Raw genomic sequence first — 280,932 nt, forward strand, 5'->3', positions numbered from 1 at the left:
ATGTCAAAGTCTGAAAAATAGACCTAGGCAGAAAAATGAGTAATTTATATAATGCAAATGCATACAAAGCACTCAGCATGATGCCTGCACAGAGTAAATGGGCAATATATGCTGGTTTTTCTTATGAAATCTTTATTTACAGATATGAAATTTTATATATGTGTAACTAGAGGCCTGGTGCATGAAAATTCATGCACTTAGGTTGGGGGGGGGGGCGGTTCCTCAGCCCAGCCTGCCCCCTCTCACAGTCTGGGAGCCCTCAGGGGATGTCCTACTGATAGCTTAGGCCCGCTCCCCACCCTGGGAAGCTGCAGTCTGGCCTCCCTCTGCGGGAGGCGAATGGGAGGATCAGGGGAAGGTGCCATCCCCATCACCCTGCTGCTGCTGCCAAAGCTGGCTGCTGTGGCTGCTGGCGCTTGGCCCTCGCTTCTTTTATTTATTTATTTATTTATTTATTTATTTATTTATTTAAAATACTAGAGGCCCGGTGCACGAAATTCGTGCACGGAGGGGGGTTGTCCCTCAGCCCAGCCTGTACCCTCTCCAATCTGGGACCCCTCGAGGGATGTCCGACTGCCCGTTTAGGCCCGATTGCCCCTAACCGCTTCTGCCTGCCAGCCTGATCACCCCCTAACCACTCTGCTGCCAGCCTGTTTGCCCCCAACTTCCCTCCTATGCCGGCCTGGTTACCCCTAACTGCCCTCTCCTGCAGGGTTGATCACCTCCAACTGCCCTCCCTTGCAGGCCTGGTCCTTCTCAACTGCCCTCCCTTGCAAGCCAGGTGCCTCCCAACTGCCCTCTCCTGCTGGCCATCTTGTGGTGGCCATCTTGTGTCCACATGGGGGCAGGATCTTTTACCAAATGGGGGCAGCTATATTGTGTGTTGCAGTGATGATCAATCTGCACAGTACTCTTTTATTAGATAGGATAGATGCCTGGTACAGGGGTGGGGGCCAGCTGGTTTACCCTGAAGGGTGTCCCTGATCAGGGTGGGGTTCCCTTGGGGCATGGGGTGGCCTGAGCGAGGGGCCTGTGGTGGTTTGCAGGTGGGCCTCGCCCCCTGGCAATGCAAGTGGAGGCCCTGGTATCTGGAATTTATTTTCCTTCTACAATTGAAACTTTGTAGCCTGGAGCAGAGCCAAGCCTGGGGCTCCCTCCGAGGCCCACAGCCATTTGTGTTGGGGTTATAATTGAAACTTTGTTGTCTTAAGCGGGTGGGCCCGGCCAGGGTGTGTGGAAAGCTTTGCTTCCCCTGTTGCCGGCGGCAACCCTGGCCTGCTCTCTCAAGCTCCATTCTGCCGCCATTTGTTTGAATTTGTTAACCTTCTATAATTGAAACTTTGTAGCTTGAGTGGAGGCTTAGGCCTGCAACGGCTGGCAGAAAACTTGGCTTCCTCTGTTACCTAGGAAACTTTGCTCTCTGTGGCTGTAGCCATCTTGGTTTGGGTGAATTTGCATACTTGCTCTGATTGGATGGTGGGTGTGGCTTGTGGGCGTGGCTTGTGGGTGTGTCGGGGGTATGGTCAATTTGCATATTTGCCTATTATTAGATTAGATATTTTATTGATTTTTTACAGAGAGGAAAGGAGAGGGACAGAGAGCTAGAAACATCAATGAGAGAGAAACATCGACCAGCTGCCTCCTGCACACCCCCTACCGGGGATGTGCCCGCAACCAATGTACATGCCCTTGACCGGAATCGAACCCGGGACCTTTCAGTCCGCAGGCCGACGCTCTATCCACTGAGCCAAACCGGTTTCAGCAGGCGGCCCTCGCTTCTTAGCACTGCCCTCCCCGCACTTGTGGGGTGGGCGATCTGGGGCCAGGCCAGCTGGGGGAGGGGCTGTGGGAGGTTGAGGCACCGCGGTTGCACCCCATCCAGCCTCTGTGGAGGCTCTGGGACCGTGGAGCCGCCGCCTCTCCCAGCACCGTCTCTGTGGAAGGAGGGGCCGCTGCCTTTCCTGTGCCACCGGCCCTCGGCCCTCACAGCCGCGGCGGCTTTGTCCGGAAGGATGTCTGGAAGACGTCCAGTCTAATTAGCATATTACCCTTTTATTAGTATAGATATTTTATTAAAGTAAAAAGTCCATTATAAAATAGTATATTTAGAGTGATGTCATTTTTTTAAAAACATACTTGCAATGAAATAAATCTGAGAAGATATCTACAAATATTATTACTACCAAACTATACAGTTATAGGTACTCTTCAGTTGTGAATAATTTATCCCATTATATTTCTGCAATAAGCATACGTTACTTTTTAAAAAATGAATGATGAAGACAAACCACAAAAGAGCACCTTGAGGGGTCCAGGTTGAAGGAGAGAGGCAAGTCCCTCCATTTGGCCTTGGAAGGAGTGAAATCACTTATGTATGTATTGCAATGGGCCCTCGGCTTTTTCAGGCCTTTGGGCCCCAGAGCCTCTGACTAAGGCCTGAGTTACTGGCCTGGGCCCTTGAAAACATACCACCATAGGAACACTTCTAAGCTGTGTGTCTAAGTAGTTAAAAAAAAATCCTGGAAAAAATTTACTTAGGGTGTAAGCTAGTCTTAAATTTTATTTTTAAAATCATATTGTTATATTATGATTAACGAAGTATACCAAGGACTCAGGTACTTTATACCAGTGCCCTGCTTTATCCTCTGCACACAGGTGTGAGGAGAAGATACTCTCGCCATCTCACTACTCCCTGGTCCTGGCTGCTCCTCCTGCCGCTGGACCTTCCTGTGCGCTGGTTACAAAAGCGCAGCCACCAGCTGCTAACAGTTGTTACCACATCCCTCCACAGAGGGGGGCTGGCTGGTCCTGCCAGCTAGCTTCGCTCTCCCCAAGCACCGGCCTTGCTGAAGAAGGCACCTTTCCTCTCAGAGGAACATGCCCTCTGGTCAAAAGTAGAGCAATATCTCCACCACACGCAGGCAAACCATGCATCTGCCGAATGTCGTATGTTCTCTGCATGGGCCAGTTTAACAGTAAACAACTGTCAGTCAACTTGTTCTCTCTCCAGAGAACCTAACGATCAATTTAACTGGGGAAAAATGTTTAATCCTGTCTTATCTTCAGCTGTGAGAGACCAATGAAAGGAGAGGGCGCTGAGCTCACCACTGCCTGTGCTCCCTGAGCGCCTGCTTGTTTCTGGAAGGCCGGCGTCCACCGGAAGTGCTGCCTTTCTTAATAGCACTCCCTGAGCTCACTCTGTGGAAGGAGGGAAATCCAAATAGCAAGTCAGCTGCAATATGAAAGCCTGAAATACTGCTAATTCCCCACAAGGAGGCTCCATTGTCAAGTACAAGAAGTTTCAAAGAGGGAAAAGTATCAACCATTTTAAAAGCAGTACATCATGGTGCATTAAGCTTTCATAATCTTTAACCACTTTAACATTCCTGATTACAGTTTGGTTCTTATTATCATATAAAAAAAGTATTGTATTATCTTACTGGCACGCAAAGTAAGGCAAATGTATCATGTCTTAAATCCGTAACTTAAATTAAGCTGAGAATAGAGAACAAGAGAGAGGGTTTTTTTTGTTTTTTGTTTGTTTTGTTTTTTGGGGGGGGGTAGGGGTCAGGGGAGGCGAGGTTGATAATTATAATAAAATATATTCCCTCATGTTTTAGTTATTACATTTGATCCAAGAGTTGTCACATAGATTCAACTTTGGCTTTCAAAGTCAAAGAAAAAAAATGATTAACCTTTGGCTAAAATGTTTTCCCTTTATATATACGGCAAATCATTATTACCTGTTTAGTAACTTTGCTTAATCAATAACACATATGGCCATGGCATTATTTTAATATCTCTTTAAAATTAAAGCTGTGAATACTTCTAACCAGATGATGTAATACCTTAAAATATTGGTAATATCATTTCTAAATGGCCATACATTTATTAAAAGTATTTAAAAAGGAAATATAGTTTAAATACATAATAAATAATTTATACAATTAAGATCTTTTTTCAAAGTATGTTGTTAAAACTAGATATATGATGTAACACTGTATGGTGTTAAAACTTTCCTTTTGCATCCTCAATTCTCTGAAGAAAAAAACTTAGAATATGACCAGTGCCATAAGCGTTCAATTAACTTTATGTTTAAATCATTTATTGCATGCCATATGGTGTGTGTATAAAATATATCAGGGCAACTGAGAAGGCAAATTTCTTTACATGAAAAATATAATTAGATTTGTAATTTGTGAGTTTTAGTGCTCTGAGACTTCAGTCTTCTTTAGCGAGTGGGATTTGTGGCTGTAGCTAGTATTTACTGAGTGCCTCCATCAGGTGCTTTGCTTTTATTATTTCGAGCTATATCCGTGGGCTAGATATTACTATGTGCATTCTGCAGACGAAGAGACTGAGACTCAAAGAGATAACTTGTTCAAGATCCCATAGCCATCTAAACAGCTGGTACTGGAAGTACTGGTATTAGACTCACAGTAGGAGTGGATGGGGAGAGGAGTGGGGAGGAATGGAGGTATGAGAGCTAGAGAGTAAGGAGGAGGCAGGATGACATGAAGGTGGAGTCTTACCTGGGTGCGCACAAAGGAGAGATTTACACCCCTTAGCATGCCTACCGGTCCTCATCAGCCTCTCTGCGCCAGATGTGTCTCTATTTTTCCAGTGAGTTGAATTTAAGCATCAATATTATGTTTGAAATGTAAGAGTGAAATCAGCGTCCTATGATAACTTTTTAAATAATTACTGGGTAGCCAGGCACTAGCTTCTTAATGTCCGGTCACTCTCCCTAAAGGTCTGGACTGTGCCCTGCCAGCAGACGAGAGAAGTCCTGGTGGCTGTGTCTCAGGGCAGCCTGAGCCAAGTGGTCAGGAGCTCGCTGAGACTCCCCAAGGCCCCTGTGCACCTGGAGGAACCTGGTGGCCTTGGGGATGCTTAGCCTGCCAGAATAACGTCATATCAGAGTCAAGAGCGGATTTTGTCTTAAGTCAATGGTTGGGATAGATGCAGAGCAAAAATAATCTGAAATTAAACACAGAATGTTGGTTTTAGCATGAAGTATATAAACAGATAGCCTATCAAAAAATAAATAATCCTCTTGTGTACAAAAGCACTGAAGTCAGTAACACAGGTGAACTTGTCAAATAAGTTCTAAATAGATTCTAGATTGGTTCTTTGTCTTTGGTGCCATAAAGACTAATCAACTTACCTTTTAAAAAAATTAATAATGAACAAAGGTTCGTGAAGTATTGTTTCTAAATATTTAAGCATTTACAGAATTCAGTTTGGCAGTTTTATTTTAGAGCTCACATCCATATATTACTATAGAGAGACATCCATCCATTTATTTATTTATTTTTCCTTTATTCAAATCATTTTTTATTTTTTAATTACAGTTGACAAACAATATTATATTGGTTTCAGGTGTACACCCCAGTGATTAGACATTCTATATCTTACTAAGTGATCATCCCAATAAATCTCATATCCATCTGACTTACTGACTATATTCCCTATGTCTTACTTTATATCCCCTCTACAACTTACCTTTTAATGATCAAATTGCAGGTGTGATAAAATATTTATTAACCAGTATGGTATGGATACACTGGCTGTATACCTTAAATAGTTTTGTTTGCTTTTTTCTTTTTTAATGCATAATGGCAGAATAGTCACCCTACTTATGGGGAAACTGGTAGGTAGTTAGCATGCAATGACACTTCCCCCTTGGTCCATTAAAAAATCAAGCTACTCCTTTGGGGAAAAGGGAGAGGTCATTCCTCCTGAACAGATTCTCCACTTTTGGTGAACTCCTCAACATTTCTAAGATAATGTGTGGGCATTCTGGTTGTTGAAAATTTGTAGAGGATGCAATTTGAAAAGGAATGTCAGTTTGCTTATTATACATTAAAATATCAATAGTCACACCATGAGACACATAGAGAAAGAGGTCAAAGGGTAGAGACTCCTTCAGCGCTGGCTTCCCCAGATGGGAGGGCCTGGCGTGCTTTTGGACCACATTGCAAACAACCACAGGTTCTATAGGAGGCAGCCCTGCTGTTACACAATGGGGAAGGAAAGAACAGGTTTGGTTCCATGTGACCCCCTGGGCATCTTTTAGTATTCTCCTGCCTAATTTACAGTAAAGGAACAAGGACAGCCCCTGGTCCTTAGGAGGGCATAGTGAGCAAGGCTTCAGAGGGCACAGTAATGAGTGTCAGAGTCACCTGACCAGGGAAGCCATCTAGACTAGCCCAGGGTGAGGCGAATTTGGGTGGGTGATGGGGAAGGGAGATGTGGAATATCAGCAGCATCTCTGACATCAGCTGCAGGCAAGGGGATTGTACTTCATCCCACAAACATTTCTCCTGAGGAAAATGGACCAATCAGAATCCCGTGGGAGCTGTACCCAAATGGAATGAATGGTTTATATAAAGCAAGTGAATATAGGCAGTGCAAGGGGTGAACTGTGGTGGATGCTGTGACATCTTGTCCAGACACCCCCTTCGGGACCAAGGCATTCATCTCCCCAGCTGGCCGAAGTGTTAGCTATTGATGGCTCATGGCTAATCCCTCCTGAAGAATTACTCTCAGATGGAAGGAATTGCTTCTCCAAAGGTTATGCCCAATCCAGAGGGGAAGCCCATACCCAGTGATTGGCCAAGGTGGAGACACAAAAATCCAGTCCTTTGCCCTTAATTTGGGACAGCTCTGCAGGACCATCCCAGCCCCCAAGCTCTTAAGGGATGTACAGATGCCTTTCTGACAGTTTCATCACAGTTCGCCTTCTATTGCCCGCTCTTGCTTCTCTAGCTCCTCACCATTTTTATTCCTGAGACCACTCTACAATAAACTTCCTGTGTACAAATTTCTTTCCTGGAAAATATGGTGTAAGAGAGTTTCCTATTAACTATTTCAAATGCATGTGGAAAAGTTTATGTTTGTGACACATTTTATCAAAAATATGCCAGGAATATGCTATGCTTGAGTTTACGTTAACTAACTTAGCAATCCTCACTAAAACAAATGTAAGGCTTTAGCAACAGATTAATATTTGGTAATTAGTTCTAAATCACTGGACAGGCATTCTAAACATGCTATTTTAAGGCTATGCTTTATTTTTAAGTGAGTAATATATGTTCAGCCAAATCAAATAAACTACTTTAGTCCTTTTCATAACATTTGAAGTTAATAAAATAAATACCAATGATGATATGCTTTCACTTTTCCATGTTTTTAATTTATCACAAATTTTTAACTGAGCTTTGTCGTCATAAAAAGCATTTTCAAATCTAAGGTTTATTATTTTTCAGCCTCATGCTTTCAATAGTTTGGTTTCATTTGTCTACTATGATAAGTTTCAGAATGTATAAAATAAAAATTATTTTGTTGACATTTCATTTCTCTAAGTAGGAGATTCTACAGTAGGCACCTTGAAAAGTTCACTTCACAGCCACACTCATGCTAACGAGGCCTGAGAGATAGTAAACGATAAAGCAAAACTGTAAAAGCTTTCAGCATCTTTGTTTTTAATGGAAGCTTTATTGACATTATCATTCACATATATAATTCACCCTTAAATTGTAAATTCAGAGGGTTTTAGTGTGTTCAGACTTGTGCAACCGTTACCACGTGTGACTTCAGAACTTTTCATCACCCTAAAAACAATCCCCACACCCACCAGCAGTTGCTCCCATCCCCTTCTCCCTGTGGCCCCTGGCAACCACTAGTCTCCTTCCTGTCTCTATGGATTGGCCTATTATGGACATTCCCTATGAACGAAATCAGACAACACGTGTTGTGACTGGCTTCTTTCACTTAGTATATTAACAAACCTCGTTTTCGAGGTTTATCTGTGTTGTAGCGTCTATCCGTACTTCGTTCTTTTTATTGCTTTATTCTTTTCGTTGCTGAATAATATTCTATTGTATGGATATATCGCATTTTGTTTTTTTCATTTATCAGTCAATGAATGGGTTGTTTCCACTTTTTAGCTGCTGGGAGTAATACTGCTATGAACAGTTTAAGTTTTGTGTGGACATATGTTTTCATTTCTCTTGGGTATATGCCTTGTAGAGAAATGTTAGGTCATACGGTAAATTTATGTTTAATATTTTGAGGAACTGCCAAGCTTTCCCAAAGTTGGCTGCACCATTTTACATTTCCACGAGCAGTGTATGAGGGTTCCAATTTCTTTCACGTTTTCACCAACACTTATTATGGATTATGGTTTTGTTTTGTTTTTCACATTAGCTACACTAATAGGTGTGAAGTGGTACCTCATGGTGGTTTTGATTTGCATTTCCCTAATGACTAATAACCATCCTTTAAAAAATAGGGAAGAAAAACACGGACGTTTAACTTGGAAAATAAGGAAGACTTTGGCAGGAGGGCCTGAGAGCTGTCTTTAAGTGTTAAAATAGAGGGACGGATGAACCGAGAGTTGATGTTAAATAGAGGCAGAGCTTGGCTCTATGTAAATGAAATGTGCCATGGGTAGGTTGAACAGGGAGGGAGTAGGTTTCTATCCCCTAGGGATGTTCACGTAGATGATACAGAAGAACTCTTTTGGGCTGCTCTGATGATTTGTAAACTTGTGTGGCAAATTCACAAGGCATATCACGATTATATTTTAAGCCATACATACATAAGCTTGGTAAGAACACTGTTTTAATCAAGTTACTATGTGTTAATAGGTACTCTGGGAGACAGAGTGTTAGCACCAGTTGGAGCCAGTGGGATGCAGGGCATATTGGGATAACAGTACTAACCAGAAGCCCCTATGTTAGGCCAATGCTAACAATGCGCTTGGGTTAGTCATGCTAAACCACCAGAAGCCAATTTGCTGACCCTTGAGGTTCACAATATCTTTTCTAAATGCTCTCAAACCACTGATTAATAATATCCTAGAGAATCTTTCTAGATTAGAGCATGCTGTCATGTTTTGAGGTTCAACTTCTTGAAAATCAGAATCTTCACTGTTTTGACACATCTACTATAAATAAGAGGAATAACTGAATTCCTATTACATAGGTCTGCATATTTATATGTATATATATGTGTATATGTGTGTATACATATACATCTGAATAATTACTTATTGAATTAATAAATGAATGGTGATGATTTAATAGCAAAGGGAGTGATGCCAAAGAACATAAAGTTGCTTCCAAAATATAAAACAGAAAAATAGAGAAATGCATGGACAGCTGTAAATAATTTTGCTGTTTACTTGACTCCTAGTTTTCCAAAATGCAAATATAGAAAAGGAAGAATATTGAGCTCAACTCTTGCTGAGGCTAAGACAAATGATGGAAATGCTTGAATTTTTTTTTTAAAACAATTCCTAATATGGACTTGCTTACTTAGCAGAGTTCAAAAAAGATAATTATTAGATTCAATATCATCTATAGTTGTTGGCTGGGGTATTTTGGAAAGCATACAGTCTACATGCTGTTTATAAGAAGTAAATCTTGCCTTCAAAATAATATTTCAATAAAATAAACTGAAGAGAGAGGAAGCTCTTGCTTTATCTTATTTCTCTTCTTTTAATGCAACAGTTTTATGGTATACGTTTAATTTCCTGTTGCTGCTGTAACAAATTGCCACAAACGTAGTGGTTTAAGACAACACACATTTACTCTTCTTCTATAGTTTGGAGTTCAGAAATCTGAAATGAGTCTTACCAGGCTGAGATCAAGATGTCAGCCGGGCTGGCTCCTCCTAAAGGCTTCCCGAATTCCTTGGCTTAGGGCCGCATCCTCCCAATTGCTGCTTCCACCTTCACATTGCCTTCTCTCTCTGACCTCTTTCCTCCCTTTGGTAAAGACTCTTGTGATTACATTAGAGCCACTTGGATAATCCAGGATTTTCTCCCTTCTTAACCCTTTGCACTCGCTTGCTTTTTTCTCGATTCCTTTATTCTAATGCTAACCGTGTGGAGTCACACTCGACATCCGAGTGCAAAAGGCCATTAATCATAGCTGCAAAGTCCCTTTTGCCACATAAGGTAACATATTCATAGGTTCCAGGGATTAGGACATGAACCTCTTTAGGGGGCTATAATTGATCCTATATTTAAAGTATAGAATAACTTTTAAAATGCATCCTAAATTACTTTTGGAGTTAAGTAGGGTCATGCCACCAATTAATCAGACAACCAAACAGCTCTTTTTGATAATATTTATCTCTTGCTTACTTTCACTGCCTTATTACTTAAACTCCTACCCAAGTAAGCGAAGAAATAAGCTTAAAAAAAACACAGCAGGTTCATTTCCAGCATTGAATCCTGTGTTGATTCAAAAGCAGTACTCAAATAAGTGCTTTTGACCGAATTGGAAAGGAGGAAAGTTGAGCTTTACCTGGTGCCTGGCATTTGTCTGAGAGGGCATCCTGACCACCTCCAGATTGATAAACGGATCAGTTCTGGACAAGTTAAAACCATAGTCATGTGACATCCAAGTCATAGCCCTGTGGGGTTACTCAGAATCACAGACACAGTAGGTAGAGAGATCAACTTTTTTTTTTGTAGTAGATTCCATGCAGCTGTATGAAATAATAGAGAGATGTCATGTGCCTTTACCCAGTTTCTCCCCAGGGCAACACCTTGAAAAACTATAGAACAATATTACAACCAGGATATTGATGCTGATACAGACAAGAGACAGGACATTGTCATCACCACTGGAATCCTTCATGCTGCCCTTCCGTAGCCACATCCGTTCTCCTCCCACAACCTTCACCCCTGGCAACCACTAATCTGTTCCCCATTGCTATAATTCTGCCATTGTCATAATGTTACATGAATAGAATCATATAACCTTTAGGGATTGGCTTCCTTCATACAGCATGATTCTGTGGAGACTGATCCAATTCCATACATTAATACTTGGTTCTTGTTGCTGAGGACTAACATGAAGTGCTATTCTGAGTCCTATTTTACAATCACAATTTGGTTAACCATTCCCCTGTTGAAAGACATCTTGTCGTTTTATTGGGGGGCTATGACATATAGAGCACAAATGAACATTTGGGTATAGGCTTTCACATAAACCTGAATTGTCATTTATCCAGGATAAATGTCTGGGAGTTGAATCCTTGGGTTGTATAGTAGTCACGTGTTTAATTTTTTTTTTTATAGAAACTGCCATTATTTTGCAGAGTAGCTGCGCCATCTTATATTCCTGCTAGGAACACATGAGTGATTCTGTTTCTTCTTATCCTGGCCAGTATTAGTTGCTGTTCTGATAGGTGTGCATTGATATCTCACTGTAGTTTTAACTTGAATTTCCCTATTGGCTAGTAATGGTGAACACCTTTGCATGTGCTTAGTTGCTTATTTCAATTGCTGTGTCCCAAGGACCCTTGGTGTCTCTGTGAGGTGGACATGGCATCCAAGAGAGCTAGTTCCCTCTGCTTCTGCCAAAGCTGCCCATTATTATTATTATTATTATTAATTTCTTACCCACTTTACATATTGGGCTTCTAAGCAAAATTTCATTTAAACAAGGATTCCTTTGCTAAAGAAAAAAAAAGTGTGAAATCAACTTCATCTATTTTGCAGGTTATTTTGTAGGATATGACTTGACTTCCCAAAAATCCTAGACAAAAACTAAATTCTGAATTAGAAATGAATACACTCAAATATCTATATATATGAAAGCCTAAGTGACCGAACGACCGAATGACTGGTCGACTATCACACATACTGACTACCAGGGGGCAGATGCTCATTGCAGGAGAGCTGCCCCCTGGTGGTCAGAGCGCTCCCACAGGGGGAGCGCTGCTCAACTGACCGACGGGTGCCAGATGCCAGGCTCACGGCTGGCAAGCGCAGCTGTGGCAGTGCAAGCCTCTTCCACCTCCAGGGCAGTGCTACTGAGCAGTGGCAGGCGCAGCGGGCCAGGATGAGCGGGAGCAGCACAGCGCCATCCAGCCTGGGCTTGGGCTCCTCCCCAGGCACCTGCTGCTTCATGCACTACTACATCCCTTGGGGGATGTCAGCCTGTAGAGATTGGGCCAAAACTGGCAGTCTGACATCCCCCGAGGGGTCCTGGATTGCAAGAGGGCACAGGCCAGGCTGAGGGACCCCACCGGTACAGGAATCCGTGCACCGGGCCTCTAATCCTATATAACAAAAGGCCAATATGCAAATCGACCGAACAGTGGAATGACTGGTCGCTATGATGCACACTGACCACCAGGGGACAGACACTCAACTCAGGAGCTTTCGAGCCACATGAGGCTCTTTGGCCCCTTGAGTGTGGCTCTTCCACAAAATACCACGTGCGGGCGTGCACGTACAGTGCAATTGAAACTTCGTGGCCCATGCGCAGAAGTCGGTTTTCGGCTCTCAAAAGAAATTTCAATCATTGTACTGCTGATATTTGGCTCTGTTGACTAATGAGTTTGCTGACCACTGTCATAGACAAAAAAGGGGAAAAAAAGAAACCTTTTTATCTTTGGCCTTTTTAACCATCTCATACAAACCAACTACTTATAGTACAGCTAAGTACGTACACAAAAAGTTACTGGAATGCTCGGAATAAGATTTTTTGTTGTTGTTGTTTTGCTTTTTTTACAAGTTTTTTTTTCTCCTTTGAGATTATAATGAACATGGTCACACCACAAGTAAAGTCAGAAGTAGGACAGAGAATGCTCCGAAGGCTGGTTTGTGGTCATCCCAAGATCATTAAAAATGGCTGACCCTAACAATATGTACAAAAATATAAAATGTAAATAAAAATAAAAAATACAAATTTTCCTCTTTAAAGTATTTTTAAGATAAAAAGCAGGGCCTTGGAAGTTTTGCTTCTTTTTCCCTCCCCTGTTGCAAATTCACGTTGTGGATTTGGTTGTGTGGGTGGCGCTGCCCGAGGTGGGTGGGTGGGCAGGCGGGCGGGAGTCTCCACTCGAAGGTGACCACGTTTAGATTCTGAGACGGGAAGTGGAGGGTGAATAGGTCACGGAGGCCTTTAACTTTTCCTTTTCTTGCTGTCTAGTCATCCTCATCGGTCTTCTGCTTCTTGGTGTCAACACTGTCATCCTCATCATCTTCAGCTGCCTCAGCCTCCTCATCTTCATCTCCATCCTCTTCCTCACCATCGCCTTCCTCTTCCTCCTCCTCCTCTCCTCCTCCTTCTTCCTCTTCTTCATCTACCTCACTGTCAGCCTCCTGCTCCCCATTTTCCTCATGAGTGTTCCCATCCGCAGGTGCATCGCTTCCATTCTCTGCCTCCTCCACAACTTCCTTCTTCTCCTTGGAGTCCTTGGTGGTGATCTCGGAGCTGGTGTCCACGGCCGTGTCTGACATGGTGGGGCACGCCGGTGATCCTATGCAGCGGATTTTTTTTTTTTTTAAACACAAGAGTTGGAGGACTCGGGTGAAGAAGCTGCCCGAGTCCTGGCGGTGGAGGAGGCGCGCTGTGGAGGTGGTTGCCGCGAGCGGAGAGGGAGCCACAGGAACAACGCAAAGATGGCTTTTCAGAGCAGCCAGTCAGTGTGTACTCTTTTTTAACTTTGTTATTTCTTTACAAAGAATAACTACAAGGTAACTCTAGTTTTTAAAATGAAAATTGTATCTCTCACTAATTTTAAAAAGGCTAAAACATCTCTCATCAATGGTCTGCAGCAGTTTCCTCTCACGCGGGACCAGCACACCAATCACTCTTGGACAGGTCAGACAGGAGGGGCAATAGTATGGAAGAATAAAAAGTAAGTAAAGGTGCTCATGATTTGGTTGTAGTGCCTCAGATACAAATATGATATACTTGTAACATTTAACAGTGATGGTGAACCCATGCAAAGATGCTTGCATACAGTCTGGTTCTGTGATTCTCTAGTTCAGTCATTAGAAAATAAACCATTCCCACCTGGCCTGTGTGGCTCAGGGGTTGAGCGTCGAGCCGTGAACCATTAGGTCAGGGTTCAATTCCAGGTCAGGACACATGCCCAAGTTGTAGGCTCGATCCCCAGTAGAGGGTGTGCAGGAGGCAGCTGATCGGTGGTTCTCATCATTGATGGTTCTCTCTCTCTCTCTCTCTCTCTCTCTCTGTCTCTTCCACTCTCTAAAATAAATAAAAACATATTTAAAAAAAAAAAAACACACACACACACACACACACACAAACCATTCCCAGGGAGCACAATCATGCTGTGATCTTAAATTCCTTGGGGGAAAGGTACCCCCAGAGACATTAGTATTTTAGAACTTTCTTCCCATACTCAGGCCCTCTTGTTTTTTCATTAGGAGAGATGGTTTTTTGAGCAAAGCTAAAAAACTTGTCACTTAAACACACACACACACACACACACACACACACACACACACACACGATATCCCTACGGCACTTGTCCTAGTAATTCCCACAGCCCAGTGGTGGGAGTGGCAGAGCCAGCACTCCTGGAGGGGAGACACAGAAGGGCATCGCGCAGCCAAGCTGATGCTAACGTGCTAGTAACTCAGTCGGCCTCAGTGAGGCCGTCTGAGGTGACAGCCTGTGGCCGGACATGAGCTGCATCCTCCAGAGGACGAGAAGACAGAGGTCACTGCACCCCAGCTCCCAGGGAGCAGCGTGACCTCCCCACCCACTGCGCAAGCCAACAGGGGCTCTCAGCTGCCCATCCACATGCACACAAATGGCTCTCCCGAGAACACAAAGGACAGTGGGACATTTTTCTCCCATGTTATCATCCATTCTGATTCTTCCGCTGGGAAATCTGTGAAGAGTCAAGGCTAGGTCTGGCAAGAAGAAAATAAAAACAAAATCTATCTGTGTGTCTTCCTTCTGCTCATGCACCTTCCCGGAACCCTGCGATCCCCGGGGCTGAAGGCGAGGGCTTCATACATGGTGGTCAGAAGGCTCCCTAGAGAAGCTGCATGCTATTGGCCTGTGAGTGCTTTTCTTTCTTCTCCGTGTGTGGCAGAGTGAATTAGCAGGGGGTAATCTTTTTCGGAATAACATGTTTTACGATCCTATTGGACCTCGGGTCGAAAGCACAAGTAAAAGTTTAGAGGGAGAGTTGGCATCAAGGTAGGACAGAGGCCTGCTGGCTTGCTGGGCCCCGGGGAAGCGCCTGTGCTACCTCGGCTCGTGCTTCATTGGGTGCCTCTTCCCAGGCCCTGTCAGGACCCCAGCAAAACCGGAAGGCAGAATCAGGGTGCCGGCCAACTTCATCTTTCCCATAAGAAGTTAATGGCATTCCCACCAAACTCACTTTAACTCAGGCCATAGGGTGCAGGGCTGGCGGAACATTCACTCCTTTTCCTCGAGGAAGTAGAAGACCCTCGTGCCTAAGAAAATGTGAGACTTGAGCCCATCCCCAAATAATTATGGAATCAAGGCAATTATAGGATCCACCTGGTCCTGGCCCTTCCAGAATAAATGCGGTTGTGTTTCAGCAGGAGAATGTTTTCTAATGTGGGATACTCTCAGAATCACACGCATATCAACAGCCAGAGAAGTGAGAGCCTTCGAGAAGAATGATTAAACACTGGCGCTGGGCTTTTATAAATCTCTCATTTAATCTTCACACACCTGTTAGAAGATACTAGTGTAAGCCCCCTGTGGGAGCCGAGGGGTTGTAAGGTGAAATAACTTCCTCAAAGTCACACAGACAGCAAGGTGAAGCCCTGGGGCTTGCACACGACCCCAGAGCTCTCATGCCTAACCTCTCAGCAGTTCCACCAAGAAGACGCGCCACTGAGGATGATGGGGAGAGACACTCACAGACAGGGGACTGAGACAGACAGAATCCTCCAATCAGTCAGAACTTGTGCTCAGTCCTGAAGGTGAGAAAGAAGTTAGAAGGGAGAAGAAGGGTCAGAAATGAGAAATGGTAAGATTCGCTCAGAAAGGGATATGGGATGGACAAATATGCAGAGGCAAGGGGAACAGGGCAAGCGTGAGGAAAGCTGAGTGGTGCCCTGTGCTAAGATCATTGCATTTTGGTTGAACTGAGCAAGGGGTTCCAAGCAGAAGCAGACGTAAGAATTAAGGATTTCGCCTGGCTGGCATGGCTCAGCGGTTGAGTGTTGTCTTATGAACCTGGAAGTCACGGTTCGATTCCCAGTCAGGGCTCATGCCCAGGTTTCGGGCTCGATCCCCAGTATGGAGGGTGCAGGAGGCAGCCAATCAATGATTCTCTCTCATCATTGATGTTTCTATCTCGTTCTCCCTTTCCCTTCCTCTCTGAAATCAATAAAAAATATTTAAAAAAAAAGAATTAAGGCTTTTGCTAAGTCAGGCCAAAGAGAGTTTAATTTTGAAGGTTAAGGAAAGTCACTAAAGGATTTTGAGCAGAGATGAGGGTGACAAGATTTGCATTTCAGAAAGATCATGATCTGTATAGAAACCAGAGTGGCAAGATTTGCATTTCAAAAAAATCACTATTTACACAGGGATTCCTGGCAGGAAATCAGGGCCCAGGTGTGGCAGTAGTCACACGTGAGACAGTGAGGCTGTTGAGGAGACAATGCCTTTATCCAGTAAGAAATGACAAGGGTGTATGTAGCCTCAGAGAGTGGCAGTGGGGATGGAGAGGAGGGAATTGACTTGAAGTAAAAGGACTCTGAACCAGTTGAATGAGAATAGGGAACAGGGAGTGTCAATGATGAGATAACACTTATGCGTTTCATTCATACACGATAACGGTATTCATTCATTTGGGGAAAGCAGGGTCGATGAAGGGGACAGGGTTGGGAAGGACAAAGAAAAGGATAATGAGAACAATTTATTTTTATTTCTGTTAATCCTCACCCCAGGATATTTTTCCATTAATTTTAGGGAGAGTGGAAGGGAGGGGAAGAGACAGACAGAAACACCGATGTGAGAGAGACACATCGATTGGTTGCCTCCTGCACATGCCCAAACCACACCCAGGATCCAGCCTGCAACTGAGGCACATGTCCTTAACTGGAATCAAACCAGGACTCTTCAGTCTATAGGACCACACTCTATCCACTGAGCCACGCTGGCTAAGGCTAATGAGAACAATTTAAAACATTCTGAATTTGATGTAACTATGGGGCAACCAAGTAAATATTGGCTAAATGAATCGGGGGGTCAAGAGAGAGGCTTAAGCTGGGAAGATGGGCTTGTCAATCCTCTGGTGGGATGTAGGTTGTGGGGTTGGGCCAATTTTTATCTCTCGATCCAAATTCACTCTCTAATACTTTCAGATGCTGGAGCGGGGACTCCGAAAACCACGTCTCAGGCTCTGCCAGTAGAGCAGTGGTTCTCAACCTTCCTAAAGCCGCGACCCTTTAATACAGTTCCTCATGTTGTGGTGACCCCCAGCCATAAAATTATTTCCATTGCTACTTCACAACTGTAATTTTGCTACTGTTATGAATCATAATGTAAATACCTGTGTTTTCCGATGGTCTTAGGCGACCCTAAGCGGTTCTCAACTTGAGGGTCTCGACACAAGAGGCATCACATTCATGGCATTCCCACCAAACTCACTTCAAACCCACAGGTTGAGAACCGCTGCTGTAGAGCCTAAGACCATCGGAAAACACAGATATTTACATTACGATTCATTAACAGCAGCAAAATTACTCATGAAGTAGCAACGAAAATAATGTTATGGCTGGGGGTCACCACCACATGAGGAACTGTATTAAAGGGTCGCGGCATTAGGAAGGTTGAGAACCACTGCAGTAGAGGGAGGCTGCAGGGCTGGAGGAGAGAAGGCATGAGTCCCCACCAGCCTCGCTTCTTCACCCAGCAGCTGCAGTTGGTTCCAGGAGCAGCTGTGGGCTCCAGTGTGCATTTCCCTAAAACTCGCAGAACCAGCTTCCTCTTATCCCACGTAGAGACCCTGCAGTGCCCAGTTACCCCGCCTCCCCGAGGTCTGGGCCCCACGCAAGGCAACGCTCCTCTAAGTTCTAGTCTCACTAACTCCAGCCTCTTCCTTTGTCCCTTCAGCCCTGGAGGTGGTGTTGCTTCCTGTGGGTGCCACCTCCGCCAAACCTTCGAGTTCCTTTTTCACCCGTCCAGTTACCTAGCTAATAACTTCCCGCCTAGTTAACAATTCTCTACATGAATTTCTTCCTTTTAAAACGACTGGCGTGGCTGTGTCTCCTGACCGCCCCTGACTGTTGCAGGGTGAGTACAGCACCCAGGGGGAGTACAGAGCGGCGTGGGAGAAGAGAGCTTTGAAAGGAACCCAGGCCCACCGGTATTTAAGGGCTGTCAGCCCAAGGAGCGGGCCAGGGAGGTGCTGGGGAATCCAAACAGTCAACTGAGAAAGAAAGAGAAAACAGTCAGACCAGAGCGATAATTATGAATGAAGCAAGGCTCCTGAGGAGGTGGTAGAGTAAGCTTCATCCTTGAAGGGAAAGGAATGAAGGTGATCGAGCAGTAGGTAAGCTTTCCAGAGGGACGGTTATCCACTGGGGGGAAGTGAGGCAGTCTGAGGGAGGAGGAGGCGGGGCCGGGGATGGATGGATGGAATAGAGGCTGCCCTGGGCGGGAGGGCACAGTCAGAGAACTTGAATTTGAGGTGGCTCCAATCCATATAACTGGGTGTGCTCTTTGTTTTATACAGTTTGGGCATAGCAGCCCTTTGTGGGGCATTGAAGAGCCAGACAATGAGTTTAATCCAGGGAAGGAGCTTACCAGGTGCTCAGAAGACAAGTGGTTGGAGGCAGGAGAGGGGTTAACATGGAGGGCTGGGGCTGAGGTTGGCAAGAAAATGAAGTGAGGCTTATGGGGGGTGACGTGCAGAAACCGAACAACCCTGTGGGAGCTCCTGAGGGTGTGTGAGGGTTTAACTCTCTTCTTTAGCTAAAGCCATAAAAGGAAAACCTTTTCTATATCCTCTGGCCAGAGAAAAAAAAGTCCCCCACAGAGAATGGACACACGTTTTAATCTTAATAAAAACATGGTGGCTCATCCTTAGGTCTAACCTAATTTACAAGTTACCCTTGTTAAGTGGCTTATCAATCTGATATATAAGTCGTGTATTTATCCTAGGGAAGGTTTTTTTTTTTTTTTTTTTTTTGAGAAGCAGTGTGATAAAGAGCTTAGAAAACTTCAGAACTCCTCAAATATGAAGAATCAGGGATATTGTTGTAATGAGGTAGGTCTGCTTTAAATACTATTTTATTGCTTTAAATTTTCTTAGAGTGAGATCAAGTCTGATAAGCACTTCAACTTAGGCAAATAATGATGGTAATAAAATATGCCACTGCAAAATAAACTAAGTGCCCAGGTTTCCGAACTTTCCCAATTATTTCCCTGTAAATGTATTTCTATGGGGGCCCTGTCCCCCTAGGACAGAGCATAATTTTAAAAGCTTGTGTTCACTGCAGCCCTATAAATTACTGTTTCCCCTTAACGTTGGCAAGTAGTGATTTATCTCAGCAAAACTGCAGACTTCACTAGGCATGCTTTACTGTGTATGCACTTCCCTGGGGCACGCAAGACTTTTTTAGCATATCGTATAGGGGAAGCATGAAAGTCATTAAATTTATAAATTAATTTACACAGGAATTCTTAGTTTACTATGATTCATCATATATTTTGTTCAAAATGGCTGTTATACTTGCATTATCTATAAGCAACTAAATTATACAACTATCAGTAATTCTTACATGTGTAGAAGAGAGCTTTATTGCTGCTAAATATCTTTAAATATGTGTTTTCCACTTCTGCATTTCTGATCGTGAATTGTAACATTGATTAATGTTATATCTAAGACTCACCTTTCCACAGACATGGAATTTATTTAAACCCTTCTCACATCACGTCTAAGAAAGGCATAGGAAACATAGTTCAGCTGAAATAGGTGTAGTTTTCTTTCAATCACAGAGACATTTGAAAATAAAATTCATTCAGAAAAATATACAGTAGGTCCTCGGGTTATGTCGGAGACCCGTTCCTACAGTCCTGCGACATAACACGATTTTCTCTGTAAGTCGGAACCCACCTACATAAGCACCTACGTCACTCACATGAAGCACACACACAGCAGTAATGAAGTGAAACAGTAAAAAAAAATTAAAAGAAAGATAACAATTCCATATCTTTACTTGTGGTACATAAATAATAAAAAACATAAAGCACATATGTACATAGGTCGAGATGATGGAACTTTAAAAAAATAAATAAATGGGAGATGGCGACGTAACCATGAAACGATGTACCTCGAGTCCAACGTAACCTGAGGACTGCCTGTATGGAATAGGAAATGTTTCATACAATGGAAAAATGTTAAATGTTTTAAGGGGAAAAAAGGTCCAGTGCCATGAATTGCAGCTACTTTCAAAGTGTCAGAATTGTAGCATTGGGGACCGTGGTGGGGACACTGCAGGAATCTCCACAAATCCAACAAAAAGGAAGTTACTTAGTAGAAAAAAGGTCACTCGAGTCAGACAAGTCTAAGTCTAGCTCAGCCACTTACCAGATTTTGACCTTGGTCAACTTGAACTTTCCTTAGTCACCATTTCCTTGTCTGAAAATTGGAGATAAAGTCATTACCTCTCAAGGGCCTTGAGAGAAACATGTGGTCACAGGTGCTGAGTGCTGGCACCCGGGGAGCCGGGTGCACAGTGGCCTCCTGCCTCCGGGGCCCCTGGCTTCCTCTGGCCTCAGGTTCTGACCTCCCAAACGACCAACTGGGGACACATCAAGTAAGACTGTGCTCGAACTTAAAGGGCAGATGCCACCAACAGGCCATCGTCTGTTGACTGATTACAAACTTTAAAAATGTGGAACTGGTTATACTTTGAAGACCTGATGCAAAATGTGTGATGGAGAAAAGAAGTTTGTTCAGGAAGCTGTCTCTATCCAGAAGGGGACGATAATGGCACCATAATCCCTATTCCATTGCCTTGTCATAGAAGCCCCAGGCATCGTTCCTTAAGTTGGAAACATGGCTGAGAGTGCAGATTCCAAAAGCAGTTGGGATAAACAAGAAAGTTGGAAGGATCCACACAGTTATTTGAAGCACACAGGAGCAAATTCTCTTGTCAAGAGAGCCTGGCTTAATCACTCCTTTGCTATCCCATCCAGTGACCCAAACGTTAGCAGCGTATTTCATTTGACTGTTTATCAGATCTATCAAGAAATCAGAGTCGTACCGATGGTTCAGGAGACTCCCTGTGACCTTCTCCGCAGCAGCTGTTCATTCCTCTGTTTCTCATCAGCCTGTCTTCGCAGGACGTGACAGCTTGTGCAGGATTTTCCTATGGGTAAACTCGACAGGCACGCAGCACTGGAACCTCTCCCACTTCTTGTTTCTGTTCTTTATGGCAGTGCTGACTCTTGTCAAACTCTGTGTCACCCAGCCCCTCGCTTGCGCCAATTCTGCAGGTAGCTCCAGAATCTCAAGCTGGACTTCTCACCCATGCTCTAATGCCCGTTTCTATTTGTCTGCTGGACACCTTCACACTACTGTCTCTCAGGTACCTTGAACTCCTCAGAGCCAAAGCCAAACTCATCTTTCCTCTTAACTCATTTTCCCTGTTTAATGATATCACTATATTCCCTCAGAGACACAGTCTCAAAAGCTTTGGCTTCTCTTCTGCCTCTAAAATGTAAGCAGTTGCTGTGGTTTATATAGTCTGCCCTTTATAAAGCCTTTCAAATGGACTCCTCATTTACATTTCTATACTTTCTGCCTTATCTCAGGTCCTCATTACCCATCCCTAGGGCTTCTGCCATAGCCTTCTACAGAGTAGCCCAGTTTTGTCCCATTCTACATGCTCATGCCTCCGATGCTCTAATCATGCTGCTTCTCTACTCCAAAATCTCTGCAATGCTTTAATTGCTTGGGCGATCTAAGTTCCAACTTCTCATTCTACATCAAGGCTCTACACTGTGGATCCAACCTACTTCCTGCTCCCTTATATCTACCTGTATTTCAACCAAACCACTTGAAACCAACTTTGTATTGAGCACTTACTATGTTTTAGACACAGTGATGAACATTTTTAATATATTGTATCATTTAATTCTTATAGCATGATGGTATTATTTTGCCCATTTTACAAATGAAGAAACTGAAACCTTGAAAATTTCAGGTAAATTGTCCAAAGTATTATGGTTAGTAAGTAGCACTGAGAAAATTTAAATCTGAATTTCCTAAATAAATCCTTTTCTTTCTTGCTTATCTGCCTTTATGCATATATTTCCCTTCATGTGCAATTCTGCAATGTCTTCTCCACATATATTTGCATATCAAAATCGTATTCATCCTCCAAGATACCTCAAATGCCACTCCTTCTTTAAGGTTTTCCTGATGTCCCCAACTGGTGGTGCTTTGTCTTTCAACTGGATGGCCATGCACTACTATACACCTGGCTCTAGTGACTGGTGAACTGGTCGCCTCATCCTCATCACTGGGGCTGTGGTCTTTTAAGGCTGTGGCCATGTCTTAGTCATATTTTTACCTCCTGCACTGAACACAAATCCTGGCACATTCTAGGTATTCAATGTTAAAATTAATTGTCCCACAAATAAAAAATAGGCAACACTAGTGATGGCAAAATAATGGCAAGAAGTCCCTACGTTATAGTTTTTACATATCCCCTGGAAATCATGATGTTCAATCTAGCAACTAAGTAATTTAATATGACACCAAGGAGGACTTTGTGTCTTACTGAAAGGTTTATTTTTGACATTAAATCCTGTTAGAGAGTGGGAATTTTTTAGCATACTTATGCCCCAGATAGAGTTGTCAGTGCTGACATCAGGCCAGGCCTTGAGATACGGTCTCATGGCCCCTTCTCAGCACGTAGGCCTTCTTTCATAGAATACTGTCAGCTTTATGAAGAACAGGATGACCCTGTAAATAACATGGTCGTCAATGGCATGACCCTGATGTTGCTTGGGAAAACTGTTTTGTCTTGGGTTGCTTGCTCTGCAAAAACAGGATGTGGTTAATGTGCTTAAAAGTGGTCCTGCACAAAGGGTCGGGGCTGCTCTCTGGACTCCCTGTGTGGAGAAAGGCAGAGCAGTCATTGGCCGGCTAATAAAGGCTCCCTAAATTTTAATTTGGTCTGGACTCCAGTGGTCGTTCACTCGCGTTCGCTCCACAACAAATTCCTGGTTTGTGTGGTTTGTACACCTGAATAACATAGACACTATCTTAGATAGTCAGCAGATGTGGGGTGCGGCTACAGTGTTTGGACAGGTTCAAGCCTTGGGCTAATGAGAGGGCACAGTCCTCTCGTAGCCACGTGCAAGTCCCAGCTTGGAGGGCAGAGCCCTCCTAGCACAATTATAGCCAACAGCTATAGTTGTAAGCTTGAACCTATGGTTCAATCACATGACCCCAGGTGCCTAAGTGATATAGGCTGCAGGTAAACAAAGCTTGATCAGGTGCATGTAATTGAGTGGGACTGAAACCCACGGGAATGTTGTAAACACCTTGACCACACCCTTCCTTTGCCTCGTGGCATCGGCTATAAAATAAAGACACGGCTTGTGGGCGTTGGCACTGCTGGGTCCCCGTCAGGGAAGCAGCGTCCCACCGAGTCCCAGCTTTCCTTCTCTTGTCTGTCTTTCCTAATCCTTCACCGCCCCCACTCAGGGTCACTGAACCTGGCTGAGCTGGTGTGGCACATAAGGCACCCTAGGGCTGAGTATGCCTTGGCCGTGCCGGTGTGGCACAAGCAGACACAGTTGCTGACCAACTGATTCTCCCTCTGTAAGTTGAAGGTGAGTGGTTACCAATTCCTGTTTAGCACAAGAAGTCACGTAGGGATGTTGGCAACAAAATGGACTCTATTCTAAGTCCATGGGAGCAACACTGACCAGTTAATGTTGTCTGCCAGACACCTTCTCACTAGTGTCCCACCTTGAACTGTGTTTACCTGTTATGAAATCTGGGGTGTCCTCATTCAGTATGGAAAGACAGGCAAAATGATCTGACCTAATAATTCCACTCCACATGAAATATATGAAATAGATGAAAGCACATGCCAATACAAAAACATGCGCAGTATTATTCATAACAGCCAAAACATGAAGTCAACCCAATGTCCATCGACTGATGAGTGGATAAACCAAAGTGGTATATCCACACCTAAGTATCATTCAGCGATAAAAAGGAATGAGCCCAGCCAGTGTGCCTCAGAAGTTGAGCATCAACCTATGAACCAGGAAGTCATGGTTTGATTCCTGATCAGGGAACATGCCTGGGTTTTGGGCTCGATCCCCAGTGAGGGTCATGCAGGAGGCAGCCGATCAATGATTCTCTCTTATCGTTGATGTTTCTATCTCTCTCTCCCTCTATGAAATCAATAAAAATATATATTTTTAAAAAGGAATGAAATATGAATATGTAACTACAACATGGATGAACTAAGAAAACAATATGGTAAGTAAAGAAGCCAATCACAAAAGATAACATGTTGTATAATTCCATTTATATGAAATGTCTAGAATTAGGTAAATCTAAACACACAGAACGTGGTTTCCTAGGGGTGGAGAGTAAGGAAATGGAGGGAAAAGGGGTGTGCGGATTCTTTTTGGCGTGATGAAAATGTTTTCAAGTTGATTGTGGTAACAGTTGCACAGCTTGTGAATATTCTAAAAGACACTGAATTGTACATTTTGAGTGAGTAAATGTTATAATACATACATTATCCTATCTAATAATAGACAAATATGCAAATTGACCATACCTCCTACACACCCACAAGCCACGCCCACCATCCAATCAGAGTGAGTATGCAAATTAACCCAAACCAAGATGGCTACAGCCACAGAGAGCAAGGTTTCCTAGGTAACAGAGGAAGCCAAGCTTTCCGCCTGCCCTTGCCAGGCCTAAGCCTCCACTCAAGCTACAAAGTTTCAATTATAGAAGGTAAACAAATTCAAACAAATGGCAGCAGAATGGAGCTTGAGAGAGCAGGCCAGGGTTGCCGCCGGCAACAGGGGAAGCAAAGCTTTCCGCACACCCTGGCTGGGCCCACCCGCTTAAGGCAACAAAGTTTCAATTATAACCCCAACACAAATGGCTGCCGGCCTCGGAGGGAGCCCCAGGCTTGGCTCCGCTCCAGGCTACAAAGTTTCAATTGTAGAAGGAAAATAAATTCCAGATACCAGGGCCTCTGCTTGGGTTGCCAGGGGGCGTGGCCGGCCTGCAAACCACCACAGGCCCCTCGCTCAGGCCGCCCCAGGGAACCCCCACCTGATCCGGGACACCCTTCAGGGCAAACCAGCTGGCCCCCACCCCTGTGCCAGGCCTCTATCCTATCTAATAAAAGAGTACTATGCAGATTGATCATCACTGCAACACACAATATAGCTGCCCCCATGTGGTCAAAGATCCTGCCCCCATGTGGACACAAGATGGCCACCACAAGATGGCCAGCAGGAGAGGGCAGTTGGGAGGCACCTGGCCTGCAAGGGAAGGCAGTTGAGAGGGACCAAGCCTGCAAGGGAGGGCAGTTGGAGGTGATCAACCCTGCAGGAGAGGGCAGTTAGGGGTGACCAGGCCGGCAGAGGAGGGAAGTTGGGGGCAAACAGGCTGGCAGCAGAGTGGTTAGGGGGTGATCAGGCTGGCAGGCAGAAGCGGTTAGGGGCAATTAGGAAGGCAGGCAGGCAAGCAGTTGGGAGCCAGCAGTCCTGGATTGTGAGAGGGATGTCCGACTGCCCGTTTAGGCCCGATCCCAGTGGGATCGGGCCTAAACGGGCAGTCGGACATCCCTCAGGGGGTCCCATATTGGAGAGGGTACAGGCTGGGCTGAGGGACAACCCCCCTCCGTGCACGAATTTCGTGCACCGGGCCTCTAGTATCTCAATAAAGCTGTTATTTTAAAAAGCAGTCAACTGATATCAAGGATTATTATGGGATAAAGAGATATGGTAGTCAATAAGCTGCTAAACATTCTTTTTGAAAGATGAAATTCAACATTTGAATCGGCACCTTCCAAACTTTCTCTTTCTCAAAACAGAGAATAAGGAAGCAGAAGAAATAAAAAAGAAAAAGGTACTTGGTTCATTGCTCTGTCCCTGGGGCATTATACTTTAAATAGTAACTCTGCTTTTTCAAAAATAGCGTTTACTCTTCTATAATTCAACCAGGCAAAACTGGATATTTCACCGTTTGGATAATGGAGAACTATTATTTCTAGCTTTGATATTAATTTTGGAAAGCACTTAATACAAATGAACATTTTTACCCAGCTAGATATATGTGTTTTAACACACACAGGTTTAACCTTCTGTAAGCCCAGACTATGAAAAAAGCAGCTGCACTGGTAACGACTGTTATGCACACCTGGCCCGCTGGGACTTGACAGAACACTGGACCGCAGAAACCCTGTGAGTGAATAACACGGGAAATGGTCTATCAATAGGAAGAATACCAGTTATCTGCCAAAACACACAGCTTTGGGGTTGACCACACAGAGAGAGAGGAGTAGGAACACCATCAGCCTTTCTGACGAGCTGAGTGAACCTTGGACAAAGACAGTAATAAAGATATCATGTTCTCCTGAGCAGATGTTAGGGGCCAGCTTACACCACCTCTCTCGCTTTGGTTGGGTTCCAGCTCCCCAGAAGTGGAAAGTGGGCCTGGGAATACTGATTCCATGAGGCTGAGATGGACTTTGGCTCCTGTGCCGGACTCCCTGGGCTCTTAAAAGCCAACGCACAGGAATGGGGCTGGCTGGCTTTTGGTTGGCCGGGACCATCATTTGCTTCAGATGCTGCAAGAATCTGGGGAGCCCGGAGAACCCTCTTGACCAATGGGGGCTCGGCAGAGTGGCTTTGTCCTGCCCGGAGGATGGTGCGGGCGGCCCCCTGAGCTCCTCCTAACAACCTTGTACTCCAGCGCCACTGCGGTTCTCATCAGTTCCAAACACTTGAGAGGCCTATGTTGCGGGACGTACTGTTTCTTTTAGTCAGAATGTCTCTCTTCTTCATCTGCAAACCTCCTCCTCTTCCTTTCAAATGTACCTTTGCGGCAAAGCCTCCTCTCGTCTCTCAGGCAAATCAGTCACGTCCACCTCCCTCTTCCTCCTAAAGCTGTCACTGGCATGGCCCTCAAACTGTGCGTGGCTCTCGCTTCCCAGAGAGCGAGTGTCTCACATATAAGGGTTATATCTCTGTTTTTAACTCTGTATTACTTAGCGTGCCTGGCAGATAGTAAGTATTTAATAAATGTTTCTTGAATTCCACTAGATGGAGATCCTGATATGTGGCCTGAGAATATAGAGACAAAAAAGCCAGCTGCCTGGCCTAGAAGAAGCAACTAGAACGTGTGTGTGTGTTAACTGCCACGCGTCCAAAAAGGAAACCATCGCGTTTGCGTCTATACCAGTAGACGCTTATGGCGTACGAAGGGTTAAGTAAGAGAATGTTAAACTGAATAGCCAAAGCGAAAGGGATTTCAGGCACCGAGGGGAGAGAGACTTTTTCAAAAACATATGAAAATGGGTATATTACTGGTAGTTTGCTAGGGCTGCTGTAACAAAGAGCTACAGACTGGGTGGCTTATACCACAGGACATTTATTTTCTCCTGACTCTGGAGGTTAGGCGTCTGAGATCCAGGTGTCTCCACGGTGGGTTTCACCGTGAGGCCTCTTCTTGTCTTCTAGGCGGCTGCCTTCACACAAGGACACTAATCATATTGAATCAGGGCCCACCCTAGTGAGCTCATTTAAGTTACCTTATTCAATTCCCTCTTTAAAGAACCTATCTCCACCAGCCAAATTCTCAGGGTGAGGACTTTCACACATGAATTTTGAAGGGATGCAATTCAGTCCATAACAGTGGGTAACGACCTTCTTGGGTAACGACCTTCTTTGCCTGAGGTTGAGGCTTGCCTTGTACATCAGTTCTGCACATTCTTTTTACCTTCCTTGAACTTGATCTTCAGATCTAAGCAATGTTGACAGAGTCCCTTTAAGCTCACATGAGATGGTAATTGGAGCTGGCAAATGTGGAGCCTGGATGCTAACTCAGATAATCTTTCTCGCCCTTCTCAGTTCTACATGGGATGGGGAGACCTAGTCTGGGGACCCTTTCAGGGGGTGTCCAGGTACATGGTCCCTGACTCTGCACACTGCAGCCTGTATTTCACAGGCTGCTTTTATAACTCAAAGGAATGTGCCGTCAAAAGTCTATGCCAGCATTTGCTATCTTTGTTCTCCAGTTAGCACCACCCAGCACTAAACCAGGTTAGAGCCTGTGTGTGCATGAGGCTAGAGAGGGAAAGCTGACCGGCCAGGGTCTGTGTACCATCCTCACAAACTAGACCTGTGAGTAGCTGAAGTCACCCATCCTCAGTGCTGGCATGAAAGCCAGGCCAGTCATAGCAACCTCTGAGTGCAGCTGTCCATTTCAACATAGATCAAAAGAAAATCATGAGACTGTTCAGAGTGGACCCCTCTTGGAAAGAGTAATACTGGAGTAATTTCCTGAGATAAAATTGGGCTTAGGGTTGGCCCTCAGAAATGTTCTTCTCCTCCTTTACCATTTCTCCAGGTGAGGTCCTAGGCCCCCTCGGTTGGACTCACATGGAGTTCTTAATGAAAATGTAGATTCCCATGCCTACCCAAGGCTGACTGAGTCAGGATCTCTGGGTGGATCTCAGAATCTGAGTTTTAATCCTTGCCTTCATTCTCATCCAAGAGAACATGTGCAAACATTGATTTAATAATCCTGCCTGGAAATGTAGGAGGTACACTGCCAGGTGAGTGATTCTACCTGGACTGTGGCCTCCTGATCACTCACCTTCCCATGGGCGTGGTTCACTGGGACTCCGAGAGATGACAGAGCCACCAAGTCCAGGTACCCTGGATCCAGCTGCTGACTCCCACTCCAGGGCTCTGCCCACACTCCCTTTGTTTTTTGAAGCCACAGCTTGAATCATCTCTAAAAAAAAAAAAAAAAAGTGGTTAAAAAGTTTTCTAATCCTGGTATTACTCAATGTTGATGATGGCGTGTTAGTAGAAGGGAACTCTCACCCCAGCTGCCTGAGTGTAAACTGGTACGATGCTTTCCAGAGGGCTTTTTGGCAATCTGTAGTGAGAAGGTATGAATTCTACTTCCAGAAATGACCCACAAGGGGAACATGATTCTATCAAAGCTGTATTCAAAATATTTATCAGAGCCTTGTTTGTAATAAGTAATAAATAAATGTTCAACAGGGAACTTGTCAAATTCATAAAATTAAAATATTAGGTAGTTATTAAAATTTCTGTTGTCACAACATTCCTAACAGGTGCAAAAATACATTTTATTAAGTTTGTTAAAGAGTAATATTTTATTAGATAGGAAGTCTCTCTATATAATTCTAATCTCCCCCAAAACACGCGCACGCGCACACACACACACACACACACACATTGCTCTATATCTGAAGAGAAACACACCTACTTGTTAAAAATGATTGTCTTTAGGTGAGAGGTTTCCACAGGCAGAGGAAGGAGTAAGGACCCTGAACACCATCATCCAAATCTTCAGCAAACTCTCACTCATTTCCTGCCTTTCTCTTCACTCGAGCTCAGATCAGCCAGCTTGAGCAAACTAGAAGCTTGGATTTGGGGTGCAGGTGGAATTGGCAGCTAGAAACCAAAACATTTTGGCTCTCAACCCTCAGTGTGTAAAAGGATCCCCGGGGCACTTTGTTAAAATGCAGATTCCTTGGCCCCGCTTCTAGAAATGTCTATGTATGATGTGGGGTTAGTAATTGTGCTCAGGTGACCTGAGGGTAGCAGCTGGAGAGAGAACCGCAGGGAGACCTAGGGAAGCCAGAGGCCCCGGGAAGCTGGGCTGAGGGCCACAGAAAGGGGTGTCAAATTTTAACATTGTTCCTTTCTCTTCCATATCAACTTAGAACTGCTTGCTAGAACACTGGGACTGTGAGAACAGTCTGGAAGCCCTTTGTAGGCTAACCTTGAGGACACAGCTATCATTGTAAACACGATTTCCAGGGGAAAATATGTTTCAAGTTAAAAACTAATTCCCATCTGAACTTTTGGAATTCAGTTGGTTCCTATCCGGACTATCTGTTCTGACCGCCATGCCGTAAGCCTCCGACTAGATTTTGGAAAACCACCCCAACCCTGATGTAACTATTTAGATGCCTTTCCGTTTTTCACATTAGTTTAGCTCATTTAACAAGATAGAAAGAAAAAAGATGAACTTGTGTTTTAGGAAAAGGGATATTCACTGTTAAATATAAGATTACATTCACTCTCATGCCAAAAGCCACAAGTCAAATTTGAGCCTCTACTCACTCACCCCCCCACCCCCGCCCCGCAAAGATCTTTGGATTCTTGCCTTTTTGGAGAGGGATAGCATGAGGGCTAGGAATGCAGCTTAAAAGTTCTGGTCAGCTTCTTCAGATTTAGTTTTGAATTCGGAATGGTCCTTTAACATTTTATAAACTTCAAGTTCAGTAACTCTCAAAATAAACTATTGAACAGATTTCTTTTGACAGGTACGGAGTGAAAAATAATAAAAACTGCCAGTGCTGAAAATGCACGCACACAAATGTGCCATCGTACATTTGCACTTTGGTGATGATAAGACGCTGTGTAAAGGGAAGTTCAGATGCGATTTGGAACCAGGTTTGAAAAGTTGTCAGCGGGAGGCGAGCTGGGATGGCGGTTGTTTCCGCGTCTGTCTTGATTGGGTACAAGTAGCGGTGAGATGAAAGGGGGCTCGTAGGTGCCACCCCCTCCTCACACTTGAATTTATTTGCAAAATAAATGACTATAACAGCCAAAAAGCGAAAGTCCCCAGGGGCTGAGCGAGATGGTCACAATTTGAGCTACCGCGGACCGAGGGTGCTCAGACTAGATCCGAGCTGTTTCCAGCTCCAATAACCAAACCTTGTCAATAACCGACAGAGCCCTTTGGCCGAAGCAGACGCAGGGCAACTGGTGCCTACTTGTCTGCCCCGCAGGCCCCCGAAGACCCGATTAGACCTTTGTATCAGTTCGGAGTCTCCGGTTCCCACCCACAGAATCCGACGTGGGCCAGTGTTCAGAATTGCTGGGACAGCTGAAGAACTCAACTTCAGACCGGACCGGAGCCAGGGCGCTCCTGGGTTCTGGCTGTCCCTTCAGGGATTGCCGGGAACCAGGCTGCGCTCCTCAGTTCTGATCGCCTTGGTCAGGCCGCACGCCCGTTCCTTGAACTCGGGGGTGGGAACACTGACTGACCCTCTGGCGGGGGAGCGTGGTCAGCAGAAGAAGGGGGAGTCGATGGTAGGAAACTAAAGCATGTGTCCACTGCAGGCCTTCCAGGTCCCCTCCAGCCCCCTGATCCTGTGACTTCTGTTCCATTGTTAGAAAATCCCCACTTGCAACAGCAAACAAAATGGCCCCAGAGAGCCACAGGCTCTGTTCTACACTGGAGTTTTAATCTCAAAGATTAGCAGCATTCACATAAAAGAAAAAAAATTTAAAAATCAGATAATAATGGCAGTGTCTTTTGCAATTTTTTTTCTTTTTTTTTAAATCCTCACCCGAGGATATTTTTCCAGATTTTTTTTTTTTTTTTTAGAGAGAGTTGAAGAGAGAGGGAAGGACAGAGAGAAACATTGATGTGAGAGAAACACATTGATTTGTTGCCTTCTGCATGCACCCCAACCAGGGCTCGGGCCGGGGAGGAGCCTACAACGAAGGGATGTGCCCTTGGCCGTAATCGAACCTGAGACCCTTCAGTCCACAGGCCGACACTCTATCCACTGAGCCAAACTGGCTAGGGCTGCAATTTCTTTTTTATTAAATATTTGTGAAGGGTTCACACTCTTTGGTCAGGTTCTGGTTGAATTTTGTGTGACCTTCAGTAAATTTTTTAATTTTCCTCAGTTTCCTCATCTGTAAAATATGAGTCATTGGACTTTTACTGGGTTGTTTTATGGGAATTGCTTATTACAGTGTCTGGCCTTCATAATGGTAGTTATTATTCTAAAAGGAAATTTCCTCTCAAATGTTAACAATGGAAATTTATACAATCCTATTTTAATGAGGTCATTTTCATAAATTCATGAAAGCTTGGAGACCTGGTGAACAGCTAGATATTATTGTCAACAGCCAAGCCCAGGGGACGAACAGACCGAATGGTGGCAATTCACCCAAGCTGCAGGTTTGTGTTCCATGAACTCCAAGACCCTCGGAGCCACTGTGTCCGGGAGTATAGCCTGTGTTTATGCTTGACAGCAACTAGGGCAACACTGTAGGAAGAATATTACAAACGCTCCCTACGAACGTTTACCCTGGCTTCTCCTGAAAAGGTTTCCTCCGTACTGACTTCCACACAATGGCAGGGATAACATAGTTCTGTAGAATTCTGATACAGAATCCAAATCTGCACATCCTCTGTGCTTTGGCAACCTGGAGCAGTTGCGATGGCTCTTGGGTCCATCATCGTGTTGACTAAACTACAAATGAGTTTCAGGCCAACAGTGTGTCCTGGGAATTATGCAACCACACGCTTCCGGAAGAAACTCACTCACGCAGGATTTTAAAACAAAGAGGGACTGAAGTCTGGGGGGAGAGTTTCCATCACCTAGTTCATCACAAGCACCTTATTAGGGAATGGGAAATGGGGAGAGGAACTGTTTCTAGTGCCGACTTACAAATTATCCTGGTGTGACCAGAATGATGTCTGAGAGGAAGGGAGTCCTGTCCCTTTGCTAAACACACTTCCTTCCTCTGGACACTGTGAATTGGAAAGTGGAGCCTTTCCTTCCAGAAACAAATGCCAGCGCTTGAAAACTCAGCGTCCATCCTCCAGAATCCCCCAGCTTATTATTTCTAAAATCAATGACCCAGAAGCCTTTGTTGACCACCTACCTACCGCTTTAACAGTCACCAGGCTGCCCCCTTGAGCTCTCAGAAGAAAAGGGTGATTCATACTTCTAGACTCTGCTTGGGGGTGGGGGGGGGGCGGCATGGAAATACATGGAAATACTAAGACCAGGTGGAAATCAGTGTGACATGCAAACTCATTTCTGTGGCTCACAGGCTGGGTGGGGAGGGGCAGCTTTGTGAACTTGGCTACACACGCGGCAAAACCCCTTGCTCAGCTGGAGGAGGTTTCAATCAGCAAGCTTATCTGCGCCTGACGGAACAGTGTCACTAGGCCGCGTTGGAAGGCAATTTGTTGAAATCATTTCGCATGCAGGAAATCCTGTGTTTACTAACTGGGAAATACTACATAAAGATTTGGATTGGTTTCCCCTTGTAATGCTCTTCCAAGATGAAATTTGGCAACAGAGCCACTGCAGATAAGAAGAAGGTTGCTCAGGAAATGACAACACAATGACAGCTCGTTGTACATAATAGGCCTTATTTCTTTGTTCCCATCCCGGTTCTCAAAGCTGGTTGATAGAATCACTTCCTTCGGGGAGTCCAGTCACTCACTGGTTTGTGTCTCCAGTGCTGATGCCTTCAGGGAGCCATTGCCATCTCCCTGACAATGTCGGAGAGATGCCTTGAAAATATTGGACTCGTCGGTAAAGGTACTGGAGGGTAATGCGTAAGAGAAACGGGGAGATTCTCCAGGTTTCAGCTCATCGAACTGAATCAACGACTAAGTGAACAGAAAGTAGGCCCTTTCTGAAGTCATCAGCTTAAACAATAATGTCTATACTTGTAACTCAGGGGTTTCCTTTAATCAAAATATCAGCAGCTGTAGACAAGACCTGATGGACATTACATAGCATGAAAAAGATGTGTGGTAATATATTTATTTTTATTTTATTATTTTTTAAAATAATGCCACAATAAAAATAGCAGGTTTAACATGCACAAAGCCAAGAAAACCAATGATGCCAGATACTGAATTTATATTGCACTGTCCTTTGAATGCCCAGCAAGAATAAATTGAATGCAGAGACCATGCAGTGCATGTCTCATCAATAGAAGTATTGATGAGCACTTAGAAGGGCAAACAGATGTAGGGCATTGTTAGAATGTGTCCAGCACGGCCTCAGAACCAAAGCCCCCGGAGCAGTATAATCCCATTGGCAAGGCTGTAACTAGGGTGGGAAAGGGTTCTTCCTTGAAATTAACTTAGCTGTGAGGCATCCCTTTAGATTACGTATTTTGTTTTTCTTTGGTATTTTTGGTGGTTTTCTCATTTTTATTTTTTTCAAAAATATTTTTATTGATTTCAGAGAGGAAGGGAGAGGGAGAGAGAGATATAGAAACATCAATGATGAGAGAGAATCATTGATCGGCTGCTTCCTGCATACTCCACACTGGGGATCGAGCCCGCAACCCAAGCATGTGCTCTGACTGGGAATTGAACCATGACCTCCTGGTTCATAGGTTGACGCTCAACCACTGAGCCACGCTGGCCAGGCTAAGTTAAACATTTAGTTCATTTTTAATCGTATCTCTGCTTAAGAAATAAAGGAGTCAACAAACATACCTTTGCCTTTGAGTACAGTTCGGGATGTATTCTGTGTATAGTGGCTGTATTTTTATATGAAATTATGTTATATTCATTATTATATGAATAACAATAATAATGAGTTAACCATTAATAATAATAATTAATGAATAATGAGTTGCCAGATTTAGCAAATAAAAATATAAGATTCCCCAGTTAAATTTAAATTTCAGATAAATAAGAGATACATTTTTAGTGTATGTCCTAAATATTAGTTACACTAAAAAATGATTTATTATCTGAAATTATAATTTAACTGGGTATCCTATATTTTATCTGGCAACCCTATTAGCTTTGGTTAACTTTTGATCCAATATTTCTTGGAAGTATTTGCCCCAAATGGCTATTTTTTGTTTAAACTTTTATTGTTACATTTTGTTCTTTTTATGCATATACTAGAGGCCCGGTGCATGAAATTTGTGAACTAGAGGAGGTGTGTCCTTCAGCCCAGCTTGCACCCTCTCGAAATCCAGGACCTTTTGGGGGATGTCCGACTGCCGGTTTAGGACTGATCCCTGGCTTTTATCTGCTCGCCTGCCTGCCTGATCGCCCCTAACTGCCTCTGCCTGACTGCCTGATCACCCCTAACCACTCCCTGGGGGGCGGGGCCAGCTGGGGTGAGGGGCTGTGGTGTTCTGGTCTCTGGTTGTTCCACCATTTCAGTCGCTGGGCTTTTATTGTACAGGATGGCTCAATTTTAGGAGTGTAACCATTAGTGAGTGGGCCTCAACTGGGGGCAGTTTTACTCCCCAGGGGACATTGGAAATGTCTGGAGATAATTTTGGTTGTTACAACTTGGGGAGGTATGCCAATGGGTGGAGATCAGAGATGCTGCTAAACATCAATGACCACAACAGCTCCCACAACAAAGAGCTACTGGGCACAAAATGTAATAGTTGCTGTTGAGAAACACTATCACAAACATTTAAAAGAAGAGATTTTCTTTTCAAATATATCCTTGTTTAAAAATATCTATTAAATAAACCTCATCAATTGCATTATTCATGTCTCTACTTTTTTACATATTTGATCTATCAGAGAAGAGAGTGATATATTGAAGTCACTCATTTAAGTTAACAAACATTTATTGAGCACCTCCAGTAAGTCAGACTTTGTTCCAAATGCTAGAATACTCAGTGAACAAAACAAGCATCTCTAACGTCATGGAGCTTTTATTCTAATGAGGGGGGGGGGGGTTGAATCAAGAGACATAATAAACAAATGGTATGCAAAATATATGATGACAACTGTTATGAAGGAAATAGAGCAGAGAATAGAGATAGATGCCGGGATGGGCGTGGTTTATAATTATAAACTGAGTGGCAAGAAAGTCTTTACTGAGAAGGTTACATTAGGAGAAAGATCTGGAGGAGATGACAGAAGGCGAAGAAAGGGAAGAGTGTTTCAGGCAAAGGACACAGAAGTGCAAAGACTCTGATGTAGGTCGGTGCTTGGGATCAAGGAAGAGGGGGAGCAAAGGGAGGAAGAAGGCGAGTAGTGAGGACAAGGTCAGAAGGGCGATGGTGCTGAGCTGGTATCCAGATCATTTAGGGTCTAGAAGGCCATTGTGAGAACTGTCACTTTACTTCTTCTGGAAAGTTTCAGCGGAGTGATATTTGAAAGCATCACCTCAGCTGTGGTGAGGAGACTAGATAATGGCAGAAAAGACTGAACCAAAGAGACCAGTCAGGAGGCCATGGCCATAATCCAGAAAAGAGATGCTCAGTCCAGGATAATAACAGTGGAGGTAGTGAGAATTGATTGAACTCATTAGACACACTTACATATTGCTGGTGGGAATGCCAAGTGGTACAACCCCTAGTAGGGTTGTTTAGCAACCTTTAACAATAACCTAGGTGTCTATTCTTCGACTCAACAATCCCAATGCTAGAAATTTATATTGAAAACATATCTCCAACAATAACAAATACAGATGCACAAGGTTATTTGTTGCAATGCTATATGTAATTGGTAAATGTTGGAGATTGGTTGAATAAATTGTTACTGACACACAATGGAGTACTATGAAGCTATAAAAATTGATCTGAATGAATTGACACGGGGTGTTTTCCAGCAGATATTAAGTGGAAAAGGTTCACTGCAAAAGAGCATATGTAGTATGCTGCCTTTTGTGCAAAAAAAGAAGGAAAAACAAGTAAACATACACATCTCTATCATTACAAAAGAAACAAAGGGAAGATAAAGGAGAAAACAAATTTGAATACCTGCAAGATAGGGTGGGATGACAGGGATATAGGAAGGAGGGACACCTCTCTGCGTACCTTTTCAAATAGTTTTGACTTTGAAAGTATGTTAGTAGTCTACGTAGTCAAAAAATAAAATTAAATCAATATGAATGAGGAGACAAAACCTAACTAAAACTGAAAGAAAATGCAAACAAATGGATCTAAGTGTATTTCAAATGATTCTTATAACTGTAATGAGGGAGGAGGAAAAAAGAAGAAAGGACCAGTCCAAGTAATTTATGAGCACAGTTTTTGATTATGTACCACCATCTGTGGGATGTGGCAGGGGAGAGGCATACATTCTGTAGTTTCTTTGTAGTGTTACGTAAGAAGCAATTTTGAAACTCTCTTAGATTCAACATAGGATTGCACAAATGTGTAAATGTGTTATATGGTTGGGAGTTAGTGTCCTCGCTGTGGAAGAAGGATATACAAATATGGAAAAGGAGAAAGTTAGGGAGGACCTGTGGGGATGGATTAGACTTTGAGGCACTGGTATGAAGTCATGATTCCTAAAATATGTGCATGTATAGAAGCATGTCTATGTGCACATGCATATTTGTGTGTATGTATGTTATACATGGATATACACCTGTATACATTTCCTCACTGTCTGTGAAACAGGTCAAGAGGCAAAGTTAATCTCAGTCTCTAATGACATTTCCCACTAAAAGCATCAGAGTTCCTGGAAGAAATGGCTCACTCCAAGGCTGGGGCAGGGTAGGTACAAGATAAACCTGGAATCTTTTGCTATGCCAGAATTTAGGAAATTTTTTTTTTTAATGGGACATATTACAAGGACACAGGAACAAGCTTGAGGGGGCATTCTCAGGTCAGATCTGGAATAATTTGAGTATAAACATAATTAAGTCCAGTAATGAATTATAAACCACTGGAAAAAATAGGAATTCACAAGCCTATACTGATCAGAGATAAATTAACGATGGAGGAGTTGGGAGGGCTCTTGATTAGAGTAGAAAGCTGAGGTCAACTGGTAAATGTAGAGAAATTGTTGGAGCCGAGCTATATCATCATTTTCCAACCTTTATAGTAAAGATTATTTCAGCCAAGGATCTACAGTAGCTGCTAACTCTAGGGGGGAGGGGGGATTTTGAAGAGGAACAGACAGCTTATTAATTGCAAGAGAGAACAAAACCCTATAATTATACAGAGAAGAAACTGGGTCACACCTTGACTGGGTGATAAAACTTATGTTACCTATGAGGGAGAGATAAACATTGTGTGATTCCCTGATATCACCTATGCTGTCTTCCAGCCCAGAATGCATAACCTCAATCTAATAAAAAGAAACATCAGACAAATACGATACAAGGAAAATTACAGTTATATAAACAAATGGTACTACATCAAACTAAAGAGCTTTTGCACGGCAAAAGAAACCGTAAACAACCCACTGAATGGGAGAACACATTCTCCAATGATACATCTGACAAGGGGTTAATTTCCAAAATATATAAAGAATTTATACAACTTAAAAAAAGGAAGACAATCCAATTAAAAAATGGGCAAATGACTTGAATAGATACGTCTCCAAAGAGGACATACAGAAGGCCAACAGACATGTGAAAAAATGCTCAATGTCTCTAATCATCAGAGAGATGCAAATTAAAACCACAATGAGATAACACCTCACACCTGTCAGAATGGCTATCATCAATAAATCAACAAACAAGTGTTGGAGAGGGTGTGTCATGCACTGTTGGGAATGCAGACTGGGACATCCACTGTGGAAAACACTATGGTGTTTCCTCAAAAAATTAAAAGTGGAATTGTCTTTTGACCCAGTGATCCCACTTCTGGGAATTTATTCTAAGAATTCCAAAACACCAATTCGAAAGAATACATGCACCCCTATGTCCATACAGGTGTTATTTACAATAGCCATGATCTGGAAACAGCCCAAATGCCCAACAGTAGATGAGTGGATAAAAAAGCAGTGATATATTTACACAATGTAATACTACTTGGCTGTAAAAAAGAAGGAAATCTTACCTTTTGCAGCAGCATGGATAGACTTGGAGATTATTATGCTGAGTGAAATAAGCCAATCAGAGAAAGAAAAATATCCTACGATCTTAGATGTGGAATCTAATGAACAAAATGAACTACTGAACAAAATAGAAACAGAGGTATGGATACATGGAACAGACTGATAGCTGTCAGAGGGGAGGGGAGAGGGGGATCTGGATGAAAGAAGGGATTAGCCAAGAAACATCTAATCTAATAAAAGAGTAATATCCAAATTGACCATCACTCCAACACACAAGATGGCTGCCCCCATGTGGTCAAAGATGGCCACCCCCATGTGGACACAAGATGGCCAGCAGGGGAGGGCAGTTGTGGGTGATCAGGCAAGCAGGGGAGGGCAGTTGTGAGCGTTCAGGCCAGCAGGGGAGGACAGTTAGGAGGGACCAGGCCTGCAAGGGAGGGCAGTTGGGGGTGATCAGGCCTGCAGGGGAGGGCAGTTGTGGGGAACCAGGCCTGAAGGGGAGGACAGTTGGGGGGATCAGTCCTGCATGGGAGGGCAGTTGGGGGAAACTGGGCCAGCAGGGGAGAGCAATTAGGGGTGATCAGGCCTGCAGAGGAGGGCAGTTAGGGGCAATCAAGCTGGCAGGGGAGCAGTTAGGCATCAGTCTGGCTGGCAGTGGAGTGGTTAGGGAGTGATCAGCCTGGCAGGCAAGTGGTTAGGGGCAATCAGGGAGGCAGGCAGGCAATCAGTTGGGAGCCAGCACTCCTGGATTGTGAGAGGGATATCTGACTGCCCATTTAGGCCTGATCCCCTAACTGAGTCAAAGAGTAATATACAAATTGACCATCACTCCAACACACAAGATGGCTGCCCCCATGTGGTCAAAGATGGCCACCCCCATGTGGACACAAGATGGCCACCACAAGATGGCCGTCAGGGGAGGGCAGTTGTGGGTGATCAGGCCAGCAGGGGAGGGCAGTTGGGGGGAACCAGGCCTGCAGGGGATTGGGCCTAAATGGGCAGTTGGACATCCCTAGAGGGGTCCCAGATTGGAGAGGGTGCAGGCTGGGCTGAGGAACACACACACACACACACACACACACACACACACACACACACCCGTGCATGAATTTCATGCACCGGGCCTCTAGTCCTATATAATAAAAGCCTAATATGCTAAGTGTCTGGTCGTCCATTCAACCAATCAAAGCGTAATATGCTAATAATATGCTAAGGCTGCTCAGCTGCTTGCTATGGTGTGCTCTTACCACCAGGGGGCAGACGCTCCAACTGGTAGGTTAACTTGCTGCTGGGGTCTGGCCAATCAGGACTGAGGGAGATGGGCTGGGCACGCCCTGGAGCCCTCCCGCAGTCCTCCCCAGCTGGCCAACCTCCCGCGTCCCTCTCCAGCCCCAATAGTGCACCGGTGGGGTCCCTCAGCCCAACCCGTGCCCTCTCGCAATCCAGGATCCCTTGGGGGATGCTGGAGAGCCAGTTTTGGCCCAATCCCACAGGCCAGGCCGAGGGACCCCACTGGTGCACGAATTCGTGCACTGGGCCTCTAGTATATACATATCACATAACACAGACAACAGTGTGGTGATAGCCAGAGGGAAAGGGGGTGGGGGCAGGTGGAGATGGGTACAGAGGGGGAAAATGGGGATGAAAGAGACTTTTCTTGGGGCAATGGGTGCACAGTGCAGTGTGCAGATTAAGTTTTATTGTGCTGTACACTTAAAACCTGTAAGGTTTTGTGAACCAATGTCACCCCGATAAATTTTACAAAAGGTGGGTGGGGGGACTTGTGTTTCTTGGTTTGTGGCACCCTTCTGTCAAAGCCAGCAATCTCATTACTCCAGCCTGAGCTTTCTTTCTCACATCTCCTCTGACTGAGACCCTCCCGCCTCCCTCTGATAAGGACCCTGCGATAACAGGGCCCATGTGGACGATCCAAGTCAGTCTTCCTGTGTCAAGATCCTTCACTTAATCAAAGTCGTTTTTTGTCATGTGGAATGTAATGAACATAATAAACTGATGAATAAAATAGAAACAGAGGCAAAACAGAAACATTTACATACAAGTTTTGGGGGATTAGGATATGCACATTTTGGGGGGCCATTATTCTGCCTACCACAGGACGATTCAAAAATGTCAATGTCATAAAAGACAAAGGCTCAAGAGTGTAAGAGGCTAAAGAGATATGGCAATAAGTACAATATCTGATCTTGGACTAGACCCTTTTCTGGAGGCGGAAATGCTATAAAGGACATTCATTATTGGACAAAATTGGAACATGAATGGTTGATTAGGTAGAGGTATAAATATACATTTATGAAGTTGATAAATGTACTGAAGTTATATAACAGTATATCCTTATTCTTAGGAAATGCACACTGGAGTATGTAGGAATTAGGGCCATGATACAAACAACTTTTTAATGGTTCAGAGAAAAGGATTATGTGGCCTCATACACACACACACACACACACACAGAGAGAGAGAGAGAGAGAGAGAGAGAGAGAGAGAGAACAAGTGACAAAATAAATAGAGCAAAATGTTAACAATAAGAGAATCTGGGAAAGGGCACATAAGATGTTCCTTATGCAATTATAATTTTTGTACTTTTTTGTAAGTTTGAAATTATTTCCAAATGAAACGTTTTAAAAAGTCATCTATTCAACCTGCCACTTAATCCCAAACTTCTGACAACAGCCCCGATGTGATGAATAGTGTGGAGGTTTGAATGCCTCTGAGGACGGCGTACTCAGTGTCTCCTGCGGCACCTGTTCAACTGCTGGTTATCAAAGGAGTTTGAAAGTTCACTACGGGTTAAGAAAAATGAAATACATTTTTTGGGGGGTGACTTTTACCTGTTGGTTGCAGTCCTGTGTTCTGGTGAAATACAGAATAAGTCTTCCCCCTCTTCAAGGCTGGCTGTCATTATGAAACCAAAATGTGAGGTGTTTTGAGTCCGAGTTCGTGGCCTCGCAAAAGCGAAGATTGAAGTCACAGACAAAAATGGTTAGTGGAGCCGGAGTTCATTGAGAGAAGCCAGTCCTGGAAAAGGTACAGCTGGGGTTCCAGGAGCAGGCCGGAGTCCGGAGCTTCCTTTCCGTGTTTCAGTGGGGAGTAGTTTAGTGTCCACGCTAATTAAAGTCTAATAGACCACGTGTGGAGGCCCACGTGGCCATACCCACGTGGGCACAGGGATGTGCTCCCCTGCCACAGGAATGAACCCCAGGCACCCATTGCGCCAGGCCAGGGGAAAGGAGAAGCGCACGCCCCTTTTCATTTAGCGGGTGGAGACAGCGTTGCTAGCTCCTGATTGGTCTTGTCAAAGAATTTTGCCTTAGCAACATCCTTGGGATTGGTTTATATGCCTTACTGCCTTGTGATTGGTTATCTGCACCCGCCTGTCTTAGTATTTTAAAGTTCATGCCTCTCCTGTGTGTCCTTCCCTCCCCCTTCCAAGTTGGGGTGCCTTAGAACTCCATCTCGTTGGGTTCCCAATTTTATTCCTCCTCTGGTGAGCCCTCTGATGCAGTGGTCCAAATTCCTGACTAGCTAGCTTCCCTCTGTCTCCTCACTGTCTCCTTTGTAATTTGTCTTGCAGGCTACAAGTTTCTTGTCAGTGGATGCCGCTGAGTCAGCTTTTAAACCTGCTTACCAGGATGCATTTGGGTTTGTCAGTGTTGCTCTCAAAATGCACTGTCCCTGAGAACACAGCACTCCAGCTGTGGCCACTCCAGCCAAGAGCGCACTGGGCCCATCCATTTAGTTGGATTTGTTCCTGCCTTCTCTCCCAGCCACACTCTTCCTAAGTCGCCACAACCTCTACAGGGAAAAGCCATTTAATGACATACATTGCTAAATCAAGGGAGGTGGTTTGGATGCTCTGAGGATCCACGTTACCCCAGTTACCTGGTGAAACAAAAGGAAACCCTGGCATGAGCCTCGCTACTGCTGAGATGGAAGCTGCTCTCAGCACTTGCCCTCCCAGGCAGCCAGGGCAGAGGCGGGTTTCTAGTCTGTGGGTGATAAGCAGAGTGATCAGGAGAGTTTAATGTTAGTAAATTGGCTGCAGGACTGCTCGGCCCTGCAATGGGGGGTTTTACAGCTACTCTCCCAGCTCCCCAGAGGGAAGTGAAGGCATTTAGGAGATTTGCCGAAGGTCACAGCCCATGTCGAAGGCCATCCACCACTCTGAAACTCAGAGTTCTGGGTTTTACAGTGTTGCTTAGAAATCGGCACAAGGGAGCTTGGGAGCGTCTTCTGGGGCGAGTACCTTAATGACTAGTTGGCTTTAGGCTTCCTCGGGGTCCCCTTTGCCGCATTCTAAGAGGGAGTCCAGGCCAACTGACCTGGAAGCATCGTTTCTCCCAGCACGTGGAGCGGCTCCTCTCCCATTGCATTCATCCTTCAGCAGCGACCCAGTGCGACAGGGCTGCATGGCCCGCCGAGCAGTGCTCCTGCGGAAGGAAAGGCCAAGCTTTTTGTGGGAACTCACCCGCCATAAAAACATCAGGTCACTACACAGCTGCTGCATATCAGGGTCAAACAGCTCACATTTGAGGCAGTAGGAGAGGACTGTTTTTCTCAAAAGTCTTAAGAGAATGCCTAGTGAAGCCTTTAGATCAGTGGTTCTCAACCTTCCTAATGCCGCGACCCTTTAATACAGTTCCTCATGTTGTATGGATGGTCTTAGTCTCTACAGCAGCCGTTCTCAACCTGTGGGTCGCCTAAGACCATTGGAAAACACAGATATTTACATTATGATTCATAACAGTAGCAAAATTACAGTTATGAAGTAGCAACGAAAATAATTTTATGGCTGGGGGTCACCACAACATGAGGAACTGTATTAAAGGGTCGCGGCACTAGGAAGGTTGAGAACCACTGCTCTAGATGGTGGAATGATGGTGTGACGGAAAATAGGGAGGGAAGGACAGGCTCCTCTGGTGAGCCCTCTGATGCAGTCACCTTGCAGAAACTGTCTTAAACGGGAAGTCCTAATGATTTATAACTTGAACCGCCTGAGCATGCTTAGCTCACTAGCGATCAATCCCTCCTTTTATTTCTGCCGCCACCTCTAAAGTAGAGTTAAGGAATAGACAGCGGGGTCCTACTGGCCTAGGAGTTAATCATGAGGTGTTAGAGACGGGGCTGGTCTCAAAGGATGGTGGTCAGAAATGGAAGTTCAAGGAAGTGTGAGAAGCTACCCTGTTCTTTGGAGATATACCCAGATGTGGATAAACTGGGCAAGTCAAGGGGGCGATAAGTTAACCAAAGGGAGTTTAGCTGAGGGAGGGCATGTGCAAGGGAGTAGGGCAACTTAACTGGATTCGGTAGGGAAGTGTCCTGGCCATGCACGCAGGGGCTTTCTCTTTTTGAGCAGCTGGTAGAGGCACCTCCTTCTTTCTCTTCCCTGTGCCTGTTTATCCGAGTCATTGCTCAGCATCACAATCACCTCCCCTCTGAGCACCCCTTCCCATCTCAAGAGTCAGGTGGACCTCAAATCTCAGACATAGGAAAGTTTCTCTGCCCTGGAGGCCAGAGTGGGGGTAGGGGGTGAGGCTACTAACAGGAAACGTTCATCACCACACGGGGGACTGCAGATTCCTTTGCCACAGAAATGTCCCCATATGACTCTAATGGGTCTAAGTAAATAAAACGGGAAATGGTACCAAAGACCAGTATTGAACTGGTTCTTTTCTTCCTCCTCTCAGTGAAAGAAACCACAGGCAGAGAAGCAGAGAACAAATACTTTATTGGAATGACATGGCGACTTTATACCTCAATACCTCTCTCCCAAGAGAAATAAAAACATATCAAGGTTTGATAAAAAATAAGGATCTCCTTTGTCAAAAACCCCTAGTGTGCAATCCTGTGTTCATGTTGTTTGTTTGATACCATGGAAACACACAGTTGTTTGCAGTAGACAAAAGTGTGTCAGGGAAGAGACCAAAGGTTAGATTCGATGTTTTCCCCATAAGACTGAAGAAAAATAATTTTGATTGGTCTTCGCTATGGAAAACGCAAAAATCCTTCTAAAAAAGAAACTCTTTCCTCTAGGATTCCAAACTTTCGCTAAGGTAAGAATTTACAGATTTTAAGCCACCTTTTAATTATGAACTCAACAGGGTTTTAGACGTCAGTAGAGTTCATATTAATAGGGAAAACAGGCATAAAGAGACTCAGAAAATGGGCACCTAACTCAACATAATGACAGTCTATAAATGACCCCGGAGCAAGAAGCCCAGAACTTTGCTTCGGGGTCATTGTCCCATGGGTAGAAGGCTCTCTTCCATCTGAATGGGAACAAAGCGACAGAAAACCAAGTTCTCTACACACAGTCCAGTGGTGGTTCTCAAAGCTAGTGTTTATGGAACTGAATGGTATCAAGTAATTGTTAAGCCTTTGGGTTCTTAATTTAGGCTTTCCACTTGGAAACAAAATCTCACCAAACAGCTCTCTTTCAGAACAGTCTTTTGAATAATTGTGTCTAAACTAGTTTAATAAAGATGATCCTTTTGCCTCACATAAACCCATGTTTGGTTCGAAAAGGGGCAGAGTTCTGGAGGGATCAGATAGCTTCACCTCCTGACAGAAGTACATTTTCCCCAGTGATGATTTTTTTTGGGGGGTAGGGGGACCAAAGACATAAAAGTAAATGTAATGAGCTGAAAGTTTCATCTTTTCTCCTACTTCTATTAACACACCAAGGGCAACTGAAGGTCTAGGTGGTTCTCTATGTAGCTCCACACTCAAACATACAAACAGGCAATGGTAGGTACATTCAGTACATTTGTGGAATGGAAGAAACCTATGAGTAGAAGGCTCTCTTCCATCTGAATGAGAACAAAGCATCAGAGAACAAAGTAGCCTTTGTTGTTGTTTTTTAAATATAAAATATTAAATATCTGTGTTGTTTTTTTCTTTTTTCTTTATTGATTAAGGTATCACTGACTGGAGGAAAACAAGATGGTTAGTAATTATGAGGACATCATCAATCCATTCTGAAGATCGAAAGTGCCTGGGTCCTCTATCAGCCACTGGGACAATTTGTTTTCAGCTTGACTTCAAAATGGGTTGAGGATAGCCAGGCAGCCAAAGTGATGTGGGGCCAAGAGAAAGGCCCAATTTTCAGAGGATAAAATACACCTTCCTTGTTTGGTACAGGCAGCACTTCCCATATTAACCTAGATCATAAATTAATTTTTAAAAAGGAAATGCTTCAAAATGAAATAGATTTTGATTCTAGAGACTACAGCCTTTTCAATACCCCCAGATGAATAATTTTATCAGTAGCCCCACCATGAAACTGTATAACTCACACAGTTATACAAAGAGGTAGCAGATGGAAGGCTGTGACATGCTGAATGCTGCCATAGCAGAAAACTATACCCTTCTAGGTCTAGTATGTACAAGTTAAAAAATATGTATATGTTTCTGATCTAGTAGTAAATAACTTGCAATATTTAAATTTACTGGTGGAATGTGCCAAAAATTTGATAATGCTGTTTTAATAACTCATAGAAAGCATATACATACACCCAATGAATTCATCTCTTTATTGCATATTGCTATTTAAAAAAATGTACAATTTCATAACACATACAACATTTTCTTCTTGGTACTATAGCAACAATTTTGCACCTAAAGACTAAGTGGGTCCAACTACTAAGCTAATAAGATACAAGACATACAATTAAGTTTACAAATTATAATGCTTTTTCTTTTTGGCATTAATTTAAAAAAACACAAAATTTAAAATACACACCCAAGAGAGAAAAGTGGCTACTTACACCAGCACCAATCTAAAAAAGTAGATTTTTTTTTCCCAACATGGCACATGGAATTACCTGCACACAGCTTTTGGGGAAAGAAACCAAAAAATGGAAATGGCATAGGAGGCAAACCAGGATGGTCATCTCAAAATGAGGATGATGGGAAAGGGCAAGAGGGACATGACACACAGCTTGCTCCTTTAGTGACTCTCCAACCACTTGTCTAGTCCTTAAACTGTAAAACAAAGCCATTTTCAAAATACAGTCCCCAAATGGAGCCAGACCAAATTCTCCTGCTATAAATAGAAAAGAATATATATAGAGGCACTTTAGTTAAGGAATAGACAAATCCACCAGCATATCCCACTCCTCCTCATCTCCAGCCTTTTTGGAACAGTCTCTGCCTGCACCTTTAATGTGGTGTATTTGCAGACCTTGGTAACTAAAGGTTGGGGGAGCCCAACCTCTGCTGTGTATTTATGTTTTATTTGCTAGTCATTTACTTCTATTAATCGTAGAAAGTCACTAAGTTTGCAATGAAGGGGAAAATGAAAACCACAGCTCTTGACAACGCTTAGAGCATTATTTCACAGCTTCCACACAGCGCAGGGACCTTGCCGTCCACGCTAAGCATTATAGTTTATACAAACTATTTTTAAATAGCACGATTCCTGTACAGCGCACGCATTGGTATTTTATTCACCCCTAACATCCCCGTTAGAACATGAATTCCTTGGGGGCAGGGACTCTGTCTTGCTTACCATTGTAGCCCTACTATGCTTGACACATAGTAGGTGTTTAATAAATATTTGTTAATTGACTGAAAAACTCCATTTAGTGAGTAAATAACGTTCTAGTGCAACAAGACAAACTACTCTCTCCACAGGAAACCCAACCACAACAGGATAGATGGAAAGAAAAGAGAGACCCTTAGCCCTCCTCCCCCACTACAAATAAATAAAGCAAAGCCAAAAAAAAAAAAAAAAGTAACAGCCCCCTTTATATACCATATAATTTAAAGATATTAAGAGTTGGTAGGTTAATGGTAAGTATCTATATTTTATTTTCTAATGTTCATTGTTTTTATCCATTTCTCCCTGAGAGCTTTATCTTTTGGACTGAAGTTTTACAGGTAGCTTTACTGACACACAATTTAAAATGACAACATATAACAGGAAAGCACTTCAGACATACTTAGAGCTAAATAGATCTCGGCATCTCTGTTGGTGTTGTTGACATTTTGTGCATTTACTAAGTATTCTTTCGTCCAGACTTATATTTACAGAAGATGCAGCTTGTCCTAAAAAAACTGAAAATAGATAATACCAAAAAAAAAAAAAAAAAAAAAAAAGGGAAGGCACCCCATAAACAATTTTAAAAATAATTTTTAATCCTTCAGAGAATCCCTCCTTTTAGGTCTTGGGTGGGAGTTTTATTTTTAAAGTTTCTATATCTCGATTGTTAGAACAAGCACATTCTGGCAGTCTTTTTCTTTAACAAGAGCACAGATTGCATTTAGATAAACAGTGTTCTTCCCAAAAGCAATGTAAAGAAATCATTAGGATGCTTGGCAGAGAACTCAGTGAAATTAAGAATAAAAAATTGATGTCCAAGTTTTAAATAGATGAAAAGATTCTGACTGACATTCTACATAATTCAGATTGTGTGCAAGATGTCCTCCACGAACAGTTACAGACGCCTCCCTACACCCACGTCAGAAATCGGAGCTGGCCCTGCAGGTCCTGATGCGAGGCACCGGCATCACATGGGCAACCACCAAAACCACTTTAAATCTGTGTCTTTAGTAAGTCCGGTGTTTCACCATCAAATCTAAATCCCTCCAGCACTCAAGTTCAAGCTGAGCCAAATTTAACTTGCAGCTTCACCAATGAGAATAATTCCAGAGCGTACCAAGCTTGGAAACCATATAATATTTCAAGCTTTTTTTTTTTTTTTTTTTTTGTCTTTTTACTCTAGGGAATGTCTCTGTCATCTCTTTCAGGAGATAGTATTGTGCTTCTGAACAGGCGTGGTGTTCAGGGAAGAAGACGAGCCACACTCAATATGAATGCATACACCAAGGGCTTCTGGGCACAAACATCACGGTAGGTTTTTAAAAACCATACAGATAGGTCTCCAGACAACACTCAGACTTCTATATACATTTTTAATATACATATACACATACATTTACATACACACACACTCACACCTGTACTCACAGATGAAAGGAGAAATTGCCACTGTTCGGATTGCAAGGCAGTGTAATGAAAAGTTCTAGTCACTTCAAAGGGCTGCTAATGAGCTTTCTAAAAAAGTTTTCAAGGAAAATTAGAAATTAAGTTTTGTGACAGGTCTCTCTCGGCTGCTGTCCGTCATCTGGTTGGTAATGCGTTTGCGATTCCGTTTCAGTTTAGAGAGGTCTTTGTCAAACACTTCTCCTGAGCGCAGAGCTGAAACCAGGTCGTCGAACTCGCCGCCTTCCTCGCTATTCTCCTTAGCTTTTCTTATTTTACGTTCCCTTTCACGCTGTTCTTTGAGCTGCAATCAGAAAGCACCCTCTTAGAAATGTCAAAGTGCTGTATTTTGTTTATAGTGGCGATGAATTCTGTGAAATACGGCAATGCTACAGCCACGTTCATCTACAGCTGCCAACCCCTCTCAGAGTCACAAGAGAGGGGTCACTGGGACTTTGCTTATTGTGGAAGCAATAATCAATAGAGAAAAGTGACCACTACCCTCTGATTAGAATATCACCATCTAGAATCTAGGTAAACCTCATGACACTCCAGTTAAAGAGCAATTGAAGCAATTTCTATTTCTATAATTGAATGAGAACATCATCACTATTAAACTGACCCCAAATATTGGTTTCTTTGATGGTACAGAGAGACTAAAAGCAAATACTCATCGGGCCACTCTCCTTACATCAAAGGCTTAGCCGGTATCTATTGTGAATGCCTGGAACCTGCTATGCAACTTATTATTATTAAAAGCCAAATAATACACATACATTATAGAAAATTTGGATAATTCAGATACACAAAAAGGAAAAAATTCATCCTTAATTCTTTTATTTATTAGTTTGTTAAATTTATTGGGGTGACATTGGTCAACATGAACATATAAGTCAATGATGGGCAACCTTTTGAGCTTGGTGTGTCAAACTTCGCCAAAAAACTGAGCATAACTCGGGTAGTGTGTCACTTTGAGGAAAAAACATTATTTCGCAAATGTTTTATCCTCGGCATGCGGCCGCCTCAGCGGCCGCGTGTCATCAGAAATGGCTACGCGTGTCAGTGTTGACACGCATGTCATAGGTTCGCCATCACTGATATAGGTTTTAGGTGTGGGTTTCTATGTTAAAGATATGTATATTGCACTGTGTGCCCACCACCCAAAGTCAAATCTCCTGTCACCATACACTAGGTTAATTCTACTATCAAGAGATAATCTTTGTGAACTTTTTGGGGGAATATCGCACGACTATTATTTTCTGTATTTATACTTATTTTACATTAAAAAAAAGATTTCACGTAGAAATCATTTTGTAAGCTTTCTTGCATTATTAAATAGTCTTTGAAGACATGACTTTTAAGGGCTGCATAAATATTCCTTCATGTAGCTATTATTCATTTTAGAACTGATGCCTTTTTAGGTTGTCTGCAGTTGGGGCAATTATAAAGACTGCTGTTCTCATGCAAATTTATAATGATTTCTTTAGAATAATTTCTACGAGATGGAATTCCAGATAAAAAAATGTGGATATAATTTGGGGGGCTTTGGACATAGACTGCCAAATTGCCCCAGGGAAACTTTATGCCGATTTACACTCCAAGCAGCATTCTAGAGAGTGCTCTGACGCCCTCCTTCTTGCCAGCACACCAGAGTGCTATTGAAAAACCAAGAGTTGAAGCAACAGACCTTCTAGGAGGTGGGATTGGCCAACTAGCCACGTAACCCATCATTCTCTTACCTGAGCTTCCATGCGTGCTCGGCGCTCTTCCTCCTCCTTCCTCTTTCGCATGTTTTCATTCTCTTGTTTGGCTTCTGACACAGCTTGGAGAAACTGATCGAAAATGCCAAAGAACTCATCTGGCTGCATTTTGCCAGCCTCTTCCCCAAAGTGTTTCACTGCTTTAGTAAACTGGAAAAAAGGAGGTTTTAGTAAGTCCGGTGTTTCACCATCAAATCTAAATCCCTCCAGCACTCAAGCTCAAGCTGAGCCAAATTTAACTTGGGGATTTGAGTGAGCCTGCATTTATCTTTGGCTGCCACATGTGTCTATCAGTCATTTTTAAAGTAAAAGAATTAATACTCCTCGAGTTTTGAAACCATTTATTCTTGTCTGCCTCATTTCAGCTTAACATCTATGATTACCTCCTATGACTTTTTATTAACTAAACAGTAGTAAAAACAAGAAAGCAAAATATCATAAGGCAGAGCACTCAAGACATAAAACTAATAGCAAACTCAGCAGGGGTAGGGAAACTTGTACTTTTAACTTTTCTTTGAAGTAGTTTAATATCATTTATTGGTGCCATATGGTCAATATCAAAAACAAATGGGATCCAGTGCTTCTTAGATGCTCTTTCTAATAATAAATAATGCTAGTATTATCATATTTCCTGGGCCTCAATTAGAAAACAATAACTGATTATTAAGGGAGAATTTTAAAAAATATATTAAAATATGTGTACATGATAAAATAGTATTTTCAGTCTTTTTAGTTTTAACTGTTTCTAAGTTTAGTTCTTCTGGCAGTTATCTTCATAACTTGAAATCACATGCTTCTAGGAGTCAGCGTCATTACGATCATCCAAATATGTTCAATGCTGGTCAAATTGTTGGTTAGACTTTTTCTTTCTCTGTAATGGTCTAAAGCTGTTACTCCTAAGCTACTAAGAATGGTGTTTCTAGGTTCAAAGTGAAGTAAATGATCATTCCCTATGCCTAATTCACTACTTAAAAATTTCCAGAACTTTAATTTTTTCATATTTAGACCATAAAGTTTATGCAGTTCCATCACAAAAGTTTCTAACAACTTTTTTTTTTTTTGCATGACTTGCCTAATTACTACAGTTTTCTGATATTTCAGTGATACCATCTACCTAAAGGAAATGTTTTCAATATTTAGTCTCTTTTTATATTTTTATCCCACCCTCCAGTTTTATTGAGATATAATTGCATACAGCACTGGTATCCAGTGTAATGACTTGACTTACAGTATTTGTGAAATGATTACCATAATAAGTTTAGTTAAAATCCATCATGTCATATAGATACAAAAAAAGAAAAAAAGGAAAAATATATTTTTTCCCCTTGCAATGAGAACTCTTCAGTTTACTCTCTTAACACCTTTCAACCCCAGCACACAGCAGTGCTCACTACAGTCATTGTGTTCAGAACATCACATCCCAGGACTGACTTATCTGAGTGGATGTTTGTACCTTCTGACCACCTCCCTTCAATTTCCCTTCAATATTTATTCTTAAATAAACAGTTTTTAATTATGTTATACACTTAGTGGCCAGATTATTATGATCTCTGAACGCATAATAATCTGGCCACTCAGTGTGTGTGTGTGTGTGTATGTGTGTGTGTGTGTGAGGCCCAGTGCATGAAATTGTGCATGGGTGGGGTCCGGCCAGCCTGGCCAGGGGGAGGGGACATGGGCGGTTGGCTGGCCTGCCTGCTGGTCGAACTCCTGGTCGAGGGGACAATTTGCATATTAGCCTTTTATTATATAGGATATACACCGAGTGGCCAGATTATTATGTGTTCAGAGATCATAATAATCTGGCCACTCAGTGTATATGTGTATGTGTGTGTGTATACACATACACATATATATACATATATATATGATATTTTATAAATGTTATTTCATATCTTTAATTTATAATAAAATATTCCTTTACCACTTTTCCGTCACTGAGGAGTTGTTCTCAGTGTTTTACTTATTTGGAAATATTCTATTAGAAACCAGAGCTCTTTAGGAAAAAACACAACATTCTTCACACACCACATACAGCACTCCAGCTTGTTCCATGGTTTTATAAGCTCATTTCTAAAAGCTCTGGTATGAACAAAACGGCAATAGACAGCCTACAATTGTGTTTCTAAAACAGTCAAGTTCATGCACTCCAAGCCATCCTGAATGATCTTTTTATCTAGGAATTCTAGTGTTGATGAAGTCATATATATTTTTATCTTAGAAACATGAAGAAAACTAGTTCCAGACTAAAGTTCCCACGCTAAAATAAAGGGAAAAAAACACACTGTGTATGTGTGTGTTTAAATAAAAGATTAACTATCCAGTTGATTCCTATAAAAATGTTTGAGCCCTTGATGAAGTAGGTACTATATGCCCGGTTTGGGGAGGGAGGTCCCCTACCTTACCGAGTGTGTACTTCAAGTGGTGAGGCATACACAGACATGGAGGGGCTATCCCGGTGGAGGCTGCTGGCATAGTTGACCTATCGCATTCTTCAGAGGTTGGACCTCTAACAGCAGTCATTAAGATGTATTGTCTTTCCATTTATGTAATAATGTTGGAAATGGGGCTGAATGTTGAGACTACCTAATGTATCTCCTTCTTAATTTTAACCAGTATGTGTGCACACTTACAGAACAAGCATCCAGTTCTATAGCTGAACACGTGACCACAGAAAAATGACATCCATTACTCAAGTTTCAAAGGAAAGATTCAAGTTAAAGTGAAATTTGTGGTAATTGAGAGATGGGTGTATAAAAGTACTTAATAGGTCAGGGTAGAGGCTTAATATAATTTATAAACAACGAGAAAGAAAATGAGAGACTATATGCCTATATATGTATTATGAAGATGTATATATTTTGGAAGAGGAAATAATGAGAGAGAGAGAGAAAGAGAGAGAGAAGGGGCAGGAGAATTTAAAGGTCTTAATAATTAACCAACACAAATTTTTCCTTTATAAAAATACAAAATTTTAAAATAGCAAAAATTATAAAAAGAAATCTTATTAAAAAGTATTCATCTGGCAACAAAACTTAAGAGGATTAAGAGACACCTCATTTAATAAGTTCTTGTTTATTTATTCTGATTGTCTTTATTGTTTATCATTTGTCATGGAATTATCTATTATTGCACAGCGATTATAGTTTACAGACTCCTTCTTGAAAAAAAAAATCAATTCCTAAAAATAAAAACATATTTTTACGAACTTTTAGTAGAATAAATTACTCTAAATGTATACTCCACTGTGAATATTATATATGGGCCATCCTCTGCTCTGTTGAACTTGGCATAAGTTCTGCTAGAGATTCAAGAGGGAGTATCCTGTCCTCCCGAGCATCTCAGGAGAGCATACTGAGGCACGTGGTCTTGTCACACCTGATCTCACATTTCCTGACTTTAGCTTTCATAATCTCTTTTCTGGTTTCCAGCGATAAGTACTTTGACCCACTATTAATCAATAGAAAAGTGTCTTAGTTAATTTACTGGTTTTACTCCATTTGGATACTTCATAGTCTTGCTAAGTTAAAGGCAACAGAGGCTAGGCAGACAAAAAGGGTGTGTTTTAATTGATCACAGCCTGAGGGGGGTGGGGGAGAAAATATGCTTATAGTATAATATCAGAAAGTACCAGCCCTGTGCATGGGGAAACTTACCAGATCTTTAGCTTCTGCTAGAAGATCTTCAACATCAGAGAAGCTGAAGCTGGCCACTGTGATGAACTGGCTGACAACGGACACAAACTTGTCTCCAGGCTGGGGGGGCTGAGTCTTCTGATATTCCAGCTCCTTAAACCCAGGAAACGGATAATGTCAGTGTAGGCCTTGAATGCAGACACACCTTGTCTCATTCTCCATATGCTCACATTTAGTAAGTCAGAAACCTGCCCTCTGCCCACCGGGCTAGGCCATGCCCATGTGCACACATATTTGCAACAGCAATTTATTCAATCATCTGCATACTGTATCGGTGTAACTCCTTACAATGGCTTAAACATAAGCAGATTAGTATCTGGATAAAATTAATAGAAGTTAAACAAGAACTCTGCTTCCTTGATTTTTTTTTCTTCTTTCCCTCTCTGCCAAATCTACTTACTTCCCAAACCAGGATATCTGGGTAGGTAGGATTTCAACTGCAGCTACCATTTTCCTTCTTGTCCACCCAGTGATTCAGTTTTTGTGAACAGACAGGTGAGGAGTATCAGTGCCTTGTTAATTATCCATATTCTCCGTTACCATGGTGATGAACACACATTATTCAAATTTAATAATTAATTTCAACCATTACCAGATGCACTTGCTTACTTAATCCCACAACACCTCAATGAGTGAGGCATTGTAGAGGGTTTTAAATCCTTGTGCAAAGTCACATAACTGATGTATGACAGGGTCAGCATTTGGACTCAGGTCTGCCTGACTCCAGAGTCTCAGTAACAACAATGTTGTGTAACAATGGACGTAATCTGGATCTATTTCCTTCTTCACCTGCTTTGGCAGAGGTACCAACAAGCAGGTGTGTAGAGGTCACAGGCTATGGGCTCTGACTCAGCTCTACCACTGATTTGGTTCTGATCTGTGACGAGTGGCCTGGGCCTCAGTTTCTTCGATTGTAAAAGAAGGGCAGTATCTACATCACCATGAGAGTCAAATGAAATAACAGAAGTGGAAACTCATTAACTATGGAGCTTGCTCTGATGGACAAAATGGCTACAATCCTAGCACTTTGGAAACTGAGCATTGTTTGTGTGCGAGAGACGTGACGGCAGTTTTAAAGTGTTTCATTAGTGTATAGTTTCAAAAGAACAATATAATCACCTTTTGCCAATCAATTAGGACACATGAACATTTATATTTCCTTCCCATGCTGCCTCTTGACATTTAAGCTGCTGGGGGTGGGGAGGGGAGGCTTCTGGAGCCCCTTTCCTATGAAGAGTGTGTGACAGTGTACATGACCCAGGCCAGGAGAGATTTCAGCAAAACTACCTTTAATAAACCCCAAACACAAAACTTCCTTGCCCCGCCCTGCCCCGCCCCGCCCCACCCCGTGCCTTGCTGTGAAGTAGCTCTCAGCTCAGTTATGAGTGTCAGAACGCCCAAGGTCAGGCTGTAGGGCGGTCATGACTGCCATTCCAGCTCAAGAAAGCCTTCTCCCGGAAGGAAGTAAAACATCCTCGTCCCAAGTGGCCCTCCTCCGTTGGGCTCTGAAAGCCGAGGACGTCCCATGACTCCCCCAGTCTCGCCCACTGGGGCTGGGAGGAGAGTTCACTCCATCAGTTCATTGGCTTTTCTTTTTAAACAGCTCCCCCTCCTCCCCAGGGGAAAAGAAAACCTTCCATGCTTCTTAGTTTACTAAAAGCCAACGGAAAGATTAGACATTATAACTTCAATTTTTGTTGAGCTATGTCTTTAATGAAGTCAATTCCTTTCTATGGCATCGTTTTGAAAAGTATTTGAGAGAGGGGCACCTTTCCAAGCTGCCTGCGAATCGGCCTCCCTCACCGAGTGCCAGACCAGAGCTATGTCCATTCTCCTGAGCAAATCTCCTCACCCCTGACCTGCTCCTCACCGACGGGGACATCCATGCAGCAGCTGGTGGCACTGTGCCATCACAGCCATGGTCTCCCACCGCCTCTAGCGGTCTGACCTGCTTCCCTCCTGCTGAGGCCTGGGCCAGGTTGTCTGAAACCCTGGACATCCTCCCTCCCATGCGCATAGGTCTACCCTCCTTCTCAGCATAGCTCATGCAATCTCCTCCAGAAAGGAAGCTTCCTCTAACTAACACATGCCCGTCATTCCCAGCCTCAGCTAGCCTAAATTCCCCCTTCTTCCTGAAGCCACCTTGGCCATCACCATGCTTTTCTGGAGGTGGCCACAATGAGCAAACGTGATGCTCTCTGGACTGACTGCTTTTGGCCATTGCAACACCTAGACAGCAAAGACTCCAAATCGTCCCGACCCCTCGCCTTGAGAATGGACTGTACCCCCAGGTGTCTGCTCAATACACACTCCCCAAACACAACAGAGAAGTTCCATGACTCTACAGAGAGCACACATCATTTATTAACAGGACGGGAACACTGTGAGGATCCCTGAAGATTATCTAGTCCAGCCCACGTTAATGAGCCCTGCACCCCCCTTCTTGCCCCCAGGCAGGAAACCCTGCTCCCGGGCTGAACACAACCTGCCTTTGCTTCTTTAGTGTTGCTGTTTTGTTTTAAGTCAATAACTGTTTATGCGGGCACACCACATGCTGGATATCACCAGCACCAGACGTAGTTGACGAGACGGGGAATTAGAAAAGAAACACACACTCACCATCTCCACCGCTTTCAGGCCACTTCTCAAGGTGCTTATTTCCTTGTCCAGCTCCGTCATGCTGTTGCAAAGAGCAGCATTTAGTAACGAACATGTGACTTACATGTATTAAATATATGATGGCTTTAATATTTATGCTTCAATGTTCAGATTTCACAGAAAGACAACACCATTTTAAACTCATGGAATTATGTTTTCTTTCTTTTCCACAGTCAACAGATCTGTTTTAGTATAGGTTAAAAATAGCAGAATAAAAATATCTTTCCATATATACAAAAATATTCCATGTTTGAACCTCAAAGATATCACTTAAGCAAATCACGCTGTGCGAAAATGAATGTCTTGCCATGTGTGTCCCCCTTTGAACAAGTCAAAGAAGCGAGCTTGTCCACAGCCACAGCCACGCTGTGCTCTTTATAATTAGTGTGTTGCTTTTCACTAAAGCTCCAAGTGATGTGAAAATTTCAAGGTGATGGCTTAAATTTCAATCAACCATTATTTTTCTTAAGGTTGTACTAACTAGTTTTTATCTTTAAAAACAAAAACAGAGAAAACTCTCTGGACTTCTTCCATAACACTTTCTATTTAACGACCTTTAAATTAGAGAATATAACTGATAATTCACATGTAAACAAATTCACCAACACTTCATTTTTAACTTCATGTCTTACATGGTACATTTCTACCAAACTCTGCAAACAGAGAGAAAGCCTGCTTATCATGCTTTTCAAATTCACTACAAAAAGATACAGCTAAAAATTTATATATATATATTTTTAAAGGCCAAAAGAAGGAGGAGAGAGAACAGCAAGGGAAATCGCCTGCTCCTCAGTCTCTGAAAAGTGGTGTGAAGTTTGTGGTAAAAGTTTGGCTACCTTCCATTTTTTATTTTTAGTGCCTTCATTTGCATAAGGACTGCTTTCCATTAAAAGGTTGCCTTGGTTTCTGGGAGTGTGTGTGCACATGTGAAAGCTACCAGCTACGCCCTGACATTAGTCTTCTATTTGCTTACCCATCTATCCTCACGTACTACCTACATTTTAATATAACTGCCTTTGAAAAGTACTAGTGAAACCACATTCCTTAACTCATAATGCATACCCTGAATAAACCCATGATGAGGTCTTGTGGAAGTTAAGCACCACATGCGGGAGTACTCCAAAGGAGCCAGCACACACATGTATTCAAAACCATGTCACACATCTGAGTGATTTGGATAAGATTCAAACTTCACTTCATATACTAGTATTCAGGGTAAAGCAAGCAGAAGGACTCCTTTCAGGCAAAGCTAACTGAGTCTCTCAATGGCTAAGGCACAGTCCAAGTGATATGAAAACTAAAAATTTCACTGTACTTACTTTACTTTTGCTGCTTGAGGAATGTCCCGCAGTTCTTCATTGAGGTTGAGAACCTTGGGATATTTATTTTCCACAATAGTTATGAGATAGTGCAAAAGTGTAATGTTCCTACAATTAAAGAAGAATATTAATCATGATTAATATCTGCATATAATTTGCACATTCAAGCGGTTGAACCCACAAGAATGCTATATTCCTGCATTAATTTCAAATTTTGGAGGTTCCTATAAGGCAAGGCTTCTCAAAAGAAGGGGATATTGAGAGAACCTACATGAAATTTATATAAACATATGTCAAAAGGAAGCGTACATCTTCTACAAGGGAAGGGCAGGGGATAGGAATTACTTCTAAGGCCCAAAATGACAGCCTTCAAAATCTGGGTGATTGAAATGAAGCTGAACCATTACCATTGGGGGCATACCCTCACAGTGCATCCGCCCAAAGAGGTGTGCCCGGAGGGTGCATACCAGGCAGGGTGGGGACTGAGGGATGTTTAACCCGCTAATGAGGATAGCTATTTCAAGTCTAAAAGTACAGAGCAGCAACTCACTGATGACAATTACTGATAGTTCTCATTTACAGTTTCTTTGAACTCCATGAGAGCTGTTTTCCCCTCTAACTTATTTGCTTTGCTGTTGTGTCAAAGGGTGGTCAGAGAGTTAGAAAGCTCCCAATTTCAGGGCTGGGCCTGGATGTGGGCCAGGACTGTGCCATCATGGATATGATGTCCTGGCAGCCAAGAATCCACTTCCTAATTTTAGCAACACTTCAGCTCCTAACTGCATAACCCACTTCCCTCTTCAGTGGTGACAGGCCTGAACCCTCACTGACCTGGGTTGAAAAGGCAGGCGTCTCAGAACACTGTTAGATAAAGCTGTGGTAGTCTGGCCCTGTTGTCCCTGACTCCACTGCGTGCTATAATCACCTGGACTTGATACCTGGGCCCAACTAAGAGTCATTTAATTGGAATGAGGTGGGGCCAGGTGTGGGTATTAATTTTTTTTTTAAATTAACCCTCACCCAAGGATATTTTTTCCATTGATTTTCAGAGAGAGTGGAAAGGAGGGGAAAGGAGGAGGGAGAGAGAGAGGAGAGAAATATCAATGTGAGAGAGACACATCGATGGGTTGCCTCCTGTATGCGCCCCCACTGGGATCAAGGATCGAACCTGCAACCCAGGTACGTGCCCTTGACTGGGAATTGAACCTGCAACCCTTCAGTGTGTGGGCTGTTGCTCTAACCACCACGCCGCCAGGGCCAGGTATGGGTATTTTTTAAAAACTCTACAGTGATTCTAACAGCCAGGATCAAGAACTACTAGTCTATTGAAAGTTATCATAATCAGGACACAATGCATTTCTTTTAAAATATTTCCATAATTCTTAGATGGTTGCTAATTCACAATGCTGTCACAACAGCCCACTCACCTCTAGCTCAAGTAGCAGCTGCCACAGTTTTCTCTTCCACAACAGTGAAAACCACTCTAATTACCCTTGCAGCTTCAGAGTCAATGTAATACTGTTCCTCTGAGTCAACTGACTCACATGTAAAAAAAAATTCCCCTATTTTTTTTCTCTCAATAATTAGAGAACAATTGTTCAGCAAAGTAAAACAGTGGTTAAAAATTCCAGCTGTATCACTGCACGTCAACTTTGCAGTTCCCAGAATCTACGTGACTATCTGCCCATGTGGAGCAGCCAGAGGGAGCAAATTCCCAACCACTGTCAAAAAAAGGGAAAAGCCATTTTTCTTCATTATTTCAGAGAAATGCTTTGTTATTTAGAAAAAATTAAATTTAACTGACCACATATACCTTTCTTGGTATAGAAAGATTTAAAACCAGATCTGAGACCTAGCTGGTTTGGCTCAGTGGATAGAGTATCGGCTCACAGACTGAAGGGTCCTGGGTTTGATTCTGGTCAAGGGCATGTACCTCGTTTGCAGGCTTGATTCCCAGCCCTGGTTGGGGTGCGTGCAGGAGGCAACCAATCTATGTGTTTCTCTCTCTGTATTTCTCCCCCTCCCTCCCATTCTCTCTAAAAAAAAAAAAAAAAAAATCAATGGGAAAAATATCTTTAGGTGAGGATTAACAAAAAATAAAAATAAAACCAGATCTGAGCTTCCATATATGTTTGTTATCCAAATAACACCTCATTGGACTGAATATACATACTTACATACTTGGAGAATAAGAAAACAACTCAGGCGCACATTCAATCATCCTCTTGTCATGACCAGAAACAAGCCTTTAACATAGAGTGATTGCACCCTTCATGCTCACTGCCCCCACTCCCTGTGTAGTTTGATTAGATTCAATGAATATTTAAAGAGTGCTTATGGCAAGGCCCTCTGCTATGCACTGTAGGTTTATTAGACACTGTGCTACTTCAGGGGGCAAATATTCACAAGCAGAGAGAAGGGGAAAAAGAAAGAGATCAGAAATGCTTTCATTTTATTTGTTTTGAAAAGGCTTGTGGAGTAGATAAAATCTGTAACTTCAATAAGCAGTTCATCCCACAGTAAGGGTCAGGTTATCAGTAAGTTGGGGAGGGCAAAGGGTGTCAGAGGCTTGTGTGTGTGTGTGTGTGTGCGTGTGTGTGTGTGTGTGCGTGTGTGTGTGTGTGAGTGTGTGTGTGTGTGTGTGTGTGGTGGGGGGGGCAGAGGGGGAGAGGTAGAGAGACTGGGAGAACAGGACTGCCTGTGGTGAGGGTTTCTGTCCTACCCAACTTGCAAGCCCAGGTGAAGAGAACACCCTTCCGTAAAGAGGTGGCTGCTCCTGATATTGTAAGTACAATGCCACAGTTAGTTACTACAACCCCTAAATAAGACCTGTTTTTTGTAGTGTAGAGCTGCAGACAGAGCAATGACAGGTGTCAAATACCTGTAAGGCCAAATACCCTGCTTGCTGTGACCTTGGGCAAGTGGAATGAGTGCCCCAGTCTCTTTATCTGACAGCAGGTGATGCAGCACTTGGCCCGTGTCCTTCACAGGCTGTAGTGACAATCAATGTGGAAGTGCCTGAGAAAGGATCAAGTGCTTACAGTAAAAACAAGGGGCCGTGAGAAAACAACAGCTCTCCTCTGTTCATCCATCTCTGCACAGCGCAAGAATAAGGCTGGGCCCCGCAATTTAACGCATTATTTCCTATGGATTTAGAGTGGTCATAACGCTCTGCCTCAGTAAGCCTCACTAGTTAGGAATGATTAGGGTGAACAGCCCACATATTTTACAAAAGAATGAAGGTACAGAGAAGTTGATTTTAGAAACAGCTGTGCATGTTTCTTTGAAGTCAGTGAGAACCTTAGAGACACGTGGCTCTCAGGGAGAGGAGACTTAATGTGCTAATGACCATCCCTGCTAATGACACCAGAGCATTTCCACACCTCAGTGTCTCCAACAGTCTGTCCGCCTGAGACCCACTTTCTAGGAAGCACTTTAACGAGCCTTGGGATGAGCAGCTGAGCACCAACAGCCAAGAGACATTTACACCATACTTTTTTCACAAAGCTGCTAGCGTCAGTGTGAAAACCCAGCATGCTTCAGGTCTATCGCCAGATGTCAGGTTTTGAGCCTTTTCCCTGCAACACAGGTCTCTGTGGGGGTAGTGACTGGGAGTCATGCACAGACTAAGCCAACACTGGTCTCGGTCTCTTTCTTGATCTGGCACTAGTTACACAGATGTGTTCAATTTGTGAAAATTCAGCAAGATGTACATTTATAATTAGTGAATTTGTCTTTAGTCTAAATGAAAAGTTTACCTAAGAAAACCCAACAAACAAAAAACTTGGACTAGATGATATCCCTGTGGACTGAAAAATGGATGAAGGATAATGGCTCACTAGGAACTTGGGGGTACCCATGCTTGTGAGAGAGGAGAGAAGAGTGAGAGAGACAAGTGCACACTGGAGACTGCAGGATCAGTGTCCAGATTTAAGCCGTGGGTCCTCCAAGATCCCATACTTACTTGTCAATACTGGATTTTGTGTCAGCAATCTTGTTTAGGCTGGATATCTTGAATCCATATGCATTGCCTCTTTGGCCTTTATTCATGTAATTTCCAAATGCCAAAACCACTTCCAGCAACTGCTTCAGGGCACTGCTCCTAAACACCTCTTCTGAGCCAGAGCGGATCGCTTCAAAACAAAACATGCACAAACACAGCTATGACAACCGAGACTTTTCAGTGAAACCCATCCTAACTCCACACACCGAGTATGTATTGAAGATGCAAGATTGGGTTGTTAGATGGCCAGGGGCACTTTCAAAACACCTGAATTAGAAGCAAAGAGCAGGAGGACAGAGAGCTGGCTAACCCTGTTCAAGAGGCCCACAGGCAGTTGCACAATCCTATCCCTTTCCAGGGCTTTTCTTGGCTGACTTATCAACCAGAAGCAGTTAGAAATACACAGAACAGAAAGTGCACTTCCCACATTCCTTTGCAAACGCTTTCTTGCCTGGTGTGAGTCAGATCAACAGGCTTACTGATCAATTCCATTGATAAAAACATTGGTCAGTTGTGTTGCATGTTACAGCTTGCAGGTGGCATCAGGGATCAGGGCCCGAGCAGGGTCCCGGTTCCAGCCGGCCTTCTGGGGCTGTGCTCTCCAGCTGCCTCCACCACATTTCAAACATTTACAAATTTAATCGTCTCAAAATCAACCCACATTTATAGCTTCAAGTCTTCCCTTAGAAAAATCAAGTAAGGCCCTGTTGCAAGAAAGCTAATTAAAGGTTTGCTGCTAGCAACAGTCAAATATATTCCTCAGTAACACCATGGGGTCAAAACGCCAGTCCTGCAGAGGAGCCAGGAGGTGTGCTGTGAGCTCCAGAGCCCAGGCCAGGCCAGCGAGCCCGGTGCTGACAATAAGTAATCACCTGACAGAATCCCAAAAGATTTCGAGCAAAAACAACACCAAAGGAATCCTGTTTACTATATGCATTAGGATTGCGCTTGGACATGGGCACTTAAAATGAACATCATTTTCAATCTGGGCGGTTTGATTTTGACTTTACCTTCCACTTTAGGTTTAACTTCTGCGACACGCTCTGCAAACTTCTTTTTGAAGTACAGCGACTGCAATCTTTGCTGATAATGATTAATTCTGTAAGAGCAAGTATAGACTAATGAGCATTCACTTAATATGTCTATGTTCACTCAATGGACTTGGAGGGGAGGTACCTCAGAGCCCTCTCCCTAACCCCAGACTCTCTGTTTCTTTCTCTCTCTCCTGGAGAGGAGCATGGGCATGAGGCAACTTTGCCTTGAGGGCCCACTTTTCTGGGACCTACAGGGGAACTGGGCAATTGCACCAGGGTTCTCCTCTCTAATCAGATTAGACAATGGCTGGCTGCAGTTGACTAAAGACCCCTTCCCTTCCTCCAAGTCCCAGCAGTTCCTGAATAGAGAAGAGATAAAAAAAAAAAAGTAAATGATAAGACTCCCCATTCTGCTGCAAATAAAGGGCTGTTTCCTACACTTCTCTCCTGGATTCTTAACTTTCCACAAGTCTGCCTGTGGCAAAAGCACAGAGAAAAACTGCCTCCAGCACTTTCTCCTCATACCATCTTCTCCTCACTCACATCTCCAAATCTTCTTCTTCCTTGTAGCTCCCTATCTGCTCCCTCAGGGCTGGCAAGCTCTGCCTTCCAAGATAGCAACTGGCTACTCGAGATAACAAGGATAGATTTGGCCTCTGGTCACCACCAAGGTTAGAAGCTCTAAGCTGCTGAGAAGGAGAGAGTGGACATTTTGGTCCAGATTTTCTGGAATCACTGCCTATCTGGCTCTCTGGCAGAAATTTCAGTCCAGTAGGACCAGGGATCAGCCCCTCCTCCAAATCTATACTATCCAATCAGACAGACCTGGGTTTGCGGTCCAGGTTCTCCCTTTATTAGGTGACCTTGAACAGGTACCTTAACTACTCTGTTAAATGGAAGAGAACAGCTCTGGACCTCATAGCCCTCCAGGCAGGGCTGACAGGAGGACTAAGTGAGATGATACACATAAAGGTCTGGACAAAGACTACGTGGAGCTATTGCAGGTGGCCATCCGGTTTGTCTACACAGGTTGCTGGGCACCCCTGTCAAAATTTCAAAACCATCCTTCGTCCTCCTGCAGTAGGCAAGTTGAGACAGAACAACAACAAAAATAAGTCTGGATTGGGCAGCAACGTGGAGTAAGAGGCATGTCCACCTTGGATACACACGTTGGCCTCTGGCACTCAGAAGTGCTCTGCCCCGGGCTGACTGAGAGTTTCAGGACTGCTGGTTCTTCTCTAGTGCAGAATCAATTCGCTAGGCCTGGGAGGGCACCTACATTCAACTCACACGGCAGAGTCAACTAAGAACAGTGGCTGCTACAGGGACTTCTGGAGAAGGCTTGGAAAGCTTGCCAAGGCTCTGTGGGAAGAATGCCACCATCGATTAGTGATGTCTGCTTGTGTCATGATTCAACACCCAGACCTGGCTGTTCAGCTATGTGAGCTCCAGGTTGACATCAGAGTCTGTCCATCATTGAGATGTGGAAGTAGTAGGGAGAGTAAGAAACAATCCCCCAAAATCAGAGGTGAGGAGAAGGATGCTGAATGGAACCAGAAGGTTATGATCTGAATAGGTCTAAACTCATGAGTCAGAAAGCCCAGAAGTAGAGATAATTGTGAAGAAAACCTGACCCTGTCTCACCCATGGACAAGGACTCAAGCAAAACAAATTCCACAAAACTGTGACTTGAAAAGATTCTGCAATTCAAAAGGCTTCAACATGAAGCAAAAGTTTAACTTCCTTAGAGAGGTAAGGGACGTCTTCACTTTTTAAGCATTTTTAAACTCACCGGCTCATCTCAAAGAGGAACCTGTCAGCCTTGGCCATCCGATCCAGCTCATGTTTATGTTCCTCCAGAAGGTCAATGTCACTTTTTTCAGGAACGAATTTCAAGAGCTAAAAAGGACACACAATATTAAAAGTGAGGTGTGTAACTTAAATTTCTTCAGTAATTTTTCACCCTTTCAGTTAATTTGTCCCAAGATGAAAGTTTAACTTTTGATTAATTTATAAGCTCTGCTCACAAGTGATTGTTAAGATACACTAGAAATGACTAAATCTTTCCATTTTTACTTGAAAGTAGATAAATTGGTGTAAGATTCATTCCCGGCCCCTTTCTGTTCTGTCCTGCCTCTCAAACCAGAATGCGGCAGTTCTTCACCATGCCCTACTTCACATAGACCATCTGAGGGCCCTGGAGATCCCACCCTCTCATTAGAAGATGGTTTAAACCAGGTCCAGAGAGGTTAGAAAACTTCCCCCAGGATTACAAGGCAAGAGTGTGTCATCACCAGAAACAGAATCTGGGTCTCTTGACGCCCAGCTCTACCCTTTTTTTCTATTACATCATGCTGGGATGAGTTATTCTATGTGTATTTTCCATTCATTTTGCTTATCTAATTCTCTCTCTCTCTTTTCTCTATGTAGAACTGGATGAGAGGAATGAAGTGGGATTTGAAGCTTTTAAGTCCATACTTTATTTTGGAGGAAGAAATGACATGGAATGTGGAATACCATTTAAACAGAAATACCATTTAAAGTGGAAAAAGTACTTCTCGTGTGTCTGATTTCCTTTAAAGGAACAAATATGTGTACGTGTGCAGAGGCATGTGTGCTATTTTCTAGACCAAATGCCTGTGGGCATTTAAAAAAAATTACACTGACCCTGTAGGCCCCAAGGTCCTCCCTAGAACGTGATGCTGACATTGGGTGCTCCATTTAGCAGGGTTTCAAATGTTGGATTTAACCAGGCACCTCGAAAAAAGGCAGTCAGTATGTGTGTGACCAGCAGAGGAAGAGAAGTAGAACGACAGGGAAGAAGACGAAGGGTATGAGGGTGGAAGTGTATTCCAGGCAGTGTCTATCATGTGCCAGGGCCTGGCATGAGTGGCACAGCACTTATGCAGGTGGAAGAGCAGCTGGACCAGCAGTCAGGGAGGGCAGCAGTGGTCAAGGTTGGGGAGTAGCAAAGGCCTGTTAAGAAGTTCAGTCTTGCCCTGGCCAGGCAGTTCAATTGGTTAGAATATTGTCCTGATACTCTAAGGTTGCCAGTTCGATCCCCAGTCAGGGCACAAACAAGAATCAACCAATGAATATATAAATAAGTGGAACAGCAAATCGATATTTCTCTCCTCACCCCCCACCCTCTCTCTCTCTCTCTCTCTCTCTCTCTCTCTCTCTCTCTCTCTCTCTCAAATCAATTAAATTTAAAAGTTCAGTCTTTATTTTGAGGGTACTGGGATAAACTCAAAATCCTATGTGGGGGGATAAGTCTGCATTTTTAAAAAGATTACTGTGCCTGAAGAATGGAGGCAGAATTAGAAGGGATCGGAAGTATTAGGGGCTGGGATTAGATGGCTGAGGCAGTAATCCAGGTGAGAGGATGGTGGCCTGGACAGGGCAGTGGAGAGATCCTACAGCTATTTAGGGGGTTTGAGTAGAAGTGGCCTGGCTTGTTGATGGATGGATATGGTAGATGAGAGTCAAAAGGATGAGGCTTCCGATTGCGGCAATCTGTAACAGTGTGTACCAGGGAGCCCATGAAGAGAAGGCTCATGACGGGTGGGCGGGGAGAAGGTGAGTTTAGAGTTCCAAATATGGCAGGAGAAGCAAGTAGTGATTTCTAGTAGGCAAGAGGACAAGTGGGTATGAAATCCGAACCTGTTAGGAAGACGAAGCATTAGTTTTGGTTGTAATGTGCTTGGAAGTGAGGCAACCTGGACAGCCATCGAGAGAAAAAGAGCAGGGCTCCAGAGAAGCCAACATTTAAGGGAAGAGGACAAGAAGCACCTTCAAAGGAGGCCGTGGAGGGGCCACTGTGGAGTCCCAGGACCAAAGGAGGAAGGCGTTTCATCAGGGAGCAAGTGCCATCAGTGTCACACCGAGAAATCAAGGAAGAGAAGGCTGCCAAATGCCCTGGCTTTGGCAACAGGAATGTGTGTCCTTGGTGAGAACAGCTCTGGGAGGTGAGGAAGACGACTGCAGTGAGTAGAGGAAGAGTGAATAGGAGGTGAGTGGGGACAGACTTTCAAGAACTAGGGCTGTGCCAAAAAAGAGAGAGGACAACAGCAGATGGAGATGTGGGGTCTTAAGAGGCACGCGTTGAAAAGCTGAGACTCAAAAAACTTACATGTCCAGAGGCAGAGGTGAAAGATCTAGGAGAGGGCAGAGTCTCTAATCCGGCTGGTCCCTGAACCGGGGACACCCCTCTTTCCCGATGGTGTGGCAGGGGCGGGGAGAAGAAAGTGGATGCTGGAGAGTTCATAGGTCTGATGGCCTGGCAGCTTCTGGTCATTTATGTTCCGCTGTTCAAATAGTGACAGTGGACTCTTCCTCAGTGTAAGGAGGGAAGGCAGTGGCAAGGGCGATGAGAAGGAAGAGAGAAAAAAAGGCTTGCTTCCCCACCTGACTTTGGATTTTTACCTACTGGGCAAGGAAATTCAGTTCTAGTCTCAGGTATCACCCCGAATCATGATGCTGAGCCCACAACTCTGCCCAGGATAACACGGCCACTAGCTCTCTTTCATTACAAGAGACTAGTAAGAGGAACATGCTAAAGGTACAGAACTTCTCAAAGCACGGATAACAGACTGTGTGTGGAGAGTTTTAAGAGAAGAGTTAGACAAACACCTGGGGGTGGGAGAAAGGTATATAGTCCAGGAGAGTATACTGACCTCATCTGATTTCTGAGCTCAGGAGCTAAAAGCAGGAGAGGAGGAAATGAATGTGGCTCACATGCAAGTCGCAGAGGAGGAAAGAGAGGCTGGCTCCAGCGCCTATCTGGGAGGGGAGAGTGTGGTATGAAGGAAAAGGGAACAGGAGGAATAGCAGATCAGGGAGAAAAGAAAGAGCACGAGACAGAGTCACCGGAGAGACCAGGTCAGGGGTTCTCAGTGGCCAGATTCTGCTTCATAGACTGACTTTCTCACTTGTATTTATTTGAAGTACATTCTATTTGCACTGCAAGCCCTTTTGGCAAGATTTTGAAATCCTTTCCCTCAAGGAGGAATTGTGCTGGATGCAATTTCACAGTAAACAGATCTTGTGGAATTTAAACATATGACCTTGTCGATAGGGGCTGAAGGCCTCAAGACTAAGGCAGCTTTCTGTGGCTCTTCACTCTGGGCAAGTGACTGCTGAGGCAGACAGCTGCCGAAGGGGCCACCTGGGGGCGGGGATGGCAGAGGCGGGTCTGATGGTCTACAGTGAGGGAGGGAGGAGCTGCAAAATACTCTAAAAAATGAATCGGAGGCTTAGGAATCACTTTTAAACTATTTATACACAGAGCATCCCAATAGACTTGGAAACACAGTCACTATTTTGATAACTAAATCAAACCTATGCAAGGTTTCCTGTTGCAAAGCGTGAGCGTTTTCACCTCCGAACATTGCAGCTGCAGTGGCTTCAGGGAGGGCGAGTCCATTTGGGTGGTGATACCGCACTCATCACTCCTCCCTGCTTTGTGTCCCAGACCTTTCAGGACACCAGTGAGCACCACTGGAAATGCACACGCAGAGAGCACCTCATCGGGAGCAGCCTCGCCACCCAGGGTCACTGTTAGCAATGCAAAATATTCTTTTCCTCTGCTCTTGGGAGCTGAGCACCCCTACAGGTGAGCCCTCAAGTTCAGCCTGGATTCATGATTGCTTGTGTCCACAGTCATGGTGTACATGGCTCTTACAAACATGGGCCTTTTGACCAAAATCACTCATGGTCCCGAGGACAATGAGACAAGCAGTCAGAACAGTTTAGGCCCAGACCACGAGACAGGTAATAACTCTAGAACATCTGATAGCTACCGGCACTGTCACTTGGGGACACTGAACAAAGCTGCTGGACAGCACGCACAGAGTGCGTTGTAGAAACACTGCTCGAAGAGAGGCTAGGTCCCCACACCTTGACTTGCCCGCCAAGGATAATGCAAATCATTATTATCTGCCAAGGATAATAATATCCACCAAGGATAATAATAAATCATCTCCAAATACCACGAACAAGGATGTGTGCTGACTGCGGGTAAATCCATCCCAGGCTTGTCAGCTCTGGCAACTGAATGTACTGCCACATACGATGCAAGAAGCGTGCCATATGTCCTAGCCCCAAGGAATTGAAACCCCACCTTATGACATATGTGGATGTTTAGATGTAGATGGTAGTGCTGGGGGTTTAACAGTGGCTTCTGTGGTTGTAGGAATGGCAAGCCAAGACCAAGACACAAATTGTATTAAGAATCTAGCAAAGGTCAGTTTATGTAGATTCTTGATATTCCTATGAAACAGATTTTTCAGTAAATTTAATAGATATATATGACCTACAAAAGCATAATAACGTAATAGCAATGGGAGGGACATGTTTGCCACTGCTGGCATTGTGGATCCCAGGCACCTGACAAACATTATCACCTTGCTTCTCACCAATCATTTTGAGGAACATGGAGAGAATAAAGTCATAATAATTTCCTAATGGAAGCCTAAGGAACCTGCGCTCAACCCCCTCAGTTCAGAGATGAACACATTATCTATCAGCAATGACCACTTTCCTCAGTGTCTTACTCCCTGCTGAAAGCTCGCCATCACTTGTGCTCTGAGAGACGTCTGGCAGCTCACCTGTTCCAGCATGTCCTTGGGCAGATCTTCCTGCTCATCCATTGTTAGAATTGCTCGTTTGATTTCATCATTGGATAATCTCAACCTGGAGAAAGAATATTTTATTTTGTTAACAATACTGGTTTGAGTATTAAACTTTAATGGAAGATAATTCACTTTGCTACTCCAGCTGCTGATTTTCAAATAACGTTTTGCTCAAAAATCTCTCAGTGAAAGCTTATTTCCTGACAATATTGCACCTAAAAATAGTATTTTGAAACTGCTCTAACATTCTTTCAGAGCTTTGTAATGCTCTGCTGACATAGCGAACAAAGCTGTTATGTTCTGTCGCTTAGGGATTAGCAGATGAGAAGTAGGGGCAACACCCATACACACCATTCTCTTTAATATATTCATGAACTGCAGGTGACAGCAGAAAACCAGAATCTTAATGTGATTATATATCAGGAGTGTGTAAAGCTTGCTGTCATATTAAAATGCATTTAAATAAGTTTAGAATCTATGTTACTAGTATTGTTAAAGATTGAACAATAGTTAATGTAAGTAATAAAAAGTACAAACACTTCACAGTTGAGGAGTTTTCACATGTTATTTCATCTGAACTTCAAAATAACTCTAATGGTTCATTTTGTTTAATAGAGGAAGAAACTGAGGCTCAGAATAGTTAAGCAATTGCCCATGGTCAAACATATAGAAAAGTGTCAGTATCTCACACTAACCCAACATTCTTGATGCTAATCCCAAATTCTTTTTATAAATATTGCTTAGGGAAGGATTTAAGCAAAGACACAAATCTGTTTTCTATCTACAATAAATTTATATGATTTACTAATTTCATTAAGGATTTATGTCTTGATTATATCAGAACACCAAAGTGTTAGCTGTAAAGAGTCATGATATTAAAACATACTTTGCCCTAGCCAGTTTGGCTCAGTGGATAGAACATCGGCCTGTGGACAGAAGGGTCCCAGGTTCAATTCCAGTCAAGGGAACATGCCTGGCTTGCAGGCTTGATCCCCAGCAGGGGGTGTGCAGGAGGCAGCCTATCAATGATTCTTTCTCATCATTGATGTTTCTATCTCTCTCCCCTCTCCCTTTCTCTCTGAAATCAATAAAAATATATTTAAAAAAACCCCCACAAACTACAAAAAAACATACTTGCAGCCCTGGCCAGTGTGTTTAGTGGTTAGAGTGTGCCCTCACCCCAACCCCCACCCCCCACACACACACACACACTGGAAGGACACGGGTTCAATTCCTGGTCAAGGGCATGTACCTGGGCTATAGGTTCAATCTTTGGCCCCAGTTGGGGCATGTGCAGGAGGCAACCAATTGATGTGTCTCTCTCACATCGATGTTTTTCTCTCTCTCCACCCCTTCCAGTTTGTCTTAAAATCAGTGGGGGAAAAATATCCTCCAGTGAGGATAAAAAATAAATAAATAAAACCTCCTTCTAAAAATGTGTTTTTAGTAGACACAACCAATAGTCATAACCAGATTATTAGCTGTAACAATCTAGCCATTCTTTTGTTTTATTTGTAAACATCTGACCCAGACTTACTTTTTTAAATCTCACTTTCTTACAAGCTACCACTAATGTGGCATATTAACTTCATTTGATCTGTTCTTCTAGTCTAAGACCGTCAAGAAGAATAACATTTAGGACTAAAGAGAAAGACATAAACACAAATATGGAGCAAAACACACAGCCCTCACAGGAAACGTTTGAGGACAGGGGACTTGACATTGGAAAGGCTAGTCCCCAGTCTTGGCTGATACTTCTTGGCCAGTGAGACGGTGGAAAAAGTGTTTCTTTAGCCTTAGTTTCCTCATCTATAAAGTAGGGGTAATAATAACTACACTTAAATGAAGGAATGTGTGTAGAGGTGTATAAAGTAAAATAATACATGTAAACTGTTCAGCATAGCGCCTGGCCACAGAAGGGCTCAATACACTGTATGTATAGTCTACAAAGCAGACTTCTCTACACCAGAAAAAAGGGCAGCAATACTTACGCAACGTTAATAGTCATGTGCAGTTATCTGAGCATTATAAACAGCGCATAGTAGGGTTATTATGGACACTTCCCAAAGTACTCTCATACCCATTATTTCACCAGTTTCCTCTCTACACACACTACCCATTAGGCCTGGGAGTGTTAAAATAGAATTAGAAGACGTGGTGTCTATTTTAGAGGTGGGAGAATCAACCGATAAGCTGAGACACAGGCACACACATAGTACAGGTGTTTGCTGTGTTCTGACAGACAGACAGACAGACAGACAGAGGGCTGGAGAGAGCTAGGTGGACATGAAGGCCATCAGGGAGGAGCCCGCTCTGACACCTCTGGCTCATCCCCTCCTGTAGATTTTGACACAATCTCGTTAAAACCATACACCCCGCCATTTAAACAGAATGTTGTTTCATGTGCCAATAAGTAGGACAGGGAAGGAACACAAATTGGGGAATCCTAGTGTACTAATACCACTCTCTTCTATTTCATGTTTTCATATCCAAATAGAGCCTCTAGGCAACACACCCAGCCGTCCACATTCTAAAACAAGGCCCATTCTACCGCCTTGTCTGATTGTGGAAACATCAGAACTCCTGGGCTGTGGACGGCATGCTGGACCTGAGCAGACTTCTACAGATTGTTTTAGTCAGTGCCCCATAAACATGGTATTCAGTGGACCATCATGAGGGAAAAGCCCCAAACTTAAGTGGAACAATTAGGCAAACTGGGCTGGGTGAAACGAATGACGGGAAAAGGTATCCCAGCATCGAGGTCTCTACCGCACAGGCCCGGGCAGCCCTACATCCCAGGACACCGAAGGCTCTCCAGTCAGTTAAGGGCAAACACCACGGAGCGGGCCTGTGAGGCCGAGGAAGGGAACGTTAGGGAAGGTGGAAACTGCCACTAATGGAAACCAACTGGCTGTGGAAATGTCTATAGTCCTCAGGAGAAAAGCTCGGCTTATAAGAAAAAAATAAATTAGTCCCCTGTCCTTTTCACACGGCGTTGAAGAAACCATGTTAGGCTGCAGTTCTGCTGAGTTCCTTCTGTTTTGCATTTAAAAGAAAAGGAGTTGAAAATCAGAGAACAATACTTGAAGTATCAGACATGCATTTCATTAGCTCCCCATATGGAGTGCAGAACTCCTTGCTTTTGAAATTGTATATATTTATGCTCCTCAACCCCTTGAGAGGCTGTCTGGACTAAACACTAGCTCTACTTCGTAACAATTTTGGTTTCTCTTAATGTGGCCCACAAAGAGACTGGAGACTTTAATGGGTAGTACTTAAGAAAATCGACCTGTCAACATGCCGCCTAGCACGTGGCCTGTTGGAGCAGACAGAGAAACTCTACCTTGGGGAAAGAGGAGAAGGTATGCTGCCCTCCGGGATGGTTCCATAGGCTGCCGGGTTCTTAGTGTCATCTGTCATCACAGAATGAGCTGCTAATCTCTGTAATTTAAGGACCCTACCAGTTCTAGCCTTTTAATTGCTTTTAAAGCTCGGCAGCAGGGCTCTGGTGTGCTGGAGGGTGGCAACTTCTAAGACACCCACTTCAACTTTCTTTACAAGGCAGGAAACAAACTGGCCATTTAAAAACAGTATTTAAGTCTACCTTGCTCTACTCAAGTATTTAAAAAATGTGCCAAGAGAATTGGAACATCCAGGCGTAATTACAGTAAGTTAGGGATGGATGGCTACCTCAGCCTTAGCTGGGCCTCGGTGGATTTAAGCCAAATCCTCCTGCTTTAAAGTAGCGTTCTGTGGTTTACGACACCCTGGCTGCCGTGCTAGTGAGCATCTGGAAAAAAGAATGGCAGGACACTTCATAAACGTGTTTTTAGGTGGGTTCATTTTGCAATATAAGCCAGCTTCCCAGTTTCTTCCTGTCTTTTATTTTTTCCCCTTTTGGAAGGGAGAAGTGATGTGGGGAGTAAAGCGGAGTGAATTTTAGACGGCCACATATCACCTACAGACACGCAGCGGAAACGTTGCTGCTTACCCTGCCCAGGGCCCGAGGAATGGGTTCTCATTCCACCCGCTTCTCAGGGGCCCTCATGGCCTGGAGGTTCTGATTCAAAACCTACCTTCCAGGCACTCTCTTCCTAGGAGCCGCAGTGACACGGCCATGCATGCTGTGGGCACATAAAAAGGGCCTGTCTCCCCCCTTCCCGGCCCCTGGGATGGGAAGGGCTTCCTTTCTGTCTGTCTGCTCAGCTCCAGGCGAGACTGTGGCAGGTGCCTCTGACCAAAGAGTCCACTGACTTGCAGTGTGTGGGTAAGGAAGAGCTCTGAAGGAGAACAAGCACTGCAGACATACACTCATTAGATGGAATACACCCAGACTTCACTGGGGTGGAATCTGATGTAATGACTACCTTGCTAGGAATTAAATTCCTAGTCGGCGAGATAAGAAACAGAGAGGGTTGCCACCCTTTGGAAATGAAATAAGCAGAAAAGAAGAAAAATATTAAGTGTGGAAAGGTAAGAAATCTTGACATTAACTTGGAAATGTTCCTACTCATTGTCCCCATGTATAAAATCAGTCTCCAGGTCCTGTTCAGGGTTTCTTCATCTCTCTCAACTCTGTCCCTTGTCTTCCCTGGGCAACAGAAAGAGCCTCCTACCCTTCGGCTCCAGTCCTTGACCCATTCCAACCTGTCCTGCACACGGAGATCAAACGTGCAACCTTATTAAGACAAAGTGATCTCCTTCCGAACAAGCTGCGCCAATTTCCGATCTCATGGGGACGTGAACAAGCCACTGACTGAGCAGCCCCCACATGCAGGCATCCTGCCAGGTCCACTCTCAAAGGCCCACTGCAAGGCCACCACTCTCATTATCTCCGTCTTATAGACGAGGAGGGCATGGTCGATCCTGGGTGGACTCCTACCCTCACAAAGGCACTGGGCACTCCTGCCTGGTCTCATTCAATCCAAGTGACAACTGTCTGCTTCAGTTACAGGGCTCTCTTTATTAGCTGTTCATACCTCTCCGGTGCCTTTTCTCCGGCTGCACGCCTCCTTGGAACTGCCTCCGTGCCCCCTGCCCAGGTAACTGTTATCGCCCTTTGAGGCCCACCGTCCCTCTGACCTGGCTGAGCTGCTGTCTTTTTCTAGTCAGACCAGTCTGAGCCCTGAATTGTTCACAAGGTACCTCGCCGTGTCACCTTCCTTCTCCAGTCAGCATGAACTTCCCATGGCAGCAGTGCTACCTTAAGTGTGGGTACCTCCTATGGCACTCTGCAGGGTGCCGGGCAGATAGATGCTTCAAAGCGGTAACTCTCTAAGAAAAATATCAAACATGCTCTCCCAGTTCTCTTCCCTTCATTAAGCCCCTGGGTCCTTAGTGGATAGTAATGCATTGCTGACGAAATGGGAAGAATGAAAGCAGGAAAACTGCTGACTGGTTACAAAAACTAAATAAAAAACAAACTAAAATGAAACTTGCTTAATTTCTTTTACTTTTACCACAGCACATACAGCACATCAGCCCTGTACTTTACCAAGGAGGGAGTGGAAACTATTGACTACTGAGCAGGAAAGAAGTGCTGATGGATCCTCTGTGGGAGGGAAGGTTTGGAACCTGAGCAATAGGCTGAATTACCATAAGGTCAACTGAGACTCAAAATTGCTTTGTTACACACAATAACTTTTAATTATGCACACTGCAATAGCACTTATTCATTAAATTGTGTTTTAATAGATAATCTAACATATATGAAGCAAGCTCTTAAAGCTCTCTTCCAGAGTTCAGACACATTCAAGTTCTAAGTCATCTTAGGTTCTGACATTTTTGAGGTAACAAGGGAATTACATACCACAAATATGAAATGATTCCTTCAATTAAGGGATGGGAAATCTGCCAGCAAGATATGTAACCTTATCTATAACTAGTGTAATTACCCTGGTTGGCATCTAGTACCGAGAATAATCTCTCTATAAGGAACTGGGTCACAATTTATAGTCCTAAGAGCATTTAATTGCATGGAAATTCAAGAGTGACAGCTTCCTTAATCAAATTGTTTTAAAGTATTCCTCCTGAAAATATAGGAAAATTTTTTTAAAAATCAAAACATTTTCCCCAAATTTTCATTGTATTTTGCTGTTAAGAATGTTATTTGTAGTGTTGGCCTGTGGATGGAAGGGTCGTGGGTTTGATGCTGGTCAAGGGCACATACCTTGGTTGCAGGCTCCTCCCTGGCCCGGGCCCTGGTCAGGGCATGGGCAGAAGGCAACCAATCGATGTGTTTCTCTTACATCGATATTTCTCTCTGTCTTTCTCTCTCCCACTCTCTCTAAAAATCAATGAAAAAATATCCTCAGGTGAGTATTAAAAAAAAAAGTTATTTGTAAAAGAAATTGAAATAGCCCTGGCTGGATGGTTGGGCGTTGTCAAGTACACCAAAAAAGGTTGTGAGTTCTATTCCCAATCAGGGTAGATATGGGAGGCAATCGATTAATGTTCTTCTCCCACATTGATATTTCTCTTTCTCTCTCCCTCCCTCTAAAATCAATAAACATATCCTCAGGTGAGGATTAAAAAAATTGGAACAAAACAGATTGTGTACACCCAGAAGAAAAATAAGAGGCCTTCAATTGCTTTCAGCGGTGTCTTCCTGAGCATGTGATCGGGGAGCAAATGTGGGGATACACAGGACCTGGCCATTTACACAGCGTCCCTTCTTCCAGAGGCAGAAAGGAAATGCTAGCTAACAGGACGGTTCATGTTACCTCATCAGTTGTATTAAAATTCAGGGATCTAGTGGCTTCAATTTCTCTTTCACTAAAAGAAACATTTGGTCCCTGGAGTAATATATATCTGGCTAACAATCAAGCTGCTAGGCTGAAAACCAAACAGCAGCTTTCTGTGTTAAAAGAAACTTACTCTAAGACCCTCTAAAAACTCAGGACTACTACTTTCCCTTTCCCCTCTCCCTGAAAGAAAAGTCACCTGACACCAGCCTCAGTGCATATACAGCATTCTTTCTGGAATGTAACCAATGGGACTTACACTTAAAGCCTCAAAATTCAGGATTCTTTACATCTTCAATCACCTCATAAGCATTAGGTATCTTTGCCTGATGTGAAAGTCCCCTTTAGAGAAAAGAAGAAACTAGATCCAGACAAGGTTACTAGAAATGCCCTAGACAACCTGAAGCGACAATCAAATTCCAGGCTTCCAAATTTCCTTTTTTCTTTTCAAGTTCCAAGGTTGAGATGATTCACTAGTTATGAGAAAGATTTCTGAACAGGGCTGAATTAGTTACATTAGCATTTCATTGAGGTTTGAGATTTACATATTCTTTTAGTCATAAAAATGTTCAGAAAGAGCATGAAATCATATAACCTTGAAGTATAAAAAGATGACTACAGAAAGGAAAATTAAAAAAAAAAAGGAGAGGTTCATCATCAGTCCTGATTCTGTGACAGTGTTTACTCAACAGCCAAAATATCTCTGAAGCCAAGAAGTATAAAAAAAGTAACGTCCATTTTACAGGCTTACTGAGGGGAGAAGGGGGAAACACACAAACATGGACTTGGGAGGTTCTGCTTTTTAAACTTAGGAGTCTGGAAATTAAACTCTAAGACAGTAGGCAACCAGCTCTGACAGATTCCATTGCGGGAGTAAGCACCACAGTTGTCCTCACCTTAGCAGGGAGAGTTAGTCCGAAAAACAGTATCTCACAGAGTCGAGGCATAAGAACAAGTGAAAACACATATTTTGGAGCCACATGATAGAGAAGTTGGTCCTACCAGAAATGTCTATTCAACATCAACAATACCTCGATAGAAGGATGTTGCAATTCTGAGCTCTCCGACCATCAATCACCGAAAGCTCTTTGACTTTTAGTTTGGAACTCAGTGTGTCATCGATGGCATCTGCTTCTTTCTATAAAGAGCATGAGAGAAATCCATCACAGTCAAACAGGGACACTCCGGCTTCAGACACATACTTTTCCTGCACACACACACACACACGCAGACAAAGCTGAGATGGTGAGGGGGGAGTGTAGGAGGGTGACGGAATTGAAACAAAGACTAAAATCTAGTAGACAAAGGGGAAATAAGAAGCGCTGACCACCCACATTTGAAAAAGCATTGTTTGGAAGAACAAAGTGCTCCTAAGTTGAAGATGCTCCGTGTGCATACATTATCAGGGAGTGGTGCCCTTCTTTTGTCCCCCAAACCCCTTTGGACAGCAGACAGAACTGTCACTGTGAATCAAGCTCAGCTGAGGCCTGGCATTGCTGGTCCAACCATTTGTAGGACACGTTCACCCCACAACCATTTGCATCCTAAGCACTTAAAAGGCTGAACAATAAAGACCCCAAATGTCTTCATGTGTAACAGGAAGCTCCCAAGCCCAGATGGTACCTTTCGTTACCCTGGAGCCTGATGGACAGCTCAAGGCATTAGTCCAATTACTTGAGTTAACAACGAAACACTACTTGCAACCCTGCTGCTGTGCAGAAACCTGTAAGCAATGATGGCCAGTCATAGCTTATGGTGGGAGAAGCATAAAACAATTATATAAGATACTGTTTGAGTAAGCTGGACATCAAGGTGAAAACATAGACTAATTAGATAAATAGCAAGTTTAATCTTATCAGAGGACAGGATCCATTTATAAAATGTAAGGAGCTCTGGAATTGTGTAACAGCTTAGGAAACAAAGACGATGTGGAATTTATACTAAGACCACCATGTGAACAAACTTTGCAACTGTCTTTTGTCGTGATGAGATTCCAGCTAAGAGTTGAAACCCAACATGAAATTACCTAGGCTGTGTTACACTATCTGAACAAAACAAGATAACTGAGACTTTTCGAGCTTACAGTGAGCTGGTTTACACTAAGCAAGGTTCAGGTAGAAGCTCACTTACCTGCTTGGAGTTACTGCTCACAAAGAAGTCCTACAGCCACGGCAGAGGCATGGGAAAGGCAAATCAGATACATGCAGCTCAGAAACCACAGCAACAAAGGGGGGAAGTCCAGGAGATCAGGGAGGGGTGTAAGAGGTGACTATGCCCCCAGGAGCAGCAATGAGGGTGAATGAAAATGACAGAGCCTAGTGGAAAATACAAATAAGGGCATAGTACTGAGCATTTGGGGTAGAGAGAGATGGCATGGGCCGCACCTCATTTTCACTGGTGGAAAATCAAATTGAGAAAGGAATTCAGACACCCCAGGAAGACTCAAGTTGGGAAAGGAACCACATCCTGTTTGAAAGGACCACTGGGCTCCATTGATTCAACATGATTTTTACTTGAAGTGAAAAAAAAATCAATTGAATCAACTTAAGGAAATTATTCCCATTGTTATATACTACTATATATATATTTGGTGGAAGCAATCTTCTGTCTTCTTGTATCATAAGGAAGGATTATGAAAAGACAAAAGACTAGTTCAACAACATAGGTCAGTAGTATTAATGCTCACTGCCCGTAGGTGCGACAGGGAGAGAAAAGACAGAACTCACTAACTGGGAGACAATAAGGGATCTGTGTGGTTTGCAGCCATCAGTGGCCCTGTCCCAACTGCCTCAGGGCTGTTTCAAGCATACAAAAGTCAACATCCTCTTCTTGAAATAGTCCATAGAAAAGACTTGGATGAAGAAGAGGAAGAAGTAATTGACACATGATGAGGAAGTCACAAATTTCTTTATATATTTTTGCCATGATGGAATGAATACAGCTTCGGTGTGCAAAACACACCCCAGCTTTCGGACCAACCGCTAGCACAACCAGCATTTGCTTAGCAAATTCCTTAAGGCCTCACTGGTTCTGGCAGTGCCGCTAAGGCCAATTTTACGCAGATGAGCGGCTTCATAGATAGCATCTCTAGAGAAAAAAAAAATGTCCCCTCCCCTGGCTCCACCCTGACAAAGAGGGACTGCTTTTCTAGAATGGCATTAAAAAAATCATTTGATAACCACAAGAAAACTTGCTTCTCCTCTCATGTCACAGTTTTCTCTTGTCCTTGTTGTAATTGTCAATTTTTCTACTCTACCAGGTAAAACTCCTTAGACTCGTTCCCTGTAAAAGCAGTTTATCCTTTCCAGGGCAGAAAGAACTATGTTGACGTGAACTCCACGAGGCTTTACCCTACTTTTCTCTCTTAAAGAGACAAGCTGCTTAGTTGAATTTAGATCTGGCTCTCACTGTCTGGCCTTCAGAAAAGGAACTTCTAAAAAGTTCTCTGGCAACTCTCATAAATTCCCACCATCAGGAAATGGGGATTTCTGACCTCTACTGTCGTGGGCTATGCAATTAGGCAACTATCAATAACTAACTGGTACTGGTGCTCAGTCTGTCCGTAAAATGGGGTCAACAACCAGATTGCTAGTATGAGGATTAAATGTGATAACGCACGTAAAGAATTTTGTACAATGCCTGACACACAGTTATGAGCTCAGTACTTGGAAGCTATCATAAAATTATCTTTCAAGCTGATGATCAAGTCCTTATCTTCTCCTACTGTCCTGCTTTCAGCTGAGTTGAACAGTTGGTCCAGATCTCCCATTTGTAACCAGTGGCAGTAATAAGTGCAACAATTAATAGCTAAGTAATGTAGTTCATCTTTCCAGGGGAGGGGATGAGGAATGCCATGGGAGAGTTTGGTTAATTGTTAGCTTTACGATTCCCTTCCTTTAAAGAGTCCTTGAATCATCACATTTTAAATAAAATCACAAAGTTTATTAGATGGGGCATGACAAGAATAACAATGTTTCCAGGTCTATTTCAAATAAGTTAACATTCTTTTTGAAACCTTAAGTTCTTCACTAACGGGCTTGAACCAAACTTGACAGAATCATCTATCTTTGGCTCCACCTAACAGGATGCCTGATTTTTCCAGATGATTTTTTGGTGTAGAGCCTTGGGCTTGGAATATAAATAGGAAGTTGAGACTTGCATTCTCAGGAACTAGTGCTGATATATTCTTATAGATAGGGTTCCACAATGAAGTAATGACTCAACAGTTCTCAGATAATAATAACTCATACATGAATGGGTCTTAATCTTTTTGAGGTTGAGATTCCTTTGTAAATCTGATAAAAGCTGGGATCCTTCTCCAGAAAAATTGTATACACTGATATTTATATAAACCCTGCATTTGATTAACTCTTACCATGCAGTCCATTACAGAACCTCTACCCTATACTTTAGTCTTAAGAAAAATTATCACTTACAATTTTCTCTTCAGTGCTCAAGGACCAAGATTATTGAAATATATTCCTAAATCACATAATTTTTCAATGTGAAAACGAGATAAACAGAATAATGAAACATGTAAAAAGAATAAAAAGAAAAATTCTTTGACCATTTATAAATATCAGAAGATACCATTAAATGTTCCAAAGGGGACCCCAAAAATGATTTGTGCATTACATACTGGCAGGAGAGATCAGGTTGTGGAGCCTGAGACACAGTTACCCTTTGTTCCCTAAATCAAAGCAGAGAGGCTTTGAGATATTATTCTGTGGGGTGATAACAGGGCCTATAAAGAAGGGGTGTCCCCAGGCAAAAAGCAGGGGGAGGAATGAAGATAGTGAGCTGTTAATTTATTGCTACAAAGATATGACTCTCTCTAGGTAAATGCCAAGTTCATTTCCCTCTGTCCAACTGCATGGATAGAGAGAATGAATTTATAACATCTCAAGATAAAATTTCCCACAAAACCAAGATGAATATTGTTTAATTGCATGTGAGATAGTATTACTACGCAATGCACTACTTTATATAATAAAATAAGCCTTTTGTGGTTGGCCTGTGTAATATAGTTTTAATGAGGAAAAGAGCTTTTGAGATTCAAGAAATTGACTTTCAAATGAACTTCTGGAATGTGAGCAGGGGAATAACTGCACGCTATTAAATTCCATTTCATGTGGCACATAAGCTTATATAATCAACCCTACACACCTTTGATATCCACACTGAAAAAAGTCCTGAATAAGAATGGTCTGTTTCTTAAAACTGCAGTTAAAGAAAATCCTTTACAAAACCCAACCTACACAATGAATAAAACCATGGCATAAGAACAACGTGAAGCTAAGAATTATCCACTTGCACACTTGACTGTGCTACCTGTTTGGACACTGAATATACACTAAGCCATTTTGTTAATTATCTGTGAAATTGAAATAATACTCACTTCATAGAACTGGTGTGAGGATTAAATTTAAAAATAAGTATAAGAGCTCCTTGAGAACTAACTTTAGGGTTGATGAGACTGGTAACTCTGTACCAAAACTGATTATCATCTTTTAGCCTACCTTACTGCTATTTAAAGATTTCCCTTATTTCTGCTTTTATTCTACAAGTGGCATTATAGGCCTGTGCAACCATTTAATACATTTGCATCAATTGAAATACTTCATATATAAAACAGACAGTATAAATATTTGTCCTGTTTTTAATGATACAATATTTTTTAAGTCAATGGAGCATATCTTGTGCATGTGTATGCACAGAAAAATCTCTCCTAAATGTAATTAATCATTATTCACCTAACTTATACAGATCGGATATATATATAAATATTTTCCCTCCCCCCCAAATCTTCCTCTGTGCAATGTTCCTGTTGCATGCATACAGATAATGGCTTGCATGAGTTCCTTTCCTTTCTGAGAAATTTATTTGGCCAAACTGGCTGAAGTATAGGGAATTTGACCAAGGTCTGCTTTTTTTTAAACTCTGGAGGGAAGAAAGAGGAGATACCATAGAAAAAATAGGTTCCTAGCATTCGTTTGGGAGTGGAAAAGAAAGCAGTTCAAGTGTGATAATTATACAGTACTCTGAGACTAGCGGACAGTCAGTGACAGGAAGCCTGTTTCCTTTATTCTGCTACAACTTCTCACTAGAGTGCCTGCATCTTTCGATTTTCTATCTCTCAACATTCAGTAAATTCAATGAAATGGCTCAGATTTCCTTCATTTGGAAAATACTAGTATATTTATGGCTTTCAAGTTCTCATCTCAAATTCTTGCAGCAAGAGGAGAAACATGCTTGAACCAAGCTGAGCAGGTGTGTTGAAACTTTTCTCCAGGAAGTGCTACTGAAAATAGCACCAATGGTTCTACTTGCCAGTCTACTTAGTGGTAAGTACAACTGAAATGTGCTGGTCTATCCTGACTGCAATGACTACTGATGAGTTAAACAGTGACTGGTTGCTAGGAGACAATTGCCCAATACCAGGCTTTCTGCAACCCTGTCTCCCAGAGCTCTTGAGAACTGTCCACATATTTGTCCCAGAGCATTTTGGCAGCATCCTTCTGCACCTTCTGCTGAAAGCCAGTTAATTATGAGTCTTGTAAACTTGGGTCTTTCAACCACCTGCCTTCATAATAAATGCAAGCCACATGCTCAGGCTTGAATAGCATCATTTGGAATAACTGCTGTTTTCCCTTCCTTTAATTTACTTCCCAAATCCTCACCTTCAGCAACCAGAATGGACCAGTATTAGTAACTGAAACTAAAGAAGGAAATCAATGGGCCATGTAATGAGGTCAGAAAATTATTTGACTTTCCCAGGAAATCAGCTAAAATGTCAAGGCCCAGAGAACATCTTGCTGTGACAGCAGAGGGAGGAGACCCTTGCAGCCGGTCAGGGATGAGTCTGTGCCGAGCACCTGCTGTATGAGGGCTCTAAACACACCCTTTACTTGAAAGGTAAAGTGTCTCGCTTTCCGTCCTGTCTTCCTGTTCCTCATTTCCTTTAATGGTGTGCATGCTATTGCCCAAGCTTGCCTTCACACTTACGTCTGGTACCAGCTAGTCCTGTTTTAAGACTATGTAGCCACGCCAGGCAACCACGTGCATTTGCTCACTTCTAGAATAGCATTAGAATGCACTGCAGAGAGGCTGTCCCTCTCAGTGAAAATATTCTGGCTAAAGGACATACCTCCTTTTCTTTTCAATGGCAGATGTATTCAAGGCCATTTTAAAAATAATCCCCCTCATTTTTGTGTCTCCCCCAGCTGCAGGCATCTTCTCCCTCGGTGTAGGGCAGTTCTGCTTTGAGACACTCTTTCTTAGGCACCAGGCCAGGCCTAAGCAGACTAGGAAGTGTGCTGCTTGTCTGAGGATGCCCCACCCTGGCATGATTCATTCAGGAGCGAAGGGCCTCCCAGCAAAGCCTGAGGAATGCCCCTGGCAGATGCACGGCACCCGAGTGCTCCTTGTTTAAGCCACACTCCGCTTTCCTCATCATTTCCCTCCCAGTCATCCTTAAGAAGCTTCCTTCTCATACTCGGGGACTTCATTTTTCCCTTCCCAGGTCTCTGACTGCCCACTCCACCTCTTCCTTGTTCTTCTGAAACTCTGAACCTGGCCACCTTGCTGTGACCTCTTCCGGCCCACGTGAGAGGTATCACGCAGATGTGACCGGAGCTCACGGCGTCACAGGGACAGCCTGGCCATGTAAGCCAGCCTGGATCACACACTCTCACCACTATCACGAGGGCTCTGCTCACTTCCCGAAGCTTCTCTAATCCTAGTTGTATCACTGCCACCTGCACGCTTGCTCAGCCTCCCAGCCCCACTCTGAGTTGATCGTGTTCATGACACAGTAAAAACTTCTCTCTAGGCTCCAGCTAGCTGCCAAATTACAGCCATTCACCGACCCCCAAACTTCTAAAGGTTCCATCTATTTGAAAAAAGCAGTCTGCTTCTGATAATAACCATTTGATATGGTGTGTTTTTTTCCAAAGTCAGATAAACTAAAATGGCTTCAGAGAGAAACATTATTTTGGCTAAGCAAGTTGATATACAGAACTTCCACCAGTGGAGACAAGGTCTTGGACACACCCCAGGGTATGAAGCTCCCTAACAAGAAGCTTATATACCTTCAACATGTTCACACACACGCACTGACAGGCATACACGTGTGGACACATACACCATGCTGCTTTGCAGGAACATGCAGGGTAGACCAAACAGCCTAGAACTAAGATGCCTATCATGGCATGGGTATGGCAGGTGGCCCAGGGATCATGCATGAGGATGTGTTTTTCCTCTGTAGCATCTGGAAGGCATGTGCTGTTACCTGCTGTCTTTGGTAGGCAGAGAAAGTTCGTTCCAGGTCTTCAAGATCTAGAATTTTGAAGACTTTTGAATCATCAATTTCAGTCCATACTGTTCCTTCCAGCTTGTTCTGCAAACATTAAGTTAATAAGCACTAGGGTTTACAGCTATACACAAAAAGAACAGGCGTGGTTATATTTTAAAATGCTGCCATCCCCAATTTCTCATTCTACCAGATGCTCAAAGTGAGCTGGCTTCCAACAATGTGCCATTTATTTCAGAAGCTTTATCACTTAAATATCTAATCTGGTGAGAATCCCGAGTCTGTACTAGAAAATGAGATCACTTAACAGCCAGGGCTGTGTCCCCTTTCTGTGACAGCACCGTGAGTGGAACAAATGGCTTACCTCCGGCAGCTTGGACCAGTTGAAGGATTTCAGGGCATTGGTGGGCTGAGGAATGTTCTTCTTCTTTAGTGCCAGACCCAGCGGAGCACCAGGAGGTGGCATGATTCCCCCCAAGGGAGGAGGACCTGGGGGAGGCGGAGGCCCCCCAGGGGGGAGGGGAGGAGGAGGAGGAGGAAGCATTCCTCCTGGCAGAGGTGGGGGTGGTGGGGGAGGAAGGAGAGACCCTGGCACAGAGGAGGGAAAGGGCCCCCCTGGGGCCCCAGGCGAAGGTCCACCTGGGATTGAAGCACAGACGGCCCTCTGCAAAGATAAAAATAGGAAGAGATCAATGGAAGAAATAAATTCAGTCGATGCTTTTGCCTGAAATTATAGAGGAATTCTGAGAATGTGGGACTAAGGGGCAGTAAGGCCTTAGACCTTCCAGGCCTTAGTGGACTCTACTGGGTCGGTCCTTTGTATTTGGCGCTCTGATGCTTGTACGCAAAGTGTTCACACACCTCTCACTTTTGAACCATCGTCCAGTTTGGCTTTCTGGAAATCAGTTTTTATTTTAAAAGGCTAATGGGACTCCCCTTGCTCTTATTAGAGGATTTGTATTTAAAAATGCACACCCCAAATCACCTCTGCTGCCCAGTCTATATGAAAGCAGAGGGAGCGAGTCTCACAACCATGCAGTAAATCGGGAGCTGGTTCAGGTTTTCTCCCCGAGTCAGGAGCTGGCTACTTGGGATGAGGGGCTCAGGGACAGGATAAGGGAGGGCGGAGCTGCTGCCTGCGGTCCTCACCCTGCTGAGCTCATGCAGCTGGGCCGTCAGATCCGCCACCTGCTGCTTGACTTGCTTATGCTCAGTGGTCTCCTTTTCAAGCTTCTCTTTCATTTTATTTAAGGTCTGCATCATCTCCTCCTTCTCTTGGGTCTTGGCGTCACATTCTCTCTCTTTCTTTTCCAATTTCTGTTGTAGCTCATTGTGCTCTGCATAGGAAACAGCCAGACATGAAAACCAGGCTCTCTTCAAAGCCGAAGCGTCTTCTCTACAGAGAAAACTGAGGACTGGGAGGTTCTTTATTAGGTCAATATTATTCCTCTTCTCCATCAAGGGGAGCAGCTTGCGGGCTCAATGGTGTTCGTATTTAGAGGGGGCTTCAGATGAACAACTTTATTCACTACAATATTTTGTAAGAGACGGAGGAAGAGACCCTAGAGCCACAGTTCTTATGCAGAATGGTGCCTGTTTGGAACTTAATTCAGAATCCTGTCATAGACATGGCCCTTCACCTACACTCGGGAAAATGAGTATTAAAAGGGCCTCTTCACAAATTAGAAATGAAGAGAGGCGCCAGGGTTTATTAGCTAGGTTTTCTGGCTTGTGTCTGACTCACAGAGGGGCTGAGAGGGAGGATCTTGCACTGTGAGGAAATGCTGCTGCCAGACCAGTGTTTGTCCCAAAGCAGTCATTTCTTCCACGCCCCGCAGAAGGCTAGTTGGACTAGAAGAATTTTATGCTTCTGGCAAATAGTTCTTAAAACAAAGGTTATCATCTCAGCATTAAATATCTTTAGGGCAGTGGTACTGGCTGACCATGAGAATCACCGTCCTATGGGGAGAAAAGTAGCTGCTCTCATCTGCAGTTTTACTGACTCCCAAGCCTGCTGATTTGCATTGCCAATATGCCTGCCGCTCTAGCACTAATGGGAGTGACGGGCTTTGGAATAGAGGACTAAGGAAGTTTAGACTGTAGATCTTCATTTCCAATACTTGGCCCCAATTACAATCCCTGTTCTTTTTATATCAGTAAACCCACTAGAGAGATAATCCACTGGGGCAGAGCTATACAGAGTTGGTGTCTATGTCCAAATTTGATAACACATTGAAAATTTTGCTTTCTCTGTTTCTTACTTTTCCTCTTGAGTCCTCCAAAATCAGACTTTGCAGAGAAGGGTTCAAGACACTCAAGTCCTTGGCTTTTACCAGCTTTGGAGCGAAGGTAATGGTTAACCCACTTTTTACCACTTCTACCACTTTGGGAAGTTAGACACATCTGAAAACTCTCTCCCTGTCTCCCATTTTCCTTCTTCTATCTCCGTTTCATTCCTCCCTGACAGCTGTAAGACTTGACTCTCCATCACCAGTCATTAGCCTCTGACATCTGGCCTCACCCCAGAACTGCCTGAAGGAGGAACATCTCAGAAACCCAGACCCTATCCCAGAAAGTCTCTTCTGCAGGCTGGGGCAGGGCTTGGGGGTCTGTGGTTTTCAAATGCTCCCTAGATGATTCTGATGTAATGCCGGTTTGGTAAGCTCCAGACTAAAGGATTCTCTCCACAAATGGCGTCCATTTATCATCCATTTGCTAAGCATTTAACTCAGTGCTCACTGGGTATGCTGCACAAAAGAGAATTCTTCCCAGATATGCTCCACCTTTCAGGGCCATGGAACTTCCTATCTCCTCACAGCCTCCACCCTCTGACTAACTCATCAACACGTGCCCTCTTTAACACAACTTTGCTACTTGAAGCTTCCAGAACAGAATTTTATTCACTATGTCTCCTTTCACACCCTACCCTTGACCTTGGTTTAAAACATCCTGTTCCTCCCACTGACCATGGCCATTTTCTCTGTACCACCGCAGCCTACAAGAGTCCCTGTCATTTATTGTGCAACCGGCATGTGTCGGACACTATGCTACAGTCCTTACATTCCTTTTGTCATTTAATCTCCACAGCAACCCTGTGATTTAGGTTTACTCTTCATTTTTCAGAGGAGGAGACTGGAGGATAAGAGAACAGGGCTTAGCCTACCCACACTGTCAGGGGCTGAGCTGAGACTCAGACCTAGAGCCGGCACATGCCTGACACACACAGGCACTCAATGAGTAAATGACTGCAAAGCTATGTCCTCAGTTTTCTCATCAACTTGCACACCTGAGTCTCCATCCTCTAAGGATGTATCCCTAAAATATCACTCATTGACCATCTTCTCTTTGATATAATTTCTCTTTACTATTTTAGTCAATGTTCCTATTTTTTTCTATAGAAGTTTCTAGAACTTATTTCTAAAAATGGATGTGCAACTTTACTTTTTGGAGAGCAATCTGAATTCATGAGGATCTTGGAATATTACAGAACTTCACATTTGGCATTTTCCCCTATCAGTGTGGCCCTGCCCTTCTGTTCAATGGAAAAGGACAAATGTGACAAGAGGGAAGGAAATGCTTCTGCAGCTCTTGGACCTTCTTTTCAGCTCTCGGGTGAGTGCTCTTGTGTTTCACTGGCTGTGACTGAGTAACGTGGACAAGGAACAGGAAGTCAATTAATACTGGCTGGGAGTATGACTGCTTTCTCAAAGGGGCCAACTTTAACTTGCTAATATTTTGAAGGAGGAGAGAAAGTTATACCCATTCTGTGTGAGGCTGGCACAGCGATGGGCACAAATGACCCTCCTGTCATCCGATGCTTACTGTTACTATCAACGACATAGCCAAATACTTACCAGTAGCTGGCCTGTTAATGTTACATAACACATATATCTACAAAGGTCAGTGTTCCTCTGCAAGATTTCTCTCTTTATAACTGGTGCCAAAGTGAGGTCATGTGAAGAACTGGGCTGCCGAAACCAAGTGCCCGTGTTTCTCTTTTAAAATTCTGGGCAATCCTTAGTGTTCCTTAGTATATTTCTAACAACCCAGTGTGCTTTAAAGAGCAACTATGCAGTAGGGGATGGGCTAAGAAGACTAATAGCCAGGAAAATTTTAATTAAAGAACACTGAACAGCAAATGCTTCAAGCTTTTTCAAAAAACTTACATGGTTATAATAAAAGGATAAAATTTGGGAAGCAGCATGACAACTAAAATAGCTAAATTCAAGAGAAACCAGTATAAAATGCCCTTAAGACATGAAAAAAAAAAAAAAAGACTTATGCACTAAGGTCAATTAAGATGCATCAATGTAAATTTCTAAAATATACAGAAAGCAGGGTTAGTTGCCCAATAACAAATAACGTAGCCTCTTTTCTTGTCAGGGCCTCATCACTTACCTTTTCTCATTTTTTCTGCTTGTTCTTTCCACTGCTTAACTTCATTTTCATTAACCAACCTGTATAATAGTTAAAGTAGCATTCATTAGAAAACACACAAAAGGCCTACAGCTAAATGCATGCTCTCTAGGTACAAACAATCTAGTGCAGAGAACCCCTAAGCACGCTTGAACCCCTAAGCACCCCTAAGAACCCCTAGGCACACTTGGAAATCCAGAAGAGACTTAGATATAATACATGTGTATAGCAAGGAATTCCTATTTGACCTCTAATACATTTCAGTTCTCCCAGCTGCTATTTTAAAGTAGGATTAAAATAAATGTCTTACACTGTCACTATTATCTTACAGACAGCAAAGTAGGAAGAAACTTACATCCGTACGACATTCTTAATATTAAAGTTTTCCAAAGGCGTAGAGTCAGGGTCCTGTCCTTTGTCATTCTGGATAACTATTTGCTGTATAATTCTATCTAGTAGGAGCCAGTACTGAACGGTGTTGCCACTTCTCTTGTCTAAAAAAGAAAACAGTGGTGGAAAATACTTCAGGTTATTTCTCAGCTAGAATGAATATTTTTTCAACATGGTCACCCGAAGGCCCAGCCTCGGAACCAGAGAGATGTTTACATCTGTACCTATGCTTCCCAGAGTTTCTGGAATTCAGACCTGCGATGATCATTTACTTATTGGAGAGGAATTTTCTATCCCTATCTATATGTGTTGTAAGGTATATGTTTATTTTTAAAATCAAAGCAAGTTATAATTAATTTCATTTTGAGAACTTCACGACATCCCACAGGCTGTGTGGAGACACACTGGGCTGTCACAAAGCCAAGGTGTGAAATCCCTGGTGTGCACCCAACCTAATCAGCACGTCCGGACGACACAGCCCTTTGGATGATGCCCAAACACGGAAGAATACGTATCACAAACACTCACAAGGCATTTGGAGGCAGTGGTGCAGGATAGACATGAAGTGAGGGTAAGCTTCACTGTGGGTGAGCCTCTTCCTGGTCAGCTCAAACATCTGAGTCGCACTTTTTGTGTCTATGTGAACCTATTTCACATGAAAAAGAAATCTAAGTCAAACACTCAAGTTCTTCAGTTCCCACAATGCAAGGCAAACAGAAGCTCATCCTGCCACTTAGATAGCAGAGCAGAACTCTGATGTTGCTGTTAGGTCACACTGCTGCATGCTGGCTCTACAACACATGTTGCAACGGGGGACTCCGTGAGCTCACGAGTCAAGTCAGAATAATTGTAAGCCCACATACCAGTTCAAATCTTTTGGCAAATTCTAGTTCATCTTCATTTCGGAGCATTTCAAAGAAGTCTAAATGCCTGAAAGACAATTAAAGAGATGCTATTAAAACACCCTACAAACACAGGCACACAAGAATCAAGTCTAGGAAATGGATTCAGGGCTAGTGCCAAAACCTACACTAAGTGCTCCACACAATGTGCTCTTCTTTCATCAGGAAAGTCTTAACATAATAAACAGCATTAGCTGAGTTGACATTCTGGTGAAAGTACCTCGTGTCACGGACAGGTTACAAGTAGTTGATAGAGTGGCGCTACACACAAGGAAAAAGCATGAACTGTCTCAGACCGGACGGCTTGACTTACCTGTCTAACGTTGAATTTTCATGTTCCCTTAGTTTATCTATGACAGGTTGAATTCCTAACATCAGAAATTCATAGCGAAGATGAAGTCTAAAGTCCAAACTTTCCTGAAAGTAAAAGGGTAATAAAATTCATATTTACCTTTTTAGAATAGTCAGTAATCTTTCAAAAAATATTCTTTAATAATACATGTTTTGTACATAAGGTCCTTACCACGCCTGCACCTTGGCTCAGCACTGCATTGATGAAGGACATGATGGCAGTCTTGAGACTCACTTCATCCCGATACCGCCCTGTGCTTTTATCCAAGTCATTAATTAATGTCTACCAAGGATACAAATATAAAAACAAAGGACCGAATCATTACTAATCTTCCACTCATTTTATTAGAAGTTAATTTTCAAAATCATGTGCTTAGTCAGAATCACATTGATCCATAGAAAGCCACTTTTTAAAGATTAGGCCTAAAAACTCTTTTCAAAATTCTGAATATCATATATATTCAAATATACATGCATACAAAATATAAAAGACTGCTTCGTTAACTCTGCTTGCTTCTTCCATGTGAGTATAATTATGGTGACATAATCTCACTGTTTAGGCTGATCCTAAACTAAGAAGGGCAACCTATAAAATTTTCAGGGCACACCCCATTTAGTGGATTCAAAAGATGTGTGCTCTATCGTGTGTAGGAACCTGGGTCGAATTTTCAAGTTCAGTAAATCCAAAACCCCGGATTGATCAATTATAGAAAACATATTCTACTCACTGGTCCTAAAACCAGAGAGGAAAGAAATGCTTGATGTCATGGTGTAAGTAATCACCATCAAGGAAATCTCAAGTTATGTTCCCCGCTCAGTGCCAGGAGAGGACCTGATGGAAGGTGAAAGAAGAAGCGGAGAGGGAACACACCCACCTGAAAGCGGGTTCTCTCGCTGGCATACTTCTGGTAGTGCAGCATGGCCTGCAGAACCTTCTTGTGGCCCCCGGGAACCAGGCACACGGCGCCCAAGATTTCCAGCACAGCCACCTTTGTTTTAATGTTCTCTGTGCTCAGACTCTGAGCAATTACATTAATACTCTCAGAATGAGCCAGGACATGAGCCCGACCTTGAGAGTTGTTCATTAGCGCTTTTATACATCCAATGAGAGAGGTATGTATGCGAGACTCCGAGGTCTCGTAGTCCATGGTCTTTAGAAAGTTGAGAATACATGATAGGCCATCCAAGTCGATGAATCTGGTAACAAACCTGTCAGGAGGAGGTTAAAATGTGTCAGACTTAAGTCTCCCTGGAATTTTGTAATAGCCTTTAATGGAAAAGTTTAGGGGCTGGGGAGCAGGAGAAAGGAAGAAGATGCAGTTCCTAAAGTACCAAAAGGCTTACACCGATGAAGTCTTCTGAATTTCTGGCCTATTCCTCGACACAGACCCAATGGTCAGGTATAACCAGAAATGTGAAAAAAATCTCCATTTGAGGTAAACAGATCTCAAATGACACAAAGAACCAATTATCAGATCACATAACCACAGAAAATCAGGAGCAAGAAGGCACTCAGGACATTTGTCTTAGGTTAAGTCATCTGCTGATCCTGTGTTATTGTAACACCCAGTCACCATACACTTTTGTGTACTAACCACTGACTCAGGCAGGCCCCCTATCAATGAAAATCAAAGAGAATCCTTAAACTCCAGGATATTTGCTTGTCAAACGAATGGTAACCTGCATCCCTAAGGCTCCGAAGCAAAACCCTTCTTTTGTATTGCATGCTACTCAGAATCCAAGTACATAAAATAGTAAAAGCAACACTTTATCACTGTACATCAATTTTATTGATATTTATCGTACTTGTTTACTGTAAATTCAATCAAGAGTAATTCAGAATGTACATCTGCATGTTAAGCCTCTGTTCAGAAGTAACATAACCTGTTTATCTGACTACCCCAGAAATTTCCAAACTTATTTAGTTTTGGATACCCACTGACATCTGAGAACACAGAACACACACAGAGGGAAACACTGATCTAGGCTAGAAAACCTCTGTCATACAACTTCATAAGATTTTTGATGAGTCAGTAGGTTTTTTCTTAGTATTTTATAGTCAAATAAAGGAAATATATCTTTATTTTCCAGCCTTTTCACCCAAACACATGACCCAGATATAGCCAAGCTGGTTAAAGCAGTTGGCTTCATTCATGGCACTTGTGCTAATAAAATGTACTGGTGAGCCCAACACCTCAGCAAACCTTAGAGGCATTGATGGAAAATGAAGGTGTGGGAGGCACACAGTGGAAGATGATTGCCCATCCTCTTTTCAATAACAGTGTTTTTGAGATATAACTCAAATGCCATAAAATTTACACTTTCGAATGTACAATTTTGTGATTTTTAATTATATTCCCAGAGTTGTGAATCACTGCCACCCTGATTTTAGAACATTATCAATTCAATCATCCCCAAAAGACTATTTCCCCTTCTCCCCAAACCCAGGCAACCACTGAACCTTCTGTCTCTGTGGATTAGCCTCTTCTGGATAGTTCCTATAAATGGAATCATATAATACGTGGTCCTTTGTGGATGGCCTTTTTCACACTGCACCAATATTTTCAAGGCTCATCCATATTGTAGGGTGTATCAGTACTCCATTCTTTTTTATGGATGAATAATCCATTTTATGGATATATAATATTTTATTTATTTATTCATCAGTTGACAGAATCTGGGTTGTTTCCACTTTTTTGCTATTATGAATAATGCTGATATGAACATTTGTGTGTAAGTTTTTTGGAGGGTACTTTTTTCATTTCCCTTGGCTATTCATTATGGAGAAAAATTGTTGGGTCATGTGGCAACACTATGTTTAACATTCTGAGAAACTGCCCAGCTGTTTTTTAAAGTGGCCGCACTATTTTTCATTCTCACCAGCAATTAGTGAAGGTGGCAATTTCTCCACATTTAGACTAATACTTGTTAGTTTCTGTCTTTTTTTATTTTAGCCATTTTATTTTATTATTTTTTTTTTTTTAATTACTTTATTGATTAAGGTATCACATATTTGTCCTCAACCCCCTCCCCCCGTTCCCTTCCCAATCCCCCCCACACACAAGCCCCCCTCCCCCTGTTGTCCGTGATCATTGGTTAGGCTCATATGCAAGCACACAAGTCCTTTGGTTGATCTATCTCCCTTGTCCCCACCCTATTTTAGCCATTTTAATGGCTGCTTGCATATCTTTTAATTGAAGGAAATCAATTTATTGAATGTTCAGTGATTAAAGTATTTTATCCATGGTTCAATTGCATGCTTTTAACTTAAGACTTCCTCAAAAGTTTGGCTATTGCAGGGGAAAAAATAAAGAATTAGGAAAGAGAGGAAGAAGGGCTGGAGGAGAAGAGTAGAAGAAAAAAAGAAAAGAGACAAGTAGTATATACTACCCAGGAAAAAATTACCTCATTGGTTTTGTCCTTAGTGCCGTCTTCAAGCTCTCTATAGTTTTACTTCTCTCTTCTTCTTCTTCCTTCTCTAATGCGAGCAGAGATTTTCTCTATGCAAAGAAAATTGAGGTTACTTTATCCAATTGTATATTTAACCCTTTGCACTCACTTTTTTCTTGATTCCTTTATTCTAATGCTAACGGTGTTGAGTCACACTCGACATCCGAGTGCAAAAGGTTAAATTATGGTACAAGCAAGACAAACCACAGATTACATGCTACTAATACTTTTAACACAAACCTACACTAACAAAAGAGAAACATGCAAATTGACCATCCCTCTGCTACGCCCACCAGCCAATCAGGAGTGAGTATGCAAATTAACCCAACAAAGATGGTGGCAGCCACAGAGCTGGAACAAGCAGGAGGCTTGGGTTGCCCTCGGTGATGGAGGAGGCCAAGCTTCCTGCCCGCCCTGGCCGTGGCTGAAGGAGTGGCTGGGGGCCTGGGTCACCGGGGCGTGTGGCCAGCCTGAAAATGGCCCTCAGCCCCTCACCCAGGCTGGCCATGCCCCCATGTGGTGAGGATCCCTGCTGGGGGCCTTGGCCAGCCTGAAAACATCCATTAGCCCCTCACCCATGCTGGCCAGGCACCCCAGCAAGGACCCCCCATTCTGAAGAGGGTGTGGCCAGCTTGAAAACAGCCCTCAGCACTCCTCACCCAGGCTGGCCACACACCCCCAGTGGGGACCCTCACACCATGGGGGCGTGGCAGGCCTGCAAACCACCATAGGCCCCTCGCCCATGCTGCCCCATGCCCCAAGGGAACCCCCACCCTGATCTGGGACACCCTTCAGGGCAAACCAACTGGCCCCCACCCATACACCAGGTCTCTATCTATACTAATAAAAGGGTAATACGCTAATTAGACTGGGAGACCTTCCGGACGTTCTTCTGGACAAAGCTATGGTGGCGGGGCTGAGGTAGAGGTGGTTAGAGGCCAAGAGGGGAGGGCAGTTTTGGGTGATCAGGCCAGGATGGGACAGCAGTTGTGGGTGATCAGGCTGTTAGTGGAGTCAGTTGGGGGTGATCAGGACAGTTGCGGGGGGCAGTTTGGAGTGAGCAGACCAGCAGGGGGGCAGTTGGGGGCAAGCAGGCCAGTGGGGAGGGAAGGTGGGAGCGAGCAGGCCAGCGGGGGGGGGGGCAGTTGGGGGCGAGCAGGCCAGCAGGGGGGGCAGTTGGGGGCGAGCAGGCCGGCAGTAGGGGGGCAGTTGGGGGCAAGCAGGCTGGCAGGCAGAGTGGTTAGGGGCTATCAGGCATGTAGGTGAGCGGTTAGGAGCCAGCAGTCCCGGATTGTGAGAGGGATATCTGACTGCCGGTTTAAGCCTGATCCCTGTAAAGCGGCAGTAGGACATCCTTCGAGGGGTCCCAGTTTGGAGAGGGTGCAGGCCAGGCTGAGGGACACTCCCCCCACCCCCGTGCACAAATTTCATGCACTGGGCCACTAGTAAATAATAAATCTGTAACAAAGATTTACTATAAGCCAAAATGTGGAGCAAAAGCCCCAAGAATTCCACATATTTGTTATCTCTACTAAAAGTTAGTTATTTCCACTTTTAAATAAAGCTTTAAGAAATGTTTAGAAAACTTAAACATTAAGTTGTACAAATGTTTGTGTAACTATTCTATAATCACACTCTGATGAGATATTACTATTTATATTTGATAGAAAGAAGAGCGAACCTGTAGTTAATAATAACATTATCACACTATCAAGCTGAGGTGGGCAGCAATCCTCCCACCCTATGTTTCCCATTCCTCAGACGAAAAGTGTAGTCTTTTACACTTGTGGGTTCCATCAAATTATTTTTAAAAAGGAAGAATTAAATTGGACCTGATACTATGATGGACAATTCTTTCAGAGGAAATGCTTAAGTTTTAGAAACAACTCAACATCATTTGGAAATGAGAATATGGAGTGTATGTGTGCGCGCGCACTCTCCCTTCCCAGGGATCTGCTAGAGCACTGCTTCTCAAGCTTTAACGTGGATATGAATCATCTGGGGTCTGTTGAAATGCAGGTTCTGAGTTGTTTGGTCTGGGGCGAAGCCTAAGATGCTGCATTTCTGACTAGTTTCCATGCAATACGGATGCAGGTCTGTGGACCTCACTTGGAAGAACAAGGCCTAAGGAAGCAGATCTCAGTTGTTATTATAAAGTCATGAATGCTAATAAGCTTACAGACTTGTTAAAAAGTCTTTTCCTTTCCCTTCACCTCATGACCCCCTAGTTGTATTAGAAGAATCCCAGGTCTTCTGGGCCCAGGTGCCTCTACCCATGGAATCACTGGTCCCTTGCCTTCATCCTACTCTGTACATGGGCTTGGCTAGTCACCATCTTTTCACCTGTTACCAATTCTGATAAAATGCGTGGTTGGGGAACAGACTGGGGTATTGAAAAAAAAGTTTGCCTCTCATCCAATGTGTTGCAATGATACAGTCTCTTCCTTTCTTTCAGGAAAACAAATCATCAAGGGGGGACTTTACTTAATTATTTTCTAGTTAACAGTATCAGCATTAAATAACTAGATGTTAATTAAAGTCTAACTTTGACTTCACAATTAGGAGGATAAAGCCCAAAGAAAACATAAATACCAGTATCATTTATGGCAACTGAAATAAAAATCAGTAAAGTCTTGTTTGTAAGCTGTTATTGTTTCTGCTAAAGTTGTCCTCTTGCTGGTGATGCATCTGGACAGCTGTCACCAGAGGGTGGTCGGGAAGAAGCTGTGTGCAGAATAGTCAGTGAATTCCTTCACAGCTCTGTGAGACCCATCCTCTGGAAAATTCAGCACAAATCCAGCCAAGTACGTTTAATCTCCCAAGGCACAGCTGAACTCTACACTCTTAAGCAATCCTTTGTCTCTGCAGCTCAGAATCAAGCCTTTTATGAACATCACTCCTTGTTCCTAAGCTTAATCACACAAAACAGATCCCAAATTAAAGACTACTCACATTTTTTATTATGGTTCACTAATACTAAGAGAATTTGCACACATTTATCTTAACCTTGAAGAGGGTGGGACATATAAAAGCAGACTACATTAAGTCTCTTCCTAGTAGAGGTGGGAGATTTATGAAAAGTCAAGAAAATTAAATTGAAATTTCCCTTCCCAATATAAGGATACTTTCCTATCAAAACAAAACACAATATCCTATTTTTTGTATATGGAAACAGATTTAAATCTCAGATTGCTTATTGTATTGAGAAAGCAGAGGATGTAGATGAACCAATATACTAATGTGACTTTTCAAAATGAAATGATTTATGGAAAGTCTCACGTTTTCAATCTTCGCATTTAGGAAGAAGGCTCATTTGCAGCTTTTTATAGAAGAGGGGGAGATGCCTACATTTCTGAAGATGGCTGCTACACCAAACACCAGTATGCAGGATAGGCTGTGACCCTCTGTGGGTGCTCAATGCACCTAATAAGTCCCTGCTCACATGAGAAGTGGGCAAAGACAATGTGCAGCCTGGCGGAGGATCTGGTCAAAGCTGCTACAGTATACACTGGAGCATGCAGGTCTAAGAGAAAGGCACGGAGGCACAGAAACCCTTCCTGGCTGGGAGTCAGGAACCAAGCTCCGGTTTGGACATTTCATTGGTGTGCAATCAGTAAGCCGGCAGGCTAAGCACACTGAGTTCCACCTCACACCCTTTCACCCTAAAAGTGTACAAAGTCACACACAGAGAGTCCTTCTACAACCTATTGGGCTGCACTTTTCTTTTTCCATTTTTCACTCTTTAATGGATCATTCAGGGGTCCTCTAAAGAACAAAGCATCCTTGTTAGGAGGCTTACGTAAGTAGCTGAACTTGCTCCACAAACGGCTTCACAAACTAGTAAGTGCTGCAGTCCTTGACCTGGACTGTTTATCACTCTCAAGGCATTAAAGAAAACAGATGCCTGCCCCGCCTCAGAAAAGTTGGAAGTGGGGAATGGGGAGAGATTCCTAGGCCTCTTTTGTGGGTTTTTAACCCAAGTTAGTGAGAGGCAAATTGGAAAGGAATCTTTCCGCTCAGGCTAATGGGTTTAAATTCCAGTTCTATACTTCCTAATTAGATGACCATGGGCAAGATAACTTATAGACTCCTTATCTATAAATAGCACTTACAGCATAGGGTGCTTGTAAGCCTTTAAAACAACATGTAAAGTGCCTATATACTGCTTGTCAAAAGATGCACACTCAAAGGCTGAAGTTGCTACTGATGCTGAAAGCAAAGGATGATGACAATGGATAAATGCCTCTCAACAATTTCCTAGTAAAGAGCCAGAATCTGGCTGCCAGGCCATAAAAGGACTGAACAAACTGTGTGCCTTCCAGTCCCCGGGACAATGCCTCAGGATTCTGCTGTGTGTTGTAGGCATCCTCTAATACAGTTACCAGAGCGATTAGCCAGAACTATGGGAGGAGGTGGTGGCAACAAGTGGGCTGAAGAAAACAGAATATCCACCAGAGTTTCTGGTCTTATCAGGCCTCCTTACTCCTTTATGCATGCAGTCGTTCTCTGGTCTCACTAATTCTGTTAATGCCTTTTACATTTAACCCTGGAAAGATACTGGCTGGGTCCTTAACAGAGCATTAGAAAGCTTTGCTAGGTGTTTAACACAAAGAATAGCAAAGTGACTGCCAATTTAATAGCCTTGAGATTCTCTTGGAAAGAAAGCAAATGTAATTAAAATGTACACAATTCATGAATGCAGCAAAGGGTTGTCCAAGGACTGGATGAGGAGAAAGGAGGCCACACACTGGCACATCATGGACCCCCTAGAGCAGGAAGGGAGCCAGGGGGACACCAGACAGGCATGGATAAGTCACTAAAAGACCAATTAACCTAATGGTCCCAAAATGTGAAGAAAGGAAAAATCCATAGTGTTTAGTGCTTCTCCATTTATGGAAGTGAATTCATTAACAAAGAAGCAAGCGCCCCTGTTAGCTATCAAACAATGCTGACTCCATTAGAAAGAAAGACAGCCTGCCCAGCAGGTCCCTTTTTCCCTAACTGCAAAGAACAAGAATTCAGAAAATAACCTTTATAAGAAAGAAATGTAAATGACTCTGAATTATTAGGGTTTAGGCAGAAGCATAGAAAATCCCTGATAGTCACCACAAGCCTCACATTCTGCTAACATATTCACGCAAATGCTGAAATCGCCCTTTATCTTTGCCTTTGTGCAGGATGCCTTGTATGAGGAGGATTTGGGAGTTACTTTCTATTCTTTTCTGCTGTGCTTTCTGAGTAGAAACCCTTGGGGCAAAAGCATCTATAATTTAGCCCTGTTCACATTTACCGGGCTGTTTATTATTCACTGTAGGACAGCAGAAGCATCTTCAAAGGGAAAGCTAGAAAAAAGGAAGTTACTAAAAGTCAAGGCCTCTGAAAGTTTAGCAAAAGTGTGAATGATTCACATATTCTGGTCAGTTTTTAACTTTTGCAGCAGTAGCAAAATGTTTGCTTTCAGTGATAAGAAACTAATTCTCCACAAGGACTCTGGGGAAGGCAAGGAAGAAAAGGGTAGAGGAAATCATTATGGAAGCTATCATCTATATGGATGGTATAAACTCAAAGCCGAATCTAACAGACTGGCTCTTAAAATCATGAGTGTGTCCACTGAGGCAAAGGCTGTGTTCTACTGTGGGCAACCTCCTATTGTTATCAACAGGAAGGGGATTTAAGCTCCTGAGGCTCAAAGGCTGATGATTTGTTTTCCACTACATATTTCAGCTGGGATCAATATGTGCCCCTCAAGCTGCTCAGAACACTGACATCACAAAGACTGCCACTTTAGACACCGAGAATGCATTTTAAGCAATTACTGAACCAAAAATACATGTACCAAAGATTTCCCAAGGACATCTCGGTGGTGTTATTATTATTATGCCTTTTCATAACACCACTCATACCATGGACTTTTTTTGTTATTTATATGAGCAAGAGAGTACCTTGGTGCCCTGTAAAATCAAGAACCAGGGAACTAAATAAATCCTCAATAAGAGAACAGGAGGAGAACAATGAAGAGAGTGTCATTATTTTTAAATGGCATTAATTTTTAGAACAGTGCTGCTGTAATGAAATTCCAAATAATCGGTAAGAACAATTGCAAGTTAAAGTTGAACATAAGCCAGATTTAAGATTACATTTCCTCTTATAACATTAAACTCATGTATATTTGAGGGTGTGCTGATTTTATTTAAAACATACTGGAAAAAATAATTTTGCCAAGTACCACTCCTGCCCTCCCCCTCCAGCCGTTTTTCCAACGTTGAACATTTGGAGTGGAGTTTGGAAAGATAATGACATTTGGTAGTTCTTACTCAGGTGAATTAATTGTGCAACTGTGTGCTTTGTATTAGACTTGTATTTTAAACCATGTGTCAGAGAACAGAAAGTATACCTACAGCAGCCATGGAATTGAGCTGATCAATGTAGAATTCAGGCCAACTTGTCGCTCCCTTGTTTTCTTCCTGATCCTAAAGAGAAAAACAAAAAGGTAATATACCACCAGCTGTAAACATCCAAGGGCCATAAGCACATCTGACTTCCAGAGCATGAGACAATGGCCCACACAAACCCCTAGGAGGCACTGAGATGGAAAATATTTGTCTATAAATGTTGGCTTTCAATCATCAGGCTCTCCACTTGACTAGGGTGGTCTCCCCAATCAATTTCCAAGGAGTGCTGACATCATTTCAATGGGAACTTAACCACATCATGGTGTGAAGTTGTTTTTCTTCAGGGGCACAATAACAATGGGCAGGGCACTGTGTTTGCTGCAAGGACAAAGGATCTCTGAGTCCTGTCACACTGAGGACAGTACTGCTTGACTATTCGTCAGGATGAAATCCACAAGAGAGAAAAAGTTGTCTTAAAAATGGCCACAGGATTCAGCTAGCTGTTAACTAGATTTTTGTCAGTTCGTTTATTCAGACTCCAGCAGACAGTAACAATTTTAAAGGAGGGTTTCATATGATGTGCGCACAACTAGATTCTTCTTCAGATGAGGATGGGGAATAAGGCTTGACATTGAAGGGAAGGTGATAAAATGAACACACATTAGTTCCAGGCCCAGCCCTCAGGCTATGACAGACTGAGTTTGGATAGAAAATGTAATGCGTCTGAGCTGAAGAGAACCGACACCCAAGGAATTCGGGAACCTATTCCTAAACCACTCCAGCCAGTCTTGTCTTATAAACCAGGTGACCTGAAGCCAGCACCAGAGCCCCAGGGATTCATGGATGGGAGGTCTGTGCCAGACTGAACCCACACTCCAAAATAAATAAAGAATTGGGTCAGGCAGCCCCACTGGAGCAGCGAATCAGCCAGGAGATGGCATTGTGGCCGGGCATATCCATCCATGCATGTTTGCACAACTATGCGCTGCAAGTAAGTCATTTGTGAGCAAACAGACATGAAGAAGAAAATGTCAGCTATTCTCTAACTTCACATTCAGAGAGCTGCTTAGGACAATGGGTCCCTTTGGAGAAGATACTAGACCAGGTACTCGTAGCTGCTACCAGACAATGAAGACGTTACTATCTATTTACTGGTGTCAGAATCCCAATCCTCAGGATAGTGGTTTCAAGGTGGGCTATTAATTTCAGTCCTATACTTTTCCTCAAAAAAACCACACACACACACACACACACACACACACACACACACACACACACACACACCACATCCCACTTTCTGTAAGCAATCTTTCTAGTCAGGTCTACTTGGGTAAGATAAAAGAAACATAATTTCAAAGCTATTCTTTAAGTAGTCACAGAAAGGGGGCAAAGTAACTTGCTTACAGCGCCTTAAAAAGCTGGCAGTAACTGATATGTGAACTCAGGCAGTTGCATGAATTTAATTTGGAGACTGAACAAGGCAGATGATGGGGACGAAGGCTACAGCAGCGGCTTTGAAGTTGGGCTGGATTACACTTCCATGGTTTTAAAAAGCTTAAGAAATCTGATGAGTTTTTAGAAGAGGCCTTGATTATTATTTAACATGCTAATAAACTAGCTAAATGGTAGTGTGAAGGCTGAACCCTTCTCTCGTCTTAAAAGGGAGTAAAATTAGCAAAACCCCACTGTTACCAATGTTTTCAGCAAGCCAAAACCCACAATGGCATTCAATGGTATTTGAACCTATAAAATGAAATAGAAGGTGCCAGATCTTTTTATTCCCTCAAACTAGGGCAAATTTCCAAAACGACAACAAAAATCATACCCCATGTTCGGGGTCCCATGAGAGCCTGTCTGTTGTAATAGAGCTTAATAGTCATCGTTGTGAAACAAAAGTCATTTTAGAAACTGAAGGTTAATATATAGAGAGAAATCTCTATACTTTGGAAAAGCTTTAATAATATATACAGATAAAGTGGAGACCTAGATACTGTAGTCAAAATAAGGGGAAGACTTCTTTTTATTTCAAATGCCTCAATGCTGAGAAAAATCAAATGAGCTCACGTATGTGAAAACTTCTTGTAAATGTACCAAGTGCTATCACTATATTCCTGGGGGCAATTCTCAGAGTTCTTCATTCTATCAATGCATCTCCAGTTTCCCTTGTGTGACCCTGGCCCTTCTATACAGATGTCTACAGCAGATGCCTATAGTAGGCAACTGAAACTCACATCTATGAATCAACTCTTTCCTGCTGTGTGTGGCTGCCAGAGTCTGTAGTTCTACAGAGGCACAGACAGAAGGAAACAAATGCAATCATTCCCTGGGATTCCCCCAAGGAGCACTGGAAAGAAACTCCTGATAGCAATTAGTACAATATTACTGGGTCCTTGTTTTACCACGTCTAACAGGTATTATTCTTTGAGCTATTCATCTCAATTCTACATATTTGTTCTAGAGAAACAAATATAAAACATACACGATTGTATACATTAATTATATAAAGGAAGTTATTGCTGGGAACCAATTCCAGCATGTCATAATTACAAGAGTTTCATCAAAAGGTTGATGAGACTTGGGGGCTCAACAAGGGCTGAGCCACATATGTAATCATCTGTTGGAATGGCTAAAAAGCATCTCTCCCAAACCTGAATAGGATAATCGTTTACTGCAGATAGCTCAGGGAATCTTAATCTACATCTTATTGCCTCCTGTTGGCCAAACACCTGAACAGCTCTAGGCTATTCCCCAACCTGACAATGCTTCTGTAAACCCTACCCTTTGAAGTGTATTATCTCCACCTTGCCTTAGGACAAACTGTGTTAATAAAAAGCATGGGTCCTGAGTCAAGGAGAGTCTTTAGCTCCTTTAGCTGAAGCTCCTCTGATCCCCAAATGCCTTTTAAAACTATCTTTCGTCTTTGGACTCCTTATTGAATCTACGCACAGCCTTTCTTCAGATTGCTGAACCCTTCGTAATGCTAGGACAAGAACCCCGGCATTAATGGCGTACCGAACTGGGGCTTAACACCAACAAGTTATAATGGAAGCAACAGCAAAATCCAACACATATATAGTTTGTGTCAAACACTGTTATAAGCCCTGTTTAATCTACCCCAAAAGCAGGTGTTGCTATGATATTCATTTTACTAAAGAGGAAATAAGACCAAAGAGAAGATAGATGAGCTGCCAAAGGTCACCTTGCTGAAAATTCAGTTAGTAGGAAAGAATCAGAGCAACTTCTTTCTAAGATTAGACTTCAGATGAATCACAAGCAATACACATTAAGGGCAAAGCTGGCCTTTCTCTCTTAATCACTTCACTATTAGAAACTCAAACATGGTCACTTCTATCACCATCAAGGACACACATCTGAATCCTTAGTCACTCACTACCTTAAGTGACTGACAGGCAGTCAGGCAAGATAAGTAACCTTTCTGTGTGACTCAGTTTTAGTTTCTTTATCTGTACCTACCTCACAGGGTCATTATAAGAATTTAAAAAGTTAATACAGTGAAAAAAGCGCTGGGAACAAATACACACAGAACATGCTCAATAAATGTCAGCTAGGATGATAATGAAACTGTTTCAGAATCTCTAGCTGTGGCCATTCTAAGTCCTTGTTACTAGGACTGTAAAACTTGGAGCAATCGGTTTGGAGGTAAATCTTGGCAGTAACTGTTCAAATTTCAAACACACAGTCTTTGATGTGTAAGTCTACTTTCAGGAACTTAGCCCACAATTACAAATTTAGACTTCCACAGATATATATTACAAAGAACTTTTTTTCACTATAGTGCTGTTTGAATTAGCAAATAATAAAGTTAACAAATGGAAGGGGGATGGTTGAATAAATTATCTTGTGGCAGTAATTAAGAATGAAATTATGTAATGATATGAAAAATGACCAAATATTTTGAGGGAAAAGTTCCAGAGTAATATTTCCTACCCGTAGCAAAAAGAAATATGTATACTTTACACACAACATTTATGGAAATATATACAATAAAATGTAACAGCGGCCACCTCTTAGCAGCAGCAGGTCTTTCACGTATAAACTTTTGTACAACCCCAGCTTCTATTTTTTCAAGAACATGAACTACTAGTATATTCATAATTAAAACAGAAGTTCCAAAGCTTTATATGTTTTGTTAGGACAAGAGCTTTGCTTTTTCTGGTGTTCTGTGTAATGTGAAATGCATTGAGTTAAGACCCTGTAACCTTTGGGGTGTCTCTGTTCTCCACCCCTGGGGTACCTCTCTGCTCCCCACAGCAAATACTTAAAACCATTTCTCTAATTGTCTTCCTCTCATTGGAGTTTCTATTTCTAAAACATAATATAATCCTAATATCAATTGTCTGTGCAAAGAAAGAAACTATGACTTGGGTTAAGATTCATGTACCCAAAGCAAGCTAGAATTTTCTAAATTCCCACACATATATTTTTGTGGTAAACAATTTCTTGGTAGCAGCTAAAGTCCTTCAGTAATGTAAGTGGGTCTTGGAGTACAGTTTAAAAATTAAGTCTTTAAAAATAACAGCTTTTGAAATTAACACAGGACAAAATTTTAATAGGATAATTTCCCAAGTAATAATATGTAAGAACTGGTAGTTTTTCTTCAGTTTAAGATGCTCTTAGTAAGGCCCAAAATAGGCTGTGCAAAGGTCAATCAATGGTAAAGGACATGCTCTGGGGTTGTTTACAAGACCACAAATCATAGGCTGAAGCACGTGGCCAACTAAAGCTATAAGTCTCCACGTGTTCTGCTATATTCCCATGAGGTTCCTTGTCTGGATTGGCTAACAAATTCTCCAGCAGTGTATGAGTACTAGCAATCCCAAAGAGCAAGCATATATTAAGGTTTAACCAATTGAATTTCAACAGCACAAAAGTATTATTTCGGCATGATAGTATGAAGTAAATTTCATTCTGACAATCTGCAGTATAGGACAAAGGCAACTAAATAATAATAAAAACCTGTTCCATTTGTAAAGAAAATGTTATTAGAAAACATGTTACCTGTGATCATTTATAGGATCAAGAAATTCTATACCTTGGTAATGATTAAAATGGTCACCTGTTTCATTAATTTGTCATTACTATTCTGGTTTCCATGGATCCACCCCATTTACTAATAAATTCATTCTGTGCTTAGAATTTTTAGAAAATTCTAGTTAGAAAGAGGCAGAAAGGCCAAAATATTTTATTCTTTTAGGCATGTCTTCATGATGTGTGGCATTTACTATACTCAAGTGAGTGATAGGAAATCAGGAGTCAATGTGGGTAAAACTGGATTGAAAGAAGAACAGGTACAATGGAAGGTGAAAAAATATATTTTGGAAGGCCTTGCTAATCACTTCTGCTAACTTTCCTCTCTGCCTCAGTAATGTGTAACCAGCATCTCCTCAACAGATGGCCCCGATGAAGACTAGAGGAACAGCGTAGAAACCAGTGGTGGACGAACTTTCTCTGGAAAGGGCCAGATAATAAATATTTCAGGCTTTGCAGACCACACAGTCTGTTGCAACTACAAGACCCTGCCACTGTAAGTGCACAAGGCAGCCACGGATAACACTCCAACGGATGAGCATCACCACGGTTCCATAGTACTGCATTTACAAAAACAGGTGGCCGGCCAGATCCAGCCCACAGGCCACAGTTGGTGCTAGATAGAGTGGCTCTCAAGAGGGTGGGAGTATATAAAAATTCTACCTTGATCACCAACTGTTTTCCAAGCTTCTTCCTCTTCGTGAAGCCACTGTCTCCAGTAAACCCAGCTGTAAGTTAGGATCAGCTCATGGGGTGTTTGGAATTCCCCAGTAACCTGCACTTTTTCTAGAGAAGCATGCCTGAAAAGCCTACCTTCTTACCAAGCTCACTACTCCCTGAAAGTAGTTAAAACAGCATGGCATATCCTGATATTAGCCCCCAGCTGTTTCTATCTTTCTTTTCTTTCCTTTTTTAATGATGCTTTCTTTATTTTAGGATGTGCCTACCTGATGATGTTTTTCCTTTATTTATTTTAACCTTTTGCACTCGGATGTCGAGTGTGACTCGACACGGTTAGCATCGGTAGCAGCTCGTATGTCGAGCCACACTCGACACGTAGTTTCACCGCGAGGGGGGGAGGGGGATTTTTGTCTATTTTTCCAGTATCTTTTCTTGTTTTCATTATCATGAAAGGACAAGTAAAACATAAATGCCATCTCAACTGATGCCAAAAAAGAAAAAATGAAAAACCGATAACGCATGTGAAATTTATTAGGAAACTAGTACATGATCTTGTTGGAGAATTCAGAGATGGTACACTAACTTCCAGGGGTAGATTATTATCCACTAACTTAGAGCAACGTTTAGACGGAAAGCTCCATATAATCACACCTCACCCTAACAAAAAACACAAAGATTGTGTTGTTTGTTCTAACAGAAAAATCAAAGGAGGAAGAAGAGAGACGATTTATATTTGCGAAACATGTGAATGTAAAACCAGGTCTTCATGTGGGTGAATGTTTCAAAAAATATCACACCATGAAAAAATTATAGAGATTAAAGTTACTCTTTGAATGTACCAATAATTTGAAATATAAAAAAATCCTAATAAATAAGTTTGTATGAAAAGAAACTCCAGTTTTTTATTCTACTGCTGTGCTTTGTAAAATCTGGGGTATTTAAAAAATTAAATCCTGAGTAGAATAAAGGAATCGAGAAAAAAGCAAGTGAGTGCAAAGGGTTAATTTATCTTTATTGTTGAAAGTATTACAGATGTCCCTCCCCCCTCTTTCCACCCATTGATCCCCCTCCTTCCCACTCCTTCCTCCTCTCCAGACCTTCACTCCACTATTGTCTATGTCCATGGGTTATTCATATCTATATATACAAAAGCCTAAGTGACTATTACAACTGGATGACTGGATGACCGACAACTGGCCGGTAGCTATGACGCACACTGACCACCAGGGGGCAGACTCTCAACATAGGAGCTGCCCCCTGGTGGCCAGTGCGCTCCCATAGCCAACTTCCCCCCACTGACCAACCTCCTGTAGTCCCTCCCCCTGGCTAGCCGGGTGGTCAGTGCACTCCCGCAGTCAACCTCCCACAGCCAACCTCCCACAGCCAGCCAACCTCCCACAGCCGGCCAACCTCCTGCGGTCCCTCCCCCTGGCCGGCTGGCCCTGATTGGCCTGATCTGGACTGGGAGAGACTGGGACTGGGCGAGATGGCCCCAATCTGCCCCGATCGCCAGTCAGACTGAGGGACCCCACCTGTGCATGAATTCGTGCACTGGGCCTCTAGTATGCATATGTTTTTTGGTTGGACTCTTCCCACCCCCATTCCCTCTGAGGATCTTCGGTCTGTTGCATCCTTCCCTGTTTCTGGATCTACTTTGTCAGGCTATTTTGATCATTAGAGTCCATATATAAGGGAGATCATGTGATACATGTCTTCTGCTCACTGGCTTATTTCACTTAGCATAATACTCTCCAGGTCCTTAAGAGAAGAACAAGCAGGCCCACAATACTGGCTCCCTGAAGACTGTTGCTTTTCCTCAGTCCTCCCAATGCTTACCTCTCACCTAACAGTGGGCTGAAGCTACATCTTATATCCAAAGCTTGCCAAAGGGCGGAAGTTGGTTTCAAAAAATAACTCCCACGTATGTTGTCACATTTCAAGAGTCATGTGGTTCCTGGGACTGCTGGTCCTGGTTACATTATCTGGTCACTGCCACAATTATACATCAAGCTCATCTGTTGCCAAAATCCGGTTGGGCCCACACAGAACAGAAGCTTCTTCATCCTCCAGGAAACCTAACACGTCCTCCAAGGGTCAGAATGCCAGTCATTTTCTGGAAAAACTGGAGGCTGGCTCTCATGTTTAGCATTTAGGATCACCGAAGAAAAGCAAACCTCTATCCCTATATTTCCTAATGCTACAACACATCTGTATGTTTTTAAGGAAAACCAGCACATGATTATAGAGCTAGGTCTTTGACCCTAGAGACACCCCAGTTTGAGTTTCCCCTCCCAGGGGTCCTTTATATAAGTCATCAGCAAGTGATCGATTGTGTGCTCTCGGAGAGAAGGCTCGAAGGGATCCACAATCACAGCCAGTACTGTTAGAAAATTCACCTCATACTGAATCGACAGATGTCTCCTTATAACTTCAAGCACTTGTTGGCCTTAGTTTTGCCCTCGGGAACTGCATGGAGTAAGTCTAATTTCTCCTATGAGCTATAACCCAGCAAATATTTGAACAATTTGAATAAAGCTATTATGTTCTCCCAAAGTCTTCTCTCTAACCAAGCCAAAAATTCTCCACTGGCTGTATAGCACAAGTTTATCTTCCTCAATTCATAAATAAATCTCACATTTTCCATAAGTTCATCACACCCTCATGTTCATCCTTCACAAAAATAACTCTAACAAATATATCTCAATTCCTATGAAAGGGCTCTTCTCACACGGCTTGTCAGTGATGTACAACGCTAGACAGTCCCGACTGAGAGGGCATCGGGACGATTTGACCAGTGTCTCCCAAGAGGAAAAAGAACAAGTGCTTGCTCTTCTGATGGTCCACAGCAAACAGCATTTATGATTTAGAAATAAAAGATACATGCCATGTGAAGCAGAGGTAAAAATGCACAGTCCTTGTTGTATTGGGTATCTCTATTTTAGCAACAGTAAAATTAGTTTTCTTGCTGTAAGCTTGAGGATACTTTATCTCTAAACATAAATGTAAGTTAATGAATTAAAAATGAGAGACTAGGGACTGCGGAGACACTGGGGGATGCTTAAGCCCTGGTAGAGAATTGTTTTTTAGGTCTCTAGATCACGCTTCTGAGCCCCTACTCCTCTCCTGTACATCCATCCTCCCTTCAAATATCATGGGAATGTCTTCCATGAATGGGTGTGAAGCCGGACACCTCTTCTGAACCCCTGAGCCCTGTTCCTTCCCCTCACTGGTCTAGGTAGATCTAAAGCTCAGTAGAATCGATATATAATGCACACTTTCCCATAGAGAGCTTCCTGCAATCATATCATATACTCCAGCCTAAAATATTATTATAAGACCTCAGATCATTTAGAATGTTAGCCCCTTGATCAATCCTCTAAGTTAAAAATTGTATATTGATATAGGACAAAGTTTTGAAAGGTAAAATCATGACATAAACTTATATCAAAGATTTTAGTGAACTCATTAATAAATGAGGGAACTGCTAAGATGTCACAATGGGTTCAAAAAGAGAATCCAAGGAGTAAAGACATATATAAGCATCTATTTATATATAGATGCAAAACTGGTCAACAGGACCATAATCAACTGCATTAGACAATTTGCATTTCAATGGACAAGAATTATTTCCACTATCAGGTTTTTAAAATAATTTTCAGATTTGTTAAATAGCTCAGAGATAGTAAAAAGTAGAGGTCACGCTGCAGAACGCAATGGACAGAACATTCAGTAATTTCCCCTATTTCAATATAATTACAGTGTAGCAGAATAAGAGATGCATGACTAGTACTTCCTAGTTGAGGAGAACACCATCTATAAAGGTGTAATGTGGAACCCAAGCTGTATGACTAATACTCTGCTCCAGGCTTTTCTCACCTAAGTTACCCAATTGCTCAAAGCTGTACTGCCCAAAGCCCTTGCTCAAGAACACCTACACCCTCCTGACCACTTCACCTCAATCTCGCCTGTTTCTGTGGCTTTGTCTAGGCTGTGTGGCACAGTTTCTATTTATACATCACTGATCTCTGATTTGAAACCACGGAGACCACTACACTCTATCCACCTTACATGCACAGCTGCACCTGGTCCTCTATCCTGCCCAGATATTAGTTGGGAAAATCATTGGGAGTACTTCTAAGACTTCTTGTTCTGGGAAGAAACCAAGATGGCGGCATAGGTAAACACCTAAACTGCCGCCTTGTACAACAATATCAAAACTACAACTAAAAGACAAAATGAACACCATCCAGAACCACAGGAAAGCTGGCTGAGTGGAAATTCTACAACTAGAAGAAAAGAGGAAAGCACATTGAGACTCAGAGGAGCTGCAAAAGGCTGAGGTATGGAGACGCGCACTCAGAGAGGATGGGCAGCTGTGTGCACAGGCGGCTGAGTGCGCGGCTGGCTTTCTAAAGTGGGAGGGAGACAGAAGCTCCCGACTGCACTGAACTCCAGTCCCAGGCGAGACGCTGGGAAACCAGACTCATTCGGGGGGAATATGGGCTTTCAGGAAAAGGGAAAGCACACTGAGACTCGGGAGCTGAGGAAGGCAGAGGTCCAGAGACGCGCTCGCATGCAGAGAAGCTGAGTGCACGGCTAGCTTTCTAAAACGAAAGGGAGACAAAAGCTCCCGACAGCACTGAACTCCAGTTCCGGGCAAGTTTCTGGGAACCCCGACTCATTCGGGGAGAAACTGGACTGTCTGGCAGCGGGCGAAACTTGAGGGCGGCTTTCTCTCAGAGGTGCTTGCAGTGATTACCGAGGGACACTGAGACCCAGGGGCGTCATAGGGCAGGGCTGACTTGAAGCCAAGGCTGTCTGCTCCACCCCGAGACTCCGCCCCATCCAAGCTGAGCACAGAGGCTTTTGCAATTTTGCAAGTCTTGTCTCATAAGAGTGTCTCCAGCACAGAAGTTCTTCCAGTGTAGACACAGCTGATCCTCACAGCCAATTGGCCTGGAGGTCAATTCCCCCCCAGTGATACCAACAACAATCAAGACTTAACTACAACAAGGCTGAGCACACAGTCCACAAAGGGGTGCACCAAGAGTGTCCACCTCAGGTAACTGGGGAGGCTGAGCCACTGTACTCTATAGGACACCTACCACACAAAGCTACTCTACCAACTCAGGGAAGCAGCGAAAATGCAGACAAAGAAACAGATCACAAATGAAAGAAATGGAGGAAAGCAAAAGACTGGATATAGAGTTCAAAACCACAGTTATAAGGTTTTTCAAGAATTTCCTAGAAAAGGCCAATAAATTTAGCGAGACCTTTGAGGATATGAAAAAGGACCAACTAGAAATTAAACATACACTGACTGAAATAAAAAATATTATACAGAGACCTAACAGCAGACTAGAGGATCACAAGAATCAAGTCAAAGATTTGAAATACAAAGAAGCAAAAAACACCCAACTGGAAAAACAAAAAGAAAAAAAAATCCAAAAAGTTGAAGATAGTGTAAGAAGCCTCTGGGACAACCTCAAGCGTACCAACATCAGAATTATGGGGGTGCCAGAAGAAGAGAGACAGCAAGATACTGAAAACCTATTTGAAGAAATAATGACCGAAAACTTCCCCCACCTGGTGAAAGAAATAGACTTATAAGTTCAGGAAGTGCACAGAACCCCAAATAAAAGGAATCCAAAGAGGACCACACCAAGACACATCATAATTAAAATGCCAAGAGCAAAAGACAAAGAAAGAATATTAAAAGCAGCAAGAGAAAAACAGTTAATTACCTATAAGGGAGCACCCATACAATTGTCAGCTGATTTCTCAACAGAAACCATGCAGGCCAGATGGGAGTGGCAAGAAATATTCAAAGTGATGAATAGCAAGAACCTACAACCAAGATTACTCTACCCAGCAAAGCTATCATTCAGAATTGAAGGTCAGATAAAGAGCTTCACAGATAAGAAAAAGCTAAAGGAGTTCATCACCACCAAACCAGTATTATATGAAATGCTGAAAGGTATTCTTTAAGAAGAGGAAGAAGAAGAAAAAGGTAAAGATAAAAATTATGAACAACAAATACGTGTCTATCAACAAGTGAATCTAAAAATCAAGTGAATAAAAAATCTGATGAACAGAATAAAAGGGTGAATATAATAGAATCAGGGGCATAGAAAGGGAGTGGACTGACAAATTCTCGGGGGGAAGGGATGTGGGGGGTTTGGGATGAGACTGGACAAAAAGCGTATACCTATGGATGAGGACAGTGGGGGGGAGGTAAGGGCAGAGGGTGGGGTGGGAACCGGGTGCAGGGGAGCTATGGGGGAAAAAGAGGAACAATTGTAATAATCTGAACAATAAAGATTTATTAAATTAATAAAAAAAAAAAGACTTCTTGCTCTGCTCATAAAACAAAAGCTATGAGTTCAGTGAGTTTAGACTCACGCCCCACACCCTCCACCTCTAGCCTGAAAATAAGCAAAAACTTGACCACTGTTGCCCAATAGTTTGGTCTGGAGTCCAATGACATTTAAGAATAACACTTAGCGTAACTTGGGAGTATTAACCATTTGTATGCCCTAAGTGTTTATAGATGCAAGCAGCAGATCTTCATAAATTAAATTCAAAATATTTTGGCAGTTAACTGGTTAACACTATACTGCTGAACATAGGGCTTCTCTTGGGCAGGATAGAAACCCTCTGTCATCATACTTAAAATTCACAGTGCTGAACTAAATCTAAAAAGTCATTTGCTTTCCTTTTCATTCATTTACTCATCCAATAAACATTTATTGAGTTTTATAATGGCCTAGGCACTGTTCTAGATGTTAGACTACATAAATAAGAGAGCAAAGCTCCCTGTTTTGCTTGTTAGTGATCCATGAATACAAGAGGAGGCAGATGAAAATAAGTTTCCAAACTTTAGCACTGAGAGTTTCTTACAAGATCACAAACTTATTCTGATAATAGGTTCTCATTTTTTGCAAGTATAGCTACAAAGAACTGTATTAATTTATAAACTTCACTCCCTCTTCTCATCATGACAAAAAGAAACAGTCAAGTATCTTTATCTTCAAAATAAAAATCCAAAGCTCTACTGGGAAAAATGCTTTGAAACATTTCCTCGATAGCATAAAATATTACATTATTTTCTTATTGTTGCAAACTTTATCTACACTGGTAAAAATCATCAAAAATTTCTGAATGACCCGAAATGAAATGTTAGCACATTGAAAATCTGGCTTGCCCGGCAGCGCTCAATCAGCTATCATTTTTGTTCTCTCCCCTAATAACATACCCTAGAAAAGCAAGAAAAGAGTGCTACTTTAAAGACATCTAGTCTCCTGATGGGGAACAGCAGCAATGAAACAGACAAGTGACAATAAGACTTCAAGAGTAAAGAAACCAACTGCATTTCCGAAACAGCTCAGGGGCTCAATCTGTCCCAACACCCTCTTCTCTCCTGAAGAGGCCTTGGCTGACTTGACAGAATTGAAAACTTAAAAGTCATCTGTACAGGATCCTGGGGGGAAATGCATTTCATGTTCTGATATATCTAAAAAATAGTCATAATCTTTACCTAGAATTAAAAACTGAGACTTTACATCCCACTTCCCAAACTATGAGACATTTGTTTTATTTATTAACAAATCATTTCTTTGGCAAAGCACTTCACAGCCTGGAATATGACTGGAGACTAAAAATCTCAATCAGTACAACTCCAACATCTGAAGGCAATTTTAGATGACAATTCCCCTCATTTTCATGGAAAAGAAAAGAAACATTCTTCAATTATTATTTTCAGAAATGATATAAGCCCACATTCCCCTGTTGCCTATGACACAAAGTATACAGTGACATAAAAGAAATTACTTCTATGTAGCTTGTTAAGAGTCAAGTCTTTGACCCACATGCCACCCTGGAGTGCTACAGTCCTCAGTACGATTAGACCAGCCGGTTGGTAAATTTGCATGTCTGGACACACATCACTACCCTTTTGCAGTGTGGAAATCCAATCAGTGGTGTCAATGGTCTTTGTTGCCTCACATCTTGCCACCAGATTTCCTGCTACCAGACCAGCTTTTCAGAATGCCGTAAAGCAGGTTTTGATGTTCTGTAACCTACTCTTGGGAAAACAATCAAAGTGTGTTTATGATTTGCAATATAATGCTTAACACGAGGCTATAAATGGAGGACTTTGGAAAACAGTAATTAAACTAAGAAGAGAATCAGGGGAAACATTAAGCCCACAAAGGCATATTCCATTCATGGAAGCATTCTCAGGATGACTGAAAAATGCTAAGACAGGGCTGACTATCTCCTAGAAGGAGAGTCATAACCTTATTTCTAATTTTAAGCCATCACTGACTCTGTGGCACACTACTGGATTATTGACAGCATTTTTGGCAAAAGAAAATAAAGAAGAAAAGCATCAGTTGGAAGATATTACTGTCTCAGATATGTGAGGGCATGGGGATACCATCTTAAGACTGCTTAAGTCAAATGCTGTTCTGTACCTCATTGAAGAAGCACAAGGGAATTTAAGACACCGTAATTTAGAGTTGGTATTCTTCGGTAGTCTTTATACTGTAATCAGCTTCCAGTTTCACAAAGCACTGGGTTCCTGAAGTATAAGGAATTTGAAGCCCAAATTAGAGGTATTAGCAGTGCATTCTAACTTACACTTCTTCCTCCTTTGTGGGGAGGAGTGGGGTGTGTGTGTGAAATTCTGAAATGCACCAAGCATAACATAGATCAGTGATGGCGAACCTATGACACACGTGCCAGAACTTACACGCATAGCCATTTCTGATGACACGCGGCCACTGAGGCGGCCGCATACCGAGGATGAAACATTTGCGAAATAATGTTTTTTTCTCAAAGTGACACACTACCCGAGTTAAGCTCAGTTTTTTGGCGAAGTTTGACACACCAAGCTCAAAAGGTTGCCCATCACTGACATAGATCCAACAGTATAGGATATAGCTAGAGCTATTAGTGAAAAAGATGCATAAATATATATGTGTATACTTAGTTCATATCTTTGGAAAAGATATCAGAGAAAAACTTCCTTCTGTTGATGTCCTCCATAAACTTATCTCCTGGAGATGTGAGGTCAGGCAGGCTTGAGGCATTCTTTCTATGGAAGTAGGTGCCATAGCACTTAGAGAATCTGCAGAGAACCAGGGAGAGTCCCAGGAGAAAAGAAGTAGGAAGTATGATACTTACATCCAACTATAATCTAGAAGCAAGAAGAGACCTCAAGGACAAAGATGGCAAATATTTGCTACATATGACACAGTTCCCCATCATGTGTCATGGAAGACACTGCTCATCAGTTACCACACTACTCTTATTGATCCTATTCATAACCTCTAATGCTTCCCAAAGTGCTCCAGGCCTCAACCCCCAATTGTTCAGAGTTAGTAATCAAGATAAAGCTTTTTGTCAGCTCTGCTTGAGGTTCTTCATTGTGTGCTCAGTAAACCGGGGAAGGAAGCTACAGTCCTAAGGAATATTGAAACAAAGGATGTGCATTGTTCTGGAGTGTGTCCTGTGCTGTGTGTCCCTCAGGAGTCCATTGTTCGGCTGATACCAGACAGAGAGCTATCACTCAGCCCACTCGCTCATGTGTAGATTGCAGAATTTTGGAAGTGAAATGGAGTTATGCCCATGTGTTTCAATCCACAGAGGCAAGGGGCTCATAGGCCCAAATAGTTGCAGTCAGAACCTTGGCTCCACAACAGCACTGTTGGCAAGTACTCTGCGACAAAGATTGAGAGCTCCAAGATAGTCACGTGTTCCTAACCCTGCAATTGACACGAGATGCAATTTGTTCTGTACCTGAGCTCTCAAAAGGAACCTGGTTAAGATCTAAGACTGGGAAGCCAAAGATAGCTGCTCTGCCTCAGCTTAAGACCACTACCCGCCCCAGGCTTCCATTCAAACCCAGAGCTCCAAGTCTCTTCCAGTGGTGGAGCCTACACAGGAGTGTTCTCCCACAGTGAGCACTAAGGCGACAAGCGGAGTGAGAGCTGTGGGAGGCGCTTCTCTGGCCTCCACTCCAGAGGACAAAAGAGAGCTCCACGGGACACACAACCCCCATGCTCCCCATGACTCCCATTAATTGGTTTGTCCAACTAAGAAATTACTTTTTTTCCCAGCTGTACATTGCTTGTTTCAGCTATACATTGCTTACTGATTTGTTTTTATTGTTGTTCGAATGATTCTAAATGAACACAAACACCAGGTCATTCTCTCCACCCTCTTCCAGCCTGGCGTTCCCTAATTACAAAGAAAGCAAGGCCCTGGATAAAGGGATTACTCAATGAAGAAATGCAAGTCTGAGGAAACATCAGAGAGATGGTATCCACGAAGCACATGCATATTCACTGTTTGTACAACGCTATGAAGAACGAAGCAGAGTTTAGTATCTCTAGACTGAAGAACCAACAATCTCCAAATCCATAATTGACTTGTTACATAGCTCAGAATTTAGGCCCGAGGGACAGCCAGACAGCAAGTTGCACATCTCAATTTCTCAAAATTTGAAGGAATCAAGGAGTATGAGAAAGAAAGGCTTTCACAATGTTATAAGGAGATGATCGAGATGAAGATGCTGCTGTGATTTCCAGACACAGCTAAGCTGCTTGTTTGGGCGGACGTGCTGACTCTGCACCTGCACCTTAGTCACCGTCAGGGAAGTGGCGGATGCCTCAGAGGAACTTCCTGGCTGGGTGATGGCATACATCAGTCAGGAGCTTGAGAGATGGAAACACAATTTGCCTGGGGCTGGAACTAAGGGTGTAAAAGATCTAGAGGAGAGGAAGGATGAACCACACACAGAGCAGTTTCCTTTGCAGTCAAACCAAATAAACACAAGGCTGGGTGAATTGTCCATTTTTATGTACTTCTAACATTTTGTATGGCTTAATGGGTATTTGAATGGAACGTTTTTCATTTTCTAACCCTTAGGTTTTCCTTCTTAAAATGAAAACCTTCTATTTCAGTAAATTTTACTTCAATTTGATTTGCTAAGACATATGGGAGAAAATGGAAGAACTTTAATGACAGTTTCTTGTACCTGAAACATTTAAACTTATGCCAAGTGATTGATTGATCAGGGTAATGAGAAAATAATTCTCTATCCTCAGACGGTTGGCAACTAATTTACTACAGGTATAAGTTGTTACAACCATTTTGGGGGCAATTAAAGGTGAAAATGTTCATATCAAACAACACAGTAATTAGATGTCTAGGTGTCTATCCTAGAGAAATTTTTGAACACATGCACAAATATGTTCAATGCAATACATTTTTAATAATAAAATATTGGAAATAAGTATTATTCAAAGGGGAATAAAAAATTAAACTGTGGCATTTTCATATAATGAACATTATTATATCACAGTTAAAATAAAGGAATACCCTATATTTTTAATGAATCTACATGTGCAAAATAAGGTTAAAGAAAAAAACCACATATCACCTTCAGAATAGAAGATATCACTGGGATTCAACCATATTAAAATGTTTTATGTCTTTTTAAAAAATCCAAGGTAAATATGATAAAATGTTGGCATTTGTTAAACATGGTGTTTATTATATTCTGTACTTTTCTGTACATTTAAAAATTTCATAACAAAAATAATCAACCAGAAAATAATAATTTATCCCATGACTTGAGGTTTGTAAGTTTTTTGTTTTTTTAGAAATATTAGAAAGTGCCAATTTCTTGGAACCCAGACTGTCTGCTCTGGTAACTAGGTTTAAGACTTCCATCAATAACAGTATCTGCAACTGTGCTGAGACATTCTTTTATAATCTTAACACTGAAGTTTTATTTTATTAGCTTAACTTGGAAATCACACAGCTAGATCACACTATTGAATTTTAATGCTGAGACTTTGAACAAATGTTGTTGCTGAACAGGGCCCTTGTAAATCTGGCTTGCTTCAACCTAATAAGTTACTTATTTGTGAAAATTGACTTGTTTAATGAAACCTCTGTGTTGTATCCTTTCGCTAGCCGTATCTCAAGCCTGAAAAACAGCACTATATGTAGAACCAGAAGACTGAGAGGGTGTCTGCAATATTTTAGATTTGTTTGCTTGTCCAACCCCCAAAGAAGAAAGATGAATGTGTTGTGGTTCACTCTGTGGGTGAGTTTGCTTACTGCTTCTGCATTAGTGACGCTGGGCACTGACAGTCAACATCTATGAAAACATAGACTGGAGCTCAGGACCGTTCTGGACACCACCAGGAGGGGTGGTAGCCAGCATGGCTGGAGTGACAGAACTGGGAGGAAAAAATACTCCAAACTGGTGTTACTGAACAAAGGGATTATAGGAAGAGGAGGCAAATAAATACTCATGAACCAAATGCCCTTACTGGAATATAATGTTAGTTTAAGGGCTGCTAGAGGCAGAGAATCCTTAAATTTTGTACTCTAACCTAAAATTTGGTGCTCATTTTGATAGCATGTTTTTGTAATAAAAATAAAATTAAGAGGAAAAAGAAAGAATAGCTAGCTTTGAGATTATGCTGCTTAGAGGGGAAAGGGCAAGGTGAAACATGCCTTTAGTGAATTTCTGGGCAGAAAGCTAAAGAAATCTGACCAGGGCCGAAATCGCCATGTTTTCAGTCACTGCCTAATAAATGATATTGACAGACTCTGGGTGATTTACAGATTCACCTTTGTTTTAATGCCTCCGGGTAAGAGCAGAAAGAGAGGCAGGGGAAGAAAAAGGGTCCCTGGGCTAGACAATGAAAAAAGAGCCGGGGTTGTCTTGACAACACAAGCACTGGTTTGCATGCACTGTTCACGTTGGCTAGGCTGAATGACACCCTTTCTGGTAGGTTTCTGGGTCAGTGAGCCACAGAGGGCCTCTCTCATGGGCGATGTGGCGGGTGGGAGCAAAGTGGGTACCTTTTTGTCCACACTGTCCCCTGACTAACCTCATTGGTGTGGAGCAGCAGGCCGCTCGGCAGCTGCTCCGCCTTTCCCTGGATCCTCCTCCGTCTTTGGAGGCAGAGGCGGGGAGAACTGACTTGGGCTTCGGGCTTCTCCGTGTGGACTCCAGCCTGTCCTCGTTCTCCCCTAGTTTACATCCGCCTTCCATCCCCCTGTTGTGCCATGCTAGCAGTTCACCCTTGAGCCCCTGAATCATGGAGAAAGACTGGTGGGTCCTTAGGGGAAAGTCAGATTGTCAGTGTGGTTTTTATTGGGGGCAGCTGCTCTTTACCAACTGGAAGTTGACAATATTTCAACAGATTCTATAGTTTCACTGGGGTATAACCAGTGAACGTCAGCTTATGTTGAAGTTTCCACCCTTCTCTTCTCCAGGCTGAACAAACCTCAGTTATTTCAGTCTCCCCTCTCTTTCCCCCCGCCCCCAATGTCTTCATTTTTACCAAAGTTTAAGCTTCTTTATAGATTTCCTAACAAGCCCTACAAATTGTGTTTAGTAAAGATCAGATTAGGCCAACAGTCTAAACTTGGCCTTTTAAGCATTGGCAAAAGCAACAAAGAACAAAGTACAAATCAAGAGGGAAAGTGTACAGTGCATGCAAACACAGCTCAACTGTTGGAAAAGGAGCCGGTTCTAGATGACGAGGTGAAAAGATGACAACATCAGTCCTTTCACTGGCATAACCGCTGGATGGGTCAGAGTGGCAAAGGAGCTTCTCCCGGTCACATGCATATAGCCTCGGTCGCTCCTTCCTCTATGCCCCAGTCTGTCTGCTTACCCTATAATGAAGCTTAAGGACAAGATCTGCCATTATTTGATTTTATTTGCTTCTACCGGTACCACCCACTCCAGGAAAATTGACTTATTGGTTAATCATCCTCAGGATTTAGCTCCAGAGAAGGCACTCAATACACATCAGGTGACTCTCACACATCAACCTGCCCTTCACCAACTGCATTGTTTCATTAAGTGAAGTGCCCGACTCAAAGCTTGCTATTTCTCACCATTTTAATCTGGGATTATACACAAATCCTCATCTCTCAGAGCCAGGAAATACGTGGATGAGGCAGGGAGTTTCAGAAACACAGAGCCTGGAAATGCCCGTTGTCTTCCAACTACCGTGCTTTCCTTATCTAGTCTTTAGAGAAATAGAGGGGGAAAAACAGCCCAATCCTACTTCTAATCATTATTATGTCTGCCACTTTCTTTAACCTCTTAGCATTAGGAGCACAAATGCCAACTGGAATCTATTATCAGGGTGAAAACTCAATGGCAGGAGACCAAACCAGGTACCTCTCAAGAAGTCTAGAAATAGTGTTATTGAAATCTAGTTTTCTCCCATTTACTGGTTCCCTCTCCCACATCTTGACATCTAGCAAAGTGGGCACTGAAAAAGCAAAATTCACTCTAATGTCTATTGAAATAACTACAGTGAAGAAAGAAGAGGATGTCTAATTTATCCTTCCTCTCAGATCTTTCAGGTCAAATGCCCAATTGTTCATGCTTCCTCTCCCAGCAGACCCACTGCAGCTTCTCTTCAGGGTAGTGGGGATGACTAGAGGACTAACCTACCATCTTTCTTTCCTAGCTGGTTTGTTTAATAGTTTGTGAGGAAACTGATGATTCCTTTTGTCTTTAATTCCACTACTTAGCACATGTTCCTTTAAATCTGTGTTTTTATTAAACCACTCCATCCGTGTACTCCAAATGCAGGAGGGCCTCAACTTTCAAGGATCCGAAGGAAGTGCATCCTGATGACCATACAAAATGCAACTTTAATCTGTGTGTGTGTGTGTGTGTGTGTGTGTGTGTGTGCGTGTTTGGTGAAAGAATTCCTTTCTGGGAAGAGAAGCAGGGAGGTGATCCAATGAGGATATACAAACCAAATAAAGGGACTGCATGAAAAGTATGGGCTGAATTTTCAGTCACTTGTGCTAGATGTCTTCAAAATCAGTACTCTGCACAAATCACAAAAGCTGAATTGCAACCAGGTTGGGTGAGATTCTGGAATGATTTAATTGAATCAAACAAACTCAGCAGCAGAGAAAAAAATTCACCTTCTCCAAAGTAAACCTTGAAAGATGCAGAGATGTAATGTGAAGACTACAAAGCCTGTACTTAAGCCTTGGCTTTAAAGATCAGAAATGAAAGGAGGAAAAATTAGGTGCAGTCGTCAAATCCTAATCTTTGCCGCAAAGATCTGATGTCACTACAGCTAACAGGGTCTAGCCCCATTCACTTACTTCGCAAACTCAGAAACTCAAAGAGGAGAAAAAGCATGTTCTAGATACTCTGCGGACTGGTTCAGTGCCACAGCTCCCTGTGAAGAGCTTCAGTTAAAGGTCCCTGCCTGTGCTGATAAGATTGCTGTCGACATACTACAGTAGATACACCATTTTGTTTTCTCCTCTCTGAAGACCTACTCCTCGCTTTTCCCAGGGTTTAAAAATCATGTTAACAATAAGCAAATACAGCATGGCCAGATGCCTTTCATGGTCAGATGGTTCATTGTTTAAAAAGCTTCAATTTAAAATCCAAAAGATTGTTAACAGATGCAGTTTCTGGCTGGAGACTGGGAAAAACCTCACTTAAACAAAAGAGTATGTTGTGATTGGAAGTAAAAAGGGAATTACCTTTAAAGATAAGAACCACAAACATTTCCTATTTGAAAATACACCCCCTCCCACCAAGCCCCACCAACAGGACCTTTTTGGGGACCTTTCATGACAGTTAAAGAATGTGACAGTGGATGGCTGCATATGACAAACCATGGCTGATCAACCAGTCCAGTTGTTCCTACAGATCTGTTTGGACTTTCAACAAGACCACAACATCCATCTCTTGCTCTCCCCCAGATTACTCAATTAGGCAAAATTCCAATTAGTTTCTTTCCAATTCTTTCAGACCCAGAAATACTTATGCTGCTTTCATTTTGGCTCTGGAAATAGGTTTTTCAACCAGAGACTTAGATAGAGAAGTTTGAGAAATGAACACAGAGCTTGATAAGCAGATAGCCACTGCTGGGACTCTAGTCACTCTTGGATGGAAAAGAGCCACTTGGCTGAGAAAGATCTGGCCTCCTCTTCGGTTCCCAGTCCTGTGCTCTTTTAAACAGAAAGCCTGCCTTTCACCAACTCCTGTGTCTGTTTCTGTTGGCTTTTGTGGGCCTTTAACCGGTGGCCTCACTATGTGTGAGAAGGTCTGTAATGCCCTGGGTTCTAATCTTGAAAGATGGGAAATGTGAAGGAGCCAAGGGTGGATTGCTTTCCCTTAGCCTTGGTTTGGCTTGCTAGTGACAAGCCTGATTTGAAAAGGCTATATGAGATGGTTCAAGGAAAAAAATCGACCCTCCGTATTAAGGACGGCCACCACGGCTCCATTCTGAGATGGCCAACCTGTCCCTCACGAGAGCATATTCTCGGAAGAGAGGTAAACATCGTGCCATTCTGTGCTCAGGTGCTTGTGTTTTCTCACTAGTTGTGTTATTTCCTGATTTATTAAGTGCTCAAAAAGGCCCATTTTAGACCAAAGGCATAGTCTAGTTTTAGCAGTGTGAGAAGCTCTAATCAGCATCCTTAGTCAAGCACTGCTACTATCCCTTTTAAAGTGAGGCAGATCTATGTGCCCACGGGACTCCCCAAAGAGTTAAAATGCCTTTCCCCCTCAGGGGCGCCACTGCTGAGTCACATAAGAAATCCAAGCTGCTGGGAGGAAGCCAGCAGGAGAACTGTACTCTCAAAGATCTATGCAATGTGGCCAGGTACACGCAGGAGGGGGCCATCCATCCATCAAGAGTGGGATTTTGAGCCAGTGGCCACATCCATATCCACACTGCAAAAACCCCTGGAAAGTGAAAAATGAGCAGCAGCTGTGAGCCCGAGGTCATTACTATTCTCTAGGGTTTGCCTTTTCTAATCTAAGGGGCAGTAGTTTCCATGATTAACTTTCAATTGCCGTCAAGGGTGTAATAAAATCTGGGAAAGAAGAAAACTTTTCCCTCGGTGAGCTGCTCCCATTTGCCTGCCCTTTCCTTTCCTCCAGTGCATATTTCAATCCCAGCTTCATATTGCTTCCTAATTTTGAGAAAAAATCTGCTTTCAGATGAGCCAAAATAGACAATGTCCTCTGTGTACACAGGCACTTGAGGACTTTTTGTTCTCAGTTCCAGGGGCCAGGTCTTTAAGACAGCTGTGTGAAAAGTTCCCTTTTCCAAAGACCTCACTATACATCACTTGCAGAACTACGCACATTATATTTCATTTTAAAATTCTCTCCGTGTTTTCTTTGCTTCCTGTGTCATGACAATCAGTTCAACAGAAGAGAAGTTTTCTAGTTGGTAAGATGTGTACAAAGAGAAAGACGAGAAGGGGACAGATTCATTCACAAACACATCTTCCTGGTTATGACTGATCGGGAACCCTTAAGGCTGCGCTTGGTCTGATCTGATAGTGGCTTGAAGATCACATAGAAAAGTTACAGCTGGACATGTCCTCAGCAAGGGCCCCGGAACCAAACCCCACACATAGTACAACTGCTCAGGTGGAAAATTAAATGTGCTTCAAATGTTGACAGTTCAGTTTAAAGTAATGATAACTTGTGGTTCACTCATCAGTGGTACATTCATTTCAAAGTATCAGAAGCTGAATTATGGAGAGGAGTAAAACATGGTGCCAAAACATCGAGTCTGGTTGCAGAGGGGCACCAGCAGACTCATGCAGGAGAACGGCTCTGGAGGGTGGCATGCCAGTTACACAGGCAGCAAAGAGGAGACAGGTGCTAAGAGACAGCACGTGGGCAAATGGAGGCCCCGATCACCTGAGAAAAGGCTTCCCTGACTGATACCATGTCTTGAAAAGATACTGGATTGTTGTAGTTTGCTCTTATTTCCCTGGGACAACAGTGAGTAATCAGCGTGTCCACTGCTTGTTAGACAGAAGTAACGTTTCTCCTGGGTGCTATCCCTGCCCTTCCTCTTACCCCAGCTTGATTCAAGTCTCCATTGGAACAGAAAGGAAAGTGGCTAAAGATGGCCATGAGCAGGTTCCAAAAATGGAATAGGAATAGTCTAAGAATCTGCCAGGGTTTAAAGGATGGCAGACTGAACTTGACTGCAGGAGCTCCAGTCCTCAGGGCGATGCCTACGCCATGGATGCTAGGAAATAAGAGCTTTAGGGGTTTTGCTGCCAATATCCACTCTCCACTTCTCTGAAGGTAAGAGATCCCCCAGCTTTTAAGTGGGAGTGACCACCCAGAATAAGGACTGTGTTCCTTGCAGTGAGGTGTGGCCATTTGCTAACAGTGGAAGGTGAGGGGAATTCGAGTGCATAACTCCAGGGCATGTCCCTAAGAGCATAGGGGGGAAGTTTTTCCTTCTTCCCCTTTCCTCCAGACTTAGTTAGGAATGTGAAATGGCTGGAGAGCCACCACGAGGACAAGGCCTTAGAGATGGTGAAATGAAAAGTTGTTAGAAGGTGGTCATAGAAGATGTGACCCCACAATACTAGCCCTAACCTACCTATATATAAACTTTTACATAAAGAGCGGGGCGGGGAGGGGGGGGGGGGACTTTGTCATTGTGTAAGCCAATGTTATTTTGGGTCTCAGTTGTACAGGATTATGAGTTAACGGTTACAGGTACAAGGTAGGAAAGTGGTGCCCACGAATCGCTGATAAAAACAATATCCAAGGAGTTGTCCCTGTGCTGAAGGTAGCACCAAGGCCACAGCAGAACATGGTCAATCTGGTTTGCACATTATAAACATGTGGTGACACAGGAGAGCAAAGGGAATTAAAAATGATAATTTTCCAGTTAACCATATATTCAAGGTATATCTTACCTTTTTCTTGCTACAGTATATTTGCCATTTTTTCTCAGCTGGAAGTGCAAACATGGCCTCCCTGTGTTTGTCTGTGAGGTCAAGTTCATCCTGAGAAGAAAAAAAATAATTAGTATTTCAGAAATAATTTGTTATCCGTACAAGGAAGTTATCAATCAGCATCACCAGGGAGAGGAAAAAAAACATCAACACGCATTTAAATGAACTCAGAAAAGACTAGGAAGCTAAGTTAAGGTGCACGTTACCACTATCAAGAAAGCACATCCTGGCACCGATCTTGGCACCGAGCACAGCACAAAGGATGAGGCACTGCACTTACTGAAGGGTACGGGGAAGTGGGCAGAAGATGGACTAAAGTATCCTGAGCCACGTGCACTGCTGCGAGGGTCCATTGCTCAGTAAAGGCAATAGGCGCTAGCGTGTTACAGATCAGGGTTTGCTAGGGATGGCTCCATACACACTGAGTATCAGGCTGGGCCCTGAGGGATTTGGACGTGATAAGAGGAGAGAAAGAACAGAATCAAAGGCTGGGGTAGGGTCACACACTTGGTGTGTTTGGGGGACACATTACAGCTTGGCTGAAACACTGGGATTATGCAAAGCATCATCACACAAAAGCTTTGAGAGGTAGAGAAACCAGTTTGTGGAAAGTCTTAAATGCCAGGCTAAGAGGTTAATTGTCCTGACAAAGGAGAGCCCATGAAGGTTCTGAGCAAGGGAGTGACATCTTCATCACCATAAATTCCACTGACATTTATTCAGTACCTTTCGTGCCGAGCATGGTGCAAGCATGTTCTCATTTCACAGCATCCCTAAGAGTTCCACTCATCAACACATCCTCATTGTAATAATAATCCCTGTTTAATACAGTCGAGGGAACTTGAGGCAGAAGACTGGGTAAGTAATTTGCTCAAGACCACACACCTGGTAAAGGAATGGCTGGGTTTTCAGCCCAGAGCTGTCTAACTCCAGAGCCCAGACTCTTGGCCTCTCAGACCAGTGTCTGAAAACATTAACTTCACAGTGGTGTGCAGCTTAGATTGGACACTGAGGAAAGGCAATTTATAAACATCCATAACTAATGAATAACAACAATGGGATAATGAATATAAAGTGCTTAGAGGAAAGTTCTTGGCAGTTGATAACTCAATCCATGGTCGGTATTGAGCATTTGGCTCATTGTTATTCTACAGGGAAAGTTATCTAGTTGAACGTGGCAGGTTGGTGGGCGTAAGACTTATAAAAAGATACTATAAATTAAATCACAATTAGGCTTAGATCCTTGAGGAGTATAAACAGTCCCCATTCTGATTGCCTTTGGTGTATATAGGCAATTCTGCCACGCATGAACACTGACTTCCTATCTCATACTCCTACCCCATTTCATCATCAAGTCCTATTATTTCTTCCTTGAAAAGTCTCATGATTTTCCTTTTTTCGTTTCCAATGAAACCACCCAAACTTATGTTCTAATAACCCCTCCCTCGGCTTTTGGCAATAGCCTCCACATGTTCCTCCTTGCCCTGCACTCCTTCCCACAGCAAGGCTAGAACTCATTAAGGAATGAATTCTCAAACTTGAGCCAGCACCAGCATCACCCAGAGGACTCCTTGCAGCACTGATCGCCCAGTGTTTAGGACTGAGCAGGTGGGAGGAAGTATAAGAATTTTCATTTCTAATAAGTTTCCAAGTGTTGCCGCTGCAGCTAGTCCGGGGACCACACTTTAAAACCACCACCTTAAAAACACAGCACCTGTGCTGTTTTGAGCTCCCAATTCAAAAACTTCATTCATTCCACACTACCTACACAATGAATCATGCATTCCTCAGCCGGCCCTGAAGGTCTTCCATGTATAACCCCATGTACTTTGCCAGGCTGGCTTCTGGTTATCCCCTGATGCTCTGTCTTGTTAACACCCATACATACCACCAAGGCCTAGCCACTCGGGGCCTGATACATGTCGGCTTCCCAGGGAAGTTCTTAGTCTCATTAAACTTCTACTTCCTCATCTCCAGGGTGGGCATATCATTTCTCTTGTAGGGCTTTTGTGAGGATTAGAAACACCAATTAAGCATGTAGCAATGCCTGACAAGCGGGGGGGTGGGGGGGGCAGTGGGGGCAACTGTACTAACTGTACTGTTGTTATTTCTCTTAACATTTAAACAAATCTTCTTTAACAGGGTAAACAGCCCTGGCTGGTGTGGTTCAGTTGGTTGGAGCATCATCTCGTACACCAAAAGGTGGCAGGTTCCATTCCTGGTCAGGGCACATACCCAGTGGGTATGTGTGTGTCGGGGGGGTGGGGCTGAGGGGATGATAGATGTTTCTTTCTCTCTCTCCCCCCTCTGTTCATTTCTCTGGAATCAATAATACTAACAAAAAAAAAAAAAAGGTAACAGTTAAGTCACTAAAACACACCCACATGCTATTATATACTAACTACAAAAAAGCTAGTTAAGAATTTTTAACAATGAACAACGAGGGAAAGAACAATATTTAGAGAAAGTTCCATTATGAGGGAACATGCTAAAAATGTTACAATTTTGGCATGCAACTATTATATATGTGAAGTAATTATTTTTCTTCCTTCCTTTCTTTTTTAATTTCCTGTAAGTCACACACCTGCTTTCATCTATTGATGAATGAGGAAAATAATGGTGACATAAATCACTTCCCAACAATTAGGATTACTTGGGGGTAAGAGGGTCAGGTTAGTTATTCTAACAGCTTGATAATCTCATGCCTAGTTTGGGGAAAGGTTTGTGATTTGTAAGAGAGCGAACAGTGTTATTAATGTTGCATCCTTTACTATACTACGGCACTGTGTTTTTGCTAACTGAGCTGAGATGTGAAGAAATGTGAATCCTAAAATCTAAATATTCAGAGCAAAGGGTATTAATATTACCACATTTTGCTGTTATATGTAGAAAACTTCTGCTTTTGCGGTGACACAGAAATGACCCATTTAGAATTGAGAGAGCACAGTTGAACAAGGACTTGGGAGCAGATGGTTTCATGCAAGAAGTGAATTTCCATAAAATAAATTAAAAATTGCTATAGGGTCTCTGGATATAATTTTAGATTACAGTAAAAAAAAAGGGAAGGAATTAATGGATACTGGTAACAGTAACGACTAGCAATTAGTGAGCACATTCTATGTACTTAGTATTAGAATTTTATATGAATTAATTTAGTTTATCCTCACAGCAATCCTATTAAGTGGGTAATATTACCTCATTTTCCAGGAAGCTGAATTCAGAGAGATTAAGTAGCTTGTTCAAGGTAACAAAGGTGGAGGAGGAACTTGAGTCTAGACTGTCTGGTTACAGAGCCCACATTCTTAAGCACCAGAGCCTGTTCATTCTATCGATCATTCAACAGTTAGGCAGAATCATGACGAAGATACAAAAATGAAAACGCATGCTGTCTGTTAGCAGAAGGAGGAGGATTTTGTTGTCAGACATCCCTGAGTTCCATGGGCTCGATGGGTTGTGCAACCTTGAACAAGTGACTTAACGTATGAACTTCAATTTCTTCTCCTGAAAAATTAGTGATAGTATATGTCTGACAGTTATCTCAAGGATTCATTCATACAACCAAAAAAGTGTTTCTACTAAATGTCAGGCATTGTGCTAGATGTAGAGGACAAAATGGTATCACAGAGCTCAGATTCTTGAGCAGGCAGAAGGGAAATCAAATATCACATGATGATCACATGGGAAGCTGAGCTTCAAGGGCCCACTTATTTGGGGGAAAGGTGGGGCAGTGAAGGCTGTTCCAGGGAAGGAAAGTGAGAGCTGAGAGATGGCTAGGAATTAATAGGTTTTAAAAAAAGCACTGTAGGCAGTGAACAGCATCCTTGAGGGCCACTTTGAACTTTGGTTCTTTATCCTAAGAGCACTCAGAGGCCATTGGCAGATTCTGAGCAAGGAGAGTGACATAGATTAAATTAGATAATAACTGGGGGTGCCTAGGCACAATGCCCAGGATGCAATAATACCCCCACCCCTCCATTCCAAAACTTTCTGTGCTCTGATTCATTCCATTTTAGTAATATGGCTGAATCAAGCATGCAAGACTCAGAGATTATCACAACCTTAGAGATCAATCAGCACTTACTTGCTGTCCTACCCATTCCAGGACCATGGCCAGACATTATAAAGAATACAAAAATGAACAACAGACCCTGATTTTATGGAATTTAGAATCTAGTTAGGCAGACAAGATGACAGAAGGCTTCAACAGGTCCCTTTCTTTTCAGGATAAAGTCCAAATTCCTTAGCTGATAGGTCTAGACCCTTCATGATATGGCCTTGGCCAACCTGCCCCACCTCACCTCCTCTTCCTCCAACAGCACCACATTTTAGGACTTTTGATCACATGCCCACTTGTTTTGGGGACTGGCAGTTGATTAATGCAAAGATAAACAAAACAAATTTAGTTTCTGCCACTACACGTTAGACTTGTATGGCCTATCTCCATTCATTGGCCATAGAATTTTTTTTTTCATGTTATTAGATATTTTTTAAAGTTGGCTGAAGGAAAATGACTTAGCGAGTGATGAAAGGAGAAACACTTTTGCCAAGTATCATTCCTCTCCACAGAAAGTTCAAATTTCTGAAAAACCAACCAAAAAAACCCTTCTTCTTGGAGAAGAAATTAATTATATTTGTCATATCTCTATAAAATTATTTGTAATATCTTAGAGGAAAGGTATTAATTTTATATATTTTTTTTTTTATTAAAAAGAAAGGAACTTGAAAAGAAGCCCAGCTGTGGGAACTAAAGTCCTAGGCTTCATCCCTAACACACCACATTATTAAGCCCTACCTAAAAGCTTTGGTACAAAGAAATCTCACTAGTCCTATGTCCTGGAGTAAGCAGGCAGCTCTATTGAGAAATCTACATAAATCAGAAAACAATTAGCACAGTACAAACAAATCTCAGGAAATGGACTGATTTGCTAGATAAAGCAAGGGAAGGAATTTTGAAATAATATACAATAAGGTTCTTGAATGAGTTGAAAACTTCTTTTCAGTGATGTGAACTAAATAAAAAATTGGATTATTCTAAAACCTCCAAAGCAATATTAAAAGCATTCATTCTTTGAAAATCTACCAAATCAATAAATTTCAGTGAGCCAACAAGTTTCTAGCTACCAAGAGAAAGCTCTAATAAAGGAATTCAGGATTTCTATTTCCAATGAGTTAAGCTAATTCTTTACATACATACCAATACATTCATAGGTGGGAGGACCTGTAATTAATGCTGGGGGAATGGAGAAGAAAAATGAGGAGAGGGAGAAGCTAAGATAGGCCCTTGGAGTCACCTGACAATAAACTCATTGTTTTGTGTTTTTGGTGGTTTGAGTTTTATGTGTGTTTTACTTTTTAATGGTTCTTGACAAGGTAAGCATCTATCTGACTCGATGTAGAGAGCTCACAGAATTTCTGATCATATTATTACTCAGACAAGGCTAACTTCTCTCCTTCAAATTAAATATACCAAGTATTTACTTACAGCAAACAAGCCCTATTTGTCCATCCTAACCTGACCACATGCCAAAGTTTTCCCACATGCCCAGCAGGCAGCAACCCTCAGGTTTACCTCAAATACACCTACCACTAATTGGTAATGCCTGCCTTCTCCATCCAGATTTAACCCTCTCCTCCCATCCTACAACTCAACATTATCAGAAACAAGTCAAACCTTTGAAGGGGCAAGTGACCAGACTTCAAGTCATATAACCCTGTGATAAATACAACATCAGGGGAAATAGGCCAGGCAAGGCATATGGTGGGCTGAAGGGTGCCACTTTGGCAGTATGGGGAAAACGTACTATTAGGCTATGATAATTCATTAAATTTATGAACATCCAACCCCACCACAGCAAATGACCATCACATCCAGGAGTCATGAATTGCCAACATAGCTCTTAAAATTTAACCACAATGACCCTGAGAACAGTATTTTATCTTCTCAGTGATAGTTTGGAATCTGAAAGTTAAATAAGATGTTTGTCATACTAAATAGAGGTACACTCCGTGAACTATTAGCTGCTCCTACCAGTCAAGAAAGACATAAATGGAAAACAACAGTTTTAAATTTCAAAAGGGATATGTACAGAGACCAAACCTTACAGGTTTTTAGCCTGTAATTTTTCTGCCAACATTCTTAGTCATTACACAAAATACCACAACATGACTCACCACCACCTACACAGTAATGCTCTGTGTCTGATAGACATGTCTTCCTTCAATATAGAAAAATAAAACTTGAGAAATCCCACAGGCAAAGGCTGACTAAATAGAAATAATTTTTGGTTTCTTACTACCAATGATTGGGTGTTTTATACTATTTTTCTTCCTGCTTTTAATAGTAGGCAATTCAAACTATACCCAATTTGTTAGACAAAGTCTGCTGCTAACCCTGTAGGCTTCTTATTTAGCTTCTTTGTGTATTTCAACTAGAAACTCATCAGAGTAACTTTAACTTTTAATTAGTCTGCCTCGCCAGCAGTTTTCTAGTAATCTAAAATAAATGTTCTAAATATATGTTAAAATCATCTTTCAATATCCATCCAGTCACCCCAATTTCCAGTTTTTACACCTACAATCTAGTACAGCTTCTGTTGACAAGGCTTAATTGAGAGGATTTCTAAGCAGTGCTTTCCTAATTAAATGGAGGGACTTTGTCTCCTGGGACACAGACCCAGCTGTAAAGTGACAAATGAGAAATCATCGGTGGGCAATTGTGAAGCCAACACCACACACACCCCCTGCCTCAGTGACACCAGCACTGCTCTTGCCAGCCCCTCCACACCTGCTCAGCATGCCCTCCAGAGGCTTGTTTGGCAGCTCAGGTGACATCTTTTTGTTTTAATCGTGTCAAAAGATATCTAGTACAATGAGTCTCCTCCCACATTGATCTATTTATTTATTTTACCATGTAATATATGGTAGAGATATTGTTAAGGACAGAAAATATTTCTTCAACATTGTCACTCTTATTCTTATAATCTGCCAGCCACTTTGGTGCTCCTATAGTAAGTGACCTTCAGATGAAGATGAGCAAAGAGAATGACAATAGGTGATGGGGTGCAGGAAGAATGCAGGGACCAGCCTAAATCTGTCACTTTTACTTTGATAATAATCCAAAATACAAACCCAACTGCTAAAAGAAGCATGCATTCACTCAAATACTCACTGAGCATCTCATGTGCTATCCTTCAGTAATTAGTTATTCATTCATGCCATAAGCATTTCCTGAGCACTTACTCTGGGCCAGGCACTGCTCCAGGCCCTGGGAATCCTGACGGTATAATAGCCAAATACAAAGCCTGTGTGCCATTCTACTCTCTGAAGATGCAAGGGTGCATATTCACCGTGAATTTAACATAATGTGTTCCCCAGGGGAATAAACTCAAACTGTCTGATTGTTTAGATGATGGCAAAGGACAGCTGACTTTTTCTTCTACATCCAAGAAATGCCCATCTTTCCTGAAAACAACTAGAGTGAGCTTTCAGTCATTTGGTTTAGTTTAGTTCTTAAATGTTACACTGTGTAATGAAATAAACAACTAGCAGCTGTAGGATGTTTCTAGTGGATTTATTTAACATCAGATAAAAGGGAAAAATTCAACTTTCTCAGGGATCTGGTTTTAAAAACCACACACCATATATATATCCATGAGCCAGAAAATCATAACTAAAAGATGAAGCTGGTACTGAGCTTCTATAATATGCATGAATAAACAGTTTTAAATTCCAAAGAAATTCTGGGAATTAAAGGTGGGGGAGGGGAGAATTCTAAGCACAGCAAATAAAAATCGTTGAGGAGAGTTTAGAACTAAAATACACCATCCACATATTGGGTATTTACCTTCCACAGGTGACATATGTTCTGTAAAAGCAAATGATGTTTAGATGGTTCCTAATGTATCAGTATATGTTCTCATGTCCAGTTATTTGTAGAAACTACCAGACTGTTCCAGCTGTTACTGAAACACATTTTCAAAATGACACTTGAAAGATTACCTAAACCATACTACTTATGGAGATCATTTTTTTTTCTCCCAGTCTTTTAAATATACTGGTTTATATGGGGACATGTAGAGAGTTGGAAAGTCAGGACAGTATGTTGACTCTGTGTAATTTACACATGGTAGCCTGAGGATTAAGTTAAATAATCAGATTTTAAATTGTAGCCAAAAACTAAGTAGGTACATGCTGCGCAGAGTCTCTTTAAGACTCATAGTAATGAAATTCATCAGGGGCAATGGGACAACCATTTTCTTAATAACATTATTAAGTTCAGAGATGATTTTGCAGTATTTGTATTTAAAAAAATAGTTTCTTTCCTCCATCTCTCCAAGCCCCCCCCCCACTTCAATCCCCATAATTTAAGTTAAGAAGCACCCAGAAATAAAGGTAATGATTGATAACAAAGTATGCAACATGCAGTCAAAAATCTAAATTTAACAGCCTGTAGAAAAGGACAATTGGAATAATCTTAGTGTGATAAAATATAAATTTAGGACTACAAGGAAGAAAATGGTTTTGGGGTTTTAACTTAAACTTGACTGCATTTGGTTAGTGAATCGGAGGACAAGAAAGAAGCTTAAGAAGCCATGTTGACCATCTTACTGTGTCTAAGCAGACAGGACCTTAATCAGAACAAAGAAATATGTGCTGCCCCCAGGGATGAAGGTCTACTGCCAACCATACTTTGATTCTGAACCACCTATGTCAACAACAGCACCCTGTATCACAGCCATCAGTTGACCTCAGGGCCCAAGTAACTTATTTATCAAGTTTTGGGTTTGGGATCATTTTTCGTCATATTTAAATTGACTGTACATTGGCAGCAGCTCACATCGACTTCATAGGAATTTTAGCACTTAAGCCCATATCTACATTCCCACTTCCCTTTGTGATATACTGCATATTTCCATGCTGTTCTAAATATTTTTCTATGTACTCATCGAGTTGATTTATCCAAAAATGCCACAGTGTTAAGAGGAGATCTATCCAACATTTTTTTCTTCTCTGTCAACTAATCATGTCCTTTACCTAAACAGAATTTTTTCTTTTGACCTTTATAGGTTTATCAAATAAAAATAATTTGTAACCTCATAGAAATAGAACAATTTTCATATCAATTCCTTCATTAGACCCTGATTTTGAGCTTCCAAACAACTGAAACTTTGAGACTATTCTAGTTATATCTTTGAAGTCTGATTTCCTCTGCTTAATTGCTGAGCAATCCTTCACATTCTAATTAAGAAACAATAGATTTAAATTATGGCTCCTTACAACCAGTTTCTTTTTTCTTCAATCGGGTTAAAATTGTATGTTCTTGCTACCCAATCTTTTCATCTTTCTTGGAGACAGGGAACTGAATAGTAGCTCCTGTAGGAAACTTTCTATTCTTAAAAAAAACACGTATATTTTTATTTATTTCAGAGAGGAAGGGAGAGGGAGAAATAGATAGAAAGAAATATCAATGATGAGAATCATTGATTGGCTGCCTATTGTATGCCCCCCACTTGGGATCGAGCCCACAACCTGGGCATATGTCCTGACCAGGAAACCTCAACTTCCTGGTTCATAGGTCAACGCTCAACCACTGAGCCACACCAGCAAGGCAGAAACTTTTTATTCTTAATCATGGTCTTAGTATAAAAGGAAAGTGTTAAAAATAAAGAGATAAAAAGTATTGAAACTATTCATCAATTCTGGTGAAAATGGAACTTTCTTTTTTATTAAAGAGAGCTTAAAATAGCCCTAGTAATAATAATAAAATATTATGTTGGCAGCCTGAGAAGATGGGTAACAATTCACATGGCTAGTAAAAGAACAAAATTTGTATGCTGGTAAATCCATGAGACTAATTTGGATTCCTGTAGCTTCTTTCATACCAAAGTGACTTCAGAATATGCTGAAAAAATGAAGAGATTACTGATGTAGGTCCCCAAGGGAGTTCACTTGGCACAGCTTACCTTGACTGTGAATTCATCTAACTCTGATACATCAACTAAATTCTCTCATTCCTTCTATCTTCATTTCTCAAATTCTATGCTGGTTACAATGTTAAGAATGTCCTCAGTACTTAATAAAATGGGCCTACAGTAAGTAATTATATTTATGAAGATACAAATCTTGCCATCATCCTACAGTATCCATCATCACTACCTTCCTCATTGAGATTCTAACTTCTATTGACAATCCGCAGTAGTATAAATGGTATAAATAGTATTCATGACCAGTAAAGAATTTCTCAGTAAGTTTTTAAAAAACATTTTAACGTTTCCTGAAAGGCACAACACTCTATATTATCCCAGAATATGAGACCCATTGGCCAAATAAATGGCGGACTAAGAATTGTGTTTGGAAAAAGGCAGATTAACAACAACAACAAAAACATGGAACCCTAACTGGTTTGGCTCAGTGGATAAAGCATCGGCCTGTGGACTGAAGGGTCCCAGGTTCAATTCTGGTCAAGGGCACATGCCTGGGCTGCAGGCTCGATCCCCAGGAGGGGGTGTGCAGGAGGCAGCCAATCAATGATTCTCTCTCACCATTGATGTTTCTATCTCTCTCTCTCCCTCTCACTTCCTCTCTGAATCAATAAAAATATATTAAAAAAAAAACACACATGGAAAATGGAACTGGTATTATTTTAGGCTTAGGAAAATTTGGGGGCATACTGCGTATTATTTCCAACTAGCTATAAATTCACAGTGATTAGAAATGAAAGTACAGTATTAGAAATGATGTACAATATTAGAAATGAAAGTTTCCCTCTAATCAGTTATAAAACTGATTCCAGGTATACAACGTGTGATTTACTATAGTACACTTCAAAAATAATAACCAGACTTGTCTGGTTTCTCAACTAAAATCTCACCAGGAAAAGCAGTGGGATATTATATGTTTCACAAGGCAAGAGAGCAGAGGAAACCTGAGAGGAGAAATCAAGTCCAATATCACTGTTCCCAGAGAATATTCTGTAGGAAACCCTTAGTCCATCAACTCCTGGTGTATGCAGGAGCCTATGCATTGAGTAGAAAAGGGAAAGGGAACTTGTAGTAATTTTATTTCAAAATTAAAGTAGCCAGAGGAGGTATAAATTGTAACAAGAAGGCATTTCACCTCAACAACTGGACTCAAAGGAAACACACTCAGAATCTACTCTGGAAGATATAACACCTTTTGCTAAACTTACCGAAACTTCACAGAGAAGGCAAAAATCAATCATTATGTTTTGTAATATAACCAGGTGGCAAAACACTTTGGTATATTTAGTTCACTGAAAAAAAAAATTTTTTTTAAAAAGCAGAGGTACTTTCCTCTGGTTCAGAAAAAGTCTGAGATATATAATTTAACCAACAATACAACCACCCCATCACCCTTCTCAGGCTCACTTCTCAGAGCCCCCAGTGCTCAGAGCCTCCTATTTCATGCTCCATCTCTATGAACTTTCATCTCCTTGAATCTTCCACACTTTCTCTCTCACCTCCCAGCACTTATGCATGCTATTCTCATGGTCAGTGGCACTCTTTTCAATAATTCCTTCTTGATTTTCATGCCATGCAGTCAATGTCACTTCCTCCAGGAAGCCTTTCACACTGGGTTAGGTGCCCGAGGGACTTGGGGGTTGGTGTCAGTAAATAGTATCCTCCTTCCCCAGCAAGTTTGGAAGGATCTGCGAGCTAAGCTAAGGAATCAGCAAATGGAAATAAAAAGCTGGGAGAATCAACTTTTATCTGCAGACAAGTGGGCTCGCTGAGATTTCATGATGAACTAGACATTCACCACCAATCACAAGGATAGCTGCACAACTGCAGAACTCCCAAAGGGGGCTCATTCCTATGACATTTATAGCACCTCAGGTCACAGAATATGTGTTTTCTGAAAGCAGGTTGATTTTCAGAGAAATACAGAACAGGAGAGAAACTGAGAATGAAGAGAAGCTGGCACTGTTACTCCCTAGCAAGAGGGTTAAAGGTGAAGGAAACGGGACCTGTGAGTGGAACTTTCTCCTTGCAAAAAAAAAAAAAGATTGGCGGGGCTGGGGGGGGCGGGCAGTGAGGGGGGTAAAATACAGGTTATTCCCAGCAAAATGTACTGCTTGAGCATACCCCTTCTCATAGCAGTTGGTCATATTGGGTAAGACTGTGTGTTTAGTTACCTATTTCCCTCACCAGCCCCTCAAAGTCATGAGGACCATGTCTGGTTTTTAGGAAATATGTATTTTATTAATTTTTTACAGAGAAGAAGGGAGAGGGATAGAGAGTTAGAAACATCGAATAGCTGCCTCCTGCACACTCCCTATTGGGTATGTGCCTGCAACCAAGGTACATGCCCTTGACTGGAATCGAACCTGGGACCCTTGAGTCCGCAGGCCGACGCTCTTATCCACTGAGCCAAACCAGTTAGGGCGACCATGTCTGTTTTGTTCACCAGTTACTTCAGGGCCTGGCACAGAGTAGGCACTTAACACCCATACAGATCAAAAGAATTGGTCTGCCAATTAATCTCCTATTACTAACATTGACAAGGAAAAGTTGCTTGAGTAAAAACAGTGTATAGAGTTGTCATGCCTAGAACTCTTCAAATAGGTTGGTGGGGATAACCTAAGACCTTTAAAAGCTTGTAGAAAAGACAAGACTTCAGCTGAATCTTATTTTATGGGATGGGTGTTGGGTCTCAGATTGGTTATGATTCTGACTTGTGCCTGAGACAGAGATGAGGCAGGGAAGGTAATACAGGAAAAAAGTATTGATACTTTTTGTATAATAGGCATAAAATGTATGGTTAGCAGAGGTTACGCAAACTCTCAAGAGTTGGCAAATATGTGGAGAAACTGGAACCCTCATACTTTGATAATGGAAATGTAAAATGGTGCAGCCACTTTGGACAACAGTCTGGCAGTTCCTCAAAAGTTAAACAGTATTACCATACGACCCAGCAATTCTACTCCATGACAACTGAAAATATATTTCCACACAAAGACTTGTGAATGAATGTTTATAGCAGCATAATTCATGATAGACTGACATCAATCCATCAATGATAAATGAATAAACAAAATATGGTATGTCCTTACACTGGAATATTATTTGGCAATAGAAAGAAATGAAGTATTTATACATGCTACAACAAGGATAAAAACCCTGAAAACATTTATACTAAGTGAAAGAAGCCAGTCACAAATGACTACATATGACCACATATTACATGATTTCATTTCTCCAAAATGCTCAGAATAGGCAAATTCACAGAAACAGAGAGTGGTTGCCAAAAGATGGTCAGGTTGGGGAAAAATGGGGAGTGACAGTGCTTTTGGGGGTGATAAAAATGTTCTGAAATTTATTGCACAATTCTGTAAATATATTAAAAGCCAGTGAACTGTACACTTCAAATAGTTTAATTATATGGCATGTGGATTATATCTCAATAAAGTTGTTATTATTATTTTGTTTTAAATAGGCAGGGTGTGGGACTGGGACCTCCAGAAACCACTACTTCCTGAAATTGGATTGATTCTGTTTCTCCTGCTATGACAGGGAACCTGCTAGAGAACAAGGCACTCCTTGCTGCCCACCTTCTTTAAAGATTCACATGGCTGACCTCCCATACAGGCCTGCTTTATTTATGAGATGATAAGGTTGCAGTAAGCTATTCTCAAAGTAACCTATTTAGTATCACTTTTAAAAACATTAAATGAGTAACTCATCTGACAAGGCCAAGGAAACTAGCTTACAACAACCAGCTCTGATGAGATGCTTTCCAACAGATACAAAGGTAAAATGGCCTGAAAGTTGGGACCCACATTGGCTCGCTCACAGCACGCAGATTAGCTTTCAAGAAAAGGAAAGGTCTGGGATATATGCTTAGTGTTGTGCCCAGAAAACACGTGAATTATCTCCCTGCACTAGGATGTGGGATGTACAGCACCTACTAGGTGTCAGCCCCTTAAAAAACGTTATCTGCTTTAATCTTCATACCAACCTACAGGAGAGGGGGTATAACCCCCTCTTTTATAGATAAGAAAATAAACTCAAATTCCAACAGAGACCACCTGAAAGGAGTTAGCTAAGTTGCAGAGTGGTCTGACTCCAGAGGCCATGCACTCTCCGCCTCCCCACGGGGCCTCCCTCTCCTGGGAATTGGCAGAGGCAGAACTGCTTCTGCGGCTGCTCAAGAGAATCCAGGGCAGAGGTTTCCAGTGGCTCTGAGTCCACTTCCTTGTCCCAGGACACCTTTGGCAGTTGGAAAGATTGTGGTCTAAGTCCCTAAAATCAGAAGTAGACAAAAATTCATCCGTTACTCACCAGGACAGATACAAACCTCAAGATAATTTGTTTTCCAATGGTTTCAGCCTCAAGTTCTGGTTTGGCATTGGCTTTTTAACAACTAACAGCTGTAGGCAATTTTCACACAGAATAAAGACATCACTAAGGCAGAACATGGAATTTTCTCCCTTATGAAGACACAACAATGAGCTGTCTTCAAGATGTACATGGAGCTGCCACCACACAGGCCCTGGCTCAGGTCTTATTTGGGGAGGATGACAGAACACAATTGAAAGGACAGTGGATGTGGATGCTTTGAGGGTACAAGCTCTGCCCACCAGCTCCACAACCACCAAGGAGGTCTTCACCTATCAGCAACATCTGTCTTCTTAGGTTGACTTTTGATTTTAAAATGCTTCAAGTTGGGAAATAAATCAAGCCTGTCACTGCCTCATTATTGCTCTCATGGTGGCCATCATGGCAAGTGGTTCACTGCCCCTCCCTAGGAGAAGACTGTGTCCTCCACCCGCACCAACGACCTCAGGCTTGGCCGGGTGACTTATGGTGCCAGTCTTCTTTTTCTTTTTTTTTAAATATATTTTTATTGATTTTTTACAGAGAGGAAGAGAGAGGGATAGAGAGCTAGAAACATCGATGAGAGAGAAACATCAACCAGCTGCCTCCTGCACACCCCCCACCGGGGATGTGCCCGCAACCAATGTACATGCCCTTGACCGGAATCGAACCCGGGACCCTTCAGTCCGCAGGCCGATGCTCTATCCACTGAGCCAAACCGGTTTCGGCTGGTGCCAGTCTTTACTGAAGGATGATGCATTTGCCCTGAGAACTCAGGAGTAGCCATGTGATTTGCCTTGGCCAAAGAAATGTGGGCAGAAGTGACATGTGTCATTTCCAAGTGCAAGCTTAAAACCCACTGCAGTTTACCATGTCTTTTTTTTTCTTTTTTATTGAATTTATTGGGGTGACATTGGTTAATAAAATTATAAAGGTTTCAGGTGTACAATTCTCCAATATATCATCTATATATTGTATTGAGTATTTACCACCCCAAGTATCATGTCTCTCTTTCCTCTTCCAGCAGGGTTGGGTCTTGGATAGAAGATGGAGAGGAGCAGAACCACAGCTGACCCACACTGGTTTCATCTGCTGCTGTAACCACTTAGATTTTGCTACAGAAAAATCTAGCTTAAGATGACTAAGACTGTCATTAATATTGATCCCCTCCACTTCCCTTGTCACCTTCAATCGCTCCTCACAACTCAATTCCTCCAGAAAGGTTTCCTTGACCATCCTCCTCATCACCAACACCACCACAACCCATTTACACGCAATCTAAGCTTAAGTGGGCTGTGCTTCTTCCTTTGGTGCATTATTCCTTTATTGGCCCCCTTTTGCTACTGAAACTGTCAGCTCTTTGGGAGCAGGTTCCAGTTTTCTATTTTGAACATCCTCATTAACACTTAGAACAGAGTCTGTATGCAATGAAGATGGCAGAGGGTAGATTGCTGAAACACTGAAATATTCAATATCATAAAGTACAAAGGTGCTGCCAAGAGTCATCTCTTCTTTTTGCCAACCAGTTCTGGTTGGTAATAGGCCCGTTAATCTACTCAGGAGACTGGAACTCAAATAAAAGTATTGACTTCTCTTGTAGGAAAAGCTTAGAGGTGAATTCTGGTCTAGAAGAGCTGAGGTGACACAATCAGTTCAATTAATACCCCTGGAGGGAAGTGACACAGCCAATATTACTTTTATGACACAGTCATGCAAAACAATAGCACTCTCTGTTATCTACTCAATAATACAAATGGTCTGATTAGAACTAACTCCATTATAAAATGCCAGTAGTAACTGAGGTGGGTAGAGTACTAATGTAATACTTATTGAGCACCAATGAGGACCAGGCATTGGGCCATTTATTATTCTCATTTAAACATTACATCAAATTAGGAGAAAGTATTATTTTTTCCTCCACTTTCCAGAAGACAAGCTCAGAAAAGGCATATGCTTTTTCCATACTTGTACAGATAATAAAGTCAGAGCAGTAATTGGAAGGAAGGTCTTCCTAATCACTATGTCAGTGCCATAATATCCTCTTGAAACATGGGATGGAAAGAAACATTACTTTGGAGATGCTTGAAAATCTAAGTTGAAGATAGTCCTTACATCTCTGAGTAAATGGGTCCCACACCAGCTTCACCTCTCATTTCCAGTATAGTGGATTCTAAAATAAAGTAGTATCTATAAAAAGTTTCTCACAACAGCTATTGGATCCTACATCAGACACATCTCTCACTTCAGTATAGTGGATTCTCAAATATGATAGTATCTATAAAAAGTTTCCCACAACAGTTATTATTGCAATCCTATCATTAGGCTAAATAATTATACTGTGCTTAAGTAATAATGTCTTTCATCAAAGGGTCAAGGACAGGAGGGGTAGTACGACTAATTTTAAAAAAGACATTAATATTGTACACTGGAAGTGCGAATGGAGGAAACACTAGGGAATCCCATGAGGTATAAAGCAGGCGAGGGAACTGTTTGTGCACACAGTACAGAATCAGGTTGGGATGGAGATGAATTAGAAAGGATAACTTAGGATGCAGTACTGCCACATATTTGAAGACCTAAAGGTTTAAATCGCTCCACTTAAAGCACCAGGAGGCCCTTCAATGTAGTAATGCTTCCTTCTTCCTTCTCTCTTTCCACAGGCTCAGTGCTAACAGTGGGGCTGCAGACATAAGGGACAGATTGGGGTCATGTCACTGAAGCAGGACAAGTACATGGCTAACAAAACCAAACCACTCATATCCTCTCCTCTCCCTTTTACCTCTAATCACTGTCAGGATGGAAGTCTGGGACTTACCACGAGTTCACTGAACATGACGTCCAGCTCCTCCACAGGGGGCATGGGTAACGCTGGCTCCATGGTCTGAAGTGCAAAGTTGCTATCATTTCGCAGCCGATACGTGATTTCTGGGTGATCATTATTGCGGAAACAGCAAAAGATGAATGAAATCCCCCGTCCACCTCTCTTCCTTGGGGCCATGGCTGAATTCTGTTCTACTTCTTGAGTGACTACACTCTGCAAAAAGAGGGACATGACATGGTTAAGAGTGCAAAGTGAATACGATTATATATATCCCAAAGAGAAACATGCAAATTAACCATCACTCCGCTACGCCCACAGCCAATCAGAGTGAGTATGCAAATTAACCAACAAAGATGGAGGTAAATTTGCATATGCAGGCGGAGGGAGCTACTGGAGCGGTGCTCCTGACAGAAGCAAGGACTTGCCGGTTCCCGGGCAGCCAGGGAGCTGGGACTTGCCGGTTCCCGGGCAGCCAGGGAGCTGGGACTTGCTGGCTCCAGGTGGGCCAGGAGCAGGGACGTGCTGGCTCCCGGGCGGCTGGGAGTGAAGCCAGGGGAAGGAAGGCCTATTCTTGCACGAATATCATGCAATGGGCCTCTAGTATATGTAAATATATATATATATTTTAATCTGACCAATTCAAGAAAGAGCCCTCTGCACTGGAGGCATGGCAGGGCATAGAGAGAATAACCCAAGGGGGTTTGGAGTCTAGTTGGGCAAAGAGCACATGTCCTTCTATTCAATTGTTGAATGTTTCCTATGGCCAACTGATGGGCAAACAGTACAACGCTGGTCAGTCCACACCACCGCACGTGCTGCTGTTACATTGGGCTACTGGCCATTCTTTGTACATCACATGCTCTTCCCTGCCAAACCATTTTGTTGTTATTCTCTGTGTATGAATCCTGTCTCTTCCTTGCCCCCAGAAGACCTCATCCTTTATAGTTCAATTCTAGCTTTTCCTTCTTTACCTTCCCCAAGTAGAACTAATAATATACAGCTAAGGCATTCCAGCTCGTGTCACTTTCTCTCTTAGTTTTTTAGGAGTGTGTCTTCCTGTTAGACTATGATAACTCAAATTGGGGGAAGGAGCTAAGTATTAAGCATGTTGGCAGCTCTAGTGCCTTGCACAGTGCTGGGAAGATAGGAGGTACTCAGTTAATGTTTAGTGTTGAATAATTTAAATTTATAACAAAGGAAGTGTGTTTTAACATGAGCTAGAAGGGTCAGAGATTTTCAAACATAAAAGATACAAGTGAGTTTACTAATAGGGAGATGGTTAAATAAATTATGGTATATTCACATAAAGAATACTTTGTTACTCATTAAAAAGAACAGGCATCTGTGTATCTAGATATGAAAAAATGTTCAAGATGCTATATGACATATATACCACATTACAGGATTACATGTTTTAAAGCATTTATGAATATATTAGTGACCCGGCGCATGAACACGGGCGAGACCCGGGACCCGGCCCACGGTGCAGGACGCCGTGAATCCCAGAGTGCTGCCCTGATGCACCGCCTCCAGGCCGCATGGAGCCACAGGGCCCCGCCTCCTGGTGATGGGTTGTGACGGCGTGAGGACCACTGAGGATTTTATTAGTAAGATGTAAGTGTTAACAGCAATAACCTCCAAAATAAAAATAGGTAATTGGAGAACTATTCCTTTTCACTTTATACCCTTTGGGTTTGAATTCTTACCAAAAAGAAAACATTTTTAATGATTGTATAGTTTTTTAAAACTACATGTATTGGCCTGCAAAAACATACTGTCAAGTGAAAAAAGCAAAAACCCAAATTACTTATATGTAAATGCATAGCAAAGGGCTTGGAAAGATACACAACAAATTCCTGTTTCTGAAAGAGAAAGTGGACTGGGAAAAGGCAAGAAAGGAAACATTCTTTTATATTTTACACACACACACACACACACACACACACACACGTATACCGTTTGTGGATTTTCAAATTTTAAAAAGAGACAGAATAGAAAGAAAAAAAGGAAAAGGAAGGGTGTGTGAATTGGCCCTTCATGATTTTATAAGGGCAGAGGAGGAAAAATCATCTGTGGAGGGAAGATGAAAGAAGAAGTGGTGTAAATTTCAGGGAGGAGCAATGGAGAGTCAAACTAGAGAGGGGTGCTGGTATGGAGAAGATGCAGCCCAGGGTGAGGAGCCTGGATTTATCCCACATTTAGAAGCCTCTTCAGAGAGAGAGAGAGAGAGAGAGAGAGAGAGAGAGAGAGAGAGAGAGAGAGAGAGAGAGAGAGAGAGAGAGAACTATGGGCCAAGTACAGAAGGTGACCAGGGTGGAAAACCTCAGGTGCCTAGGAACAGATGACCTCGTCCTCGGGGTGACCCTTCCTCACCTAGTATATTGCTGGTCTAGTGGTTTGGACCCCCTGACCTTTCCTCCCTAGAGATACATATAGACCTTAGTTCTATTTCAGCTCCAGGCCCAGAAAAGCAACAAAACCAGACAAGGGATGCCATGGCTGACCTTAGGACCAGCTGCATTGGATAATGACCCCCTGCCATGGCTCCGACCTAGACCCTGAAAGGACACACCTGGAAAGCTGTTGAATACTCTAAGATCTTCCTCTGGGACCTCCCCTAAAATATCTGCCCTTAAAACCTTTAGGACAGAGGACCCAGGGAGCTCTCCCTCCAGGGAGCAAACCCATCGGTCTTCCCTCCTCTCCATCTCCATCTCCTTCCCTCTAGGCATGTCACCATTTCCCTCCTCATTCCCAAACTCGAGGGCCCTTCTTTTGCCTCTGTACCTTGTTTCCTGAGCCATTTTTTCTACCACTCATTTCTTCCATCTCTGTGATTTCCTAAATAAATGTTCTCTTATAGTTTGAATCTTGGCTCTGAATTCTTTCCTAGCTAGACTCAAGTTGCTGAACCCAGGTCCAGTTTGGCCCCACTGGTCTAACTCCTGGTACTGTTCCCACCACCACCAACAAAATTATCTTATTTGATTATTTCATGGGGCAGGGGCCTTGCATATATTGTTCACTGCTCTGTCACCAGCACTTGACAGTACACGGGACACATGTACTAACTTACTCATTGAAATGAGGTCTGGGCCCTCAGCATTTTGTGACCCCATGACGCACAGCCAACAGAGTAATTTATGATCTGGGTCTTTCTTCCACCATTGAAGCATCAAATCCAAAAAGAAAAGTACCCACTACTAGTGTTGATTAGTGCCTCACACATATAGGAATATAACCAAAGTACTTGGGAAATGAGTAGAAAGACCATTGCTTTAGTTTTGCAATGTACAAGTTGTTTCAGTAAAACCCAAGTTATGTTACATTCTGGTTGTATTGAGGAGGGGAGTAGAGGAAATGCTAAAATCTAAAAATCAGTCCAAAGCATTTTTCAAGTCTTAAAAAAAATGTCAATAGTTCTATAAACCAAGAATATGAGAGTCTTGGCTAGTTTTTAAGATGTGTACTAAGATACAGAGCTTATTACATTTAAGAAACTAATTGAGCCCTAGCCGGTTTGGCTCAGTGGATAGAGCATCGGCCTGTGGACCACAGGGTCCCAGGTTCGATTCCATTCAAAGGCACGCACCTCAGTTGCAGGCTCCTCCCTGGCCTGGGCCCTGGTCAGGGCACGTTCAGGAGGCAACCAATCAATATGTTTCTCTTACATTGATGCTTCAGTCTTTCCCTCTCTCTTCCACTCTCTCTGAAAATCAATAGAAAAATATCCATGGGTGAAGATTTAAAAAAAGAAACTAATTGAAATCATTTTAATGACAAAATATTGCCTTTAACAGATGATGTGTATTTAAAGACCTTAGTAAAGCCCAAAGGCCAAGTTTGATGCTAGTTCCTCTGTAGAAACCCAAATACAAAGTCCTCTTTTAAACCAAAACTTAAACTGCAGATGATGGCAAAGCTTTGAGATTTCCAACAAGCAACCATTTTTAAAACACATGTCTGGAACGCCACGGTTCAAAGCCTAGTCTCTTAGACAAAGACCAAAACAGGAAGCCAAAGGAATCATCCCACTTGACCCCTTAGTGGCAGTAGATAAGTCTAACCCCGTGGTCCGCAAACTGTGGCTCGTGAGCCACATGCGGCTCTTTGGCCCCTTGAGTGTGGCTCTTCCACAAAATACCACGGCCTGGGTGAGTCTATTTTGAAGAAGTGGCGTTAGAAGAAGTTTAAGTTTAAAAAATTTGGCTCTCAAAAGAAATATCAATTGTTGTACTGTTGATATTTGGCTCTGTTGACTAATGAGTTTGCCGACCACTGGTCTAACCAGTTAACTGCTCTAGCACTTCACTAATGAGGGATCCCAGCAACTGCCTGTGAATAGGATTTTGGTAAGCACCTCACACCCAACACTTAATTCCATTATCCCCATTTCACATTTGAGACTTAAGAGGACACTTGGGAGGGAGCACGGCAATTAGAAAAATTTTGAGGGAGACTTGATTTGCTGGTAAAGGCAAAGAAATGTTTATTGAGAAAAGCCCAATTGTTTGGGAGTGGGACAGGGAAGCTTGGCAGAAGTCAGGAAACCTGCTTGCTTAATAGGCTGGAATCCAGTCCCCACCCTCTTCAACCTCAAGGTTATGACCTTAGTTTAGCCTACCGCCATCTCCCATCTGAATGACTGCAACAGCTTCTTAACTATTGGTTCACCAGTCTAGAGGTTGGCAAATCTTTTCTGTAAAGGGCCAGATATTAAATATTTTTGGCTTTTGAGGCCATTAAAACTCGATCATAATTACTCAACTCTATCATTTTGTCATGAAAGCAGCCACAGGCATCTGTGAACATAGGCATGCCTGTGTGTCAATAAAATTTATTTGTGGACGCTGAAATCTGAATTTCATATAATGTCATGTCACAAAATATTAATCTTTTTTAATTTGTTGTACCATTTAAAAATGTAAAAAGCATTCTTAGCTTGTGGACCACACAAAAACAGGTAGTGGGCCCATGGGTTGAAGGTTGCTAAAATTGCCTTAGTCCATCATATTCACCCATTTAATTCATGAAGTCAAATGTTGATCAATTACATGTTCAACACTGGGCTAGGTACTTAGGAAAGAGGGATGAAAATGAGTTAATGAAACCTCAGAGGGCTTATTTACTTTGGAGAAGACAGAAAAAAATCAAGTAAACTAAAACAAGTATTGATTTTGGTTAGTGTTATAGGGGATGCAAGAAGAAAGTGAAAGAAAATGCTGGTGGTGGGCGTAGATGGCTACTTTAGATAGTGTGATCAGGGAAGGCCTCTCCAGAAAGGGGCATTTAAATGAAGACCCAGAGGGTAAATAGACTAGCCCTGAAAGTGTCAGGGAAGAGGATTCCAAGCAGGAGTGTGTACAGACGCCTAAAGCAGGCGGGAACTTGGCATGTTTGAGTTAGAGAAGGAAGAGCAGTGTGGCTGGAACATAGTGGGTAACAGGAGTGTTAAGAGAGAAAAGGCTGGAGAGGACAGGGACCCAGACCCCAGGGCCTCATATACCAGAGTGAGGAGTCTGGGATTTATTCTCAGCACATCATAAATCTGATTGTGCCACTCAGCTCTGCATTGTCTCTTGGATACAGTTCAACTTTCCAGCATGGACCACAAGACCCTCAATGGCCTGGCCCTTGCCTACTTTATTTTCTACCCTTGTGTCCCAATACCCTGAATACTGTGTGCCCACATGCCACCTCCTGCCTCCTAACCCCCACACACCCCTGTGCATGTAATCATCAGACCTTGACAGATCACACTTCTGAGCTCACACCTCTGTAGCCCCCTCAGCATAGTGTGCTCTTTTTCTTCTTTACCTGACTATCTTCCACTCACCATTCAAGACCTACTCTGATACTGCTATTTTATGAGTCTTAAGTTTCTCAGAGACAGTCACACATTTATTTCTACACAGTTAGCATTATGTACATAGTTGAATGGGTGTTTTTGTTGCTGTTGTTTCAAAAAATCATGCCACTAAATTATGAGCTCCTGAGACAGGGACCACGTTTCATTCACTCCCTGGCACACAGTATATTCTCAGTAAATGTTTGTTGAATGCAAAAGCACAAACGCCTAAGTGAACAAATGATTTCGTCTCTAAACTTCAGGGTTGTGTGATGGGGTGTTCTTCCCACAGTTGCCTGTAGATCTGTTTTTCACAACCGCCAATTTGAGGCCAATCAGATCACCAAGTGTTCTTTAGCCACTTGTCAAGCCTTTGACACTGGCAGTAGTCTCACAAACAGACTTCATCCTCGGGGTATTTGCAGCTTCCCTTGAGAGAGGAATTTCTTTCTGGCTGAACTAACTGGTGCCTGTTTTTTCCACCCATCCTCAAGTAAGCTCCTTTGGAAATGTCTCTGAGACATTTCCCCATTCCTTACATTCAGTGAACACTGCCCACAATGTATTCACTTACTCTGCTAGCATAGCTGAGCCTCCTCAACCCATAGGCCAGACACTGTGTTTGGTGCTAGAGAAACAGATGAAGAAGACCCACGGATCAGGGAGACCACAGCTTCAGAGGAACATTTAGGGAGCAGTGAAATTGGTCTGTCTGCCCAGTAAAGAGGGAATTCAGTTACTGAAACCAGGAGCCTGTGTTTCCACATCTTGGCCCCTTTTTAATCAGATCAGCCTGAGGGAAAGGACTAATTCCACCATGACAGCTGGGCCCTCAACCAGAACACATCTTCTAATCTCAGCTTCTGGCATTGTTGCAGGGGGAAAAATCACTTCTGGGACATCCAAAATATAATCCACCTTCAACATTACAGATGACTATTGCAATGCCATGCACAAGGAAGCAATTAAAAAGCTACTTAAGATTCTGGAGCAGGTGCATTTTGCTTAGCAAAGAATAAGAAACTTAATCCATCTGTGGCCTAGCTCAAAGTCAGAGTCATTTGTACTATCTTTAACAAAACAAATAGGACTCTCAATGTGGCAACAGTAAAAAAATGGGAACCAAATTTTAAGAAATGTAGAGAATCATAATCATAATTTAAAAAATGAAAAACAACTTTATAGTTCATAAGAAAAAGCTCCTTAACATTTACCTTTGATAATGCCAAGTCACAATACATGTGTGACATGTGCAGTTTGTTTCCCAGAAAGCAACACATGATCAGTACCAAATATACATGGGAAACTTGGAAGGTCACGTTCACAAATAGATTTGCATTGATATGTACATATAATTTAAACTGGTTCAGCAGAGACTTCTGCCATACATTTATAAGATGGCTGTCCAGACAGAGAAATATGTGTTCACCTGCTAAGTCACCAAGGTTTTCCTCCAACCAAAATGGTTATATGAAAAACAACAGCTTAAAGGCTGGAGGAAGGGAAGAAGGAGAGACTATGAGCTCCTCCCAGCCACCACCTTGGTTTAACAGTTGAGAGTTTCTGCATGTATTCTCAGAGTGCACAGAGCACGATCTATGTCATGCCCCATTTCTATTACCATATTTTCCGGCGTATAAGACGACTGGGCGTATAAGATGACCCCCAACTTTTCCAGTTAAAATATAGAGTTTGGGATATACCTGCCCTATAAGATGACACCCGGCGTATAAGACGACCCCCGACTTTTGAGAAGATTTTCCTCGGTTAAAAAGTCGTCTTATACGCCGGAAAATACGGTACTTTAATCAAGATAGATAGTAATTCACATTTAATTCTCCAATTATAATTTCAACACTAAAATACTGTCATTGTTTCTTTATTATACATAGTCTCTGGAGTCACTGAAACAATGTCACAGACACAAAAAGAGGGACAAGGAAGAAAATTTGTGCCTTAAGAGCAACTAGAATAGTTAGGGGAACCCTCAGTTTTAATCGTCATACCTATTGTTTTCAGAGCTGCATTTTACCCCACATTTTCCATTTTCCCAAAAGGCCCTGACATGCAATTTGGGTTTCAACAACACGATAATGCTAACCAAGATTCTCTTATCAAAAAGAATGTGAAAGGAAAAAATTGCTTTGCTTCTTTCCTTGGCCATCTCTCTCCCCTCTCACATTCCTCATGTCTGGTTTCATTTCCCAAGTACACCAGATGCCAAATACTATTTGGAGCTTTAAAAAAATCTTGGGATACAGTCTAAAGATTATAGGAGAAACATTTGAAAGAGGATGTATTTTCCCTGCAAGTTTCAACTTAGTCACCATCAGGAAACGGAAAGGGCGTAAGTGTATCCAGTGCAGGGACAGCTCTTCCCACATACTTGGTCCCAAAAGGATGTTCTAAGAGGGCAGTTCTTGGAGTGGCTTCTGGAAATTCCCCCAGCAGTTAGTCCTGTCAGTCTAGCGACTTTTCAGATGCAAAAAGAAAATGTGGCAGGCACCGCACCATCCATGAGAAAACCAAAGACCATGCATGCAAAAAAGCCACTGGAACCCTGAGGACACCTCCGCTGCACGGCCTGAAGCAGAGTAGCAAAAGCAAAGCAAAACGCACTCCCCCTCCATGTCCTCTCCGCATCAGTGCAGGCAGGGTTGTGCAAAGTGGAAGCCAGAACCAAGCCCCTTCCTTTCCCACTTCCTCCCGAGATACCGGAGGAAGCAACCCAAGTGAAGTCCATACACACCCTCCAGCCAGATCAAGCATCAACCAGCACATACTTAACAGCGGTTCTCCAAGCCCAAGTCAGAGACTCCTGCCAAAAACACCCTCTCGCTCATGTAAAGAGCAAAGGAGGAGACCTCTAGGTTTCACCCTAAAGAGCTGGCCATGACCGTCTGTCATGACTCAGTTCTTTAACCATGGGTTTAGGGCCTAAATCCCTAAAGCCAACACAACACAATTCTTGAGTTAGGAAGTTTGTGTTGTTCACGTGACAGAAACCAGTCTGGAAGCCAAGACATCTCTCGTCTTGATCATCTGGGAGAAGAGCCAAACCAAAAGTGTCATCGGAGCTCCCCACCAAAGAATGCACAGCCTCGCCAGACAGCCTGTGCCCTTGGGTCTGCTGACCTGTTGCTAGTCTGTGATTTAAGTCAATAAACAAATTTAAGCTGAAACTGAAAGAAATGCAAGTCATATTCCCCTTCTGGGTTTCTATCTTCACTGCCTCTAAGGGATCCACTCAGATTGTACAAAGACAAAGTAAATGGGAAGGTTACACAAACATAGGAAGCTACAACTCGGTTGTCATATCAAAGCTCTTACTCTTCCAAGAGGCCAAGTTTTGTTCTTTAACGAGCTTGTAAAAAAAAAAAAAAAAAAAAAAAGCAACTTTTTTGAATCACCTAGCAGGTCTTTCGTAAAGGATATGAGAGTAAGACATAATAGTCACCAGGAAAGAGTACTTGTGTATTGCAAGACACCAGCAACCACCTGCACTCTATGTACTCAGGTCCTCTGCTGATCTCACAGAAATACACTTAAAGTCAGTCTTCACAACTACAGGTAAATGTGGTACCTCTTAAAATGTCTCCCCACCTCAATCACCACACATAGGCATTTGAGGTTACAGAACTTCCCCTACAAGCAGCCAACCTTTTAGTGCCATCCATACAGAAAATGCAAATGACATTAAAGGACATTGCCCAAAAAGAAATATATCTTCAGTCATTTTTTGGAACCTTCTCACAATTGAAATAATTCTGGCAAATCCTGAAAGAGAAGAGGTTGAACAGGTACATACTTAGTTTGAATAACATTTTTCCAGGTCTTCAGGCAAAGTTTAGTGTGAGTTAGAGAAGAGACACTGAAGGTACTCTGGGCCAAGGACTCCTGACGCCATCCTTACAGTAATGTTAAGTCCCTCTCTGCAGGGAGGCATGAGACCTGGTCCCCTGGAAAAGTCCCCTACTCACCTTTGCAGCCCTCAACCAAATGCTGTTCAACAATCTTACTCCTTCTCAAACACTATGACCACATCTTATCATCAAGGCATTTTATTGCTAAGTAGGTATACTTTTTATTTCTACACAGGCATCTATGAAGAACAATGTCCCCTGGCATGCTATGGAAACTCCAGGTCTCTGGACTGAAAATAGAGACATAAAAGCTTGCCTCAGGGGCTCTATATGTTCATGTTTACTGAAAGCAAATTTTAAAACTCGCTAATTACCTTCCTATCTTCATGTTCTTCTGACTACGTTTATGCTGAGATTACGTTAATACAATTGCAACAGGAGAAAATGAAACATCATGTAGAACAAAAGTTCTTGGTTAAAAGTAGCCTCTCTCTCTGGTAACTATTAAGAAACCCCCATCTTTCGCACGGCCATTGTCTGTGCTCTTCAGTTAGGGAAGTGCTGAGGAACAGACACAATATGACTCATGTGACATGGAGTATCGACCTGGGCTCCAATACATGCTCAACCACTTCTTCCACGGAGTGACTTTAGGAATGACTGAAGCCCTCTATGACTGATGGGTTTTAAGTGGACATTACAAAGAGAAATAAGAATAGCATTACAAAGTCAGAGGGGAATTTATATTTGATAGCTACTGTTTGGTGAAAGTATGTTAACCAGATTCCTTTCTCTGACATTCCTGTGTGTATCAGCAGAACAAATTCCTGGAATGAGGCTGGTTTAATCTCTACAGGGCAGTTGTCATCACTAAATTAAGGGCTCTGCAGGTTAGTCAGCTTATCTGCAAACTGTGGGAAATTCTCTGAGGGTCTTGGGGAGTGTAGAAAAACACATTAAAATAATCTTAGCCTGGCCAGCGTAGCTCAGTGGTTGAGCATCGACCGATGGACCAGGAGGTCACGGGTCAACTCCCGGTCAGGGCACATGCCCTGGTTGCAGGCTCCATCCCCAGTGTGGGGAGTGTAGGAGACAGCAGATCAATGATTCTCTCTCATCATTGATGTTTCTATCTCTCTCTCTCCCTTCCTCTCTGAAATCAATAAAAGTATATATTTTTAAAAATCTTAGCTTTCCTGTACATTCTAAAGCAATAAACAAGTTCAACATTTATTTGAAAACTGCCATGTCGCACACCCAGCTTAGTCACCACAAAGATGCTGACCTCTGCGACATGGACCGGACTGCCCTCAGCCACTGATGTCATCTACTGATTAGTCTGTTTTTTAATCTGAAGGCATCTCGTCTGCCCAGGAGAGTAATTGCAAATTAGTCACCAAGATAGAAAACCTACTACTGAAAGTGCCCAGGGCCACTGGCTTTCACACTTTTCCCTCAGAAAAATTCTGAACAGGTGTGGACACGGCCACCACTTGCCATTACAAATATAAAATGTGTTTATAGAAAGCTAAATACATGGTGATTCCTGGGTTTAAAATTATAGTGCGATGAGTTGTTTACAAGATCCCGAGTCTCTCCAAATGCCTGCTGCTCAGAGGGGCTCATTTTGGGCAAGGCCAGCACCACACCTATTCTTGCACTATTCCCTAATGAGTCCTGCTCATGACGAGGCAGGGAGAAGCACCCAGAAACAATAAGGACAGATCATGGGGAGTCATATTATGAAAACTGAAACTCTCTTTGAAAGAAGCACTCTGCCCTTCATAAAACTCTACCTACAAATTTTACATAATAAATCTTCAAGAGCAGTTTATGGAAAGATGATAGTAAACGCTTCCACTGAATGCAAGTGCAGGTATAGAAATAAGGCAGTAAAGAGGCACTCCAGCCTCCACCTGTTTCAGGTGTTGTGTGGATCTAGTGGGTGTTGCTCTTCAACCAGAACTGCCCCAGCCCTTCCTGAGAGAGACACACACCCTCTAATGATGAAAATTGAAGGCATTACTTTGTCATGTCAGCCTATAAAACTAATTTTTAAAGGGACAGCACTAAAAAGACGTAGCAAAATAAAGCTTTGGTATGAGGTTTCCTCAGTCTCCCTTCACATTGAGAATCTCCATAAGCACTGAGATATACAACCCTCCAAAATCAGAACTGATTTTTTTAACTGGGGAGGAGGGACAAGGGGGAGAACCCTCAGCTCCACAATGGGCAATCTAATAACCTGTAGATGGAAAAGTCAATTGTGTTGCCTCAGTAGGGGCAATCTAGCAGTATTTTTTGATATTTTTAATGTACTGGCTCTTTGATCCACATCTAAGAACTCCTAGAATGCATATCTAGGAATTAACCTACAGCTAATCCTCATGCATGGGCACAGAGATATAGTAACAAAATGTACACTGCAACTCTGTAATAGAAAGAAAACAGGATTCATTATTTGTAACAAGAGAATCATCTGTGTCCTTCAATAGGAAATGTTTTAATAAATATTGGTGCATCCCTATTGTAAAACACTGGTTCTCTTATCTTGATGCCCAGGCTCTACTCTGAACCAATTATATCAGACGAGAGGCCTGGTGCACGAAATTCGTGCACAGGGGGAGGGGGGGTGTCCCTCAGCCCAGCCTGCACCCTCTCCAATCTGGACCCCTCGAGGGATGTCTGACTGCCCGTTTAGGCCTGATCCCAGTGTGGCCCTGGGATCTGGGATTTATTTATCTTCTACAATTGAAACTTTGTAGCCTGGAGTGGAGCCAAGCCTTCTGTTTGCTCTGTGGCTGCAGCCATTTCTGTTGGGATTTATTTATCTTCTATAATTGAAACTTTGTAGCCTTAAGCAGAGGCCAAGGCAGGCCAGGGCTGTGGAAACTTGGCTTCCTCCATCTCCGGGGGCAACCCTAGCCTCCTGCTCTCTCCAGCTCCGTGGCTGCCTGCTGCTGGCATTTTTGTTTATCTTCTGTCATTGAAACTTTGTAGCATTGAGTGGAGGCCTAGGCCGGCAAGGGCAGGCGGAAAGCTTGGCTTCCTCCATTGCCGGGGAAACCCAAGCCTCCCTCCTGTTCTCTGTGGCTGCAGCCATCTTGGTTGGGTTTATTTGCATAATCACTCCTGATTGGCTGGTGGGCATGGCTTGTGGGTGTAGTGGAGTGATGGTCAATTTGCATATTACTCTTTTATTAGATAGGATTCCTCTGTATTGGGGGCCCAGGGAATGGGAGTTTCCTCAAACGTCACAGGTGATTCCAATGTGTAGGCAAGTTTGAGAATAGAATCTTAAGCCCAGGTTCAAAGAATGTGCTAGACTCATGGATACTGACATGGAAAGATCTAACATATTAATGTTAAGGGGGGGAGGAGAAATCAAGTTGCATAACAATACATGTGTATCACCATTTATGTCAAAAGTAAAACAAAACTGTATTGATAGCTACACACACAACACATACCCCTATATATGTGAATGCATAGCAATCCACACATAAATAGAAATATTAACTATAAAATCAATAAAGTATTTAGCCAAATGCTTGGCACATGGAAGATGCTCAATAAATGGTGGCTATTATTTCCATGTGTGTCTTAAGATTTTTGGAGTCTATAGAAATAGTTTCATGTGGATAATGAACTCTCATAAATGCATCATGCAGATGTCAGTATTCTATTGAAATGAGAACATTTGCAAGCCTTCTCAATAATCTCATTAAAACTCTAAGGATACACCTAAAAACTTGTTAGTCATGACATTGATTCTTTTATTTATAATTATAGCTTGCTTGCCCGGCTGGTGTGGCTCAGTGGTTGAGCATCAGCCTATGAACCAGGAGGTCACGGTTCGATTCCCTGTCAGGGCATATGCCCGGGTTGCGAGCTCAATCCCAGGTGGGGAATGTGCAGGAGGCAGTCGATCAATGATTTTATCTCATCACTGATGTTTCTCTCTCTCTCTCTCTCCCTTTCTCTCTCTCTCTCTCTCTCTCTCTCTCTCTCTCTCTCTCCTCTCTCTCCCTTTCTCTAGGAAATCAATAAAAATATATTTTTTTAAAAATTTACAGCTTGCTTTGTGTATACTTGCAATCCATGCCCAAAAATGCTGACAGCTACATTGTCAATATTATATTGATTTGCAGATCCACCAAAATGGCCCATTTAAAAGTTGTTGTATGTCAGACAACAAATCTAAACATTTGGATGAAATGCTAGATGCAACCTTGATGAACACAAAAAGGAAGAATATTCCCAAGGCTGCAGGGATAACATGACAAACTTAAAAATATATATATGTTTGTTTTGTTTTAAATTCTGCATATTTCCAAGAGGCAATTATTGGAGAATTTCCACTTCATGAAGCCATTATGTTGGAAGTTCTTCAAATGATTACAGGGTCAGTTAGAAAAGAAGTAAGTTCTTTTATATTTTCCTTTTATTTGGCTGTGTTTTATTATGGATCAGAAATCATAAGAGCATCACAGATATAGCCCAGAACAGAGGGCTTAAGGATGTTCATACATGAATGAAACTTAGTACTTGACATGTTTTTAAGGTACCATCAAATATTTAAAAATTGTATTTTTATAAAAGTGAATTCAGCCCTAACCGGTTTGGCTCAGTGAATTGAGCATCGGCCTGCAGACTGAAGAATCCCAGGTTGGATTCTGGTCAAGGGCATGTACCTTGGTTGTGGGCACATCCCCAGTAGGGAGTGTGCAGGAGGCAGCTGATCGATGTTTCTCTCTCATCTGATGTTTCTAACTCTCTATCCCTCGCCCTTCCTCTCTGTAAAAAATCAATAAAATATATATATTTTTAAAAAGTGAATCCAATACAATTTTCAAAATTCTTCTCTACTTTTAGATACTTAAAAAATTATGCATAAGTCATTTATTTGGGCACTGACTGGCTACAACAACTTTAAGGCTGGTTTCTAGCAATTTTCTCAAGTACATGCTCTAAAGGTTCTATATTTAAAAGGTGAAATGATTGGAGTCCTCCTTATCAACCAACAAAAAGTCATCACACTGTTATAGAACCAAATGAAAACACCATGATCATATGAATTTATAAGAGGCAAGAGATGGTCTTTCCAGGACCAAGTTAAGATTTTTATCAAGGAATGTTATGAAATTGAGGTCTGAATGCTAACAATGGTCCTAGGAGATGATTCTAATTATTTCCTGACCACACCTCCAAAAAGTTTACGTAATTGAAACCCCATTCCTTCAACTACTCCTTCACTAAATATTCATTGCAAACAGCTGGAAAGGAAATTGATTCTGAAGACCGAAAAATGATTACCAGTATAGTGATATCAGTCCCAGTGAATTAAAGTTACCATTAAGTTGGAATTAAATGCTCAATGGAAAAGTAAAAGTAAAATGGATTTTTCTGATATCTTTCTAAGACATTAGAACATTTGTACACACAGCTCATAGAAAAATGATTACCAGTTCTGAACAAATAGCCTAGCATCAGTCAATGGGACATGCCTATCAAGCTTTGGGAAAATATCGAAGACAGCAGGACCTGTTAGAGTTAATAATTAATTAGCTCCTTTGGCAACTGAGTTTCAAATCACTTCCAGAAATCCCAGATGATGTAGGAAGATGGATAATAGATAATGATATCATTTCTGGGAGTTAAGGTAGAGGCTTAAGGAAGTAAAAGTTCGCATGTGCTCCCAGGGAAACTGTTTGTCTTTTTTAAAAAAAAATATGTTTTTATTAATTTTAGAGAGAGAAGAAGGGAGAGGGAGAGAAAGAAACATCAACTGGCTGCCTCCTGCGTGCCCCCTACTGGGGATTGAGCCTGCAACCCGGGCATGTGCCCTGACCTGGAATCCAACCAGCAACCTTTTGGTACACAGGCTGATGCCCAACTAACTGAGCCACACTGACTAGGGTCAGGGTGGGCGGTTTTAAAGGCATATGAAGCCTTGGCTGGTGTGGTTCAGTTGGTTGAGTATCCTCCAGCGCACCGCAAGGTCCTTGGTTTGATTCCTGGTCAGGGCACATACCCAGGTTCAGAGCTTGATCCCCAGTAGGGGGTGTGTAGGAGGCAGTCAATAAATGTCTGTCTTTCTCCCTCTCCCTTCCTCTTTCTTTAAAAGTCAATAAAAATAATTTTAAAAACACACACACACACACACACACACACACACACACACTCCTGCCCACCCTGTACAAAATAAAGGCAATGCATAGACTTTGAGGATGGGGAAGGAATAGGGAAAAGTTGTGAGAATTAGCAATAATAGCCAAGGACAGGAGAGCACTGGTGTTGAACAAGTAAACTGTTGAATATATATATATATATATATATATATATATATATATATATATAAAACTTTTTTTCATTAAACAAAGCTAATAATCAACCAAATTAAAATTATCAGCAGCTGCAATAAAAAGTATGTTTTTTCACTGGTGATTTCTATGTGATAAATATCCTTGGGAAGTTACCCACATAGCTTAATAAACAATTCTGAAATGGCAGGAGCCAAACAAATAGTGAAGAAAGATCCTTACTGAATTTTAATTACTATACATGGATTACCACACTCTCGACTTAAACCTGAGCCAAAAAAAAAGTCATTCCAGTCATCAAAAGGAAAGTGTGAAGGAAGCTGATACTGTCCAATGTGTCCACTCCACCCAACTCTTGTATTTTCTATATAATCAGGTGAGGACAGTAATTGTTTTATTGAGTAATTCAAGACTAGACATTAAACAGACTGCTTCTCTTGCAAAATTTATTCTGAGTGTGATAACAAGAAAGGCCCTGTTTTAAATTGTTATTTGGACTGCTTTACCAAGCCTAGAGTAGTTGGACTGAGAGTTAATGTGTGGACTTTATATCCTCAGGAATATTGTTAAACTGCCAAAATTCATCAAATGGCTAAATATGGGAAGCTATCAATATAGGACTGGTTAAATGACATAGGGTACCTCTGCAGAATGAAATACTATATAGCCATGAAAAAGAACAGGGCATCTTTTCTCATATTAAGAACTCTAAATTATATTAAAAAGTTCAAGTTGCATAATAAACATGACATATCATAAATGTAAAAAGGATATACTTATTAAAACATGCAAAAATTGTTTAACATGTGATAAAAAAATAGATACAAAAATCCATAAAGAGTATCTCCTTCTGGAAAATAAAATGGAGATTGGAGCCCTGGCTGGTGTGGCTCATCCTTTGCACCAAAAGGCTGCTAAGTTTGATTCCTGATCAGGGCACACAACCAGGTTTTGGGCTCGATCGCCAGCAGGGTCCTACAGGAGGCAGCCAAACATCAAATCTCATGTGGATGTTTCTATTTCTCTCTCTCTCCCCCTTCCTCTCACTCTAAAAATCAATAAAAGTATTAAAATAAAATAAAATGGAGACTGGAGAAGAGAACTTGTTTGCATCTTAGTCCTTCTACTATTTCTTTTTTAATCCTCACCCGAGGATATGTTTATTGGTTTTAGAGAGAGGGAGAGGAAGAAGGAGAGAGAGAAACATTGAATGTTTGCTATGCACCCCAACTGGGAAATGAACCTGCAACCTAGCATGTATGTGCCCTGACCAGGAATCAAACCCACAACCTTTTGGTGTATGTGACGATGCTCCAATAAACTGAGCCACCTGGCCATGGCTAATTTTCTCAACATGTGCTTGGACCACGTTTTTTCACCTTGATTATCAAGTGAAAGTTTAAAAGGTTTAGCTACATTTGTTTGTAAACAAGTTTTTTTTTAAAATAACTTTCAGTTATCAACCTTCTTCAATATACCAGGTACTTTCAATGTACTCTATTATCTATTTGTCATTTGGATTAATCAAAAAGATAAGCAATGATCCTTTGTTCTCCTGGGAATAGAGTCCACTATCAATGAATATCTATGATCTGACCTTGCTTCACAGAATATTTTCATTTCTGCACTTTTCCATGTCACCGCACCCAACCCTACAATTGCTAGATCTCAAAATGAAAACAATCTGTTCAACTGCAAAACACCAATATGAGGAATGACTTTTTTCCTTTAAACTTGTAATTTAGAATGGGGAGGGGGAGGAGAAAGAGGGGAGGATACCAAACCATTTACTAAAGACAATGCTATTTATCAACACAATTCCATCTCATCACCACAGCAACAGAATGCATAGCTACTCACTTTCCCCCAAAATACAATTCAGAATCTCTTTAAATTCACTGTATTTTTTGTAATAGAAGTAAAAATTGCCCTCTTTATCTTCAGAACATCTACTCTCCAGGTGGCAGCCCCAGAAACAGTATATAAAAGACTAGAAGTGTCTAATTAAGGATTTTTTTTTTTTGTTCTGTTTTAGTAATCGCAAAGTCCTGCTTCCTAAATCTGGATTCTAAAACTATTGAAATAGTAGTACAGTGTATCCTGTTACATTCATGGCTTCTGAACCAATCTTAAAAGAGCAAGTAAATACAGTAATAGAAAGTATAAATTACAAAAGGGCACCAAATGGAAGCATAACAGCTGTTCACAAAAGATGAAGGCAAACATTCGTATCTTTTTAAGAAGAGGGACAAGAAAGTAAGAAGGACTAAAACACTAAAAGAAACCTCAAAATAAAATTTAAAAAAAATCAAGAAAGTTAGGCTTTCATTTCAAGGGAACATTCAATCTACTGGTACTTCTTAAAGACATGCCCAAAAATGTATGATTCTTACTTAATTATGATTTCTACATATATACCATCACCTTGCTCCTATGCCCCACATCTTTTTTTTCTCCTTCTAAAACTACTATTTACCTTACAGGTACCACTTTCCATTCCATGAACATAATCAACCAGGACGATCTGTTTTCATTAGGTCTCTCTCCTATTCATCAGCAGTAAATAAAGTTGTGACCAATGCTCTTGCTAACCTGGTTCCTGCCTCCTTCTTGGTTACTCCTCTTATAAACACCACGCTCCTCAGTGGGTGGTGGCACATAAAAGGTAAAAGGCAGTCTCTTTGTGGAAAAACATGCTGGTTAACAACTATACTTGCTCATACTGGAAAAACAAGCAAGACAGAGATGTCCATAGATAATCAACCTAAACACACAGACAGACACACACACACAGTAAAATTTGAGAGTATGCTGTACCTGTTTTTGAGATTTCTTATCGCTACCTCTAATAGACATGTCTCTTACCTATTTGTCTAGCTTGCACACCTCTGGAGAATTAATTCATCTCCTTCTCCATGTGATTCTAATGGGATAGCAACTAAGTGGTTCTGCCTCTCTATCCATAGAGATGGACACATGGCATTGGCTTGACCAATCAGGGCACATCATCCTCTGGACGGAGCGACTCCTCTAGGGGTGGTCACACAACACAAAGAAGTCCAGAGGTTTTTATGCAGTTAGATGGTGCAGATGAAAGGTTACTCTCCTTTTCTTGGAATCATGAGATGTAAGGACCACATACACCTGGAATTTACAATAGCTGTCTTTTCCACTACAGGTTGGAAACTGCCCAAGAACAAAGCCAGCATAGGCAAAAGTAGAACTGAGAGATGGGACAAAGCGGGTGGGGAGATGAAGAGGTTTCAATGACATCATTTAACTTCTAGATCCTGCTGAGTCACAAGTCAAGTATCCCTTGAACTTCCCAATGTACAATTCAGTGAATGTTTTTCCCTTAGGCCAGTTTAAATGGGGTTTCTGTCCCTTAACAATGCAAAAGACCCTGATTCATGCTCCATTTGACTAAATGAAAGGAAACTCCCACTTACTGAGAACCTCCAAAGTGTCAGAGATGATGTGGGACATAGACTAATTTTTTCAGTCATGCTGGAAAGAAGATATGACAGTTTCACAATAATGAAAATAAGATACAAAGAAAATTCATAGAATTAGAAGGTATTAGCAAGGAGTTAAAACCTGCCTGTCTCATCCAAAACCCACTCTCTCCACACCATACCCCCTCATCTCGTTTAAGCTGTGTTATTATTTCTAAGAATCAACCTAATAATCAAGCCATAAATCCAGACAAATGTCTCATTTTAGAGAAGGCTCTAAAGATTTTGCTGCCCACAAATCAGTATGAGTAATGTAACACTTCTTTTCTCAAAGGGTTCTTATTTTTGGAAACAAAGTTTGCCCAACTGACTTTCTAGGAATCTTAAATAAGCCTATGGGAGACTTATACCTCAAAACTTTGAAATAATGCAAGTTTTGGTCTGTATGGTGCTGAAAAGATATAGTTAGTAGAATGTAAAAGTCATAATCATTGCTAAGCAGGGAGCATTCAGAAATAACCACCATCACCTCTCTTTCTCAAAGACAGGCCACAATCCAAAATTTTAGCCATTCATCTCTAATTTTGTCCACAGGAGTAGAGTTTGAGTGAAGGAGAAAGAGGAGGAGAAGGAGGAGGAGGAGGAGGAGGAAGCCGCAGCAGCAGAAGAGGAAGAAGAAGGAGAAATATAACAAGGGCGGGGGTGGGAGAAAGCATACAACAAGGCAAAATTTAAGAAAAGTATCAAGAATCTGAAAATTTGACTACAGAGCCTGTAAAAGGTAAATGTATGAAACTGTGGGAGGTGAGAAAGAAGGGGATGAAGAAACTGGAATAGGCATGAGTGGGTTGAATGAAATTTAATGCTCTGAGCATATAATTCATTAGTTACATCTCTTTCTTTCTCCATTTAGAAAAAGAGCTACCATGGCAATAAGGAAACTATGCTTAACTAACAGGGCACTACTATCCTTTTTTTCAGGGTTTGGGTATAACAGGTGGAACTTGAGGCCCCTATTTGGGTAATAGCCAACTGTCCTAATTATAGGTTAGATTACTTATTTTATATAACCACAAAAAAATGTAAGTGTTAAAACCATAGGGTGTCAGCCTATTTCATAATATGTAATAGTGTACTCCCTCTGTAAGGTAATTTATGGTTTTCTAAGTACTGTATGTACCGTATCAATTGATTTTCCCAACAACTCTGAGAGATGGAGAGGCACCGGCAATCAGATACTGTTTTTGAGTTTACAGATGAGAAACTGGCTTTGAGCACTAAAGTGACCTCCACAAAGTCAAACCACTCCTAAGTAGCAGAGTAGGAACTTGAATTCAGACCATCTTTTTTTTATTATTATTGATTTCAGAGGAAGGGTGAGGGAGAGAGAGATAGAAAATCAATGATGAGAGAGAATCACTGATTAGCTACCTCCCACACATCCCCCACTGGGGATTGAGCTTGCAACCCGGGCATGTGCCCCGACTGGAAATCGAACCATAACCTCCTGGTTCATAGGTCAACACTCAACCACTGAGCCATGCCTGTTGGGCCAGACCATCCTTTTTACAATATTCTGCAATGCCAACCTGCCTAACCTAGAATCATCTAACAAAGAGCAGCCTGAGACACTTTGCTAAAAGGCTGTGATGGAAGAAACATCACTTACATTATTTTTGAAATAGATGACTACTATGTGTTATCAACACATTTGATATTTTAAAGGGCAATGCATTATACTTCCAGAAAGTGTCTACAGCAGCAAAAAAAAAAATCATACAAATGTAGATATTCCAGTGTTTTATTGGATCAACTACAGCTTTACTCAATCTTTCATTCATCTTCACATGAATTAAGCAGCTACTTATCAGGGGTTATATGTGAAAAATTAGGAATACAAAATGGAACAAGCCATACTCTGTGCCTTTCGGAAATTAAGTAGATAAAAGGGAGAGGCTGACCTGCAGATGTACACTGAGAACACAGAGGAAGGATAAACTAACGATATCCAAGAAAGTCCTGATAGGGTGGAAAACAGTAAGAGAAATCACACTTGGTTCCAGTCATTTAGGAGCTTATAATCTAACAGAGGAGAGACTCGTGAACCCAACAAAATACGTAGCAACAGATATAAACGCCACAAAAGAGGTATTAAGTACTAAAAAGATTCAGAGGACAAAAAGGGCACTTCCAATTAGGATGACCTCAGAAAAATTTTTTTAAAAGATGAAATATGAATGGGCCTTTAGAGAACTGTTACATCTTAGTGGAGCTGAAGGAAGGGCCTACAAGCCAGCTGCCTGCTTGCTCCCTGTTAGAAACACATCCTGGGGAACTCTGGGTTCCATTTGAGTCTAGCTGAGAACAGGGGTGCTGCTGGACTTCCTTGAACTTTCTCTGATTCACAAGATCAAAAAGACATCTCATAAAACAGACAAACAAAACTGATGAAACACATCCAAGATGCTTATTTTACTAGGTCCTGAGCCATTATGTTAAGAACATGAATCATTTGTGCCCCTGTATTTCTCTCTAAATAGCCTTCATACCCGCTGATGGAACGATAGCAATGTAAAGAACAAATATCCTGCTCTTCAAAGTTTCTATTACATCCTCAGAAGTCATTCTAAACAGATCATTTAGTTTTGAAGGAAAAGCAATTTATGAATATATCATCTAAAAGCATGCTAGTAGCTTCAAATGGATATATGGGCTTCACTAATTTTTCCATTTACAATAAAACTGGAGCTGACAAAAGTACTCAACTAAAATTCATCTGATCTTCATTTTATAGACAATGAGGCGATAAAAGAATAAATGACTTCCTCAAAGTCACAGACTAATTTGAAGAAATAGCAATAAAAGGAGGCTCAAAAAATGATTCTAAATGGATTCTCGAAAAGTGGGATACCTAAACTACCAAATGAATCTCAAAACCCTGCACGAATGTGTTTTTTTTCCACAATTTAAAAAATTGATTGGCAGGTAAATAAACCAAAAAAAATCTATATGAACATTTTTTGGTTTCTAACGATGCTGTTTATGGAATACTAGAGGCCCGGTGCACGGAATTCGTGCATTGGGGGGGGGGGGAGTCTCCTCAGCCCAGCCTGGACCCTCTCCAATCCAGGACACCTCGGGGGATGTCTGACTGCCAGTTTAGGCCCAATACCTGGGATCGGGCTGAAACCGGCAGTCAGACATCCCTCTCACAATCCAAGACCTTTGGCTCCTAACTGCTCACCTGCCAGCCTGATCGCCCCTAACTGCCCCCCCTGCCGGCCTGGTTGCCCCTCACTGTCCCCCTCTGCCAGCCTGGTCACCCCTCACTGCACCCCCTGCCGGCCTGGTTGCTCCTCACTGCCCCCCCTGCCAGCCTGGTCGCCCCATGCAGCCTGCTGGTCAGTTGTTTGGTCATCCCTCGCTAACCCCCCTGCTGGCCTTGTCGCCCCATGCAGCTTGCTGTTCGGTTGTTACTGTGAGGGGGTCATGACCAATTTGCATATTACCCTTTTATTAGTATAGATTGTTTGGAATTTCATCAAGATTTTAACAATCTAGCCCTAGCCTGTTTGGCTCAATGGATAGAGCGTCAACCCACAGACTGAATGGTCAAGGGTTCAATTTCTGGTCAAGGGCATGTACCTTAGTTGCAGGCTGGATCCCTGGGCCTTTAGAGGAGGTAACCAATCAATGTGTCTCTCTCACATTGATGTTTCTCTCTCTGTGTCTCTCCCTCTCCCTTCCACTCTCTTTAAAAATCAAAGGAAAAATATCCTTGGGTAAGGATTAACAACAACAAAAATATTTTAACAATTTAATTAGCTGTTTAGTAGAACGAGTCAACTTTGAATATATTTTCTCTAACTATTTCAAAGAAGAAAAGTAGAAAACCAACTCCAGAGACAAACTATGCAGCATATCATCTGTGAATCTGTGATCCTCCAAATAACTGGAAGAGCTAGTTCAGAGAGACTTCCCACTGACCAGCTGGTTCCTGCATCTGAGAGCAGTTTGGGGAGAAGGGAAAAGGTTCAGGGGACCAACAGTTTCCTTGACTACTAGGTAGTAGTAGTATGTGGTAGTGTCTTACCAAAGACAACAGGTCCTGTGCCAATCCTGGTAAAAAAAAAACAAACCCAAAAAGTATTTAATAAGTTCAAGTTTTCAAAAGGATGCCTAATAGCATATAGGTATCCTTAAGTTTATGCTTCCTTCAGAAGAAAATTGCATAAAGTGTTCCATAATTTCAGATGCTCCCACTTCCTAAATTTGCTGCATTGGCCTAAACTAAATCCTATATTTGCTTTAGATTGGCCAAGGGTGGTCAAAATAAACTTTTTCAATTTTTAATTCTTATAAATATTCCTCTTGGTATTTCCACTGCAAAGCTAGATCAGTACTTAATTTTTCTGTTACAACAATCCTATATAATAAAAGGCTAATATGCAAATCGACCGAAGCTAAACAACCAGTTGCTATGACATGCACTGACCACCAGGGGGGCAGACGCTCAATGAAGGAGCTGCCCCCCTGGTGGTCAGTGTGCTCCCACAGGGGGAGTGCCACTCAGCCAGAAGCCGGGCAGGAGCCTCTCCTGCCTCTGCGGCAGTGCTAAGGATGTCCGACTGATGGCTTAGGCCTGTTCCCTGAGGGCATCCCCCGAGGGCTCCCAGACTGTGAGAGGGTACATGCCAGGCTGAGGGACCCCCCCACCAAATGCACAAATTTTGTGCACCAGGTCTCTAGTCGCTAATATATATTCCACCACGTGGGAAATGTCACTCTTTTGGAATGTTTCTATCTTGCTACAAATAATTTTTACTACATGTTCTCTTCTAGCAGAATAGGAATAGATGTTCATAAGCTCCTGGTTGTAAACCAAGTGAACTGAGCCTCCAATTAAGATAGCTGCTCTTGCTTGACGGGTGTGGCTCGGTGGTTGAGCATCGATCTATGAACCAGTAGGTCACAGTTCGATTCCCGTTCAGGGCATATGCCCAGGTTGCAGGCTCAATCTCCAGTGTGGGACATGCAGGAGGCAGCCGATCAAGGATTCTCTTTTATCATTGATGTTTCTATCTCTCTTCCCCTCTCTGAAATCAATAAAAAATATATTAAAAAAATAAAAGATAGCTGCTCTTCAAATCCCACACTCTCTCACATATATTCCAGAATGTGTAGGTTAAAACCCATGGATTCTGCACAAGGTGTAGGCAAACTACAGCTCACGGGCCAAATGTGGTACCCCTTCTCTCACCAACAGTCTTTGTAAATAAAGTTTTATTAGACCACATCCACACCCATGTTCATAGATTGTCTATGGCAGTCATTCCCACAGAGATATTTAGCACCCAAAACCTAAAACACTTATAATCTAGCACCTTATAGAAAAAGTTTGCTGACCCCTTCCCTGGTCTACATTAAGTACATGAAGCAAGAAGTTTGGGTATGTTTTCAAAAATACTTACATTAAAAATAAATGAATTAATTAACTTAACAAACATATATTAACCACCTTTGAGAATTGTTCTCAGTGCTGGAGGCCCATCACTGAGCCAGAAAGATGATGCCCCATCTTCATGGAGTTCATATTCTAGGGAGAGGACACAGGCAAACATAACCCTCTAATTTCAGATAGTTAAAACAGGATATTAAGAGTGTGGCCAAGGATTCTCAAAAGGTAGGATTCTTTAGCAGATGCAGTCATGATAATGACAGCCAGGAAGATGACACTAGAACTGATATTTGAATGATGAGAAGACAAACTAAAGATTGTCCCAGGCAGAGAGAATAGCAAAGGCTTAAGGGGAGGAAATACTAGGCCTGCTCAAGAAACAAAAATGTGACTAATGTACCTGAAGCATAGTGGACAAGAGAAAGAGGCCTGAGGCAAGCAAGGTCAAAGGGGTCAGCAGAGGCCAGACCATGTGCGATGAGTAATAAACAGAATCATGAGCCTAATAAATTTCCATCATCAGATCCTTAGCTATTAAAACAGTACTAGATAGAAAACAAATCAAAGTCTAAGGATTGCTCTGGCAGCCTCATTCTGTCACTTCTTCCTTTTGATCTGCTCAAAATTACCAGAAGCCTCAAATGTCTAACAACTCCTAAGAAAGAACACCTTACTAGAAACAGTTCTTACCAAGGAAGCAATTACCCAATCCCCACACCCCGTAAAAGATTGACTGTTCTTCTCATTGTAAAGACATAAAGTGACCATTTCAAATGGGACTTGTTTTTATAAAGAAAGGGAATTTCCCATTATTAAACATAATTAAGTCTATTTTCTTAAGTCCACTAGGCTATTCATTGGATGAAGTGAGGTCTGTTTCCTCACCACCTCTGCGTATGAGCATGAACTACCAGAAATCTTTCAAAGTAGTTGACTGGTTTGGACAAAATGCAATATTCCTCGAAAGCCTGTAAAGATGTACCATATGGCTTCATTTACCATCTCCAAACTAAACGGAGGATTGAATTTCAATATGTTGGTGAACAGCCACCATATCAATCTGCTGTGTTAATGCCCTTTCCCCTATAATATTTTTAGAGGATTTATGAATCTGAAAAGACAACTTTCCGTTTTTCGATCCAAGAATAAAAGAAATCAAGGGCATTCAGAAGAAAGGCCAAGACAGAAATGCTCTGATAAAACCACGACTCTCAGTGAACAACCTAAAGTTAGAAGGAAAAATTAGTTATGAGATATTCTGGAGGGATGACATCCAACTGGCCTTCACTGAGACCTGACAATGCATGGATCAGCAGAACAAGCTCTCATGGTGAACACTGTGTGTTGACAGTATAGATGTTTATAAGCAGATTGGAACAGGCTATATAAGAACAGCTTTGAGAAATATGCTGAAGTGTGAACCTTTAAGCAGCAGCACTACTAGAGAAAAGCCATTGCACAACTCCGAGAATTAACTTGCAATCAACTTCATCCCCTATAAAATGGGGATAAAATAGTATTAACCCTGGGGCTGGTGGATACTTTACTAAGTGCTCAATAAATAGTATATTTACCAACTGTGCCAATCACTTCACATGCCTTATCTCACTGAATCGTCATTAAACTCTGAAGTAGGTTCTATTGTGCCATACTTACAACAGATTAGAAACAAAGGCTCAAAGGCATTACATAACTTGCCCAAAGATCAAGTAAATGCCCAATGTCTGCTCTTAAACAGAAGTTGCATATTGGTAGTTTGGCAACACACTTTCTTAGATCTACTCGATGTTAACTGAAAATATAGTAGCAGCTAATATTTATTAAGCACTTTCTATATGCCAGGCACTGAATTCTTCTAATGAATTATCCCATCAAGTTATACCTACAAGCCCACAGGTTTTTATTATTGGCATCATTTTATAGCAAGGACCTGAGGCTTAAGATTAAGTTTACTTGCCCAAGGTTACACAGTGAATAAATGGTGCAACTGAGATGTGAACACTGGAGTTCCAGCTCAGAGCCAAACTCTTAACCACTAGACCAAACAGTCTTGTTAAACAATAATGTTTCGCCCTGGCTGATGTGGTTCAGTTGGTTGGAGCATCATCCCAGAAGGTGACAGGTTTGATTTCCAGTCAGGGCACATACCTAGGTTGTGGGTTCGATCCCCAGTTGGGGTGTGTACGAGAGGTAACGAATTGATGTCTCTTTCCCTTTCTCTCTCTCTATCCCCCTTCCCTTCCCTCTAAAAAAAATCAATAAACAATTTATTAATTAAAAATTGTAATAATGTTTAAAAAGTGTTGTTTTATTAATTGCCAAACATGTGGGCATTTTATTAACACAAGACTTTCATTTCCTAGCAGCACCAGTTTGGTGCACAGTTTGCCATGGTCCCATCACTTCCTATTCTTTCTCTAACACCAAGGCTAGGAGTCAGTTGCCATTTTTTAGCATTGTTGCTTGCACTTTTATTTTTCCTTATAGAAGAACTAGAGGCCCAATGCACAAAATTCGTGCAAGAGTAGGCCTTCCTTCCCCCAGCTGCTGACACCAGCTTCCCTCTGGCACCCGGAACCCAGGCTTCCCTCAGGCTGCTGGCAGGTACCTGGAACCTGGGCTTCCCTTGCAGCCCTGGCTTTGTCCAGAAGGTCATCCGGAAGGACATCCGGTCTAATTAGCATATTATGCTTTTATTATTATAGATTAGAAGGAAGGTAAAACAATTCTTGGACTTGCATTTCTATAAAAAATGAGAAAATAGCCTTAGCCAGTTTTGCTCAGTGGTTAGAGCATCAGCCAGAGGAGAAGGGTCATGGGTTCAATTCCCAGTCACGGCACATACCTCGGTTGCAGGCTCAATCCTGGCCCAGGTCAGGACACATGTAGGAGAAAACCAACTGATGTGTGTGTGTCTCTCTCTCCTCCTCCTCCCTCCTTCCCACCCTCTCTAAAAATCAATAAAAAATATCCTCCGGTTAGGATTTAAAAAATAAAAAAGGTGGATTTCAATGGGGATAAAGAGGGACATCTGTAATACTTTCAACAATAAATATTTTTTTTAACTGAGAAAATAGAAGATGGTGTATCACATGTCCAAGAAAAATGGGAGATAGGTGGAAATTAATATTCTTGTGTGTTTGATGTGCAAAATGAATGACTGCTTTCCTTCCCATGCTCAGGTACATTACCTAGCTGATAGAAATATTTGAATTTAATTGGTTTTAACCTCTACATCATTGTAAGCAGCAAAAGACATGTTGACAGCAAGTATGCAGTTGTTCAACAGAAAAAACTTTATTCTTATGATAGAATGATGAAAGGAATCCAATGTGCCATAGAATAAGGCTTAAATTCACATGACTTGGAAGTCTCTAGTCAACTTAATTAATACCTGTTCTATTTTTTTAAGTGTTTAATTTGCTTGAAAAGAAAAAACCCAACCCCAGGAAGAGGCTCCATGTTACACTGTGGAACACTACTGCCTCCCAGGGTAAGGGGACTCCCATTTGTAAAAGAGGCTTTAGCCCCGATATCCATACCACCACCCTGTTCACTCCACTGCAGTGTTTGCTTCCAGTTACCCTACTCTCTGTACTACCCCAGTCAGACTTCCAGGTAACAAAGGCTACATGAGTCTAGTCCCCCCTGGCCACCTGTGAGGAACTGTTTGTAAGGAAGTGATAAGAGGCCCACCTATTTTTCTACAGTTCCACAGAGAAATAGTGGATTTGTCATGTGGTTTGCCTCATCTACATCACAGCAGAAACTCCTTTTGCAGGGGGAAGAGAGTTAATGATGGGCCTTAAACTTAAAATCAACTAAGGTTTACACTAGTGAGTTGACAGAGCTAAATTTATCCCTCTCACACTGTTCCATTATCTCAAACATTCTGCTATTAAAATGGGCGGTGAGGAAGAAAGCTATTTGACATGCATTCCAACATAGTGAACTATTTATAGGCAGGAAAATAGCCACGGCCACCCATAAGATGGAAACCACCACCCAGAGCATGGCTTTGCTGAAGGGTCTCTCAGGGCTTGCTAAGAACAGAAGCTGGCCCACGCGGCAGGGTTAAGCCTCCTTCCTTCGAATTTCAACCAGGAAGTTTAATTAAGCAGGTTTTAAACAACCTTATTTATTCTCACCAAGTTTTTAAACTTTAGGACCACACTATTGACCACCTGATAAAAGTAAACAAATGGAGAAATCTTTCTACTGTATTTACTTCAAAATTGAGAGCAGAATGAATACACAAAGGGTCAGGACAGATTACAAGTAAATGTGGGTCTTCCTTTTCATCATATTTGCATGTTTTTTTACTCACAGAAAAAAAACAACAAACAAGTTCCCAAAAAACCCAAAAGCTAAATGATTCACTGGTGTCAGGAAAATCTTCACATCTAATGGAGAACAAAGGACAAGAAGCATCCTCTGCTCAATCAAAACCAGGAGTGTCTTCAGTAAACATATTAAATCAATAACCTCCACTGCTGACATGTCAGGTTGGGCAAAAAGGCGTCCACTGAGGAATCTTCCAAATGAGGCCACTAAATGCTTCTTAGTTTCAAAACTTGCTGGCTAATCAGTGCCACGAATATTCATAATCAAATTCTCATTTTAAAAAAAGAATTTATTAGACTACTTCTCTAACATTTTCTAAATGTAATATATTGTTAAAATAGAAAAGAAAGGTGTTTTAGAAATCAGGGGGAAAAAATGGAGAGAGTATTCATTCTACCAACGGACTGCCACTGGTAACTAGGAAAAATAAATTACTTGAAACCAGAGGTAAATCCAAAACAAAGTAACCTGTTGATCTTTGGGGGAAGGGCCGAGGAAAACGGACCACAAAGAAGACACAAGATTTATTTAGATTACAAACTGACATGTGTACTGAGTGTGCTGGCCTCCAGGTGGTTCTGGGTAAAGAGACAAATAAGGAAAAGCCATCAAGCACAGTACACATAAATATGACCCGGGCCCAGCGGGAATAAAATCTGAGTAATGCAGCCCAAATATAGGAGTGCAATCTAAAAATAACCCTTCTGCTTCTACAGAGGTTATTTTCCTTTTAGCATTCATTCGAAATGTGTGGGAAGACAAAACAGTTTGAGTTAAGTGAATTTCCAGATATTATCAAATTAAGTGATGCTCAAAACCAATTTCAACCAAAAGTAAAAACTCAACTTCCCCTTCAGTTTTCTCTTGTAAGTAAATGTGTGGGGTGGGGAGATGAAGGACAATACTGGGCAAGAATGTAATTTCTAAATTCTATAAGAAACTGATATTACCTCTAGGTAAAATATCTTAATATCTAACTTATGGCATGAGAAACAATTTGATCCTTGGAATTGTATCAGTGAGAACCACTATAATTATTATTTTTTCCATAAGAAAGATGAACAGAGAATGACAGAATGTTTGGCATTGTGACTACACTTTCCTGTCATGCCCAAATTTAAAGGATTTCAGTATCACCATCTAGGTCTCCCCCAACTTAAGATGAACAAAGAAAGAAAGAGAGTGGTAGGTAGGAAAAAACAACTTGTGAGTCGAAATATGCTGCAATTCCAGTACTTTTTCAAAAAATATTTAAGGGGCATCTACTAGTAGCCAGGTTCTATGCTCTGTGCTGCCCCCATCTGAGGCAAACCTTTTTCCCAATGGCAGATAGGAAAATACAGCCTTACTTCATTTTCCCATGTTATGTAAAATTATATAACTACAATGGTAGTGCAACATGAAAAAAAAAAAAAAAGGAGTATCAAAGGATCACATTTCACTGTATAGCAGCAGAGAGGAGTCATATGGGAATGTCCTTTTGGTCACGCAAAAACAACAGTGCTGCCTCAGCTGTTTGAGTATGAGACAGAGATACAGCTTGGTAGAGATGACTGGGCATAAGAAGTCACTGACAGCCTGCCTTTGGCAGTGAGTAACACCCATTTAATAGTCCTGGGTGTGCAGATGAGAGTCCAGCGGTGATGTTAGGACAGTAAACAAGATCCCTCCCATCCTGCTCTCAAGAAGAGTCAAGTTCAGTGGAAGAACTTACAGTGTGAATAGTGAGCACCAGATCTGGTCTGGGATGCTGGGAAAACTGGCCCAGGTATGAGGTTACAGATACCTTCAGACCATCATGCCCACATGTGAACTCTCCCACTGTTCTTTATGCAGTATAGGATGAACTGAAATGTTCTGTTGGAACAGATTAAACTTGCAAATCGCACTTCTGATACCTCCCCAACAGATCCTTCAGGACCTTCCCACAAACACGAATCGCTCAATCTCACTGCCAGCTGTCTCAGCTAAACAGTGGAGGAGAACAAGAAGGTAGCCTACATAGGTGGTCTGTAATGGAGAGTCAGAGACTTCCCCCTCTTCACTGAAAGCACATTTTCAGGAGCGAGGAACAGAAGGAAGGAAATGAAAGGTACACCACACCTTTCCTGTTCACATGTAAACCTATTTCAGTACAGTGGTTCGCTTTCTAAAAGCACATCGATATGTGCAAGGGAGCCTGTATAAAGAATCAGATGCTAAGATTAGAACATAAGAGAATTACTTTGAAGTTATACTATATATTAACTACGGAGAAAGAAATATTTTAACTGAAAACAGCAGTTAGTTGTTTCACTGGAAATTCTATAGACCTATGCTGTACATGTTTATTAAAGTCCGGAAGGGGGAAAATAATCTGACAGAAACATAGCCAAAGATATGGAAAGGTAGAAACCATAACTTTGCTAACTCTGGGGGCACCACTCACACTGTACTTCCTGTGACTGGAGTTGGGCAGTGCCAGCCTATGTAGACACATGTTGCCTTGAAAGTGACACAGGATGCTATTGAGTACCATAGCCCACTCCTAGACTCTATGGAAAGGGCACTCATTATTATATTTTTAGGACAAATGCCTCTCAATTAAATGAAGATCTTTTTCTCTTCAATATTTGATCTCTCTCAACTTCTATTCTTCTTGTTAATAAAAGGGAACCCAGCCAGTGTGGTTCAGTGGTTGAGCATCGACCTATGAAATAGGAGGTCAAAGTTCGATTCCTGGTCAAGGCACATGCCCGAGTTGCAGGCTCAATCCCCAATAGGAGGGTGTACAGGAGGCAGCCGATCATTGATTCTCTCTCATCATTGATGTTTTCTATCTCTCTCTTCCTTTCCCTTCCTCTCTGAAATAAATAAAAACTTAAAAAAATTTTTTTGCCATTGCCCTTTATGAGTTTAAAATTTAGTTAAGTTCCACGACATGTAGAGAATAGGTACATCAATTGTCTGACTTCTATGGATCTCTTCCTCAGACTAATCTATCTCCTGCCAGAAGCTTCTGGTAAAACAAAATCCCAGGAGGAGAAGCCTTGAAACATGGTTCAAATGCTTAAAAATCAAGAACTCAAGCCAAGACAATGCTTTTCATTGTGGTTCATTGATGGCCAATGGATACCATTCTGGAAAATGTGTATTTTCAAAACAAATAGCCACATTCATAGCACAAACCACTCTTGGGTTCAAACACAATCTATGGCTAGCACCCAGACAAGGCAAATGTATGCATTTGGAGCAAGATATTGGACGACAGTTAAGAATGAAAAATGTATAGCCAGATGTACTACCATACATAGTTTCTGAGGTAAAGAAGTGGGCACCAAAGGCATTCGAGAAAAACAGAACATGACCAAGTTCATGTTCAAACCAAACATTATATGTTTCTATAATTCATGAACTTATAATGACATTGGCACCAAGTCTGGACTAGATCTAAGATCCAGGTCTGGAGAGCAGAAATTCCAATTTTCTAGATTCTAACCCAAGGTTTTACTCTTGGAGGAGAGTATTGTATAATAGTCTACATACAAATTAACCATGGACTAAAAAAAAAAAAAAAATAGTGCCACCAATTATAAGCAGGTATGAAACATAACAACAGAATAAAGAATTTGAATGATGCTTCCTGACAGAGAGAATGTAAAAGCCCTTCTTTTTTTTTTTTTTTTAAATATATTTTATTGATTTTCTACAGAGAGGAAGAGAGAGGGATAGAGAGTTAGAAACATCGATGAGAGAGAAACATCGACCAGCCGCCTCCTGCACACCCCCCACCGGGGATGTGCCCGCAACCAAGGTACATGCCCCCGACCGGAATCGAACCTGGGACCCCTGAGTCCGCAGGCCGACACTCTATCCACTGAGCCAAACCGGTCTCGGCTAAAAGCCCTTCTTGAAGTGCTGTAACAAGAATAAGAGGTACTCCTGCTTGTCACAGAAGAGAGCAGAGAATAAGTCCCAGGATACTCACCACAGCATACCAATGATTTCCCCTGGAGGTTATGGCAAGAACTGGCTAATTGCTATAGAATAAGTTTTTCCAGGCCTCAGGAAGATTATTATTATTTCTTTAAATTTTAAAGGCCCTGGCTGGTGTGCTCAGTGGTTAGAGTGTTGGCCTGAGCACTGAAGGGTCTAGGGTTCGATTCCAGGTCAAGGGCATGTACCTGGGTTTTGGGTTTACTCTCCGTCCCCAGTTGGGGCGTGTTGTCTCCTGACAACTGGTCGATGTATCTCTCTCACATTGATGTTTCTCTCTCTCTCTCTCTCTCTTTCTCTCTCTCTCTCTCTCTCTTTCTCTCTCTCTCTCTCCCCCTTCCCTTCCTTCCACCCTCTCTGAAAAGTAATGGGAAAAATATCCTAAGGTGAAAAGTAATAAAAAATAAATAAAAATTAATAAATTAAATAAGCTTTTTAAAAAACAACTCGAACAACCTTATTTACGAGGTTTCTGAACATAGGCTGGTGATGGGGTAGTTGGGGTGGAGGGAGTTAAATTTCTCTTCAGCATTACATGGTTGGCCTATGTTTGGAGAAGAATTTAGATATAATTTTGATGTAGACACCACCAAGCCATTGAGAATTATTCAAGTTAGTGGAAATTAAAGAAGGAATGCTCACATTGTTTAGGAAAGGTCTTTCAGTTAATTGCCAGAACCTTCGCAGAGAGCTAACACATTGTTTGTCTGTGTTATATGGTTTGTATGCAGCAGCCTCAACCCTTAGATATCAGTCATACAAAAGCATTAATAACTTAACAGTCATATGTGGAGGACTGAGGAAAGAGATTTGTGCTCAATTCTTTTATTTATAAATTATAACTTGTAAATTCAAATTTCAAGGTGGGTAAAGATAATTAACAAATAACCAATCTTAAAACTATCCCCAAAGAACTAAAAGCCAATAGCATACATTTAAACCAAAATGAAACTGAACTCCCCAAAAGACAAAACCTGAGTAAGATGAAACTCATACATAGATGTACCATTAGGAAACAGGTCAATAGTGATAATCAAATCTTTGTTTAAGTAAGCAAAATTTATTTAGAAAGTTAAAGAGGTAAACGAAATGAGCCAGCTGGGCCGAGTAGGCTCAAGAAACAAATTACAGAGGCAAAAGAAGGGCCTAGGAACTTAGGAGAAAAAAAGCAAGAATACAGGCACGTGGGAAAGGCTCCGAAGTACTTCAGAGTGAGAGCTAGGGAACAAAGAAGGTGGGGAAAGGTACAACGATGCCCAAGAGCCTCAGGTAATCAAATCTTGGTAAAATTTTAACTTATCCTCATCTCACTCCTGGACCTAGAATTAGAAGTATTGGTTCTAATGGAAGGAGATAGTAGATAATAATTTATATACTATTTCAGAATATTAAACTTTTATTTGAATATGAGCAAGTCTGATTACTGGCCATTCACAGACCTTTGAAAACAAACAAACAAAAAACACAGCCAGGAAACAATGCCCAGGATAAAAAAGAGCACGAGTGGCACATGTACTTATTTTTCTCATTTTAGGCCCAGGATAGACAGCAGAAATTTTCCAGCACCTGAATTCACCTAAGCAAACTTTTCCTTCCCTGTGATTAATGGTTTCCTTGGATCTTCTGGGGTAGAGAAAAGTCTACAATCAGCCAACTTGCTGTTATGATGGATATGTTCTATCTGCACTGTTAAAGGGCCGCATGAGGCTAATGAGGGTCTGAATGTGACCAGTGTGAGCGAGGAACTGAATTTAATTTTAACTAATTATAATTTAAATACCCATGTACAGCTTATTCACTACCATACTGGACAGCACAGGACATGTTTTATTTAGAAGATCGAATCTCAAATTTCACTCAGAACTCCAGTTATAAATCCACACTGATATAATCAGAAGCCTATCATAGGTGAAAATGTCACAGAGAGATAAAAGGATGATTGTCTGTGGATAAGTTGTAATGTAGATAAATCCACTCACAGTACTCAAGTTGAAAGTAGCTGTATGAAGTGTTAACGGTGACTGATGCTTGATAAATGCTTACTGCCTTAGAAATCAGTCACAGACAGACACAGGGAGCTGGTCCTGAGACGTGGCAGGTCAGACAGGCTGCCTCTCTGAATTTACTGTGGTCAGTAATAAAAAAGGTGCATGTAAAATTAGGAAGAGCCAGTTTTCCACTCCCCACACCCATGAAAACCAGGCTTTTTCAGGTAGTCCTCTTTCTCCCAAGACCAGGTCAAACACAATGCCAGGTGAACAAATATGTATTGAAGATCAGTTTTTTAAAAATTAAAAACTGCTAGAAACTTCCATGGCTATTTTGGAGAGTTTGGGAAGGTGTATGAACTCTCAAACTGGTCAAAGCATGGCTGGGCCACAAACAAGGCAAAAAATATATACATATATGCATTGTATATATTTAGAATTCAGTGCTTTATAGTTCCAACTGATATCATTAAGTCAAATACATTAACTACTGCAGAAATTACACAATTGGTTAGCCAACAGAAAACACGTCAACTGTTATCCTAATCTTAAATTCTTCATGGTGATATGAAATTGACCCTTGAAATTGATGTACTTAAAATCTTGTTTTTGTCTAATCTAAAATATAAGCTTAATAAAATGGGTAGGCAATTTGCATGGTGTAATAAGTAGATAGGTGTTCAAACCACACACCCCTATACACATACACATACACCCCCCCCAACCTCATTTTAATGGAAGCAAGATATAGATTTGACAGAGATAACACAAGACACACTGAATGAATGTGCCTGAGAGGAATTTGAAATGGAGAGAAACTAGGAACATGGAGTCCTCTCCTGATTTGAGTAAAACATTCAGGGAATTCTTAGAGGAGGTATGGCTAGTCACTGCTCAAGGAGATCAGCTAAAACAGCACTGGAGAGGCCCTAGGGACCAACACTCCCCTTCTAGACCCTTCCTGAAAGTAATGAACCCTGCCCACAAGGAGAGTGTCAAGGGCTCAAACTAGGTATGCGAATGAAAATCTGGAGGGAATCTACCCTTGCAAACAAATATCATTCATCAAGTTCTGCTCTGCAAGAATAAAAACGGGTGGGATGTGAGAGAGGCAATCATAAGAGGCAGGCCTTCTCTGTTACAGTGGTTTCAGCAGGCAAAACCACTTGCTTATTGTCAATATATGACCAAAAGTAACCAATAGTGCCAGGACACAGTAGGAGTTGTCATATTTATATACTGACATAAAAAAGCCTACTCCCCTGGTGGGCTGCCCAGAGCACAGAAGATGGGGTCTTTCTTATCTTAGCTGATGCACTGTGCCACTTCCGGAATCTCCAGACTTGACTGCCATGGCGATTATAAAAGGTCCTGTTATTCTTAGCTCAGATGGTAAATTCAAACATAACCGTCTGTTGCAGGCCTTTAAGAGCCTGAGCGGCTCCGGCCTGCAGAAGCATGGCCTGTGGCAGGCCTGCCAACGGCCCTGAGCCAGCTGACCAGCATCCAGTCACCGTTTCTTTTCCAAACACCAACTGAACAAACCTTGATTCAGCTCTTAAGTTACGCTCTGGTGAAGAACAGCGCAGAGGAAGCACCAAGAGAATGATTTTAGAGAAATAAATCTGGGCATAAACCAAGTCCATGTTCCCGTGGAATTATTAATAACTCAGGGGTCCTTTATGTTTGTTTGAACCCTCCATGTCTAGCTGAGGAAAATACATATTTCTTTTTTCTCCTCGGGGAGAATAAAAGCAGGAAAGTAAAATTCCTGGTAATGTCATATCCAGTCAAACAGGAAGGTTTGTAGGCTTAATGCTGAAAGGTTTCCAGAGCTATGCTGAGCCAATCTGAAAATAATTTATTTGATTTTCATTTCTTTCATTTCCTCCAAATTATCATTCAACTCCATGCTCCCACACCTACCAAGACAAGAGGAAACATTTTGTAAACATAATAAAAACACAGTGTTTAGGAAACACCTGAGGTGTGGAGAAACTGAAACACTCATTCATTGCTGCTGGGAGTATAAAACAGTGCAGCCACTTTGGAAACCATTTGGCAGTTCCTCAGTGTTAAACACAGTCTCCAGATGCCCCAGAAATTCTATACTTAAGGTATTTACCCCAAGAGGATTGAAAACATATGTTCACACAAAATTATACACACATGTTGACAGTAGCATTATTCATAGTAGCCAAAGAATTAAAACAACCTAAATGTGAATAAATACACAAAATGTGGTATATCCATACAGTGGAATATTATTTGGCAAAAAAAAAAAAAAAAAAAAGGATTAAGAACCAATACATGCTATGACATGGATGAACTTTTGAAAACATTACTAGTATACTAAATGAAAGAAGCCAGTCACAAAAGGCCATATATTGTATGACTCCATTTACATTAAATGTCCAGAATAGGCCAACCCATACAGACAAAAAGTATATTAATGATGCTCGGCTGATGTGGCTCAATTGGTTGAGTGTCATCCTGTGTACCAAAAGGTCACTGAATGATTCCTGGTCAGGGCACATGCCCATATTTCAGGTTCAGTCCCCAGTCCAGGTGCAATTGGGAGGCAACCAATAAATGTTTCTCTCTCACATTGATGTTTCTCTCTCTATCCCTTCCTCTTTCTCTGAAATTAATAAAAACATATAATTTTTTAAAAGCATATTATTGCCCTAGCCAGTGGGGTTCAGTGGATAGAGCATCGGCCCATGGACTGAAGGGTCATGGGTTCAATTCCAGTCAAGGGCACGCACCTCAGTTGCAGGCTCGACCCTGGCTGGTTGGGGTGCATGCAAAGAGGCAACCAATTGATGTCTCGCTCTCACATCAATGTTTCTCTCTCTCTCTGTCTCTTCTCCTCCTTTCTAAAAATCAATGGAATAATATCCTCGGGTAAGGAATAACAACAACAAAAAAGCATATTAATGGTTGCCTGTGATGCGGATGGGGTGGGGGAAGATGGGGTACACAGATGACATCTAATGCCTATAGATCCTTTTTGGAGAGTTGAAAATGTTCTAGGATTAGGTTGTGGTGATGGCTCTACAACTTTGTGAATAACTCAATGGAAACAGAAAAAAACTAATTAACTACTCTAAAATAGGTGACTTATGTATGTGAAATATACCTCAATAGCACAGCTGAGGGAGGTAGGGAAGAAGGAGGGAGGGAGGGAATTCAGACCTGAAATGTCTCACCTGGAATGGCCATTATTCTCAGGATTTTATGTTTTTTGTTTTTACTTTTTATCTTTCTATAACCATAGACTCATAATTGGGGGGGGGGGGGAGTACAGAAAAGTCTCCTGCATCCCCCATTAGTGATGTCTTATGTACATTATCAAAAGGAAATTGATATTGACACATTATAGTTAACAAGACTCAGATTTCTAGCCTTTTGCACTCGGATGTCGAGTGTGACTCGACACTGTTAGCATTGGTAGCAGCTCTTTTTATACTCTTTGAATGTATCAATAATTTGAAATATAAAAAATCCAAATAAATAAGTTTGTATGAAAAGAAACTCCAGTTTTTTATTCTACTGCCGCACTTTGTAAAATCTGGGGTATTTAAAAAATTAAATCCCGAGTAGAATAAAGGAATCGAGAAAAAAGCAAGCGAGTGCAAAGGGTTAAGGATGCCTTTTTAAAACAACTTCTGGGTCATAATCCTTGAGGTTACCCTCCTTTTACTTGAAACAGCAGTCACTTTGGTTGTGATTATCACAAGCTAATCAATAATTCCAGTGCCACAGATACAAGCAGTGGACATTTTAACATCTCCCAGTTCCTAATTTGCCTTGGGAAAAAACTAAGTTACCATTAGTGAAATACGTCCACCAAAGCACATTAAGTTCATAAATACTTTAAGGGTCCTTCTAACTCATTATGTTGCTCACCAAGCTTTTTCCCTGGAAGAGAACTTGGTGAGTCTTTCTGTAGAGTGGTGTTGGTGACATGCTGTGACAACTAAAGCTCGCATACAGTATTTCCTTAGGTGGATAAAGAATTTGCAATTAACCATCCTAGCTCATTCTGAAAGAAGAGAGACTTAGAAGGCTGACAAATGAGAGGAAAGTATCTCCCAGTAAAAATAGCAAATACCTTTTTAATTTCCGTGTGGGAAATGACAAGAAGAAATCCCTGCTCAAGTGAAGTCTTTCACTAAGTTCCCGAAATCTCCTTTACATCTCAGCTTTATGACTTAGAAGCAAAAATTACTGCTCAACTGTCTAATGATCAGATGTCTGATGTAAGGCTTTCTGTGTTTTGTTTTCTTTCTTCCTTTTACATTATTTTTTTAAAAAAACTTACTTTAGAGATAGAGAGGAATGGGGGAGAGAGAAAGAGGTTTGTTGCTCCTCTTATTTATGCATTCAATGGTTAATTCTTGGATGTGCCCTGACTGGAAAGCGAACCTGCAATACTCTAATCAACTGAGCTACCTGGTCAGGACTCTTCCCTTTGTATTCTTAACTTTCGCTCTTCTGCTTTAGTAAAAAGTGACGTGGGCCAGAGAAAGTCATTTCTGATGATGAGAAACAAGGAGGTTGAAAATATTGACTGAAGTGAAGTGTTTGGCTTTGCCACAGTTAACAGAAAAGTGTTTCTACACAAGATGACCTTCCTGAGGAGGGTGAGGAAGCAGGCAGCCTGGCAGGGGTCTGCAGGGGGCAGTCAGCAAGCAGGGGTCTGCGGGGGGCAGTCAGCAAGTAGGGGTCTGTGGGGTCAGTCAGCAAGCAGGGGTCTGCAAGGGCAGTCAGCACTACCTAGGTCCTACCAACCAAGAAGAATATAAATGGGAAACACTTAACACCCCGAACCCAGGTGTGGATATGAGATGAACACAGCAGCCTCTACAAACTGTCACCAGACACTGTTGCATTATTCTGGATCACCTGGCCCCAACGTTCAAGCGAGGTAAGCAAGTCCTAGGAATCACACTGAGCTTTGGAGGGACTTTTGGCTTCATGCTAAAACCTTAGGCCAAAAAAAAAAAAAAAAAAGGTAGCCCAGACCAGGCAGGCATGATATCTTGGTGGCATGTTGATGTAATAATGGCAATAGGTGAGCACTGCAGAGAAGTGAGCCCTGAAGTTGTGCTTTGATAAATGGTGAAATCCAGGAAAGAGACCAAAGGCTGCTTGGACAGTGGTTAAAATAAGGCCAAGGTAAAGCATGCCACAAACACAATAGGGAAGGACACAGCACTGGGAGAAAAGAAAAAGGAAACTGTCTCTGCCCATGGCATAGCTCTTTACTGTTTTATAAGAAAATCAAGTTTAAAAAGAAAGGTTTCACCATCCCTCCACCCATGCCAAAAAGTGAGAGAAGCCCACACCCAAACAAGACAACCATTTACAAATATGTACAGCACATAACCTTTTATTCAAGGGTGGAACAGATTTGAATCCCCTGGTATTACAACGCAAACAATTTTTCTTTCCATATAAGCATGTGCTGCTCTCTCAGCTGGCGGTGGTGTCAGCTTACATCCTCCAGGGGTTCCAGGAATAGCAGCTCAGGTAGGGAGATGAAGAGTGGCCTGTAAGTCGGACAATCGCGCTCTTCATCCTGGTTATTTTAATAGGGTAACCCTGAAACACTGTGTAAAATGGGAAGGTGGGATTAGCAGTGGTTTTCAATATTTTTTAGGCTGTGAAATCTTTTATCCAAATGAAATCTCATAAAGAACCCCAATATATAATAGTTTGAAGCAGACAGGGTGGTTAAAGCTGGAAGAGGGAAGACAATGGGGAGGGAGTCTCCCATGAGGCACTTGCTAGAATTGAGTCTCTACAGCACATAGTATGAAAATCACTGAGATCCCTTTAAACAAAAACTTCATCCTGCCCTGGCTGGGTTGTTCAGTTGGTTAGAGTGTCGTCCCAATATGTCAAGGTTGTGGATTCGATCCCTGGTCAGGGCACATACAAGAATCAACCAATGAATCATACTTAAGTGCAACAACAAATTGATGCCTCTCTCTCTCAATCAATAAATAACTTTTAAAAAAGAATGCATTTTAAAAATAAAAACAAAAAAACTTCACCCTACTTAAAAAATTTAAACTGAAACCAAGGAGAAAAAAAAGACAAAGTAGTATAGAGTAATGGTTTCTAATGCCTGAGTCTTGTTGTTGGGAGTGGAAAGGGGTGGGAAGGTATCATTTATAAGCATGTAAAACAGGCGTCCTCAAACTACGGCCCACGGGCCACATGCGGGTGTTTTTGCCGTTTTGTTTTTTTACTTCAAAATAAGATATGTGCAGTGTGCATAGGAATTTGTTCATAGTTTTTTTTTTAAACTATAGTCCGGCCCTCCAACTGTCTGAGGGACAGTGAACTGGCCCCCTGTTTAAAAAGTTTGAGGACCCCTGATATAAAATGTCTCATAGATATGCATGCTCATTTTATTTTATTTTATTTATATATTTATTTATTTATTTATTTTTTGCATGCTCATTTTAAAAAAATGAATTCAGATACTGTGATTAATAAAACTGAAATCCATTTAAGTGTAACTGAATTCATAGTCCTGTGGGAATCTATAGTTTCTTTTTAAATTAAAAAGGAATTATCACATTGTGAACCACTACTAAAGAGAAAGCAATAATACTCCACCTGAATTAAACAATGTAAGTAAATCCCCTTAAGAGAAGTTCCAGGGGGCTTTTTTACTTTAAAGATTCTACTTCCAACAGTGTACAACTAGTTAGATGCCTCTGTTGCTTTGAGAAGATTCTGAGGCCATGTCCAGGCAGGAAAGAAATGTCATATTAGATAATCCTATCTAATAAAGAGGTAATATGCAAATTGACCATCACTCCAACACACAAGATGGCTGCCCCCATGTGGTCAAAGATGGCCGCCCCTATGTGGACACAAGATGGCTGCCACAAGATGGCCAGTAGGGGAGGGCAGTTGGGAGGGACCAGGCCTGCAAGGGAGGGCAGTTGTGGGCAATCAGGGAGGCAGAAGAGGGCAGTTGGGGGTGACCCAGCCTTCAGGGGAGGACAGTTGGGGGGGGGGGGGGGGGGACCAGGCTGGCAAGGGAGGGCAGATAGGGGTGACCAGGCCTGCAGGGGAGGGCAGTTGGGGGCAATCAGGCCAGCAGGGGAGCAGTTAGGGGTCAATCAGGCTGGCAGGGGAGTGGTTAGGGGTGATCAGGCTGGCAGGCAGAAGTGGTTAGGGGCAATCAGGCAGGCAGGCAGGCGAGTGGTTGGGAGCCAGCAGTCTTGGATTGTGAGAGGGATGTCGGACTGCCTGTTTAGGCCCGATCCCACCGGGCAGTCAGACATCTCTCGAGGGGTCCCAGATTGGAGAGGGTGCAGGCTGGGCTGAGGGGCAACCCCCCCCCCCCCCCGGCCCACGAATTTCGTGCACCGGGCCTTTAGTCATTAGATAAACACTGTATGGAAGTGAGAGAGAGGACACATAGATCCGACATCCAGGGCTTTGTCAGATAATCATCTGAGATGCAATGGTCAGGAGATCTGAGTTCTAACTCTGATTCTGTCAACACACTAAATTTATCAGTAGGCAAATAATTCATTGTTTCAATTGTGCCAGGTCTAAAAAGGAAGCATCCTGACTTCTGATTCAAAATAGAATCAACTTAGACAGTGAATGCTACATTCCTTTAAAAACCAATGGAGACACAACAAAATTGTCACAGAACTGGTGAGCTAACCTCTCCATTTTACAGGTGAGGAATTTGAAACCCAAAAGATTGTTGGCCAAAGTCACACAAGTAGATAGCTGACTAAAGAATTAGCACTGCTGCCTTAGCTGGTTTGTCTCAGTGGCTAGAGAGTCAACCTGCAGGCTGAAAGGTCCCAGGTTCGATTCCGGTGAAGGGCACATGCCCGGGTTGCTGGCTCAATCCCCAGTAGGGGATGTGCAGGAGGCAGCTGATCCATGAGTCTCTCTCATCATTGATGTTTCTATCTCTCTCTCCCCCTCCCCCTTCCTCTTTGAAATCAATAAAAATATATTTTAAAAATTAGCACTGCCTGCTGGAGAGTTTTCTACAACTTGAGTCATAACATGTAGTTTGAAAGTTTGACTTAATTACTATTAGTTCTCCTTGGGATACTTCATAATATAAGGGCTTTTTGGTTTGATGCTATAAAAGATACTTCAAAAAAGTTCATGCCTCTCAACTAGATGATTGTACTAAATAAATTATAGCATTATTGCTATAAAATAAACCTATACTTTGTCACTTTTAAGCTTAGGTATTAAAAATGTTTCTTCAATAGAAAACAAGATAACTTATACATTTGAGTTGCTCAGTAAATACAAACCAAATAATAGTTGCCAATCTCAGTAGAAAATTAATGATATCCTACAAAATGTCAAAGTTTGACCTACTTAGGAGCAGCCACTTTAAAAAGTTAAACCTAAATAAAGAACATTTCAAAATGTGAATTGATTGGTCATAGTCAACCTAAAACTTGTATAATAAGAATTAACAAAGGATGGGAGAATCAGAAAATAACAGAGCAGTTTTTTATATTTGTCTGATTCCTTACTTAGAAAGGCATTTGGTACTTCCCCACCCCCCCACCCCCTCAAATCAATGCATGGCTTTTATTGCATCTTTAAAATATCACAAACAAATCTGAGGAATCATCTGCCATCTTGCTGGACAACTTAGATCTTATTGGTTATCCTGCTGAACTAACTGTTCCTTTTTTTAGAAACATAGATAGCATCCAAAATTTTTCTGATATCCTTGTTTTTAACTGTTTTGGCTTACTGAATCAAAGCAGCTAAATTTGATACAAGTTCAATGTTGTTTCTTTCAGGAATTAACTCATCTTTCTGGGCTTGAGATACTGAACAAGCCATGCCTGACTGACCTCATCCGAACCCTGCAGATATATTGTTCGCCCAGGAAATTTCTGACTTCAACAAAGGAACCATTCTCCAGAATAACGACGCTGATGAGGAAGTGAGCTCACACAGACCTCATCTTGAGGGAAGCCCGATGTAACACACTTTGATCACGTTGTGTACATGACTGCAGAGTGCAAACAGTCCCTTTCTATTTCCCCACCATTTGTCAACCAGAGCCTCTTTTTCTTTCCAAGGAGATTGAGTTCTACATCAATGTGATTGAAGTCCCTCTGCAGGTGCCTCTAGGGCCCTTCACAATAACTGTGCGTCTGTTGACATTTTCTAGAATGTCTGATTGCTGAGAACAGTCTTCACCCTCGAAGTAGATGTGGCAAAAAGAGGGCATTTGGTACTCTTGGAAATTCTGCTCTGTCAGTCTGGAGTAAGGACCAAGATCCTAAGGAGAAGGTCACACTTTTGCACTCTCCTCCCGGAAACATCAATTCACGTCTTCCTAGCCCGGAAGAATAAGTATTTCAGGCGATCGGTTAGTTCCCAAGCGCCATTCAAGTCACAAGTGGTTTGCCTCATAAAATTGACTGAGGGAGCCCTCACTGGTTTGGCTCAGTGAATAGAGCGTCAGCCTGCGGACTGAAGGGTCCCAGGTATGAATCTGGTCAAGGGCACATGCCTGGGCTGTTGGCTCGATCCCCAGGTATGGGGCATGTAGGAGGCAGCTGATCAATGATTCTCTCTCATCATTGATATTCTTATCTCTCCCTTTCACTTCTCTGAAATCAATAAAAATGTATTTTAAATAATAAAAATAAGTAAATAAATAAATATGGTACTATCCTAACAACCTATACATCCTTGGGTCAAACCACATCTCCCAATAAATGCACAGGGACTGCCTGCCAACACTCGCCTTAAAGAAAGCTCCACAGGATGTGTTGTGCATTTTGTTTGTTACTCTTTGAACGAAGACAGACAGCCGCTGCACATCAAAGGAGATCCAAAAAAGAAAAAAAAAAGGAACAGAACCATGGTAACATTGACTAAGCGGTCTTTTCTAAAATGTGCTGGAAAACACTGCATTATGTTCTATTATTAGGTTACCATAATCATGAACCTTTTTTATTTTCTGTCTAAATGAGAACAAACCTAAAGCATTTAAGGTACGTGCAAACCCATTTCCGTCACAATATTGACTTATGTTAATGACACGAAGGCAACTGGGCCATGAGGAGTACAGCATTTTTCTAACATTGGGTGCAGTACAGGCAATGCTTTAAATATTTTAGCTAAGCATCTGAGTATCTGTTTTACAATACATTTCTAAAGAAGAAGAACTGGGTATAACATTTCTTTTATCACATAAACCATTCTAATATAAACTTCTGTCTCCCTCCTCATAATATTTGGATTATTTCATTGTTCTACCTCCTATTTTTCCAAACATTTTCAGTCCAACGGAAAAACTACATATCATCTCCCTGTTCTATCTGCCTAGAGAAATGCCTTCTCTGCAGCAATCTCATTATCAGCAGAAAAGCCACATATAGTAGGAAAACCACTGAGGCAGACTCCACAAAATGCAAACTGGCCATAAAATGACAGGAGCTGGCCTAAGGTTTCCCTCCAGATAATGAGGAAAGGGCTTGTTAAGATAATTAAATTTGCAAATCTGCAGCCAGAAACCCTTAATCACAGAGAAATATTTTGGTAATTTTAAATGTGCCCAGAGGTCTCATAAGTTTCCTTCTAATGGATTCCATGATTGTTTACTGCATTTATGAAAAGTTTTGATAGCTTCATATTTGCAGTGCTAATTAATTTATTTTATGATCTGTTCAAAACATTGAGATTTAAACAGATAAACGGGTAAATAGGCCACTTGAGAAAGAAAGGAAAAGTACAAATAGCATAGAGAGAAAAAAAGATTTAACAAAATTTTTAAATGCAAATTAAAATACAATGTGATAGCACTTGTCAGTTGCTCAATCACAGATAATTGTAAGGTAATTCTCAGCATAGACATGGGTAAAATGAAAGATGCTTTAACACCCTAATTCAGTGTCAACTGGCAAAACCTTTCTTAAGGGCAATTTGGCAGTACTTACAAAAAGCTTTCAAATTATATACCTTTTGACCTATTAATTTCATTTCTAAGAATGTATCCTAATGCTATTTTTTCCTCCCAAACAAAATTTAAAATAATCTTCTATTTTCTTTCAATGGCAGTCATACAAAATTCTTCTCTTAAAACAATATTAAGTGTTATACTTTTAAAAATATAATATTCCAACAGTGAAGATTTAAACTATAAATCACGTTCTTTGAGGACAAAGGGCATATCTTTGGAGTGCCTACATTATGAAATTACTAGCAAAGCCCTATTACAAAAAAGCAATTATTTCACAATGTTCACAATTTTTAAAATATGGCTATTTTCCAAGACTCAAAACTGAAACACCTTCTTCCTTAACAATTTTTCCCCATTTTATGGAGCTAAAACCTGATTTAACAAAAACACTTAGGCCAAAGAACTAAACAAATCCAAGTGTTACTTAATAAATCTACACTGAGTGGCCAGATTATTATGATCTCTGAACGCATAATAATAATAATCTAGCCACTCAGTGTGTGTGTGTGTGTGTGTGTGTATTAGAGGCCCGGTGCATGAATTCGTGCATGGGTGGGGTCCGACCAGCCTGGCCAGAGGGAGGGGACATGGGCGGTTGGCCGGCCTGCCTGCTGGTCGAACTCCTGGTCGAGGGGACAATTTGCATATTAGCCTTTTATTATATAGGATATACACTGAGTGGCCAGATTATTATGCGTTGAGATCATAATAATCTGGCCACTCCGTGTATATGTTGTGTATTTTCTGTAAGATTTTAAATGGCACTAATTCGTACACTGTAAGTACATAACACTTAGATTGCTCTCAGTACAGTTGTGAAAAACCCAACATACTTGCTCTACTCCCAAATGTTTTTCCAATTATCTATACACAAATAGATTTAATAAATTTTACCTATACATTCTATTTTCCAAAGAAGCTTTTCTATCTCTAGTGATCAGATAGGTCCATAGTATTAATTATTTTCATCTTAACTAATTTACAGGAAACAGAGAGAGAGATTTGTACCATGAAGTCCAGTCTCTAAGACAACCCTATAAGACAAATAGGGTTATCTTCATAAGTAATTTGCAAGGAAAAATCCTGCATGGATTTAGAGAGACTTAAGGGACATATCAAATACTGTAACGTATGAAACTTATTGAAATCCTGAGTTGAATACACTTTTGAAAAAGTAAAGGGTAAATTTGAAAACTGATGAGATGTTCAGTAAGTTTAAAGAAATAATATAAAAATTATTATAGGTCTGATAGTGGTATTTTAGTTATGTTTTTAAAGAGAGTCCTGATTATTTTGGACATAAATACAAAAATGTTTACAGAGAAAATCATGAGGTCTCTGGAATATACTTTAAAATAATCCCAGAGTTGATGGAGAGTAGTTGGTGGTAGAAATGAAAGATTAGTCATGAACTGATAACTGGTGAAGCTGTGAGTAGACGGAGGATTCTCACACTGGCTATACTAGTAATTCTTACTACTATGTTGGAAATTTCCAAGAATAAAACTTTTTTAAAAATCTTCATATTCACTCTACTTAAAACAAAAAAAGTAGGGATGAAAAGCAGTTAAGTCTGATGGGAGTCATTTGAGGAATACCTGAGTGGATCCTGAAGCACGTTTGTGAGGTATCTTTCTTTTTTGGATTTTCGATGTTCATCTTAATAATCACCAAAGTCTACCTGGCATAATTCCTGTTATCTGGTATCATAGGCTGAACTTTGAATAGTACCTGTGAATATGATAAGATATCACTCCCCTGGTTATGTTATTATATAGTCAAAGGGAGATTACCTGGGTTGGCCTGATCCAAGCCATTGCCCCAGCTGATTGCAGAGAAGAAAGTCAAAGAAGTGTGTTCCAGCTAGTCTGGAAGAAAGCAAACATCCATATATGAACTGCCAATTATGGACCACATGGCATGGAATGTGGGTGGCCTCTAGGAGCTACTAGTAAAAGCAGTCCCCGGCCAACAGGTAGCAGTCCTCAGTCCTAATGCCACAAGGAAATAAATTCTGCTAACATCAGCCCCTGCGCCCCAGATGAAAACTGCAGCCTTGGCTGAAGCTTGAGTTTTAGCCTGGTGAGACCCTGAGCAGAGAACCTAGCCGAGCATGCCCAGACTTCTGACCCGGTGAAGTTTTAAGCCACTACATTTGTGGCAATTCATTACTCAACAATAAAACTAATATGACTGGATAAGCATCTTATACCTGAATAGAATCACAGTACCTCAAAGTCTACCTACCACCTCTTCATACAAGTTTATGATCCGCTGGCATCAAATGAGTCCCTAAACATCCAGCAATTTAATTTTTTATACGGTGTTTCTCAAAGGATCATGAATCCAAATCTGAGAAACCTTGAGCTACATAATACCTTGTAAGTGAAATATTTCTTTTCTAACACACATAGTTAGCTTTACAGGCAAGATTACATACTTGAGTGCTTTTTACGGTGTAAAGGCTCATACAGCAGGAAAATCCTGCAAAATATCAAATGGAACAAGTTTAAAACAAAGTGTAACTAAACCAAATGTATCACCTAAACCTTAGCTCATCATCACAGCAGGTATAAAACAGTGCAAAGCTTTCTATCCTTTAATACCTACCCTAGCTCACAATTAAGAAGAATAAGAGCCAAAACCGGTTTGGCTCAGTGGATAGAGCGTCGGCCTTCGGATTCAAGGGTCCCAGGTTCGATTCCGGTCAAGGGCATGTACCTTAGTTGCGAGCACATCCCCAGTAGGGGGTGTGCAAGAGGCAGCTGATCGATGTTTCTCTCTCATCGATGTTTCTAACTCTCTATCCCTCTCTCTTCCTCTCTGTAAAAAATCAATAAAATATATTTTTTTAAAAAAAAAGAAGAAGAATAAGAAAATTATAAGCCAGATTCTACTACAAAAATTTCTTTATAAGTTTCCCATGTCTAAAGTGGTCCATAAATTTGAAAGAATTATCACAACCATTATTATGTCCATGATATACAACTATTTATTTAGAGGAAAAAATTGAGATATACATGAGGTAAAGAAATGGAAAAGTAAGTCATAGATATTATCCCTAAGGTCTAAAATTATGTTTTTAAAGTTTAACTCAGTCTGACTCCTTTTTTAAAATAACAGCTTTATTGAGACATAATTCACATACCATAAAATTCATTCATTTAAAATGTAGAGTTTAGTGGGTCTTAGTATAGTAGTCCAACCCCCTTCCCTTATTTTCAGTTTTGCTTTCTGTGGTTTCAGTTATTGGCAGTCAACCATGGTCTGAAAATATTAAATTTCCCCAACCACTGACATCATCTGCTCCTGACATTCAACCATCAGCATGGCTCAGATGATCCAGGATTACCCAAATTAGATGATCCTCCTTCTGACAGATCCTCAGAAAGTGGCTACATCACAATGCGTAATCGTTCACCTTACTACATTCTATCAGTAGGCATTTTATCATCTTCTATCATCACAAGGTGAGTACAGTATAATAAAATATATTGAGAGAGAGCCCATATTCACATAACTTTTATTACAGTATATTTTTATAATTATTCTATTTTATTATTGTTGTTGTTAATTTCTTACTGTGCCAAATTTATAAGTTAAACATTATCATAGGTATGCATGTATAGGAAAAAACATTGTATATTTAGGGTTTGGTACTATCCATGGTTTCAGGCATCCTCTGGGGGACTTGAAACATATCCCCTGTGGATAAGGGGGGACAAATGTATATCCACACACCATGTAACCATTACCACAAATTTTAGAACATTTTCATTACCCTATTGCCATGAACCAATTCCAGCATGTCATAGTTACAAGAGTTTCATCAAAAGGTTGATGAAGCTTTGGGGCTCAACAAGGGCTGAGCCACTTATGTAATCATCTGTTGGAAGGGCTAAAAAGCATCTCCCCCAAACCTGAATAGGATCTCAGGGCATCTCAATCTACATGTTATTGCCTCCTGTTGGCCAAACACCTGAACAGCTGTAGGCTATTCCCCAATCTGACAATGCTTCTGTGAACCCTACCCTTTGAAGTGTATTATCTCCACCTTGCCTTAGGACAATTTGTGTTAATAAAAAGCACTGGGTCCTGAGTCAAGGGGAAGTCTTTAGCTCCTTTAGCTGAAGCTCCTCTGACCCTCAATGCCTTTCAAAACTACCATATTTTCCAGCGTATAAGACAACTGGGCATATAGAAGATTTTCCTGGGTTAAAAAGTCGTCTTATACGCCGGAAAATACGGTATCTTTCGTCCTTGGAATTCTTATTGAATCTATGCATCAGCTCCTTTCTCCAGATTGCTGAAAACCCTTCGTAATGCTGGGACAAGAACCCTGGCATTACCCTATGAAGAAACCCTGTGTTCTGTCTTTTAATCTGTCATTCTTTCTTTATGCCATGCCATGCTAACACATCTTTCTCTAGCACTAGAAAACACTGGCCATCTGAGACTCAAAATCAGCATTTATGAAAGAAAGAAACAGAGGGTAAAAGATTTGATCTACTGTATAACAAATATTGGAAAAACTGTGATTTGGGATTGTAGAGTATTGCTTCCTATTACTAATGCTGTGACCATCCCTTTGAAAAACACAAACATGATCCAAATAAGCAAAACATGAAACTACTTGCCAGTGAAAGCAATGAATCTTTCATTGGGGATACTCTTCAATGAAATTTGTTTGTTTCAGAAGCTAATGACAGAGGATGATCTGAGCTTTATTTAAGTAAAACAAGAGTTCTATATTCCAAAGAAAAAAATCTGGGATTTTAAAACAGCATTCCGAAATGTTTACACCCAACATTTAAACATTTTTTAACATGCTAAAATTAATGAATCATGTTTTAAAATGTTGCTCTATGAGATAGTCCATAAAATGCCCAGTATAATATTTTCCCCTAAAACTTAGTCCCTTGCCTCTGCTATACTTGACAGAAATCTGGATCTGAAATTCTAAGCAAAATCTGAGTGAAAGGAGCCATTTTATTCATTTTCCACCTTTGGTAGTTATAACTCTTGGACTCTGTAGTTCTCCACGGTGGCACATGGCATAGGCTAAAGGACACTTACAGGAAACAAATCTACCTCATGTTTATGAAACCAGAGAGAAAAGTCTGGTCGGAAATTCCCTGAGTTAAACTTAGCTTTGAAATGTTTAGGTCCTTCCTATGATGTAGATTTTTCTAGAATAGAAGCTGATACTAAACTACTCTCCCACCTACTTTACCTCTATGGCACTCAAGGTGTTGGCCATTTGTGATAGGATGTTTTCTGCTTCCTTATCTTTTAAACAATAGGTTAATATGCAAATTGAATCCTCTCATAGAAGCATCTTGAAAAGTAGATAACTTCCACAAGTTTTTCAGTAAAGCATGCCAAAAAAATAACATAGCTTCAAGATTATTAGAAGCATTCAGTTCCACATATCAGATGTAAAGAGTAAAAGAGTAATCCTTTTCACAAATTCAAAATTCTAGAAAAGTAAAAAAACAAAAATACCCCACACATTCAAGCCAAAAAGGATGCAAAAATTTTAAAAACAAAAAATTTAACCAGCCAGCCATCTGGGCCCAGCATACATTCCCAAATGCAAGATCATTTGCACTTCGCACTAGTTTTCAGTCCTAGTTAAGTATCAGAATTACCTGGGGAGCTTGAAGCCCAAACCCCAGATCTCACTGAATCCAAACCCCTAGGCATCTCTTTCTAAAATCTGCCAAAATTCTGATGTACATTTGAGATGCAGAACCAACACACAGCCTTCGGGAAGAGGCACAGATCCCTTCCGAAGTCCCACCTCGGCCTCTAATAAGGCACTCTGGTTTACCTTTTAACTCAAACTGTGCTTCCCCAAGCATTATCTTTGCATTAGTTGCTCAAGAACTGAGATTGGGTTGGTTAATTGAAACTTCACAACATTCTCCCTTTGTACACTAAAAATCTTATCAACGTTTTTCTGAGAGCAAGGCAAGTTTGAGTGTTGCCAAAGCCCAAGTTTTAAAGAGATTCTTGTTTAAGGGTGAGAAAAAAAATGGAATGTCACTCTATTAATCCTTTTCAGAGTTCTTCCCACGCTGCTGATTTAAGGCTCTTTTTTCTTTTTTTTAAGCATTTGGCCTTTGGCAATAATGACAGAGATGACCTTTTCCTTATCCAAAGCTTCATCTTCCTTACCCACAGATAACATTACTGATCTACCAACACAGGCCATGGGCTTCAAAGTTGTTTACCCACTAGCTCTGGTGGGTTTGCCCTGACCCAGCATCAGTGTCTCACAGTCCCCTGTTGTGACCAAGGACATGTCCTTAAAATGTGGCTGGCCTCCCAGGCAGTGGTCATGGAAGAATGGAGAAGTGACCCCAAAGGGCCTAATCCACTGACCTTTACTTTGCTCTAACCAACTGCCCAAATAAATAAAAACAGCAGGGTAGCTCGGTTTCCCAGATGAATTCCAATTTATCTCTAAATATCCAAGCTTGGTCCAATGTTTAAAGTTCTCAGACCATTCCAAATCTGTCAACTGGTTCTCACTGAGGCTGATTTTGCCCCCAGGGGACATTGGGCAATGTCTAAAGACATTTTTGGTTGTTACAAATGGGGGAAAAGTTGCTATTGGCATTTAGTGGGTAGGGGCCAAAGATGCTGCTAAACATATTACAATGCACAACACAGCCCCATACAACAAAGAATTATCCAGTCTAAAATGCCAATAGGGCTGGGGTTGAGAGATCCTGGATTGGGTCATTTGCCAACCTACTGCTGGATAAATGTTTGAAGAGATTCTCATCACAATTTAATGCAGTTTAAAATAGGGATCACAAACTCAAATGCCTTCAAGGGCTAACGAGCTAAAGAAATATCACATAAATAAAGTGGCTGTGTATGAGCCACTGGGGTGGGGTGAGGTCTGCGACAAACCAGAGTGAAAATATTCACTAAAATCATTCCATTTTAAGAATAACACTGTGCTGGCCAAACAAAACATGACATCTGGCTACATCCATCCTGGGTACCACTGATGGTCAAACTGTGGTTTAAAGAGAATTATCAATTTAAACAGAGCTAGATGATCACTCAAAGACACTGTCTAGCCTCATCACATGGACCTTTCTGAGAGTCAGCACTGGAGGAGGTAACTAGAAGCTATTCAATTAAGGAAAACAGACTATAGATCCAGTCTTGAGGGTTCAGCTCCAGCCAAGAACAGGGTCTCAGGTACATTGTGCTAAGAGCAGGGGCCAACTGATCTCCATTCTAGGGAAACCCAGTGGGTAGTACGCTAATGTTACACAATGCCACATAAGTGAGGTCATTTTAAGATGGTACCTTTCTCACAAAATTTTCAAATTTTCACCGTGTTCCACAGATGAAGAAAGAGGCCCAGAATGTTTAAAATTGCCAATATTGCCCTGGCAGGTTTGGCATAGTGGATAAAAGTTGGCTCAGTGGATAGAGTGTTGGCCTGTGGACTGAAGGGTCCCAGATTCGATTCCGGTTAAGGGACATGCCCAGGTTGCAGGCTCGAGGCAGCCGATCAATGATTCTCTCTCATCACTGATGTTTCTATCTCTGTCTCCCTTCCTCTCTGAAATCAATAATAATATTTTAAAAAATAATAAAAGTGCCGAGTACCCAAATCTGAATCTAAAATCAACTGGTTTCTTTTTCCTCTGTGCAATTGCAAAGCAGCAACCAAAGGTGAAGGGATTTCATTCAAGGTGTCAAGCATTCCTGACTAAAAACAATCTACCAACACAAATAAGTTATATGTTAAATTTAAACCTACTTAGTATCCTCCTCTTTCCTCATCAGAAAAGTCATTAACACATTTGCCTCAAGTCAGTGTTTTACATCTCTTTCCATATAACAGAAAAATTCAAAGCTGGTTAAATATCCCCAGCCCTCCTTTCAGATCAGGCGGTAGGAGGAAAGCCAAGTCAGCAGGAACTCAAGAAGGAAGCGCCATCTGAATATCCCCACGTGTATGCATGCTTCTGCTGGAGGAATTCCTGGCCTGAAGAGACAGTATAAACAAAGGCAATCCAGAGGGAAACAAATGATAAGATAAGTGAAACCCAGTAACTCCCTCTGTCCTCCCTTCCACGTACTTCCTCCAACTTGTTCCATCAGAAAAACAATCTGAGCGCTGGAGAATTAAAATGTAAACCTTCCCCTCTCTGCTGCCACAAGCTCCCCATCCTAAGTTAGGAGGTTCAGGGGAAAGATGTGTTTCTTCATAATGTCAGAGACCGTGGCTCCCCTTATATGGAAACTGGCAGCCTGGGGACAGCGGCTCCCTCTGCCCACAGGAAGACTAAGAGAGCCGACTGGCAGCAGTTCCATGGTCCTCCACACTCAAATTACAATCCAAGGAGTGTAGTAGGAAAAGGTGGAGTATGGAAGAAAGGAAGCCTCAGTCATAACCTCAAAAGAAACTGGGTCAAACAAAAAAGAACATATTTTTAAACCAATCTCTTAGCAGAGATTGTCGTAGGCAAGGCAGTTTCTTGCCACAGTTCCTGGGACTTCTGTAGTTGGAAGTGTCACCTACTCACAGAACATCAAGCCCCAAATGGGACATAGAGGTTTTCCAGTGCAATCCAATCTCTATTCCTAATGTTTAAAACACAAAAATATAATGACAGGCTATTCATTTAACTTTCTGAAAACACGATGCAATCTCAGCCATCAGCTTCCACTCCAGCACAATTCATCCCACACTCTGAATTACCATTGAGTGCTGAGCAACGGGAGGTAGGGAAGGTAGGGAGGGGTATGGTGGAGAGGGGTGGGCACACCTCTAATGCAATCACAATTGCCACACACAAACAGAATAAGAAACAAACAAATGTTATTATTGTTTCTTTGGCCATCATCATTTACATCAAATAACAACTACTATTATAGGGTAACTGTACTAGTAAATGCATTTAAACAAAACCCTAAATAATTTACCTGGGATAGCACCATAGGACATTTTCTGTATCCACAATTTTACCAACTATCAAGAGTAAAATAGTGCAAAAAGGTCCTTCAAATGGTTAAATTTGTTCATTTCATTTTCTTTAACTTTTTACAATAAGTTTTGTAATAAGTTGTCAGGATTTAGGAGGGAGCCAAGTCTAACCTTGTCACAGAACTGCAGGTCCTAAATTAAGTTGTGTTTAGACATGTCACTACTTGGTTTTACCAAATCTCTATGAAACATACAAATTTATGCCTAGACACATATGAACAACCTGACTCACTCGGTGAATGATGGTGACCAATACCCCTCCCTCTTCTAAGGTGCATATCTGCAGAAGCTTTATGAAAGAACTAGAGGCCCAGTGCACGAAATTCATGCACGGGTGTGTGTGTCCCTCAGCCCAGCATGTACCCTCTCCAATCTGGGACCCCTCGAGGGATGTCTCACTGCCCGTTTAGGCCCGATCCAACCAGGGCCCCCACCCGTGCACCAGGCCTCTATCCTATCAAATCCTATCTAATAAAAGAATAATATGCAAATTGACTGTCACTCCAACACACAAGATGGCTGCCCCCATGTGGTCAAAGATGGCTGCCCCCATGTGGACACAAGATGGCCACCACAAGATGGCCAGCAGGGGAGGGCAGTTGGGACATCCTACCAGGATCGGGCCTAAATTGGCAGTGGGACATCCCTCTCACAATCCAGGACTGCTGGCTCCCAACTGCTCACCTGCCTGCCTTCCTGATTGCCCCTAACTGCTTCTGCCTGCCAGCCTGATCACCCCCTAACCACTCCCCTGACAACCTGTTTGCCCCTAACTGCCCTCCCCTGCAGGCCTGGTCACCCCTAACTGCCCTCCCCTGCAGGCCTGGTCACCCCTAACTGCCCTCCCCTGCAGGCCTGGTCACCCCTAATTGCCCTCCCCTGCAGGCCTGGTCCCCCCCCCAACTGCTCCCCCCTGCAGGCCTGGGTCCCCCCCAACTGCCCTTCCCTGCTGGCCCGGTCGCCCCCAACTTCCCTCCTCTGCCGGCCTGGCCCCTCCCAACTGCCCTCCCCTGCTGGCCATCTTGTGGTGGCCATCTTGTGTCCACATGGGGGCAGGATCTTTGACCACATGGGGGCAGCCATATTGTGTGTTGGAGTGATGGTCAATTTGCATATTATTCTTTTATTAGATAGGATAGTGAAGCCCACAAGTGGCACTGAAACACACTAATGACTTCAGTCACACCCCCAAGAAATGGAAAAGCAAGGCTTATGGGACTTTGACAGTTTTAGGAAATGTCCCCTAGTCCTGACTCAGTCATGATACCTGTCAGAGCATATAGTTCCTTGGCAAACTGCCAGCAAAGTCTTGCCTGTAACTCATGGGGTCTGAAAAAATTAAGACCCCTACACACATCAGTTCAGTTTATAACATGGCACCATCTTTTGCCCCTAGTGGTAATGGCTATGCACTGATATATCCAGTGTACTATCTACTCTCCTCTGTAGCCAAGAGCATGATGAGTTAAAAAAAAAAAAAAAAAAAAAAAAAGTTGACTAGGATTACAGGTGCAGTTTGTGGCTCCAAAACAAGTCAAACTAACCCATGCCCTTGACCTGGTTTGTACGTCACTAACAAACTGAGCATAGCCAACAAGCCAGAATATTAGAACCCATCTCAAAAACAAAAGTTGGACATCTGAATTGCCCACACAATGGCCAATGCTCAGATGTGGGCTATCTACTTTTGGAAGTCTAAATTCAGAAAGTCCATCAGATGGGCAACATTTGTCAAACTCACAGATTTTTTTTTTAGAAATGGAAAGGACAAAGACCCATTTAATAGGTGACCCTAATTGTGTACCTGGGAGAAACACAAGTAACCTTCAACTCTAATTCTGGTGCAATATATAGAACAGAATGAGCTCAGGTTGTTACTAAAGGTGAATGACATACTTAGAAAGTGTAACAAGATGAATGAAAAAATAAAAAGTTTCTGAAACCAATGTCTGGTGAATGAATATTATGTTTGAGTAGCCTAAATGACTAACAAATCTTTTGTTTTTATTGTCCTTCCCTTGCAATATGCTGTTAGGGCATAATTTTCCTATTATTTCCCTGAATGACACAGTTCATGTTTTAGTAAATTATCTTCATTAATTATTGTCAAAGTGGCACAATATTCAGTTTTAAGCCAAAAGGAAAAGATCTATTGTAAGTCAGGAAATCGCACCAACTACACTGGAACTTGAACTTGCTTCCCTAGTTTTCCACACTAAATTCACAATAGTGACTGTGAATTAAAAGAATTGCAATTGTTTTTTGGCACCAAATCTGTTCCACTGTAAAAATAAATAAAAGTCTTTCTTCTAAGGTGGAAAAAAACAGTTTAATATCTAAGAATACCCAATATTGGGTTACATGTTTGACTACTGCTAGAGTTTTCATTATTTTCTTTTCAAAAAAGCTTTTACAATGTACATTAAAAGACAACAGGGAAGAGGGACGCTAAGAAGTTATGGAAGTCTTAACTCTCCAGGCAGGCTCTGTGGGCCAGTTCTGGATAAGGGATTCAGATAAGGGATTCAGCCTACTGAGAGGTTATCTCAGTTAATAAAGAGGGACTAGACTGGGAAGGCTCCAAATAGATTTGAAATATAAGAGCATTTCCTTTTTAAAATAATTTGCCTATCATTCACATAGCAAACAGAAAGGAGTTCAAAAGTTTTATCACTCAAATAAACAAATGCACCATTTTTAATTTCATGCAACATTTCCAGAAAAATCAGACTATAAGATACCGTTAAGTATCTTACCCTCAATCAACCCAGCATTTATTGACCTAGCACTACCAGTATGTTAGAATTAAGAGATGTAAAGGATGTTGTGGTTCCCCCAACTGGATTGAGAGAAAAGAATATAATATGTAGGAAAACTAAAAGCAAGATAAAAGTGTAGGATGTAAAGAACTAGACTGCCTGGTCTAGTTCTGGGTCCCTAACCTGATCTGCTACTTATGCCAGTTGTGACTTGAGCTAGGCAATTCCTTAACTTCTTCATGCCTCAGTTGCCTCACCTGTAAAATGGTGATAATAGTACCTACTTCACAGAGTAGTTGTGAGGAACCAATGGTTAAGCTCGTGCCAAGTATTAGGAAGAGCTTGGCACAAGGTAAGCACCTTATATACCTGGACTCTTAGTTACACATTAGCTGTAAATGTTAAGTTGTGTGGTCAGGCTACGGGCTCTGGGAAGAAAGGAGCAGAGGTGGGTGGCGAAAGCTGAAGGACAGTCAGGGAAGGCTTCCTGGAAGCTGTGGCACTCCAGCTAGATCTGAAAGCACAGATAGAATTTAGACACTCAGAAGAGTGCACATTCCAGGTGAGGGAAGCCATTACTGCAGATGTTCAGACAGAGGAAAAACCAGGCGTGCTTAATTATCAGTAAGGAAAATAAGCTCATCAGAATTGCTGAGGATGAATTTGGTAACAGTTTCATGGGGGGAAGGGAGTTCTGTATGCTTGTTGCTGTGCTCCTAGGATTTCCCATTTAAATCGTTTTTAGACATGTGTACTATGCAAACTCTGAAATGCTCAGTTCTCTGTTCCTGGAACAGTGGAAAGGATGCCAGAAAATAAAAAGGTAAACACTTTTTTTTTTTTTTTTTTTTTTGCTGCAGAAATAGTCTGCTAGAGTGGAATGTAGGTCACCAAAATCAACTTGCATCTCATCATTTGTTTCTCTTTCAGTGGGGGTACTAAGTGGAGGCTTGGAGGAATCTGGGGTTGGGGGACAAAGATAATCTTCAATTCTAATCTCTATCAGCAGCTCTCGGCCGCTCTAAACACAATCCACATAAAAAGGCAATACACTACCTAGCCGGTTAGCTCAGTGATTAGAGCGTCACACACACTGAAGGGCTGAAGATTCAATTCGGGTCAAGGGCATGTACCTGGGTTGCAGGCTCCATCCCCAGCACCAGTGGGGGGAGTTCAGGAGGCAACCAATCAATGTGCCTCTTTCACATCATGATTCTGCCTCTCCCCCTCCCTTCCACTCTCTCTAAAAAAAAAAAAAAAAAAAAAAAAAAATCAACGGAAAAAATATCCTGGGGTGAGGAGCAACAAAAAAACAAACAAACAACAACAACAACAAAAGACAGTACACCTGCTAAATGACTGCAACTTCAAGAAAAGGGTAAAGGAGGCCAAATGTATTGTGATGGAAGATGATTTGACTTCGGGTAGACAATGCAATATACAGGTCATGTATCATAGAAATATACACTTGAAACCTATATGGCCCCATTGACCAGTGTCACCTCAATAAATTTAAATAAACAAACAAACTAATTAATTGAGACGTATCCTCAACCCCGGCCTATCCCACCCCACCCTGCCAACATACAGAAACTGCCCTCCTTACCTACTTCTTTTTTTTTTTTTACATGCAATAAACATTAATATTTCAAGAAAAACTATTTTAAGTATAATAATGTTACATGCAATAATCCAATCTCTATGCGGTCTCCACTTTCGGTCCTCGGGTGTCAGGGTTCTCTCCTGCGAGTTTTCTGTTGATTATTCAGAAAGTTTTTCTCATGTCTTTCTTTTTATTATTATGTCATATATGGCAAAACACCAGGCATAATCATATTCATTTTCTGAAGCCATCCTTACCTATTTCTTAAATGTTACTTGTGCTATCAGTTCCCTCTAAATTGAGTTCTTGGGAAAACCACTAAGAACTGATGCTATGAGTGTTTTAAATATATATTTATTTAGAAGTTCTCCTTCAATACCAAGTTTGAAATTGCAATGTCTAAATAAGTGACAGTAGTCCACATTCCTTATTTAAAGAAAAATCGCAAACAAAATAGAATTTTCGTTTTGCCTGGTGCCCCCTCTAGAGATTAAACAAGGTGGCTAACATAACTTGACAAAACTGCTTTGTTTCCTGCAATATAAGGGAGAGACTTTAACACTTAGAAATGCCCAGAGCATGATATGAAGCTAGGAGGGCCCCAGGGAAGTTACAAGCTCTTGTGATTATTTCCTGAACCAAGCACCTAAGGTTCTCAGTGGTACCTTTTTTGTTGGAAAAGCTTGTTTCCCCTGATCCAATAGCTGTAACTTTTTAAGGGATTTCACAGAAGAACTCAAGATTCTCAAGCCAAAGCCACTCTTTATACCATCCCCCAAATATTTACAAAATAAAACACTCTCAATCTTAAGTATATTTTGTTGGTAAACACTTTATTTGTTCTGACGACTATACTAGCAACAACAAAAGCAGCCTTTTAAACAAAGTAGCTCAAATAAAACCACACACAGATACAACACACACATTCTTAACACCCAGAGCGTGTCCACAAAGCAGGAAAGCCAGGATTCAAATTCCTTGGCACCTACTCACTGAGCTCCTGTAGGCACCACCCAAGGACATGACCCACCACACCCTCTTCACTATCACACCTCCTCACTAATTTATACTTCTGAAAGCCCACAGAACCTGACTTACCAGATGGTAACAGAATGTTACAAATATTGGACAAATGGCTCCCACCCTATTCCTCTATCAGGTCAGCCAGCTGATCCTGTTTATGGAACAACTCCATCCCAGATGAGAGCGCTATTGTCTAGCTTTTCTACCCAAATGGTGCCGCAGGAGCCATTGATGGCCTGGCAAAAGCCTCTAGTTATCTTTGTCTTGGTCGCTCTCCCTGTTCTCCTGTCATACACCTCCCGAGAAAGTTATCTGGGCCAACGATAATACAATGAAGAGAAATCTAAAAATGTCTGGTCTGGAGTAATAAGAATTGTATTAAGAATTATAGGGGACCCTGGCCAGGTAGCTCAGTTGGTTAGAGCATCATCCCAATACACCAAGATTTTGGGATCAATCCCCAGTCAGGGCACATACAAGAAGCAACCAATGAATGAGTAACTAGGTGGAACAACAAAATCAATGTTCCTCTCTCTCTCTAAAAATCAATAAGTTAAAAAAAAAATTAGGGGGGGGGGGGGCCTCTGTGGGTGAATGTATTCCAAAAGCAAATAATCGCAAAATATGTATATTTCAAACACATGAAAACCACATGCTACACAGGAATTATGGCTTATGCCGAGATGCAACTGCTTGACAGAAAGCTATGAGGAATATTACAGTTGATGACAGAACTATGAGTGGAAAGGATACAGATATTGGATCTCTACTCATGGCTCAACTACTTAATATTGATTCTGCAAATATTTATTAAGTACCTACGTGGACAAGCACTGATTTAAATGCTGGAGAGACAGGGATAGACAAGACACAGACCCTGCTCTCAAAGGCCTTAGAAGAGAGAGGAAAATACCCATACCTTGGAACTGGTGTCAGAATTATAGAGAGGCAGAAAGTAAACAGATAATTAAAAGAAATTTTTGTTTCAGTCAATGATAATCTAGGGCAAAAATAAAGAGTGATAACTGATCCCATTTCCCCATGAGAAAGGATCTACATACTTAAAAGGAGTTGATGAGTGTCAATCACCTAGCACATAGCATCCCCAAGCATTCACCTGCACACAAATGCACATGCATAGACTCTCACAGATACACACTCCCCACTCCCCACCCCCTTGACAGCAATATTGGGATAATACACCTTGGTATAAAATGAAAGCAGAAGGGAAAAAAAATATTTGTGTAATCAATTACACTTAATGAAATCAAGTTGCAAATAACTGCATTCAAAAAAGGCAAAACCTAAACAATTAATTTGAACATAAAAGAACAAATAGAAGTCAAGATACTTAACAGTATTAGAAATAATATAAATAGTGCCCTAGCAGGTTTGGCTCAGTGGATAGAGCATTGGCCTGTGGACCAAAGGTTCCAGAGTTTGATTCTGCTCAAGGGCACGTACCTTGGTTGCAGGCTCCTCCCTGACCCAAGCCCTGGTTGGGGTTTGTGCAGGAGGCAACCAATCAATGTTTCTCTCACATCAATGTTTCTCTCTGTCTTTCCCTCTCTCTTCCCCTCTCCCTAAAAATATCAATGGAAAAATATATCCTTGTGTGAGAATTAACAAAAAATAAATAAAACAATATAAATAGTAAAATAGCTGCCTTGCACACTTTGAAGGCTTGCCATGTATAGCCAGGTTATTTTGCCATCCAAGTGACACTTAGTAGGTAGAGATATTAACCCAAATGCCACAGTAGTAGAAGCTTGGATTAAACATTCATCTCCATATTTCTTTAAGAAAAATAAAAGACAATGACCAAGTCCTTAGACTCACAGGATTTTATACCTAGAATCAACTTTAAGAAACCTTCTGTACCCTTCTCTGAGGTCCCCAGAGTGGGTAGCCAGTAATGACAGAGCCAGGTAGGGCCCAGGGCAGGCTTCCTAGATCCCAAGCCAGCATGCTTCACTCTCAAGTGCCTGCATCCTCTAGGCAGGCTTTTAGATTTTATCAGAACCACAAGGGATGGCAGTGACTTCCAGAATTCCATTTCAGTTAACACTTTTCCATAAAAGCTTCCAGTTAGTTGCACCTAGGTCAAACTGAGGACCTTTACTGGTGGCCAGAGAGCTCCCACATTGGGAAGGCTACCTCCAACGCTGTAATTCACGGTACTAGGAAAAAGAAGTAGCTAGCCTGAAAGGGGGAAGATCTTTCCATTGAAATTTTCAGAATTTGCCTCAGGAAAAAGGCTCCAAACAATTATTTCTGGGGAGGGCAGTGGAGAGGAGAGGAATGGGCAATCTGAGAGGGAAAGTGGCTAAGAACTGTGTCCAAGCTATTTACACGAAAATGGAGAGAGCCCAGGGCTGTGAAACGGGTGAAGAGGAGAGAGCAGCTGGGCCCAGGGCGAGCATTTGACCACACTCACTGGCCACTCCCTCCCAGCTGCCCGCAGAGCCACATCGAATTGAAACAGCAGTGAGAGCAGTTAAGATTCCGACAGCAGGAGTCGCCATGGCAACGGGATTCATCTTGCAGACAAACTCCGCTTCAATTCACTAGGTCCTTCTGGAGCCTCAAGAAACTACCAGCTTCGCGATAGTACAACGGTCACGGGTGGCATTTGCTCTTGATGTCCACCTGGGAGTGATGGGGGGCCAAAGGGGCGGGGTTGGGGAGACTGGGACGTGGGTATCTATTCCCGGGCCCAGAACTCCCAACCTCAGGCTGTGAGCAGCTTGAGAACAGAGCCATTAGCAGGGTTTGATCAACGAGAGAGGAAAGGGAAGAATTAAGGGTGCTAGGAACCGCAAAGGAAATCCAGGGGATGTTATAGGGTTCTCGGGCCTCGCGCACGCCTTCAATCAGAAGGCAAGCGGATCACCAGTAGTAGAATTTTCGGCACCGGTTGGGAAAAGCCGATTACCGAGCCCTCCTCCCCCCCAGAGAGCCTTATCATTTGATTATTCGACACACACACACACACACCCCCAATGTTTTGCCACCTCCCACCCAGGGCTCCGGGCAGACGCTTCACCCCAGTTCAGGTGCTCTTTGTGGAGGGAGCAATCAGTGCAGAGGGGCACCGAGATGCGCCCTCCTCGGAGGACCGGGGGGCGGGAGCGCTCCGCGGCGCCCGGAACCGAGTCCGCAGGCGGCAGCCTCCCCTCGCCGCTGTCCGCCAACACCCCTCGCCAACACCGCAGCGCGGGTTTCCCCTCCTCTCTTTTGAAACCTTTAGCTTTCGACTTTGCCTGAATCACAGTTATCCATCCCTTTCACAGAAGTGAAGGTGCCAGGGGTGGCGGGGGCTCCGCTCGGAGTCCCTCCTTCCCTGTCGCCACCTCCCATTCCACCTCAGGATTCTCCCTCTAGGAGCCTCCCGGCCAGCAGCGCCCGACAGCGGCAGTGCCCGCAGCCAAGGCCACGACCCCCGGAACCCCAGCGTCCACCCCTCCCCCCAGGTGACTGCAGGAAGACGGCTGTACCTGGTACCCTGCCGGCTCTCTAGGCATCCGAGCGCCTCTGAAAGAAAGGAGGGAGGGACCCTCATCTTCTGGGGCGCCTTCCTCTGGGCTCGCCTCTTTTTGCGCCGTGCTTGCAGCCATTTTCCCAAATCCAGCTTGGCAGCCGGGAGCTATCTAGGTCCTGTTCCCACCCAGACCCAACCTGAAGGACGGGTTTAATATTTACCTACTGGTCCGGGAGCTCGGGGGAGGCAGCCGGAGGGTGAGCCGCGAAGCCAGCGCCCGACCCGAAGAAGGGCGCCCACCCCCACGCCACCGCGCAGTGCCACTTAATGAATGAATGCGGCGGGCGAGGCGGCACGTCCCCCCTTACCTGAGCAGCCCCTGCATGCTGGAAAGGCGGCTCTGCGCTCCGGGTACAATGGGATCCGGTTAAACAGTTTCCTTCACAGCCGCTCGTAGGTTACCAACTCGCAGGTGACATCACTCTCTCCTCCGCTGATAGGATACAATGTGGCGCCCACTGCGCATGGACTTCCCTTTCGGCCCCATTACCTCCTGGGAGTTGTAGTCCAAATCTCCCAAGAAGTACCTAGGTAGCTATGCTACCTGGGGTTAGCAGAACTACACTTCCCGACGCATTCCTCGGCCTCTCTGTCTCCGCCCCCTAGTTCCGCCCCCAGAGGGGCCCGCCCCCTCCCCGCCCCCTCCCCGCCCTCCAGCCCTGCAGTGGTAGCGGTGGTCCTGCAGGAGCTAAATTGCGGACAGCACGGGCGGGGGGCATCCTGCGGTCGTGCTCTTTGACTTGACCTCCACTGGGCCGGTGGGAGCTCTGAGGGCCCCAAAGGCTCCGGGCTAGTGCGCTATCGGCCAGGCAGCTCGGACCAACCCTGCCCAGCTGGAAACAGAAGATTAAGTCTTTCACTGCCTTTTCTTCGCGCAGCAACTAATTAATAGAACGCATGGGTTTCTGGGTTAAATGCAGTCCTGGAATTCCCCCACGTCCCCGAGGATGAGGCGAAGCCCACCCCGAAGGAGAGAAAAAAATCCCCGCGTGCCCCCACTTGGTACAATTTATCTTTCTGTCTTCTCTTTCCTTCTCCCATTTAACGGAGTTCGCGGGGAACAGCTTAGTTGGCTGAGCTGACAGAATAACGGAGGTTGTCACTAATAAAAATGCAGTGTAATAGACAAGACAGTCGCCGCAACCCTCCCTCGGGGAGCCTGCTGCTGCTGCTGCTGCAGAGATAATGCTATCGCGCAGCCATGCTTTTGTTCTTCCCTGCAGCAGACTTCCCGCTCTGGTGGCTTTCAACTCCCAGGAAGACATCTTTTTCTAAAAGTTTTAATAAATGACATATAAGCGTACACACTTACTTTTAAATCATTAACACTGTACCCCCATTTTCCATACTTTTAGCTTCAAATATTTTTAAATGATCTAAAGCAAACAACATGCTGTTCAAGAATTGCCCTGATCTTAATATACCTAAATGTTAAAGGTGTGTATCAGAATTCTGAACCTTCAGGGAGATATTATTTTTAATATGTAAAATATTTCCGTGGCATTTTTCATTCAATGAATGCCAAATATGAAAAAATATATATATAACATTGAGAGCAATCGCAAGGTGTCTTTTTAAATGGAAAAACAAACACCCCAATGCATCTACTTATTTCAGTTGTAAAAATAGAGTACATTACAACCACATTTGATGTTGAAATCACATATATGGATCAGCTTACACCCCATTTCCACTAGCAAAATCTCTAGAATACTGTATGTCTTGTGAAGTTCACAATTATTATTTTAAACAACTCTCCACCTAATTTTGGTGGAAATCACTTATTATCTCATTTCATTGTGCAACAATAACTTGGGTTCAAGAGAAAAATATTCATGAAACTAGCTGCGGATCTCAGAGGAGAGGAAAATGCTTTGTTCTGCCGAGAGAGGTGTTTTAGTGCTGAGTTCTGGTTTTCTTTTAACAAGCCTATTGCTCATGTACCAGACACATTTTTCTCCACTGAAGGAAGATAACTTTGAATGTTGCTCTCCTGTTCTGAACTATTCTGTCCATTCCAAATATTGTCTTAAGTGGAACCCAGACAATACAAATGTTCCACTGGCCATCAGATCAAGAGTACAATCAGTGATATTCTAGCTAATGGGTAGGCTCAGTAGGCTTAATGTATTGCAGTTCATTGTGGAAAAATATTCAGAAAGAAACTTGACCTGGGATGATTCTAAAAGCTCTCCCAGTTTTATAACTGTGTAAAACTTTTAGATGGAAATATAATCAGTGAGCCTGGAATTTACTTAGATCGGATGTAGAGATTCTCCATAAGGCAGGGTTTATCCTTATAGATAAAAGTATATAAATGAAGCACACTGAGGGGTAACTTTATAGAACAAAATCACCTTACAGCAAGTTATCTTGGGTGGTCAGCAGTGAATGAGAGAATGGAGTCTGCCTAGAAAAAATAATCTACTCTTTATAGCAATTAATATTATAGGGATGTGCTGTGTTACATATATAAAGGGAATCGTGCACAATAGAGTATAAGCACAGGAATGTGGGGCTGTGCATGTGTGAGCTCTACTTCCTATGAAATAGATATAAATATAGATAATAAATAACAAAAGCAAGACATTGTGTTTGGAAGCATTTTGCTGTAAGTGTAATGGATTTAAACTGATCCCTGCATACTGTTTCACCAGTAACCAGGGGAAACAAAGATGGCTCTTCCGCATCAGAAATGCAGTCTGAGGATCTGAGACCAGAAGCTTAACTCCTATGGAGATAGAAGGGATCTTTCTCTTCTCCTCTCTCCTCTCTACAGCCCCGCTGGGTCGTTCCGTGGTTGAGCATCGACCTATGAACCAAGAGGTCATGGATCGATTCCTGGTGAGGACACATGCAGCCGATCAGTGATTCTTTCTCATTATTGATGTTTCTATCTGTCTCTCCCTCTTCCTTCCTCTCTGAAATCAATAAAAATGTATTAAAAAATACCCACTCTATTAATTTATATTCCCAGTCAATGGGTTTCTTTACTTTTTTCTTCTCTTTTTAAACAACTGCTGCTATTCTAAAATATCTTTTGAAAGGCCTTGTCTTGTCCCACAATCATTGCCTACTTATAAGGAAGCTGTGGGACCACTGAAAACAGATTTAATTGACCTTTTAGAAGTAGAGGGAACGGGAAGGGGCAGGGAAAGGGGAAGACACAGGGTATTTTGCTGATCTTTCAAAGTAATCTCTTAGTTCTGGCTACAAGGTTTTACTCTAGATGTTGGGTTTTAGATAAGAGGGGAAATGAGATATGAACAGAGAAAGAATTTTAAGTTTGTAGCCTTGCATGTGTTTTCACACAATAGCTTGGTGTTTTGCAACAATTGAGGTTGTGTGCTGAGCCCAGGTTTGGGATCATGCCGTTTGCCCCTTTTGAGCAATGTGACATTGCTTGTTTGGGTGGCTTATTCTCTCTGAGCCTTGGTTTCCTTATTTAAAGAATGGGGCTGCCCTAGCCGGTTTGGCTCAGTGGATAGAGCATAGGCCTGCGGACTAAAGGGTCCCAAGTTTGATTCCGGTTAAGGTTACATGCCTGGTTTGTGGGCTCAATCCCCAGTGCTGGGCATGAAGGAGGCAGCCAATCAATGATTCTCTCTCATCATTGATGTTTCTTTCTCTCCCTCTCCCTTCCTCTCTGAAATCAATAAAAAGATTTTTTAAAAAGAATGGGGCTGCCGAAACCGGTTTGGCTCAGTGGATAGAGCGTCGGCCTGCGGACTCAAGGGTCCCAGGTTCGATTCCGGTCAAGGGCATGTACCTTGGTTGCGGGCACATGTTTCTCTCTCATCGATGTTTCTAACTCTCTATCCCTCTCTCTTCCTCTCTGTAAAAAATCAATAAAATATATTAAAAAAAAAAAAAAAAGAATGGGGCTAATAAGAAAACCTACTTCACAAGGTTTGTGAGGATTAAATTAGATGAGACAAATTGAAAGGAACTATACAAATGCTAGTTGTTGTTATCATTTGTAATGTTCCCCTGGAGATTATCTCAGAAATGTCCACCCTAATTATGGAGCAAGTTAATAAAAACACATTTGAATTTAAAAAAAAATCTTATTCTTGCTTTGGCCAGTGTGGCTCAGTTGGTTGAGGGTGGCTCCATGCACCAAAAGATGGCTGGTTGGATTCCCGGTCAGGGCACTTACCTGGTCATGGTGTGTACGGGAGGCAACTGATCAATGTTTCTGTCTCGCATCAATGTTTCTCTCTTTCTCTCCCTCTCCCTTCCTCTCTCTCTAAAATCAATAACATGTTGTTGTTTTTTAAATCTCATTCTTAACAGGAAACTGAGAAATTATACATGTGTGCATATTATCTCACTAACTTGTAAGTAGGCAAAATATACTTTGAAGAACAAATGAGAAATCCAAATTGAACAGTACTAGTTCTTGGCTAGTTTTCAGATCACACTTTGTCCTTCCGCAGTGCCCCAAGTTGTCCTCCATATCACAAGCCATCTTTCCCAAGCTTCCCCGCACAGAGAAGACTGCTGGGAGATTGGGGAAGCCAGGGTATTTCTCCACCTCCGCAGAGTTGCACTGGGTGAAGTTTCTGGCAGCCTGAGCAGCATTTCCTCTGTTGGGCTAGTCTGTTGTGGTCCCCGCTTCTTCCAGATTGCCCCAGCTTCTGTTCTCCCTTTGTCCCTCCAGCCTAAGCGTGGTGATACCTTCCTGTTGTGACTAATCTTTCATTGTCTGTTTGTCTTAGGCCTCCTAAGACAATTCCCTGTACTATATTATAACTGTCTTAGATATTTAGAATGGTTTTGTTTTTGTGGTGGAACACTTAACTGATATACCCTTGTCTCAGTTCAGGTTCTTTTAGGGGCAGACTACAGAAACTTTCTACGGCCAGTTTATGCAAAATAAAAAAGTATTAGGATTTATTCAAAGACTTGAATAATTAAGGCGCCACTTAAGAACAAGACCAGCTCAGCTGGCATGGCTCAGTGGTAGAGCATTAACCTATGAACCAGGAGGTCAGAGTTGGACTCCTGGTCAGGGCGCGTGCCCAGGTAGTGGGCTCAGTCCCCAGTGTGAGGCGTACAGGAGGCAGCTGATCAATGATGCTCATCATTGATGTTTCTGTTTCTCTCTCCCTCTCCTTTCCCCTCTGAAATCAATAAAAATATATTTAAAAAAAAAAACACACACACAAGACCAGCTCTGTGAACCTAAACAGTGATGGTTTTGGGACCTTCTCTCCAGAGCATTGTTCTAATAGCCCTCAGTCTCTGTGTCTCTTTGTTCCAAATTTCAAATTCCTGAGAGAAGCTGATTGCCCCATCTTAAAGAAACTATCTCTGCCTTCATTATCTACAGCGGTGGTTCTCAAAGTGTGGGTTCAGACCAGTAACATCAATATCACCTGAGAGCTTGTGAGAAATGCAAATGCTTGAGCCCCACCCGTAGACCTACTGGAAAAAACTTTAGGGTTGGGTCCCACATCTGTGTTTTAACAAGTCCTCCAGCCCATTCTGGCACATGAAAGTTTTCAAACCACTCATCCATAGCAACGATTACAAGATTGTGCGGCTCAGATATGATCCTCAGGACCTGTCCCATTGTGGGAGTCTTCCCAGAGAGGAAAAAGTTGTGAACTTGGCAGCCATCCGCAAGAGGTGTCTGGTAAAGCTGGTAAATCTGTCAAGCATCTTAACAATAAAATTTGGTTCTTCTTGAGGGAGAGGGCCTTGGAGCATTCTGAGCTAACAAATCAATGTGTAGACACATAAATTCTAAAGCAATAGGGCGACTGATTAGGAAATAAAGATAGGATCTGAAAACTTAAGGTAGCAACCTAAAACTTCTCAAGAATAATAGAAACAGAAGATGCAGAATGCTTCCTGAATTATGTGGAAGCCCTGAGGCCAACTCTTTCTGGTTTTGAAGACTGAAGTCTTGCCTCCAGATACACAGTCCTGCTACTCTTGACCAGGAATTCTCAGATGAAGACTCTACTGACCTTCCATGGGTAAAAAAATCCCTAGCCATCCATGTTATATGAACCATCCCACGTGAGCTTTCAAAATATTCCCTACTGAGTGTGTCACGCAATTTTAATTTCCTTTTTCTCTTTAAACATCAAATTTCTCTATGGGCTCTTTTACCCTAAAATGGGCAATCCACGTGTGGCAAAACCTTGTCTACAAGTAAAAAATGGGCTGGGTGTTCTGTGGAGAGAAAGGATTCTGTTGACTTTCTCTGTAACTTTCCTCTTGGGAATTACCCTGGCAGATATCGTCTCCCTTGTAGCTGAAATATTACAGCGCGTGGGATTTATGTGAGAGCCTTGTTTCACAGCAGGTTGTGTTAGCACTTAGACACTGGATTTGCAGATTAGGGATGACTTTCGTCCCGCATTACATGAGAACCTCGTGATGGGGAATTTCTCATGGAAAGCCACACTTCAATACAATATGTCATGGCCTATTATCTCTGTGAGAGTATTTTCTCTTCACCACGCTGTGATTGTAACCTTTTCTCTGGGGTTGTCTCTGCCCTCTCCCTATGTCTCAAGCTCCTAAAATAATATTTTGGGTTGTCAGAAGACTAACCACCCAGTTAAAATGGAAAAGGAGATATTGGAATGCTTTATTCTGGCTTTGCTTTCCTGAGAGTGACAGGTTTTCTTCTCTGGGATTTATGTTATTGTTTTAGGAAATTATACTCATTTACTAAATCTAAACATAGCTAAAACGAGGGAAATATAAGCCCATTACTTTTCACTCATGTGTGACAGTGATTCTGAATAACAGGGTCATCCCTTCCTGACTTTGCATGTATGTTAACTGTGCTGGAAGCTCCATCACCTCTGGCTACAAGCCGACTAGAATTTGCAAGTTGCATAGCTTTGAATAAAGTCAACGGCTAGGATGGGAACCTCCAAAGAAAACCCAGATGTTTCTAAGATGAATATCTGATTTTAAATAAGTTGTGCAGATCTCAACAGCCCTCATTTCAGGAAGCCTTTTCACTCTGCACAATCCTTCTTAAACTGTGCAGGTGAGAGACCCCTGCTCAGGGCAGATCGATGTCACTGGTATGTTGGGGTCCCATGACACTGCCTCCCAAAAACCATTGCTAGATTTTGGAAATTTTGTGAGCCAGGTAGGTATTAAACACAGTTACTATTACAAATTTAATTATATAAACTTATAGTTAAATAATTTACATTAAAATGCATCCCTTGTTCATTGTTTCTACATTGTACTGTTATCTATGATCTTGAGGTTCATGGTGTACACTGTACATCTCTTCCCAACTCCACAGTCAGTGATGTCATATTGATAGTCAATAATGGTGGGAGTAGTGACATCATGGAAATCTGCAAGTGCTACTCATGTGTGACAGCGATTCTGAATAACAGGGTCATCCCTTCAGGTTGGGGGTCCCCCCACATATCCAGTTGCTAAACATTTACTGGCATTGTCCATCCCTGCATTTGTAATGGAAGAGAATGACCCTCTTCTAACTGCTCTGCAATGCTCTGTGCTTTTCTCTCATGACTTCATTCTGCTGCTGGATTCTAGAAATGGAGGACATGTGTCATTTTACTCAATTTGGGCAGAAGTGTGGCATCAGATCCTGAGCAGAGAAGAGTCCTTATTCAGTTCAGGGAGCTGAGCATTTTCCCTCAGACAGGAAAGAAGAACTTGGTGATAGGTTAGCAGGGGGTAAGTGGTTTTGAACGAGGAAGAGAAGGAAGTCAGCTCAGGGCTCTGTAAGTATCAGCTGGGATGCAGAGAGAGTTCTGGAATGATGACACTGGCACTGAGGCTGCACAGCAGCTTAGAGCAGGGCCCCACAGGCTGTTCTTAAAACTGTTTCATGAGCCTGCAAAATAATGACAAAAACAATCTCTCAGAGACAATGTGGAGAGCTGTTTATGAAATTAATTTTTTTTTTTGTAAAAAGGATGATTCTTTAATTTGGGATCACAGGTTAATCATCCAAAGAATAACAACTTTATTAGAAGCATAAAGCTGTTTTCTAAGCTATATTTATGGGTAATTCACATCTTAAGAATTATTTTGTCCCATTTCACCTGCTTGCATTAGAGAATACTTGTTTTTTCTTAAGGAGAGAAAAAAGGTTAATATTATAAATTAGAGACCCAGTGCATGAAATTCATGCACTGGTAGGGTCCCTAGTAGTTCGCAGTGGCCAGCTAGGTACTCTCCCTTCCCCCAGCAGGCCCCGCCCCCTGGTCGAACTCCTGGTCGAGGAGACAATTTGCATACTATGCTTTTATTATATAGGATGGTGGTCAGGTTCCCAGGCTAGCCCAAAAATGCAATATATCCCAGAGTAGAACAGTCATAGCATTAATCATGTTAGCCTGAGTCTCAATGTGAGGGAAGGTGGCAGTCTTTACAGGAGTAAAAAAGAGCAAAAGAGAGGAAAGCATTGCTTTTCCTTCTCCTGAGCCAATGGATGGCGACCTGAAAGATCTAAATTGGTGAAGTGTGTCCTCATCTCACCCCTTACCTCACGTATGCCTTCCACTCTCAGCTCTCTCAGTATCTGGTGCCCTCTCATCAGGCTCCCATTCCCTCATGGCACTCTGTATTCTCCACATGGTTCCTCCACAGGTCTGTCTGAATTCCTAAAGTGCTCCAAGTTCCAAAAATCACTTGCTCTCCCCTCCTCTTAGTCATAGCTCCCCCAGCCATTTCTCCAACACAGCTGGTTTCAGGTGTAATTAAAGAAGTTTACACAAATGTGTGAATAGTCCCTACTTTCCTAAAATCATTTGAAATTTTAGGAAGGAATCTTGCAAACACAAATCATCTCTAATTGGCAGCACATGGTGACAATTAACAAAAAACAAATAATACAAAAAACTAAGAGTAAGAGTTGGGGGAAGAGTATTGGAATAGAAAGGATCGGGGCAGGTCCCACACAAGGACACTGCAAACAAGTTGCTTAAGCCTTTAAAATGCGTCTGTGATTTTCACAAACTCCTCCCTCTGACCCACAGATTTTCCTGATCTGGCCAAAGTTGGATTTAAGTTAATCCTTGTTTTGGTCATGGCCCACTGGTACAAGCAGCCCCAGAATAACAAATGTTTGAAAATTAAACATTAAACATTGCAATCCTCTACATATTTTTTTTCAGATTCATACTTGAAAAGCTCCACATTTCCCATGCGGGGTTGTTGTGGGAACTGTGGAGCTTCCAGCCTTAGAGAGGGGAGTGTGTGAGCAAGTGTGTGTGTGTGTGTGCGTGTGTGTGTGTGCAAGTGTGTGTGTGTGTGTGTGTGTGTGCACGCATGTGTGTTGGAGTAGGTTGCAGATGTATGTATGCACGCACAACAATTTATCATTTTGTAAGAACAGCTCAATGTGTAATTAAACACACAAAGAGCACAACTGATTCTAGCTTTGCCTAGTTTAGGAGACATATATTAGCTCTAACATTTAAATTCACATCTAAAATTCCTCTGTCCAGCTATTCCAGGTCTTCCTGCTATAATTACTAAATGTATATTCTATTTACAATTCTAATCTCTTTGCTTCTTATTCCCCTCATTACTCCCAAATGTATTGCATAAAACAGGTGTCTTCTGGTGCTTGAATTGCCTTTGATCTATTGTTCAGAGTTAACCAGAACTCTCCATTATCAACTCTCAATCAGCCTTTACTCATTAGCAATAAGTGTTCAGCAATTACCTCTAGTTGTTCATCTATACACCCGAGAGCTATTACACAACCACAAATGTTAATGAACTACCGTGAGGTGTGAACAACGGAAGGGAGTTTCACAGATGGTGCTTATTGTTGGTGCATCTTTATCTTACATTCATAATGGTTCAGGCAAAACTCAGAACACAAAGCCCTTGACCTTGAGGAACTGAGAGATTAAAAAAAATAAAATAAAAACAAGAATATATCTCTCATTTCACCACAGGGAACTTCACCAGAGAAAGAGGAAGAAATTTCAGCGACTTGAGTGAAGGTCAGAGAGAGGCATTTTTGGAATGGAAACTGTGCTAGGTTGACAGGCAATGGACTAATCTAACCACTTGTTACTTATATTTTTTTTTTTTGCTAGACAGCATCTGCTTACCTTTTCATTCTCGAGAGCTGCTGTCTGATAGAACTATATTGCAAGTCCCCTATGTACTTTAAGATGTTCTAGGAAAAGTACAAATAAACGGGTGAAATCAATTTTAAGCAACTATATGCAAAATATCTTTTGGCATGTAATAAAAAAACTATTAACTAGATGGTTTACATTTTTTTAATTTCATACTGTCTTCAAAAAGTGGATGTGTATTTCACACAGCACATCCTGACTCAGACTAGCCACATTTCAAATGCTCAGTAGCCACGCGTGGCCAGTGGCTATATAGGGCCACTCCAGAGGGTGCGTCATGTGTACTGAAGCTCGCATTTACTGAGGAGGGAACACGTGGCTTTCGTGTTCTCTCTCCACTTCCTATAGTCAGACATTGGTTGGAGGCAGGGAAGGGATAAAGTAAATCATTTTTAATGTTTTCCAAGGAGTAGTTTAGCAATGCTTGTTATCATCCTGATGTCCTGAGGAACAGGAGAGAGTCTTTGTCAACAGCAGACTTCCTCTGTGATGTATCAGGAGCATTCCTTGCATCCTAGGAGTTTATTATCTCCTTGCAAGCTCATCACCTATGTGATAGGCCTGGCCCTGTGGTTTGGATCGACAGGAATTCCCTGACTCACTCTTTCTTCTCTAAGACCTCCTAGAGATAATTCACCCTGGATGCCTTTCCTTCTGTCTCTGGTGCTCTTTGAAATGCCAAGGCTCTGTCGAGGGGGAGTGCAACTGATACCACCTTTCTGGACTGGCACGCTGATGAAGAATCCACGTTTCTGGAATATCACAGTGATTTGGTGGTCAGTCTCTGGCCACGGCTTTTGAGTGTTAGCATGCATAAGAATCTTTGAGGCTCTTACTGGGGTCAGGCCTTGTGGTTAGGCCTGTGTGGAGCTTCCGTTTTAACAAGCACTCCAGGTAATTCTGAGTCAGAGGCTTGGCTCTCTACAGGTTAGAAATACGAGTACTGTTAGGTATTGGAACCCAGGTTCCTGTACATAGAGCTCATTGCTGTGTCCTTAGCTGTCCCACATTAGGGGGTAACACAATAAATCACTTGCCTTTTAAAAAATATCTGTATTTTTTTATTGATATCAGAGAGGAAGGGGGGAGAGAGATAGAAACATCAACAATGAGAGAGAATCATTGAATGGCTGCCTCCTACATGCCCCCTACTGGGGATCGAGCCCACAACCTGGGCATGTACCCTGACGGGGAATCCAAACAGCAACCTTTTGGTGCATGGGATGATGCTCAAGAAATTGAGCCACACTAGCCAGGGCAGTATTTTCATATGAAATTATATTTTAAATCCTTTTTTGCCCATCATAATGTTTCCCTTGGTAGCATGAAGTCCTGAGTGTCTTTTGGAATAAGGATCTGCTGGGCAGTTTTTTTAGAAAAAAATAAAAGAGATGGCCCGGCTGGTGTTGCTCAGTGGTTAGCATCGACCCATGAACAAAATGGTCACCGGTTTGATTCCCAGATTGTGGGCTTGATCCAGAGTAGGGGAGTGCAGGAGGCTGCCGATTGATGTTTCTCAATCATCAGTGTTTCTATCTTTCTCTCTCCCTTCCTCTCTCTCCAAAATAAATAAAAACATATTTTTAAAAAAGATAAAAGGGATGCATATAAGCTAAATAAAAATAGAATAGGCTGGCTGGATAGCACAGTTGCTTAGAACATCGTCCTAATATGCCAAGGTTTCAGGTTCAATCCCCTGTCAGGGCACATACAAGAAACAACCAATGAATGCATAAATAAGTGGAACAACAAATCGATGTTCTCTCTCTAAAAAAATCAATATAAAAAAATCGAATAAGGTGATACTAGATTTGCCATTAACTTACCCTTGCTAGACTTTGTTGTTGTTTTTTTAATCAACTTTATTATTTAATCAGTAAGGCTCTCTTTAGATAAGTGAGAAAATACAGATAAACAAAAAGAACATTACCTGCAGATCTATCATTTGGAAATATTAGCTTCTTTTTAACAAAATGGATTCATAACATATATTCTATTTGCACCAGCCATTTTTTTATACTCTGATCTTATTCTTAGTCATAAGTTTAAAAATGTCTTTATCCATATTATTACTGTTTTCAATGATAACAGTTTCTTCCATGATATAGCATAATTTCATCAAGCCTCTGTGTTGGAACTTCTACCTTTATATTTTAAAGCAGTTTAGGTTCACAGAAAAATTGAGAGGAAGGTAGGATTTCCTTTATACCCTCTGTCCCAACAGTGCATAGTCTTCCCCATTAGCAACATCCCTCACCAGAATGGTACATTTGTTACAATGGATGAACCTGCATTGACACATCATTATCACCGGAAGTCCACAGTTAACATTAGGGTTCATACTTGGCTTTGTACATTCTATCGATTTGAACAAATGTATAATGACTTGTATCCCCTATTATAGCACCATGAGAGTAGTTCCACTGCCCTAAAAATCCTCTCTGCTCCTCCTATTCATCCCTCTCTCCCTCAACCCCTAGCAACCACAGATCTTTTTACTGTCTCTGTAGTTCTGATTTTTTCAGAATGTCATATAATTGGAATCATATACTATGTAGCTTTTCAGATTTTTTCTTTTCTTTCTTCCTCCTCCCCATGACCTCCCCCAACCTGCCCTGTCCTCCTCCTTCTACTTCTTTTTAACAAAGCTACAATAAAACTTCTTTATATACATCTCTTTGGGGAAAGATCCTGAATTTTTAATAAATAAAAATGTCAAAAGCAGAAACTAACACCCATTTCCCATTACTCAGAATTCACTACTATAAATATTTCAACAACACATTATTTCCCAGCCTTTCCATGTATGTAAATATTTTTAAAGTATACAAATACTCTAAAAAAAAAAAAAAGATGAGACTGTTCCAAACAAAAATTCCTTTGGCTACCATCTTCCAATCTGTTCCCCATCCTTCCTCTGTGAGGAGATAACTATGATGAGTTGGGTTCATACTATAATCCATTTTTGTACATACATACATAATACATGTATCAAAAGCATTTAGTAATGTCTTATTGTGTGTTTTTTACATAAATAATATTATTCTGTATATATTATTCTGCAGTTTGCTTTTCTCATTCACCGATATGTTTTTGACATCTTCTCCCATGTCGTTATACATAAATCTAATTTAGTCCTCCATGTTATAACTTTACTTTCTCTTATTTATCTGCTCCCTACATAAGGGAATTTAGGCTGTTCCCCTTCATTTTTTTTCTTGTCTATTATGAATCATGTATGAACATGGGTACCCTTATGTGTCTCTCTTTGAGCATGTGCATCTTTTCTCTAGGTTAGATACTAAAAAGTATAATCATTGGGTCATAATAAGCATGGTATTTTCTTAAATAGTGTCAAATTTGTCTTCCAAAGTGGGTATACCAAGTTAGCTTCCTACAAGCAATATGTATCAGTATTTTTAGAATTGGGAAAAATTTTAAATTTTGACAGCCCCATAGATGAACATATATATTTTAATTTTTTCTATACAATAATGCACACACACACACATTGTTAATTATCGCCTAAGGATATTTTTTCCATTGATTTTTAGAGAGAGAGTGGAAGGGAGGGAGGAAAAGAGGGAGAGGAAAAGAAAGAGAAACATTGATATGAGAGAGAAACATGGATTAGTTGCCTCTCATACCCCATAGGAGTCTGGGGTTGAACCTACAACCCAGCTACATACTCTTGACCAGGAATCAAACCTGGTGCACAGGCCAACGCTCTAACCACTGAGCATGCCACCCAAGGCCTAACAATGACTTATTTTTGAGTTTTTCAGGTTAGTAGTGAGATTAAGCATCTTTTCAATGTTTATTAGCTAAACATAAACTTATGTACAATTATATAATTATATTCTCAGAAAAAAATCCTATCTGATCAAAGGCTGTATTTTAAGGCTTTCAGAACATATTCTGAAATTATCATCTAAAAATTTTGAAACTATTTATATTCTTTTCAAAACCATGATAACATATCTATTTTCCACACTCTCACAAAACTCTGGCTTTATTCATTTTATTTTATTTTGGATTACTCATTTTAATCTTTGCTAATCAGAAAAGCAAAAAAGTGTACCTTGTTTTAATATTTAATTTCTTTGATTATTGGCAAGGTTAAATATCTATAGTTTTAAATACATTGATATTTCTTATTTTATAGATGGCAGTTTATGACTTAAGCCAACTTTTATATTAGCTTATTCTTTTTCTTATTAATTCATTGTCATATAATTTACAAATATCTTTTTAAAAATATATTTTTATTGATTTCAGAGAGGAAGGGAGAGGGAGAGAGAGATAGAAACATCAATGATGAGAGAGAATCATTGATCGGCAGCCTCCTGCACATCCCCATTGGGGATCAAGCCCACAATCCAGGCATGTGCACTTGACCAGAATCGAACCCAGGACCCTTCAGTCCACAGGCCAATGCTCTATCCTTGAGCCAAACTAGCTAGGGCTAATTTACAAATATCTTGCCAGTTTGACATCCCTCTTAACTTTGTTTATGATAATTTAGCTATTGCACATATTTTCAAAATTTCAAGTATTTAAATATTAATGTATTTTCATTAAATTGTTTTCTCTTTGAAATAACTTGTATTTCTTATCTCAGAATGCATGTTCATTATGAAAAGTTATTAAAATACAAATAAATTAAAAGAAATAAGTAAAAACCATATAATTTTACCACCTAGAGATAAGAATTATTAATATTTTGAATTATTAATATCCCTCCAGATTATTTCTATGCATAAATAATATTCATGTAATTAAAAAAATAGAATCATATAGAATATACCATTGTACTTTTGAAAGTTAAAATGGCATTAAATGTTCTTATGAATCATCGATTATAATGCTACATAGTATTTATTACATTTGAGGATGTACCATCATTTATTTAGTCAATCAATTTTGAATGCAGTATTTAGAATATTTTCAAATATGACTATTTTCAAAAGAGAATATGTCTGGTTCTTGCATGGGACAAGCAACCCTTCACCCAGCCTCTTTCCAAGGGGAAAAAGAGTGTGCTTTCAACAAATGCGAATTTATTCTAGGACTGAGGGTTCACATCATTCTGATATATAGGGTTATTACATTTACTTCCCCACAGACTAAGGCTTGTGCCTGGAAATCCTAATCAGTGAGGGAGATGTGTGGGTCCCCAGTTAGCAGGGCCCTAGGGGACTACCTGAATGGGGCCTGGTAGAAACGTGCACTGCTCACCGGTAAGTGATGGCCCTGCTGAGGCCAAGCCACACTCTTGTTTAAAATGGGTGTGATTTGCAACTTTCCAATAATCTTGCCGAGTATGTGATGCAGGGAGGGTGTTCAAGGTTAATGGTGCTCCAACTTCAGCAGCCATCGATCACCTGGGGACGCTTGTTAAAATACAGGTTGCTGGGCCCATGCCCATAATTTCTGATTCAGCAGGGCAGTGAGGGAACCCAGGACTTTGCATTTCTGACAAGTCTTCCGGTGATGCACAGGCTGCTGGTCTGGGGACCACACTTTGAGAACCAGTTTTGGGCTCTCTCCCTCCAAACCATCACTTTACAGTCATTTCCCTACTTAAGCTCCTTTTATGGTTTCCTCCTGTCTGCAGAACAGAGTCCAGACTGCTTGGCAAGGCCCACGGGTCTTTTATGGTCTGGCCTTGAGCTGCTTCCTCTGCAGACTCCCTCTTCACACTTGGCCCAGCTCTCCGCCCCAGGAAGCTGACCTGGGTGGACTGGGTCAACTGGTTCTGTGCTCTGTGCCTTCTGGGTCGGCTGACAGGAGACTGGAGGGTGGGAAGACAGAGAAGTCACAGTATTTCCCCCCTAGCCTTCTTTCCTCCAAGGTTTGGCAGTGGCTGCATTCCCCCACCTAAGGTCCAAGCTGATTGGGTTCTTTCCCTTAGTTGTAGTTTTCACTGAGTTCTGGTCATTTTCCCCTTCATCAGACCTTTAGGCCTAGGAGTCATACAACTTCCTGGTCCCAGGAGAGCGTCACCATCCTATTTGGGTTCCTTTAAGTCTGCTCACACCTCTGTGAACAATCTCTTCATCACCTTCTCTTTACCCCTTATGATCACTCCTTCTCTCTCCTGCTAAGACTGGCTGATTCAGACCTTTGTTTTATTTTCCAGTCTTATTTCCCACTGATCTCTTTCTAACCATACATTTCTCAAATACCATGCAGTTCACAAATTCCTAGCTTTTCTGTCTCGCTGAAAAGTGCTTTCACCTTCCTCTATGTGGCAAACTACCTCTTATCCTTTAATCTATAGATCAAATGTCTTTTTCTTCATAAAGCTTTCCTTTTCTCATTACTCCATGGCTCTGGGATTTTTTTAAAAAATACAGAGATATATTGAGATATATTTCACATTCCATAAAATTCACTAACTTAACGTGTACAGTCCAGTGGCTTTTAGAATATTTCCAGTTATGTAACCATCACTGCAATCTGATTTAGACCATTTCATTACCTCTGAAAGAATCCCGGTACCCATCAGCAGACACTCCCCATTCCACTCAGCCCCTGGTCACCACTAAGCTACTTTCTTTCTCTATGATTTTGCCTATTCTGGACATTTCACAAAAATGGAATCACAATGTGTGGTCTTTTCTGACTGGCTTCTTTCACTTAGTATAATGTTTTTATGGTATTCATGTTGTAGTATACATCAGTACTTCATTCCTCTTTTATTTGCTGTTGTTGTTAATCCTCACTCTAGGATATTTTCCCATTGATTTTTAGGAAGATTGGAAGAGAGAGGGAAAGATAGAGAGAAACATCGATGTGAGAGAAGCACATCAACTGGTTGCCTCCTGCCTGCACCCCAACCAGGGCCCAGCCTGGGGAGGAGCTTGCAATCAAGGTACGTGCCCTTGACTGGAATTGAAACAGGACCCTTTGGTCCACAGGCTGATGCTCTATCGACTGAGCCAAACTGGCTGAGGTGGTACTTTATTCCTTTTTATGGTCAAATAACATTCTATTATATGAATACTAGAGGCCCTGTGCACGAAATTTGTGAAAGAGTAGGCCTTTGCAGCCCTGGCTGCCTTGGCCCTTGCAGCCAAGGCCCTCACAGCCCCAGCGGCTACCTTGGCTTCAGCTTCGTCCGGAAGGACATCCAGAAGGTCATTCCACTGTTTGGCTGTTTGGTCGATTTGCATATTACGCTTTTATTATTAGAAATGCCACATTTTGTTTTGCAATAATCAGTTGAGGGACATTTGGGTTGTTTCCACTTTTTGGCTATTATGACCAATGCTTGTAGGAATATTCACGTATAAATGTTTGTGTGGACATACATTTTATATAGTAACTTTATGTTTAACATTTTGAGGAACTACCAAAATGTTTTTCAAAGTGACAGTGTATTCACACTAGCAGTGAATGAAGGTTCAAATTTTTCTACATCCTTCCCCACAGTTGTTATTATCTGCCTTTTTAATTATACCACCTCAGTCTGTGTGATGAGGTATCTCATTGTGATTTTCATTTGCATTTTCCTAATGATTAAGCAAGTTGAGCATCTTCTCATGTGCTTCTTAGCCACTTGCATATCTTTTTTGGAGAATTGTCTATTCTTTCATGTTCTTGATACAACTCTAGAGTTCTTTATATATTCTTGATATCAGTCTCTCATCAGAGGTATGAATTGCAAATATTTGCTCCCATTCTGTGTGTTGTCTTCTCACTCCCGTGATGCTGTCCTTTGAAGCACAAAAGTTTTTAATAATTTTGAAGTCTAACCTCTATTTTTTCTTTGGTTGCTTATGCTTTTGTTATTGTATCAAAGAAACCATAGCTTAACTTTGGTAATGAAGATTTATCCCTATATTTTCTTCTGAGTTTCCTAGTTTGCTCTTATAGTTAGATTTTGATCCATTTTTAGTTAATTTCTGTGTCTGGTGAGAGGTAGAGATCTAACTTCATTCTTTTACATGTAAATATACCGTATAGTTGTCACAGTATCAATTATTGAAGACTGTTCTTTCCCCTATTGAATTGGCTTGGCACCTTTTAAAAAAATCAATTGAACATTAAGGTGAGGGTTTCTGGCACTTTTTATATGTAACTTTACTATACCACTTACCACATTGACTTAATTTAATAGCATTTAAGCGTCCTGGGTCAAGGAATTGGCCATGTCTGATGATGTAGGTAGAGCATAATGCCCTACACAAAACAGTACTCAATATGTATGCCAATATTTAAATACATCTTAATGTTTTCTTCTGCTAAAATGCAAATGATCTCTGGAAAAGGGTATTATTAATTCCTTACCAAGGAATAATTCAGCAGGTGAACTATATATAACAGAAATTCTAGGGAAGGAGACACAGGACAGGTGGGTTTTGCCGAAAGAGTTAGGAGAAGGGAAAATCTTCAGCATGGGCCGTGTCTGGCTCAGGGAATACCTTGGGCAACTGGAAGTGCATGTCCCAGTGTTGGGTCTTTGAAAGGGGCTGTGAAAAAAATAGAAATTAGAATGTAAAAAGAAGAAGCTGAAGAAGAATTCACATAGGTAACAATTTTGATAAGGGCCAGGCCATTTTCTGGGTAGGCAAAGATAAAAAAAAAATTATCAGAGGAGATTTTGATATCAATTAAGATAAGATCATAGGTGTTTGCAAAAAAGCACTTGGTTACTAATCAACGTGGCAATAAAACATTCAAAATAAACATAGAAAACAACACAATTGAAAGGACAACACGTAGCTCTATCAGAAGTGAGGAGCCTTCTGGGCATGGACTTGAGTATTAAAGGACATAATAAAGTCAATATGGAGCATAGAGAAATTTTCTGGTAAAGCACAGAATTTTTGCTTGTCTAGGCAGATTACATTTAAAGACAAGAATAACCCTTTATGTTGTAGACAAAGGCATGAATCAGTAAACAAACAAACCAGAAAAGTAAGGCCATTAAAACTGAGGATATATTATTAGTTTTTAAAATATATTTCATAGCTTCTTTTCTGATTCAGCTATTTCAAAACTAAGGCAACTCTAATTTGCTTTCCAAGCTTTTTCCTTCAAATTCATTTCATCAGTCCTTTTCTCACTGTAAATGTGTGGCACTTGGAGTTCTTTTCTGAACCAATTATAATATCTTACTGGTTCCCTCATTAGTGAGTTAAATAAAACTTTTCAAATATGTTTTTGTTATGTTTGTACGAGAGTCATTTTGTCCTCTTGTAAATACTATTCTTTGGCACATGAGACATAGGGACATCGTCTCACTACTTTCTGCCCCAGGATTTTGTGACCAACAGCACTCAGGACTGGAGATAGCAATTTTCCTCTGCAGACTGAGGAATAGTAATTCAACCTTTTAATTCTCAGTAACCCCTTCATCCTTAGGTTATTTAGCAGTTATCTCACAGTCAGCTGTTTTGTATTTGAAATAATTCTAGTGTGTAGACTTATGGAGAAAACAAAAATCTGTAACATAGTAACAAGATTCAGTTTTGTTCATCTTAAAATCAGGATGTTTTAGCCTTCATCTCCTTTGTGTTTTTTTCGCCTACATATCAACTACCTTGATCTTGCTTTCAAGATTTTCAGTCCATGAGCTTTTTGTCATTGTTGTTCAGTAATTTTTTATAGCATTCTATTTTTTTCATGGGTATCAAATCTTCCCTAACCTCAATGATGATATTAATAATGATTTTAAAAAAAAGAGTTCTTTTGTTATTTTTATTTCCTCAAAGCATTGTTCTCTCTCTCTCTCTCCCTCTCTCTCTCTCTCTCTCTTTCTCTCTCGGTTTGGGATTCAATCTTTCATTTTCATGTTAGGAGTGTTCCTCGCTGAGCGCAGGCCCTAGCTGCTCATGTTTGAGATTAGGAAGTGAAAAAAAGTGCCTTGAAAGCTCTGGGTGTTGTATTTTCCTGGCACTTCTTTCCTGCCCACTCCCCCTCCTTCCTAACACACCCTGTCCACTCTCCCCTGCTCCCAACCTGGCTGCCTCCCTCTTTTCTTTCAAGATTCAACTCAAGCATTACCTCTTTTATGGAAGTGGTTTTGGTGTTCCATCCTGCCCCAGTACTTTCCTGTACCCTATACCGCCCTACGTAGATTGAGGACAAGTCTGGCTTCCAGTCCCGGCACAGGCACGTACAAATATTTGTGGAAAGAATGAATATATGAATGCCACGTCCAACATGCAGTTTATATGCATTACTTCTTTTTGTCCTCATAATAACTCTATGCCATCCTGCTTTTTCAATTGTGAAAAAATCGGAAGACCAACAACTGCTAAAATGTTGAGCAAATGAAGGTATCAAGCAAAAGAATAGCTTTCCTATTGCTGCGTAGGTTTAAAGCAGAGAAGTAAGTGGCAGGGGAGTGAGATTGATGAGCGAGAGGGAAGGCTTAACATGTATCTGGCACTGTGCTAAGTACGCACTTTGTATACTTTGTTATTTCTCAAAAAACAAATCCATTGATTTATAGACAGTAAATTGAAGTTCAGAGACATTAAGTACTTTGCCCAAGGTCACACAGCTATATTTGAAATTAGGTCTCTCTGGTGCCTCTAAGCCTGTGCTCTGGTGCGTCTCTGGGGGATCAGGACAGGTAGGTGTGGCTTTGGTGAGGCGTTTGGTACACTGATGGGACGAGCCCTTCCCCAGCCAATCCAACTTCCTTATATGTTTCCCTTGAATGTCTGAACTTCTCAAGGCAGAATGCCTTATAAAAGTCAACTCTTATTTATCAGCATGGTTCTTAGCTACAGCAATCGATAAGACATACCCTTCTTTTGCTAATGGGTGCATTACGTGGCATCTGCCCCTTTGCATTAAGAAATCACATTGCACGTGTCTGCCAATGGACCGAAATAAAAAAGCACTTCCAACAGCTGTAGCTCTTTAACCGCTGCTGCTTTTCTTTTGAGCTTAGCCAGAAAGAGACCGGTAAGATTATCAGAATGGGTCCTCTAGTGCCCTAGCCTTGCCCACCCCTTACATGGGCACTGACCATGGAACTAAACGAATAAGTTAGCTTTTCTGGCCTAAATGTCATATGCAGCACTTCAGACATACAGGAAAGTTCTAGAACTCTTTTCCACAAGCCATTTCTCCACTTAGCAGTATCAGAGATGTGACTAAACCCAAGGGCTTGAGGAAATGGAGCATTTATGTTATGGGTCATAAATTTTTATATGTTTTATCCCCGAATTATTAGATTTAGGTCCAACCCTGGGTTGGCCCAAGGCCAGATTATATTATAATGATAATATTCATTAGCAAAGCAATATTGTGTATTTTTCTCACATCTGATCAATGTATGTAATATATAATAATGGATATTAAATATATATGTACATATATATACTAGTATATATTTCTCAAGCCATTAATCATCAAACCTTTCCCTCAGGCATGAGACAGGGCTTTATTTTTGTGCTTCTTAAGCATATTCTTTGGACAGACTAAGTCATAAAAGCTAAAGTGTACTCATTCTCTTTTCAACTTGTGGATCTTACCCACCATAAAGCATCTGACTACATAAAAAAAGCAATTATATAAAAAGCAAGTATTATTAATGTAATACTTCGCCTGGGCACATTTGCGAACCAAAATATAAGCTTCCTTTAGAGAAACACTTGGAAAGTATTAGTTTGTCATTCAATTTAGGGTTTATATGTGTAAAAATATCCCAACCAAGGTTAATGTGCCCTGCAATGTCATGTCATATGTAGTCTTCCAAAAGGGTATTTGTGGTCTGCAATTTTTGTTTGGAAATTTTTTCTTAATTGCTGGAGTGCCAGAAAAGTTAGCATACTAGGCCATCTTGGATACAATTGTCAGCATCCCTTTATGTTGAAAATATAAAAGCCCAAATGGAATAGTTTCTATTTACACTTTTACTTTTTACCACAACATGTTTAAACATGTTACCCATACCTGCTAAAACACTAGATGAGATACACCAAAATGTATTTAAATCCAAATAAAAATCACTAGCCCGATTTGTTTTTCATAAATACCCAGAGTATTAATTCTAGCTTAGCTTTCCTCTCCCCCTCTCTGCTCCCTTTCTCTCTCTTTGCTTTGACTTCAACACTTGAAAGATCATCTGTCCTTTTTCAGTCTCGATTGGGAAGCCATGCTCCCACCCCGCCCCCTGCCCAAGCAAGGTTACGGTGAGTTTGTGGCCGGGCAACGCAGGGCCTGACCCCATCTCTGCTCCCAGAGGGGGCTGGCCAAGCACAGCTCTCAACAATGCAACAGCTGTCGCAGACCAGCCTCTCCCTTTCCCAACTGAACACACAGGGGGTTGAGACTCACTCACTGCACTGGGCATCTACTTTTTCTCTCTCTCTCTGAAAGGGCAGGTGGCCCTAATGCAGCCTGTCTCCAGCACCCCACACCCCCTTTCCCCTTAGCCTGCCCACCTCCTAGCAGTAAGTTAGTCACTCAAGGCTTTGGAGGTGAAACGTAATGCAAAAACAGACAGAGAAATCTTAGACTTGGAACAAAGCCATTCAGGAGAGAGCTGTCGCATCAGCTAGGATTTGATTGTGTGTGTTTGCCGTCTTAAATGCTAGTTACCATAGTTACCGTGAGCAACAGATATAAAAAGGTGATAATGGAACCAGGCAGTGGCTTTTCAGGAGGGTTGTATATCACATTTTCTTTTTGAGCCTTTCTTGCACTGAATATTACACCAAGAATGCCTACTTTCATTAGTGGTTGAATTGGAATCAAAATTGAATCATGATTAGCCACCTGATGTTGGTCATCTGTAACCTCGGAGCAAGGTTTTCAGTACTCCAGTTTTCTGCCATAATAGAAAGAAGCATGCCTAATGCAGAGCTGGGAAGAGACTCTCAGAAGCCCATGTAAGGCTTATTGCTTGTTATTTATTCTGATTTAAATGCCCAATGTCAGATTTACCCTGTTCATTTTAATCTGAAGAAACAATGGATAGCAATTCCCCTAACCTCTGATCCTTTCAAATGATTACATGAGCGTTTTCCCATATCATTAGACATTGCAAAGATTCAAGCGTCTAAACCATAGTCTCACCGAGAATGATAAAGACTATAAAAGCTGAAGACCAACCTGCACAACTTTATGGTATTTCTCTGATTTATAATCTATTTTCTCTTCAGTGGGCTGTACTATTGTCTAAACTGCCATTACAAATTCTTAATTTCCCTTTTGCTGAATTATCCAGCTCCATAGTCAGAGGTAAATTTTTTGCTTTCGGAAAGTCTTCACTGCAGGACCAAATACAAAGATTTAGAAAAGATCTCCTCGAACTTAATAGAGAAGCAAAAAGCAACACAGTCTCCCCACTCCTGATGGAAATGATTACCAATGCAAGATTACCCACAGAGAAGCCTCTCCATGATGCATGGAAAAGTTTCCAGAACATAATCTAATAATAGCAAAATAAATAGAAATACTAAATAAATATCCAACAAACCCGTAGCTCACATCACTAATGGAAACCCAAGTGCTGACAGTGGGCGGGATTTTCCTGTGACCCAGAGCATGTAGGAGGTACGCACCCAGTCTGGGTGATATCATATGGAGGTGTGGAATGTCATCGTGCCTTCCCCTGTGGAAAAAGTGATGTACAGAAAAGGCATAGGGCTTGCCCAAGGTTATCTCGCACAGAGGCGAGTTTATTATGGATGCAAGCATCCTGGCGTTCAGCTGGGGCCTGGACTCCTGATTCACTGCCCCTTCTAGCACATAAACTCTCTTTACTATAAAGCCTTGCTATGCTGTTCTTACAGCCCACTGAGCTTACTGTGATCAGAAAATGATTATTTTAATAATAACTTAAAAATGTATGCGAGGGATGCATGCTCATTATAGAAAAATAAAAACTATATTCAAGACAAAGAAGAAAATAAAAATAAACTAATTCTATCACTTGCATTTTAGTGCATTAGCTTTTAGACATTTTTCTTGGCATATTCATAGTATACAACTAATACATAAAGATGAAATTGGCATTGTACCATGCATAATTTTATTTTTTGCACCTGTAGATTGCTAATATATAAGTATATTAATAAATATGCCCCTATAATTTCATTTTTAATGGCCAAATAATGTTCTATCCTATAGAATTTCACAAGTGTTAATGAATTCTTTATTTGTTGGGCATTTAGTTTATTTCTACTTTTTTATGAGCTATTGTTTTATGAAATAGAAACACTGAAAAATACAGGGGTAAACATTTTTATAATTAATGGTTGCACATACCCTTAATTACAAATATTTCATTATTAATTGGTTAATATTCATCTAATGATGTTTTTAAGCCCAACAACTTATAGATCATGTATATCATAAAGGTGTATTCCTTCTGAAGGAGTTATAGCCTGCCTCCCTATATTGGCATCAGACAAATAGCTATCTGTTGAAAGCAACCTTGAGGTTTGCAGTTGTTTCTACCTTGGCAGTATAAGCAGGCAGGATTTTAGCATCAGGGAAAGAGGAGAGATGAAGAGTTGAAAGCTCTGACTAAATTAAGGGAAAAAAAAAATCTTCATTAGTGGAAGTGTCCAGTTTCCATCCTATACAGTGAATTCTAAATAGAAATGTTCTTTAAAATGCCAAAGTGATAGAAAATAATACTACCCGTGCAAAGGGACAAGTTGTGGGAAATAAACTGTGAAGGTCAGATTATCTTTTAAGAAGCCACATGGAGAAAGAAAACTCCTGATGACAGAATCCCATCAGACCAACAGATCAGCCTTGAAATATGAACTTCCATGGGATATCACGAATCCTTCTAAGAACTGCAAATCTCCTTGATCTTTCTGCCTGTAGTGTTTTGGAGATGTTTACAGTAGAACTGTAACTTAAGACTTGCCTTTCAGGAAAAGAATAACTGGTAATCCGACCCTAGAAAGCTTTCTGCACTGGGCTTTTAAAACAGCAAGTGAGTAGAAGGCTCTCCCTCCCACCATGCCCCATGAAGGGAAAGGGGATGGGAACTAACATGCATTCGGTTGCTTCTATGAAGCCGGGTGCTGTGGTAAATACTCTACATGCATCATCAAAGCTCCGTGCTTCCTCCCAACAACCAGCGAATGACTCATTATTACTCCATTTTACATAAGAGGGAAACTAAGGTTCAGAGAGATTAAACAATTTACCCCAAATCATATAGTTGGCTAATGGCAAAGACTACATATGAACACAATTCTGCCAAACAGGAAATCACATGTTTTTTTCTACCACACTTATGTATTTAAAATATCTTCCCCATGCCTTGCCCATAAAGCACATGCCTTGGCCAGCCAGGCAAGATGACTTCTTTGTGAGTTGGGAACCCCTCTCACATGGTAGCAGCCCTCAAATATATACACACGGTGAACTCAAGCTTGAATAAAATGCTACCTCCTTCAGATGACTCCAAATTCTGAAGGGCTCAGGAGCCTGTGTACTTTGTAAGTGGCTTTCCCGTGGGCCCCTTTAAACTGGGTGCTATTGAGGGTGGTCACTGTTGCTTATTTGAGGCAATCCCTGGTGGTGTACTGGGTTTGCTTCACTAACTTGGTAGGGACACAAGGCAATTGTTTCAACTTTCTATTTGTAGAAAGAGGCTTGGAGATGTCACATGTTGAGGAAAACATGTACTACACTCTGGTAAGAAGGACTGTAGAATAATGGTTCACTGTTATTTCAACATCACCAGGATTCCAGTAACTCAATCAAGTAATGATAACCCTAGTAATAATAATTAAACGCAATGATAGCACTTAGCCTTTATTGAGCTCTCACATTTCCCATTACTGTCTAAGCATTTTGAACTGGTGGACTGCAATTCAACTCTGTTATTAACCACCCAAGTTAAGGGCTCAGTCCTCCACAAGACTGCCTTCACTTCAGATGCCCGCCATACTTCGGGGTCCCTAGGCCACCTGCATATCTGACTGATTGGCTACAAATAATGGGGGTCCCTCCAGGTTTGATAGTTCACTAGAACAACTCACAGAATTCAGGAAAACACTATTATTATTAAAGTTTTAATATAAAGGACACAAATCAAGACCAGTCAAATGAAGAGACATATAGGGCGAAGTCAGGGAGGGTCCCGAACATAGAGCTTCTTTGCCTTCTCCTTATGGCATGAGAATGCATCACCCTAGGTGTTCAGCAACCAGGCAGCTCCACTGAGTTCTGGTGTCCAGAGTTTTTATTGGGATTTCATTACATATTGAATCATTGGCTACATGACTGAACTTCATCTCCACCCACCACCCTTCCCTCCCCCATACACACACACCAAGTCAGGAGATTGGGCTGTTATCATATGGTCCAAAGCCCCAACCCTCTAATCACATGGTTGGTCTTTCTGCTAACTAGTCCTCATTCAGAGCCCTTTCCATCTTGTTAGCACAAACCCTGGGGCAACCCAAGGAGTTTATGAAAGACAAAGACACTTGGGAAATTCTATGAGTTTTAGAAGCTCCATGCCAGGAACTCAGGACAAAGACCAGAAAAATTTTTCCCTATCATTAAAAAATACACATTCTTTAATTTACCCCTTGTAACATTTCTATGAGGTAAAAATTATCTCCTATTTATAGGTAAGAAAGTTACTGTTTAGAAGACCTACATAGCTAGTCATTGATAGAGTCAGGATTCAAACTCAGGTCTCCCTAGCTTCAAAGTCTATTCTTGATCTAGCTACCAGTAAGTAATATTGCCCTCTGTAAGCCCCTAATTACTCTTAAGAATGCTTGTGTGTGAGTGTGCGTATATAAGCACACACATGTATTTTGAAGCTTGTCATTTAATTACTATGGGAAAATTCTAATTGGACCACAATTTCCATTCTCCTTTGAGTAGGAGAAGCGCCTGAGTTTTAGATTTTCCCAGACTCCTTTGCATGTAGCTGTGAGGATATGTGATGTATGTAATTTGGAGGGTATGTTATTGTGAAAGAGGTTAGCTGTGCTCTACTTTCTCATTCCCTGCTTCTTAGGGCCCGACCATGGTCTGGTGCTCATGAGCCACCATCAGTCATGAAAATGAGATGAGAGAATCTTAATAGGAATCAGAGCATCAAAATCAAAGCAACTTGGCTCCCTGTATGACCCTGAAACAGCCATCTACGCACCTAAGAATGCTCAACTTCCTCTGGGCAGCAATGTATAAAATAAATAAACTCCTGTCTTACTAAAGGTATTGTATTGTTGAGTCTCCTTGTTGTAGTATCTTGACCTGTATTCTAATCATCACAACTACTAGTGTAAAGGCTTTTCTGCAAACTTCGTGTTGCATAGTAATGGCTACAGTGTCACTAGCCAGCCTTCAAGTGTTATCCTTATTCAGCATTTGCATCAGGCTTATTCCTACTTGGAGGTTCTTGAGTGCTTAGTTGTGGATTCCCCTTGATCCACCCTGCTTTTACCAGCTTGAAATGCTTCTGGATTGAGTGGGATGCCTGATGCTAAAGCCTATTGATCCTTCTGTACAAATGCATTCTACTGTTACATGACGGTTGTATTTTTCCCCCCTATTGTGAAGCACTGTTGACAAATCTCAAAATGGAGGGTGAAATGCCATAAACTTTCCTTCCTACAGTAATTCAGACTCACACTCAAAATGCTGCTTTGCCAAATGTGATGTGCTATACCACTCTGTATCAGCACTGTCCCCAAACTGAGCTTGTGCTGATGCTAGGCTCAGCCACTTCAGTGGGTTTTGGTCTTGGAGGTTCAAGTTTGACTAGAACCAGTATCCTGGACCTTTATTTAAATTTCTCCTCACCCTAGCTGGTTTGGCTCTGTGGATAGAGTGTCAGCCTGTAGACTGAAGGGTCCTAGGTTCAATTCCATTCAAGTGCACATGCTGGGGTTGTGGGCTCAGTTCTCAGTAGGGGCGTTGTAGGAGGCAGCCGATCAAAGATTTTCTCTTATCATTTATGTTCTCTCTCTCTCTCTCTCTCTCTCTCTCTCTCGCTCTCACTCGCTCTCTCTCGCTCTCTCCCTCCTCTCTGAAATCAATAAAATAATAATAAAAAAAAATTTCTTCTCTATAGGCTCAGATACATTTAAAAATAGATCTTAACCCAATGTGTCTCATTGGAAAAGAAATAGAAACATAAATGACAATAGTCCACAATTTTTTAAACTTATAAAATCTGCAATTATTTAAAAATCCCACTACCTTGACCTTTTAAAACTCAACTTTATGTTCGTTCCAGGGAATTCTTTTACAGTGGCACATTAAAAACAAATACTGGCTGGGTAGCTCATTTGGTTAGAGCATTGTCCCGATACACTAAGGTTGAGGGTTTGATCTCCCGTCAGGGCACATACAAGAAGTAAGCAATGATAACATAAATAAGTGGAACAACAAATAGAAATTTCTCTCTCTCTCCCCTCTCCCCCTTCCTCTTTCTCTCTAAAATCAATAACACACACACACACACACACACACACACACACACACACACACACACTAACAACATGTTTATGGGGCTGTTTTTGAATTGTGTTCAATGAAAAACTGACACACATTTTCAAAGCCAGCTTCCACTCTCCAAAAAGCCCTTTAAGGAAGTTGTTTAATTTATGAATTACTGAAACTTAGAGAAGGGTGTGGTTATTTACATAGTTTGGTGTTCCCAAATTACCCAGGGTATCTAAAAACAGAAAGATAATTCTGTGTAAAGTGAAGACAAAATGAAGAAAACATCAAAGCTTTTTTCTTTTATTCTGTGTGGGTGTCAGAAGAAAAACTCATAGTAGTAGATGAAAGAGTAACTCTTTCTGAGGTCTAAATTGAAGATAATCAAAGTAAAGCCATATTTCACGGGGATGTCAAGTACAGCCTAGGGAATATAGTCAGTAATATTGAAACAAGTGTATGCTGCCAGGTGGGTAATAGACTTATCTGGGGGAATCACTTCATAAGTTATATAAATGTCTAAGCACTATGCTGTACACCTGAAACTAATATAACATGGAATGTCAACTGTAATTCAAAATTTTTAAATAGGCATAGTCATATTTAATTTGAAAGGCCGAGATTAACCAGTCAGAGAAAATTGGATTGGAAGGGATGCAGTAAACAGGAAAATGGGGAGGCATCTTTTCAAAGATGGGGTACCCCATTGTTCCTCCCATCATGGACAAGTAGACAGCCACAGTGAGGGCCACCGAGAACCCTATTTCACTCTTTTTCTTTCCACATCTTATCTAACATATTCTTCTTGTATAATGTGACATTAATGTGAGCTCTTTAATCTGCTAACTTTTCTTAATTCCAAGCTAAAGAGATATTTTGAAGTGAAGTGGAGAAAATGAGAATGGCAGCATTTTATGTCTTTTATTTGACAGGGTACTTGGTGAGGGTAATGGGATGGGAACCCTGAGCAGTATTTTTTTTTTTTTTAAATATATATTTTATTGATTTTTTACAGAGAGGAAGAGAGAGGGATAGAGAGTTAGAAACATCGATGAGAGAGAAACATCGATCAGCTGCCTCCTGCACACCCCCTACTGGGGATGTGCCCGCAACTAAGGTACATGCCCTTGACCGGAATCGAACCTGGGACCCTTGAGTCCGCAGGCCGACGCTCTATCCACTGAGCCAAACCGGTTTCGGCCTGAGCAGTATTTTAATAGGAGGCTTTACACAACAGGGGACAATTTGGGGAAGCTCGATATAGAGAGTGTTGTGAAGATGGCAGTTCTGAGACTAAAAGGAGACAAGAAGGCAGCAAAGACAAGCTTCCTCAAAGTCAAATTTGCTAGATCTCTAGTGGTGTCAGAGGTTCACCCATCCCTGGCTTTGCCTGTTACTATAAAACACCTTCACCTTAGCATCAATTAAACAACATACAGATAAAAACACAGGAAAAACATCAAGGAAGTGTTTATGTTTTTGAGTTATGAAAGCAAGATTAAAAATAGATTAAGAAGACATAGCAATTGTTGGTTACATAACAGGTTGGTTGTTGCTATGGGAAATACAAGTTTGCTGAATGAAAAAAAAATTGAACAGAAGTGTCTTTCCTTTAAACTTAGTGTAATTATGATGGGTTCATCTGTATAAAATGGACAAATGAAGTAACAACACAATTTGACTGAAATATTCAGGAAATATCATTGAAGTCAAATCAGATTTAAAATTCATCTATAGATAATTAGATAATCCCTTTAGTGCCTCCTTTACTCTAATGAGGGAATGAGATCATTCTGTCAACCCATGCATTGTTTTGGAGTTTCTCAACCCAATTCCATATACAAAGGGAATTACTTATAAATAACTGGTAGGCATCTGAGCTTAGAAAACTCTATTGTTCTATACGTTCATATTGACCAATATCATCTCAATCAATTTAATAAAAAAAGAAAACTCTATCATTACAACATATGACATTATTAACAAGTAAAAGTCTGATATGAGTTTTACGTGCTAATAAGGACAAACCATTTGAGGGATGATCAGCTATCTCTCTGTTGGTGACAACCTCTCAGCCTTGGGCAAGAATATAATCAACATCATCAAATATTTATTCAGTATCCACAGGTGTGCTGATTCTACTCTGGGTCCCTAACCTGTTCTCTTGTGGTGATTAAATCGAGTTGAAACTTCAGTCCCTCACAGAAAATTGTGAGAATTCATTTGTGACCTGAGGTTCAAAAATTGGTATTTTTACATTCATACATCCATTGTATAACTCACTTATACTGGAGCCAAACCCCGCAAATCTAAATCCTTAAAAGCACCAAGAAGAAGGTAGACTTGCTCTTTTAAACTAAATATCAGGTGATTGAGAACTTTCAGACTATGATTGTTTCCCTCCATTGAGTAGGGATGAGTATTTGAGCTGTGGGAGGCAAACATGGTTCTGGATAGCCTATATCTACCATCAATTTTATACATATAATATATACATTTTTACATATATAAATATATGGTATATATTTAATTTTAGATGGTTTTTAATTTTGGGGGTATTCTTAGAGCCCTTTAATAAATATTTTTTAATAAAGTATTTTTAATTGATTTTTGAGAGAGGAATGTTGCATCGTGGGAATGAGACATCGTGGAAGGTGGACAGCGCTTTGGCTGAGGAATTCAGATACAGAAAACATTCTAAGAGCTGAACTGGCAAGCAGTGGTAGTAGGAAAGTCCCGAAGATTCCATTTCCTGGGCTGAGACAAGACTCTAGCCTTTGGAAGGAGGGCTATGTAGAACAAAGCAGTGCTATATCTTGGAGGACAAGGGCTTAGGGCCAGGGAACAAGGCACCCATCTAACCCAGGGCATCAGGTAGAAACTGGGACTTGAAGTGACCTGTTATGTGTTGAATTGTGTTACTCAAAAAAGATATGTTGAAGTCTTAATTCCCAGAACCTCAGAATGAGACCTTTTTTGGAAATAGGGTCTTTACAGAGGTAATCAAATTAAAATGAGGTTTGGCTGGTTTGGCTTAGTGGATAGAGCGTCGGCCTCTGGACTGAAAGGTCCCAGGTTCCATTCCGGTCAAGGGCATGTACCTTGGTTGCAGGCACATCCCCAGTATAGGGTGTGCAGGAGGCAGCTGATCAGTGTTTCTCTCTCATCGATGTTTATAACTCTCTATCCCTCTCCCTTCCTCTCTGTAAAAAAAAAAAAATCAATAAAATATATTTTAAAAAATAAAATAAAATGAGATCATTAGGGTGGGATTTAGTCCAATACAACTATTGTTCTTATAAAAAGGGGAAATCTGGATCTAGAGACAAATATGCACAGAGGGAAGATGATGTGAAGCCACACAGGAAGAAGATGGACATGTGCCTGGAGCAGTGAATCTATGAGCCAGGCATTGCTGTCAAATGCTGGCAGCTAAAAAAAAAAAAAATAATACTTTTTTTTCTTTTTTTAAATGCTGGCAGCTAGAGGAGAGAGGAAGGATTTTCTGCTAGAGGCATCAGAAGAAGCATGGCCCTGCCAACACCTTAATGTCAAACTTCTAGCCACCAGAACTATGAGATAGTAAATTTTCGGTTATTTTAAGCCACCCAATTTATGGTCGTTTGTACAGGCAACCCTAGAAAACTAACACAGCTCTCATACTTCTTCCCATCGCCATCACCAGCCACATGACCATCTGTAGACTGGAGGAAGCCCTCTTCTCCAGCTTTGCTTCTCTCCCTCCATCGTTTACCCTCTTGTCTTTCTAAACACAAATGGATCAGTTTATTTGCTTGCTTTCAACAAGTTGGCTTCCCAGTTCTTTTTGGATAAAGTCCAAACCCCATGGCTTATAGCTTTCTTTCATCTGGCTCTTCTCACTTCCCCAGCCCATATCTTGTGATTTGCCCTGTTTCCCTTACCCTTTGCCCACTCGCTTTCTGCCCTCCAAAACCAACAGTTCTTAGACTTTCCTTCTGGTCTTTGTAGATACTGAATCCTCTGCTTAGGACTCTTTATGCTGCCTTTTCGCTACCGAAGTCATATGCTTTAGGTCTCATCTTGAATGTCATTTCCATGACACTTGGGTTCAATGTCCTTCTTGAGTGTCCATAGCCCCAGTTAGTGCCCCCATCAGAGAATTTGCAGTCCTGGGTTGTCACTGAGTGCTAACTTGTTGGTGCTTGACCACTAAATGTAAGTTCCATGAGGGCAGGGATCAGACAAGTGGTGCTCCAGAATTTCCATAGGAGAAGAGTTGAGTGGCAGTCTGGTTAGAAGAAGGGCTAGGAATTTATGTGGGATGAGGGGACTAATAGAGATTGTAGAGCATCTAAAGTCTCCCCTAATTATTCCATATATTGCCTTTGGCAGGCATCATGCCTGTCTTGCTCACTACTGTGTCTGGCATATAATAGGTACTCAAAAATATTGACTAACAAATGACTGATTGAATATGTGGGAAGTTCCATGATGAGCCAGATGCACTGTATCTCAAATAGAACTGGACATCTTATCTCTTAGGTTGGGATTGGTCATTGGTGGCCTGAGCTGTTGGAACAGGAGAGTTGCAGAGGCTGGGAGACAGGCTAAACTCCATTCTGGGAAAGGCTCACTAGTCATTCGGCATCAGTTCCGCTGGCCTGGTCCTTCCTGCTGCTTATCTCATTATCAACTCTTCACCAGCTGCTTCCTTCTTTTGCAGCAAAATAAAAGGGCACCACTTCTCCAAGATTGATAGTCTACACAAGAATGATTTTATTGATCTCTAAAGATGCCACACAGCAGTCACCTTCTTACTAGTATGTGCTTATTGAATGGACATGGCCATTCAGGATCTCATGAAATGGTGTCTCTTTAGGGAATGGTAACAGCTGTATTAAAAAGGGACATTAAAATAGGAAGAGAGAAGAAGGAAGATGAAACGTAACTGAATGCTGGACAGTAAAGGCAAACTCTGGAGAAATAATTTATATTGAGCTTGAAGAGACCTAAGATGAATCCTGACAATTATACTGTTAGACAGCCAACAGCTATTTAGTGAGTATCTTCAAGGAGTACTATTTTAGAAAATAAGTAGGATATGGAAAAGGGGTAACTTCTGTAAGTGCGTTGTATGTATTAGTGGAGTATATACAACAGGAAAATTTGTGTGTAGCTAACAGTGCATTTCTATGATATATACTTGCGAGAGGACTAGAGCTGAGGCAGAGTCCAATAACCGGGTAACATTGTAGGTTTCCTGCCTTTATCTTTTTCGGTGGAATTGTAGTCTACACTCTGGGCCAAGGAGGAAAATTGGTTTTATGTCAAGTACCAACTAAAAGGAATAATAGCTCAGAATGATACTAGTTGGTTTGAGAATAATTCTGAGAGTACATCTAGACTAGTGGTCGGCAAACTCATTAGTCAACAGAGCCAAATATCAACAGTACAACGATTGAAATTTCTTTTGAGAGCCAAATTTTTTAAACTTAAACTTCTTCTAATGCCACTTCTTCAAAATAGACTCTCCCAGGCCGTGGTATTTTGTGGAAGAGCCACACTCAAGGGGCCAAAGAGCTGCATGTGGCTTGCGAGCCGCAGTTTGCCGACTACGGATTTAGGCTAATTGAAAAAATAGTGCCATGATCAATTAGTGATGCCCATCAGTTAATAGAGAGGGAGAGGAAGGAGAACAAAGGCACCATATATTTCCATCCCTGTTCTAGATCATTGGTAGATGGCTGAGTATCCTCTGGGGCTTCCAGTTTCTACTGTCTTTTTAACTGTAAGCTGGAAGTTTGTTCTTTTAGACATTTTTTTTGGTGAGCTGGTGGATTGTGTATTTCTATATTGAAAAATAAGTGATTCTATTAAAAATGCATAGATGCTTATCCTACTTCAACAATATTTCTCATGAGTAATCAAAATTAAAAACAAGCAAATACTCTTTTAAAAACCTATTAAATATTAAAGATAAAAAATAAATTTCATGGAAATGTACATTCTAATACAATACTGCACAATGTTCACTTTGGTATAACCTTTTGAGAAGGTCCTTTGGGAATATATGTATATCAAGAGTCCACAATGTTCATATCCTTTTACTCAGTGATTTTGATACCCAAGTTTACTTTAATCATATATCAATTAGCTACAAAGATTCATATTTAAAGATATTCAATGCGGCATGTTTCTTAATTACAAAAAGTTGAAAACAACCTAAATATATAACGAGATGGGATTAAATAAATAATGTTAAGTGCATTCAGTAGAATAATATGATAGCCACCAAAAGTCCTCAAAGATTATTTTTAAAATATTGATATTTTCTATTCAGTGAAAAATGCAGGCTACAAAGCTCTTTATATAGTGTGATTATAATTTATTAAAACCAGTTTTTTTTCTCTTTAATAGTGTAGATTATCGTGTCACAAGCACACATATACACGAGACTCAAAGAAAATACACTAAATGTCAACAGTGTTGATTTCTGGATTTATGGGTAAATTTCAATTATTTTTATTTTTCTGCACTGTCCAATATTTTCCACACTGAAATGTAAGACAGGGAAAGAAGATAATTGCTTCTTAAAAAATCACCCATGCTCTAAGTTACCTCTCAGTGGTCTAGCCTATTTAACTCATCTCCAGCTAGGACTGAATAGAATTTTTTATCATAGTTTGTTACCTTAGCATGTATTGTACAAGGCACACTACAAATAATCCCTCCCCACACCCACGATTTCTATAGACAAAGATATTGAAACCTTGGAGGGAAAGGGAAAGATGGGGTATACATAATTAGGGTAAGGTCAGGCTTCAGTTTCTTAGTCCCAAACTTAAGTCCCTCCACTACACCCTGTTCCATTGGCCAAACCCATCTGGCTGTCACACACCCTCTAATCAGTTTGGATGCAGTCTTCAGAGAATTGGATCATGAATGAAAAGTTGTATTTTTTTCTTTTGTCTCAGCTACTGTTTTTAAGTCTTCTCCTCTGAACTAAATGACTTTCTAACTTCAAGGAGTCCCTCCTATTTTCTGTGACTATGGGATGTTTGCAGCTGGACATACTTCACGTAGCCATTCTTTCTCCGTCAACATCAATATTGATTTTGTTAAAATGTTAATATTGACCTATATATAAACTAGAGGCCTGGTGCACGATATTCATGCACTGGGAAGAGGGGCCCTCAGCCTGGTTTGCGCCCCCTCTCACAGTCCGGGACCCCCGAGGGGTCCTTAGCAATGCCATAGGGGCGGGAGAGGCTCCCGCCACTGCCGCTGAGCTCGCCAGCCATGAGCCCGGCTTCTGGCTGAGCGGTGCTCCCCCTGTGTTGAGCATCTGCCCCGTTGGTCAGTGGGCATCATAGTGACTGGTCATTCTGCAGTTCAGTCAATTTGCATATTAGGATTTTATTATATAGGATATCTATCACTGGCATTTGTAATTTTGAGGTAACATACTTCTAGTTCTAGATATTGTAATATTGTTATCTTACCAGCTGACTACAAGTGAAAATGACAAAAGAAAGCCTTTTTTTGAAATACAAACAATACAATTCATTCCATCAGATTGGTAGAGCGGGGTGTGGGTACAGAGACAGTCTATTTGTGGTATAACAAAGGCGAGAATAGGCCTAGAAGCACAGAAATCTGTTCACTCTTTGTCTGATTTAATCTCTGACTCACCCATAACTCAAGTTGTCTTTGTCACTTTCTCACAGACCCAGTGTCTCAAATGTAACACAAAATAATTTATGCCTTTCACATAAAACGCAGGGATGAGATAGGCGGCCCACTCCAAGTGGAGATTAGTTCACACTGACACAAACACCTTACAAAATCCATTAGCTTCTTAAAGAAGGATCTCAAATGGCAAGATGATAGATTACTGTGATATTTGATTAAAGATAATATTAATATACCTTACATTTGTATTGAACTTATTTAGGAAGTAATATGATAAAGTGAAAAATGTAATCTCAATTAAATTTGCCAAATATTAACATTTGAAAAGCTTACTTAGGTATTTTATATATAAAGTAATATTATTTTATAAAGTAATATTTATTATAAAGTAATATTATAATATAGTATGGATGTGTTTTATGTGAATCTGAATAATCTGCATTAAAATAGTATAAAATAAAAATAAAGTTGTTTTTTTTTAATGTACAAAATTTGAGAATGTGCAAATTTAAAATTTATCACGAATCACATAATTTCAAAACTTTCAGGCCCGGAGAAATCACTGTTACTGTTGCTTGGCATGTGACAGCTTCATTTTAGCCATTTAGGTCTACGAAATTACATGGTCTCACTCATCAGGACTGGTCCTGAATAATACAGGTTTTGACATAACTGTGAGCACTGAATTAATCTAAGTCTCTGGGTTTCTATCCTTTGTCTAACATGCTCCTGTTCCTTACATAAGAACAATTATGGGATGTCAAGCATTTATTATCTTGAAGGCCTCTCTCACTTTGACTTTGAATTTAAATTAAAAAAAAAAAATTAAGTCAAGCAATGTCAGTGTTTTGAATCCAGTTAAACACAGAGTTCAGAATTTGTAGGAACACCAAAAGCCTGGCCTATACTCTTTTGAAGCCATAGTAAGATTCCTACAGCCTTCTTCCATCAGGTAAGAAGTTTATTCCTAATACCCAACAGGCTCTGATGACTCTAAAATGACATTGACTTCCACTGCTCGATGTCCCCTGAGCTAATGGCTTTTTAATGGCTAAATCCAAAGATCTATATTTGGACCTTTTTTGCTTGGCTTCTCTGGATCATTTCCTTCTTGAAACCCCTTCCTTTGCTTTCCGAATACAGCTCACTGCAGTTCTCAGGCCACTCAGCACTCTGCTTCTGGGCGTTCCTCTGCTTATCCTTCCCTTTCTGCCCAGCCCTTCCATGGTGCTGTTTCACAAGGCTCTAGCTGTTGGTCTTTTCTCTCCTAAGCCTATAAACTCTCCCTGAGTGATTCCCCTTGTTCCCTTGACTTCAACCTCTATCTTTACAATCATGACGCCTACCTAGGACTATGTTTATCTCTGCACACATAATTGAATTACCTCAGACACCCAAACCAAATTCATTATCCCCACTGCCCTAACCAACTTGTTCTTGGCCCTTTTATCTGCCATCAATAGCACTGCTCAGGCTCTAAGTTAGAAGACAGAGTCATTCTCAATAATCCATTCTCTCTCACCCATCACAGTTTCTCATCCACTGTTACTAATCCTAATATATAAAAACCCTGGGTCGTAATGACCAGTAACGACTGGAGGCTGACCAACTGGAAGTCAGTGCTAGCCCCGCCCCCAAGCAAGTGGTAAGGGGCAATCAGGCAGGCAGGCAGAGGGGTTAGGGGTGATCAGGTAGGCAGACCAGTGGTTAGGGGTGATCAGGTAGGCAGACCAGCGGTTAAGGGTGATCAGGTAGGCAGACCAGAGGTTAGGGGTGATCAGGTAGGCAGGCAAGTGTTTAGGGGAGATCAGGTAGGCAGATGGCCCCTTGCTGGGCTGGTCCCACCCCCAAGCAAGTGGTTAGGGGCAATCAGGCAGGCAGGCAGAGTGGTCAGGGGTGATCAGGTAGGTAGGCGAGTGGTTAGGGGCGATCAGGTAGGCAGACAGCCCCTCGCAGGGCTGGCCCCATGCCCCAGCAAAGAAAGAGGGAGGCCCAGGCTAGCCAAGCCATTGCATCCCAGCCTTTCGCCTGCAGAGGGAGGCCACCTGTGGCAGGGGAGCGGGGGCAGCACTGCACAGATGGCAAGCAGTGGCAGCGGCGGGGGTGGGGCCATCTGCCTGCAGCTGGGAAAGGAAAGCCCTGATAGACCCTGATCTCAGGCCAGGCCTAGGGACCCTACCCGAGGGGTCCCAGTTTGTGAGAGGGTGCAGGATGGGCTGAGGGACCTCCCTGAGTGCATGAATTTTTGTGCATCAGGCCTCTAGTTCTACTATAAAACTAGATATCTCCATCTTCACTGCTACTACCTGCCTAAGTGAAGGTCTTCATGTCTTGCACAGACCACTGCAATAGCATCCTAAACTATGACCTTGCCAGCAGTGCCCTCCTCCACATAGGTCATCCCCCACTCCACTGCCAGAGTGAGCTTCCTAAAAACAAGTCTGATCACACTTTAAAACTTCCATTGGTTCTGCAATCAATAGAAGTGTTTGAATGAATGAACAATGGCTTTCTTTAATAGCAAGTTAATATTGCATAATGATTGAGTCCAGATTCAGGAGTAGGGCAGAGTGTGAGTCAGAGATTTTTGTTTATTATCTCAGTGACCTTGGGCAGTGTCTTTAAACTTTAGTCTAGGCCTTTATAAACATGGAATAAAAATAGCGCCCACTTCATAAGTTATTGTGAGGGTTAAATGAGGTAATGCATGCAAGGTACTTAGTACAGTGTCTGGTTTATAGTAAGTGCTTTGTAAATGGCAGCTATAATCGTGATTAGATTCTCAGACTTAGAGAACTCATTTGCCTTACTTAGTACTTTTCATGAATCCCAAAAGGAGTGAGATCAAACTATAAAATATTGAATTTACCATTATTTCTCCTCTACTCTGTGGCCCTAATGACTGTGTATAACATTTTTTCCTGATGATTACTCATGGGTAGAGTCTTTGGGTAATATAGCTTGTTTGATTTCATTACTGTTATGCTTTTTCCCCAAGTCTTAAGAGGACATGTATTTCGGGTTTAAAAACTTTCATTTAGCTAATAAATCAAATTGTGGATTCTTTCTTTGGCTACATTTTTGAAATAAAATGAATTTTTAAAACGAAGAGTTAATATACGCTATTGCCTTGTATACATATATAGGAACATACATCTATATTTTAAGGCAAATATTTCTAAAAATTACTAGCAGAAATATTTTAAATATATATTTTGCATGTTATCTCAAAACAGTTTCTTCCCATAACCAAATTGATTCAAATCTTCTATGTATTTTATTTGTGAAGCAACCTTCATAAAATCAGCCAAGATATTATCAAAGCCCCTCTTTCACTATAATATATAACTTATTACAACCGAAAGGCTGGGAACTTTCAGAGCTGTTAAATAGAATAGCTCCCCTTTCATGTTCGGGAAAAGGTGGAAGGCCAAGATGTGGTTTGATTTACCAATTAAGTTTGTACCTTAATTTCCCCAGGAGCTGATTATGCAGAAATGCCAGGTGAAGCAGAAAAAGGTATCTTAAAAAAGGTTCATTGGCCACATATATTTGATTTGCTATGGATTTAGCATACAAATGCTTAATGTTGTCTATATATACGGAGAAGAAAAATTAAGTTTGCCAAGTGTTTACCAATCATGTAGACCTTTTCCCCAGACTTGTTATTTAGAAATGAGAGTCTGTTTTTATTCTCTTTGGTTGCAAATACATATAGTTTATCAATTTACCAATGCTGCCATTCTTTTGGGGGCAGAGAATGGGAGGGAGACACTTTGTATACTTTGCCTCGCAGAGCAGTAACCTGTAGGGCCATCTTTGGAAGTCACACCTACTAAGTAGCATTGTCCAGTAGGCAGCATGGGATTGAGGGAAAAGGGTGCTAGGTTCCCAGTTCAAGTCCTGCTCTATCTCTTATCTGTGTGATCTTGGGCAAACCACTTCCTCTCTCTGAGCTGCAATTTTGTCTTATCCTAGCCTATCTGTAGGATTTTGATACCTACCTTCCCAAGGCCATTCTTTCAAACATCTTTTCAGAAAATGTCTCTCTGTATTCCTGTATTCTTTTCTTCCTCCCTCTCTCACTCCCTCTTTTCCCTTCGCCCTTCGATCCTTCTTTCCCTTTTAATTGAGAGACAATCCCTTTTGTCTGCTGTGTGTGTAAACAGTTATTAGAATGCAGTTCTATGTTTACACAAGATAGCCAATTTTAGGATTTTTAGTTGATACACTGCCTAACCAAATGAGTTTCAGAAGTAAAAGATAATTTCCAAATGAATGAAACTAATTCAAGGCTGCTATGATTCTGGTTGCATGAATGCCTACCCTGTCTTTTCAGTCACAATGTGTCTTCACTTCCAAAAGGTTGATCAAGGTTACAAATGTTCATATATTTACTTATAACCTTTAAAAGCGCTTGGCTTACAAGCACTTACTGAGACACTAGCAATCTTTCTTTCCTCCACTTCTAAATATATTTCTTGTACATAGTTGTGCAGTCATAAGTCATTCTGAGTATCCCCGGTCTGGACTCTCTAGAGCTGTAGATCATCACCTGAACATAATTCTCAAATCTCTGGGTGCCACTCGCCATATTCCAGCCCTGAATTACTTTGGCCTTTTCTTTGATGTCCAGAAGTTGGTGTCTCCGCATGTACTTCCTCAATGATTCCTTGTTTTCATTTTTGAGGAGATATTTCTTAATACAGACCATTTACATTTTCCAGTAATTTTTATTCATAAGATATTGTGAGGTATCCACAGTTGTGGCATTATCTTTCAATGAACTTAAATTAGATTCATAAAATGGCTGTGCTAGAAGGGGTCTTAAAGAGACCATCTGATCCAGCCCTCTGCCCTTCAGCAGTTTTTATAGCCTTTTCCCTTTGGGGAAAATTGGGTGATTTATTTGTTTTTACCACATCTGAACAGCATGAGTTTAGTGTAAAAAAAAAAGTTCAAACTAGTTTAAGATGAGTTGGGCTTTGGTCAAAGAAAAGGCCATACTCTTTACGTCAAAGGAAATGGATGTTGGGAGTAGGTGAGCATATATCACAGAATCTGAACAACAAGCTTCCCCGGAGTGGACTGGAATTCCAGTGCTTCATGATCCTGTCAAAGTCAAGTGCTGGGGAGAAATGGGCCCCAGATTTCCTCCTCTGCAGCTGAACCCTGCAGGTGCTGGCCAGGGCTAGAATGAGAAAGAGTAGGACCTTCGTTTTCTCTCATATAAATTATTATTCAGGAAGGAAATAAAGGTTATTGATCACTGGGTTACAGCTTCAAAAGGGACAGGTGTTCTGTGGAGAAATCGGTTTGGTTTTGTGTGGAAAACAGACCATGTTGGGAGCGATGGTGATAATACCTGCTAAGCCACATGGTAAGAGAGAGCAAATTCGTTAGCCATATGGGATCAGTCAAGGGAATCTGATTGTTTTGTAAAGGTCTTGGTGTCAGTCCAGGACTATTTGATAGGGTCTCTGGTACCTGAGGCTGAGGCCTTTTATGTGTTTCCTGCACATTTACCATCTGCTTGAGCCTGAGTTAAGGAGTTAATTTATTTCACATGTTGTTAGACCTGGAAGAAACCTTAAAGATTATTTGGCCTTTTGGTGCCAATTCATGTGCTTCCAGGGGCCAGACACTAGTATAAATGTGTATGCTGCTGGGTGTAGGTGAGAGAGTGGTGAGGACTAGGCTGGAGAGTGGAACACACACACACACACACACACACACACACACACACACACACACACACAACACTATGCCTATCAAAGTATATAGGGGGGCCAGGTTTGACCCAGGGACCACACTGCTAAGTCTCTAAACCCCCTAGCTTGTAGAGGGAAAAACTGAGGCCACCTGTATGATGGCAAAACTGAGAATTGAATCTGCATCTGTCTCCCATCCCGAAGACTTGGGGGAGTGTGTTCCTAGCTGAGAGCATATTACCACCAAGAGATGCCATCACTTGGTGTGACTCAAGTGCAGGCTCCAGAGAGAGGAGGAGGAAAGTGATAAGAGGGCTGGAGAAGGATCCAGTGGCCGGACCATGAAGAACCTTCTCTGCCATTCCAATGAGCTTGGACCCACTCCTGGGAAAACTGAAAACAAAAACAGAAACTTGGGGAGCTACCACATTACAGGAGAGCAGCTTGCCCTTAGGAGAATGCTGCAAGGGGGTCTCCTTCTCAGCGCCCTTGCTGATAGAGTTGTGCAGATGAGAATATCAGCCACAATTCTCAAAATTAGAAGAAGACAACTTCAAAGATGAATTTAAAGATTCATGGGTCTTAAAGAGATGATCTGTTAAGTAATGTATTGACCAGAGATAAAAATTCTCCTCAATTCATTTTCTAAAGCCCTCATTATTCTAAATCTTCCTTCTGATGTCCCTCTAAAATAATGTTCTCTTTGTAGCAATCGCTTTGTTTACTGTAAGGAGAATCATAGAAGTAAATGTACAGGGAAATGGCAAAGTCTGAATTGTATAAGAAAGGCACGATTTTTGCCTCCTATTCGTCGTTACTGTCTTACCGTTTGAATGACAAGAAACGGTCGCTCACGGGGAAATGATTGAAGCTCCGTTGTCAGTGTCGGACAGCCCTTCTCATCATGGCTTCCTCTTTCAGTGCTTCAACGGTGCTTGTCTTCTGGCCTTCATCCACTGTGGGAGGCATCTGTGAATAATGGGAAAATTTCAAGCATTTCTGGGCCACAGTTTACAAGAACACACAGCTTTATGGGAGACGACAGGTTATTTTTTTCCTCTTCTTTAAACATTTATGGTGAGAATGAAAATGTACCCTACATTTGCTGAATCCAAACCCTGCTGTCAGTACTCTTTCTACACAGAACATGCTATTTGACTTTATTGGGACCGCCTGTCTATTGATCTCTGTATTACTGCTTCCTGTGAGAGGCTGTGACTTTACTTCTTTTCCTAATCTGGTTTAGATTTTACTGCCCATCATTCTAATCCCTTCCCTGCTAGCTCCTTTGCCCGTCTGTCTTTGGTGGCACCCAAAGAGTGGTTGCTAACTAGGAATTGCACGTCACTGAGGAATTTTCTCCCAGAAGGGATGCATGGACCAACCATCAAGTTTCTGGAGCCAGCTCTGGGATACAGTCTATGCCTGTGTGTGAGTGGTTCCAAAACATTCCAGCGTGACTCTGACACAAACCCTGGCTAAGAACCACCACTCCTACAAAACCCCGTGCCGGCTACTCTAGCTAGGTATCTCCTCTGTGATTGCATCAGGCAGCTGAGTAGTGCCGGGGAAATATCACATCACACGCTGATCATTATCACTACAATTTCTTGACCACCAACCTCCACTGGGCGCTCAACACTGCCCATGCTTCTGACCAAGTTTCTTTAATTGACTGACCTTCCTACTCTTCATAATTACCATTTGAAAGCTTGCACATTCTTTGGTTTTTCTTCTTTTCTTTCCATCTCAGCTTCAACAGACAATTTGGCCTCTGATGTTGCAATCTCCTCTCCTACCTAAAGCTAATTCTTGGACATGTCTCTGGATCTCATCGCTTCCCACCTAATAGGCAGAAGGCTGAAGTCAATTGGCACACTTTGTACTAGTCACTTTCACTTCTTAGAGTGTTTTACAAAGGCGGCTGCTCTGTCCTGCTTGAGCCACTCTTTTCTTTTGTGATAGTGCACACTCTCTTCGTTTTTTTGGTTTGTTTGTTCACTTTTAAAAATATATTTTGATTGATTTCAGAGAAGAAGGGAGAGGGAGATAGAAACATCAATGATGAGAGAATCACTGATGGGCTGCCTCCTGCACGCCCTCAGCACCCCCTGGATTGTTTTTTGTTGTTGTTTTTTTTACCTTGCTGTCCCTTCCCGAAGTCTCCTTGACTGTTTTTTCCTATCTAACCTTTAAATGTTAAAGTTTCTCAGGGCTATGTCCTCACATTTTATGTTCCACTCGGATTTTCCCCCAATATCCATCCTTGCATTGTATTGCTTACATGTGTGTATCTGCACATACTTGTGTTTAGGAATTCAATTCACAAAAATAGAACTTTTTTGAACATTTCCCATGTTTTTATTTCTGCTAATGGTGGTGACTCAGCCAGTTTGACTCAGGGTTTCTCACCCGCAACACCATTCACATGTTGGGCTGGATAAGCCTTTGTTGGGGACTGTCCTGGGCATTGTGGGTGTTTGGCAGCATGCCTGACCTCTGCCAACCAGATGCCCGGAGCCACCTCCCCTTCCTCCACATACCAACCAAAAAATGTCTCCAGAGATTTTCAAATGTCCTTGGAGGGGCAAGAGTGCCTTGTTTTGGGGCCACTGCATTGAGCAGAAGTCCCATCTCTGTGGAGGCACATGGCCATTTCCTGTTTCACCTCTTCTCCCTTCTCCTTCTCACTCCCAGGAGCGGTCAGAGGCCCTGGCACTGAGGCACCTTTCAGGCTGCAATCACTTTGCTGCTGGCATCCACTGTTGATGTAACTCAGAGCTGGTTCTCTCAACAGGCTCGCCTCGGGGCAACAGCTCTGCTGGGGTCAGCTTTCCCCCCAGTTGATGTGGTTCCTGACTGAACGCTGGCTGGTGACTGCTGAGCTTCTGAAACTCAGCAACCTTTCCCATCTCATCTCCGACTCTGGCGGCCCACCCGGCAGCCTCTCCTGGGGGAGCCCCTCTCCCTCCTCTGTAGTCCAGCACTTGAGTTCTCTCTGCGTTCACTCAAGTCCCTGATCACTCCCAAGCCTCCTTCAGGTGCTCAGGTACAGAGGGAGACTCAGGTGGCACCTTGGTCATGTGGGCCAGCTCACATCCTTTCTCTCCTGCACCAGCCCTTCCTCCCATGCCACTCCATGTGGGCACAGGGTACCCTGGAAGGTCATTTCCTCCCAGCATGCCAGATAGGACCCAGGGCATAAGTCCCACCTCCCATCTTGTCTTCCCACATCTTTCTGCAGGGGCTGGGGGGGTCCCATCACCCCTTCCCTCCTAGGGATTTAGAGCCAAAAACCCATTTACAAAGACCCACATCATTAGCTCCCTTTCTGTCTTCCCACTCCCTCAACTGTTCTTATCTTTTCTCTGTGTTTCAGAAGAATGACTTTCCCAATCAGATGCTGAACTTGATCACATAAGCACGATGTTCTGAATGCTTCATGTTCTCTCCCTTCTGGAGCTCAAGAAACCATTTTTCTTTCCCCTCCGGGACCTGGCTCTGGCGTGGGTTTAAGCACCTACGGTGGAAATCAATATAGACGTCGGAGGCTGCTGTGTAATCCTTTTGTTCTTCCCGGGGTCGCTGGTGTCCCCTCTCCTCTTTGGCAAGAAGCCTCAGTCTTAAGGTGCTGCATCAATGATAGAAGGACTGGAGAACAGAAAGAAATTCCCAAGAAGGAGAGAGCAAATGTTATCCCCATGCCATACGTCTGGTTATTTAACTTCAGTGCTTTACTTTGCAAACGCCTTTTGCAGGGCTCACCAAACCTTCCTTTCCAACACAGCTGCACCTCCTTGGAGGTGGAGGATAACGCTGTCGCTGGCCTGGAACGGGAGTGGTAGATATGGGGTCACAAAGAGCGAACTCCTATCCCCTTCCTCCACGCCGTGCTGTGGATCATCCCATAAACCAGCCAGAGGCCTCAGAAATCAGCACTGAGAGGGGCCACCGGTTTAGACCCCCAGTCTGTGTGGACATGACCAGTAAAAAAACTTTGAAGGGAGTGTAATGTGGATGTATGGACTTACTAAGTTATTGGCAATGGCTGGTTGTTTCACTGCCAGTAACGGTCCTTCACTCCCCCTCCACCCCCCCAAACTTCTCTTCAGCTTCATTCTGGGCTGATTCAAATAGGAAGCCGACACGATGTCTACCAAAAATCATTCACTAGTACATCTCCAAGTCCCATAAAACAATGTAAGACACTCCTCTAACTTACTTTCCTGGAATGAAGGTTGCAGCAACGAAAAGGGCTTCCAATTTTATTTTTAGAAGCTGGTTCATGCATTTTCACATGAAGCCTAGTTCCTTTCTGTGGCAGTTGGGAGTTGTTTCCAATCTCAGGCAGCCGGGAAAGGATAATTTGTTTCTGATCTACATTTTTGCTCTGAAAAGACCATCGACTCTATTAATAAAACAAACGCTGTTTTCGTTTCCTTGAGAAGCCACAACCTGCGCAGTCTCTCTCTGCTTGATAGTCGGAGATGAAAATGAATTGGGATAAAACAGATTTTATATCACACTCCGTCAGCCTGACATGCTCCTGGAGAGTGACAATGACATTTACTCCAGGGCCCCTGCCTGCGAGTGCTTCTGCACAGGATGTCCGAGCCCTTGCAGATCCATAGGCAACCTTGCAAGATAATCGATACCTCAGCTGGTTCCTAAACCTCAAAATTGCTGCCCACAGACAAAGGCATAATTTAGAAAAGAAACTCCCATAAAACACACACGCAGAAAATGTAGGTTGAGAATGGTGTATAATTACTGGTACATTACTGATCATGACTGGTGTGTTAATCGCTTGCTCTGATTAAAGAGATAATAAATCTTCAAGGAATTAAATAATTCTTAAAAGGCACAGTGACAGTTAACGATAGATTGCTGGGTCCCTCTGGGAAAAACTAAAAAGTATGTTTATGTGGGAGGTAATTTTTTAGTTTCTCCAAGGTCAGGATAAACACTGACTATCATTTTTGCTTCAAATGCGGAGGTTGAATAACAAATAAATCTTTGGTAAACCCCTTGCAATCTGGAATTGGCTCAGAAAAAAACAGAGAGGAGAATTCAGAAAAGCCACAAGGATGAGAGCCATGGACTGGGGGATGACACCCCCCAAAATATAACTGCTAAAGAGGTTTATGTGCAAACCTCAAACCACTGATTAACCCTCAGCATGTGCTACCCATCGATCATGTATATCCTGCTTGGTGACTTCTTTTTAAATTATTATTGTTTTTAGGCATGAATTTTTTATTTTCCCCAATTTTTTTTATTTTGAAAACTTTCAAACCTACAGAAATGTTCAAAGAATAGCAGGATAAACACTCTTATATCCTTCACTTCAATTCACTAACTGTTAACATTTTATCACATCTGTGAGAAATTTGTATGCTTTTTGGATACATCTTCCCCAACCATTTGCAAATAAGTTGCAATAGTATGTACCTCCTAAGAGTAAGGACATTCTCCCACATAACACAACACTATTATCACACCAGGAAACTTAACATGGTTCTAGAAATATTATCTGATTACACAGAATGTACTTATATTTCCAAAATGTCTTTTTACTCTGATCTAGATCCTACCAATATTTGGTTGTCCCATATCCCTTGTCTTCTTAAATCAAGAACAAGGGTCAGTAAACAGTTTCTGTAAAAAACAAGATATGAATATAATATTTATAAATAATAGAATATGTTATAACATATAGTTGAACTTCAAACAAAGTGGGTGTTAGGGGCACTGGCAGCCCCCTCCCCACCCTGGGAAGTTGAAATTTGATGTGTAACTACTTAACTACTTGTAGCTTACTGTTGATTGGAAGCCTTACTGGTAATATATACAGTTAATTAACACATATTTGGTATGTTATAGGTATTATAAACTGTATTCTTACCATAAAGTGAGTTAGAGAAAAAATGTTTTTAAGAAAGTCATTGTAAGAGCTGAGTCAGGTGCCAGATGGGTACCAGATTCATTGGGGTGATCACTTTGTAAAGTATATAAATGTCTATATACTCTGTGTTGTACACCTCAAATGAATAGAATATGTCAATTATGATTGAAAAATAAATTAAAGAGAAAATTTTAAAGAAAATTATGAGGAAAAGAAAATACATTTACAGTATTTATTTTAAAAAAACACACACCCACATATAAGTGGATTCGTGTAGTTCAAACCCTTGTTATTCAAGGGTCAACTGTAAATATAAATATTTTAGGCTTTGAAGGTCATATTGCTTTCTCAGCTACTCAACTTTGTTGTTGCAGCACAAAAACAGCCATAGACACTATGTAAAAGAATGGAAGTGGCTGTGCCAATAAAACCTTCTTCATGGAGATTGAAATTTGTAATTAATGTAATTTTCACATGCACAAAATACTACTTTTCTCCTGTTTTTCACTTACTTTTTTTAAACCAATTAAAAAATATACAAACCATCCATAGCTCACAGGTCATAAAAAACAGTAGGTGGTAGGATTTAGCCCACTAACCATCATTTGCTGACCCCATATCCAGAACAATCTTCTGCTTTTTTCTTTAAGAAACTTAAAAAAACTGTTTAAAATTGATTTCAGAGAGGAAGGAAGAGGAAGAGAGATACATCAATAATGAGAAGAATCATTGATTTGGCTGCCTCCTGCCCCCCACTGGGGACCGAGCCCCCAACCCAGGCATGTGCCCTGACCTGGAATGGAACCATGACTTCCTGGTTCATAGATTGACACTTAACCACTGAGCCATATCGGCCAGGCTAAGTAAATTTTTTATTGAAGTATATGGACATATACACAATTTTAAGTGTACCCCTTGATGATTTTTTCACAATGTGAACACACTCATGTAATGCAACTCAGAATTAGAAATAGCTGTTATTTTTAGGGATGTATAGTACAGCATAGGGAATATCCTATATAATAAAAGCCTAATATGCTAAGTGTCCAATCATCTGGTCAGCTGTTCAGCCAATCAAAGTATAATATGCTAATGATATGCTAAGTCTGCTCAACCGCTCACTAAGACGTGCACTGACCACCAGGGGGCAGACAGTGGACCAGTCAACCAGTCACTATGATGTGCACTGACCACCAGGGGACAGACGCTCCGACCGGTAGGTTAGCTTGCTGCTGGGGTCTGACCCATCGGGACTGAGCAAGAGGCCAGACATGCCCTGGAGCCCTCCTGTGGTCCCTCCCCAGCTGGCCAACCTTCCACATCCCTCCCCAGCCCCGATCATGCACCGGTAGGGTCCCTCGGCCTGGCTTGTGCCCTCTAGCAATCTGGGACGCCTCGGGGGATGTCAGAGAGCTGGTTTCAGCCCGATACCGCAGGTGAGACCAAGGGACCCCAGTGGTGCATGAATTCGTGCACCGGGCCTCTAGTAGTAAATAATAGTGTAATCACTATGCATAGAGTCAGGGGGGTCCTGGACTTACTGGGGGATCACTTCATAAGTTATATAAGTGTCTACCACTATGCTGTACACCTGAAACTAATATAATATTGAATGTCAACTGTAATGGAAGAAAAAGAAGTAACTGTGATTTTATTTTACCAAAACACTGGTGGCACATGTTGGCCCACAGGTGGTTAGCACTGAGTCTGTGCACACAACTACAGAATGCTTCTAGAAATGGATTTGAGGCCGGCCGGTGTGGCTCAGTGGTTGAGCATCGACCTATGAACCAGGAGGTCATGGTTCCATTCCTGGTCAGGGCACCTGCCCAGGTTGTGGTCTGGATCCCCATTAGGGGTGTGCAGGAAGCAGCCAGTCAACGATTTGCTCTCATCATTTATCTTTCTCTCTCTCTCCCTCTCTCTGCCTCTCTAAAATCAATAAAAACATATTTTAAAAAATGGATTTGACTGTTACTGAAGAGTCCTTACCCTCTGCCTACACAGCCAGGAGGCCTGCAGTGATCCCACTGTTTCTGTCTTGGGAACTAGCCTGCCTGTTGGGCCAGCCCAGCTGATCCTAGAATTTGGAGCTGTTTCGGACGGCGCCACAGCTCCTGCAGGTTCCATTCACTGTCACCCCCTCTTATTCTAGCGTTATGTATCACCCCAGAGGGTGTCCAAGCAAGAAGGTATTATTTTAAGAATGAGCTTAAGGTAGAGATCAGCATGGTCCGCAGTCTGTCAGGTCTGAGTGATGTGAAATTCACCTTTATCAGCAAATTGGGGGGAAGATTTGGTGACACAGTCCCCAGGAGGAAAGCCATCCCTCCCAGAGGGTAGGGATGAGAGCTATTAAGGCAGTTACTGTATCGTGTTTGCTGCATATCTTGGCTTTGTAAAAACAGAACTTGGAAAGTCTCGGTTAGACATGAGTGGCTCATGGGATCTCCACCTGAAACAGAAATAAGCTGCCTCACCAGTCCCCTCGGGTGGGTCCCAGATCTCCTGTGTACTCTGGGCCTCGGGCCCTGGGCATTCTAAATCTGTTTACCACATTTCTGGGGATTATTCTGTGTGTGAAGTGGGGATTAATGCATTCTTTCAGGACACAGAAGCAAAGCATGGTCTCGGCTTCTCTGAAGATGGCAGAATTGTTTGGGTGGCTGCTTAGGACTTGTGTTTTAACTTGAGAGACATACAAGCAACTAAACAACGGTCCAGACTGAAGCCCCAGCACATGGGCTCAGGAACTCATTTTCCAGGGGCAAATTTCTTTGAAGAAGCTCACTCCTCAGGCAACCCCACTGCAGCCCTTTAATACTCTCCTAGGGAATCTTGCACCCAAGGTCCAAATAAAACCTGCATTCCGGGAGGGGTCTGGCATGAAAGAACTGAATAGACCAGGGGACCATTTTCACTTCTGGGGACTCAAGCCCTCCTTTTTTCTACTCAGACCTAATTTTGTCTTCATATCTAGCACCTCCAAGTCTCCCCCTCTTCCCTCCGCACCAAGCTATTTTCTCTTGAGTGAAGGCATTTCCTTATTAGCTCTTCAATTTTATGGAAAAAAAATTGTTCCTATAGTTACATTCCAAATTATAAAATGGCACACAAACTAAACAACACGGCAGAGAATCCCTCGTAGAGAAACAAACCAATCAGACATGTTGTCATGACAAAATTTTGGGTTGGGAGGGAAAGAAGATGTGCTGAATCCTGATTAGCTTTCCCAAGTTTACTTATCATGATGCAGCTTGAAGAGCCGATGGACTTTCCTCTCTTTATTTACGATGGGACGAGGTTGTCGGTTGTTAAGTAAATCCCATTCTCTGGCTTTCCCATTTAGCTCGTGTTCCCAGCTCACAGCATCATAAATAACCAATGAAGAAACAGCCTGTCTAAACACTAAGAGGCAACTTTCATAAACGTTCACATTAAAAATGCATGGTTAGTACGAAGACTTAATTTTAGCCATCGCGCAGTTTCTGTTGGGCTGTGGTCCTATTTTTCTCTGTGCTGTCTCAGCTATTTAACTTTGAAGCTCACTAAAGATGAAAAATAGGCATGTACGGGGCCGGCGCGCATGGCTTTCGTGGTTCAGCTGCTGACCTCATGTTTCCCCTCTGTAGCATTGGCCACTGTGCTCTCAGCCATGAGCTTCAACTAGCAAAACAACCCCACACCTGAGAGGTGGGAAGGGAAGAGGGAGCAGTAGATAATCAGTGGCCTTAGGGAGGCTGGCTGTATTATTCCTTTGCCTGGAAATAAAATAAACTAACACACAATCACTCCCTCTACCCAGCTATGTGAATCCTGAAGTTGTGCAAAGTTGTGCTAGAGACACTGAAATTAATGAATGAGCTTTCTGAGTCAGAGCCTCGTAACACCGATGCAGAGTTCACACAGGGACCTCCATTTCATTGAGACCAAGGAAGAGTCTTCGCTTCTTAGAGAAAAAGCCCAGGACAGGCTATTAATTACCATGATTGTTGTTGTTATTGTTTGACAAACAGAGGGGCTTCTGGTTAGTTACTATTCTTTGTTATAACATGTTAGTGAAATGCAGTTTGTTAAATGGTTATAGTTGAGAATATAAGTAAGGAAAGCCTTTATTTATGCTTTCGAAATTCTTGACTACTAAACTTTTGTTACGTGTGGGTAGGCTGCTGAAGTCTCGGTGGGAAATACCATGTTGACCTGGAGAAGTCAGGTGTCATTCGAGTTGGGGGCTATTTGGCTATCTGGGAAGAAGGGTATTTCAAGACTTGTTTTCTTTGCCTCCAGCACTAAAAATGTAAAGGGCTGATATATTTTAAGTCAAACAAGTGAAAGGGGTAAAGAAAACATGGCCATGATAGGCTAAGGAAGAATAATCCTCTGGTTAGACAGGAAGCAACAAGTTCAATGTCTCTGAGGAGGAAAGATCTAGGAGCACTAGTTGAATTGGGGCCGGACTTTATGAATACAGTTCTTCTGTCCAAGTATTTTCCAAATTTCTTAAGGGTTGAGGTCCTTTACTTTTCTCTGTCTTTCACATAGAACTTCCAGAAGGGAACCTTCCACAGTGATGGTTCAATATGTGTCTATGGACTCATAGTATACTTAAAGAAATATTCCTGTTATTATATTTTGCCTCTGTGTATATTTTGAGTATTATTATTATTATGGTGAACTTTGAGACAGAACTAAGTCACGTTCTTTTCTGTAAAGAATACTTGTGAATTAAGTGTAAAATAAGTCAAGAAATAGCCTCCCTTAGTTTCTGTCCTTAGAATTAAGGTCCTTTCTGATCTGTGAGATGTTTAGAGAAGCAACACTGCCACCTTCTGGTAGACACGTGTCATTGTTTTTTTCCAGCCCACTCAGGGCACACCCACCCATTCCTAGTTGGTGTTTCCATCAGTACAGATCTAATTTGTTTTGAAGTTTTTCAAAATTTAAATCAAGTCTAAATAATATCTTAGACAAGATGGATGAACACAAAGGCCTGGAAATAAGGCACTTTTGACTTATACCTTTGTTGGAGAAGGATATGATTTTAATATAATACTAGAGGCCCTGTGCACAAAATTCAAGCACAGGAGGTGGGGGTGGGGCTGGTGTGTCCCTCAGCCCAGCCTGCACCCTCTCCAATCTGGGACATCCCTCTCACAATCCAGGACTGCTGGCTCCCAACCGCTCGCCTGCCTGCCTGCCTGATTGCCCCTAACCGCTTCTGCCTGCCAGCCTGGTCACCCCCTAACCACTCCCCTGCCAGCCTGATTGACACCTAACTGCTCCCCTGCCAGCCCGATTGCCCCTAACTGCCCTCCCCTGCAGGCCTGGTCACCCCTAACTGCCCTCCCTTGCAGGCCTGGTCCCTCTCAACTGCCCTCCCCTACTGGTCTGATCACCCACAGCTGCCCTCCCCTGCCGGCCATCTTGTAGTGGCCATCTTTGACCACATGGGGGCGGCCATCTTGTGTTGGAGTGATGGTCAACTTGCATATTACCTCTTTATTATATAGGATAGAAAATCTTACCCCAGGCCCACTGTGATGTCAGCTTTAAGACTTACTATTTTGCTGGGGGACTCTAATAGACCTTTAACATGACCAAAAATGTTCTGGAATGAGGGATAGGGGTCACAGGAATCGGTGAAGAAAGGGTATGGTGAAAATTTACAGATAGTTTGCATTAATCATGAAAAATATGGATGAGCAAGATGGTCAGACAGCTAGCCTAAGAGGTAAACAGGTGAACAGGATTCTTCACACTTTGTTTTCAAACTTTGTAGCCCTCCTTATTTGGGGGTTAAGTGTTTTTTAGTTATAGTAGTCCCCTGGAAACCATGGTAACTCATGGTTTTCCTATAGCTAGGCATATAGTGGGTGTCAATAAGAATTAATTGCATGAATGAATGGATGTGAAAATATCTTTGCTTCCATAATTCATCTCTGAAATACTCTGCTGGGATTGGTGCCGATGAGTAAGTAGTTAATTTTCCTAATCTTTCTTACCGATTCTCCAATTGAAACCCAATGGCAACTGCTCGTAAGGGAAGGAAAGTGCTCATGGATCAATCCTACTCATTTTTCTTCCACTTCATCTATGTAAGGAAACATCAAAGACTTTGGAATAAGCAAGCAAGATTAATATCTTTTCAAGGGAATGCTGTAACACTGGGGATGTCTGCCTATAGTAATATGCATCTTCGTCTTTGGTTAGCTAATTTATAATTCCAACAAGCACCAAGTTAACTTGTAAACAACTGAGAGCAATGCAAATATGTACGTAGACCTACAAATAAACTCTGTCCAATGAAGGGTTAATTGACGTTCTCTTCCCTCTTCTCCAAAAAAATACCAGTTATGTTTCCATTGCTAATGCGTTTCAGCACTCCTGATTTATAATTGCCTCTGCTTTTTGGCTTCTCATTTGAAATGGTTGTTAATGGAGCCTTACTCTCTCAGTCAACAAGTAATTATACCCTTATCTATTTAATGGAATTTCCTGTTGAGTTATTTGAGTCTCTCATTTTACCAGTTCCCTCATTTAATTAATGAGTTAAGTGAAAGATTTGACACGTGTTTGTTTTATACTTGTATGCGAGTCATGATTGTACTTTCTTTTAAAGTTCCTTGAACACTCAATGGTAACATCCAAGTGGAAAGAGGAGTCTGGGCCTCTTCCCGATTGGTTTTATGGGAGCCGCGGCACAGGTAATCCCAAGTTTAGTTTCCTTGCTCACCCCCGGAGTGATCTCCCACCTGGTGGCTCTGTGTGCATCCTGATGATCCTGCCTCTGTGTACACCACTTCTGTAAACTGCTCTGTGGAGGCGCCTTCATGGCCTGCTGCATAGTCTCTGCACTCTCACTGGGTTTGCAGCACAGGGTGAATTTCACTATGCATTCGACTTTAGTATTGCTCAGGTCTAGTTCAAATTCTTGCTCTCCCATGCCCTACCTATGGGATATGCTGGAAGATACTAGATGGTTCTGGTTTACTCATCTGTAAAGTAAGGCTGACATAAAGAATGAATGAAATAATTCATTCATTTCTCTGGCACATACAAGGTGTACCAGTTAATAATGTGGATTTTTTTCAATAGATGGAGTTACAAATATGTTGATATATATGCGATTTGATATGTATGCTATTTTGTTGTATTGACAACAAGCTTCAAAACTTCGTATGTCTAATTTGCTGAAGGCATTAACATCATAGATATTTTTACACTTAAAAATGTCGAATTTTGTGCCAAAAAAAAAAAGAGCATTTGCGGGAAGTTTTAATTCATTATTTTGAAGAAAAGTGCTGCTGAATACTTCGGGAAGCTTATGGTGAACATGCTCCATCTCAAGATACTTGTGAACACTGGTTTAAACGCTTTAAAAGTGATGATTTCCATGTGAAAGACAAAGACGTCCAGGTCAACCGAAAAAGTTTGAAGACCAACAATTACAAGCATTATTGGATGAAGATGCGTGTCAAACTGAAAAACAACCTGCAGAAAGATTAAACATTCCTCAGCAAACAATTTCCGGTCATTTACAAGTAATGGGAAATATTTTAAAGGAAGGAAAATGGGTGCCACATCAACTGAATGAAAGACAAATGGAAAACCAAAAAGTCATCAGTAAAATGTTGCTTCAATGGCACGAAAGTCTTTTTTGCATCGAATTGTGACTGGCGATGAAAAGTGGATTTATTTTGAGAATCCCAAACGCACAAAATCATGGGTTGATCCAGGTCAACCATCAACATCGAATACAAGACCAAATTGCTTCGGAAAGAAGACAATGCTCTGCGTTTGGTGGGATCAGAAAGGTGTGGTGTATTATGAGCTTCTAAAACCAGGTGAAACCCTTAATACTGATCACTACTGACAACAAATAATCAATTTGAACCATGCTTTGATCATGAAATGACCAGAATGTGCCAGAAGACATGGCAAAGTAATTTTGCTTCATGATGACGCACCATCACACACTTCAAAACCAGTTAAAGACACATAAAAGATCTTGCCTGGGAAGTATTAACCCACTCGCTGTATTCACCAGACCTTGCTCCTTCAGATTACCACTTGTTCTGATCGATGGCACACGCATTTTATGAGCAGCACTTGAAAACATACGAAGAAGTGGAAAATTGGGTCTCTGAGTGGTTTGCCTCAAAACAAGAAAAGTTCTATTGGGACGGTATCCACAAATTACCTGAAAGATGGAGAAATGTGTAGCTAGTGATGGGCATTACTTTGAATAAAGCACTTTTGATGTTTCTCTTGAAATTATTGTGTTTTCTTTGATTACAAAATTGCTATTATTAACCGGTACACCTACTAAGTGCTCCACAATTCTTACCTATTATTGCCACATAGAGAGAAAAATCATAGGCTGAGAGCTGGAAGCCCTGCTTTCTAGGTTAGCCCTGCTGGATTGTAGCTATGCGGTAACACTCTGAGAGTGATGTAGGAAGGTCATGGTTAACTCAGGACTACACCCACATGAGCCTGCATAGGTCCTGAAGTAGGTCTAAGGGGGCTGGGTAGACTGGATTAGGTAATTTCCTAGGGTGAGTAGATCAGGCCTTTCAATTACTTGATTGTGGGGAAATCTAAGGAGTCCCGAGTTAGGACCCAGAGCTCAAGACGTGGTGAATGGCATGTGGTAACCAATGATAGTAGCTGTGTTCCAACTGCTCTCAGAGTATTTCAATATTTTTTTAAAAAATATTTTAATTGTTATCAGAGAGGATGGAAGAGGGAGAGAGAGAAACATCAATGATGACAGAGAATCATTGATGGGCTGCCTCCTGCCTGTCCCCTACTGGGGATCAAGCCCACAATCCCGGGCATCTGTCCTGACAGGGAATCCAACCATGACCTCCTGGTTTATAGGTCAAAGCTCAACAACTGAGCCACACCTGCCGGGCAAAGTATTTCAATATTTAATAACTGGTATGGTCCTGCTAAGTAACAATCAGCCTTGAGAGAGGGTGGGTGAAATGAATTGGGGTTGGGTGGTATTCTATAGGAATGGCCATGGGCAACCAGATGATCAAGTAAAGTACTCCTTTGTTCTCCTGATGGCGTGTATGTGTGTGATGGAACAGCTAATATAAAGAATGGCGTGTATGTGTGCAATGGAACAGCTAATATAAAGAATGCTTCAGTAATGGGCTGGTTCTACCTCTCACCCTTCCAATACACGTTCACCTGCCAGCAGATATTAATATTGAACAAGAATAGGAATAAAAAAGAGGCTTCTTAAGTATCACAGTGTCACAGCCACTCTGAGATGCCCTAGAGGTGGCAGTGATACAAGCCACATCTATTCACTCCCTTCCCCTCAACCAATAATTTCTACACAATAGGAAGAGCTGACTCTGAAATTTGCATTATAGGCAGAGAAAAAAGAATTCTGACACCAGTGGACCGATATAGTGGAATTTTAATTACAAAAAAACCTATTTTTAAAAAGACTTTGAAGATCCTGTGTATTATTATTTTGCTTACTTTGCCATGTTATTGATGTTTAACTTCAAATATCCAGCAGAGGGCATGAAAGGAATTGCTTGGCTCACTCTACGAAAGACAGGATTTGAACAACAAAAATGAAAAAGCAAATGGATGATTACATACCACAGCTTTCACACAGGGAATGACAAATAACCTTTATGCATCAACCTGAAATACATTGTGATCTTTACGTTGTCCTATTTCCTATCTATAGCCTTCATTTAAGATAAAACACTTGTCTCATTTCTCTAGAATTAGATCTATTATATTTACAAAACACATGAAATAATTAAATAAAATACAGTGAATTGTATTCAGCTCTATTAGAGACAAACCTAAAAAATATAAAACCTCAGTACATGATGGTATTTTATCTACAATAAGCAAAGTGCCACCTTCTGGCGGAAACTATTCTTTGAAACACACACTGCTCTCCACAGGACCCTCTGCATCCCACCCACGCTTCAGATCTAAAACCAGGCTTTGCCAACACACAGAACCTTCCCCAACCTGTGCTAACCAGACTGAGGATGGAGTTAGCAGTGTTCTCACTCTTCTACAATGTTGGTGGGAAATACAAGAAAAGCACACAGTAGTTCTACTACTTAAGGAGGCTACAATGTGCTAGACATAGGTACTTGGGAAATAATTTAAACCTTTATAAGTGACCCCCAAAACAACACATTGTTCTCTTTCTCTAAACACACACACACACACACACACACACACACACACACACACACACACACACAAGCACCAATAAATAAAACCCCCAAGAAGTCAACTTTATTATTCCCATTTTGCTTAGCCTCAGAGAGGCTGCAAATCTCACAGCATTTCTTTGCTTGGCAGTCATCACTATTTCTCATAAAACCTTTGGGAAATAAGAAATACATCTTCCTTGTGAATAGACCAGGATCTAGAATCGCAATTTAGGTCATATATACAAATTTTGGATATTATCTTTTCCTATGTTTTGCAGAGCCAAATCCCATATCTGGTTGATAATAATGTGTGAATTTACTTATTTTTATACGCTTTCCCTCATTAATTAGCTTTTTAATGGATTTTTAAATTAACAAGCACTCTCACACTTGTAAAATTGTCATCTGTCCCAGAGTGGCAACTTTGTCTTACCCCATTCTCTTTATAGTTAGGGGTCCCATTGTTTTTCAGATGATGTTCAAGGAGCACCTGTATTAAAATACTTGGAAGAACTTGTTTAAAATAGAGATTATTGGAGCCTTAGCCAGTAGCTCACTTGGTGAGAGCATTGTCCCAATATGCCAAGGTTGCAGGTGTGATCCTCTGTCAGGGCATATATAAGAATCAACCAATGAATGCATAAATAAATAAATAAATAAATAAATAAATAAATAAATGGAACAGCAAACTGATGTCTCTCTCTGTCTAAAATCAATCAATAAAAAATAATAAAAATAAAATTAGAGATTATTGGGCCACAACAAAGATCAGTGGAGTCAGAGTCTCTTGGGTTGAAGCTCAAGGATCTGCATCTTCACATCCTCCCCAGATATTTTTCACTCACACTAAAAACTGATGCACTCACTGCCTTAGACATTGAGAATGACTGTTGTTCAGATAGCACTTAGTGAAATCCAGTTGTCAATGACAATGACTTGGGCATCAGGCCACTTCCACATGGTATTTATTGGCTACTAATCAACCGCACAGGTTAATGGAAAGGAATGGCTTTAGAAAGCAAAAATACCTAGATTCTGATAACTTATTTACCTTCAGTTTCCAACATCTGTAAAACCTCGCAGTACTTTTCAAAGATAAAATATGTCAGAAACCAAGACGGCGGCATAGGTAAACACCTGAACTGCTGCCTCGCACAACAATTTCAAAACGACAACTAAAAGACAAAATGGACATCATCCAGAACCACAGGAAGGCTGGCTGAGTGGAAATTCTACAACTAGAAGGAAAAAGAAAAGCACACTGAGACTCATAGGAGGTGCAAAAGGCAGAGGTATGGAGGCGTGCGAGTGTGGGGAGGGCTGGCAACTGAGTACGTGGCTGGTTTTCTCAATCAGGAGGGAGACAAAAGCTCTCGACTGCTCTGAACTCCAGTTCCAGGTGAGACTCTGGGGACCCAGACTCATACGGGGAGAAACTGGACTGTCTGGCAGTGGGCGAAACACTAGAGTGGCTTTCTCTCAGAGGTGCTTGCAGCGATTACCGTGGGACACTGAGACCCAGGGGCCTCTTAGGGCAGGGCTGATGGGAAGCCATTTCTGTTTGCTCCACCCTGAGACTCCGCCCCATCCAAGCTGAGCACAGAGGCTTTTGCATATGAATGCCCTGGTCCTTTGAATTCTAAACTTACCTAACAAACTGCAGCTGAGTCAGTGAGACCCAGAACATCCAAAAGAAGGCCCAAGGCCCCGCAGCAGCTTGCATTGCTTCACAGCTGGGCCTCATCTGGGCACCTCCAAAACCCAAACAAAGAAGAGGAATGTGCAGATCTCTCCATAGCTCCTGCTGGGTGGCCTCAGGCAGAGGCTAAATTAGCACCTCCTTAGAGATCCAAGAGCCAGTGTACCCAGGGGTCAGAGTAGGACCATCCAGATTACAACTCCTCAGATCCATAAGGGACACACTCAGGGGGCAGACTCAGTGAGCACCAAAGCCCCACTGAAGCAAGTCTTGCCTCATAAGGGTGTCTCCAGCACAGAAGTTCTTCCATCGTAGACACAGCTGATCCTCACAGCCAATTGGCCTGGAGGTCAATTCCTCCCAGTGATACCAACAACAATCAAGGCTTAACTACAACAAGACTGTGCACACAGCCCACAAAGGGGTGCACCAAGAGTGTCCACCTCAGATAACTGGGGTGGCTGAGCCACTGGGCCCTATAGGACACCTAGCACACAAAGCCACTCTATCAACTCAAGGAAGCAGTGAAAATGCAGAGACAAAGAAACAGGTCACAAATGAAAGAAATGGAGGAAAGCAAAAGACTGGATATAGAGGTCAAAACCATGGTTATAAGGTTACTCAAGAATCTTCTAGAAAAGGCTGATAAATTTGTGATACCCTCGAGGATATGAAAAAGAACCAACTAGAAATTAAGCATAAACTGACTGAAATAAAAAATAATATACAGAGATCCAACAGCAGACTAGAGGATCACAAGAATCAAGTCAAAGATTTGAAACACAAAGAAGCAAAAAACACCCAACCGGAAAAGAAAAAAGAATCCAAAGATATGAAGATAGTGTAAGGAACCTGTGGGACAACTTCAAGTGTACCAACATCCGAATTATGGGGGTGCCAGAAGAAGAGAGAGAGCAAGATACTGAAAACTTATTTGAAGAAATAATGACAGAAAACTTCCCCCACCTGATGAAAGAAATGGACTTACAAGTCCATTAAGTGCAGAGAACCCCAAACAAAAGGAATCCAAAGAGGACCACACCAAAACACATCATAATTAAAATGCCAAGAGCAAAAGACAAAGAGAGAATATTAAAAGCAGCAAGAGAAAAACAGTTAATTACCTACAAGGGAGCACCCATATGATTGTCAGCTGATTTCTCAACAGAAACTATGCAGGCCAGACAGGAGTGGCAAAAAATATTCAAAGTGATGAATAGCAAGAACCTACAACCAAGATTACTCTACCTAGCAAAGCTTTCATTCAGAATTGAAGGTCAGATAAAGAGCTTCACAGATAAGAAAAAGCTAAAGGAGTTCATCACTGCGAAACCAGTATTATATGAAATGCTGAAAGGTATTCTTTAAGAAGAGGAGGAAGAAGAAAAAGGTAAAGATAAAAATTATGAACAACAAATACATATCTATCAACAAGTGAATCTAAAAATCAAGTGATAAAAAATCTGATGAACAGAATAAACTGGTGAATATAATAGAATCAGGGGCATAGAAAGGGAGTGGACTGACAATCCTCGGGGGGGAAGGGGTGTGGGTTGCGGGAAGAGACTGAACAAAAATTGTACAACTATGGATGAGGACAGTGGGTGGGGGGTAAGGACAGAGAGTGGGGTGGGAACCAGGTGGAGGGGAACTATGGGGGGGAAAACGAGGAACAATTGTAATAATCTGAATAATAAAGATTTATTTAAAAATAAATAAAAGATAAAATATGTCAAACACAGTCCTAGGACAATATCTGGTTTATATTAGAACATGATAATGGTAGATACAATAACTCAATATAAAATCCCATGAAATAGATATAATAATAATACTTTTTGTTTAGGAGAATAAGGCTCCTATAAAGTGTGATTCTTAGAGAAAAAGAATCTTATTATTTATATTCAATCTGAACACTGAAGAAAAATCATACATCTTCCAGAAATAGTTTTCTTAGTAAAGTGATAGATAAGTAGGACATACTCCCTTTATACAAAGGTTGCCAAATTTTGGAAGACAAGTCTACATGGGTCTCTCATATTTCTGCATGTCTTGTGAGCAAGGCATTGATTGCTTTTTGTTCTGGGCTATCTTTTTAAGGATATTTGTTTAACAAATAGCATTGGAAAATAGAGTGTCTTCCTTGGGGCAAAACCAGGCATGCTTATTGCCCATTATAAGAATTTGGATTCCCTAAAATCAGGTTTCCTGTCCTGAAATGCAATGAACTATGTGCAAGCTTCCTTTTGGGCCCACTGTCATACCCATGCAACTTGGGCACAAGAAGAACTGAAGCGGATATACTGATGCTCGTGCCACTAGCTATGCCATGATAAAAATCCTTGGTCTCTGACCCAGGAATCTTAGGTTTTTATTTTACAGTATCCATGAAATTGTGGCAGGCTAACTTGTACAATTTCAAATAGTGTAAATCTTAGACCCTTCACATTTCTTAAGGAAAGCATCTTTATCACAGGTTCAGTATATTTTAATTTTTTGCTTAGCCCAAGTGAAGTAAACAATGACAAGTAAAAGAAGGAGGTGACTTGACCAAAATCACACAGCTAGTTCCAAGCTGAGTCTAGAATGCTGGACTCATGACTTCTGGACATCTGCTATTGTTTTTAAGCATTGACCCATGTTAAACAACCCAGGCAAAAAATATGCAAAGAGAATGATTTTATCAGGATAGTTAGACATTCCATCATGCAAAAGGAATGCTTCTGATTGGGCCATTGGGACTTGAATAAAGTCATCTTTAGGTCACCATTTCCTTTGCTACCTTTTCTATGTAAAGATTGATGGGCTGTGCTTTTTCAGTGGTATTTTCATAGAAAATTCAAGTTCGTGGACTGCTCAATGATGTGCAGTACATATGAAGGAAAGCAGAGTAGCGACTACATTGCCAACAAGCCTTGGGATGGATATGCTGAGCTGCCTAAATAAGGAATTCTGGGTTACATTGGACTTAAGGTGATGACATTTACCAATAGGTAACTGATGTATTGTGTTGGGGAGGCTAGCTTATGTTTGGGATGGATGGTGGCAGGGGTGCAAAATTGGGAGGTAAATAGCTACACTAATAAAAGAGAAATATGCAAATTGACCGTCACTTCGCAACACCCACCAGCCAATCGGGAGTGAATATGCAAATTAACCAGACAAAGATGGAGGGTTAATTTGCATATGCAAGCGCTGAGTGGCTGGGGGTGGGGCAGGAATGTCCCCCGCAGTGAGCAAGCAGACAGCAGGGCCCTGCTTGCCTCTGGCCGTGGCAGCGAGGGCCAAGCAGTCCCCCACAGGGCCCCCACAGAGAGCAGACAGCAGGGCCCTGCTTGCCTCTGGCCCCAGCGGTGAAGGGCAAGCAGGCCCCCACAGAGAGCAGACACCAGGGCCTGCGGTGGCATCAAGCAGGCAGGTCCACAGAGAGCAGAGAACCATGGGGAGCAGGCCTAAGCCATCAGTAGGACATCCCCTGAGGGCTCCCAGATTGGAGAGGGTGCAGGTCGGGCTGAGGGACCCACTCTCCCACCTGTGCACAAATTTCGTGCACCGGTCCCCTAGTAAGAAATAATTCCATTAAAAAAACTATCTATATATATAAAAGGCCAATATGCTAAGTGTCCAACCATCTGACTGGTCGCTATGATGCACACTGACCACCAGGGGGCAGATGCTCAATGCAGGAGCTGCTGAGCTGCAGTGAGTTGGCAGCGGTGGTTCTTGGGTGATGCACCCTGAAACCAGCGAGGAGAGGAGGGAGCCTGATTCCTCATGGGGCTGCATGATTCCACCTTTGGCCATGGGTTATGTTGTTGCTGGAGCACTGTCGGCCCCAAATCTGGTTTACTGCACACTTGCATTTGTGTTCCATACCCTGTATGACAGCAACTTTGCAGTGCCCTCTCACACTCTGGGACCCTGGGGGATGTTGGGAGAGCTGGTTTCGGCCCGATCCCTGCAGGCCAGGCTGAGGGACCCCACCTGCCGGAGGGACCCCACTCACTCCGCAGACGCCCTTCGAGCCACGGGGCCACCCCAGGTGCAGCCAGCTGGGGAGGGACTGCGGGAGGTTGGCTCCAGGGCATGTCCAGCCTGTTTTGCCCAGTCCCATCCTGCTGCCACTTTCTAATTAAGTTTCTTTCAATGTGCATGAATCCATGCACTGGGTCACTAGTTTATTTATAAGCTGTTCCATGCCTTTTGGTCAGTGAAAGAAATACTTAAAATCCTAGAAGTGAAAACAGCTGGAGAGCATTAAACAATCACCAAGAGTTAGCAGACAAAGGCAGCAAGAGATTGGGATAGAGTCGCAAAAACAAAGAGCATTTGATTTAAAATCCTGTCAGGAAACTTGGCTTTGTGTTGGATATTGCTCCTACTAAGGTATCAGAGTTCCAGTAAAAAAAAACTCATGTATATTCTTTACTTTAGCTTAGAGTATTCATGTCCCAGTGACATTCCTTGGGAGGACACAGAGAGTCCTTTTTAAGTTAGGTTTAGTATAATTAGGCATTTACAGGGTCAACCCTGAGCAGACACAGAGAACAAAAATGGTACCAAATGTCTCTGTCCTTAAATGGCTCAATCCAGTAAGAGAGACAGACACATGAAGAAATAAACCACAGCGGAGTGAAATGTGTGCAATAATGTAATATTTATGACAGGCAGAAGAGGGTCATAAAAGTAATGAAAGTAATGCAGTAGACAGTAATAAAAAGGGTCACAGAAAAAGTAACATCTAAGTCACTGGTAGACCCTTTGGTTCATTCTTTTAAGATGACCTAAAATGGTCTGGTTTTCCCTGTTAACAGCAAGTCCTTCTTTTAAGAAAAGGATAGCCTCTTTCCTCATTTCACCTCAGGGAGGAAATCAGTTAAAGGCCAGAGCAAGCTGTTTGCCTCTTTGAAATGCAATAAGAGATTATGTAATAAGAGATTATGCACCAGGACAGTCTGCTTCTTGAGTATGTCATAACTATGCTGAGGGCCACTTCATTTACATACTTCAGGCTTGAGTTGACTTTAACAGATTAGCCACTGAAGTCTCAGTGATAGTGAAGAAGCTGGGACATCTTTTGGACCTAAAAGCTCACATCCTGGGTACCTCTGTTCCCACTGTTAATTTGGGACATGTAACACATGCACATAGTAGTTGCTAGCTTTTCTTGCCATTTCAGTCATTCTAATTTCATCTACTAGCTTCTTTGTGATAGGGCTTCGTACTTTCATAGTAATCTTCCCCCTTATTTTCAGGAGCTTCTGGACAAAATGCTGACACTTGGACTTTATGATTTCGAAGTTCTTTTACATTTTCCTAACAACTTCAAACATATCAGAAACCTTATTGTTATTTTTTCCTTCAACTTCTTTCATTGTTCTTATTCAAAAGAGAGGGTTTGTCCATTTAGTGTTTAAAGGTTGACTTATTCTCCTGGGGGGAATAATGGGGGATAGATGGACAAGGCATTTCAAGTGAAAGAAACAAGATGCACATAAACATAAGGAAGTTTAAAAGAGCGAGGCCTTTGACGTCACTGCAGAACAGTGTGCAAAGGCAGGAGAAAAGTGTAGGAAACGGAGCAAGAGAGGGAGGCAAGAGAGGTCGGGAGGGAAGGATGGGCTCAAAAGCTGCCAAGTTTACACTTTCAGGAAACTTCCCCCTCTGCCTTTTTATGACAAGAAGTGGCTGTTGTCTTTCCCTGCTTTTTCCCTGTTCATAAGCCAGCCTAAAAGGGAAAGAATCTTCCTTCATTTCGGGAGAACCCCACAGCTTGTTGTGGGAGTCAGAGAAGAAAGAGCGGTAGAGGTGACCTGAGCAGCCAAAGCCCTTCTCCTGTCCGCAGGGACAGCGCTGAAACCACCGTTCCACTGCCCTCAGCAGGTCAGCAAGTTTAGCTGTGAACAGCTAGCAGTTGACAGACTGTGTGCAGGGTCCAGGGAGGACATTACGATGAGGAAGAGTTGAATTTATCTGCCAAGTGGAAGATTCTCATAGAGAGGGAGAAGCTGGAGACCAGACGGTCTTATCCCAGGGTGTGTTCCTGCCCCAGGCATCAACCTGATCTAGCAGCATTATTTATAATAGCCAAGATACAGAAGCAACTTAGGTGTCCATTGATAGATGAATGAATAAAGAAGACATGATATATATAGATATAGATATAGATATATAGATATAGATATAGATATAGATATAGATATAGATATAGATATAGATATAGATATAGATAGATATTGTTATATAGATATTGTTATAGAAATAGATATAGATATATTAGTATATATAAAATGTAATATTCCTCAGCCATAAAAAAACAAAACAAAATCTTGCCATTTGCAACATGGATGGACCTAGAGGGGTATTAGGCTAAATGAAATAGGTCAGACAGAGAAAGACAAATATTATATGAGTTTACTTCTATGTGGAATCTAAACACAAAATAATTGAACAAACAAAACAAAACAAGAACAAACACATAGATACGGAAGACAAACTGATCACTGTCAGATGGGAGGTGGGGTAAGGGCATGGGTAAAACAGGTGAAGGGAACTAAGAAGTACAAATTGCCAGCATAGGGAATATAGTCAATGATATCATAATACCTCTGTATTGTGCCAGATGGGTACCAGACTTATCATGGTGACCACTTCGTAAGGTATATAATTATCTAACCACATGTGATACACCTGAAAATAATATAATATTGTATGTCCACTATAATAAAAAATAAATTAAAAAATCCATTCAGTTAAAACACCTAACTTCCCACCCATTACATAGCAATTGATCTCTTGCCCATATCACTAATTTTGTTCTTACTACTCCTACTATTTGGGTGACTTCTCAGGGTTAGTGGAGATTATGGGGTGGGAGATAAAATTCCTCCAGCCACTCCTTGGTGTCCTCATTGAATTTTTTAATTACCTGCTAAAGACTTTGAGCCCGTCTCCTCTCTGGTCTGACTCCTGTAATCATCACTGTTCATGTTGATGGCCCATACAACTCCTAATGTCTTAGTTCCTGGACACCCTCATCTCCAGTGACCATCTTATTGACTCCTCAGCCTCCTGCTTTCACAGTCATGCACTTGCCCACAAGACTCTAGGCCACCTAGCTCCCGACTGCCTCTCATCTGCACCTTGCAGCTCTCTTTCCTTTGCTCTTTTTTGCTCCAATCTTGTTGAACATCTTTTAGTTCCTTGAGGTTATGTTGCTTTCCAGCTCAAGAAAACACTTGGGGGAACACATACATTCTCTTTGTCTGACACATTTCCTTCTCCCCAAACGGAGAGCCTAGCTACTTACCTAGCTTCTGCTTACTTATTCATTAAGTTTTAGCTTAAGCAGCACTCTCTTGGGAAAGCCTTCACTGAATTAAATGAAAATTGAGGGCTCCCTGTTTTACATTCTCAAGGCATTGGACATTTTTCCATTGTAGCGTAGCTCACAACTTTGGTGAATTACTTCAATGACGTAGTGGCTGGTATGCAGCAGATTCAGCAAATGTTTGTTGAATTAACAAATAAAGCAACGAATCAATGGAGAGTCTGAGGTTACAGAAGAAAGAGAAAATCCGTTATTTTTTTAAACATTAATATAATCCATCAATTCTATTCAGATTTCACTAGTTCTATATACACTTATGCATGTACATATATAGTATTTAGTTCTCTGCAATTTTACTACATGTGTAGATTTTTGTGGCCACTATTCAAGATACAGAATAGTTCCAACCCCTCGTGCCATCCATTACAGTCCTTTTCCTCCCTTTTGACTCATTTCTAACCACTGGTCACCACTGGTCTGTTTTCCACCTCCATTATTTTGTCATTTCAAGAATACTATATTAATGGAATCATGTAGTATGCATACTTTTGAGATTTGCTTTTTTTCACACAGCATAATGAGATTCATCCAAGTTCCTATATTTATCAGTTTACTTATTTTATTGCTTAGTAGTTCATGGTAGAAATGTAGCATAATTTAACTTGTTCATCTGTTGGAGGCATTGGATGTGTTTCTGGGTTTCGGCTATTACAAATAAAGCTGAGCATTCATGTAGAGAGGTTTGGTGTGAACCTAAGTTTTAATCCCTTTGGGATAGCTGCCTAAAAGTGAAATTGCTTAATACTATGGTAAACACATATTTAGTTTTTTAAGGAACTGCTTTATTGCAGATATATATATATATATATATACATATATATATATATATATACTTAATATTTTGCTTAATCTTGCTAGTATTTGTGTTCTATAAAAATAAAATTGCACTGTATATAGTCTTCTGGGACTTACTTTTTCACTCAACATTAGAATCCCAAGATTTCTCCATGCTGATGCATGTAGTTGTAAATCATTCATTTTCATTGCTATATAAATATTTTATTTTGTGACTGTGTCACATTATCTAAACAATGGTGGAACAAGTTGCACTATTTTGTGAACGAAGTACATCATTTTTTGCCCTAGCCGATTTGGCTCAGTGGATAGAATGTTGGCCTGCAGACTGAAGGGTCCTGGGTTCAATTCCAGTCAAGGGCACTTGCCTGGGTTGCAGGCTCAGTCCCCAGTAGGGGACATGCAGGAGGCTGCTGATCAATGATTCTCTCTCACCATTGATGTTTCTATCTCTCTCTCCCTTCCTCTCTGAAATCAATAAAAAAAAAAACCCAACAAACCAAACCCCCCAAACCACAAAAAGTACATCATTTTATGAATAAGGTGTTTATGTGCAGAAGTTTCTTTGGGTGTGTTCCTAGAAATGAGGTTCTGAGTGCTAAGGAATTTGAATGGTCAGCTTTCAGATGAAAGGGTATATTAGATTCCTAGGGCTGCTGTAACAAATGACCACACATTTGCTGACTTAAAACAACAGGAATTTATTCTCTCACAGTTTTGGAGGCCAGATGTCTGAAATCAAGGTGTCAGCAGAGTTGGTTTCTTCTAGAAGCTCTGAGGGGAAAAAATCTGTTCCATGCCTCTCTCCCAACTTCTGGTGGTGGCCAGCAGTCCTTGGCATTCCTTGTCTCAGAGACCCAGATCTCTGCCTCCATCTGCACATGGCATTCTCTGTGCATGTCAGGAATTTTTTACAGAACAAAAAGCTAGAGGTGGTAGAAAGGATATGATCCAGAATCCGGAAGTGGGGATGGAGTAGGCCACTTTGTATGTACCATGGTCTACAAAATGTTCACATTGTCTCAAATGACTCTCGAATTAACCCCATGTAATAGGCATTATCTTTATTTCTGTGATTGAAAGCTAGAAAATTACTAGAGCTGGGGTTGAATCCCAGGTTGTCAGAGCCTAAATCTGAATTTTTTACCAAGACCTGAGTTGGATAACTTCCATACACATGAAACTTAGAGCTTTCCTGCTGGGTTACCATCTGGATATTTTGATGCATGAAATATCTGGTAACACTAACTGTATAAAATAGACTTTGCCCATTCTCCCCCACCCCTTGGGTCATAAATCTAATCCTCCTTTGACTCTGTTTGCTGACAATTCTGAAAGCAACTGTACTATGCTCAGTTTAAATTGAAAATGGCAGGAACTTGAAACTGAGAACATCCCAGGGATAACAGAGAGCTTAGACAGCCGAGCGTCCCTGCTGGAAGGCCTTGCTTTTCTCAGATTTTCCATGGATGGTGCTTCTAAATTTATCTCGGAGCTTTGCCAAATGTGTGACTCATCCTAAACTCCCTGAATTTTGTTGCCACGTAGGTGAGGAGCAAGCCCAATTGCCATCCTTGGAGAATTTCTCAAGCTTCCTCCAAACAGCACCAGTCTTTAAATGATCAGGCTCTGCTGTGCACTGAATTTCTGCCACTCTACTTAGACTACGTTATTTTAAAAACATTTTTTTGCACAATACTGTAGATTACATCATGCAATTTCAAATATTCAAATTTCAAATGAAGCTAACAAAATATTCAAACACTCCTGAAGGTTAGGAAATCTCTCTGGTTACTTCTACTTTAGAAATATGTAACAGTCTATTATGATAGTGTAACACAAGAAGTACTAGGAGGTTTTTCCTATCTGGTTTCGGGTCTAGGCAGTTATTACATCGAAATAGAAAGAATAATTGAAAAGGATACTCTGTTCACTTATTACTTTTATTTGACAGAAAACAAAGCAGCATTTTTCACAGTGGCCAAGACATGGAAACAACCAAAGCATCCTTTGAAAGATGATTGAATAAAGAAGATGTGGTGCATATATAGAATGGAATACTACTCAGCCGTAAGAGAAGATGAAATATTGCCATTTGCCACAACATGGATGGACCTTGGGAATATCACGTGAAATGAAACGTCAGAAAAAGTTAAGTAACATATGATTTCACGTATATGTAGGGTATAAAACTGAAGGCAACAAATGAACAAATAAGAGAAACAAGTGAACAAAAACTCATAAACACAGACAACTGCATGGTGGTTAGCAGAGAAAGAGGGGTGGGGAGTAATAAAGGGTAAAAGGTGTTAAATATATGATGACAGAAGATTCGACTTTGGGTTGTGGGCACACAATACAAAATACTGCTCATGTGTCATAGAAATGTACACTTGAAACCTATATAATCTTATTACCAATGCCACCCCAATAAATTTAAACAAAAAAATAAATAAAATAAATACACTAGGGTTAATACACAACCATAAATTCAGTAAATTAAAAAAAAAAAGAAAGCAGAGAAACTTCTGTTAATAGAGTTTATACCGTGTTCTCTTAAGAACAACTAAAATGTTATATTATTAACCTGGTTTCAAATGACCTGAAGTCCAGGGACAGGTTCTTTTCCTTCCTCTTTTGTCCTTTAATCTCTTGTGATGATTTTCTTTATCTTAGTACATCTACATTTTTACTTCATTGGGGCTTAAAAGGGAGAGAAAGCCAAAGCTTGTGCCTGGTTTACCCTAAACCTGAAGTTTATCTTTTTATACATGTAAATGATGCAGTCAGTATTTCAAGCCTTCCCTATATAAATGGGACATTGGCTATGCCTATGCTTACCATCCTTGACTTTCCCTCTCTACTCCTCCCTTTCATCTGCTGGAAGGGATGCCTTTACATGGGTAATGCATAGGTTTAAAAGTTTTATATTATAGTACAAGTCTCCCCAGGTGTTGACATCATTTGGGAAGAAAAACTCAAGGAGAAGATTGGTGAAGTGCAAAAAGACAAGACTCTTAGTCGGTGACCTTGGGCTGTTTCTTCCACATGTTTCTATTGGCTGTTTCTTCTGCCCATTGCCTGGCGATGGTTGACTCATCTCTCAGGTCTGAGCCGAACTGCATTTCGTCAAGATGGCCATTTCTAACACCAAATCTTAATGTTGGCCCCACTCTCATAGTAACCTTTTGTCCCAGAGTGAACCCAACACACATTGTAATTATGTGTTTCTTTATTTCTGTCCCTCCCACTAAACCAGAAACTCCACGGGAACAGGGATCCTGCCTATTTGGTTCTCTGATGTAAACCTTCATGTCTGGCACTCAACAAATGTGTCCTGAAAGAATTAACTGGGTGATTTTAAACTGAGACTTGAAATATTAATGGGACTTAGCTTGGCAAGGGGTTGATGTTGAGAACATTACAGCTGATGTACCAACATTTATTGGCCATTGTGTCACAGCCATACAGTTTGGGAATTGGCCTCTGTTCCCAGGGAAACATACTAATAGGTCTAATCCAGATTAGTAATCCCATACCCCTTGACTCATATAGCACACAGTAACAGTATTTATAGAAATCCCATGACCTACATTGCCCCAATCAAATTGAGGAGAAGAAATTTTGTTTCATAGTTGGAGAAAGACATCTACCCTTTCTTTGGCCAGATGTGAAAGAGGAACCATGTTGCCATCTCATACCTATGAATGTCTATAGAATTTTTAAAATGTGTAATATAAATTTATTCTGTGACATTTTCCTCATTGAAGATATTTTAAAATAGATTAAAATACATCAATAGTTCATAAAAAGTAAATATGTAGTAGAATTTATATGATATCCTGTTTTGACCCTGAATATCCTTTTTTTTTTCATTTCAAACAATTGTTTCTTTAAAAAGCAACATAACAAAGATAAAGAATGCTACATTCTTCATATATCCTGTGCCTCATAAATTTTAACTCAACTGCCTGCTTGTTTCTCAACTATAGATGTTAATGGTATTTGCTTCTGTTTTTCTGATTGGAAGAGAATAAATTTTGTGCTTGATATCACTTAACAGTTATATTTAGTTCTTCTTTCTCTGATACTTCAAGAAAATGCTTCATGCTGAGTTTGAATAGCAATGGAGGGTCTGGTCCAGAAAGTGGTGGGCAATTACAGATCTCTTTAATTGAGGTATGAGTCTATCTAAGTGCTTAGCTGGATTTCTAAGAGAAGGGTTTGTGGGTAACCATTCTGGCAACTTGGATGCCCGTGGAGTTTCTCTGAAAATTTAGCCAGCCGATTTCTCCTCTCATCTTGGTCGCTAACTATCCAAGTACCTGGAGGCAGCTTAGTGCCTGCAGGTTTTAATCTGCTCACAAACGTGAATAAATTATTCAGCACGATCGCTAAGATTCCTCGCAGGTATAAAGGTGCTCCTATTCTGTGATTTCATTCTGCCAATCTGTTGGGGCTTGACAGAATCACCTCTTTTCTCAAGCTCTGGACAGACGGAGAAGTAGATGTAGGAATCAGACACCAAAGTAACGGCTGTTTGCTGGGAAAGCTGGGCTGAGGATGTGGCTTGCACCAGGGTCCAAGGGACCTTTCTCAAAGTCCTTGTGCCTTGCATTGCAGTTACCTACTCAGTCCTGGCCAAGCACGGGCCTTTACCTGCAGGCCAGGCCCTTTACCTGCAGGCCAGGCCCTTCACCACCAGGAGGGGAGCAGAGGCAGAGAGAGAGAGAGAGAGAGAGAGAGAGAGAGAGAGAGAGAGAACATCACATGTGGGCAGTGGTTGCTGATAGGGGCAGGTTTGCCCCTAGTTTTGGGCACTCTTCCTCCCTAGGGAGAATGCATGGAGGAAAGAAAGGTGAAAGGTTTCTTTCCAACACCACCAATTTAGTGGAAGCGTCCCTTTTATCATTCCAGGCAGAAACTTGGGGGGAAAAAGACAATGTTTCCTCCTTGATGATATACGGAGTAACAACCCCAAAGCAACAGTTTTAAGTTATACCTATTAAGTTGTGCACATATATGGAGAGATACACAGGGCTAACATGAAAAAAAGTCCCCTGAATGATGACAGAGTTCCAAGAACATCTTTCCATAGTTTTCCAAATGTTCCATTTGTAACTTGGAGTCAAGTCAGAATTATGAGGTTTCTAAGCAACATAACCAGAGACAGTAAACAGGACTTGCGTCATTTTAAAATAAAATAAGCAGACCCCCTGTCACCTTAGCTGTGCCCAGGTCAGGCGAGGTATCCATCTATTTAAGGTGACCCAGTCCGGTGTTGTTAACAACTATGGCAAGCATGATCCAAACCAGGCTGCAAGCCAGGGGGGAAAATGCAATGCAAGTGTGCAGTCAGAGCTCTCTGGCCACCACCTCTCTTAGCAGGGTTCTGTTAAGCTGACATCTTTGCGACTCCTGGTTCTGAGACATTAGTAGGGGGACCCTGGGAAGGAACCAGCCACATGGACGATAAATCCTAGAACCACAGCAGCTACTTCTAAGTATCAGGGATGCTGCATGGGCCCTGACCTGTTCATCGAAGTAGGCAGGCACTTTCACGCTGACACTGGAGGGATGTCAGGAAAATTCTGTTTCCCTTCAAACTTCTTCCCTATTGAGATTTATTTTAAAAATAAAAATATTTTTATTGATATCAGACAGGAAGGGAAAGGGAGAGAGAGATAGAAACATCAATGATAAGAGAGAATCATTGATCGGGTGCCTCCTGCACGCCCCCCACTGGGGACCGAGCCCACAACCCGGGTCTCTGCTCTTGACTGGGAATCGAACTGTGACCTCCTGGTTCATAGGTTGATGCTCAACCACTGAGCCACACGGGCTGAGCTTCCCTATTGAGATTCATAAAAGTCCACCATCGGATGCTTATATGAAGGAGTTGAAGGCAGGTTAAAACATATTATACAATATACATATTGTATAATACTCCTTATAATTAAAAAGGAGTTCAATTTTATTAATTACTGAGGCAAGAAAATAGGCTCAGTGAGTCTTATGATTTTATAAAGCATTCTCAGCTTTTTATATGATGTTCTTATATATATTGCATTCTCTAGCTAATGTTGAGGTAACCACAATACTCTAGTCTTCAAGCACTTCAGCTAATTGTGGTTTTTCCTAATAAAATTGTGGCAGCTTCCCCAAGCTGGAAGGGAGAAAAAGGAGGGGAGTGGCATTGACTTCAGTGAAGGAGAATTATTTATACTTTGGTTCTGAAATCCATTAATTACCATCTGTGGGCAATATTTCTTTTATTCAACTTGGCACTGTTGCAACACATGCACAATGTATTCCTTTCTAGGCCACTGGGAAGTCTCAGGAGACCAAGCAGCAGGCTGCAGAGGGGGAGGGGGTGTTGCATTTCCATGTGCCACTTAATTTTTGGAGTTATTTAATCTCATCTCTGAAATAGGCAAATCGCCACTCTCTTTGGATGACTCTCACAGGAAATCAAATCCCTTTGCTT

At 41.7% G+C, this 280,932-nt stretch overlaps 2 protein-coding genes and 1 non-coding gene across 3 annotated transcripts; all 3 read right to left on the reverse strand.

The window, feature by feature from the left end:
* Positions 1 to 12,955: 12,955 nt before the first annotated feature.
* LOC103283691 (prothymosin alpha-like) lies at positions 12,956 to 13,298 on the reverse strand. Its single transcript, XM_008138991.3, has one exon. The coding sequence runs from the start codon at positions 13,268 to 13,270 to the stop codon at positions 12,956 to 12,958; it is 315 nt and encodes a 104-aa protein (XP_008137213.2). The 5' UTR covers positions 13,271 to 13,298.
* Positions 13,299 to 33,654: 20,356 nt separating this feature from the next.
* LOC114230713 (small nucleolar RNA SNORA8) lies at positions 33,655 to 33,789 on the reverse strand. Its single transcript, XR_003616675.2, has one exon. It is a non-coding gene; the product is annotated as a small nucleolar RNA SNORA8 (small nucleolar RNA).
* Positions 33,790 to 46,119: 12,330 nt separating this feature from the next.
* DAAM1 (dishevelled associated activator of morphogenesis 1) lies at positions 46,120 to 206,994 on the reverse strand. Its single transcript, XM_028141646.2, has 26 exons — positions 206,855 to 206,994; positions 142,337 to 142,555; positions 125,147 to 125,236; positions 100,658 to 100,729; positions 94,215 to 94,309; positions 91,685 to 92,018; positions 90,982 to 91,092; positions 90,772 to 90,875; positions 90,420 to 90,486; positions 90,085 to 90,202; positions 89,522 to 89,660; positions 89,149 to 89,207; positions 85,900 to 86,087; positions 85,115 to 85,414; positions 84,730 to 84,837; positions 78,570 to 78,599; positions 77,471 to 77,577; positions 69,673 to 69,757; positions 64,857 to 64,963; positions 63,041 to 63,129; positions 61,992 to 62,160; positions 58,028 to 58,135; positions 56,670 to 56,730; positions 54,012 to 54,143; positions 50,335 to 50,505; positions 46,120 to 48,899 (listed from the first exon to the last, which is right to left on the reverse strand). Exons 2-26 carry the CDS (start codon positions 142,517 to 142,519, stop codon positions 48,690 to 48,692), a joined length of 3,237 nt encoding a protein of 1,078 aa, XP_027997447.1. The 5' UTR covers positions 142,520 to 142,555; positions 206,855 to 206,994; the 3' UTR covers positions 46,120 to 48,689.
* Between the last annotated feature and the right edge of the window lie 73,938 nt (positions 206,995 to 280,932).

The sequence above is a fragment of the Eptesicus fuscus genome, chromosome 5 (assembly GCF_027574615.1).
Source record: "Eptesicus fuscus isolate TK198812 chromosome 5, DD_ASM_mEF_20220401, whole genome shotgun sequence".
Lineage (NCBI taxonomy): Eukaryota > Metazoa > Chordata > Mammalia > Chiroptera > Vespertilionidae > Eptesicus > Eptesicus fuscus.

What these genes read in the sequence shown, in the direction of transcription:
- LOC103283691 (XM_008138991.3), bottom strand. Translation starts at nt 13,270, where the DNA reads ATGTCAGACACGGCCGTGGACACCAGCTCCGAGATCACCACCAAGGAC.
- DAAM1 (XM_028141646.2), bottom strand. Translation starts at nt 142,519, where the DNA reads ATGGCCCCAAGGAAGAGAGGTGGACGGGGGATTTCATTCATCTTTTGC. An exon ending in AGTTAAACCTAAAGTGGAAG is followed by an intron (nt 62,161 to 63,040) that starts GTAAAGTCAAAA and finishes TTTGTTTTGAAG; the next exon opens with CGATCCGCTCTGGCTCAGAA. An exon ending in GAGCACGCATGGAAGCTCAG is followed by an intron (nt 48,900 to 50,334) that starts GTAAGAGAATGA and finishes TTCTGATTGCAG; the next exon opens with CTCAAAGAACAGCGTGAAAG.